Raw genomic sequence first — 288358 nt, forward strand, 5'->3', positions numbered from 1 at the left:
CTGTACTACACATGAACTTATTACTGTAGACAAGGGCTTCAGTAGCTGCAGTTTCCACTTTCAAGAAGGGAATGCCTGTTTCTTAAACCTTAGCTCCAAAGCTCCTTTGGAAAGTCATATAGTAGGAAGAAAAGGGTGGATGAAGGAGAATAATATGATTATGACAGTGTCCTTGATTGTCAAAAGGATCACTGTGGTCTGTTCTCATGCCAGCTGAAGGGTCTGGGTCCTGCACTTGGATTCTGCTGCAAAAACAGATTTCTTAAGGCAACTACACCTTGCCCCTTCAGTGTACATAAGTGTGACCTCCAAGAACACTGTAATGGTACACACCTTCATTACAGGCAAATAATATAATCAAGATGGCACCCATAGTAAATAACAAGTTATTGTTACTAGAACCAGTGGTAAAGCCTAAAGAGTCAATGCATTAAAATCTTTGGAAAGGGCACAACGGTTGCCTGGGAAAGTTGCTATCATTACATGAGTACCAAGAGAAACAGGTCTGAAAACTGTGACAGTGAATCTAAAGGGACTTTTAGGTTCTTCAGCAAGTGTAGGACCAAAGATATAAAATGTAGGAAGCTGCCAAGTGAAAACAACCAAAAGCTCCCAAACATTGAAAACCACCCAGTTCCCCATGCAGGCCACAAGGTGTTGATTTTTTTAAAATCACAGATAGGGCTGCTGAGAAGTTGAAGGATGATATCTATCCCATGTGATCCACAGAAGATCTGTACATTACCATACCTGCTAAGATACCTCTATACCTCACTATGACTGCAACCTGAACTAGTGTCATGGGAGGGGTGTTTGCAACACTTAGAACTGCCACAATGTCTATTCTATGTCTATGCTCCTCCTCCATGTGAATTCAAGGGCTATGGAGAACAGTGTAAATAGTGGCCTGGCTTCATGGGTCCCCTCTGACTCAGGATGATGAAATACCGATCATCCTAATCCAGGTCTTATTTAACCTTTTATTATGTCTCATTCCTACTATATTTTCATTTGCCTACATCCACAGAAGATCTAAGACCAGTATCAATGCAAAAAATTCATCATAAAAGCAAGATGAATAAACTTGACAAATATTTGGTAATTATCTTCTTTCTGGTAATGAAACCAAAAATGAAGTAATACTAAAAAGACATTTTCAGAACTAGACTCTTTACTTCTGGAGTCCTTCATGGTTTTTGGAGATGGGAATTCTCTCTTGCTTCCATCTGTCTTTCTACATGCCAAATGCTTGTTAGCTTTTAAATTAAAAGAAGTTACCCTAAGAATCCTGAAACACCAATTCAAAAGGACCTATGCACTCCAATGTTGGTAGCACCACAATTTACAAACAGCCAAGTGCCAAGAAGCAACCTAAGTGTCTACCAGTAAATAAGTGGATCAAAAAACTATGGTACACTTATACAATGGAATATCACACAGCAGAAAGGAAGAAGGAGCTCCTACCCTTTCTGACAGCATGGATGGAACTAGAGACCATCATGCTAAGTAAAATAAGCCAGGCGATGAAAAACAAATACCATATGATTTCACCTATAACTAGAACCTAATCAACAAAACAAATAAGCAAGCAAAATATAACCAGAGACATTGAAATAAGGAACAAACTGACAGTAACTAGAGAGGGAGGGGAGAGATAATGGGGGGAAATAGGGGAAGGGCCATCAAGGAACATGTACAAAAAACAGATGGACAAAGCCAAAGGGGGTAGGTTTGAGGGTGGGAGGTAGAGATGGGTGGGGCAGGGGATGTGGTGGGGTGAAAATGGAGACAATTGTTCTTGAACAACAATAAAAAATACGAAATTAAATAAAGAAGTTAAAGTAGCTCCCTAGGTGAGGCAATCTTTCTTATCCTGTGCTACTCAGAAAGAGGTCTCCAGAACTCTGGCACAATGAGAGGACTTAAGGTGTGAGGCTGACAGAACAAGACCATGCTACCCTCCACAGTAAGGCTGAACCTCATGGCCTAAAATCTGAAGAGCTATTATTGAGCTCCTTAAAATTCCTAGGAAGAGCTCCTTTGGAAAACTCTCTGAAGCTTACTTTTCAGAGTAGCCTATCAAATCCACCATTGTAATCTGCTGTGTCAATTTTCTTTAATCCTAACAATTTTGTGTTGGACAGACCAGAAATTTACCAGGTGAGAAGCATCTGATTATGAGCTCCAGATGTTTTGTTAATTATCATTCCAGTCATTTTATCCACCTGACTTTCCCCTTTGTTTTGGCATCATAGTACCTGCTGTTCTGGCCTCAGACTGGACTTCTTCATAACTTAACTGGGGAGACCAAACATCACTTGCTAAGCAGTTAGAGAGTGGGAAATAGATTAGATATTCCTACCCATAAGTGAGGCTCTGTAGTCTAGGAATCTTTTCCCCAAAAGATTCTAATTCTACTCATTAGTCATTCATTCATTTGTTTATTCGTTTATTCTACAAACATAGTTATTTAGCACTGTTAGGTTGAACAATGTAAAATTGATATTAGAATATTTTCACTTGCAAAAATGGCAAGTTCACATGGTTTAACATAATTCAATGTCCAGGCACTATTAAACCTACTTAGGACTTCTGCTTGTAAATGACAGTTTACAGTTCTTGATTCCTAGAATTTCCTTTAGTCAGGATTTCTCTTAAATCTTGTTATCCCTTTCAAAAGACTGGCCCTAATTTTCTAAAGCAGGATGGTCCCTATTGCCAAGACCTAGAACAGCACTGAATATATGAAACTAGAATGTGGTATATCTGAGGATTCCACTGTCACTTTTTTGACAGTTGCTGTCTTTGCTTTTCTGAGTTTCCAAACCAATTCAAAGGATAGAAATCCAGAACTTTCTTTGTCCAACCTCAGAGACAGTACAGCAATGATGAGATCTGAGAAAACTGTTGCATGCCACCGTACTTCACCTACAACCATAGAGTAGGGAGCCTGGAAGTGGTATGTTTAAATAATAAACTAGAATTGATTTTTTCTAGAAAGACTTAGAGATAAATCTAATATTCATCAAGGTAATATGAGTCCATCTCTTAGATGGAAAATGGCTTCACCTTCCTGAACAAAGGCTTTAAGAATCGTTAGTGAATCTGAAAATAATGAAGAGATCCTGCCCAATTTGCCTAGAATGGTGCTAACCATGGCACTATGTTCCCTTTCACTTCCATAGTTTAAGGAAGGGTTAGAAATGGCTTCAGACATTCCACAACACTCTTCCCAATCCCTTTAGTGTGGAACAACTCTGGTTCTTGTACTCAGGTGTTATAGTTTCAAAGAACGGTGGAGGTGTTGGTATCAAAAGCAAGGGCAGACTCCAGTGGATCTAGGCCCCTGCTATAGAATCTCTTCTGGGAACATAATAATGGTGTCTGGGTGTCTGCATCACGCCGAGCCTCTTGCTTTAGTTGAAAGAACTTGTACTGCGTCCATCCATATACGCCACAGTTGAGCAGACCCTGGGATGATGCTGTTAGAGCCTGGAGGAGATGAAGGGGTGATGGAGCCCATCCTTCAGGCTTTCAGAGATCCAGGGAATAGTCCCTATTCCCCTATTTATAAAGCATTGTTATATTTCCTCTATCTCATACATCAAGGTCTGGCATCAGTTTTTAATATTTTTCTAGCTCTTCCTGAAATCACTCTCCACACTGTACCTTGTCACGGATGATTAAGAGTTGCTCCTATTTCTTAATATATACAGAAGGACGATGAAGTGGTTTCAATGCCTCTCTGGACTGCCTCATTTCCCAGGTTAGGTTTGAGAAAACTGCCCTATCACACAGTCAGACAGCCCTTCTTAAATCTGACAAAGGAGGAAAAAGGAATCATTCCATTTCTCTACTACTCCCTCCCCATTCACCTACAAGAGCTACTTTATCCCATCCGGTTCACTCTGGATGGGAGACAATCAAGTCGCTATTAGTGCTTCAAAAGAACATTTGCTGGTAGGTCTTGTTTTTTGTTTCTCACCCCTTAAAAACACGTCAATGAAATGAAGTTGACCAGATGTATATATGCTCGGAAGCGCTCTCACAAAAGTATCTACCTCATCTATGAGGAGAATTTTACATTCTTCATAACTAAATATAAATAATAGATTTTCTCTTTTGCAATGTAGGAATAAATACTTTGAAGGGCACATTGTGCTTACAGAGTAGCGGCAGTATAAGAGAACAGGACCAGAGGGTGTGAGAGCAAAGACGCTGGATGATGAAGGTGTTACCTGGAGAACATAGAGGGTCATGTGAAGTTTGGTGTCCTGCGGCCTGATCAGCTTCATGGTTACCAGAATAACAGCTGGGAAAACACAAAGTATAAACCTTGTTGTCAGCCCTGGCTGCGTGAGCATAAAATTCTTCAGTATCCATGCCCAGCCTTGTTAGAATGGAAGCTAGAGGCACAGTGAAGACCAGCAGTGAGACTGAGCAGTTGTATAAACCACTAGGACTTGGGCCTCCAGCTTTTACTCCTGACTGATTAAACTTCGCAGACTATTAGTGTAGCAATAATGGAAAGACATACTACAGGCAGATACACTTTTCAGCATTTTAGAGTGTACCAAGCTTTCATAACTATTATTCAGTCTGATCCTCAAAACTTTATGTAGCAAGAAGGATAAGTATTAATATCTCTGAGTTCTGTCAGGACATTTCCTTGCATATCAGGTTGCACCTGACGTACAATTATCTTAATTTCCAAATCATAAGAAGAAGCTAAGGAGGCTGGGAAAAACTGGAAGCATGGGTGGTACCAACTTCAATTTGACAAGCGAAACAGTAATTTGTAGTCATCCTTCTTGGTGAGACAACTTTGCTTGATCAGAACCCAGCAGTCCCCTCTTCACTGCCCACCTCTTGCCATTAAGTACCCACCTGGGCCCCAGCAGCAAAAGAAGGCCACTGGGTAGAAGCGCACTCGCTGCTCCACGATGTGAATCACCGCCCACTGTTCACTTCCCAGAAAGCCAGTTGATTTCACAAACTTCTTATACAGTGTCTGGGCTTGGATGAGTAAGACCTAGATACGGGTACAGCAGTGAATAGTTTGCCCAAGGCTTAGTGATTTCCCAAGTCTATCCTCCTATCGTTTTACAAGGATCATTCTCTTTGGATCTGACAGCAGAATAGGCCATTCTTCTGTCTTTACGATCTGAGACTAGCCTTTTTCTGAGAGAAAATTATCTTCAGAGTGAACTTTTTTGGGGGTAGGGAAATGGACAGATATTGGCCAAACTTGTGGTTACCATGTTCAAAACATGAACCTTATATAAACCTTCGGGATTTTTTTTCTCACTGAGGCTGATCACAATATTCATGAGAAGTTAAAATGAAGATCTAACCAGACCCTCTTTTAAAACACTTTATTAGAGATTGTGTTTGAAAGTGTTCTATGCTTAATATCCTTGAAATAAATACTTCAGCACTGTGACTGAGCTTAAATTCTCAACCAGAAGCAAAAGAAGTCTCTTCTTGCCCTTAGATGGAAAACAGACTGCTTTTCCCCTTCTTTTGATACTATCTTTATAAGGTTTAGCTAGTGAAAGAAATATAAATCAGTTCAGAAGTCCAATGTGCTTTCTGTGGGGAGTAAATGAGGTAATAATCTTGGTAATAAATCTGACCAAATTTGAAGCTTTTTCCTAATAATCTAGATCCATAGTCTAAATTAGCAACTAATTACTTAGTTAAGTTTAGTTATCTAGTTTCTTTTTCCTGGAGATACAGGAATCAAAAGGAGTTTTGTATTTATCTGAGAATAGTTATGGCTAGTAAAATCAGTTAATCACCTGTTGACTAAAAGAGAATCAGATGTTAATTCCAAATGTCCTTTGAAGCTTGGCTTATTCTAAAGAAGCAAACAGGAATCCCTAGGGTGCCAGGCTACCCGTCTCTCTTGCCAATCAGTTCTAAATATAAGCCATCAAAGCCATTTTATTATAAAATAATCACTGTACACTCTTTACAAAGTTGCTGATTTGAGCTACACTATCCCCATAACTTATATTTGAACTGTCAAAGGAAGTTGCTCACAACATACTTGGTTCAAGTGTGCTAGGTGTGCTACGGCACAAAACATATTCGTGGGGTAGATTCGGTCTGCAGGCAGGTAGTTTATAGTCCCTGAACTAGGATCTCAAGAGAGGAGAAGATTCTGAGAAACGGATAGGGCAAATCAGAAGGCGTATTTGCTTGCTTCCTGATTCAGTACTAGGCAGTCATATATAAATAACGTATTGTCCCACCGCCGATGACTTCACTTGTGCATCGCTCTGGTGATGGCAGGTGAGCATTTAACAACTGCCCATGCCGCTTGGCAGCTTAGTGTCAGTTAGACATAAATAATAACATAAATGGGAACGTATAGCTAATAAAAACTGAGAAAGGAAAACTTTCATTATCTGGAAAATTAAGCCAAAGCTCACGCCCTGTGCTCCAGAGTGTCACTCTGCATAAAGGAGATACTTGACACACACTAGTTTTCCACTCTGACCCTCATGAGGATCCACAAGGACATACATTACTAGTTCAGAATGAGGATAATTCTCACAGAATGAATATGGGCTCCTTTTCCCACTCACCATTTGATCCTGGGAAGTCCAAAAGGCTGAAGGAGTAATTAAATTGTCCATATCTCCTAGCCACTTCCTTAATTCTAGGACTACAGAAAGCAACTCTGGACCTCATCTTTCCCATGCCCTGGAAGTACTACTCCATCCCTCCACAACCCCCCTTCTTTCCATAAAGGCAGGTAAGGTGGCACCATACCACGATGATGAAGAGGCTGAATAGAAAGCTGCCCAGGAAAATGGTGAGCCCATAAAAATAAAGTGTGCTACAGACTGATGTGTTGGCAGAAGGCAGGAGCTCAGCCATGGCTGATGGTGCTGAGTGCATCAGGATACACCTAGGAAGAGAAGCAACGGACAACAGTACTGCTACAGATATGAAACTAGAGAGACACCTATCAGTGCAACGGAAGTTCACGGGTATGCAATTTGACTCACCATTTTGCTAAACCTTGTCCATAACAATTTGTTCCTTCTCACAGACACATTATCTTCTAGCAATTTTGTACTATATTTCCACTTACGTATTTTCAGCCTTGACTACATGTTATTCTGTAGCCCATTGCGAATATGAGCACCTTGGCTAGAATGTATATAGAAAGTCTTCTTCCATCTCTATTTATAGAAAAGAACAGGTGTTGACTGACTACCATAAAAGTGATAGATTTGGTCATTACTCACCTGTGGCTCTGGCTAAAGTTGCGAAAACATTCACTGACATTGCCCAAACAGAATACAGGGACCATCAATAGTAGAGGTATCAGGCTGGGAGAAAAAAAAGACTTTTTTATGCCCCTTTTCATTTGCAAAATATTATCCTTGTCTTCTCCCACCTCCATCACCCCACCAACTCTCCACTAATACACATACACATTTAATTTCTCCAAGAAAAAATACCTCAAAAAACCCAAACATTCCATCTTTTCCCAATTTCCGTGGAAGTGAAGTGAGGAATGCATTTTCTGTGAGGATACATCTTACACTTAGGGTACCAGGCCCTAAAAAAGTTTCATGAAGAGTCTCTGGGAGTCCTGGCTTGTGTGGCTCAGTGGACTGAGCATCGGCCTGTGATGCCCAGTCAGGGCATATGCCTGGGCTGCGGGCAAGGCCCAAGATGGAGGCATACAACCAATCGATGTTTCTCTCCTCCCTTCTCCTCTCTCTAAAAATAAATAAATAAAATCTTTAAAGAAAAAGAGTCTCTGAGAGTTGAGTAGTCAAATATAAATCCAAGTAGGTCAAAGTGGAGGAAAAAAATTTAACAAGGAGCTCTGTGCTCACTCAGTCTGTTTCACTTTCCATGGTGACCAGAAATAACTTCATTCTTATAAACCCCTTCCTGGGAGCTTTTCCAAAATATGCCTTTAAGATATTATTTATCTATGTTTCAGGTTGGCGCTCAATCCACTGAGCCACACCAGCCAGGGCTCCAAAGTATACCTTTAACTAACCAATTACTTATCCAGAGGGAGAGATCCAAGAGTAAAAATTACAAAATCTAAAACCAATTCTGCAGTAACCACTTAAATAAGATACAGACCCTTTCTGGGCTCAACAATTTAAAGAGTCTCACCCAATGTTATGAAGTTGATAAGATCTTGAAAGCCACCTATTACAACTTTTATGATAATTGAATAGGAATTAGAAGTCCAAAGACTTAAAGAGACATATTTGAAGGTCGCATGGTGTCGATAGCAGGATTAAGAATAAACCCCAAATCTGCATCTTCAAACTGTTTGCCTATCCTGTCTAAGAAAATGGAACCTAAGATTACATATTTGTTGTTTCCTACTCAGTAAGGTTCTGTGAAGATCTAGGCATGACAGACTCCATGGAAATAAAGGACAATGTTCTCCTACTTGCTCCCACCTAGACCCCAAAATAATGACAGTCCACATACCTTTGCAGGAAAGAAAGCAAAAAACTTACCTTGACAAAATGATGGCTATCCGACCAACTTGACAAGTATTATCTATAACCTATGAAAAGAATAAATGTGAGTAATGTCTTAGGATACTACCAATCATATTATAATAACCCCCAGGTCATCATTTACCATTTGACAGAACAAAAGTCTCAAGAGTCGGTTTACTTCAGTTAAGCAATATTTGCTATAAAGTTCAGTGAAACAATCCCTTAGCATTGAAGATAAGAGAATTTTATCTGTATTACTATATTATAAAAAAGATAATAGCCACAAAGAGAACCTGCAGGAAGTAGCTTAACCATGAGATTTGGATACCAGAACAAATTATCTTAAAAAGAAAGACAAATGTAAAATCACACAATGTCCCACGTTCTAAAAACAGTTCAATTCTAAGCCCTGGCTGGTGTAGCTCAGTGGACTGAGCTCGGGCCTGAGAACCACACGATCGTGGTTCGATTCCCAGTCAGGGCACATGCTTGGGTTGCAGGCCAGTTCCCAGCAGGGACTCACGAGAGGCAACCATACACTGATATTTCTCTTCTTCTCTCCTTTCCTTCCTCTCTAAAGATAAATAAATAAAATCTTTTTAAAAATTAAATAAATAAATAAATAAAATAAAAACAGTTCAATTCTCTTTTATGTCCAGGGAGATGTGGCCTTTTCACTCCATAGAGGTGGAGTGAAAGTCTATGTATGAGATGACCCGCAGAGAGCATAATAAGCCAGGGTTAGTGTAATAAGGACAGGGTCAATAAACCCTTTGGATTATAAGGCCCTCAAGACTTGTTAGATTCTAGAAGAAAGAGCATTTAAAAAATCTCCAGTTGTATTAGACACTGTAAAACACACAACAGAACAATGGTCCCTACCCATTAGGAATTTACGGTGGAAGATTTTGAACAGAACACCTTAAGGAGATGACAGAATAGAAAGCAAGTGTTTTTCTATTTTCAGATAGAGATCATATCAAATGGCACTGTGAGGAATCAAAAAGCTTAAGTGAGCAATTAATCAATAATCAGCGATGGGTAACTGATTTCCCTGAAGAACTTTGAACCAAGAATAGCAAATAATTTCAAGTTGGATAGCTACTGCTGACTTCAGGTAAAATGGGAAAGAATAAAAATTAGTCTTTGGTGACTCCTACCCACCCCTTCTTCTCTTTGTATTCTATCCTCTGTCCATTAGGGGGCAATCCTGTGTTTAACTCTTGTTCTTACCTGGATATCAGTGAATCTCTGATAAAAAGCTTACTGATAAATGTTTAGGGCAGAAATTTTGCCCTAAAATTTAAAAGAGAACTCAAACATTAAAAAAACCCAAGGCTCCTGGTATAAACTATAATGACAGAATAATAGGCAGTGGGCTTAAGGTCTCTGGTCAGAGTTTATCTCTTGGAACTAGTGTCAGAGCATGTGTTACAGAAAGGAAAGTACATTCTGTACATGTGTAGGAATAAAAGCAGAAGACTATATATGACAGGTGTCTCTCCCTCCCTTTTCTTCAAAACTTAGTTTGTTCTCCTGCCAGGAGCCCAAGCCTAAAGAGATAATGTTCTCTTACGTTGCTCCTATCCCTGCAGGGCCTCTGGTCTCATTGTGGCAGCTTCTTTAGGGAGCAACTGTGGCAGAACAACCGCTCCCAAATTCTACTCAGTCTCTTAGCTTCTGAATGAATTAATGAATTAAAAACTTGAACTACTACCCCTAAAACACTGCTGAACTTCTTAAACATTCATCTGCCCGAAGGAAGGAGAATGAGTTTCTTTGAATTAACCTTCCAGCTATAGGACTCTAGGATCATACAGACGAACATTAAAAAGATACACAGCTATGGGCATGGGTCATTTCTAAGTTGTAGGGAGTCAAGAGATTAAACAAATTTAAAATATAGAAGAGTAAATATATGTGTTGACTCTACAGATGTAAACAAGAGAAAGGGCACCAGAATATAGTCCTATGCTTTTCAATACAATGTAATTAAATTAAGATTACACAAAATTTAAAATTCAATTCCTCAATCACACCAGCCACATTTAAAATGCTCAGTAAGAGCACATAAAACACTGGATCACTGCCAACAATTCTACTGAGTGCTTATATAGACTGCAACGCCTTGTCCAGTATGCTGAGTAAGAGGTCTCTGCAGGCTATTTTTCCCAATGATTTCCCCACCACGCTTTCTCCTTACAGTAAAAAGAGAAAAGTTTTATGAGCACTCTATGTCTTTGAGCTTCTCCGGCAGTCTGTATCAACAACAAGGCTAGAAAAGCAGTTCTTTTCAGAAGAATATCTTTTTGAGTTAGTCAGTCAGATTAGGATTTCAGTAGCATAGCATTTCAGAGTTAGAAGGGGCATGAAAGGTCACACAGACCAACACACCATTTTATGATGAAAACAGCGGTCCAAGAAAGGGAGATGCTATGCCTCAGGTACTACAGGGGATCAGTGACCGAACTGGGTCTAGAAGACAGATCTCCTGATTCACCTTCAAATGCTCTTTTCATGATGCTATAGCACTTATTTATTCAAGAAATATTAAGCTTCACCATGTGCAGGACAGTATACCACTCTCATTTGTCACAGAACTGATCCTCAGGCTCTAGAGAAAGATACACTGGGAGGCATTCATGATTCATTTACTCCATGGTACCCTTAAGAAACATCCCTTTTAAAACACCACAACAAAACGAATACTGTAGAAATAAGACTGGACTATATAGTAAAATATGTATAATATTATTTAAATATATAATGACATTTAAATAAGTGAAAATTGCTAACATCACAAAAATGTCTTCTGCTAAGATCACATAATGGTGTGAGTCAGAAATAAGAAACAAAGCGTACTATACAATGGAACACTATTCAGCAACAAGAAGGAATTACTTACTTATACAATGCTACAATGAATATACTGCAAAAGCATTATGCTAAGTGAAATAAACCAGACACAAGAGACTATATATTGTATGATTCCATCTATAGAAAATGTCCAGAAAAGGAAAATCTAGAGATGGAAAGTAGATTAGTGGTTGCTCAGTACAGAGGGCTGGAAGGGGATTTAGCAGTAATGGGCATAAAAGATTTTATTGGGGTGAAAAAATATTCTGAAACTGTTTTATGATAATGACTATACAATCTAAGTTTATTTTTTATTTTTTAGTTGAATTTATTGAATGGGGTAGCATTGTTAGTAAAGTTATGCAGGTTTCAGAGGTACCAGTCTATAACAACATCATCTGTGTATCGTATTGTGTGTTCGCCACCCAAAGTCAAGTCTCCTTCCATCACCATTTATCCCTCCTTGACGCTCTCCTACGTTCCCCTCTGCCCCTCCCCGCTTCCCTCTGGTAATCACCACACTGTTGTCTGACTATGAGGGATTTTTCCTTAATTCCTTCACCTTTTGATAAGTTTACTTTAAAAATCATTGAATTGTACACTTAAAGTAAATGATGTAATATGTAAAATATGTGTACACAAAAAGAGTCCAGAGGTACTGACCTAGTGTTCTCCTTTCTTGCATAATTGTAATGCTAGTCAGCACCTAAAGCTCTTTGTGAACCAAAGAAGGGAAGACAACTAACTGCTCCCTGGGTTAATCTTGTTTTCCGACGACCACACATTCGTTCCCCTGCCCTTCTGGGAATTAGCATCTGTTGCCCACCATACCGAGGAAATATGACAGAGCAGAACAGACGCTCTCCCTTTCCAGTACCTGCAGTTCAAATCCCGGGTTACCAGACTGAACACTTTCCCAGACTCTTCACCCAGATCCTGTTCATCGGCAACAATGACAGATTGGCACAGAGCCAAGGAGGGCTATTTCCTTTACTGAATACAACCCAGCAGGAATGGCAGCACTCACTGTACATAACGTTCCCTATAATCTAATGAAGTCCTTTTTCCCCTGTGGCTTGAGAGAAGAGGAAATCATGTCAACAGAATAGAAACTCAGTGAGAACATGCTTTTTCTTTTATGAAGCTCCACGAATTCACCTAGACAGTGCTGAGTGCTTACACTGTTTATCAAGGACACGTTTGTTTGAGCGTACTACCACGCTTAACTCTTAGCTCTAAATAGCACTTACCGGGGAACATGTGCTCTGTCCACTCTGGATGTGTTTCACCCTTAGCTCTCTGTACAGATACCAGATGTAATTGACGGTGTAGAGAAATGAGGAAACGTAGAATATCTAGGCGAAAATCAAAATATCCCATCATGACTGCCCCACTCTGACTTCCTTTGATATATTCCATTATTTTCTACTATAGGAATCCTACCTACTGTTCTATTAGCAACTCACCATCTGTATCTATACCACATAAAAAATGGAAATTTTACCAGGCCTACCTAAAACATGTCTCGGCTTCCTTATTTTATCCTTCTGGCTGTTCGGAGGAACCACAGCATTATCCAATTCCCCTCACCTAGTCTCTCCACTTTTATAAGGATATCATAGAATCTTTTTCTATTTTATTTTCTTATTTAAAAATACCATATGGATTTCCATTTCTATTTTTTGTTAAATTTATTGAGGTGACACTGGTTAATAATATGATATATGTTTCGAGTTCTGGCTGAGATGAGGCGTAGGCAGAAACCCTTCGCTTCCTTGCACAACCAAAACAAGGATAACAACCAATCTGAAATCAATAAACCATCAGAAGTACCAGGAAATCAAACTGCATGGAGCTCCGACAACCAAGGAGTTAAAGAAAAAATCAACCAAAACAACCAGACTGGTAAGAACTCCCAGTGAGATGGTGGACCGCATGGGTGGGACTGGCTGAGAAAAACTGTGGGGAGGCAGCAGACTGTGCAGGTGGGGCTGGCTGAAGGTGAAACTGAGACTTGGAGCTGACTGTGGACTACCACAGTTGCCGCAGTGGGAGAAACTCCCAGTCTCACACCACAGTTCATTGGAAAGCAGGCTAGAGTTGAGCAGACAAGCTGCATTGTTCCCCCTCTGGCCCCTCCCCCACAGGCAGCACCACAGTTACAGCCAAGAGGGTTGCCCTGCCCCAGTGAATACCTAAGGCCCTGCCCCCTTACAACTTAACAGGTGTTCTAAGACAAAAAATGGCTCAAATGAAAGAACAGAGCAAAACTTCAAAGAGCTAAGCAATGAGGAGATAGCCAACCTATCTGATGCAGAGTTTAAAGCCCTAGTAATCAAAATGCTCACAGAACTGATTGAACTTGATCTAAAAATGAAGAAACAAATGAAAGATACCCAAAATGAAACAAAGCAAAATATTCAGGGAACCAACAGTGACAGGAAGGAAACCAAGACTCAAAGCAATGATTTGGAACAAAAGGGAAAAATAAATATCCAACCAGAACAGAATGAAGAAACAAGAATTCAAAAAAAGTGAAGAGAGACATACAAACCTCTGGGAAAACCTGAAACATCCCAATATCCAAATTATAGGGGTGCCAAAAGGAGAAGAACAAGAGCAAGAAACTGAAAACTTATTTAAACAAATAATGAAGGAAAACGTCCCCAATCTGGGGAAGGAAATAGACTTCCAGGAAGACCAGGAAGCTCAAAGAGTCCTGAAGAAGTTGGACCAAGGAGGGACACACCAAGGTACATCATCATTAAGTTACCCAAGATTAAAGATAAGGAGAGAATCTTAAAAGCAGCAAGAGAAGAGGAGAGAGTTACCTACAAAGGAGTTCCCATCAGACTGTCAGCTGATTTCTCAAAAGAAACCTTTAAGGCAAGAAGTGGCTGGAGAGAAGTATTCAAAGTCATGAAAGGCAAGGACCTACATTCAAGATTACTCTATCCAGCAAAGCTTTCATTTAGAATGGACGGGCAGATGAAGTGCTTCCTAGATAATTTCAAGCTAAAGGAGTTCATCACCAAGCCATTATTACACGAAATGTTAAAGGAACTTATCTAAGAAAAGGAAGGTCAAAAATATAATGAGTAATAGAGGCTGTGGAGAAAAGGGGACCCTAGTGCACTGTTGGTGGGACTGCAGACTGGTACAACCACTGTGGAAAACAGTATGGAATTTTCTAAGAAAACTAAAAATGGATCTACCTTTTGACCCAGCAATTCCACTGCTGGGATTATATCCCAAGAACCCTGAAACACCAATCCAAAAGAACCTACGCACCCCAATGTTCATGGACGCACAATTTACAATAGCCAAGTGTTGGAAGCAACCTAGGTGCCTGTCAGTAAATGAATAGATCAAAAAACCTATGGTACATTTACACAATGGAATTCTATGCAGCAGAAAGAAAGAAAGAACTCCTACCCTTTGCAACAGGATGGATGGAACTGGAAAGCATTATGCTGAATGAAATAAGCCTGGCGGTGAAAGACAAATACCATATGATCTCACCTTTAACAGGAACCTAAACTACAAAATAAACAAGCAAGCAAAATATAACCAAAGACACTGAAATAGAGAACAGGCTGACAGTGACCAGAGGGGAGAGGGGAGGGAATTTCAGGGGGAAAAGGGGAAGGATTTACAGGAACTAGTATAAAGGACACATGGACAAAAACTAAGGGCGGGGGGGAATGGGAGGGAGGTGAGGAGCACTGTGCAGGTGAGATGGGATGGGAGTAAAAGACAGAAAACTGTACTTGAACAACAATTAAAATAAATTTAAAAAATAAATGGTGAAGTAGAAAAAATAAAATAAAATAAAATTGTTGCCAAAAAATCTAGGAATTCCTGCCATTTGCAACAGCATGGATGGACCCTGAGAACATTCAGGCAGAGAAACACATACTGTATGACCTCACTTGGATATTGAATCTTAAAAAAAAAACTTGTAGAAAAAGAGATCACATTTTTGGTTGCCCGAAGTGGGGAAAGGGGGAGGGGAAGTTGGAGGAAGGTGTCAAATGTATAAATTTCCGGTCACAAGATAAATCCGTACTATGCATATAGTGACAAAATGACAACCGCAGTTACCACTGCGGAATGATACATGAGTTACTAGGAGAGCAGATCCTGAGTTCTCTTCATAAAACAACATTTTTTCCTTTTTTGTATCTATATGAGATTATGGATGTTAACTAATTTTTTATTGTAATTATTTCACAATACATGTGAATCAAATCATTGTACTGTACACCTTAAACCTACACAGTGATTTACATAAATTATATCTCAATAAAACTGGAAAAGTTTGCTTAAAAAAACTCCAAAATATGAAGAGTAACATGATAGCAGTCTCACAACTATTAACAAATAAACCAAAAAAAGAAAGAAAATCAACAAAAATACTAATCAAACAACAAAAAACAGGAACAGAATCAGAGAAATGGACATTGCATGGAGGGTTTTCAGTGGGGAAGGGAGGAATGGGGGGAAAAGGTACAGGGAAGAAGAAACATAATTGGTAGGCATTAAATACACAGGGAGAGGTAGAGAATGGTATAGGAAACAGAGAACTCAAAGAATTTATATGTACAACCCATGGACATGACCTAAGTTGGGAGGGATGCTGGAGGGTTGGGGATGCAAGGTGGAGGGGGAATAAAAGGGGGAAAAATTAGGAAAATGGTAATAGCATAATCAATAAAAACACTTTAAAAGATTATATAGGGGTCGAGTGTACATCTCTATGATACATGATCTGTATATTGCGTTGTGTTCCCACTACCAAAATCAGATCATTTCTGTCACCATATATTTGACCTCTTCTACCCTCTGCTACCCACCCTATCCTCTTCCCTCTGGTGACCATGATACTGCTGTCTGTGTCTATGAGTTTGTGTTTGTTTTCCTTGCTTATTCATTTGTTGATTTCAGTTTTAAATGAGCCAAGGACCTGAACAGACACTTCTCCCAAGAAGATATACAAATGACCAAAAGATATGTGAAAAAATACTCAACTTCCCTAGCTATTAGGGAAATGCAAATCAAAACTCTAATGAGATGCCACCTCCACCTGTTAGAACAGCTTTTATCAACAGGATAAGTAATAACAAGTATTGGAGAGGTTTTGGAGAAAAAAAAACCCTCATTTACTGCTGGTGGGAATGTAAACTGGTACAGCCACTATGGAAAACAGTATGGTGGTTCCTCAGAAAATTAAGAATACAGTTACCATGTGACCCAGCAACCCTGCTGCTGGGTATCTACCTTAAAATACTGAAAACATTTATTTGCAAAGACATACGCTCCCCAACATTTCTTGCAGCATTATTCACAGTGACTGAGTGGAAGGATCTACTTCCAATAATGCTAGCCTAGGCTATTCAAAAGGTTGGTTCAAACCAACCTTTCCATTCAAAAGAACTAAACATGCTAGATGCTACTGGTGCTTTCTATTTATCACTGGTTTTAGTAATTTGCTTATGATGTGCCTTGGTGTGTTTCCTATTTGTTTGTTTGTTTGTTTCTTTCATATAATAAAGTGTAATTGTTTTTATTCTGTTTATTAATTTAGTTTTTCAACTACAGTTCACATTCAATATTATATTAGTTTCAGGTGTACGGCATAGTGGTTGTCTGCATGTTTTTTTGCTTGGTTTTATTAAGCTTCAGGTATATGATGGTTTATATTTTCAACAAATTTGGAAATTTTTTTGTTATTATTTATTCAAACATATTTACCAAATAACTTTGAATTCCTTTATCCAACATTTGAGACAAATGATGGTTTATAGAAGGAAATAACATCCCATACGTTACATGTCCTTCCAACATTGGAAGTAAGCAACAGAGAGGCTGACTGAGACAGTGTCTGGTACTGTCATTTTTCCTTTTCTTTTTTCTCCACAGTAGTTATCACTGATAAAGAGTAACATTAGCACAACAATACTCCCAGGCCCTTTTGGGAAAAGCATTGGGTTTATTTCTGATCCCAAAATTGATGTGGGGACAGTCACATGTGAGCAAATCAATTCTTTCAGTACAGAGCCAGTTGTCCAGAAGAACTGAAAATCTCAGCATTGCAGACCATGGATCAGACTCCATTTTTCAGAGCCAGGTGCTATAGTCCAGAAAAAGCCTTCTGACCCAAATATTCTTCTGTCACTGTAATGTATGTTTATTGGTTGGCTGAGTTCACAAAAAAAAAATCTTGTAAAATCTCACATCTCAATTTATGAATCAAATACTGAAATTATTTCTGATGCCTTGGTTCTCAGAATCACTTTGCTTTTCAGGTAAGTTCCAGAACAAAAGACTAGCTCTTGGTAAATAATTGGTTTCTTCTGTCTCACTTCAGTGAAGTTTTCCACACCCAGCCTCTGACCCCAGGCAGCTCTGGGTTGCCTATAAAACGCTTTCCATCTAAATCAGATAGGAACTCATTAACTGCAGGCACATAATGAAGTTATAACATAATCGGCAAATAAGCCTGGTTCTAATTTGCATCTATACCCACCCCAGTAGAGGAGGAAAAGCTTAAAAGAAAAAAAATATTCATGTGTCCAGAAGCTTCAGCATTCTAAACCTGAAAAGGACTTTGTTTTTTTTTGTTTTTTTAACTTTTAAAAAAATATATTTTATTGATTATGCCATTACAGTTGTCCCATTCCCCGCCTTCACTCCCCTCCACCCTGCAACCCCTCCCCCACCATTTACCCCCTTTCATTCATGTCCATGAATTTTAACTTTAAATATATTTTATTGATTATACCATTACAGTTGTTCTATTCCCCCCCTTCATTCCCCTCCACCCACACTCCCTCCCCCACCATTATCCCCCCCTTAGTTTATAACCACATGTCTCAACTTCTTTAGATTCTGTATTTCCCCCACTATTATCGCCCTCCCCCCTATTTTCTACCTACCATCTATGCTATTTTCTGTGCCTTCTCCCCCCTTCTCCTCCTCCCACCCCCCTGTTTCTAACCCTCCATGTGTTCTTCATTTCTATGGTTCCACTCCTGATCTAGCTGTCCTCTTGGTTTGCTTTTGTTTTAGGTGTGGTTGTTAATAACTGTGTGTTTGCTGTCCTTTCACTGTTCATATTTTTCATCTTCTTTTTCTTATATAAGTCCCTTTAGCATTTCATATAGTAAGGGCTTGGTGATGATGAACTCCTTGAACTTGACCTTATCTGAGAAGCACTTTATCTGTCCTTCCATTCTAAATGAAAGTTTTGCTGGATAAAGCAATCTTGGCTGTAGGTCTTTGGATTTCATGACTTGGAATACTTCTTTCCAGCCCCTTCTTGCCTGTAAGGTCTCTTTTGAGAAATCCGCTGACAGTCTGATGGGTACTCCTTTGTAGGTGACTGTCCCCTTATCCCTTGCTGCTTCTAGGATTCTCTCCTTCATTTTGGTCTTGGCTAATGTAATTATGATGTGCCTTGGTGTGTTCCTTCTTGGGTCCAACTTCTTTGGCACTCTCTGAGCTTCCTGGATTTCCTGGAAGTCTATTTCCTTTGCCAGACTGGGGAAGTTCTCCTTTATTATTTGTTCAAATACGTTTTCCACTCGTGGCTGTTTCTTTCCCCCTTCTGGTACCCCTATAATCCGGATGTTGGAACGTTTAAAGATGTCCTGGAGGTTCCTAAGCCTCTCCTCATTTTTTTGAATTCTCATTTCTTCATTCCTTTCTGGTGGGATGTTTTGTTCTTCCTTCTGGTCCATTCCATTGATTTGAGTCCCAGTTTCCTTTCCATCACTATTGGTTTCCTGTGCATCTCCCTTCATTTCAATTAGTTTAGCCTTCATATGTTCCTCTAATTTGTGACTATGTTCCTCTAATTTGTGACTATAATCTACCAGTTCTGTGAGCATCCTGATAAATAGTGTCTTGAATTGTGCTTCTGAGAGGCTGGCAATTTCTCGGTCGCTTAGAGTTATTGGCTCTGGGACTTTGAGTTCTTCTTGTGCCATCTTTTGGGCTGTTCATGCCTGTTCCATAGCAGGATCAGAGCCCTAAAGTGTTCACTAGAACAGGGCAACTAAGTTGCTAGGTTGTGACGTTGTATGTGGGGGCGGGGTCAAAGAGGGACGATGGCTTCCCGTTTGCCGTCTGGGCCCTGCTGCCGCAGCCACCACCATCACCAGGCCCACGAATTTCGTTCCACTGCACTCGAGTGTGCCACCGCCGTCAGCCCTCCACCACTGGGTTCGCCCCCTGGGGCCAGTGTGGTCCGTCTCACTGTGCGTGAATGTGCAACCGTGGTCAGTCCGCCCCATACCCCGACTGGTTCCGGGCTGCCTGTGCGCCTAGGTTGGGGGATCTGTCCTGCCCGACCCAGCTCCACTGCTGGCTCCGCCCCTCTTACCATCCCCGTTGAATGGTTCATAGTTGTCGGACTTCTGTATAATCCCGTTTTCTGGTCTTTGGGTGTGTCCTAGTTCTCCAAACCTTTGTTGTGTTCAAACTTGGTTGTAGGAGAAGGCACAGTGTTTCCACCTATGCCTCCATCTTGGCGGAAGTCTGAAAAGGACTTTGAAATGCCAGTTAATGGAATAATTTCCAAATGCTGTTGAAGAAATTAGTGCTAGCACTGACCAAGTGGCTCAGTTGGTTGGAGCATCATCCTGGACCCCAAGAGAAATTAGTGCTGATCCCTGATGAAATAATCACTAGTCTAAGAAATATTAAGAAAAACATAGGCAATGTAATAAGTGTTTCATATAGCTAAATTTACTAGTTTAAAGACACCATCCTGTATTCTGAGATTATATTTTGCCTAGTTTTCTTTAGCATCAATTTTTATTGCTTTTATGAATTCAGTGGTTAGTGGTTTTTAAGTGTTCTTAATTTAGAAGAGTATAAAATTAGCAAACTATGACAACTCCCACTTTTTAAAAAAGTTTTATTCATTTGTAAAGTCCTAACATCTAGGAAGCATTGAACCACTGTATCTAGTGATCACTTGGCCTTCATGTAAAAATAGTAAGTCCACTTCACACAGATGAAAATTATAGACGCATTTGATAGGGAAACACCAAAGTGATCCTGATGAAATCATCAGGATTCCTGTCGCAGCAGACCTCAACTCAAACCATATTCTTTCCTTCCACTGCTTAAGTCCATTTTCTTTCATTCTGCTTCAGTGGAAATGACTAGTAACTGCTAGCTGTGTTCTAACTATCTCGGCACCAGTTATCGAAAAGACTTTTTCAAAAAGGGTCTTCCTGCTCAAAGACTGGAACTGGAATTATAGATTCAGAAACCTGGATATCTTGTTTGTTTAGATCAGGTGACTGGTTTCTTTCTTTATCAGGACTCTTGGAAGCGCTAAGACCTCTTCATCAGCTTGTACAAACAAGGAATGCCCCGCCCCGTCTGCTCCCACTCCCAACTTTTTTTCAACAACCAGCCAGAGGAGAATTTTGAAAAGTGGAGACATTTAATCCGAACCAATCAAATTATGAAAGTCAGAGGCAAAAAATGGAGGCAAACTTTTACTTTTCACTTGTATACCCCTTTCCTTTTTAAATTTTTGAGAATATATATTAGTTTTATAATTTATGCATATCAAAAAGATTAATATAAAATGAAAATGTTCCATTTTTTAAGGAACGTATGTGTTTCTGTGTTAGTCTGCAGGTATCTAAAGAGTCTTAAACTAGGTACCTGGATGCTCCAGTAACACAGAGAGAGAGAAAAAGAGTCAAATCGGGGTTTGTTTTTGTGACATAAGAAGTATACTTTGGTCTCTGCCTCTGGTTCCTGACACAAAGCTACTTAAACCCTTGGAATTTTCTAAGTAATGGGAGTGCTAGGAGCACCTTTACACAGATCTCCCAATCCCCTTGGAGTTTTCTGGGTGATAGGAGTGTTCCTGTTCTAGTGAGACGATTTTCGGTGGACTTCTGGATGGCTTCGGGATGGGGGCTAGTCACCAGAAAGGTCAAGCCATGTTTAGAGGCTTGAAACTTCCAGCCCTGTCCCAAGAGAGGGATGATTAATAACTAATTATACCTACATGATCCGGCCTTCATAAATGTCTCCAAACTATGGGATCCAGAGAGCTTCTGGATTTGTGAACACATTTACATGCCCAGAGGGTGGCACACGCAAACTCCATGGGGACAGAGAAACTCCCGCACTCAGGACCTTTTAGTCTTTCGGACCTTGCCCTATATGTCTCTTCAGCTGGCTGTTCATTTAGATCCTTAATTATCCTTTATAATAAACTGGTAAATATAAGTAAGCATTTTCCTGAGTTCTATGAGCCATCATAGCAAATTATCAAACCTGAAGAGGGAGTCATGGGAACCCTTGATTTGTTGCTAAGTCGGACAGAAGTGTGGGTAACCTGGGGACCCACTACTGCAAGCGGCACCTGAAATAGAGGGCAGTCTTGTGGGACCCAGCTCTTAACCTGTGGGATCTGTGCCAACTCTCTGGCTGTTGGTGTCAGAACTGAATTGTAGGATACAAGGTTGGTGTCTGCAGAGTTGGGTAACTGGTTGGTGAGGCACATTTGGTGTCAGAAGTGTTATGAGTACAGAAACAGTTTTCCTTTAGCTTTTTAATAGAATAACAGAATAATCAACTTTAACATCTAATTCCCAGCTCTAAAGTGGGAGAAAATGGGACACATTCTTAAATAATTCTTACTAACTAAATTAGGGTTAATGTGAACATTAGGACCTACAGATTTATTTAAAATATTTTTTATATTTTATTTATTTATTTTTAGAGAGAGGGGATGGGAAGGAGAAAGAGTGGGAGAGAAACATCACTGTGTGGTTGCCTCTCATGTGTCCCCTACTGGGGACCTGGCCTGCAACCGAGGCATGTGCCCTGACTGGGAATCAGACTGGCGACCCTTTGCTTCGTAGGCCTGCACTCAATCCACTGAGCTACACCAGCCAGGGCTAAAATATTTTCATCCTAACGTTCCTAAGGAGAAATTTAGCTATGGTACCAGAAATTTAGCTATGGTCCCTATGGTAATCACTTCAGGGATTTAAAAACTAACTCCAGAAAACATGGAGTCTATAAAACTGATGCCTGGGTGTGCTGTCAAGTTAAATAGGTCAGTACTAATCAACTATCAGAAGATCAATACTGGCTATATAAGAAAATGGTTCTTCCTATTTACCTATGGCTAGTGGAAAACTATATTTAAGCCAGACCAAGAAAGTTTCAGGCTTTGTCACCATTCAGTTTTAAAAACAAATTCAGAGATGAGAGGGTCTTACTGGGTATTTAGTACCTTAATCCTTAAAAGGCACTGAACTACATAAAATATAGCTCTGGTTTTGGTATTGACCAAAATGTCATAATCTCTTGTTCAGGGCATTGCTCTCTCTTCTGATGCCTAGATATTTGGAGCACACATTCTCTCCTCAGAGCTTATCTTGGGCCTGTAAGCTCTTGGTAAATGATTTATTTCTTCTGTTCCAACTCAGTGAAGTGGTATAAAGGTGTTGTCGCTGTTCTGAAACAGTTCTCCTCCCTGAATGACTCTGGGTTTCTTACACCTAGCCAAAACAATTGGAACATCTTGGTCATTTTCAAACCAATTTTGGGAGAAGGAGGCACGGATGCCTTGCCAGATCAGCATAGTTAACCTATCTTGTCAGACTAAAGTTTCTGTCTTATGAAATCTCTCTCTAGAACAGGGGTGTCAAACTCATTTTCAGTGGGCACCACATCAGCCTTGCAGTTGCCTTCCAAAGCCCAATCTAATGTCAACTTCTTGACAGTGTTACAGTCCTTAAGGAGTTGTTACATTTACACAGTCCTAAAATTATTTCGGCCCTTTGAAAGCCACGAGGCTGATGTGGCACCCAGTGAAAATGAATTTGACAGCCCTGCTCTGTAGAAACTATCCAAAACAGGTATCAGAAACCTTTCCAAACTGTGTAATAAAAACTGAATCTACTTTTGGGGCTGGAAAGAAGCAACCACTCTTGACAGAGTACTTACTTAGTTTAATTATCTTGCTTCCCTTGCCCAAATAGAGAAATCTATAAAAACATCATACATTCATATTTAAACTTTAATTTTATAAAAACATGTGAACAAACATCCTATTTAACATTTCAAAAAATTCTATGAAGTAGATTAGAGCAGAAATAATGATTTCCACTTTACGGGGAAAAGGGTTAAAGATCAAATTAATTCCTCAAAAAATTAACAGAAAAACTAAGAATCCAGGTCTCCTAATGCTAGGTGTACTTCATTCTCTACTATTATTACTTTCTTAAAGTCAAATAAATGGACCAGTTGAATTATTTCATCTGAACTGTGGTTCTCAATTTAAAGAAAAGATCGAAGTTAAATAGCCTTTTTTCCTCCAAACAGGCATAATTTAGCAGGAGGAAACACAATGGGGAATTCTGAAATTTTTACCTTAACCTGGAAGCTTCCAGATATTTATTTTCTATTTTAGAGAAAAAATTAAATATTTATTAAGAACCACTTAAACAATATATTCTCCTGATACCTCCAAATTAACCCTGAATATCCAAAGGCTTAGGTTTTCTTCAGCATGTTTTCAGTGCCTGAGCTTTAATTATGAAATTTGTACCAAAGAGCTATGATAAAGACACTTGCTATCACAATAATGACACAAAGATACATAGTTTAATGGTCATCGTATAAGTGGCTAAAAAATACACACTTTAGGCCCTGGCTGGTGTAGCTCAGTGGATTGAGCGCGGGCCTACGAACCAGATGATGGTGGTTCGAATCCCAGTCAGGGCACATTCCTGGGTTGCAGACCAGTTCCCGGCAGGGGATGCTCGAGAAGCAACCATACATTGATGTTTCTCTTCCTCTCTCCTTCCCTTCCTCTCTAAAGATAAATAATATATATATACATATATATATATATATATATATATATATATACATACATACATACATACACATATACATACACACACACTTTACAACTTTACTTGAATAAACTAGGACTTCCACTTCTGGCCAAAATGGGAGTGAAAAGAATCATATTTGGTAAACAGAAGTGAATAGGCAAAACATCTGAAACAATAGTTTTTAAGACACTAGACATCCAACAACCACTTCTGTGAAACAGATGAGAAACATAAGACAAGACATATGACTACTCCAGCTTACCTCCTAGAGAGAGTTTCCAGGAAGCAGTACAGGAAGGGGAAACTGAGGGAGGGCCTGGAATACTCTGAATGAAGGAAACACAACTGAAAATCCAGGAAGACCCAGACATCTAGAGTCCATAACACAAAATGCCAGAGGGAAAGGCGCTGCTCAAAGAACCCAGAGACGCACAGAAGGCCCTCCTACAGCATGCAGCCAAGCACTGGCGTGTGCGCTTGTATAAGAGAACCCCCCAAAGCTGAGGGAAGAACTATCTAAAAGGATCAAAGAGAACAGCATCTAGAGCTCACACTCGGCCAAGCATAGTGCCTCTTCCCATCACCAAGAGTTGAAAAACTGGTAATTCAACAGGCTATAGAGTATGATACTCAGGAAGGCCTTGCCTCAATAGTGAGAAGTGATTAGCCTGAGACTGGGCATTGCTATAGACCTACCTAAAAAAATCATATAAAGAAGACCTAAAATACTAAAACTATTTCCAAGTAATTTAACTTCATCGATGAATAAAATTTGAGAACGGTTATAGGAATACAGGTATATCTAGTACCCAAAAGGATAAAATTCACAATGTCTGGCATGCAATAAAAATTAGATACAAATAGGGAAGAAAATATGTTCCACACTAAGAAAAAATAATTGATAAATTAAAACCTACCCAGAACTATAATAGGTATTAGGATTAGCAGTAACAAACTATAAAATAATTATAACTGAATTTCATAATGTTAACAAGTTGAGACTTTGAAGATTTTTTTTAAAGACCTAAATTGAATTGCTAAAGATAAAACTACAGTGGGTGATATTTAAATATACACATACATATTAGACATTGCAGAAGATTAGTGAACTTGAAGGCACAGCTATACTAAATTGATAAAAATATTTTTCAATAATAACCTAACCTTAGTTTTCTATAACATTTTACTTTATAAATTTTATATTTTTTCCTAACTTTTGGACTCTTTTGTAATAACAACTTAAAATACAAACACACTGTACAGCTGTACAAACACATTTTCTTTATATTCTCATTAAACTTTTTTCTGTTTGGAACTTTTTTAGTTAAAAACTAAGACACAAATACACACATTAGCCTAGGCCAACACAGGGTCAACACCACCAACACCACTGTCTTCTGCATCCACATCTTGTCCCACTGGAAGGTCTGCAGGGGCAGATACATTCATGGAGCCGTCATCTCCTAGAATAATGTCTTCTTCTGGAACACATCCTGAAAGACCTGGCTGAGGCTTTTCTTGAAGAGCTGTCACCATTTTCGTGTGTGTGTGTGTGTGTGTGTGGATGATGGTCTGTTTGTTTTTCATTATAGATCTGCTTGTAAACATTCCTCTCTATCAATGAAAACCTTCCATTGTTGGGGTATATGTTTTCACACTTTTTCAGGAGCTTGTTGAGGCCTACAAAAGTTTCTGCTAACCTCTTTGCTGTGCATTTTCTAGGGGGTTCTCGTTTTCTTTCTCCTACAATTTACTTTTCTCTTGGCTCTCCTTCAGTTATGAGCTCCTGTTCCAGTTCCAACAACGGCTCATTAGTCAACTCCTGAGGAACCATGTGAGGAGCTCCTCAATGTCATCCTCATCAACAACCAGGTTCAAGTTGTTTACCATCTCAACCACAGCCTTGTTGATTTCCATATCCTCTTCATTCTTGGAAAATCGTTTCAAGTCATGGACTATGATTGTCACTAAGCAATAGGAATTTTCCATCTCCACATGCATCCCTGTTGTATGTGCAGCCATTTGATGCCCAAAACATCATTATAAGGAACATGATGTTAGATACTTTGAAAGACAGTTTGGCAGGTATTTTTTAAAGGTAAACAGAGGCTTACTATATAATTCAGCAATCATGCTGCTAGTTATTTTCACAAATGACTTGAAAACTTACATGCACACAAAAGTTGCACACAGATATTTATAACAGCTTTATTTGTAACTCCAAAAACCTGGAAGCACCCAAGCAAGATGTCCTTCAATAAGTAAATGGGTTTAAAAAAACTGGTATGGACTTCCACGAAGATGGAGGCATAGGTGGAAACACTGTGCCTTCTCCCACAACCAAGTTTGAATACAACAAAGGTTTGGAGAACAAAGAAACAGTCACAAAACAGAAAACTGAATTATACGGAAGTCCAACAACCACTAACCGTTCAACGGGACAGTAAGAGGGGCGGAGCCAGCAGCGGAACAGGATCAGGCAGGAAAGATCCTCAGACCTAGGCGCACAAGTGGCCCGGACCCAGTCAGGGTGCGGGGCAGACTGACCACGGTCGCACATTCATGCACAGTGAGACGGACCACACAGGCCTCAGGGGTTGAGGGCTGACGGCAGTGGCACACTCGCGTGCAGTGGGACGAAACGCGTAGGCCTGGTGACGGTGGCAGCTGCCGCACCTGTGGAGGCTGCGGCAGGAGACGGCAGATGGGACGCCATTGCTCCTCTCTGACCCTGCCCCCACATACAGCGTCATAACCCAGTGACTGAGTTGCCCTGCTCTGGTGAACACCTAGGGCTCTGATCCTGATACGTAACAGGCATGAACAGCCCAAAAGATGGCACAAGAAGAACTCAAAGTCCCAGAGCCAATAACTCTAAGCGACCGAGAAATTGCCAGCCTCTCAGAAGCACAATTCAAGACACTATTTATCAGGATGCTCACAGAACTGGTAGATTATAGTCACAAATTAGAGGAACATAGTCACAAATTAGAGGAACATATGAAGGCTAAACTAATTGAAATGAAGGGAGATGCACAGGAAACCAATAGTGATGGAAAGGAAACTGGGACTCAAATCAATGGAATGGACCAGAAGGAAGAACAAAACATCCCACCAGAAAGGAATGAAGAAATGAGAATTCAAAAAAATGAGGAGAGGCTTAGGAACCTCCAGGACATCTTTAAACGTTCCAACATCCGGATTATAGGGGTACCAGAAGGGGGAAAGAAACAGCCACGAGTGGAAAACTTATTTGAACAAATAATAAAGGAGAACTTCCCCAGTCTGGCAAAGGAAATAGACTTCCAGGAAATCCAGGAAGCTCAGAGAGTCCCAAAGAAGTTGGACCCAAGAAGGAACACACCAAGGCACATCATAATTACATTAGCCAAGACTAAAATGAAGGAGAGAATCCTAGAAGCAGCAAGGGATAAGGGGACAGTCACCTACAAAGGAGTACCCATCAGACTGTCAGCGGATTTCTCAAAAGAGACCTTACAGGCAAGAAGGGGCTGGAAAGAAATATTCCAAGTCATGAAATCCAAAGACCTACAGCCAAGATTGCTTTATCCAGCAAAACTTTCATTTAGAATGGAAGGACAGATAAAGTGCTTCTCAGATAAGGTCAAGTTCAAGGAGTTCATCATCACCAAGCCCTTATTATATGAAATGCTAAAGGGACTTATATAAGAAAAAGAAGATGAAAAAGATGAACAGTGAAAGGACAGCAAACACACAGTTATTAACAACCACACCTAAAACAAAAGCAAACCAAGAGGACAGCTAGATCAGGAGTGGAACCATAGAAATGAAGAACACATGGAGGGTTAGCAACAGGGAAGTGGAAGGAGGAGAAAGGGGGAGAAGGTACAGAAAATAGCATAGATGGTAGGTAGAAAATAGATAGGGGGGAGGGCGAGAATAGTGGGGGAAATACAGAATCTAAAGAACTTGAGACATGTGGTTATAAACTAAGGGGGGGAGAATGGTGGGCGAGGGAGTGTGTGGGTGGAGGGGAATGAAGGGGGGGAATAGAACAACTGTAATGGTTCGATCAATAAAATATATTTTTAAAAACCTGGTATGTCCATAAAATTAATAAAAAGAAATGAGTAATAATGCCACAAAAACATGGATGGATATTAAATATATATTACTATAAAGAAGTAAAAGAAGCCAACCTGAAAAGAATACTGCGTGATTCTAACTACATAATATTCTAGAAAAAGTAAAACTATAGAAAGAGTAGCTGAGTTCTAGTCAAGACGGAGGCGTAGGTAGAAACCCTTCGCTTCCTTGCACAACCAAAAGGAGGATAACAACCAATCTAAAATCAATAAACACCCAGAAGTGCCAGAAAATCAAACTGCTTAGAACTCTGACAACCAAGGAGTTAAAGAAAAAGTCAACCAGAACAACAGACGGGTGTGCTGAGACAAAGAAATATGGCCAAAATGAAAGAACAGAGCAAAACTTCAGAAAGAGAGCTAAGCGATGAGGAGATAGCCAACCTATCTGATGCAGAATTTAAAGCCCTAGTTATCAAAATGCTCACAGAACTGATTGAGCTTGGTTGAAAAATTAAAAAAAAACAAATGAAAGATACCCAAAATGAAATAAAGCAAAATATTCGAGGAATTAACAGTGACAGGAAGGATACCAGGACTCAAAGCAATGATTTGGAACAAAAGAGGAAAAAAAACCCATCCAACTGGAACAGAATGAAGAAACAAGAATTCAAAAAAGTGAAGAGAGACTTAGGAATCTCTGGGACAACCTGAAACATTCCAATATCCAAATTATAGGGGTGCCAGAAGGAGAAGAACAAGAGCAAGAAATTGAAAACTTATTTGAAAAAATGATGAAGAAAAATTTCCCAATCTGGCAAAGGAAACAGACTTCCGGGAAGTCCAGGAAACCCAGAGAGCCCCAAAGAAGTTGGACCCAAAGAGGAACATACCAAGACACATCATAATTACATTGCCCAAGATTAAAATTAAGGAGAAAATCTTAAAAGCAGCAAGAGAAAAGGAGACAGTTACCTACAAAGGAGTTCCCATTAGACTATCAATTGATTTCTCAAAAACAAACCTTGCAGGCAAGAAGGGGCTGGAAAGAAGTATTCCAAGTCATGAAAGGCAAGGACCTACCTCCAAGATTATTTTATTCAGCAAAGCTTTCATTTAGAATGGAAGGGCAGATAAAGTGCTCACCAGCTAATTTCAAGTTAAAGGAGTTCATCATCACCAAGCCATCATTACATGAAATGTTAAAGGGACTTACATAAGAAAAGGAAGATAAAAAATATGAACAATAAAATGACAATAAACTCACAACTATTAACAAATGAACCTAAAAGAAAAACAAAAACTAATTAAACAACTAGAATAGGAACAGAATCAGAGAAACGGACATCAAATGGAGGGATATCAGAGGGGAGCGGGAAGGGACGAATGGGGGGGAAGGTACAAGGAAGAAGCAGCATAATTAGTAGGCATAAAATAGATGGGGAGAGATAAAAATGGTATAGGAAACAGAGAACTCAAAGAACTTATATGTACAACCCATGGACATAAACTAAGAGGGTGGGGAATACTAGACAGTTGGGGGTGCAGGGCAGATTGGGGATAAAGGGAGAATAATTGGGAAAACTGTAATAGCGTAATAAAAATACTTTTAAAAATAAGAAAGAAATAGTAAAAAGATCAGTGGTCACCAGAGGGAGAGGGAGGGAAGAAGGATAAGCAGGTGAAGAGAAATCTTTAGGACAGTAAAACTGTTCTGGATGGTACTGTATTAGTGGATATATGACATGCATTTATCAAAATCCACAGAACTGTACAAAAGAAAGGCTGAACCTCCATGTAATCTATGGGCAAATATATATATATATATATATATATATATATATATATACACACACACACACACGCGCGCACGCGCGCGCACACACACACACACCCCTAATGGGTTAGAACAGAAAGCCCAAAAATAAACTGTTCCATACAAAGTCAAATTATTTTAATTTTTTAAATCCTCACCTAAAGATATTTTTTTCTTCATTACTTTTTTAGAGAGAGAGGAAAAGAGGCAGAAACATCAATGCGAGAGAGAAGCATCAATTGGTTGCCTCCCGTATGCACCAGGACCAGGGTTTGAACCTGCAACCTAGGCATGTGCCCTGATCAGGAATCAAACCCACAATCTTTTGGTTAGAGGAGAGACTCCAACCATCTAAGCCACATCAGCCAGAGCTATAGTCCCATGATTTTAAACAATAGTGACAAGACCATTCAATGGGGAAATGACAGTCTTTTCAACAAATGATACTGGGAAAACTAAATATCCACAGGTACATGAACAAAGTTGGACCCTTACCTTACACCATACAAAAACTAATTCAAAATGGATCAAAAACCTAAACCTAAGAGATAAAACTGTAACATTCCTAGAAGAAAACAGAGGGGGAAAAAAGCTGCATGACATTGGACTTGGCAGTGATTTCTGAAGACATCAAAAATATATATATAAGTACATTGGACTACATCAAAATTAAGCATTTCTTAATGCTTAATAATTAAGTTTTAATTATTGTACCAAAAGACTTACAATCAATGGAGTGAAAAGACAAACTATGAGAGAATAAGAGAATGTATTTGCAAATCATTATACTGATGGCACTGAGTAGGTTACTCCACTGATAAAATCCATGAACGATATATAACCCATATCTAATCATCTGTAGTATTTCCAAAAGCCAATGTTTATTACATTCCTATAATACAAAACCATGCAACAATCTCAAAGATGTCATACAAGAATATTTAATTACAATCTGTTGAATAATAAAAGCAGATTACAAAAAGTGTTAATGTACTATTTTATTTGTTTTAAAATGAATATACTCACAGGGAAAAAGCTGAAAAGATGTATGATACACATAAAATTATTTATGTATACAAAAATTATTAAAGTGAGTGTATCTGAGTATATCCAGTTTTAATTATCATTTTGCTTTTCTGAGTTTTCCAAATTTTCTATAATAAAAGAGTAACTTTTAAAATATGGAACAATAAGTAAAAGGGTCCTACTTCACAGGGAATATTATTTTTGCTTTTTATTTACCTGAATATGCCTTAATTGCAAGGTATAGTCACAATCTAGCAGTAACACTCACCTGTCCCACTGCTTGCAGGTTATAGCAGACAACGTCCTTATCAGCTGCTGAAGTTCCATAGAGAAGAGCTTCAATGAGCCAGCATATGCCAATGAGGAGGTCAGAGAAGCTCAGATAAAAGAGCGGTCTTATCTGTCAAAGCAGCAAAAGCCTCATTTCATAAATGACAATAATAATGAGTTATTTCTATGTTTTGCCTTTCTAGGAGAAAACTGGGCATTTTTCTGGGACCCCTCCCACTGGTGGGGAATGTAAAGGAATATACCAGGTAGGAAGGAATGTGTAATCACAACTGTCCTATCCTGGAATCAGAATACTTATGGATTAGCACTTGAGCTTCCCTCCCCACAGAGACACTCCTTCCTCAGACACAGAGTCAAAGGAAAGCATGAGCAGATGAGAAATCCTGTAATGCAGACACACCACAAATGAAAAATTAGAAGTGCTATAGTTGCACAGCCAACATCTCCTAACAACAGGAAATCAACTGAGTATTTAGGGATATGGCAGAAGGCCCAAAGAAAATGAAAACAGTTTTTCTTCAATCTTAATATTTTGAATGTACATTTTTCTTTTTCTTTTTTGAGGTATAACTGACTAATAAAAACTGCAAGATAATTAAGGTAAAGTGTACAACATAATGATTTGATATACTGTGAAAGAATTTCCCCTGAGTTAATGAACACACCCACACGGTGAGAACACTTAAGTTCTGTTCTCTTAGCAAATTTCAACTATACAATACAGTGTTATCAACTATAATCACCACGTTACACTTTAGATCCTTAGAACTTATTCATCTGATAAGTTTCCATATCAATGAAAATAACAGTCTAAATTGGATTTGTTGACTTTGAATTTCTGACCACACCAGTGAAGTGTAGCTTTCTCACTTTCTAGTATTCTTTTCTTTTCCTCCCCACTCCCACTTTTCTAAAAATAGTTTTGGTCCTTCTATAGAGAAAATGATAAAATATTTATTGAGAGACATTGAGGGAGATCTACAGTGAAGAAATATACCATGTCTTGGCTGGGTGGTTGGAGCATCATCCACACCCCAAAAGACTGTGGGTTCAATACCCTGTCGAGGCATGTATGGGAGGTAACCAACTGATGTGTCTCTCTCACATCAATGTTTCTCTCTCTCTCCCTTCCTCTCTCTAAAATCAATAAATATATCCTCAAATGAGGATTTAAGAAAAAATTAAATTAAAAAATATATAGTGCTCATGAATTGTAAGACTCAATATTATGAAAATATCAGTTCTCCCTGAATTGATATATTGGTTAAATGTAATCTCAATGACATCACAACATATTTTCTTGTGGAATTGGAGAAGCTGACTCTAAATCTAATACAGAAATACAAAATATCAAGATAACCTCTTGAAGAAAGATCAAACAAGACACTCAAGGAAAAAGGAGAAAAACCTTTTCTACACATATCAAAACTTAATATAGAGCCAGAGTGCAGATACTGTGGTAACTAAGCAAAGGGATAAACAAACAGGCCCCTGGAACAGAATAGACAGCCCCAAACAAGCACAAGCATATATACAGACTTTTTATATATGATAGAGTGGCTTTTTAGATCAATAGAAAAAAGACAGTCTTCTCCAACTACAATGTCATAACAATTGGGTACCTGTATGGATAAAAATAAAATTGGAACTTTACTTTTTTTACCTCACACTCAAAACTCAGTTCCAACTACTTTAAAGACTGAAAATTGTCTTGGACTGCTGGTATGGAAAGTTTTCCTAAATAAAACACAAAAAGCTCTAAGAAAAGTAACTGAAAATTTTGACATTAAAATGAAAAAATGCATGTGTCAAAACATACCATAAAAAAAGTAAAAAATTCTGAAGTTCTGGCCAAGATGGAGATGTAGGTAGATACACTTCACCTCCTCGCACAACCAAAAGGAGAAAACAACCAATTTAAAAGCAAAAACAACCAGAACTGACAGAGAACCAAACTGTATGGAAGTCGGACAACCAAGGAGTTAAAGAAGACACGCCCATCCCAACTGGTAGGAGGGGTGGAGTCAGGCAGCCGGGCGGAGAGAACTCCTGGCAAGGCTGCAGCTGGAGGAGCAGGGCTGGCGAGGTGGCAGCTGGCGGACCCAGTGAGGCGGTGGACTGTGGAGTGGGGCGAGCAAGGCTGCAGCTGGCTGGGGCAAGGCAGTAGCAGGCGGACTGGCAAGGTGGCAGATGCGGACTAGGCGGCCCCATGTCCACATGCAGATAAACTGGGAGAAACAACTGGAAAGCAGGATGGAGCATGCAACCCAGAGCTCCAGCATGGGAAAATAAAGCCTCAAACCACTGACTGAAAACACCTGTGGGGGTTGAGGCAGTGGGAGAAACTCCCAGCCTCACAGGAGAGTTCGTTGGAGAGACCCACAGGGTCCTAGAATGTACACAAGCCCATCCACCCAGGAATCGGCACCAGAAGGGCCCAATTTGCTCGTGGGAAGTAGGGGAAGTGGTTGAAATCTGAGAGAGAGCAGAGCAAGCACCATTGTTCCCTCTCAGACCCCTCCCCCACATACAGCATCACAACCCAGCAACATAGGTTACCCCGCCCTGGGGAACACCTAAGGCTCCGCCCCTCACTGAGTAACAGGTGCATCAAGACAAAAAATAATGGCCCAAACAAAAGAACACATCAAAACTCCAAAAAAGATACAAGTAAGGAACAAAGAGATAGCCAACCTATCAGATTCACAGTTCAAAACACTGGTAATCAGGATGCTCATAGAATTGGTTGAATTTGGTTGGAAATTAGATGAAAAAATGAAGGCTATGCTAAGTGAAACAAAGGAAAATGTACAGGGAACCAACAGTGCTGGGAAGGAAACTGGGACTCAAATCAACAGTGTGGACCAGAAGGAAGAAACAAACATCCAACCAGAAAAGAATGAAGAAACAAGAATTTTAAAAAAACCGAGGAGAGGCTTAGGAACCTCCAGGACATCTTTAAACGTTCCAACATCTGAATTATGGGGGTACCAGAAGGGGAAGAGGAAGAGCAACAAGTGGAAAAGTTATCTGAACAAATACTAAAGGAAAACTTTCTCAATCTGGCAAAGGAAATAGACTTCCAGGAAATCCAGGAAGCTCAGAGAGTCCCAAAGAAGTTAGACCCAAGAAGGAACACACCAAGGCACATCATAATGACATTGCCCAAGATTAAAATGAAGGAGAGAATCCTCTAAGCAGCAAGAGAAAATGGGACAGTCAGCTACAAAGGAGTTCCCACTAGACTGTTAGCTGATTTCTCAAAAGAGACTTTGCAGACAAGAAGGGGCTGGAAAGAAGTATTCAAAGTCATGAAAGGTGAGGACCTACATCCAAGATTACTCTATCCAGCAAAACTTTCATTTAGAATGGAAGGTCAGATAAAGTGCTTCTCAGATAAGGTCAAGTTAAAGGATTTCTTTTTTTTTAAAAATATTTTATTGATTATACCATTACAGTTGTTCTATTCCCCCCCTTCATTCCCCTCCACCCGCACCCTCCCTCCCCCACCATTCTCCCCCCCTTAGTTTATAACCACGTGTCTCAAGTTCTTTGGATTCTATATTTCCCCCACTATTCTCGCCCTCCCCCTATCTATTTTCTGCCTACCATCTATGCTATTTTCTGTGCCTTCTCCCCCCTTCTCCCCCTCCCACCCCCCTGTTTCTAACCCTCCATGTGTTCTTCATTTCTATGGTTCCACTCCTGATCTAGCTGTCCTCTTGGTTTGCTTTTGTTTTAGGTGTGGTTGTTAATAACTGTGTGTTTTCTGTCAAGTTAAAGGATTTCTTCATCACCAAGCCCTTATTATATGAAATGTTAAAGGAATTTACCTAAGAAAAAGAAGATAAAAAACATGTACAGTAAAATGACTGCAAACTCACAATCATTAACAACCACGCCTAAAACAAAAACAAAAGCAAACTAAGCAAACAACTAAAATAGGAACAGAAACACAGAAATGGAGATCACATGGAGGGTTATCAGAAGGGAGTGGATGGTGGGGGAGAATGGGGAAAAAGGTACAGGGAGTAAGAAGCATAATTGGTAGGTACAAAATAGACAGGGGCAGGTTAAGAGTAGTATAGGAAATGGGGAAGCCAAAGAGCTCACACGGACAATCCACAGACATGAACTAAGGGAGGGGAGTACTAGAGGGAATGGGGGTACCGGGCAGAGGGGGATAAAGAGGAGAAAAATGAATGAGATAACTGTAATAGCATAATCAATAAAATATACTTAAAAAAGAAAGTGAAAAGACAAGGCACAAAGTGGAAAAAGATATCTGTAACACATAAGTGACAAAGGACCAATAACCAAATAATATTAAAAACAAAACATACAAAAACTTAGAGCAATAAGATAACCCAATAGAAAAAAACAGGCAAAAGATGTGAAATAGTACTTAAGGAAAGAAGAAATCCAAATAGCCATAAACACATGAAAATGTACCTGACCTCATCAATAATCAAGGAAATGAAAATTAAAATCACAATGAGGAAAAAATTACACACCTATGGCAAAAATTTTCAAAGTCTGACAATATCAAATATTAATGGGAATATGAAGCAATGGTATCTTTCACACACTTCTGGCACAACCATCTGGAAAAGTCTGGCATGATCTAGAAGATATGCATATCCTGTAATAATTCTGTTATTAGGAAAATACATTAGAGAAATTTTTGCATGTGTGTACCAGAAGACACGTACAAGATTATTTATAGCAGCACAGATTGATAAATTGTGGAATATTCATAATACAGAATGCTAAACATCAATGAAAATAAAACAAACCATATATGTATGTGTGTATATATATATATATACACACACATACATACATACATACATATAATGACATGCATAACTCTCACAAATAACATAGAGGGAAGAAAAGCAAATCAATACAAGCAAAAAATACAGTATTGCTCCATTTATGTCAAGTTCAAAAACAAGAAAAACTAAATTATTTAGCAATACATATATTCCTGGTAAAACTGTACAGAAAAATAAAGAAATAATTATTAAAAAATCTGGATAGGGGTTACCTCTAGAATTAAGGAGAGAGCTGTGATTGGAAAGGAACACAAACAGGTACGCGTGGGGGTAGAGACAATTTCTACTTCTCGCCCCTAGTATTTGTCTATAATTGTTCTTTAAGCAGTACATACATGTTCTGTGCACTCTAATCCATGTCCAGTACATCTAACAAGAAAAAGTAAATTGAAGATTTTTAAGTTATCATCGGAGCTACCCAATATGAAAACTAATCTCCTCACCCATACAAAAGGAAATTTTTCTCATACCTTTCTTCCAAATGAGAGGCAAGTTAAGGTGCAAATACCCTGCATATAGTGGTAAATGGGCAAGACTCATAGACTCAAGACCTTGACTCATAGAAACAAAAACAAGTGAATTAATAACATTTTAAACTGTATTTAATAAACATCAAATGGTATTATTTTGACCACATATAGCCTCTGCTCCTCATAAGCCTGTTAAAATTACAGCCAGACGGCACATTCATAGATTAAACTGACCTATGACTTACCACAAGTTTACAACTGTTAATGGGTAAAAAATTAAAACAATATAAAACAGCCCTGGCTGGCGTGGCTCAGTGGATTGAGCACCAGCCTGCGAACTGAAGGTCACTGGTTCCCTTCCTGGTGAGGGCACATGCCTGAGTTACAGGCCAGGTCCCCAGTTTGGGGCATGTCGCAGGCAACTGCTTGATGTTTCTCTCACACATGGTGTTTCTCTCCTTCTGTTTCCCCCTCCCTTCTCCTCTCTCTAAAAGTAAATAAATAAAATCTAAAAAAAGGATTAAAACAATACCAAATAAACTCTGGAACAGAAAGGCGGCCAAGGGGCTTTCGTAAGCGAGAACATAATTACGGTCTAGAAAGAGCCTTGTACAGGCGGCTGTTGGCTACTGACGTTACCCAGTCTTTGTCAGGGAAAAGGGAGAGGAAGAGCAGGTTTACACACTTTCACTCACGGTGGGAAAACTCTAAGTTCTAGTAACAAGAGATAAAAATCAATCAATCAAACAACAAAAACTAACTAAGGACCTATTACTGAAATCAAGAAATATTTCACCCTCCTATCTGTGTTTAATAAAATACTACACTGAAGGTAATACAAAGAAATGTGTGATACAGCCCATGCTTCAAGGAAAATACAATCAGCACAGTGCTTGATAATAATGAAGACAAGAAAAAGCATAAGACATGGTCCTACCTATGAAAGCAAAAACTCTTTTTAAACCCACATGCACAAACCCACACATATTTGCCTTTGTGTAACTTAAAGCAGAAGCAGAATGAGGGCAGGGTGGGGGTAAGGCACCGAGTGAAAGACCCCCAGGGAGACTGAGTCCAGGTCTGCCCGGGTGAGGGGGAAGACCTAAAACAACGCACATTATACCCTTCTAAAAATCTGCTTCCTAGTATTTCTATTAAGTGAAATGAAGAATATAAAAAGTGATATTTGTGATTAAAATTTGTGATTAAAAGTGATTTTCCTCACAAAAGTCATTGTGAGGAAATGAAGTCACACAATGCAGTGAAGTTCTGCCCCGGCCCTTGTTTTTTTTTTTTAAACATAAGCTGGCCTGGGTCACTTTCTTCTTGCTTCAGTTTGTCTCCGAGTCACCGTCCACTCAGCTAAGTCCCCTCAAAGATCTCCCATGGTTTTACAACTTAATGTAATTATTTTTAAATTTAATAGACGAGTTTTGTCTTTTTTCAGATTATGTGTTCCATGTGTTTTGGCTGTTAAAAATGTTCATTTGATAAAGAAATAAAGGAAAATAGCAAAGTATGGCCGGCACTTTTAACCTGGAAAAATTGGAATTTTTCCTAGGCCAAAAAACAGAATGTGTGAGAACCAATGAACTAGTGACTGCTAAGGTCCTTCATGCTCTGGTTATGTGAAAGGTGTGAGAACTGAAGCCAGAGAAATTAAAGATGACATCCTAAGGTGAACTAGACCCCACACTTTTATAAAGCTCTAACCCACTGTCAAGCCAGAGGTTACCTCAGAGTGGTGGTTTGCAGCCAGGAGCAATTATGCCTCTCCCAGAAGACAACTGGTAGTATTTGAAGATATTTTTTGGTTGTCACAACTGGGCCAGGGTCAGGGGTGGCGGGTGGGGGGTGGGATGTTGCTACTAGCATCCACTTAGTGGGTAAAGCCAACTGAGCATCCTAATGCACAGGACAGCCTCTCACAGCAAATTACCGTCTAGCCCAAAAGGTCAATAGTGCTGAAAATGAGAATCTCTCCTTTCTCCACTACGTAACTCATACTTTACTAATTTAATCACATCTGAACTCAAAATTCAGCAAAGGAAACAAACATTACGGAAATCTATACTAAAAGAAAATATGTGACCTAAGATTACTTTGGCAAGCAATAACAACGCAGTATGAAGATTTCTACTTTTTAGTTTTAATTATATAGTCACATTCTATGTCTAAAATTCAAAATTCTCTTTTCCTTAGGCAACGTATTTCTCTGGTGTAAAAAGTGTATGGAGGGAGAGGCTTTGAACAGGACAAGTCTACATTCAAACTCTAGGTCTAACACTGACTAGCTACAAGCAAAAAAAGTCCCTCAACCTCACTAGGATTCCATTTCTTCATCTATAATATCAGATTCAAAATATCTACCTCACTGAGTTGTTTTAAGGACTATATGAAAAATGTATTTAAAACACTGAGCATGTATATCTAGAATAAATACTAAAAATTATGCTTAATTTGAAAGGGGATGGTAGTTAAGAGTTGGACTTTTGAAAACCCTTGCTCTGCTACTTACTATACAACTTGAACAAGTTAATCCTATGACTTTGAGCCTCAATTTCCTCATCTGTGAGAGATGGGCTACTACCATCTCTTTCACAGGAGAGGACCAAAAAGATAAAGTATATAGCCGTGGCTGGTGTAGCTCAGCGGATTGAGCACCAGCCTGTAGACCAAAGGTTACGGGTTCGCTTCCAAGTTCAAGACACATGCCTGGGTTGTGGGCCAGGTCCCCAGCTCGGGGCATGTGAGAGGCAACTGATGTGTCTCTCACACACTGATGTTTCTCTCCCTCTCTTCCTCCCCTCCTCCCCCTCTTCCTGTCTCTTCAAAATAAAATCTTAAATAAAAAGATAAAGTTTATAAAACACTAAGCACAGTCAGAACACAGTAAGTGTCCCACATACAGAACTATTTTTATTATTAAAATGAGCCCAATAAAATCCAATGACACCTTCCACATAAAAAAGTTCTCCCATATAAGTTCTAAACTACATTCTACCTAATTTGGTGCCATCTGACTTCACTAGAGAAACAGTTGTTACATTTATCTTAACATCTTTTCTGAGCTTCGAAGTCATACTCTTTTCCAGTCCTCTCTGAATCAGGAAGGATTTTTTGTTTGTTTTTGTTTTTCTGACAACTTAAATATATATAATTTTTATTTGCCCACCTTACCTCAATAAAAGGAAGGTTTCTAACTAGATCTTTTTGGTATGAATAGTTTCACATAGGATGTATTTTTGCTCTGTTTTCACCATTAAATTGTAATTGCCTCGAAGGCCAGAAGAGCAAAACAAATACCTTTTGTATAGTAAAGTCTTTGAATTATTTCCTAGCCCCGCCAGCAATTCAACCAACAAATCAACATCAGAAAACTCACCGCTAAGCAGGACCCTTTCATGCTTAGAGTGAATAGAGGTTCCAAACAATGCTGTTTCCTTAACCTTAATAATTAATACATGCCCCTAAAATCCACATTTAGTAGTCAATATCTCAGTATAAAAAATTATAGTTAAAATAATTACCTAGACTTACCACCACTGTCTAGAATATCTCAGTGTATCATTACAAATTTACAAGTAATGTACAGAATCATTCCATCTTTATAAGTGACACCTCTCTTAATTACGTCAAAGGCTAAGTCACTACAAATTCAAATCCAACACCAAAAGGGATTACTCACCTCTGGGGATTTCGGTACATTCTGGAACACAGCATAGGCAATAAGTGAGCTAGAACCTATAACACTGACAGAGATACAAGAAGAGCATTAAAACAGGACAACTGGGGTTCCTTCATTTGGCTACTGATTTTTTGCAGCTTTACGGACATATAATTGATGTAAAATAACTGAATTTTGAAAAAACAGACTGCTTCATGAGTTTGTGTGTCATTCTCGCACAAGGCCCATGCTAATCTTCTCTGTATCGTTCCAGTTTTTAGTGTATGTTCCGCCAAAACGATTGATTTTGAAAGTCTATCCTGTTGATCACATTGTTCTTTGATTTTCCTATGTTAGCTCTCCATCTACATTTATTGTTATTGTTGTAATTATCAGAAAATATCAATATGATAATGAATAACATTTCTAACTAAAGAATAATATCAAATCCACAAGGAAAATATGTAGAAACCTTCAGAATTCTCCAGTTTCACTTATACTAGTTTAAACAGTCATATTACATGAGATTGGTTAAACTTACCTCAGAGTAGCCATAACAAACTGTATCCACTGTATTGCAGAATAAACCTAAACAAAATGGGGGAAAAAGAATAACATGAAGCCTTTTACATTTATTTATTTAATCCTTTTTAATTACACTTAACATATTATATTAGTTTCAGCTGTACACCCCAGTGATTAGACATTATGTAACTTACTAAGTTATCATCCTGATAAATCTCATATCCATCAAGCCTTTTACTGTAATATCCAGCCTTACTCATTTCACTGTTTATCAACAATCTGTGCAGACACAAACTGCTCTTCAGAGCCTAATCAAAACACACTATAAATCTGAGACTGAGTAGAAAGGCTGAAGAGACCCCTGGAAAAGCAGGGTGGCTTCTTGTTCCCTCCTCTATCGCTTCACCTCTGGGAAACAGGAAGGTGAAAAAGAACAGAGAGGTGGACAGAAAGTGACCTTGAGAAAAAAAACACAGTTGGATGAGAAAGTTAATAAAGGAAAGAATAAAATAGAGAAGAGGCAGGAAAAGTTAAATTTTGAGACAGGACAGACAGATAAATGGAAAGAATGGTAACAAGAGAGGCAAGCAAATACTAAATAAAGCTGAGCGACAGAGCTAGACAGGCAGAGGAAAAAATACTGGGCAACAGAGACATAGGAAGAAGAAAACAGCTGAGAGCGAGCTACTCTGAGTGAAAAACACAGGACAGGGAGGAAGAAAAGGGGAGCAGAAAAGAGAGGGGCAGCTTCTAAACTCACCAAGTCCAAATTGTCCATCAGAATTCTAGCCTCCAGGAGCAAGGCCATAGGGACTTCAGCCCCAGCTGTGCTTAAGCAGCCGGATCCTTCAGGGTCAGGTTCTGGATCCTGAGTGGTGAACAGGTGGCCCCACCCCTGCCCCAGCTGTGCTCCTCCCTACCCACTCCTGCTTGTATCTCGAGGGCAAGTAGAGAAGGCGGCAATAAGTGGAGGAGAAAGCCAACCAGAAAGAACAAAAATAGAAAGAGCAGGTGACAAGGAAACAAAGTTCTAAAAAGTATTAGGAATTGTAGGAAGGAGCAAGAGGCAGAAATAGTAAGTAGAAAGAATGAGTCATAGCAAAAAGGTAAATAGAGCTGCAAGGGACACATGGAACAGAAAAAAGGGAGAGAAAAAAGGGGGGAGGGAGGTCTGCTTAAAACGTGCCTCTTTTTAGAGGCAGAAGCCTGTGACAGGCAAGATAGACTGCATATTCACTCAATCATTTTTTTAGTAGTACCAGAAAAAAACCTGTTTACTAATAACTCATATTTATTTATTATTTAATACTGACACCCTCAATACTCTATACCAAAAATTCCCACCAGAAATATAATTATACAAATTACATGAGTCATGTAATAATGTTTTTGTATCAACTTTGTATGAAGCATTGTGTTGTGCAAGATCTAAAAACAAGTACTATACAGACCCACACTTCCAGGAACTTATGATAGAGTAGGAAAAATAGCTTGAATACCAAAATCTCTGTTTTTAGTTATTTGTTGGTTTTAGAGAGAGAGAGGAAGAGAGGGAGGGAGGGAAGGAGCAGGAGAGGGAGAAAGAAAGAAGGGAGGGAGGGAGGGAAAGAAACATCAGTTTGCTGTTTCAGTTATCTATACATTCATTGGTTGATTCTCCTATGTGCCCTGACTGGGGATCTTGGCATATTGGGATGATACTCTAACCAACTGAGCTACCTGGCCAGGCCTTGAATACCAAAATCTTAAGTTAACTGCACACAAAAATAATATATACTGATTGGCATTTGAACATATTTGTAAGAACTGGTATAATCTAGACAAAAAAAGGTGGAAGGGGAAAGCAGAAGGAAGAACATTTCATTTATGTAACCATTTATTTCATCTAAACATACATTCTACAAATATTTATTGATAATAGACATTAGATCATTTGCATGACTTGAGTAGTTTAAATATATGGCTCATCTATTCACATGAGGTTAAGAATATAGTGTGGAGTAGAAGACAGGACATTGTTAAGTGTATGTAGGCGCTAATCACTTTGCTTAAATTATTAGATAAACAAATAAATTGAAACACCAGTAAATTTCTGGATCACAAATCCCTATTATAGGCCTTAAGGAGCGATTCGAGGCCTCTAATCATGTCTGTGTAATAAGGGTAAGGGGACTAATGACAGTCTCACCAAGTGATCAGAGTGCGCTTTGGAACAAAGGACTCCTGTGTCAACCAAGAACAAATCCAGATTGTTCGGTGAACCGCCGTGCCAGAGCAGTCTGCTGCTCTTGATAGAATTTTTCTCTTTTGGCATCTCTTCTAAAATGTCTTACGGCACCAGCCAACATGTGGGGATTTACTTTTCCATTTTTCTCTCTAAATTAGTCCGCTGCCTTTTGTCTATTCAGCACCATTCTCCTTTGAAATGTCTGTGGAAACATAATCTTCCCATTTTTCTTTCCTATAAGGGCTGACCCAAGCCCACATGATAAGGTAGGTAATATTTATTTTCGGTTTTCTCTCCTCCTCTTTTTACTTACCGCCTTAGCAAGCTCAAACACACCCTGGCTCTCACTTAACATAATGGGCTCTATACATTACATATTCATTTAACAGATATTCATTAAACTTTTATCATGAACAAGTTAATGCAGTGGATACAAAATCAAGGTAAACAATTACCTAGTAAAATATTATTATTTAAGCAAAAACACTCAACTCAAAGATTTCTAGTAATAAGAGCTGCCAATTATTAAGTGTTTTCTAATTGTAAGATTCTGTGCTAAGCATTTTAATCCTCAACACAACCTTCGAGGTCAGAAGTAGTATTATTCTCATTTTACAGATGAAGAAACTGAGGCTTAAAGAAGTTAAGCCACTTTCCTACAGTTACAGAGTTACCAAGTAGTAATGCCAGCATTCAGATTCAGTCAGGCTGACATCTCACATGGAACACATACAATATTCTGACAGAGAACCGATTAATGGGAGAAAAGGGAAAGATCATTTTAAAAATTAACATGACATCAAAAGAGTTCTTTTATTAGGCAACTGCTTCTTAGATATGACAACAAAATCATAAGCAACAAAAAATATGTAGATACACTGGTCTTCTTCAAAATTAAAAACTTTTATGCTTCCAAGAATACCTTTAAAAAAGTGAAAAGGCAATCTACAGAATGAGAGAAAATGTTTGTAAATCATATATATTTGATAAGAAATTTGTGTATAGAATAAACAAGAAATTCCAACAACTCAATAATAAATATACAACCTTTTGGTTTATGGGACGACGCTCCAACCAAATGAGCCACTGGCCAGGGCCACATAATGGAATGTTATTCAGCAACCAAAAAAGTACTGACACATGCTACAACATGGGTGAACCCTGAAAACATGCTAGGCCTAAGAGATCAGTCACAAAGGACCACACATTGCTTGATTCCACTCATATGAAACATCTAAAATAGGCAAATTTACAGAGACAGGAAACAGACTAGTGGCTGCCCAGGACTCTCAAGGTAGTTTGGGAGGGACTGGGGCGTGACTGCTCATGGGCCAGGGTTTCTTTTTAGGGCGACAAAAATATTCTAAAATTAGACAGTGCTAATGGTTGCACAACTCTATGAATATACTAAAAACTACTGAGATGTACACTCTAAATTTTTTAATTTATTGCTTTTATAGAGGAAGAGAGAGGATTCATTGTTCCACTTATTTATGCATGCATTGGTTGATTCTTGTATGTGCCATGACTAGGGATCAAACCTGCAACCCTGGTGTATGGGGACAACACACTAACTAACTGAGCTACCGGGTCAGGGCCTTGAAATACACACTTTAAAAGGATGAATCGTATGGTACATGAATTATCTCCACAAAGCAATTGCCAAAAAAAATGAAGTTTGGGACAAAACAAGGAAGTGACCCATTGCTGAAATTCATGGTGTAATGATTAATAGATAACAGGTTTCTTTCTTTCCTACTGAAGAGAATAATATTTAGATTAAAAAGTGTAAAATAAACATTGCAAAAGGGTACTGAAGAGAAAAATTTTGAGAGAGCACCTGACTGCTCTAAATGAATCCACTACTCCTGGCCTGAACAAATTATACTCTCGGACTTTGATAAAACTTGCAGGTTAACCCAATAAACCACTGAATGAAATCTGAGAGTTCATGTAAAAATGAGAAAATTGCTAGAAATTATAGAAAGCTTGTGATCACTAAATTTTTTTATTTTTGTTAAGATGATAAAATCTGCAAACCATAAGTGAAAGATCTTAGCATTAATTCCGGACAAGATTCTAGAATGAACTACTTAAAAGATGTTTTTAAACAACTAGAAAAATGTAACCATTAAGTCAGCATGAATTTATAAATAATCATGTCTAATTAAGCCCATTCTCTCTTTGGATACAATTACTAAACATAGTATATAAGGTATTTTGAAACAGCATTTGGTAAGAAATTTCATCATATAAAAATAAACAAATATATACCAAGTGAAAGTACAATTAAGGGCATTTCTTGAATAAGTAAACCTGAGTGCTAATTCATTGATCAGCATCAATTTAGGAATGACTTCTAGTGCAATGAATCAGCATTCTGACTTGGCACTATTCTGTAAAACACTTTCACCAATGACTTGAAAGAAAATACAGTAGGCATATGTATCAAATTGTGTAACTTATCTACCGATACACCACAAATTACCACAAATTTCCACAAATTTAGTGGCTTAACACATGTAGGGAACCGCTTCTCAAGACACAGAAATATAGCTCAGCACCCACGTGGAAAACCAGTGGGGAGCCAGGTGGCACGCAGGGCCATGCCAGTGAAGTTCTCCTGTGGGAAACCAGACCTACATTATACCTAGGCTGCTTTGTGACTTGCTCGCAAGAGCAAAACTCTCTCACCCTGAGTTCAGGCGGCAAGCCCTTGCTGCATATCTTCAAAGTAACTTCCTGAAGCCTGTGCTAATTCACCCAAAGACTGAAGTGTAACCATACCTGTTACTCTTATAGTTGTCTTGCATTTGCAACATTTTCCCCTTGTTAATCTGTAAGAAGTAATTGGTAACATCCCTTCCATTGCTATCTGTAAGAAGTAATCACCTAAAGCAAACCTAAGTATAATGAATGAAAACCTTCTTTGAGGCATGCTATTAGAAAGCCAATAAAAGCCTGTCAAGGGAAGGGTCGGGGCACTCTCCCCTTGAGAGTAGCCTGCCGTCCCTTTTCCCCCACAGGACTCAGTAGTCCACGTGAATGTCTCATCTCAACTATAATGCCGCAGATGCTGCAGGCCAGTGTCCGCGTCAAACACATTTATCATCTCACATATTTGACAGGTCAGGAATTCCTGGATAGCTTAGTCGGGTCCTCTGCTTTACTGTTTCTCACGAGGCTGTAATCAAGATGTTGACCAGGGGTGGTTATCATCTGAATACTCAAATGGGGAAGGATCTGCTTCCAAGTTCACCAGGTTGTTGTCTAATCAGCTTCTTGAGGGTTACTGGTCTGAGGGCCTCAGTTCCCAACTGACTGTTAGCCAAAAGCTATACTTGGTTTTTTGCTTGTCCTGTGAACTTCTGCAAGATGTCCTCCTAGTAAGATGAAAGTCACAATGTTCTGTAACCAAAAGGTGACATTCCATCACCTTTTCTGTATTCTATTGATCACACATCTTGCCAACACTCCAAGGGAGAGGAGCACAGAGTGTTCATGTCAACAGGCAGGGATCATCGGGGCCATCTTAGTGTTTTCCCACATGTGTAATCCAACAAGTTCAGTACTTTTCCAATTCAGAATATTTGCAATAGCTGTTCCTTCTCTCTGGAATGCTCTTCCTTCAAATAATCACATGACTGGTTCCTTCTCGTCCTTCAAATATAAGCTCAAATATCATCACCTCAGAAATGTAACATTTATGAAACTTCAAAATATCTTGGTTGTTTGTGTGGCTTATATGAGTACATAAAATAAGACAAAATACATGAATTGAAAGTGGGACCAAAGGAGAAAAAAATATCTCTACTATAAAGTTTTTTGATCCCTGGATGTTAAACTCTCTATGAGTTTTTCAATATTATACTATTGAAAAAACAATGTTAAAATAACAAATCCAAAGTAAAAAGTATTCTGCAATCTCATCATCTAGTCAAAACAATGTTTTATCAGTGTCCTTGTCCATAGGCATATTTAATTTTTACAAAGTTGTAGTAATTCCACATAGTATTTTATATTATGTATTTTTGCTCATTATTACATGATAATGTAATAATTATTACATTTCCTTTTGTTAGTCTTATTCTCTGGATGTAACCAATGCTAACAGCCTGGTGTATTTCTGTACATCTTTATGTTCATTAAAACATATCCAAATATATACATACATATATGGTGGTTGTTATAGTAGTAGGTTTTAAAAAATGGGATCACATATTGCTTTTCTCACTTATTATTTCATGGATATCTCTTCACTGTAATAGAAATAGTTCTAAACCTTTCTGATAGCTGTGTAATACTCCACACGAGATCATTTATTTAACATTTCCTCTTATGACAGACATGTAGCTTGTTTTCAGGTTTTGTTTCTAATTTTTTAAAATTTTGCTTCTTCAGCCAATGCTGCAGTAAACATTCCTAAATCCCTGCACATATAACCTCCTTCTGTGATGATTTTTTCACTAAAGGGAAGATTCCAGGGTGGAATTCTTTTAGTTTCTCAAATATCTCAAGCTCTTTTGTGCCCTAAAATCTTTGCACGTGATGTTTTCTTTTCCTAAAATACTTCCTGACATGTAACAATCTATAATTTTGTATTTATTTATGTAAATATTGAACATTTGTCTAATTACATGAATGTAAGTGCCTTGGGAGCTGGATCTTATCCATCCTTCAGGTGTTAGTTTAAATAATCCTGTTTGTAGAAGTTTTCTATGAACTCTGATCCACATTAATCTCCCCATCATGGTCTTTTTTTAAAGACATTTATTTTTTATTTCATTTTTAAGAAGATTTTATTTATTTTTAGAGAGAGGAGAAGGGAGGGAGAAAGAGAGGGAGAAAAACATCAATGTGTGGTTGCCTCTCATGTGGCCCCCACTGGGGACCTGGCCTGCAACCCAGGCGTGTCCCCTGACCGGGAATTGAACCAGCAACCCTTTGGTTCACAGCCCATGCTCAGTCCATTAAGCCACACCAGCCATGCTCCCCATCATATTCTTTTATAGGCCCTCAACTTTTCTTTTAGAAATTATCACACTTTGTAATTATATATTTCTGTAATTATTTAATATTAGTCTTCCACAGTAGGATTGCAGGAAGCATATGTATTGATACTTTATTCAATGACCCTTATCCCCAGGAGTACATGGCACATGAAAGAGAATTCTTTTTTTTTTAAGATTTTATTTATTTATCTTTAGAGGGGAAGGGAAGGAGAGAAACATCAATGCGTGGTTGCCTCTTGTGAGTCCCCCGCTGGGAACTGGCCTGCAACCCAGACACGTGCCCTGACTGGGAATCGAACCGCCGTAGTGTGGTTCGTAGGCCTGTGCTCAATCCACTGAGCTACACCAGCCAGGGCGAAAGATAATTCTTAAAGAAAGATGAGGCTTGGAGAAACATCATACTGTGGAGTAAATCTCCACCCATAACAATTTTAACAAGTGAAATCTGTTTTAAGGGTTCATTAAGATATTTGCGTCAGAAAATTAGTGTTAACACCAACAAAACCTTGCAGAGGAAAAACAATTAGCTCTAGGCGATCTTGAAGGACAATCTGGGGTCTAAGAAGGGTCAATGGAATTTGGAGAGGGGGCATGGGCTAGTTCCTCTCAAGTATTTACTGAGCACTTACCATGTGCCAGACACTGTTCTAGGTGCCGGAGAAATAGTTAAAAACCCAAAAACCCAGCCCTCCAGGGAAACAGGCAATTAAAAAGTAAACTAATTATGTAGTATGTTAACGATTTGTAAAGTACTATAGAGCAACAGAGTAGGGAGATGGAAAGCACAAAAGTATCAGGGAGGAGCAATATTTTAAAGGATGGTCAGGGTAGACCTTAGCAACTTGACATTAGTCTTATTTATTTTCTGGATGTAACCAATGCTAATAGCCTGGTGTATTTCTGTACATCAGAGCAAAGATTTGAAGGAAGTAAAGGAGCCAGCCATATGAACATACTGAAGAAAAGTGCTCTAGAGGGAGAAAACCAGGACAAAGGCCCCGAGGCAGGAACATGCCCTGTGAATACAAGGAACAGCGCAAGGTCAGTGAGACTGGGTCCTCATTGGCCGGACAGCATTACAAAAAAGATGGGAGAGTTTATGTACTGTCTGCACAGACCATACCACTTCTCTTCCTCCTTACTCCAGCTGCTACACTGAGTCAGGTGCACACTCAGGTAACATGCCTCGCCTCCTGCTCCCTCCCTCCACACGATACCCAGGATGGGCTTTTCCATTTTCCACATCGATGTCGACTGTGGGATTTAATGACTTCCTGAGTATGGAGAGTTAGACTCGTTTGTGTAGACTGTCAGACTCCTGAGGCCCAAAATCTAATCATAGCATGAGACAACTGACTCGGACCAGGGCGCTGTTAACAGGAAGCTTTGAGACAATTACTGTACTTTTGCAATTTGTAGGGAAAAAAGTACCATTATTAACTTTCCCTCTCCAACCAATCCACTTCCTTCAGTTTTTTCAAAACCTCCTTCTAAACTACTGATGACCAGAAAGTCACTCCTGATCAGTCATTTTAACTAGGGGTACACAAAGCATTCTACACACAGAAGTGAGTAACTTAAAAGTTGAAATATCATATAAAAGGTTCTAAAAGAACTCCCAATAGCTCCTTATTGACTACAGGACAAAACATGAAATTCTGAGTTTGATTTTCAAGACTCTCCCCTACCTGAGCTTAAAACTGTCTAATAATTAGTGTTCTGAGAACTCCTTCCTGTCAAGCCAGTCATTCCCTAAAGTGTCATGTTCATTCCCACTTCTGCTCCTTTTTCACTTGTTCTCCACCTAAAAAATATTCTTTCTTCCAAGGCTTAAATTAACTCCCATCTCCACATCCTACACGAAGCCTTCTTTAACCACCTTAGCTCATTGTAATTTTCCCCTCCTCTAACTTCTGTCATTTGTCTATGTTGCTCATTTTACTTAATAATTTATTAGGGCAAAGCCAAAATAAAATTTTCCAAGCCACTCAAAACACACACTCTCTCCCCCTCACTCACTCTCTCCTCTTTCGAGCAAAATTTCTGCCCAAACTGGCTGCCCAAGATGGGATCCCATTATCTTTGATGACTCACTATTTTATACACACACACACACCAATTTACTGAATACATACAATGGTTCATATGGTGCTACCTCCCTTATTACGTGTTACATAACTTATTCTCTTACCTTCATATCCATGTGTTCATCAAGTCTTGTGAATTATACCCAAAGACAGGTACTCAATCTCATTCTTACCTCTTCATTCTGTCCTATTTGTGGGACCTTAACATCTCCTACCGAGACTAGTGGCAACAGACCCCTGACTGGTCTGTCTTCAGCCTTCTGCTTTCCAATCCATTCCTTTGAAGTCACTCTCCTGGTTAAAACCTCCGATGGCTCCAAACCTTTTAGCTCGGTGAAACCCTCTACACCGTGCCCCAGGTGACCTTCATAGATTCTGTTCACGCTCACCCCCTTGCTAGTATCATAATATCCTTCCAAGCTTGCCTTGGAAATGCCTCCTATTTCAAAAGAAGATCGATCTCAAAAGTCACCTCCTGTCTACAACTCTCCTTGACGTTCCAGAACAGGATTGCGTGTTTCCACACCCCTTGTATTACAGTCTTCCTTTCTACCAATGACACGGTCAGGGCGACACGACCATTCCCATGTCTCCACCTCCGCCAACACCGAGGTCCTTCGGTGCACAGCGGGCCTCATTCATCTCTGTATCCCGCAGGCAAATCCAGGCTCTGGTGTACACAAACGGAACAAATGCCTTGACCTAGTATCTGTTGAACAGAACTGTTTGGATTTTTTTTTTTTTTAATTTCCGGGATCCTCGGCTTTCAGTAACACCTGACGCCGCCCAGGTGGGGCACTCACCTCCGAGCAGGCCCGACAGACTGGGCCGAGGGCCGAGGGGTCCTGGGGAAGAGCCGCGCCCGCTGACCACCTCGGGGCATGGCTACGGGCGGGGGCAGAGCATGACTGACTGGGGGTAAAAACTGGGCCGACCCAGTGAGGGTGGTAGCACGGCCACACCGACCGGCAGACTGACCGAAGATAGTAGTGGAACCCAGCCGACTGCGGGACGGGACGAAGGCAGGAAGAAACAATGGCTAGAGGAGTCGTCTTCCCAGACCAGGGAGGACAAAACCAAGAGCTGCAAAAGCGCTCAGCACGCGCCTCGTGCCTCTCTCCTCACGCGGAGGAGGACGGAAAAAGAGAGAGCCGGTTGCGCGCCTCGCCGAGTGCGCCTGCGCGACAGCCTCACACGCCCTCCACCCATCGCCGCACGCACACGTCGCCCCGCCCCCTCACCCCAGGGTAGCGCGCGCAGGGCAGCCCCCATCTCCCCGCCCCCCACGTGGCCCCTCCCCTCATCCTGGGCGGGCGTTGAGCTGCTCTGCTAGCTCTCCCCGTCACGTGACACGCGACTCTGCGCTCTCTGCCTACAGCCTTCCTAGCTCCGGCGTTATGGCTGCCACCGTTCTCTGTGCCGCTTCTCTCTCCCCACTGTTTCCCTTTTTCTTTTTCCTCCTGCTCCTCTGCGCTCCACAGGGCAGTAGCGGCCTGCACACCAAGGGTTCCCTTCCCCTGGATACAATCACTTTCTACAAGGTAACGAGGGCTGGGAACATCGCGCGCAGGTGCAGCCAGAGTGCGCACCCGTGGGGGACGCAGGGGACAGAGGGCTCGCAGGTGGTCTGTAACGACGATCCCGGGGCTTCCCACCATAGCATAGGGCTGGTGGACTCTGGGCCCGAGGCAGTATCATGACCATGGGTTCTACGTGCTCCAGGTGCCCCGCGCACCCTTGCCTGTGCAGTATTTGTACTAGTTCCTCTTTTGCAAAAGAGCTGCCGCGAAGATGCAGCTCAGAGAACTCGGTGCCCAGTTCCTTCACCTAGGAGGAGGGGGCGGTGCTAGGCGAGATCCAATCCTCGAGTCCCAAGTGGGAGACACAGAGGGCCGTGCAAGGCGGACGCCACAACTCCAGCTGTGGTTGGGCGGCGGACGGGGTAGAAAACCGTCGTATTAGCTTCCGTTTCTGCGCCCCTCTTTCCCTGATGTGGATTGCAGCCTGCTTTGCAATAGGCAAACGATGTCCGGAGAGCCTGCGTCTCCCCGAAAAGTATAAGCATTAAGAATAAGCTTCGGTTCAGCCCCCCTATAGGGAATATCTTGGGCTTGGGGACAAAAAGACTAAAATCAGATCAAGTCATGGAAGGATTTACCACGACCCCAACTCCCAAATTTACAGAATTTGAGGTTCTGGCCTAGGTAAACGGCCGTTGGAAATATTGAAGGCTGAATGCAGTCCCAATCCCCTCCGCTTGCACCAGTCGTCACCCACTGTCAACGTTTAACTTTGCTTACAAGATGAGCAAGCGAAAGGTTTCAGAGAGAGAGAGAGAGAGAGAGCTCATTGCTGTATTTTTTTAAGTTGTACCTATTGCTGGGACATGAAACCAAGAAGTGGAATTCGAAATCTAAAGTAGTTGAACTCTTCTTATTTCAAAGGGTTTCTTGTGAATTTGGCAGTTGTGGTCCATTCATGGCAAAGTTTCAAGAATTTAAGTGTAGGTCTGGCTGATTGTCAGGCACACCCCACAGCACCCTATGCTTTGGGGGCCTTTACTGGCCAAGTGACACCCCTACATCCCCCTCAAACATGGGAATGGGATAACATCACAGACCAAATGTGACCTAGACGGAGACATTGCACTACAAAGTTAACAGTATTTCCTAATCATTTGGTGTCTCTCCATCTTTACTGCTACTACCATGGTCAGAGCTATCGTTACAGTAGCTTCCTCTCAGTCCATTCTCCATATAGGAACCTAGGTCCTACACGATCTGTCCCTTGCTTCCCTCTCCTTTCACCTAACCATTCTCATTTTTGTTCCCTCTGCTCCAGCCACATGTGCTTTCTGTCTTCTATATATTCCTAGCTCATTACTGCTTTCGGTCCTTTGCACTTGGGACTAGAACGTTCTTTGTCCAATCTTTGAAGGCTGGTTGCTTCGCATCATTCAAGCTTAGGTATAATGTTACCTTCTCAGAGTCTTTCTGTGATTTCCCCATCCGTCTGCCCAAAGTGCCAGTCATGTGACCCCATTCGACTTCTCTGTAGAGCACTCATCAATTTCTTTTCTTGTAGCTTCCATCATTTCTCATACTACAGTATTATATGCTGGGGAAGAACTGCCTTGCCTATTTTATTCACTGATCATTTTGCACTGCCTAGCATGTTGGTTACATGTCACACAGAAAGATGCTCAATAATAGTTTGTTGAATGAGCAGATGTTTTCTCCAGTCCCTCTCTAAAACTCATTCTCTTTGTTATTATCGAACAAAAGGGGCGCTTCCTCATATTATCATGTCTGGGAGCCTCAGCCCATGCTCTGCCTTTAAGTGATTTCCAATGCCTTTTTTTCTTGCCCTTTACTATCACAGAGATAAGAGACCCTGTCCATTTTCTTTACTGTCTGTTTTCTTGTTCACATAGAACAGTGCAGGGCACATGGTGGGCCCTCGGTACCTTTTTATTCAGTGAATGAATGCGTAATGAATTCATCTGTACATTGGAGCAACTCGCCTAAATACAGGTTATGGTGGAATCAGTTCCTCAAGGATGAGGAAAGGAGCGAGATTCCTAAAGCAATTAAGAGGTACAGACTGAGTAAAATACATATATAGAAGAAAAAGTTCATTGTGCAAATGCTTGCCATTCAAAACCACTCCACCATTGGTAAGAATGGGGAAGGTAAACGATGGAGGTCTCTCAATTCTATTTCAGTGTTAGAACACTGTATTTATTTATTCCCTATTAATAATACCATTGTTAAATATTCCATAATACAAATGTAGGCCCCTTGCAGGTAGAAATCCTGTGTTGTGCTTTTTAAATTGTTTTCCACTGAACACGTAGCATCTGCCACCAAAGTCTGCCCTAGTTTTGTTCATTTAGCAAACATTTTCAGAGCATCTGCTACATACAGGCCCTGTTAGGCACTGGGAATACAGCAGAAAACAGGTCAGACAAGGTCCTTATTCTCACAACCGTACATTCTGGTGGAGAGGCAGAGAACAGACAAGCAAAGGATTTCAGAGAGTGATTAAATGCAGCAAAGGAAGTAGAGCAGGGTAAGCGATAGAGTGTAGTGGAAAAGGAGCGGTATTTGATGGTAGGAGTGGGGACGGCCTCCGTCAGGAGGGGAAACTTGAACAGAGCTTTGATAGGGGCTGTGGAAAGAACTGGGGCAAGGGCATCGGGGAGGCAGCAAATGAAAAGGCCCTAAGAGGAAGTGAGTTTGGCGTCCTGAACTCAGATAAGGCTGGTTGGGCCACAGGGAGATGATCTGATTTCTATTTTAAGCTTTCCCTGCTTTAAGGCCCCAGAGCTCAGAATTTTGGGATTCAGTGACCACTTGAAGATTACCTGTTGCTGTGGCTTCTCCCTTTTCCCTTGGGCCCCTAGGCAGTGTGAGATGTTTTTTAAAACCTAAAACTGAATGGACATCAACACACAGTAAGGAACAAGGAGTAACAGAAACTGGAATGATACCAGCCTGCGATGAACTGCTGGCTGGCACTGTTTGATTAGGAAAACAAAAAGTTGGAGGAGGAAGAGAAGGCAGCAGAACTGACCAAAAGCAGTTCACTAAATCAGATCTGTGCAATGGACAAGAAATCATCCAAAGAAGTCCTGGGATTCCTTCATATGTTAAACATAGAATTACATGACACCCCCCCCGCCAGTTCCACTCCTAGATATATATCCAAAAGAAATGAAGGCAGGTGTAAAAACAAAGGTTTGCCGATCAATGGCTAAGCAAACAGTGGTCTGTTTATACAATAGAATATTTATCCAGCCACAAAAAGAAACGAACTACTAACACATGCTGCAACATGGATGAACCTTGAAAACATTGCGCTAGGTGGAAGACGGCAGTCACAAAAGGCCATGTATTGTATGATACCATCAGGGTAGACAAAGCCATAGAGACAGAAAGCCGATTAGTGGTTGCCAGGGATTGGGAGGGAGGACGACGGGAGGGTGCTCAGTGGGTAGCAGGTGCCGCTGCTTCAGGTGGTAGAAATGTCCTGGAACCAGATATTAGTGATGGTTGCACTACACCGTCTATGTACTAATCCCACTGAACTGTGTACTTTAAAATGGTGAAGTGAATTTGACCATGAAAATAAAAATCGTGGTCCTGACAGTGTAGTCCCTAGAAATCTAGCTAAAGGGAACTGTCGCCTAGGGAGCGGACATTGTCCCAAGCCTGGCCTCTCAGCAACTTCCCTGGAGCCCTGAAATTGCAGAGTTCAAACTGTGGGCTCTCTAGCCGAAGCATCCCCCATCCCCCCATGGTGCCAACTCCTTTATAGATGTTTAGTTGGTTGTTTTTTGTCATTTTTTTCTGCTCCATTGTGGACTGAGAAAGGCCCCCACTGGGATGGTGTGCTAAGGGCCTCCTCAGCCTTACCACAGGACCACTGGAGGAGAGGGCCTCAGAACATCTACAGCTGTTTATTCTAGACAGGGTTGTATACGTCTTTGGTTAGTGTGAACAAGCACCTAATGTGGCACCCAGCACATAGCAGGCACCACTAAATTGTTAAGTGAATCAGTGAGTGCATCAATGACTATTAGTAGGTGACAGCTTGTCTCCCTTGTGGGCTTGGCTTCTATGGCAGTTAGTCCCAAAGGTTCCCAAGACCCCCACTTGCTCAGCTCTGTACATCCTCAGGTCATTCCCAAGAGCAAGTTCGTCTTGGTGAAGTTTGACACCCAGTATCCCTACGGTGAGAAGCAGGATGAGTTCAAGCGTCTGGCTGAAAACTCGGCCTCCAGCGACGATCTCTTGGTGGCAGAGGTGGGGATCTCAGGTAAGGACAAGTCCAGACAGCTGGGGAGGGCAGAAAGGGAGGAAGCTAGGAAGTACGTCCCTGCTTGTAGGGGGAATACCCTGCACCTTTCCATGTGAGCCACACAAAGGGTGAAAACGGGATCGTGGCTTCTCAGATCTGGTACCCACAGGAAGCTTAGCTTGAGCAGATTCTGTGATTACAGAACCTCAGCTCAGCCTTGCAGGTGTGTGAGGAGAGGGAATCCACCATCCTTTACCCTCTGCACCCACTGACATTAAACTTACTGTGAGAACTTAGAGCTCTCGTTGCAGGGGACTGTGGTGAGAGGGGGTGCAATGCCTCCTCCAACAGACGGCATAGTCCATTCTTCCGTCTTCAATTCAGCTCTTTTGTACTGAAACTGTTGGGGTTTGGCTTCACCTCAAATCCATCAGAGTCACTGCTAACCCAAGGGCAGCCCTCAACCACAGTGGCAGCTTTAATACGAATAGCGGCCAACGTTTAGTGGTTTACAACCTGGAAAGATGTATACAGACATTGCCTTTTTAATCTTCACTTGAACCCCACCTAAGAAGCGAGATGTTTTATGTACCTCCATGTTGTACTTACGGAAGACCAAAGCTCAGGGCTGTGTGGGGAGCGGGAAGGGGCTTATCCAGAATGAACCTAAGTATTTATTCCCACATGCAGTAGCTTCTCGCCCCTGTTTCCTCCCAGCGGGAATGCCTCAGCCCCTGGTAACTTGGTCCTGGGCAGAGAGAGTTGGCACACTCCTCCAGAGCAGTCGGTCCATTCTGACCCAACTGTGAGTTCACTCCGTTTTTTGACATTTATCAAATGTGTACCGTGTGCCAGGCCACTGTACCAAGCGTTTTACGTACATCTCATCCTGTGACTAACTGAAGTACTGTGCCCTCCATTTTTCAAGTTCAGAAACAGTGCCTCAAGTAACTTGCTCAGGAGAAGAGAGTTTGAAGTGGCAGAACAAGGTCTGGAGCCACACGCTTCCTCTTCTGTTAGCTTGTGAAAGGTGGTCAGTTTGGGCCATTTCTTCATGACGGTGTAAGAAACCAGCTGTCCCGCATCAGCCCTTGGGACTGCTGTTGCTTTTTTGGTAGGACATTGCAAATCCTAACAGCTGTCACATATTAAGCACTTAACTCTGCCAAGGTAAATGCACACATCTCCTCACCAGGTCCTCCCAACAGCCCTGGTGTGATAGGAACTATGTTCCCTACCACACACTCCCGTCTTACAGAGCTCTGGGCAGACTGGACTTTGTAATTCTTAAATACAGGGGTCCAGCACAAATAACGCCCCTTTTTTATGACCTGGTAATCTGTACCAAATCTCTTATTACAAAATCATAAGCATGTAATTCGGTAACACAACCATATCACGCTCAAGCACACCATAGAACATTTTAGGAGAAATGTTCAAATGGCTCTCCATCTCGTGTGAGACACTCACGTTCCCTACCAACCACACTCAGTGCTGTTACTTCTGCCAGACCCTGTACACGCGGCTCATTCGCTGCTTCAGAGCTTTGCACGTCCGCTCTTTTCTCCCACAGACGCTTTCCCTAGATCTTCACATGTCTGGCTCCTTGATATTCAGGCCCCTCGGCTCACGCCACCTCCACAGACATGACTACCTGAAAGGGGCCTTCCTACCAGTGTCACATTGCCCTGTTTGATTGTCATCGTGGCACTAAACACTTATGGTCATTTGTTTAGTACCTTTCTTCTCACCCTTAGAAGAACATGAGCTCCTTGGGGTCGGAGAGCTTTATACTCTTAGTCACAATTAGATCCCCAGCACTAACAACAGTACCTGGTACATAGTGGGCATATAATAAATACTCAGAAGAACCACCACCTTTCAGATGAGGAAAATGAAGGTCAGAGGTTAAATGCGACTTAACTGAAGCCACCCAGCTGGGACGTGGCAGAGGAGAAATTCAGACGCAGCCAAGATGTATCTTCCTCTCAGCTCAGACCGGCTTCTGCCCTGCATTCTCATGGTCTTGCTCCTCATGTCTGGTTTCTGTTCACAGATTATGGCGACAAGCTGAACATGGAGCTCAGTGAGAAATACAAGTTGGACAAAGACAACTACCCAGTCTTCTCCCTCTTCCGGGATGGGGACTTTGAGAACCCAGTCCTGTATAGTGGGCCAGTTAAGGTTGGAGCCATCCAGCGCTGGCTAAAGGGGCAAGGAGTCTACCTTGGTATGCCCGGCTGCCTGCCTGCCTACGATGCCCTTGCTGGAGAGTTCATCAGGGCCTCTGGCGTGGAGGCCCGCCGGGCCCTCTTGAAGCAGGGACAAGACAATCTTGCCAGTGTGAAGGAGACTGAGAAGAAGTGGGCCGAGCAGTACCTGAAGATCATGGGGAAGGTCTTAGACCAAGGTGAGGACTTCACAGCATCGGAGATGACCCGGATCACCAAGCTGATTGAGAAGAACAAGATGAGTGACGGGAAGAAGGAGGAGCTCCAGAAGAGCTTAAACATCTTGACTGCCTTCCAGAAGAAGGGGGAGAAGGAGGAGCTGTAAAAAGGCACTCCAGGGTTTTCCAGAGTTTGGCGAGGGTCGGGGGTGGGGAGGGAGAGTTGTCTGTTGGATGTGAGACCCTCCTGGGGTGTAAGGGGTATATGAGGAATGTAAGAAATCTGAGCATGCCCAGACTTTGATGCTGACATGACCATGCATGGGATGTCTCTACAGCCAGCCCACGTACAGCTAGAACACTCACGCAGATGGCTTGTGAATTTCCCCTTCAGAAGGAATTGGTGCTATAAAGAATGTACTGCCCACATCCTTGACAGGTATAATTCTCATCTAATTAAAGTTTCCATGTTTTGGCTAAGTAGACCCGAAGCCATTCAGTTTTCTTTTATAAATCGCATTTTGGACTATGACCTGCTTGCTCCTTTGACTTTATTTTTTAATCCAAGCTGGTGTGGATCCCACTGTAGCAGGGTAGCAAACTGTCCTGGTGAACGCTGCAGGGGCTGGTCCCAGTTCGAGGCCTACCTTCCTCACTGTCCACTGGTGTTCAGACTCACGTGGACTGGTTGTGGGTGGTAAGTCACACTGTCCACATTCTTGTCCTTAAAACTGAACAGCTCTGTTAATGAACCCCGATGTAACTGTTTTCCATACTCCATGAAATACGTATAGGAAAGCCTTAGTTTTGCTCATACAATCTGATAGGGTTTTTTGAGATCAATTTTAGACAGCTAAATGATGCATTTCAGTCCAATGTGAAAGTTTAAAAAATGGGGACTGTTCACCATCTAAGTTACTTTGTCACTGTCGGTTACTCAGTAAATACCAACCTCTAAAAAATCAGAGAGGGGATCACTGTACTAACTTTGAAATCTGTTCTCTGGAGTGATGAGTAGTATCTGCAATGGTAAACTTCTAACATCCCCACTTTCATATTTAACTATTTGAAAAGATCAAACTACAGCTCCTGAAATATGCTTAATTGCACCCACACAAAGCAATTTAAGTTGAATGGAGTTGGCAAATAAAATAGTTTTTGTTCCTTCCCTTTTTTTAAACCAGATTGGTATTTAAAGTCCTTGAAAACAGAAAATGCAGGAAAGCCCGTGGGTTAAATTAGACAGGACAAAAATATCTGTGGCAGCTTAGGCTAACAGTTCGGCTCCGGAAAACATGCTCAATCAACCTAAATGCCTGCCCATAGCCAACATAACTACTCTCAACATTTTTTAAGGAAAAAAATTTTTCATAGAGCCCTGGCTGGTGTAGCTCAGTGGATTGAGCACGGGCCTGCGAACCAGATGGTCGCGGTTCAATTCCCAGTAAGGGCACATGCCTGGGTTGCAGGCCAGTTCCCAGCAGGGGACGCACAAGAAGCAACCATACATTGATGTTTCTCTTCCTCTCTCCTTCCCTTCCCCTCTAAAGATAAATAAATAAAATAAATTTTTTTCATAATTTTTCTTAGATTTTATTTACCTATTTTTAGAGAGAGGGGAATGGAGAGAGAAAGAGAAACATCAAACAGTTGCCTCTCACACGCCCTCAACTGGGGACCTGGCCTGCTACCCAGGCTCATGCCCTGACTGGGAACGGAACTGGCGACCTAGTAATCGTACAGGCTGGCACTCACTGAGTCACACCAGCCAGAACAGTACCCAGCATTTGACAAAAGAATATACAGGGGCATATAAAAGCAGACTTACAGTTTTGATGATGTGCAAGTTTATTCTTGTATTATTTACTATTACTTGTATTACAAGTACACCGACTTTGCTCACCACTGTATATACTTGGCCCAACAATTAGAATACTTCCCCTACTCATTATTTCAATTCTAAGTGAAAATTTGGGGAGATCTTTTTGGATGCTTCTCATTGGAACACTTACTTTAGCTGTTCTAGGTTGTTTTTTTAACTGACTTCAGAGAGAGAGGGAAACATTGTTCTGCCTATTTATGCATTCATTCATTGGTCGATTCTTGTTTGTGCCCAGACTGGGGATTGAACCCACTACTTTGGCACACTGAGATGATGCTCTAACTAACAGAGCTACCTGGCCAGGTCGAGCTTTTTGTTATCTATCTAAAATAGTCGCTTTCATAGAACTAAGTATTCACTGTCTTACGGAAATTAGAGTAAGAAAAAAGGCAGGTAGGAAGAAAATTAAATGTTTCCACCATCTCTGCATGAGAGTCTAAACTGATTTGCGTATGCCACACAAAATTCAGTCTTCTCTGACACCTAAGTCAAATGGATCCCTTCTACTTCTTAGCATCTAACTAAATAATGTTGTGGCCCAGATGCTACTAATCTGTAATGAAGGCTATGGACTGGTTTCCCAGAATCAAACAAGTATCTATGACAATTCTGAGGGAAGTTCCAGATAACCTGAAGCAAATGAGACCCTGGATCCAACACGAACAATCCTATGCTAAGGAACTGGCAAGTTATCTCAAGTATTGCCAAGAACAATTTTAATTTACATACAGTCCTTGGTAATTGGTGCCAGAAAATGTTGGCATCGGAATTGCCTCAGGAAAGACGGACTATTCAGTAGAGAACGAAGATAGAATGGGAATTTGAACATGACCATCGAGACTAAGAACGTGAGATGGTGTGTGTATGTAGGGGGAGAGTCGGGACGTTAGCTCACTTCATCAGTGCTTGAGTTTGAATCTCATTCAATCCCTACCCCACTAGGTGGTCTTAAGTAGTAACCTCATATGCAATAACTTCTCCATATGTAGAATAGGACATTACCTGGGACCCATTTACTCGATATGTGGAAGCTGCAAGTTACAAAAAAGCTGTGTGCTGCTCAAGTTGAGACTTCTTTAGATACCGCCCCCAAATGATTCTTGTATTGACTTCCAGTTTGCTTACCCTCCACGTGCAGGGAATACACGTCTGCATCAAGCAGCAACAGCATCTAAAAAACGAGGAACGTGAAAAAGTGTAACCCCGAGCCCACCTTTTGGGGAAATTAAAGATGGCAGTGAGGCAATATCCAAGTACCCGCCTGTTTGCTAAAGGAACGTAACGCTGGGATGAAAGCAGGCAAACACTGACTTCTCAGGGCTCAGAGAAGTGCCCTTATTAACCACAGTGCAGAGAAACAAAGAGCTCTTCTTCTCTCCACGGTACTGTCAGCATGGCTGAGTAAACCTGGCCTTGGCCTGTGGAGTCACGTACTCTTGGATAAGTTGCGTCGCCTGCCTTTTCTGCACCCCCTCCCCCACCCCAGGCCTTTACCTTCCCACCAAATTTAGAAATCTCAGTCCTTCCTCTGGCCTCAAAGTCCTTATTGCTCTGATTCCACTCTCTGTCTCAATCCCTACCTCTCTCTTCCTAGGACTTTCATTAAGTCCCAGCCACCTGAGCCTCTTTTTTTTGCCAGTCACTGGGACAAGCTTAGCTCTTTCCGGCCCTGACGCCTTTGACCTTGTGTTCCTTTCTCCAGGGCTGACTCTTCCTCACTCAGGTCAGATGGCAGCACTCAAAGCGTCTTCTCATGACCCAGCTGCCCACATACTCTGAGTTATTTTATTAAATGGAACTTAATTACAAGCTAATAGTTATGGTCACTTTGCTCACCTTGGCCACTGACTAAAGGATACAGGGTCTCATTTACCATTGGTGTCAGCAGAGCCTAAAATGGAATGTGGCACATACTAAAACAAGTTCTCTCTCTCTCTCTCTCTCTCTCTCTCTCTCTCTCTATATATATATATATATATATATATATAATTATTAAATACTAGCATGCAAGGGACTGCTTTTAAACAAAAAGACTAATGGCCTTGGAATATAAATACTAAATTCACAAATATTACAATTTAGCTGAGGAATGTAACACTTAACACAAAATTCAGGTGAATAATACCATTTAAAAGGTAGTTTCTAGGAATCTGAGAAATGAACCAGGTAGAAATAAATGAAAACTTAAAAATATCTATATAAATTAACCCAGTTTAAAGATTTGCTATACTTATTCTGAAGGAAGAATGTATACTTCCCATTTTAATAAACCACATCAAATAAGTAGGAAGAGTTTCAATAACAAGGCCATAGATACACTGAAACCCCTTTTTATATTAAAAGTTAAAATGAAAGACAAATCCAGATTAAACATAGTGATTGCAAAATATAATGCAATTTTGAACAATTAAAATTATGAAAATATACAAAAATCGATGGGCAACACAGCTAGGCATTTGTACATTTTTCATTATTTGGAGAACACTAAAAATTTCTCTACCTTTTATCCACGTCAGATAAATGATTTAAAACAAATGTTTGCTTTGGAGAGTCTTAACTTAGGATCTCAGTAGTATAAAAAGCAGTAATTTCTCAGTCTGTAAACAGTAGTTGTGTTTTTCTCCTTTCCTTTTTTTTTAAATAGCAATTTACCACACAAAAACAAAACAAAAACCCACACAATCCAAAAACAGCAGCAGCAGCAGCAATGGGTTGTTTGAGAATTCTCTTCAAATACCAATGACATACGATTGCTGGAGGGTGCTTTTTACTCATGTAAGAATATATATATATATATATATATATATTCTTACATATATATATATATTTTAACTATACACAATTTATAGTGCATGACAGTTTCAAAAAAACCAGATTAATAAAAGATATTGGCCATTTCTGCATAATTTCATTGTTTGTACAGTTTTCTCAAAACATAAGAGGTTGGATCTAATTGAAATGCTACATTTAGCAGGAATATCAGCAAGTAACAAAGGAAGAATTACCTGGACGTAACACTGTCCCTAAAACCCACCTTTTGCATTTTTAGTAGGGGTCCCAGACGCCCCTGGGCAAGAGACCCGTCAGGTAGACCACTGGTGTCACGCACTGTCCCTGAGGACCAAGGCCAGCCCACCAAGCAAGCATGTGCTGCATTGATTGCGGTCAGCTGAAGACTTGTTTAAAGAGCATTTCTACTTTTATGTACAGTATCTGTGGACATTCGAAGGAACATCATTTCAAGAACACAGGCCACACACACATACCCCATCCCATACACACAAAATTCCATCTAAACAGGCCACATTTTTACGAAATTATGATATGCTGTCATTAAATTACATTTGGAATCAACCAGAATTCTCAATTCATCTTGCTAACCAGTTCTTCCTTTGGGGATGGGGTGTGACAGCTGTGGCTACCAATTCACAATGAAAACCATTTTTTGAAATTACTTAATGGATTAGGATTTCCAACAAGTCTTATTTTAAGACAGTAATGAAATTTCCTTTGAAGTTTAAACAGTTATTGATCACCCTATCAAATTGTAAGTCTAAGAAAGTCAAGATGAGGAGACAAAATACAATTGCTTTGCCTACAGAACCTTTCCAAACTCTCTTTTGGTTGCTTTTGAAAGAAAAAAGCATCCCATTTCAGTAGAGAAGTGAGTTGAAAAGGACCTTTAAGGTCTTTAAAACCAATCCTCCACCAGATGCTTGAATTTCTTCGCCAAATTCATTTCTTTGCTCTTACAAAATTACTAACTTGAACAGTATTTGGGTAACAAAGACCAAAAACAGAAGCACAGATTCAAACACAAACACATTATCAAAGCAATTGTATAAACTGTAACATTCTCAAGAGCAAGGCTTATCTTTCCTGTCAGACTTACTTCAGAAGCCACGGCCTTGGGGGCTCCAGGTGAACAACTGAACACCATCCTGGTGTAATTCTCAAGTTGGAAGTAAACTGAACCTCCAAACCAAAGGGTAACATTTCTTTTGCCAGCCTAAAACTTAAAACCCAGGTTAAGTCCGTAATATACATTCCTTCTTTCCTTCCTTCCCAAACCCCCCACTTAAAAAAAAAAACCCTAAAGTATTATATCTTTATTTTCAAGCATATATATATATATATATATATACACACACATACACACACATATGCTTGAAAATATACATATACATGTAAAAGCATATTATATATATATATATATGTATCTCACAAAACCAATGACGTTGGTATTCCACTTGCCTGCATAAACATGAACACTTCTCTTCTTTAAAAGTGATTCCCATGTTACCCGAATGGATGAAAGACGGCGAGCTGGCCCTCAGCAGGCTTATTCTAAGTGGTCTGTGCTGCCTTCCCCTCCACACATTTGGTGGCTAACAGAAGCCTGTCTGTGATCTAACTCTCCTGGAGCAGGATGGGGATGTCTCGGCTGTTAGGACTAAGCATGAAAACGAACGCCCGTGGTTGCCTGAGGGTGCCTTTCGGTGGCTGGTGCTTGCGCCAAAACTTCACCTGAGGCCCTTTGGGTACCTGCCTCGGGTTCTGTGGGAGCCCGGCAGCTGAGCGAGCCTCAAAACTAAACTGCCAATGTGGAAAGAGGGCCTGCTCCCAGTCTTGGTCCCCCTCTGCTTCTCCTTTCTGCGTCCTAATGCTCCAGGACCAGACCAAAAGTCCACGGCTGCTGTAACGGTGCGGCCACTCAGCTGCTCTGAGGTCGATGATTTACGCTTAACTTCTGCTGCTGCTTCTATAGGACGCCCGCAGAGGTCTCCGGTGGCGGCAGGGCAGAAGAAAAGCGGGGTCCTCTTGTGGCTGCCGGATGCACATGAACATGTATCAAAAGTGGTCAAACCCAGATGAGGGTCCTGCTTCCGGTTTATATACAATAATTTAATCAGTTGTAGACATTTAATACCTAAAAAATTAATTCACGATCAAAGTCCTTCATGCACATTATGAGGAAGTTCTGGATTAAAATGGTGCTCAACCAGATGTAGATGTTGCCTGGGAAGATGATACCATTTTCCGCTGCGGTCATCAGTGCCCATGTTTGCCACTTCCTTAAATTTTTAGTTTCTTTGTGGTCTCGAGTCTTTTTTTCAGCAGCTCCCCGATTTCCAGAAGTGAGTGCAGATAACTGCTCTGCACCTTCCCTTGCACAGTCTTTGAAAACTTTCTCTCTTCCTACAAAGGAGACAAGAATTAACGGTCCTGCTCAGAACACAATGCCCCCAGATTCCAGTTCTGCAGATACAAAGTCAGCATTACCTTTGGCCCCACTGAAAGCTCCATCAGAATAGGGTGAGTCATTTTCAATTTCATAAAATTCAAAGGCTAAAGCTCATTTTAGATAAATATGTTTCCATGTGATTTTTCACTGAGACTGTTTCTTTAGTAATACTATTCTTTCAAGTAACCTTTATTATAAGTTATATAAAGCCAAAAAACTGGTATTTCTAATTAGAAGGTGACAGCAAAAAAAAAGTAGGAAATTATTACCAGTTTGGACATAAAATCACTCTTTTGTTATGAGCTATACAAAGGGGAAAAATTGAGATTTCTGATTATTAGTTTCATCAGAAAAAAAGAGTAGAAATTTATTATGAATTTGGACACATCACAGCCACTTTTTAAGGGCATCAAGTTTACCATTATCGTCTTCTTTAGTTACAACATTAACAGGTCTCCCTCCACACTGAGAAGTCCATGGGTCCCAGAGGCCAAATAACTACCCAAGACCAGAGCTTCCCCAAGCCCGCGCAGACGTGAGGGGCGCACGGCTGCTGCTCATCGGCCCCGCGGTGGGGCCCACAAAACACAGAGGGCTGGCGTCAAACATAAAGTGGGTGCGTCACAGCTTACGGCCCAACGGTACTGCCCGAGATCTCATCTACCTCAAAAATACAAATGTGCATAAGAAAGGAGGTACAAATACATTACATTCAGTGCTCTACGTAAAAGCAAATTACGGAAACAAATTCAAATGTCCAGGGGCTGTGGTGTACTTGTGTTTTGAATACTGAACAGCTGTTTAAAGAACAAGGTTGACCTACATGCATTAGTCTAAACAGACCTCTTGAATATAAGGGTGAGTAAAAAAAAACCACACTTCAGGATAAAACCAAGTATATTGTTTACTTTTAAAAACAGATAGTAGAGCACACTACAAATTATATTAAAACCAGATGGTTTTTGAACGATACAAATAACACTGTAGGTCTTCTCTGTGAGTCTCAGTGGGAAAATTTAAAAGGCCGTGGCACACAACCAGTGTCAGGGGCTGTATCTGTCGGGAGGGAGGCAGGGCCAGGACTCCAAGTGGCAGCCCGCGGCCTTATTTATAGTGTTTCACGTTTAGAAAGGAAGGGAGGAAAGAAGTAACCTGAAGGAAACTGAAGAGATTTTTTTTTAACTCAGAAGACAAGTGCCCAGCACTATATGAACCCTGTATTTGACGGCCGGTGCTGCTCAGTGTGCATACACACACACACAGTTTAACAACAGTAGGGAGTGGAAAAAAAAGAGTAGGCAGTAAAAGGCCATTATTATTTATTTAATCCTCACTATAATCCTAACAAGTAGGTAGTACTTGATTCTCACTTTACAGATAAAGAGATTGCAACCCAAAGGTTTAGTGACTTTCCCAAGGTCAAAAGAGGACAGGCCCACAGAGCTTGAAAACTCCAGAGTAGCCCCAAGTGAAGGGCAACCTCCAGAACACTCAGAAATCTCATTCCTCGTTTTAGGAGGCAGACAGATCTTTGAAGAAGAACCTCCAGTCACAGCCTCCACAGCAGAGGTGTGGTGCCTGTCACCTTCTCACCCGACAGTCCTTGCCACATACCATGTGTTCTGGGCTCTGTGGACAACTGACTCACTCGTGGTGCCCCTTGCAATTCATTTCCCGGCTTCCATGCTTGCCCCTTTAACCCATTCCTGCCTGGTGAGAACTGTTCTCAAATGTCCCTCCCCTGGTTAGACTTGCAGACTAGCTCAGATTTTTGTGCCCATGTTGTATCTCCAAATGAATCTGTAACCCTCTACAGCCAGGTCCTTGACCACTATATTTCTACGGCCCTCAGCCCAATTACAGCGTGCTCAGTAAATCTGTATCTACTTATTAGAAATCTCAGAGACCCAGCAAAGCCCAACTATACAAAGCAATGTGACATTTGTTCAAGTGTGCAATCTTTGAGATTTTTTCTTAAAGAATTAGTACTGTAATTTTCAGTTTTTGTTTTTCTACAGTATTCAGGAAAGGGGATATGAGTTTCAGATACACAATGAGTTTGGATTTGGTCTAAGAAGTAAAAAGTTACGACTATAAATTACCAGATTTCTTTACATGTAAGTGTTCCAAAAGAACTAGCAAGTGCCTCTCGGGTGGGAGGCAGAAGGCGAGAACCCTACCTGGGGTGCGCCTACCTCTCTAGGATTCAGTTACTAAGCCTCAGCTGGTTCACAACTGCCTGAAGTCGTGAAGGCTAGTGGCAGATGCAAACGTATGTATCACAGGAACGGGTCAGGGAGAGGTGGGGACGGTTCTGGATGACTGAATGGGGACTGATTTAGGCTGGGAACAGGAGGTGCTGTTCTCTAGTTTCTGATTCTCTTGAAACAAGCAAATATTTGTACATAAAGAGATAATGGAATGTTATCAGATAATTTAAAAAATAAGGTAGATAATTATTCATACATAATGGTCTCCTACAGACTAACAAAAAAGCAAGACAAAACAATGTGTATAGGATGCTATCACTCGTGTTTAAAGGCACGAGGTGGGGGGAGGAAACAGACATAATATGCTTGTAGGTGACTTATCCAACTCAGGAAGAGTTCGATGAAAAACTGATTATAGCAGTTCCTTCTTGGAAAGGGAACCAACCAGGGAGAAGGTTAGAGTGGGAAGGAGACCTTTCGCTGTATTCTTTCTTTACCCTTTGAATTTTTTTTTACCATGGGCATATTTTACTTTCAAAACAAAGGCTTAAAAAAAGAAGACAAAAATACTGAAGAATTAAACAATTCATCAATTAGTACTTCTAAATCACCACTGAAGTCTACATGGATTCTAATATACATGGAAAGTTGCTGCATATACAGTTAAAACCAGGCTATTTACCAGGCTAAAACCAAACTTCTAGTTTACCATCTCAATTTGTCTGCTTCCTTCCTTCAGTTTTCGGGCAGGTCAAACGCTCTCAGCCCATACCTAAATAAGCCCTCCCAGCCACTTTGTGTTGAAGCTTCACAAAGGCAGAGCTTGTGACCTCTTACAGCTAGTGTGCCCAATGAGACTCCTTTCTTTCCCTTCCTGGGAAAGTCTGGGGCTAGGTGCCGGCTGCCCTTCGATTGCGGGATGGGTTCCCTCACAGGGAGAGGCTCGGGTCAGAGAACACTCGAGGGCAGCGTTCTCAACATCAGACTTCCATCACTGGAGCACCCCTTAGAAATGGGGGGTGCTACCACTGTCCTTCTGGCCTCTATCAAAACCCTAAACTTACTCCAGGCTGGTGAATGTTAACTCACCTGACACCTTTAAATCTTCAATTGTTTCAGACTGAAAACTTCATGTATTTAATTTTTTAAGAGGGGAAGGGAAGGAGAAAGAGTGGGAGAGAAACATCAGTGTGTGGTTGCCTCTCATGTGTACCCTACTGGGGACCTGGCCTGCAACCCAGGCATGTGCCCTGACTGGGAATCAAACCGGCGACCTTTTGCTTCACAGGCCTGTGCTCAACCCACTGAGCTACACCAGAGAGGTCTGCTAACAGAATTTTAAGAAACCAGCCTAAAATAACTATCAGGAGAAATCTGATGACTTCTACGTTTGACTCTATACTTGGTTCCATTCCTTTTTTAGGCTCCATTCCTTTTCCTTGCTCTAGCCTAATTATTTATGACATAATTATTCTGATGTCCAGCATCTCTCCTTTTTCAAGTAATAACCACTAGGGTGGCAAAGAAGCCAGCCAGCCCAGTGGCAGGTAAATTCTCACTCAAGGAGACTGTCCCTGGTTTGCAAAAATATATCTGGTTTCCTCTGTTCCTCAAAACAGGCACAGCACTAACTCTACTCCTTGCCAATTCATCATTAGTTTTCATGGTAAAAGAACAACCCCTCCAGTGTACAGAAAGAAGGGATGGGCTGGGCCCGGGGGTGGGGGCAACGGGGTGGAAATAAAGGAGAGGAACACACCACTCCCATCCCCAACACAACAAACTGCTATTGCAGGCATCTTCTAATCACAATTCCTGTTAGGGGAGGACGGTAAATTGAAAATTACTGTGTCCTTGTGATAAGGATAAGAACATGTGTTTTCATACGGCTTATTACTGATCGCCTACATTCTCTTACCAGTGAGAGAGAAGTGTCTTCTAAAATAAGTTCTTCAAGTTTAAGTGCAATTAGATGAGTTTCAAGCCCTTTAATATGATCCACAACATTGGAAATTAAAGTCTGAAGCCCAGTAACATAGTCTTGAAAACTGGTAAAAACAGGTGGCTGAAAAAAAGATTTTTAAAAGTTGAAAGATTATCAAACACACTTCCCATGCTTACATCACATAAGCTCGATTCCATACCAGAGCATTACTTAACGCCATTAACAGTAACAGGGGTATTACTGTTCTGGGTATTCACAGTCTCTAAAACCATGGTAAGTTTAATTGCCAGCAAATAATGCTAACTCAGCAACAACGACCTGAGCATTTTTTAAAATGGGATTTCAGTTCGCTCTGGGAAACTACAGGCAGAAGTCGGATAGCAAGGTATCTTGGTTGGTCGTTATTCAAGTCCAGGCTGAGAGCCTCCAGACAACACCCAGGGTGATGAGAGCAGCCAAGGCGTCACTTCTTCTCTCTCTGTCTTTGAGATCCCCTCTAACGTTAGTAACCAAGACAGGATAGTCTAAGTTCTAACAGAAGACTCATGGGCGACTGCGGCTAAGAGAATTCTGAAAAGGGTAGTTAAGGGGGATTTGCCCTAAAAGATATCAGAGTGTATTATGCTTACATTAAATCCAGAGGGTAGTGGCATATAACTAAATCGACAAAGTGAAAATAAGTCCAAGACAGACCAAAAACTGTAAGAGAATTTGAACAGCAGCATTTCAGAACAGTGATTTCAAGTGGATAACTGGTACTGAGATAATCACAGCTACACATTTCTGATATATGAAATAGTAAATACCAAAATTAATTCCAGATAGATTAAATATTTTTTTTTTAAATCCATTAAAGTCCCAGAAGAAAATTTAGGGAATAACTTCTGCAATTATAAATTGGAATTTTCTTTGTAAATATTATACTAAGTTGGGAACCATTTTTTTAAAAGGATTTTATTTATTTATCTTTAGAGGGGAAGGGAAGGAGAGAGGGAGAGAAACATCAATGTATGGTTGCCTCTGGTGTGTCCCCTGCCGGGAACTGGCCTGCAACCCAGGCATGTGCCCTGACTGGGAATCGAACCGTGATCACCTGGTTCGCAGGCCCATGCTCAATCCACTGAGCCACACCAGCCAGGGTGGGAAACATTTTTAAAAATCCTTTTTTAAAATTACTATAGTGACAAAAAAAATATCACCCAAATTAAAAGACTAATGACAAGCTGGAAAAAAACTGAAGCATCTATGATAGAGAATTAATAACACTATTATGTTAAGAGCCCAACAGACCAAACTGTATCAACAGGAAAAATATTACTACCACCACAGGAAACGTGGGCAAAGTCAGAACACAAAATATAGCAAAGAAATCCTAGCAACATGATACAATTAAAAAAAAAACAGATAACCATACGAAAACTAGCCCATCAAGTAGTAAGGCCAGCTGTTCACTCAAGCAGTCTTCTTTGAAGGTTCATTAGCAATAGAATTTTTTAAAATGCAAATCAGAAAAAAAGGAATAGAACTGTTCACCTAGCAGATGGGTAAGGATATAGACACTCAGCATCATTACGAAATGTAAAGATGTACTCGCATAGCATTGGCAGGAAAATCTCAGACATTCCACGCAGCAATATTTTTACTGATACGTCCCCTAGAGCAAGGGATATAAAGGAAAGAATACACAAATGGGATCTCATCAAAATTAAAAGCTTCTGCATGGCTAAGGAAAACAGTATCAAGATACAAAGAGAAGCAACTATTTGGGAAAACATATTTGCCAATGATACCTCAGACAAAGGTTTAATCTCCAAAATATACAAAGAACTCACTCGACTCCACTCAAAGAAGACAAGCAACCCGATTAAAAAATGGGCAGAGGACTTGAACAGACATTTCTCCAAGGAGGACATACAGAGGATCCAGAGACACATGAAAAGATGCTCGATATCGCTAGCTATCAGAGAGATGCAAATTAAAACCACAATGAGATACCACTTAACACCAGTCAGAATGGTTATCATAAACAAAGAAACAAACAAGTGCTGGAGAGGTTGTGGGGAAAAGGGGACCCTAGTCCACTGTTGGTGGGATTGCAGACTGGTACAACCACTATGGAAAGCAGTATGGAATTTTCTAAGAAAACTAAAAATGGACGTGCCTTTTGACCCAGCAATTCCACTGCTAGGAGTATATCCTAAGAACCCTGAAGCACCAATCCAAAAGAACCTATGCACCCCGATGTTCATAGCAGCACAATTTACAATAGCCAAGAGTTGGAAGCAACCTAAATGCCCATCGGTCGATGACTGGATCAAAAAACTATGGTACATTTACACAATGGAATTCTATGCTGCAGAAAGGAAGAAGGAGCTCCTACCCTTTGCAACATCATGGATGGAGCTGGAAAGCATTATGCTGAGCGAAATAAGCCAGGCAGTGAAAGACAAATACCATATGATATCACCTTTAACAGGAATGTAAACAACAAAACAAACAAGCAAGCAAAATGTAACCAAAGACACTGAAATACAGAACGTGCTGACAGGGTCCAGAGGGGAGAGGGGAGAGAAGCACAGAGTAAAAGGGGATGGACTCACATGAATAAGTATGAAGGACACATGGACAATAACTAAGACGGGGGGCGGAGATGGGAGGGGGGTGGGGAGCACTGGGGGGGGTGCAGGGCTGGGAATACAAGAAAGAAAACTGTACTTGAACAAAAGTTAAATAAATAAATAAATAAATAAATAAATAACAACAAAAAAACTAAGATGTACTCGCATAGTAATGTCAGATCAAAGAGATATTGTAAAAAAAACATGTCATACGTTCCTCTTTGTGTATTTGTCCATACTTTAATAGCATAAGTTATAATATCTAAAAAACCAGAACCAAATATTCATCAAACCATTAAAGTAATGAGAAACACATATATTTGCTGAAATGAGATGTCCATGAGATCCTATTAGATGAAAACAAGCCAACAAAAACAGGAAGTGGCAGAACCTGCAGAGCTGGACTCTGCTTTGTTTGCAGTGGCTGTCACTGGTCAGGGGGACTACAGGCGATCTTCCCGTTATTTACACCCTCAGGTTACTCTGATAATCATAAAAATAGGTAAGCTGTGTTTATTTTTGGAAACTAGAAAGCAACAGCTACAAACCCCACAAAATCCAAACACCAAGAAGCTATTTAACAGGTTCTGGCAGTGCAGGCTTCCGTCAGCGGGGAGCACCGGAGCGCCTCTGATCTGCCTTGGGACTCTGCACTCACAAGTGTTAAATTCTCTTCTTCGGAACAGTGACTGGGAGGAGGTCCCTTCGGTTAGTCTCTCGTCCCAGTCTCAGCATACTTTGGTTTTTTTTGTTGTTGTTTTTTTGGTTTTTTTTTTAATTTTATTTATTTATCTTTAGAGGGGAAGGAGAGAGGGAGAGAGACATCAATGTATGGTTGCCTTTTGCGCGTCCCCTGCTGGGAGTTGGCCTGCAGGGAACTGGCCTGCAACCCAGGCATGTGCCCTGACTGGGAATTGAACCGCGATCCTCTGGTTCGCAGGCCTGTGCTCAATCCACTGAGCTACGCCAGCCAGGGCTCAGCATACTTTGTTTTTAAATGAACGCTAACACCCAGCACAGGGTCAGATCTAAAGAATTCCTGAATTTGTTACTCCTGAATGGTTACTGAATCCTGCAGGAAATCAACATTAATGCTAAAACCATCAACATTTTCAAATAACAGTGGTTAATAACTATTTTGCTATAGTGAACAAAAACCTTCCATTAATAATAATAGGATAAATTCAAACATTAATAAGAGAGCATATCATGTGTAGAATAAATCCTAAATAACTTTCCTTAAAACAATACAAATTATGTAAATGTTTCACACATTCAAAAATCAATTTAAAACAATAAAGATGAGAGGAAACTCCAAAATCAAATACAAGCAGAAATAAAAGAACTTCATTTACATCCCACTAATAACATAATCTCGGTTTTTAATTCCAGGGCTTTTACAGAGGACCTCAGCTGTCTACATTCACTGGAAGATATTCTTTTTTTTTTTTAACTTTCTGAAAATGCTAGGTGAAACACATCCCAAGCCAACTGCAAAAAATTTGAACTTTACTAAAGGGTTTGTTATTGGAACTAGTAGTGGAACTGGACTAATTCCAAAACTATTTGGAATTAGTTTATTGTTAAACAGCAAACGAACACACATTTTGCTGCTGCTGGGAAACAGGGTTCTCACTCTGTGGAAGGGAAGCTACAAACGTGGAATGAGAAGGAAGGGAAGAAGAACACTGATGTTGGGCTGGAGTGGAGGTATCAGTCGGAAGGAATTATTTAAAACTGTGTGTGTTGGTGTGCGTATTAAATTTCCTGTCTCTCTACTGACATAAACTAGAAATGATGACACCTAATAGCAATTAGGACCCCTAACACCTAGATCTTGGTTTTGAAGTACATTCCCCACAAAGGAACCAGGGTCCCTTGAAAAAATGTCTCAGTTCAGTTCAGTGGGAATGTACAAAGTGCTTGGATCATTTTTGCTGTTCCAAAATATAAGGGTTTAAAAGCAGATGAGGACACGGTCAGGGACAGAAACCAGCTTGAAGTGACTCCCACAAGCCAAATTCGGACGTCCAAAAGAAAATGATGACATTGGATTATAAGGTAAATTTAAAAAAGAATGAGTCCACAGTGATCCTCAAATAGATGGTAATATTAAAAATATACAAATATATGCGTATATATGGACAATGCCATCTACTAAAGATAATAGATTGACAGAACTTTAAAAAATCACCACTGTGGAACCATCAATGTAGTGATAACTCATGCAAGTTAAACTAACAATGGACGCTAAATCCAGTGGGTGAAAAGCTGGTGGAAATCAAGATGTTCATTCTCAAAGCATCATCCCATAGATTACCTATTAATTAAAGGGGGGAGCCTCCTTTCCAATAAAGACGTCCAATACACTTCCTTTATCGAATAATTAAACCTGAAATCACCAATAAGGGGACATCACAACACCAGTGCCTCTTGATTTAATTTGCTGAAACGGACACAATATCTATGTCTAATCTAAACCTGAGGAAACTAGTCCAATCTAGACTGTAGGACATTCTAACTAAATCCTAGCTAGACTCCTCAACAATAAAGGAAAAACACTAGGCTAAGGAAGTGTCAGATTGAAAAAATGTCAGATCCTTAGCAGAATTAGAGTATTTTGAAAAAGGCTACGAAGGATGTAATTATTGTACCAATATTAAATTTCCTGAGTGCTGTGGTTTTTGTACGAGATTGCCCCTGCCTATCCTGGTTTGTTAAATATGAAGTCTGTACTTTTCTTCCAAATGGTTCAACAAACTAAGGCAGGGAGTAGGGGAGAATGAGAGAGAAATAAAACAAATGTAGCAAATGGTTGACAAGTGGTGAGACGAGGTAAGGATATTTGGGCGTCATTATATGAGTCTCTCGGCTTCCCTATGGGTGTGTAACTTAAAAAAAGTGCTGGGGAGAGAAAATAAATGCAGATAGGATCACCAGGTCTCGGACAACACCCAGGAAAACAGTAAAAAGAGAAAGCGGCATGCAGCCCGATTATTACTCATCTTTTCTCTGTTATTACCATTATGATGCTGGTTTCTTTTTTCTTCTTTTTCTTTTTCTGTAAATTTAATTTGTATGGTCTCAGGACACTCTCACAGTAACTGGACACCCAAAGGATAATAGAAATAGTCTGAAAGAGAAAAAAATTGCAAATTCATGAATAAGGATTACGTTCAAGGCAACTATCAAGAACAGTTAAATGTAATGGACTAAACAAGAAGTGGACAGTTCTGAACAAATCCCTTCATTTTCTCCTCTAACTCCCCACTCTCTGATCACCAGACACATCCAGGCCTTTCTCACCCCCCACTAAATCTTTCTTCAGGCTTTCCCAGCTCTACACCCATCATCCACTGGATCCAACTTCCTTTCTCTTCTCTACAGGAAGTGGGATCTATTAACATCCTTTTCACACAAGTGAAAAGTACCAATTCCTAAACGTGGAATCCAAAGGTTCCTTACCACAGGCCTCTTCCCACCCACCTGTCCAGCCAGGTAAGATACCACCTTACCTGCCAACCTCAATTGAAATACATATGGAGAATCTCCTCAGTTGGTCAACAAATATCCTCTTTATTAAGTCAGGTGTTTAATGTTTACACGTCTTCTCCTATACTACAGTGTATGCATGTACATATATGTGCAATTGGTTACTTCTCATTCATTCAGTGTATCTTAGGCACTTACAATGTACCAGTCACCAGAACAGAAAACACTGCCCTCCTGAAGCTTACAGACTAGTAGGGGAAGAAAAGTAAATAAACATGCCATAGAAATTAAAGGTCATGAATTATGAGTGTCTGTGATCCTTTTCCTTTTTCTGCTAAAAAGGAGGAGAGTTTTGCTATCTATCAGATCCTGGATCCTCCTTCATTATGCAGAATCTGAGTAATTAGAGTATAGCAACAACAAATTAAAGAAGCTGGAGGGATTAATTTAAACTAAGTAACAGCTGGGTCAGAAAGAAAAATGAACAGAAAACATCTAGATCTGAAGTCTATCAGGTCTTTAAAGATGAGTGAAGCAAATTTCAAGAAGTTTACCTAAGCATTTGGAATGAAATCTTGGTATTCTTGGAAGGAGTTGGCTCAGAAAAAGACAAACTGTTTTTCAATTAACAAAAGTCAGGGGTGAGGGATTAAGTTATAGGTATATGGTGCCTAATATCTCTTTATTTTTGAAAAATTAATCCTGCCCTGGCTGGTGTGACTCAGTGGATTGAGTGTAGGCCTGCAAACCAAGGGGTTACTGGTTTGATTCCCAGACAGGGTGCATGTCTGGGCTGTGAGCCAGGTCCCCAGTGTGGGGTGCATGGTAGGCGACCATACACTAATGTTTCTCTTCTTTTCTCTCTCTCTTCCTTCCCCTCTCTCTAAATACAAACAAATAAAATATTTTTTAAAAAAAGAAAAAAATAATCCTGCATACAGTGAAGAAAAATCTAGTTTTTCAGGAAGAAAACAAAACATACCTCACCAAAGAAGACTAGATTTTCTAAACGAGTAGGGTGTGTTTTCAAGTTACCATCTTTAACTTCTAACAGGTCGCCTTTACATTTACTGAAGACATCTGAGAACAGAAAAATATTTCATTGTTTTATGCAGCTTTTGTTTCAATGTTATTTTTAGGAATATAATGCATAATCTACTGAAGAATAAGCAAGTACAAAAACTTAATCCAGAAAGCCTCCCCTCACATACAATAAACCAAACACCAAAGAATATCTACCTGTGTTAAGTTCTTTAAAAAGCCACATGACTACTGCTCTACTGTCTTCAAAGCATAAATGGTAGCTTTATAAATTCCATATTCTAGGGCCTAAGCCTTTTCCCAATAGGACACAATAAAACTAAGACTCCAAGCGAATGATTTAGAAGAACTTGTGCCATCAAGGACTATATAAGACTAATGTACATGGTAGAAATGTACCTTCATAACAAATACCACAGTTAATTCTCATGATCACGATTATCTTTTAATTATCATTCTTCATTACAGCAATAAGACAATAAGAGACTGTTCAGAATCCTGAACAGAAGGACTCAGAGATTTAAAATGGTTATTTGTATCCTTTTATCAAATAATTCCTTTTCTAGGAATTTAGTAACAAGAAAATAATCAAATAAGTACCCAGAAACTTATGTCCCAAGATGTTCATTTCAGCATTGTTATAAATATACATTATAAACACTGCTACAAATAACTCAAGTGTATAATGTGTATCCAATGGGGGGACAGATAAATAAATTTGGTACACTGATATAAGACCAATGAATGGAGTGTGAGTGTGTGCGTGCGCGTGTGCATGTAGAGATTACCAAGACTATAGTTATAAAATTGACATGGTAAGATGTCTGAGGCAGTAAGAAATTACTGCCCTGTCAGCCCTGGCAGGTGTAGCTCAGTAGATGGAGCACTGGCCTGCCACCTGAAGGGCTGTGGGTTCAACGGCCTGTCAGGGCACAAGCCTGCACTGCACGCAGGTGCCCGGTGGAAGGCGTGTGAACTGGGTCCCCAGGTGGGGGCATGTGAGAGGGAAATGATCGATGTTCCTCCCCCTCCCTTTCTCCCCCACTTCCCCTCTCTCTGAAAATAAATAAATTAATTAAATCTTTAGAAAAAATAGTCAGAAAAACATGTATTATTCCTGTTCGTATGTTAAAAATATCACGACTATGTACTTCCATATCCCCTGGGTGGCCTCTAGGAGCAGAGACTCCAAAGCATCCCCAGTTCTTACTCACCCCGAGGGAAAGGGTCTGGGAAAGGGGAAAAGACCACACACACACGTTACTGTTTTATGACAGAGAGCTACTATTTTGTAATCAAAACTTTTTATGATTAAAAACAATTTTTTAAACATACCAAAAGTACCCAATACTTTCAAATCTTCCAGGGAAGTTTCAATTTTTAAAAATGAACTATTATCAGATACAGAAGAGGAATCCACAGTAAGATCGCTTACCTTTTAACTGTTGTAATAAAGACTTAAAACTATTCTCTACTCGCTCCTGGATCTCCATTGTATCATCTAAAATTGAAAAAAAAAACCAGTGAAAAATATTCATTTTTTTAGGAAGCTTAATACCTTCACATGGCAAAAACATTTTCTTTTCTCTTAAAAGCCGTAGGCATCTAAATTCTATTAGGAGAGGCAGAGAAAAAAACGACAGAAAGGAAAAGAAACTTAAAAAAGAAAAAGAGAAAGAGAAAAAGAAAAAGAAAGGTATTAACTACCTTCTTTTTCTACCTAAAATTCTGTAGGACTAGAAATCTATGTTTCAAATGCTCTAAGTGACAGGATGTACAAACCTTATGATTTAGAAGGAAAAAAAGGCAGTCTGTGAGATATTTGTGATTATCACTGGATTGAAAGCTTAGAAAAAAACTCCACAAAGCCAAGGGCTTCATTTTTTTTAAAAAAGATTTTATTTATTTATTTTTAGAGAGGGGAGAAGGGATGGAGAAAAACAGGGAGAGAAACATCGATATGAGAGAGAAATATCGACTTCCTCTCACAGGCCCCCAATAGAGGGCCCAGCCCACAACCAGGCATGTGCCCTGGCTAGGACAGAACCTGCCACCTTTCACTTTGTGGGACAACACCCAACCAACCGAGCCATAATGGTCAGGGCAGAGAATTCAATCTGAGATGCAACAATATTTTAACAAATCAAGAATTTGTTTCTTTAACTTTTGAGCCTAGTAAGATTTCAAATATGGAAAAGACTTAAAATTTAAACCTCTAAAACATTACTTTGCAACCTCTGAATGTACTTTCTTGTATGTTAAACCTAATAAAGACTTCAAATATGGAAAATACTTAAATTTCCAAAATATTACTTTGTATCTTTTAAATACACTTTCTTGTATGTTAAACCAGAACGGTTTCCAGCTTCCATCTCCTCCAAATATTTCCAAATAACAAGTTTAGGTATTCTGTTGCATTTATTAAGTGTAATGTTGCAATGACAAAGACCCAGTAAATGAATACACTCATGTAAATATGCACTTACCTAAACCATTGGTATCCAGCTCATAAATATCACTAACAAGATAAAAAGAACTGGTCTGACACTGAGAACAGCCCGAGTTAAAGAATCCACCCATTCTGGTAGGCACAGGACCAAGGAAAGGATACTGAAAAAGAAAGGAAAAAAGTAATGTTCTTTAACTTCATCTAAATTCATACAAAATAAGGAAACAAAGGAGTATAACTACTGGATAAAAATCTATCTTAGTGAATTACTTGCAAACCACAGTAGCCTCCCTCCCCACCCATCCACAGGAGATACATTCGAAGACCCCACTGGATGCCTGAAACTGTGGATACTACCAAACCCTATATATACCATCTCTTACTATACATGCATACCTATGATAAAGTTTAATTTATAAATTAGGCAAGAGATTAGCAACAATAACTAAAATAAAGTAGAATGATTATAACAATATACCATAATGAGAGTTAAATGAATGCGGTCACTCGTTTCAGGGGATCCCTTACTGAAGAGTCCTCGAATGAGTTCAGTGCTTTCTGGAGCAACGCGCTGCCAGCAATCACAACATGCGTTTTGCTCATGTCTTCCACTCATAAATGTAATGCCTTTTCCACCTTAACTAAGCACTTATTACACACTGTGGCCATAACTTTTAACAGTCTGAGGTGTGAAAGAAAAACAGCACAAATTTCCTTTGTCCTTCTTTACATGAAGATTTGTTTTTACTGTAGATCTCAGCAACCTTTGATTTTTCCTTTCCTCATTAAACTGAGAACTTTCACCTTGTCACTTTATGGCTTCTCTTTGGCACATCCAAATTGCCAGCATCACTTCTCTTGTGCTTTGGGGCCATTGTTAAGTAAAATAAGGGTGACTCCAATATTGTGACACCCGAGACAACTACCACGTGACGAAAAGGGCAGGTCATGTGTACAGCGTGGACGCTGGACAGAGGGTGATTCGTGCTCCAGGCAGGACGGGGTGGGACAGAACAGGAAGAGTGAGATTTCATCGTGTTACTCAGAACAGCAAGCAATTTAAAACTTACAAATTGTTTATTTCTGGAAATTCCCACTTAATATTTTCAGACTGTAGTTGACTGCAGGTAGCCAACTGTAACCATGGAAAGTGGTTACCACGAATTTTTTTAACAGGGACTAAAACAATAACTAAATCATTATAGTGAAAATAGACAGCTATTAACAATTTACCACCACAAAAAGTAAGCTATTTTGCTTTTCCTCACTCTCCAGTGTGGATATCAAGCCAGCCTCTGCAACTCCCCAAATCTGCAGCATTTGCCTTTTCCCTGCAGATACCCTAAACTGGGTCGGAATACTGCTCTTCACTGTTGACTCATCCCAAATTCCTACGTTTAAAAAGACAGTCATAGAGTACTGTGGCTTTGATTAAAAAATACATTTTGACGATACCTGAACTTCCTTATCAATAAATCGCTTTCCTGTCTCCAGGGCCACCTCCAGCTGTTGAAGGAGCAAACGAAGAATGTCAATCCTGGAGGACACGCCGTTCTCAGTGGTCTTCTCGGAGTTCTCTGGCTCCACAGGGTGGCTCAGACTTGGAAGGCCACTGACCAGCCTCAGTGTTAAGGAACGAATTCTTAACCACATAGTCTCCTCCTCCAAAGAAAGTTTCTTATGTTCTTCAGAAACATCCCTTTAAAAAAAATCCCCAAACCATCCCTTTTACTCAACGTTTTTGCCTTTAAATTTTTCAAAGTTCACTTTCATTAGACAAGATGCCTTTGAATGGTTCCGGCTTTCATTTACTAGCTCAGTGATCTTAAACTCAAATCATCCAAGTCTGCATTTTGATATCCACAAATGGGAATGATAACCTACTTAACAGTTCATTTTCCCCCTTAAGTGAAACTTTTCTGGTGATAAAATACATGATATAAAAACTTCAAATGAGCCCTGGCTGGCGTAGCTCAGTGGACTGAGTGTGGGCTTGCGAACCAAAGGATCATGGTTCGATTCCCAGTCAGGGCACATGCCTGGGTTGCAGGCCAGTTCCCAGCAGGGGACACATGAGAGGCAACCACACATTGATATTTCTCTCCCTCTCTCCTTCTCTCCCTCTCTAAAGATAAATAAATAAAAATCTTTAAAAAAAACTTCAAATGACAGAAAAGTAAAAACTAGGAAAACATTCCCTGATAATCAAACACCCACCATATTAACAAGGTTTTATAGATCCTTTCAGATTTTTGCAATACAGAGAACGAAATGCAACTAAAAATACTTATATACATGATTTTAAACACATAAATGGGTCCCCAGTATTTATACTATTTTCCAAACTGCATGTGTTTATGGTAGTGTGTGCAGAAGAAATCAGCACTGCAAGCCTGAGCTGTTACCTTTAAAGGGGTCTGCTTGCAAGGATACCCTTGGCTGCTGTGTGGACACCTGGTGCACCATCTACCCCCTAAATGGTAAGAGTGGCTCCCCGTGCCTAGACTCCCTGTACAAACCCTGTGGCTTATGGTGAACACCTGCTTTCCTTTGGAGAGTCTGCAAGACTGTTCAGGCTGGAAAGAGGGTACCTACGTAATCAGCTGATAAAAGCCTTGGGCACCAACTTTCTAAGGGCTTCTCTGAGCAGAAACACTGCACAAACATACTGTATTTTTCACTGCTGAAGAAAGGAGCGCACTTGGTACGGCCCCTTGCTGGAGGGAAAGGGCACTGAAGTCTGTGCATGGAATTCTCCAGACTCCGGCTGTGTGTTTTTCCACTGCTGATCCTGTCAAGTATCCTTTTGTTATAATAAACCCCGTGAGTGCCAACTGTATGTTGATTCCCACAAGTCCTGGCAAATCACTGGATCGCAGTATCCTCAGAACTGCCTCATACACACCCCTGCGTGCTTGTGCACCTGCTCCCTCAGGTCCCACTTTCCTAGAAGCAGAACTGCTGAACCAAACAGTAAACGGAATTTCCGACCTAGATACATATCACCAAGACTCCTTGGTCAGAGAAGGCTCCATAAAGGTTTGCCCCCAGGTGAATCCACGACAAACATTTCCCCACGATTTTGCTGAGCATACATGTGCTACTCTTTTTTTATCTTTGTCTGATAGATTTTAAAAAATCTTTATTGCTACAAGATACATTTATTTGAACTTCCTGTTAAGCCCTTTATACAATGTTTTATAGTGATCTTCTGATTTATTGCTCTCTGTATATGAAGGATATTAATATATATGAAGACATTTACTAACTTACCCCATAGCTTTAGAACTTGTTAACAAATTTACTTCTAGATAAAGGCTAATATTTACAAAGGTCAAATTGTTTATGTTTCCAGATTTCATGTAATGCTAATAAGAAAGGCTTTCCCCAACCATTTTTTTGAATTTTGTATTTTCTTCTAGAATGTCTAAGAAGTTTTAACATGATCTTCAGTCTGTCTGGAATCTGCTCTCACAAATGCTACAAAGGAGGAGCTAACTTTTAGATTAGCCAGTAACCCCAACAGAGGGGTCAGATTTATCTTCTTACTGTGGCTTACTTATATTTTCTGATCCTTATGAAAAATATGTTATCATATTTTATCAATTAGAGTCATCCAAATTCTTTAAAACTATATGCTTGAGGTCACTTGCAAGTTACCTGTCTTTCGGGTCCCAGCTGAAGAAAACATTCAAGTCCCTGTTGTCTCGCAGGGCTGCCCAGGGAATGTCATCTTCCTCTGGTCGGAGACTCATTGACTTTACACTATCTGCTAAGCTGACTGATCTGCAACATAGAGAATTTAGGTATGTATTATTTCAGTAATAAAACAGCCATAAAACATATTAGCTAGGACTCTGTTTTACTAGAAAGGAAAGGAAAGAGGAAGGCAGGAAGGTTTACTAGTAAGAAACAAAGACTCCTATACGGTGAAAGAGACCCAAGCACAGACCATGCTGCCTCGAGTCCGGAAGCCCAGCCACAATAAAGTGGATCAACATTAATCCCTGAAACCCCATGCTTGCATCCTGACCCTTGTAAACACAATCCTGCCCTCAGCCTAGCTGGCTTCTGTATGGAAGCTGGCAGTACTCTCTCATTCCCAGGACACGTACCAGGCTCTATCCTCTTTCTTCCTTGTTCCCTACTCCCCCCCCCCACCACACACACTTTCTCCTTTTTTTCCCATTTGCCTTAGCTTAAGCCTACTGATGTCACCCATGAGCCCATTAAGGACTCCCAGCCTCTGATATAACCCCTTGTTCTTTTTTAGCTCTTATGCAATACTTACATATTTGCTTCAAGTAGAAGGTCTAACAACATCCGTTCAGTACGGACTTGTGCAAAATGAAGAGAATTATTCAGCCTGTTCCTAAAAGCGATAAACTCTGGGATCTTCTCAAATGCACCATATTTGTAAGCTTGAATAATATATTCTGAGGTCTGGGAAGAAAAGAATTACCTTGGTATAAATATTTCACAGGTCAGACAATGAGGACAAAACTTGCAAGCCAAACAAAACACTCAGGCTACAATTAAGTGAAGTGTTGAATCTAATCTTTAAAGGTCTTGGTCACCAAGTTGAATATCAGCTTTTTAAAATGTTCTTTCTTCTTCCCTACGCCGAGTCAAATGTCTTCTTTACTAACATAACTGCTGGTAACAGCAGCTGCCGCCACCACCACACAGACCTTTTCTCAGCCGCTCCGGCCTTCAGTTCAACAGGACTAGAGGTTTGTTACACGACATCGGTCACAACTTGGTTAGTGCCATCGTGGAAGGGATATCGCCCCATGTTTCTCTGCATCTAAGATACGTTGTTGTTTACGAAGGCTCCAGAACCACCAGAAAAATATAACCACCCTATCCCACCCCCAAATCACCCTATTTCAGGGGAAAAAAAGGTGCTCCTTGGTTCTGTTTATTTCTGAATACAGTATCACAAACATAGGGCATATATTACAGCGGATTAGAAATAAGTCGCCAAACCAAAGACCTATAAAAGTTCATGTCATAATCTGAGGAAAGACTTCAAGAAGCAGGTTACTTGTCCATCCAAACTACTTAAGATCTCTGCTGGAAAATTCCTTAGCAATAAGTGAAGGCAACACTCTCCACACCTGCTTTAATTTGGACTGATGCGCATGTACAGATGAAACATTGTGAACAGAGGCAAGATAAAGAACTCTAAAGAGGAACTCTGGCACCACACAACAAAATCTCAGGGAAGAACACTTCATGGGTGGACCTATGCCATCAAGATGAGAAGCCAGGAGGGCACCCTTTTGGGTCAAGGAAAGTGTGAAGCTCAAAGCTGATGTCTGTCCCAAAGATCCTTTCTAGAAAAACAAATCTTTTTGCACAACCTAGATCAGCTTTGCCCCCATCTCCATAATGATCGAGTCATTTGCCCAATAGGAAAATAGGCTAATAGTTAACAACATACCCTCTGATACACAGCCTCGCAGGGTTCATTTCAGGCCGCGGGATTGCGCCACGGGCGCTAATTCAACTGCATTCGATGCGGCTTTTAAACCCCCATGGGACACCTCGGCGAGCTGTTTGCCTGCAGTATCTGGAGAAATTAAAGACGGACGGACACAAGAAAATTAAAAAGATTACTTGTGATCCCGCAGGTTTAAAGAAGGACTATCTGAAAAAGCTCAAGTGTACCTTCTAGCCTGATTAAAGGACAGTGATAGGCCCCACTGAGAAGAGGCAGGATACTGTGAACACATATGCCTATCCGATGGCCACTTGGCTTGAAAAAAAACACAGCAAGGTTTACCAGCAGGCCTTGCAGTAGGAACTTATCATTCGAAAAATACAGCTGGTTAGGAACATATGATCCAGCAATTAATCAGGATAAAAATATGACTTTGGTGATTCCAATTAGACTTATCAATTACAGTTCCAAAATATGGAGTGATTAAAGGAAAGAACCCGGCCTTACCAAGTGTAGAAGCAATTTTAATTTTGAAGCGGTCCACTTTAGAAAAAAAAAACAGCTTCAAAAAGAGAAAAATTGGGGGCTACAAAGAGGGAATGTGTAGTCCTTCGACAAACTAAGGAGGTGTCTCCAGTCCTCGGGAAGCCCTTTTGAAGAGAGTGCTCCTTTAATGCGGCAGCAGAACCACTGCTGCAGAGCTCGGGAAGGGCCGGGGCAGCTACCCACGGGACAAAGGCTGAGAAAGGACTACGACTGAAGAAATACCCTGCCTATTAGAACTGCAGGCAAACCCGGAAGCCACAAGCACTTTAAGGACTTCTGAACATCAGAGAATGTTGTCTGGACCTATTCCTACTCATTTATGAACCACTGAGGCTATTTAGATCCCATTCGGACTCCTGAAATGAACCCTGGTCACCAAAAATTTGCAAAATACATGGACACCAAACCCCTAAATAATGGTTTTCACGAATATCTAAAATACAGATTGTTAAATGGAAACTTTTTAAAAAGTATATAAATATATAAGTAACTTTAGGAAATATAAAAATCTACCTCTAATTCTCATACTGTAAAAATCTATTTCCAAGTAATGAGGACAGCACACGATGACTTCTCAGCGAGAAACTCCCTGTACAGACCTTCCAAACACAACTGTCACTTCCACAGCACAAAGCCTCACAAAGCAAAAAGTCAGATTCTCCATTTAGGAGTAAAAGTGTTCTTTCAAAGAGCCAGTTGGGAATGGGAATCAGTCACTCGAGGACACACCATCTGGGGCCCCCCAAAACGACCAAGAATACAAGACGAAGAGCATAGCGTTTTCGCTTCCAGAGAGATTTCTGATACTAGCAGAAGGGCTAACCCATACAGTACAAAGCTACAACAGTCTCAACACCAAACTTCTACAGGAAACATTCCACACCAGCGTCCACTTTCCTGTCTGAGGACTGAGCTAGGCACTAAGGCTTAAGGTGTATTTTTCTTGCTAAACTGTGTTTTGCTTTTGCCTCCAACATCCCCCAAAGATTATTTACCTAATATGGTTAAATAAGTTCTATCTTCTCAGTGAGGAGTAATAAAATACAAATGCCAAGCAGAGTGTGCTAGTCCCAGACCAATGAAATTCTGTAGTTTTATCAGATTCAGCATCACAACCATTTAGATGAATTATCACTCCCGCCACGTGCAACCATCAGCAAAACAAAGATAAAAAGCCACTGAGGACAACATGCCCTCTCCAATCACTCCCGGTGGTCTCCTTTCCACACTACGACACATTTGTTTGTATGTATGTGTGTGTGCTCAAAACAACTCTTCAGACACAATATTTGTAGGGGAAAATTAAAGCTTAATTTTTATTAGAATAAAATAATGTGCCTTTATTGGCCAAATTATGAACAACATGGTTCTTTGAGAATGTTACATTCTTCATTTACCCCCACTCCCTCCTCAAAACTAGCTGACAAGAATCTTTTCCTTTTTTAAAAAATATATTTTATTTATCTTTAGAGGGGAAGGGGAGGAGAGAAGGAGAGAAACATCAATGTATGGTTGCCTCTCATGAGTCCCCTGCTGGGAAGTGGCCTGCAACCCAGGCATGTGCCCTGACTGGGAATCGAACCGCGATCGTGTGGTTCGCAGGCCCGCACTCAATCCACTGAGCTATACCAGCCAGGGCAAGAATCTTTTCTTTAACCTTTTCCTTAGAAATATACAAATGAGCCCTGGACGGGTAGTTTACATGGTTAGAGCACTGTCTTGATACATCAAGGTTGTGGGTTCAACTCCCAGCCAGGGTACATACAAGAATCAATCAATGAATACATAAATAAGTGGAACAACAAATTGATGTTTCTCTCTCTCCCTTCCTCTCTCTTAAATCAATTAAAAAAACAAAATTTAATTAAAAAAAAAGAAATACAGAAATGAGAGCCAGAATGATGAGATTTAAGGAGTTTTTTTTTTTAATTTTGAGTTAGTAAAGCTACTTGAAAACAAGAGAAGGGCAAGCAGATACTTGAACACACAGTGAAAACTCACTGATTTATAACGCAACTGCCCACTCATGCTAAGACACTTTAGAAACCAAGATCCAAAAGACGCCCTCTGACCTCTAAGCAGGCCAGCACCTCTGAGCAGTATGTTCGAATGCTCATGCGCACTTCCCTCTCTCCCTGGTCAGGAGCTATGGCACAAAATGAGGTCTGAACAGAGATACCACTCTCTGGGGAGAGAGGCCGCAAGGAAGGAAAACAGGGCTTAAAAGCCAATAGAAGAGGCACAGTTCACCATCACTTGCTACATCAGCCCTCTAGGCCATGCCCTGATGCTTGTCAGGAATAATGACTGCAAGCACAGGATAACAAACCTATGCTCTCCTGTGCAGAAGTGTTTCTGCCCTGCCCTTGCCTTCCATTTACCATGCCCCTAAAGGACGAGATGGCAGATAGATTAGCTGCAGACGTTACAGTTACAAAACATTTCTTTAAAGTCCTCACGAGTGTTTGCCATCAAGAACGCCAGAAACGAGCTCTCTTGCCCAATTTCTTAGTTGCTGTTAGACCATGAAAATGGGAAGCTACGGGCAGATATCTGGCATGGCCCAATTCCAGGTGATGTATCTCAGAAGCACGAGAACCAAGTAGACAGCGCCCATCCTTGAAGACATCCCTATCTTCGCATCTGTTACTGGGTGGTTTTGCATAGTTGGTTGACTAAGGAGAGACCATGTATGTAGTTTTTCCACAAAAACTGCTTAACTCACAAGTGGAAACCAAGTCTGTTTGCAATGAAAAATATGGTGCAAATCCCATCATTTTATTATGGCACACAGAAGCTCTACCTTATTTATTGCTAGTTTAAAAAAACACTATTAACCAAAGTTTCTTGAAATTATTTACAACCGGTCAACTTTACAATTCTAAGAAAACATAAGTGCATTTGTTGTTGGCAAAGAGCACAGTGGTTACAGGCTTCAGAAGTGAACCAAGGTAACAGAGAGCAGCTGCTATCGCAGAAGCTTGTATTGCATCCTTGTGTGCTTGGAAAAAGCCTCTTAGAAACTCAAAGACCAACCTGAGAGGTATTAACACTCCCTATTCTATGGACACCCAGTTTTAAATTCACCTTTGTATGAATTCAATTAAACATGCCCATTCTATCAACCACAGATAACTCTTCACCTCTACCTGACAGCGATGGCCACTAAGCTAGGCCTAGGGCACCTCAGGTCACCTCAACACGTGCACCTGCAACACAAGGAAGGCACTCTCTGCAATGTGTTCATTCAGCAGACAAGACCATATTTAAAAAACCTTTTGTTCACTTACATCTTTCTGGTTGGAGTGGAAAAACCTGAGTGCGAAGTTACAGGACTGGGATGCAGCAGCGTACTGACCTAGGGATTCGGCGTAACGGGTCAAAAGATAACTAGTTTGGAAGGAAAGAAAAAAAACACATGTTATACTTACCCATCTTTAGTCTCATATACTATACTTCAAATTACTATGTCGGAGAAATAGCTAAGCATATGGAACATTTTAAACATCCTGTCATATAAATGATCTAATTCACAGAATCAAATCTTTTTTAAAAGAGCAAAGTTAATTCAGTTTTGTGAGAGCCCTGAAGTCCCATGACATGCTTTCTTACACTCAGATACCAATGAAACACAATTTATAAGAGAACGGAATGCTGTCCTCCTAAAATGGCTCTATAGGGGATAGAGAAAATACCCTTGAGTCATCACAAAGCACAGTTACATTACAAACTTAAAGGCTCCCTGAGGTCAGCAAACAGAGCACATGTGTTAACCTCAACTGCAAGGCAGAAGACTTGAAACCCACTAAGAAAAAAGGTTTGAAGTATATAGCTGTTTGCTGTCTGGGAAAAGTTTCTTAGCATTTCTAAATTGTGCAAATTTTAACATTACTACAAAATGCTGGCAAATATAAACTCTTACTGCTTTGCGGTGAGTCATAATAGGTGATTATTTCATCTAAAAAGCTTAATACCAGGAACAACTTCATTGCTAAAACCGGAAAGTCAGAGTCCCACGGGTAAGGGCTGCTACTATTCAGAGTGTATACTACCAACCCAATGGTATCATGCTGGATGTGCTTAGCATCGAGGCTGGAGTACAGATCCAACACCGGCTCAAACGCCCCCAGCACACAGTAGATTCGAACAAGCAGCAGTTTGAATTGAGCATTGGAAGGGCTGTGAGTCAATCCCTCTTCCAGCAAAGTCAGGGCCTGCCACACAGCAGTGTCGTCACCTAAAACCAAAATGTCATTGCATTACTGACGGATTTTGAAAGCAAATGGAGGTTTCTCAAAAACAGAAACTCACTGACATCCTTACCTCCCATAACTATTCTTAAGAATGAGTTTAGGTAGCAGAGAACAAATTTTAGCTACACACCTGTACGCAAAACAGGGGATTTCCCTAAAGAGACAGTCCCTCAGTTACTAAACGTGTATCTGCAAAACTGATGCAAATTTTAAGCTGCCAAGGCTTGTGCAGGGAAGTTACAGAATCTCACAAGATCCTAGATCCCGAGAAAAGTTGGATTTTGAAGAACTAGAGTCCACCAACCTTCCCAGTAGAGAATTTTCTCTACAAAATCTCAGACAGATGCCTTCTCTAGACATCATTTGTCTTCCATAAGTAACTCTACCAATAGGGTGTCAATAATATTTTTAAAAACTTGCTCATTAATAATCAAAATAAAATGATACATTTTTTGAGCCACTAAAAATCAAAAGGCCAAATGTATCAAGTTTTAAAGATTAAGTAAATTCTCTTTTAAAAATCTACCTAGAGAAAATAACACGAAATGTAGATAAAGCTTTATATACAAAAATATTCACTGCATTAATAAATTATAGCAACACCCACACACTGAAATATTATGTAGCCATTTGATGTTAATGAAGAGCTTTTAATAACAAGGGAAAATACTTTCTTTCATAATACTGATCAGTAAAAGACACACAGAATTCAAATGAGCATGAATAGTTCATTTAAAGTCTAAAAAATATGCAGAGAAAGACAAAAGGATATATATGCAAAATGTTAGAGTGCCTTGTAGAAGCAGGAAAAGCAAGGTTAAAATAAACCTTTTTCCAAAATTTTTTAATTTCCCACTCAAGGGTGTATTTATTGCTTTTTTTAGAGGGAGAGAAACACCAATGTGAGAGAGAAACATTGACAGGCTGCCTCCTGTGAGCACCGGCAAGGTATCAAACCCGCAACTTACATATGTGCCCTGACAGGGAATTGAACCCGCAACCTTTTGATCAGGCATGGGACGATGCTGCAACTAACTGAGCCACCCACCCAGCCAGAGCTGTTTTCCAAAGTTTATATAGGCTACTTATACAGTCAGAAAACAAACAAAAATAAAACACCTGAAGTAAAAGCTCATCTACTGAGCTTTAAAAATTACATTGCATATGCTTTTTTTCTAAGAGAAAGTAAACAAAATAAAAAATTGGAGCTTCGGATAAATATCTATAATACTACCCAATCGATATAAACTACACATAATCTATTTAAACTACTACCAGGACTTTAATGTACTGCTTTTGAACTACAACTACTTTTCCACATTAGCAGTGAGAGCACACTTCCCATTTTGTGTTCTACTCTTTTACTTTTAAGTGTTTTCCCATGTCGCTACCTGGTCTTTAAAATCATACTTTTATTTAATTCAAAATTCACTGAACTACACTTAAGCAGTACTAGACATGAGAACCTAAAGATAAGAGACACAGGTGGCCCCTGGCCTCACGAGACCCGGAACTGAATGGAAGAGCCAGCTGAACAAGGACAGAGAACAGGTCATTCTGAGGGATCCTCAATACCCCAGGGTAACTACCATCAGAAGAACCCATAAATCTGCTGAAAGAGCTCCTTAAAATAGAAACAAAATTTCAAAGTAAATAGCAAAAAAATGGTTTAATGTATACTTCTTTCTGAGTTATTAAACCAAATATTATTAAAACATTTATAATTTTATTCTGTAAAATTTAGGACATAACTACAACTCTATGTAAATTCTTACCAACACAGCTTTTTGGACAAAATTTTATAATATAACAAAACAGTGTAAGATAAATAGCTTCTGAGGACATAATGAACAGTATGGTAATTACAGTTAATACTGCAGTGTACATATGAAATCTGCTGAGAGAAGATTTAACGGTTCCCACGAAAAGGAAAAATACAGCTACCGGTGGGACAGATGTTAACTACACTCACTGTGGTAATCGTTTCACAATCTACATCTATATTTACCAAACTGTGATGTTCTATACCATAAACCAATACAATATGTCAATTATCTCAATAAAACTGGAAGGAAAAATGACATCCTCACTCCTGTTTTACTTTTACACAACCATTAAAAAATGCCTTTTTGAAAAACATTTGAGAGTATCACCAATTTCCTAATGCACTCTTTTTAATTCCTTCATATTCAAGTTATTAGCCTCAACACCCTCACCCACTGTCTGTTCCCAGTCTCCGCCAGACGCCCCCTGAGCAGCGACTGTGCCCACGACTGCAGCACTTCAACGTCACTCTCTCTGACTTTCACAACACTTGTACCCTGCCCTGACCACGTAGCTCAATTGTCAGAGAGCTGTCCTGGACACACCAAGGTCGCAGGTTCAATCCCTGGTCAGGGCACATACAAGAATCAACCCATGAATGCAAAAAACTGGAACAACAAATCAGTCTTTTTCTTTCTCTCTATCAAATCGACAAATAAAAATTTTAAAAAACTTGTATCTTTATAATACCTGCCAATTTCCCATGTAGTTAGTTACATGGTATGATTTTGGAAAAATTACCTAACTTCTCTCTCTGCCCTGTATTTCCTTCACCTGTAAAAACTAACTATCTTAACTGTATAATTATGAGGTTTAAATTAGCTAATTCATGTATAGTACTTTCAAGTGCCTGATGAACAACCAATGTTAGCCTTTACTATTAGATAGTCAGATATCTTTGCTCAAAAAACAAGAAATTAACACAGCCATAGTCCTATGAGCAAGAATGTTAGAGGTATGCGGGAAGGGTAGTGAGTAGGGACCAAACTGCTAAACACTTAGTTCATCAATGATTTTTACATTGAGATGACTATCACAGCCCAAAGCAACCTTGTGAACCCCGGGATTAAGAGAACAAATACTCTAATAAACAGACTGAGCTTCCATGGTTGAATGCCAGTACAACAGTGTAACAAATACTGTCACATGGGTATACACAACGCCCTACACAAAGTTCAGAAGGGGCAAAAAATCTGCAATGAGGGAGGGGGTGAAATCAAGACAGGCTTATCAGAGGCACTGTTTCAGTAGACATTTGATGAAGGAGGTAACAAAGTTATTTCAAAGAGAGGTAATATGATGTTCAATAGTAGCAACAACAAGAAGGATTCAGTACTGTAAGTATTAGATTGGCCAAAAAGTTTGGTTCTTTTCTGACGATGGCTCTAGTGGCACTCAGTTGTCTCTGACTTCATTTGAAACAGTTCTGTCAGACTGTGTTGTGACAGCTGTCGTAGCAGCGTGCATTTAAAAACAAATCAAACTGGTAAATTTTTGTGTAGCCATTTTAATACTGTAGATGGAAGAAAATATACAACATTCTCGGCATATTATGCTTTACTATTTCAAGAAAGTTATCAACACAGCTGAAACACAGAAAAGCTCTATGCAGTGTACGGAGAAGATGCTCTGACTGATCGAACGTGCCAAAAGCAATTTGCGAGGTTTTGTGGTGGAGACTTCTCGCTGGATGATACTCCACAGGTAGACCAGTTGGAGTCGGCAGCGGCCAAATCAAGACAGTAACTGAGAACAATCAACGTGCTACCATGTGGGGAATAGCCGGCACACTCCAAATAGCCAAACCAATAAAGTTATTGGTGAAAATGAAAACTGTGTCTTTTATCTTGTGGAAAACAGCTATACAGACTTTTTGGCCAACCCAATACATAAGACTCTGGAGACGTAGGCAGAGCTGGATTATAAAAATACACTGCAAATTATCCTATAAAGACTGGCCTTTGCCCTTTGAAAAACAGGGTACCTCTGGTGAACTTCAAGCCTGAGGATGACAGTATCAAAATGGAGTGCTTTGTAGAACGATCCATGAGGGCAGGGGTCCCTCAGGGGGGTCCCTCATGTCCACCTTGCACACAACTGTCTCCCCAGCCCTTTGTTTCTTCTGTAGTTTATTCTAGTGAATAATATGCAATAAGTATCTAGAGTTATTTTTTCCCCAAAACTGCTAATCTGAGAACATGTCAGGAAGGGTGAGACCTAAAGAAAAGGCTGTCTCGATGCCATTTGCTGAATCACCCTTCTCCTGCTTCAGGGCTCATAATGCTTCCTTTACCGTGTATTGTATTTCTGCCTTCGGTGGACTAACCAGAACTGTATTCCAAAGAGTTCCTTTTCCTACATATACCTTTTTTTAAAGTAAATAAAAGGGCTATTCCAATCCACGGGCCTACACATTTATCTGTGAATCAGTTTCTCCGTTTGATAATTACTCTAACTTTGTAATAGGTTTTTTAGTCACTATTCATTATTCAGAACCATTTAAATCAGAACAGATATCCACTGATTTAAGACTTTCCTGATTTCAGGGAGGGGGATACATGGAGACTTGGGTTCTTCCAGAAGCACCCTGAAGAAGGGCAAGAAAGAAAAACCTAAAAACATAAATGAAATTCTTGGATTATGCAATCAGTCCATGGACTTACAGTCGATTAAAAAAAAAAGAATAAAGTTAAACGGAAATGACTGTTCCTTACCTGCTTCTCTCCATACATCAATAAGCACATGGACAGCGAGTAGACAGTAATAGTCCGAAAACTGTAATTCGGTTTTCAAACAGGATTTCCCTATGAGGGGAAAAGACATCTGTATTTAACACTTATTTAACTATCACAGCTCCAAAGAAGTTTCTTAAAGCAGGAAAGTGATAAGGGGGAGAGGAGACAGGAAAAGACAACAGTAAGAACCAGGTAAATACCAGAAGAAAATACAAGCCATGAACCAAAGGATTCAAAAGGCGAGACTAGACTCAGCCGGAGTAGAAGGGTTCTAGAACAGAGGCGGTACCTGAAGTGGTCCCACAGGAAAAGCAGCAAGATTTGGAATGTTTTGGGTGAAGAAAAGAACAGAAGCCAAAGGGTCGTGTATAACTAAAGTAGTAATATGCTCATTCCTTCACCTAATTTTTTAGAATGCAGTTAGAGAAATACTAGTATCATCTAATCAGAAAATTGATATTTTATCACATATATCTAGCAATCTGAAAAGGTAATTTATTTCTAAATATCTCACAATTTACATTCCTTTTGTTCACTTACATAGTCTGTATATTATGAATAGTAAGATGGATAAGCAGAAAATGTGACAATTATCATAAACTATGCAATTCATATGAGCCACAATGTGAGAAAGAGTTAGCTCACCAGATCAGGAAGAATATGGACAACTATAATTACTTAAAACTCCAAGCTTAATATGGTATGCCAATTATACTTAAATTTTTTAGAAATAAAACGTGGAAGAAAATAACAAAACTCCAAGCTTTAGAAAGGCTTTGCATTTTATTACCTGGATAGTCTTGGCACCTGACAAAATAATCTCCTTGCCAAACTCACTAAAAACAGGTGCTGTGAGTGATTTAAAAACAAAAACAAAAAACAAACCTAAAAACTAACTTCTAAGTCTTAGCAGACCTGAGAACGACAGCACATTTTACAAGGCTGCTCACCAAATTCCAGTCCATGCTGGTACCTTAACATCAGCTCTCTGACCACACTCAGTTTCTGATCTTTATCCATCGTGTGGTACAAGCCCAGCAACCTCGTCAGCTGCACCACACACAGATGCTGCTGCAGAGCTCTGATGTCGGCAGGCAGTGCCAGCTTATCCTCTGTTGGTGTGGACAAAGGAACAACTCCAAGTAACTGATTAATAAACTGCAGAGTGGGGGGGAAAGAAACAGGACAGGTCTCAAAACAGAAGCAGTCTTTAGTAGGTCATAATTAACGAACACTGAAATGGCCTAGCAAGAGTCTTCAAGGAAAAGATACAAATTAAAACCCCTTTATTATACCATTTTCTATCTACGAAATAGCTAAGACAAAAAAATCTCTAACAGCACATCCTGCTGGTGAAACTCCAGTGAAACTGGCACTCTCATTCACTAATGGCCCAAAGTATTTGGTCAACACCATGTACTATATACAGAGATTAAAAGTATTGTAAAAATGTTTCAAAAGTTGTAAGATAGCAACATTACAATGTAGCAATGAAAAAGATTAAGAGTGGATGACCATAAACAAACCCACAAACCCACCATCACACGGTCACACAAATGCGTTCCAAAAAGAAACATCATGCACAGAAAAGAACAGTTAGTTACGGGATGTCAGTGGCCTTAAATTGCTTTCGTACTTTAAGTTTTTATTTTGAGATGATTGTAGATTCACATGCAGTTGTAAGAAAAGAACAGAAGCCAAAGGGTCGTGTATAACTAAAGTAGTAATATGCTACTACTGGGTGAAAGTTACCTTTCACCCAGTTTCTCCCCAAGGTAACATCTTGCATTAAACGTATTTACTTAGTTAAATTTGGCAAGAACTTAAAAAAACACCAGTCCTAGCCCTGCGGGTGGGCCCCAGTCAGGGTGCGGCAGGAGAGGCAACTGACCCACATTTCTCTCCCTCTCTTTCTCCCTCCCTTCACCTCTCTCTAAAAATAAATAAATAAAGTGTTTCGTTTTGCTTTTTTAAAGTAGGCCCTGGTGGTGAACTGTCCTGTATCTCAACTGTGGTCGTGGTCACACAATCCACGTGTGCTAAACACTGCACTAAAAGCACCAAAACACTAAACACACACAAGTGAATGTTCACAAAACTGGTAAAATCTGCATGAAGTCAGTGGACTATCAATGTCAACTGCCTAATTATGATATTATACTATAATTACGCAATATGTTACCACTGGGGCAAAACAAGTGAAGGGTATACAGAGTTCTCTGTATTATTTCATTTGTAACTGCATAGAAATCTACAATTATCTCCAAATCACCTACTAAAACAAAAAAGAAGACTAATTATCTACCTACCAGGGGCTTATTCTCATGTAGCTCAACTTAACAAGAAATCATGCCTTTAACCTGATAGCCCCTGGAATACTTGACGGAGCAGTTATCTTGGTATCTCGTGTTCACCACTCCCGCACGTCTTAGAAAGGAAAGCAAACATTTAACCCACTTACAATAAATACAGGCACCCGGCAGAATTCCAAACTGTACTTACTTTTGTACACTGTGTAGCAGGCAAGAGGTCGACGAACACTTTAAGGTCTGTAAAACAGCAAGGTTTATCCCCAAACTTTTTAAAATACTGAAACATTAATTCTTCTGGGTCACCTAAGAGAAAAAAAAAAACATCACTAAATTATTCATAGACTGAAGCAATTTCTAATTGAAGTCTGATTTGAAAATAATTTATTTCAATTAAATTATAATTTTGCTTAAATGCTGAGTAAGAATGAATGAGAATGAGAAGCAGGGCTAGAAGATATCTTTCCTAGTTAAAAACAGAAAAATGTTTTAAAAAGGAACAGAATCTTACAAATTCAGTTTACTATCATTACACTTAGGAAATGTGAAGCTTTTCATTCAATTAAAATTTAAATAGTTAAAAAGTTTTCTTTAAAGTTTAAATAAAGACTTAAGTTAATATGCAAACATTAAACAAACATGCTTTTCTCCACAATAGTTCCTGAACTACTTCAGAAGTATCAAACAAATGTTAATTACATGAAAGGTAATATTGGCTAATAGGAACACGAACAAAAGAGAAAATAAATGGGAAGAACCACAGGCCAATAACTCCAACAAGGTTACTCACTATTATAAATACTTAAACATAGAAATGCAGAAAGCTACCAGTTCATTTTATTTTTCCTCAAATTAAAAACAAAGAATAAAATAAAAGTAAAATGCTCTCAAACTGTACTAGATTTAAGAAGCAGAGATTTTAACCAAGATTCCTGTAAAATTTTAGGTCCCAATTCCTAGTCGCATGTCTCTGGGAACAGATTATATTATATTGATTATACTATTAGTTTCCCCAATTTTCCCTTTATCCTCCCTCCGCCCTGCACCCCCAACCCTCCAGCATTCCCTCCCCTTAGTTCATGCTCATGAGTTGTACATACAAGTTGAGTTCTCAGTTTCCTATGCCATTCTTAACCTTCCCGTCTATTTTATGCCTACTAATTATGCTTCTTATTCCCTGTACCCCCCCATCCCCCCCTCCCCCTCCCCACTGAATACCCTCCATGTGATGTCCATTTCTCTGAATCTGTTCCTGTTCTAGTTGTTTGCTTAGTATTTGTTTTCATTGTTGGTATTTTTTAGATTTGGTTGTTGATAGTTTTGAGTTTGCTGTCATTTTACTGTTCACAGTTTTTGATCTTCTTCAATTTCTTAGATAAGTCCCTTTAACATTTCATATAATAAGGGCTTGGTGATGATGAACTCCTTTAACTTGACTTTATCGGAGAAGCACTTTATCCGCCCTTCCATTCTAAATGATTGCTTTGCTGGATAGAGCAATCTTAGAGGTCGGCCTTTCATGACTTCAAATACTTCTTTCCAGCCCCTTCTTGCCTGTAAGGTTTCTTTTGAGGAATCAGCTAATAGCCTTGTGGGAACTTCTTTGTAGGTAACTCTCTCCTTTCTTCTTGCTGCTTTTCTCTTTATCTTTAATCTTGGGTAACTTAATGATGACATGCCTTGGTGTGTTCTTCTTTGGGTCCAATTTCTTTAGGACTCTCTGGGCTTCCTAGACTTCCTGGAAGTCTATTTCCTTTACCAGATTGGGGAAGTTTTCCTTCATTATTTTTTCAAATCAGTTTTCAATTTCTTGCTCTTGTTCTCCTTTGGCACCCCTATAATTCAGATGTTGAAACGTTTAAAGTTGTCCCAAAGGTTCCTAAGCCTATCTTCATTTTTTAAAATTGTTTCTTCATTCTGTTCCAGTTGGATGCTTATTTCTTCCTTTTGTTACAAATCATTGGTCTGAGTCCTGGTTTCCTTCCTGTAGCTGTTGGTTCCCTGAACATTTTGCTTTATTTCACTTTGGGTAGTCTTCATTTGTTCTTTCATTTTGCAACCAAACTCAATCAGTTCTGTGAGCATCTTGATTATCAATATTTTGAACTCTGCATCAGACAGGTTGGCTATTTCTTCATCATTAGCTCTTTTTCTGGAGTTTTGCTCTGGTCTTTCATTTGGACCATATTTCTTTGTCTTCGCACACCTGTTACACTGTAAGGGGGCAGAGCCTTAGGTATTCACCAGGGCAGGGCAACACTCTTTGCTGTGCTGTGGCGCTGCCTGTTGGGGAGGAGTCAGAGAGGGAACCATGCAGACTGCTTGCTGGGCTCTAGCCCCTCTTTCTAACAAACTCCTGTGTGAAAATGGGAGTTTCTCCCATTGTGGCAACCCCCGCCGTAGTCCATAGTTCAGCTCCGAGTCTCAGTTTCCCATTAAGCGATCCCCACACACATGGTGCACTGCCTTGCAGTTTTCTCTGTCCATCTTCCTCCTACTGATCTGGTTGGTCTGTTTGACCGTTTCTTTAACTCCTTGGTTGTCAGGAGTTCCATGCAGTTTGATTTTCTAGCACTTCTGGGTGTTTATTGTTTTTAGATTGGTTGTTATCCTCCTTTTGGTTGTGAGGGGAAACAGAGGGTTTCTACCTACACCTCCATCTTGCCCGGAACTCTTGATTTTCTTTCTTTCATCAGTGTGGGTGCTGGGAGATTTTCAAGAAACTTTTTATCTGCTTCACGAAATCCTGAAACTTTCTACAAAACTGGCTATTTTACTTTGAAATTGATTTTGACATTACTATTGGGTCAGCAAAAAAAATGTCTGACAAAGACTTTGATGGCTGGGGAGAGATTAAGGGCTAATTTTATAAGCAGTCCATTCATTAGCAAATGTTTTCAGGTTATGAAGACATTTGCCTCCCACATACAACTCTGTCGCTGCAGGGCTCAGACAATGAACACTGAACTTGAGTACAGAGAGCACGCCTGTATCTTCTCCAGGGCTCCCAACTTATCACTACAGTTTCTTACCCAGTTTGTACTCATCATTAAAACCTCGATGCCGTAAACGTCTAATCAGCTCCAGTTTAGCTAGATGTGGTCCCCGAAGATGGCGAGAGCTTTTAGATTCTTCTGTTATTCGGTCTTCTATGAACTTCACAGCTTCTTCTGCAGAATAATGTACTTCTCCCTCTAAAGAGCTGAGTATAAACACACACAAAAAGGTGTTTTGTGCTTTTACTGTCCATTCCAAAATTAAAGTCAAACCCAACTTATTTGAAGAAACAAAATTAAAAATTAAAAAAAGGGGCAGAGTAATGGGGGGAATGGGGACAACTATAATTGAACAATACATAAATAAAGCAAAAAGCATTTAATCATTATAAAGCAATACAAATGGGAAGGAAAGAGAGCTGTAAGCATTTTCTGGTAGGTGACATGGCATATGATTCCTCCCAATTTTGGCAATCACTAGTGCAGAGTGATTAACTACCTCTACCTGGTTCCTAAAAGAAGAGTGGAAAAGTTTTGGAATAATTTTTATTTTGTAATTTTTTTAAATGGAGAAAAAAAATCTTACTTTGAAAGGGATAAATTACTGAGACCAGAAAAGAGAATTCAATAAAGCTTATAATGAAATTCTTTTGCTACAACATATTAGATGGTGCCATTGTAAAATAAAAGAAAAAAATTACAATACAAAACAACAACAAAAGTGATACTGTAACTCTGAAAAGAAGACAACTTACTGTTCACCTTCAGCAGGAGGAGTCCAGGCCTCTTCAATCAATCGAAAGACAGAATCGAAGTAAGTCAGATAGAACTGCCAGTCATCTGAGCTAAAATCAGATTGAATGGTGCACACAGGGTTAAACCCAAGTTGTGACACATCTGCCGTAGAAACCAAGAAACTTACTTTTTAAGCTACATTTTAAATTTCACTAGGAGAGTCCTACCCCTCCCTCTGGATTTTCTCTGCAGCCCCAAAGGGACCACACTCCAGAGGCCATTTCAAAGAAAAAACTTTTGAGAGACTACTCTTTCCTTCAATAAAATGACCAGGGCTAGAAAAGCGAATATTCCGAACAGAAAACTCCCCACGTTAGCACTTCCTAAATGGGGGGAGAGGGTCTCTCCTTTAGACCAACACTGAATATCAAATTTGACAAATGATTTTCAGGGTTCACTCTAAAGGCTTACTAAGTCTATTAAAAGATGACGGTTCATCAAAAACTTCTACAAATAGCCAGGACACGCCACTAAAAGATTTTACTTTATGCCCAGAAATCCCACAGACAGAACATATTAATGCTGACGCCTGAAAGCCCCACTCTGGACTCCAGTCCAAAAAAAAAGCAGCTACTCACTTTTTCAGTAAGAGGCGCCGGGAAAGAGCATTACACTCTGGCCACCTGCTCAGCTTCTTGTACATAGCCATGCATTTATTTTCCCGACTCTGAATCTCACTGGTCAACTTCTCTACAATTAAAAGTTGTAATAGTTGGTAAGCTAGTTTCACTTCTGCTCAGAAACCAACATAAAGCCCAAAAACAAGAAGGAAAATACCACATTTTCTTATCCACTCTCTTAGAAAACTGTGCCACCATTATACACAAACTACTATCTTACTAAAAATTATTTTGCTGAATACAAAAAAGTACATTTCTGCCCTGCCTGGTGTGGCTCAGTAGATTGAGTGCTGGCCTGAGAACCAAAGGGTCACCAGTTCGATTCCCCGTCAGAGCACATGCCTGGGTTGTGAGCCAGGTCCCCAGTACGGGGTGTGTGAGAGGCAACCACACACTGATGTTTCTCTCCCTCTCTTTTCCCCTCGCTCCCTCTCTCTCCAATAGTAAAAAACTCTAAAGAGAAAAAAGAAAAAGTCCGTTTCTGATATTAAACTTTTCCAATATTTTTTCTGTGAAATACACATCCAGAATACATTGAGTTTAGGCTCCAGTATGTGGGATACACTTATAAAATCCCAACAGAATCTAGGGACAGGTCTATTTAGTCCACAGACAGACCCCCCCTACCCCCATACAGTTCCAAAACATCAAACAAGCTTGGACTAGAATGGAATGAGCAGGTGACAAAGACACCAGAAAGAAGATAAAAAACAGAGATGAATCCAACTCTTTCCCAACAGCTGAGAACAGAAAAGCTAAGACTATACTTCTGACCAAACTAAATCCACCATGTCCCTTTCAAACAGATTTGCAGATTAAGGATACTGGCAATTACATTATGAATTTCCTACAGAGAATCTAAATTTTAGCTACATATATTGCAGAACTAAAATCCAGATGAGTAAAAAGAGAAAGGCTGACTTGTACTCATCTGCAAGAAGGCTAAAATTTAAAAAAAAGAAAAACTCCTCCTGTATTTTATGTAGTTAGGGTAGTTAACTGTGCACAGTTTCATGACTGTTCACAGTCCAGTAAAGGACATATAGTACATGTATGAAACAAAGGTTTTTAAAGACTGCTAAATAAAAGATCTGGGCTTACTCATCTACGATTCATTACCCCCAATTACTGTAAAGGCACAATTTTTTAAAAAGCAGGTTTAATGAAACAATAATGGCATTTCCAATAATGTCTCCTGAGAAAATCATCAAATGTTTAAATAGTTAGGAACCAAAAATCTTTGTCATAAATGTCCAAAATAGGGGCATGGTTTAGCCAGTCTAGGAACTTTGTACAAACCAGGGTTTCAACAAAATGAGAAGTATCTTCATGGCAATGGAAAACACCGAACTTTTTTAACATGTAAAAGTGCTCTTGTAAATCAGTAACCTTAATCAAATTTTTAGAAATATAAAAAGGATAAAGAAAAGCAGTTCGGAGAAGCAAAAAAGATTAATAACTTTTAAATGAAAAATCATTATCCCTCCCATAATTAAATTAAAGAGTATAAGACATGTTTTATCTCAGATGGAGAAACCTACGAAGTCCAGTTCGGGCTGGTAGGCGCGCACACAGACAGGCCCTCCGGCGCACTGCCAGGAAGTACCCAGCGTGGGGATGCGCACTGTCACCTCCCGGGGGCCATCAGGTTCGTAGCAAAGATGTTCCTTGCAAAGAGCCTAAACATCCATCAAGGACGAGTTAACTAAACTCCCTGCATTTATGCGACAGCACACCGGGCGTTGTTACAGAGTGACCTAGTGAGGTGTATCTCTAAGACTCAGCGCTAAGTTAAAAAGCCCCAAACAATGGCTACAGGAGTACACAGAGCAAAGGCCACAAACTCAAACGCCTGCACAGTTCAGGCAGGTGAACAAGAACGTTTGCACCAGAGCAGCAATCATAACTAGAGGTACTGACATTCAAAATCTTAAAGAAAAAAATAGTTTAAGGAAAACACTGTGCTAACTGAGTAAGATTACTCCATGGGCCAGGTACAGCAAAACAGGAAGGTGGGGAGGGGACGTATTTTTAGAAGAATACACAGAACACGTGACTGGAGAAGAACCCAGAGGGCAGAAGGTAGAACCTTTCACATTCCTTGAATTGTATGAATCCCCAAGTTACTTTCAATTAAAAAATATTTTTTAGACTTCCGCCAAGATGGAGGCATAGGTGGAAACACTGTGCCTTCTCCCACAACCAAGTTTGAATACAACAAAAGTTTTGGAGAACTAGGACACACCCAAAGACCAGAAAAAGGAATTATATGGAAGTCCGACAGCTACAAACCATTCAACAGGACGGTAAGAGAGGCGGAGCCAGCAGCGAAGCTGGGTCGGGCAGGACAGATCCCCCGACCTAGGCGCTAGACGCGCAGGCAGCCCAGAACCAGTCGGGTGCGGGGCAGACTGACCAAGGTCCACATTCGCGCGCAGTGAGACGGACCACGCAGGCCCCAGGGGGCAAACCCAGTGGTGGAGGGCTGACGGTGGTGGCACACTCGCGTGCAGTGGAACGAAACGCGTGGGCCTGGTGACGGTGGTGGGTGCGGTGCCGGTGGGGGTTGCGGCAGCAGTCGGCAGAGGGAAGCCATTGTCCCTCTTTGACCCCGCCCCCACATACAACGTCACAACCCAGCGACTGAGTTGCCCTGCTCTGGTGAAAACCTAGGGCTCCGATCCTGCTACTTAACAGGCACGAACAGCCCAAAAGATGGTACAAGGAGAACTCAAAGTCCCAGAGCCAATAACTAAGCGACCAACAGATTGCCAGCCTCTCAGAAGCCCAATTTAAGACACTATTTATCAGGATGCTCACAGAATTGGTAGACTACAGTCACAAATTAGAGGAACATATGAAGGCTAAACTAATTGAAATGAAGGGAGATGTCCAGGAAACCAATAGTGATGGAAAGGAAACTGGGACTCAAATCAATGGAATGGACCAGAAGGAAGAACAAAACATCCCACCAGAAAGGAATGAAGAAATGAGAATTCAAAAAAATGAGGAGAGGCTTAGGAACCTCCAGGACATCTTTAAACGTTCCAACATCCGGATTATAGGGGTACCAGAAGGGGGAAAGAAACAGCCACGAGTGGAAAACTTATTTGAACAAATAATAAAGGAGAACTTCCCCAGTCTGGCAAAGGAAATAGACTTCCAGGAAATCCAGGAAGCTCAGAGAGTGCCAAAGAAGTTGGACCCAAGAAGGAACACACCAAGGCACATCATAATTACATTAGCCAAGACTAAAATGAAGGAGAGAATCCTAGAAGCAGCAAGGGATAAGGGGACAGTCACCTACAAAGGAGTACCCATCAGACTGTCAGCGGATTTCTCAAAAGAGACCTTACAGGCAAGAAGGGGCTGGAAAGAAGTATTCCAAGTCATGAAATCCAAAGACCTACAGCCAAGATTGCTTTATCCAGCAAAACTTTCATTTAGAATGGAAGGACAGATAAAGTGCTTCTCAGATAAGGTCAAGTTCAAGGAGTTCATCATCACCAAGCCCTTATTATATGAAATGCTAAAGGGACTTACATAAGAAAAAGAAGATGAAAAATATGAACAGTGAAAAGACAGCAAACTCACAGTTATTAACAACCACACCTAAAACAAAAGCAAACCTAGAGGACAGCTAGATCAGGAGTGGAACCATAGAAATGAAGAACACATGGAGGGTTAGCAACAGGGGAGTGGAAGGAGGAGAAAGGGGGAGAAGGTACAGAGAATAGCATAGACAGTAGGTAGAAAATAGATAGGGGGGAGGACGAGAATAGTGGGGGAAATATAGAATCTAAAGAACTTGAGACACGTGGTCATAAACTAAGGGGGGGAGAATAGTGGGGGAGGGAGTGTGCAGGTGGAGGGGAATGAAGGGGGGAATAGAACAACTGTAATGGTATAATCAATAAACTATATTTAAAAAAATAAAAAAAATAAAAAATAAATAAAATAAATAAAAAATATTTTTTAAACAAACTTATAGACAAAGACAACGGTACAGTTATTACCACAGGGGAAATGGGTGGGGGAGGTAAGGGGAGGATAAACAGAGATGGAAGGAGACTTGGCTTGGGGTGGTGAACATACAATACACAGATGATATATGATAGAATTGTACACGTGAAATCTATATAATTTTGTTAATCAATGTCCCCCCAATAAATTCAATTTTAGAAATATTTTAAAATAAATGTGCAACTCAGAAAAGTCTGGACGAATGATAAAATGATCACACCCTACTTTTTTTTTATGTCTTTATATCTTTATGTTTCTGTATGAGGAAGAAATTTTTCACAATAAAAATTCTTTGTGTTTAAACAGGAGAAATACTTTAAGAAAACTTCCAAAATTACCTCCTAATTTCCCCCTGATGACATCCAAGGCTTCCTGGTACTTTCCCAAACGCTCCAGGATCATGTAATAAAGTTCAACCTTACAGAAAAACAAACAAGTGCAAGCACTGAAACTTCTCAACAACAAAAATACAGTCACAGGGATGCAAAGTACAGCACAGGGAATACAGTCAGAAATATTGCAACAACCACACATGGTGCTGGATGGGTACTAACCTCACTAGGGGGTAACTTCATAAACTATATAAATGTCTAACCAATATGCAGCACACCTGCAACTAACATAAAATAATATTGAGCCCTGACCAGTGTGGCTCAGGGGATTGGGTCATTCCACAAAGCGAAAGGTCACCGTTTCGATTCCAGGTCAGGGCACATGCCTGGGTTACGGGCTAGACCCCAGTTTGGGGTGTACGAGAGGCAACCGATCTAAGTTTCTCTCACACATCAATGTTTCTTTCTCTCCTTCCCTTTCCTTCTCTCTACAGAATAGAAAAAAAATCTTTATAAAATAATAAAATAATATTGAATGTCAACTTTAATTTAAAAACCTAAAAGGGAAAATATTTTTTTAAGTTTTTCAAACTAGTTGTGTATGTTTTTTCAAAGTGACCGAACAGAAAAGAATGCTATTTTCAAGTGAGATGTAACTGACAATAAGAATCAGACATCAGAATCTTCCTTATCTAGATGCATCTCAGGCCAGGATACTTGCTGAAACAGCTCCGTGTTTATTACATAAAGGCTGGGGGCTCCCAAAGCTTCACATTTACACAAAGGGCAAGAGTGAAAAGCCAGCTCTCTAACTGGAATAAGGCAACAGTTCATAATATTGTAACATAATATTGTAGCAGTGACACAATCATGTAAATATAAAAGTAGGACTTAAATTACTCACTTCAGCCTCCGCTTCTATCTTGTCCTCTTTCACCATTTTTTCTACCATTCTCTCAGCAAGGGGCAGAAACATAGTTTTTGAGAGGTTTTCATCCTGTGCTGATATAGACTAGAAGAGAAAAAAATAAATATTTCATTCTAAATTTTCCCTGCTTCCACTGCTTATATTATGCTGACCATTACTATGACTCCAGTACATAATGATCATTCTACTCTGTCAATTTGAACCTGCCAAGAAAATACATTAGAGCGGTTTGCTTTAAAAGATTGCTTTAATAAAAATTCATTATCCTACATAGTCTTGAAGTACTGAGTTTACACAATATGACCTAACTTTTAAATAAGTTATTCACAAATTTTTCTAGAAATAGGTTAAGAGGGAGGTATGCCTATACTGTTTTCTATATACAAAGGGTATCATTGAGTGTTTAGAGAGAAAACCTTTTCAGATATTTTTCCGAGATGCTCACATATAAAAAGGTAAATGCCAATTGTTTATACAGCTTACTGTTGGCTACAATTAGCTTAGATTTATAATTAAAATCAATGCATGGTATTAATAATTTTAACACTGCTAGATTCTACTAAGAAATCATTTACCTTGTAAACAACCTCTTAGGGTAGCTATTATGCTTATCTTATACATAAAAAAATGTTAGGAGATTCTCCACTCTTCAAAACACCGTGAAGGCAGTATTTGAACACAGACCTGTCTAAACCCAGAGCCTCTCTGTTGGCAAATGCTACATTTGAACTCCTCCTACCCACCCACCCCCACCCCATCCTCACCTGTATCATATCTCATTTCAGTTCTACAGTAGTTCTGGGAGATGAGCATCTCCAGTTTGTAAAAGAGCAAACAGAGGCTCAGAAAGCAGAAGCAATAAAACAAGGTCACCTAGCTCAAACACCTGTGTAATAACGAACAGTATTGTCTTAGACAAACCTCAAGTCAAAACATCCAACATTTCAGGGCTCGTAACCCAGTAAGAGACCTAATATTCCGGGAGAAGATGGTCTGTACTGCACACAGATAGACCGATACAGCAACTCCTAAGGAACACCAGAACTCCCCAACTCGGAAAGTCACCTGATGACCTGTAAAGTCCCTGTTGGACACATGCTGCAACACATTACCCAGACGTTCATAAAACACATTAAGGACAATATCTATATACAAAAATAAAAACAAATCTCAATCCCATTCTGAATGCCATACTCACTTGCATAATTAAGCTCATCACAGACCAAAAGTAGTAAGGGTTTTTGGGGACAATCTTATATAGAGTCATGCCAGCCTGAAAGAGAGCCATAAACAATTTAGAAAAGATTACAGAGAGGGCAGTTAATGATCTAGATATGTGGCAAAAAGTTTCCTAGGAGAACAGCAGAACGTTTACATACCCCAGTCACTGTAAATGCCTAGTGTCTTAATGGGTATTTTCTACTGACTAGAAATAGAGGTCATCACAAACATGAATTTTTATATCAGGAATATTTCACCTTTGAAACAGATTTTCTCAAATTAAAACCCAGGATTTCTAGCTGGCCGAGTAGCTAGCTTAGTTAGAGTGTCTTCCAGATAAGCCAAGGTTGCGGGTTCGATCCCTGATTAGGGCACATACAACCAATGAATGCATAAATAAATGGAATAACAAATCAACATCTCTCTATCTTCCTTCCTCTCTCTCTAAAATCAATAAATGAGTAAATAATTTTTAAAAAAACTATTTCTAAAAATACTGCAATCCAATGTAGTCCCAATAGAATACCAAAGCAAATACAAAATTTGGGTTATGAATGTACACCAGTAAACAAACTTTATTGAAGATATTACACTAACCAGTTAAACAAATGAACAAAGAAATGCAGACAATACAGTTAAACTTCAAAGTTAGAAAAGATTACTCACATAATTAAAAAATTTCTTAGGTAAAGAAAATAATCAGGGTCTTTCAAGATACCATTAATTAGAACTGAACTCTTTCATTGTGAAATGTACAATATACAAACACTTAAAAGCAGGGACAAGGCAACAAAGAGCAAAACAGATCTGTTCATACATAACTGAGAATCTATCCATAATTAGCCAATTAGAAATCAATACTATAAACTGTCAGCTAATTATCATGGTTATTATTTTTTTAATCTTTTGCTTATTTTCAATATAGTTTAAAAATTTCATGGAGCCTCTATTAAGTAGAAGGAAATACCTATTTCTTTTTTTTAAAGATTTTATTTATTATATTTTAGACAGAGGGTAACACAGGTAGAAAGAGAGGGAGAGAAACATTGATCAGTTGCTTCTCTCCGGACCCGAACCAGGAACCAGGCCTGCAACCCAGGCATGTGCCCTGACTGGGATTCAAACCAGCAACCTTTCATTTTGCAGGATGATGTGCAACCAACTGAGCCATGCTGGTCAGGGCAGGAATGCCTATTTCTGCCAAGGATACAAAGATTGTGCCCCAGTCCCAAAAGCACTTAAAAGTTAGGGAAAGAAAAGACAAATACACAAACAACTAAGATATACTTGGCATAAACATAAACGTCACATACAAAAACACCAGGCTGGGGTGTATCTAAGGAAGGCAAGGTTAAGTTTGCTTATTCCTTTCTTCTTCCTTTAAGGGAAAGTTGGGGAAGGGAATTTTATCAGTAAAGTCTTTTCCAAAGTAGCAGTCTTTCACATGGACCCTGAAAGTCAAACAGAATGTCAATGGGCAAAGGTGGGGGTAAGGAGGCAGACACAAACACAAGTGTTTGGGGGGTGGGAATAGGCGAGTGAATCAATTCAAGGTAGGAGCAAAATGAGTCTGGAGAAAAACATGCTGACGAGATCAAGCAGGACATCCGGCTTAAACAAAGGACTGAGTAGGAGAGAAAGGACTGAAGGGTAGACGGAGGAACCTTCGTCGTAAGGCACTCGAAAGGGAGCCCTAAGGAGTAATGTGTGCCGTACACTCTCTGAGCAAGAGTACTTTATTGGTGAAGAAAGAAACTAGGAAAGAAGAAGAGGTGAGGCAATGAGGAACTAAACCAGGATGAGGTAGATCAAACAGAAGAGAGACAGTGGAGGCGCTGCGGAGGCAGACCCGAGACACCCTGGAGATGGGGGGGGGGGGGGGGTCCNGGGGGGCGGGGGGGGGGGGGGGGGGGGGGGGTCCGAGTCCGTGTGAGGTCCCTCCTTGCAACACCAAAGTCAGGAGGAATGAAATGTAAAGTGTTAATTTTACTTGATAATTTGGGGAAAGAAAACATTTTTATAACGACATGCAGAAGCAAAAAGAAATAGGATATAACATTAATATGAACTTTTAATATAAAAGACAAAAATTTCATGTGCAAACCCTATCGTCTTGCAGACACTAATACTCTGCTGATACAGAAAGCTTTTGAAGAGAGACAAGTTTGAAACACATGGCTTGTAAACTGGCGACTCAGAGAATGGGGATGTCATTTAGGGAAAAGGAACGTCTAGTCACCATCAAATGACTGGAAACTCCCCATTCCAAGTGGTCTTCAAAATTACCTGCCAGGAGACGTCACTTGGGGCAGCAGAAGTCCTTACGTTTTCAGATCCTCTGACTTCCTCCCCACTACCTCCACCAGTTTGTGCAAACCACTCATTTAACAAATGTTTACTGTGTGGGTGCTATTCCAGGAGCTGAAGACTCAGCAGAGAATGAAACAGAAACCCTCACCCTCAAGAAATATGACATTTAACTTGTGAAATACCTATTATCCCAGACCAATATACTGCTATCGAAATAAACATACAAAAAATTTAAAAACATACATATAACTAAGGAACTGTAACTACCAGAAACAGCAACAAAGGCAGAACAAAAATTAAACATTCCACTCTGTAACATGTAACACTAGAGTACTCTGTTCTTCCAACGCGTGAGACTGAAATAATGCAAAGCAAGATATGGGTAAAATATACTAAGAAATTGTAACTGTTAAGCCACATTACAGCAATGTCTCCAAAAAATCAAGATGAAAAACTGTGATATCTCTGAAAAGATGTAAAGTTAAACTATACAAAAATAAAACCCATTCAAGTGGCAGATGTTTTTTTTCCAAAATCCGCCTTTATATTGCTACTGAATGAACGTGCCCTTTTTGATATTTTATGTGTGTGTGTAATATACACAGCAAAGCAGTTCCCCCAAAATACTAGCCTGACATCCTAACTCTGATGGGTTTATCAGCGCAGGCCTGCTTCTCTGAGCCGTCCGCCTCACCCACCCGCTAGTCCGAACGTGGCCACGCTGAGGCTCCTTCACACACGTGCAAGCGACACACCTGAAATCTGCTGACAAAAAAACTAGGTACCCCAAGAGCTGGGGATCTTTTTTCCCCCTGACACATTTTAAAATCTCATCAGTCTATAAACAATTCAATAACTACAAATTAGAGGCAAACTTTAAAGTTAATCTTTTTATAATCTGTTCATTTTTTGCTCTGGAATTTCTGCCCATTTTCTGAAGCAGTAACAGCAACCTGACAGGGGACTCTGGCACCAACTTATCAGAACCAAAGAACACATACCATTAGGCCATAAAGGAGGAACAACCAAACTTCCCCACATAAAACATTTTTAAAACTTGAAAAACAGTTTGTCTTTAAAACACGCTCACAAAAAAATAACTGGCCAGTCTGCACACACTAATACACAGTTCAGTTCTAGAAATACACAATACACATGCATAGTCCACATACCACTGCAGTTAAATCACAGGAGACTTTGACCCGGCAGCAAATCCCCCAGCCCGCGAGGTCAGGAGACCCAGTTACCTGTTGCATTTTCTTGTACTCGCCCACTCTGGCGTAGGCCATGAAGAGGTGAGAGTGATACTCCTCGCTATTGGGAACTTTCCTCACAGCCGCCTCATAAAGTTTTGTAACTAACTCCGCTAAGAGAAAGAGAAATAGGGTTTTCTTTCATTCCTGAAGTATAACTTAGATCTTAACAGCATTTAATTTTTTAGGTTAAGTTCAAAATTAAGCAAAACTAACAATTCATTACTCAGAAAAACAAAGACTTAAAGAAAAGCAAGAGAATAAAAAATATTCAGGACAGCAAGTACCTCTTGGGAGATAAACAAGGAAATGAAATTGATGAAGAACACATAAGAAGCATTCTTAGAATTGATGTTTCCTTTTTTTGGTAGATTTTATTTATTTTTTTGAGGGAGCAGGGAGGGAGAAAAAGAGGGAGAGAAACACCAATGTGTGGCTGCCTCTCACACCCCCCTCATCTGGGCACCTGGCCTGCAACCCAGGCATGTGCCCTTACCGGGATTGGAACTGGCATCTCTTCGGTTTGCAGGCCGGTGCTCAATCCACTGAGCCACACCAGCTAGGGCTTTTTTTTTAAATTGATTTTGAGAGAGAGACAGGAAGGGGGATTTTTGGAGAGAAAGAGAGAAGGAACAGATTGAGGACGGGGAGGTGGAGCGAGGAAGAGAGAGAGAGAGAGATGGAGGGAGGGAGGGAGGGAAGGAGGGAGGGAGACAGAGAGAGAGAAAGAGAGAGAGAGAGAAATACTGATTTGTTGTTCTAGTTATTCATGCATTCCATGGTTGCTTTTTGTACAGACCCTGACTCAGCACTGAACCCACAATGTTGGCGTATCAAGATGACTGATCTACTCAGCCAGGGCAATGCTCCATTTCTTAAGCTGGGCAGCAGGTTCATGAATGTTAATCATTCCACATCAAATTGTCTAGTATGTCATAAAATATATTCTTCTGGAACATGTATTATGAAAAATATGTATTAGTTCACAGTAAAATATTTAAGAAATCAACAAAAACTTTACAGATGAAATGGCAGACTATTTAGAATATACTTAGAAATAATTTAGCAGGGGCGGGGCATAGATAAAATTTGTCATGTGTCAATAATTGCTAAAGGTGAGTAATAACTACAATGGGATTTATAGGCTATTTTGTTCTTTTTCTTTATTGAAATGTCCCATGTTAAAAAAGGAAAAGAGGCTAACTCTCGAATTTAGCAAATCAAAATGCCACAGATGACACTCAGGTTCTCTTTCCCACTCAAGCAAGGGTTCTGAAACACACAAATTACCCTCTCTGTCCCCAGTCTGCAGAAATCGTGGTAAAGGCATTGTTTCACCTTTGTCATCCACTCAAACCACGAGTGATAAGTAAATCAGACAAATAGAGAGATCAATCAGAAATATCCAAAAATTTAAGCTCAGTTTTAAAAGCAATGAAAAGAAACATACGACGATGCATCTCCCGGTAAAGAATCGTCAGTGCCTGCAGTGAGTTGTCATCTGTGGGTTCAAGGGCTGCCACCTCCTGAGCCAAGGTGAAGGCTTCTTCTTGCTTTCCAGTTCTCTGTAAACCAATTGCCTTCAAAACCTGACACGAAGAAAAGATAAATGAGGTCGAAAAGGACATATGAAAAGGAAATACGAACCCCAGAAAGCGAATGTGAAAGCACAAGATAAGCTGTCAGGTATGCCTAGGCTGTTAGTCAATTCAACTACTTTACTAAAAATAAGAGCAAATCCAGATTCTTTCCTATTTCAGTCATATTAAGAATGCAAAACACTGCCTAAAAAGACTGTGGAAATAAAATAATTAAATTAGATAAGTTATATCCAAAAAAATAGCTACTAAAGAGATTAAACATTTTTCTCCTTTAAAGATTACAATATATAATTCACCAAATATAAGTAAGTTAAGGGCAAATGAAATTACCTTAGCACAATGAAGATCCCTATGTTTCTTCAATAATTTATCTGCTTGCTGAATTGCCATTTTATTATTACCATTATCAAGATAATCTATGAAAACAGAAATTATGATAATTAATATTCTTTCAACAATGCAGGCTGGTGTCAGATATTTCAGAAAATACATTAATTCATTATCACATATTTCAGAAAGTATATTAATTTGGTATAAAAACATCATGGAGCTGATTTTTTAAAAGTATTTATTTATTTGTAGAGAGGAAAAGGGAGGGAGAAAGAAGAGAGAGAAACAGAGATGTACCTGGCCCACAACCCAGGCATGTGCCCTGACTGGAATTTGAACTGAAGATCTTATCATTAGCAGGCTGGCGCTCAATCCACTGAGCCACACCAGCCAGGGCTCACTTTAACTCTAAATGTCTAGGATGTTCCAAAATACAGCCTTACATCCCCACAGCCATCTCTCATTCAAAAGCAGTATAATCCAGGCCCTGGCCAGGTAGCTCAGTTGATTAGAGTGTTTTCCTGACACACCAAGGTTGTGAGGCTAATCTCCAGTGAGAACACATACAAGGTGCAACCAATGAATGAAAGAATAAGGGAAACAACAAATGAATGTTTTTTCTCTCTCTCTAAAATCAAAAAGTTTTAAAAATTTTAAAGCAAAGTAACCCAGTTATATTGGTCCTTAAGATTCAAGACAAAATATCTTTAGATGATAGTTGACATTAATATTTTTACCTCTGAAAAATAAACAAGTTTAATCACCCAAAATTATTTTAAGTACATTTTATTGATTATGCTATTACAGTTGCCCCATTTTTTCCTCCCCTTTATCCCCCACTGCCCTGAACCCTCGTTCCCTCCAGAAACCACCCTCCTTAGTTCATGTCCCTGGGTCACACATGTAAGTTCTTCGGCTTCTCCATTTCCTTTACTCTTGTTAACCTCTCCCTGTCCATTCTGTACCTACAGAATGCTTCTTACTCCCTGTACCTCTCACCCCATTCTCCCATCTCCCCTCTCCTTGCTGATAATCCTCCATGTGATCTCCATTTCTATGATTCTGTTCCTGTTCTAGCTGTTTGCTTAGTTTGTTTTTGTTTTTTAGGTTCAATTGATAGTTGTGAGTTTGTCATTTTACTGTTCATGTTTTTTATCTTTTCTTAGATAAGTCCCTTTAACATTTCATGTAATAAGGGCTGAATGATGATGAACTCCTTTAACTTGACCTTATCTGAGAACTACTTTACCTGCCCTTCCATTTTAAATGAAAGCTTTGCTGAATAATCTTGGATATAGGTCCTTGCTTTTCATGATTTTGAATACTTCTTTCCAGCCCCTTCTTGCCTATAAGGTTTCTTTTGAGAAATCAGCTGATAGTCTTATGGAAACTCCTTTGTAGGTCAATCTTTCTTTTTCTCTTGCTGCTTTTAAGATTAGCTCCTTGTGCCCTGGCTGGTGTAGCTCAGTAGATTGAGTGCGGGCCTGCGAACCAAAGTATCATGGTTCGATTCCCAGTCAGGGCACATGCCTGGGATGCAGGCCAGTTCCCAACAGGGGACATATGAGAGGCAACCATACATTGATGTTTCTCTCCCTCTCTCCTTCCCTTCCCCTCTAAAGATAAATAAATAAAATATTAAATTAAAAAAAGATTAGCTCCTTGTCTTTAACCTTGGGTAATTTAATTATGCTATGTCTTGGTGGGTTCCTCCTTGGGTCCAACTCCTTTGGGACTCTATTAGCTTCTAGGATTTGCATGTCTATTTCCTTTGCCAGATTGGGGAGGTTTTCCTTTCATTATTTTTTCAAATAAGTTTTCAATTTCTTGCTCTTCCTCTTCTCCTTCTGGCACCTCTATGATTTGGATGTTGGAACACTCAAAGTTGTCCCAGAGGTTCCTAAGCCTCTCCTCATTTTTCTGAATTCTTGTTTCTTCATTCTGTTCTGGTTGAATGTTATTTCTTCTTTCTGTTCCAAATCATTGATTTGAGCCCCAGTTTCCTTCGCTTCACTGTTGGTTCCTTGTATATTTTTATTTCATTTTGTATATTCTTCACTTCTTCCTTTATTTTGCATCCGTACTCAACCACTTCTGTGAGCATCCTTATTACCAGTGTTTTGAACTCTGTATCTAGATGGGGTTGGCTCTCTCCTTGTTGCTTAATTCTTTTTCTGGAGTTTTGATCTGTTCTTTCAGTTTGGGTGATATTTCTTTGTCTTGGTGCATCTGTTATGTTGCAAGGGGCAGAGCCTTAGGTAATCACCAGGGCGGGGCAACACACTTCGCTACATGTGGAGGAGGGGTCAGAGAGGGAACAATGACGTTTCCTCTGCTCTTGCCCTGCTTGCAAGAGACTGGTAGTTTCCCCCCCCACCACAACCCCTAGATTTTTACAGCCAGAGGTTCTGAGGCTTTATTTTGCCCACCCTGGAACCCTGGGTTGCACAGTCTACCTCGCTCCCCAGTTGTTCCTCCTAGTTTATCGGCACACAAATGTGGGACCACCTGGTCCACCAGCCACTGCTGCACGTCTTCTCCACCCCGGCTGCCCATCTCCGCCCCTCCTACCTGTCTGGATGAATGTTTCTTCTTTAACTCCTTGGCTGTCGGATTTCCATACAGTTTGATTATTTTTTGTTTGAACCACAACCTTAGTATTCAAACAACACTCTAATCAACTGAGCTACCAGGCCTGGGCTCTGGTAGCCAAGCTTTAAATTTAACGAATAGACCATATTCCTTCAGTAAGATCTTTAACAAGTACTTACTTTACCACAGAGTTAAATATAATTCACTGAATCAGAAAATAAGAGAAAATTTTACCCATGGCAGGAAATGGAGGAGATGAAGTCCAATAATATCAGAAGTGGGGAAGGATGGTGGGGGAAAACTTTGAAACTCTGGTTGAAATAGAACTAGCACTGACTTTGAAGAAAAAGTGACTTCCAGGTTCCCTAAGCTATGTATCCATTCCCGATCTTACGAATACGGAAACCTGTCATAAAATAGTGTTAAGGGGGGGGAGCAATCTATTATTGAAAAGTCTAACAAAAGCAAAGATTCATTTCCAGATAAGATCTAAAAGAAAATAGGAAGTATCTGAAATGGGAAAAGTGCTGGCTGTCAATTGGAAATACAGAAAGATGACTAAACACAGGCCAGCCACCACCAGTACCACCACCAATTCCTGGTCCCTCTTTCCTCAACAAGGTCCCGTATCAGCTTAGGGGCAGGAAACAAGTCACAGATAACTCAAAATAAATTATCTATTTTGCAACAATGAGAGAACAACAGCAACTCTCATTCACTGCTGGTGGAAATATGAATTGGTAGAGACACTTTGGAAGACTGGCAGTTTCTTTAAAAACTGAACATACTCTTACCATATGAGCCAACTACCCAAACGAGCTGAAAACTTATTTCCACACAAAAACCTGCACACAAATGTTCATAGCAGCTTTATTCACAACCATCAAAACTAAGAAGCAATGAAGATACCCTTCAATAGGCTACTGGATAAACAAACAGAGATACATCCATTCAACGGAACATTACTTGGGGATAAAGTAAGTGAGCTATCATGCAACATAAAAACATGGAGGCCCTTGCTGGTGTGGCTCAGTGGACTGAGTGCCAGCCCACTAACCAAAAGGTCACTGGTTCGATTCCCAGTCAGGGCACAGGCCTGGGTTGTGGGCCAGGTCCCCGGCTGGAGGCGTACAAGAGGCAACCGACTGACAACCTACTGATGTATCTCTCACACATCAACGTTTCTCTCCGTCCCTTCTTCTCTCTCTAAAAATAAATAAATAAAATCTTTTGAGGGGAAAAAAACACAGAGGAACGTTAAATACATATTGCTAAGTGAAAAAAGGCAGTCTGAAAAGGCCACCTATTATATGATTCCAAGTTTGCGACATTCTGGGAAGGCAAAAATTATACAGAGTAGAAAAATCAGTGGTTGCCAGGAGCTGGGGAAAGGATGCACAGGTGGAGCACAGGAGATTTTTAGGCAGTGAAACTATTCTATGTGATACTGTGATGATGGATACATGCTGTCATACGTTTGTCAAAACCCATAAAATGCACAACGCAAAGAATGAACTCTAATCTACACTAGTAAACCATGTAACAGATGTAACACACTAGTAGGATGTTAACAGGAGAAACTGGGGGGAAAAGAGAAGAGTGTGGGGCTGTACAGGAACTCTCTGTATTTTCTGTTCATTTTTCTGCTCTAAAAATAAAGTCTATTAATAGATAAATTTAATAAAATTTAAATTTATAAATTAAAATTCAAAAATAATAAAAGCAAAGATTCATTTCCAGAGAAGGAAAAAGAGAAGTGTTATAACTGGGAAACAGGGTGGTAGTTGTTGATTCTAAATATAAAAAGAGAACTGAGCAAAGACCAGTTCACGAATCCACGACCACTACAGGTTCCTCACTGCTCATCTAGGTCCCAAACCAGCACAGGGACAAAGACGGCACAAACAATTCAAAATAATTTACAGCTCTGGTGGCCCAGAGTGTCCCAAATAATAACGACTATCATTTTACCTAACAGTATCAATTTTTTTCCCAACGAATACTTTACTAAAACTTTTGACAGCCACATGAACACATGAGTTTCATCTCTTTAGTCTTCAATGAACTTAATATTGATGAGCACCAATAATGCTAGGTAAAAATAGTAAAAAGAAGCCTTACTCTGGAGGTAATTACAATCTACAAAGGAAGATCAAAGATTTAATACTCTGGTAGAGAGATTGGAGAATGGAAGAACTCAAAAAACATTCAATCTTGGCCTGAGTACCCAAATACCTAATACCTGTTTTCTTAAATCCTTGGCTCAGCCAACAGGCCTTCACTTGGCCTCTACAGAATGCAACAGGGACACTCCAGCTCAATAAATGATACCTCTTCCTAAAGACCTGACACTGGCCTCATGCTGAAGTCAGTTCTGAGTTACTTCTGACTTGGTCCTACATGATTTCAGGTTTACAGAATACATCTTTAAGTCTTTTCGAAAAGCACACATCGTTGCTAAGATGCGTACCTTAGGGTCTGCCCATAAACGCATCAAGCCCGAGTTCGGGACTACAAAGATACTGAACTTTTTTCCCTCTGTAGTTGACAAGGCTCTGAAATCACTGTTCCACCTCCCCACGCCCTCTCCTCTGAAAATGGCTTCTACTGCCTCTGCCAAAGAGGTCGGACTGGGTGACCGTGTCCAGTCCATGTAGTTGTAGCCCAATGATATGGACATTTGATCCAAGTGGGATAAATCAGCTTTCTTTCTGGTAATCTGTAACTGCAACACTGAGAGCTGGGGTCAGAAAGCTCTGGGGATATCTAAAGCTCATTTGGAAGGCAATAAATATGAGTCTGCGGTTACCAGTAGTGACTCAGGCATTTCCATTTTTGAAGGAGCCTTAGTTAGGGATGCAAGTTGGTTGATGGGGGGTCGGGGGGGGGTGAATAAAAGAGTTATATCTTGACTCTTCATTTACATAACATCTATAAAAGAATAAAAAATATCAACCTGCCCTGGCTGGTATACCTCAGTGGACTGAATGCTGGCCTGAAAACCAAAGGGTCACTGGTCTGATTCCTAGTCAGGACACATGCCTGGGTTGCCAGCCAGGTCAAGTCCCCAGTAGGGGGCATGTGAGAGGCAACCACACATTGACGTTTCTCTCTCTCTTTCTCCCTTACCTTCTCTAAAGATAAATAATTAAAATCCTTAAGAAAAAAAAAAAATCAACCGCCCTGGCTGGCGTAGCTCAATGGATTGAGCACGGGCCTGCGAACCAGATGATCACGGTTCAATTCCCAGTCAGGGCACATTCCTGGGTTGCAGACCAGTTCCCGGCAGGGGGCAGTTCCCAGCAGGGGATGCAGGAGAAGCAACCATACATTGATGTTTCTCTTCCTCTCTCCTTCCCTTCCCCTCTAAAGATAAATAAATAAAATATTTAAAAAAAAACAACCATGTGAAGGTACAGCAAAATGGAGCTGTCTGCCCTTTTGAGTTATTTCTCCCCCACAATATTTAGAGCTCTTTTAAAATGCAAGCTTGATTATCCCATTATCTTGATTATCTCTAGTTGAATCTCTTCAGTGCTTCCCACTGTCTGTAAAATCAATTTCCAAATCCTTAAGATAGATTACCAAGGTCTGAGTGTGTCTACCTCTTCAGTCCCCAAGTGGAACAAGCTCCTTTTACACACCCACTCTCTCATCTCTGCCTACTTCATCGCCTGAGCAGCCTCTGCTCTTCTTTCCTGGGCAGTGTAAACTGTTACTTCTACAGTGAACCTTTTCTTGACTTGTCCCCAACAGCTGAGATGCCCATATCCTATGCTCTCATGGCAACCTATACTCTTCCTTCAAAGTCCTTAACACAAATGTAATGATTATGTATACTATCATTTTAAAATCTGTTGAGCCCTGGCTGGGTGGCTCAGTTGACTGGAGCATCATCCTGTACACCAAAGGTTGTGGGTTCAATTTCTGATCAGGGCACATACCTAGGTTGCAAGTTCAATCCCCACTCAGAGTGTGTGTGTGTGTGTGTGTGTGTGTGCACGTGTGTGTTCTAAAGCCTCTGGGAATACTTTTTCTCTCAAACTTCTCTATTTCTATTTTGCAATTGCTGTCCCTGCAATTCCTATATTATGACTATCACTTCCACCCTTCCTTCCCCCAACCACTAAAATTTTTTAAAATTAATAATGGTAGGAGAAAGCCCTGGCACCCACCGAGTCACTTGACAGTACAAAATCTGTTAAGTCCTGGTTGGTGTGGCTCAGTGGACTGAGTGTTGGCCTGCAAACCAAAAGGTCATTGGTTCAATTCCCGGTATGGGCACATGCCTGGGTTGTGGGCCAGGTCCCCAGTGGGGGGTGCATGAGAGGTAACCACACACTGAGGTTTCTCTACTCTACCTTTCTTTCTCTCTCCCTTCCTCAGCCTAAAATAAATAAATATATTTTTAAAAACTCTGTTGAGAACCACATAGCACAAGAGAATCATTTGAGCAAAAGGAGAATTAATAATAAAGGAAGTGTTCTAGCAAGGTCATGGGTGATTTTCAAAAACCAAAAATGCAATACCCAAACTTACCAAATTATGAATAATGAGATGCACTCTGAAGATGTTTCAACGAATCATTTTTCTGCACAGAAATACTATCTCAGACCTAGCCACTGCAAACCGAATTTCAACCCCTCATATCTCACCCCACCACAATCTCACAACTACTCACCCACACAGCCCTGTCCACTGCTGCCCCAAACAATATTCAGCAAGAGCTGAAGACGGGCTAAACAGCTATAAAATCCTAAAGCCTTGGCAATACAAAAATGCTGTATGCTGCCCTGACCAGCACAGCTCACCTGTTGAGCGTCATCCTGCTAAACAAAAGGTTGCAAAACAAAAGGTCGCGGGTTCAATACCCAGTCAGGGCACATACCAAGGGCTGTGGTGCCCCAAGGCAGCCAACTGATGTTTTGTGTCTCTCCCAATCTTTCTCCCTCCCTCCCTCCTCTCTAAAAATAAATAAATAAAATCTTTTTTAGGGCTGGACTGTCCAGTGTCAATGCCTGTGTCAAAATCCCAGCTCTCAGCAAGTTAATCTCTGGCCTTTAGTTCACCCCTGTCACAACAATCTTGCCTACCCATTAGGATAGTAAGTACTCCACACTGACAGTCCTCGAACTTCTGGCTGGTGGGCAAGTACCACCAGGAGTGAGCCTGTTCACTGGTCCACTAACGAGTGTCTGAATTCAAGGAACAACAGCGGTACTAATGTACTCAAACTTAAAGCAGGGGCTGTACCAAAGTCTGGAGGTCAAAAGTCAAAAATGCTGCCCTGGCCAGGTAGTTCAGTTGGTTAGAGGGTCATCCTGACACACCAAGGTGACAGATTCGATCCTGGTTGGGTACATACAAGAATCATCCAAGGAGTGCATAAATAAGTGGAACAACAAACTGGTGTTTCTCTCTCTCTTCATCCTTCCCTCCCTGCCTCTCTTGCACTAAAATCAATATACAAAATTTTTTAAAGTCAAAAGTACTGAAGTCAAGGACACTCTGTACCCTTTCTTTTCCTATTCCTGCCAGTTTATGTTAGTTGCTTTGGAATTCCTACAGAGTGTCTTCTAATCTTCTTCCCATGTAACTGTAACAAAAGCTGCTAATTCTGGCTTCACTTTTGAGAATATGACGTCACCTCTGGTTAACACATCCTGATATTTAGCAATGTGAAATGAACAAGGTTTTTCTTCTTGGACAGTTCAAAACACTATTAATTCTAAATGACTTATGGGGCACAAAAGGCATTTTCTTTGGTCCTCAAGAACAATTTTAAAAATCCAATTATTCTTAAAAGTATTACAACTTGCTTTTGGGGGAAGACGTTTGCTGTGCATCCATGTCACTTGCCCTCACTGAAGATTCCAAATAACACCCTGGCTGGTGTGGCTCAGTGGATTGAGTACTGGCCTGCGAACCAAAGGGTCGCTGGTTCGATTCCCAGTCAGGGCACATGCCTAGGTTGCTGACCAGGTCCCCAGTAGGGGGTGTGCTACAGGCAACCACACATTGATGTTTCTCTCCCTCTCTTTCTCCTTCCCTTCTCCTCTCTAAAGATGAATAAATAAAATCTCAAAAAAAAGAAAGAAAAAGATTCCAAATAACTTGCTTTTGGGTCTTTTACTTGGCGTGGGGAGTTGGTAAAGTTACTTGTAATCCTATTTTTGGAAGATAAGTAACTGCCCTTCAGCATCAAAAGGGAATGGGGACAGAGTGCAAATTCTCAGACAGAGCCCCAGATCTGCAGCAAGAACCAGTAGAGTAACAGAATGTTCCATTGGCCAGGTGGCCCACTGAACTGTATAAGGAACTGCAGAACTGTATGGGGCAGGGTTATAAAGACAGTATGGTCCTTGCACCTGGGAGACCCAGAGACCACTTCAGAATACCTGCGGTGAAAAGTGGTCAAATGGTCATCGTGAAACTCAGATGTCACTCAGCCTTCTTCATCATCCTCAAAGTGCTTTCTAAGTATAAAACTCAATGAACAGAAAAACAGAAGCCCATGAGAACCCATATGTCTTTTATTGAAGATATTCATTTCTAATGTATTATAACTTATGAATTATAGTAAAGATGACTATACACCGAAAAAAGGTTTTGGATCTTTTTGGATAAAAAAGAATAAAAACCTGCAGGTAGCTGCTGCACAGAACGTGATGCGCCACATACCGCACACCCAGGATTCCGTGCTTCCCTGCACCCCGCCCCTCGACTATTTCATCTCTGCTCTCCGAACATGTACTTGAGGGCATACAAGGGTGCAGGGAAGTAGAAATTAGAGTCTTATCTCTGCCACCCGCCACCTGTGTGGCCTTAGGCAAGTCAGTATCTTCAGTTCAAAGTAAAGTGGTTTCCAGCACAGCGGTTAAGAGGGTGAGCCTGGGGCAGTCAGCTGAACGACTTCACACAAATTAACACGCCAATAAACCCAATCTTCCCCTTTACGAAAAAGCCGGGGAAAGAGGGATTGGGGTAAAAACAACCATCTCCTGAGAATATGTGAGGAATAAATGAGATAACCCACATGAAAAGCCAAGGCCAGTGACTGACATACTTTACAGTCCATACACATCAGCTATTATTACCCATCTCACAGAGTTGCTGTTAGAATCACATGAGATGTGAGAGTAAAGCATCACACAAATTACAAAATAAAAGGAGGACCAGACCTGGCCAGGGAGCTCAGTTAGAGGGTCCTCCCAATACACCAAGGCTCCAGGTTCGAACCCCAGTCAGGGCACATACAAGAATCAACCAGTAAATGCATAACTAAGTGTAACAACAGCAACAAAAAATCAATGTTTCTCTTTCTCTTTCTCTCTTTCCTCTCTCCCTCTCTCAAATCAATAACTTTTATTTTTTCTAAAAAAGGCAGATCCAATTATGCCAGAGAAAGAAAAAAAGAAATTTAAATAATCTCAGCCACGAGGAGAAGCCTCCATTGAGTAACATCACGCTACCAGCACGAGGTCTCATTTTACAAAAACCACTGACCTTCAAGCTTTCCTCACCATTAACTGAGACAGACCAGGACCACACAACCATCTAAGAGGAAAGGAAATGCAAAAGGGACCACTGTCCAATTACAGCACTTATCCGTTATTGAAAAGGTGCTTCCTTCCTGACTCAAATCTGTGACTTTTCACAACCAGGGTGGCAGGAGTTGACACCAAGGTCTTAAAACTGTGGGCTGAGATAAGCGTTAGGGATGGCGGGAGGTCCACTTAGCACGAGAAGGCACGCTGCAGAGAAAACCAGACAAGAAATGCCCTTGCAGCAGTCCTGGAAAAGCCCCTGCGTCGTGAGCGACCCCAGTCTCTTCACCGTTATTCTGGCTCCAAGGGCCCCTGCCCCCGGCCGACCACGTGTGCCCACAGCAGCTGTTTCTCCACCAAAAAGCTCTGAATTGGGAGTCCGAACACCGGCCTGCTCCTGCTTGGATCTGGGTGACCTTGCGTCAGCCCCTTCCCCGCTTTAGACCTCTCCGTTCCTCCGCGCGCACCCAGCGCAACCAATCAGACAACCCCCTGGGCTCCGTTCCCGTGGGTGAAAAGTCTGTAGTGCGGCATCTTCCCTCGAATAGGGTGTTCCACCCAGACGCCGGAGTCCACTTCCACCTGCGGGGAGACGTCGAGTCTCCTTCGGGGTGGCCCTAACGACGCAGCCCACGGGTAGCGCAGGTCCCAGGGAGAGGAAGTGCCTCTCACGGGCCAGCGCTGCGGACCTGCCGCGGCCCCGACGGCGCTGCTGCCACCTCAGGGTTCAGGAAGCGCCGCCGGCGCCTACGCGAGGCCCGTGGCTGCGGCCTAGCGGCCCCGCGCGGCCCGCCCCCGACGCCCACGAGCCCCGCTCCCGGACCCTCAGCGCCCCTCCTGGGCCTTTGCCGGGGCCTCGGCAGCCCTCGGCGCTTCCGGCCGGAGACCAGGCTGGCCACAGGCACTTACCGTAAATGGGCCGGAGGCGCCTGTCGTTTGGGTCCTGCACATGGCCCCGCGTCGCCATGATGACAAGCGCAGAAGCACAGTGCGCACGCGCGGGGCAAGCCCCCGGGAAAGGGCTGTTAAAGGGCCAGTGCGGATCTCGCCCGTCTATCGCGATGGGACGCGACCCAACGCACCTGCTGCGAAAGCGATGACACCCCCCGCCCTACTTTCGCACCCCAGTTTCCTGTTCAACAGGGACTTTTCCTCCCCTGTGAAGGTGGAATCAACCTAGCTAGTAGAGGCGGCTGTTGCTGAGGCAGCAGAGGCGGCTGCTGCTGTTGAAAATCCCTTCCGAGCTACTTGATGGGGAGTGAGGACTAGAAGGGAGAAACTTGGTCAAAGTTAGGACTCGGCCGCTCCTGCTTATCCTATTTATCCTCTGTGCTGAAAGACCAGTTCGCCTTGTATTTAATTGTTGAGGAACAGGGAACTCCTCTGGGAGGACGAGTTCCAGATCCTTTGACCCCTCTCCTGGGGCGCAGCCAGGGAGGAAGCATCTCAGATGAAGAGTGAACCAGTCAATTACACACACCCCAGTAAAGCTGGCAGAAAAAAGTAATTCAGTCAGTGTGTGTTGCAAGTTATTTCAATGTATTATCTCATAAACGCTCGTAACAACTCTAGTATCTTCTTAGGAGGTAGACTTTTTTTTAATCAATGGGTTGGTTTATTCATACAGTTAGTTACTGAGTACCTGTTATGTTGCATGGTCTGTTGTAGGCACGAAGGATATATCAATAAATAGACAGTCTTTGGGGGAGCTTTACTTATAGCGGAGGAGACAGACAAATGAGTGAAATAGATGTACAGGGTGGGCAAAAGTTGGTTTACAGTTCTGAGTCTGTAAAAGAGTTAAAGCTATTGTAATAATCATAACCTGCTTGTCTTTTTCCATATAAATAACTGTAAACCTACTTTTGTCTACCCCTGTATATTAGCCACCTAGAAGTGCTCCCAATAGCCAAAACTAGAACTATTTGAGCAATATAATTCAAAACCTAGTAGTGAATTATAGCCTGAAGTATCAGATAAACACACATGAGCCCATGCTGATATGAGTTTTTTAGAAGATTTTATTTATTTAGTTTTGGAGAGAGGAGAAGGGAAGGAGAAAGAGAGGGAGAGAAACATCAATGTGCAAGAGATACTCAAAACTTCAATCAGCTGCTGCCTTTCATATGCTCCCAACTGGGGATCTGGCCAGCAACCCAGGCTTATGTCCTGATTGGGAATTCAACTGGTGATCTTTTGGTTCCCAGACCGGCGCTCAATCCACTGAGCCACACCAGCCAGGGCATGAATGTTGAATACATAAATAAATAAACAAATAAATAGATAGATAGATAGATAGAAAGAAAGAAAAGACTAATTGTCACTATAGCATTTTGTGTAGCTACTTCCCCCTCCAGAAAGTGAAGCTTCACTTTCCCCTTACCACTTGAGGGTTAGCTGGAATTATTTACCGATCTCCAAAGAGTTGAGTGTAGTAGGGGAAGAATAATAACCTCATAGGTGAGAAGCCTGGTAAAAACTACTTTAAGTAATTGATCAAAGTTAACATTATCGATGAAAATTATGTTGCTATGTACCCCCACGTGATGTGAAGAGAAGGGAACTAGACTTCTGTAGTATTTTTCCAGAAAACCCATGAACCCAGACTAATGATAATGACACCATTAAACAAGTCAAATTGAGCAACATTGTATAAAATGCCTGACCAGTACTCTTCAAAACTGTCAGGGCTGTGAAAAAATAAAACAATGAGAAATTGTTACAGATCAGAAAAATGTAAAGTTACATGATAAGTGTATATAATGTGATAACCTGGTTGGAATCCTGGGGCAGAAAAGGGGCATTAGTGGAAAAACAGTTAAAACGCAAATAAAGTCTAGGGGTTAGTTAATAGTGTTTTGCTAATGTTGTTTCTTATTTTGGTGAATGTATTATAAGATGTGACCATTAAGGAAAAGTGGGTGAGGAGTATATGGATACTTTCTATACCCTCTTTTCAGCTTTTCTGCAAATCTAAAATAAAAGATTTTCAATGTATCATTTTTAATAATCAGTGAGAGGGCTATTTTTTGAAAACCAAATGCACTAGAAACTCTCATCTCAGCTCTGTCCCAAAGCTAGCTAAGAGAGAAAATTTCAGTAGCACAGAGAAATTCTAATTGAGAATGAAGGTCCATTAATAAAGATATAGCCTGTGATCCTTGGAAAATCATTCCTAAGGCTTTGGAGGCTCTCAAATACCCCAAATAGAGAGGTTGGTCTTGGGGAGGGGACAGGGGGTGGGGTTCCCAAAGTGTGGTCCCCGATCAGCAATGTCAGCAACACCCAGGGAATGTGTTAGCCGGGCACTGCCCCAGACCTGCTGAATCAGAAAACTCTGGCAATGGGACCTAGCAATGTGTATTTGCGTAAACCTTCTGGTGATCTAGATTCGGACAAGTTTGATTCTCCGCTTTAAGTCAGAGGTGGGTAAACTTCAACCCAGGGGCCAAATCTAGCTTACTACATGTTTTTTGTGTAGCCTCTGAGTTAAGAATGGTTGTTACATTTTTAAATGGTTGTGAAAGAAATCCAAAGAATATTCCATGACGTGTGAAAATTCCATAAAATATAAAGGTCAGTGTCTATAAACAAAATTTTCTAGAACACAGCTATGCCCATTTATTTACATATTATCTATAGCTGCTTTGGTGTTATAATGACAGCGTAGTAGATGAAACAGGGACCATGCAGCGTAGAAAGGCTAAAGTATTTTTTTAAGATTTTATTTATTTATCTTTAGAGGGGAAGGGAAGGAGAAAGGGAGAGAAATATCAACGTACGGTTGTCTCTCATGCGTCCCCTGCTGGGAACTGGCCTGCAACCCAGGCTTGTGCCCTGACTGGGAATCCAGCCATGAAACTCTCGCTGGTTCGTAGGCCCTCGCTCAATCCACGGAGCTCTACCAGTGGGGTGAAAGGCGAAAGTATTTACTATCTGGCTCATCACAGAAAAAGTTTGTCTAAATACCCCCAGGGTAGAGTTGTCAGGTAATTGAACAATGTGATATTTGGGACATACTCATACTAAAATGATATTCGGTATTTACCTGAAATTCACATTTAACCAGGAGTCCTGTATTTATTCGCAAAATCTGGTAACCCTATTTCGGGGAGAACTTCATGCTCTCAAAATCATGCTAACCAGCAAGAATGAAGATCAGGAGCCTCCGGTAAGCTGACCCCAGGATCCCCCGGAGACAATGTGGCCAGGTATGACCAGGTTCAGGTTGGGCTTACGAAAGAGAGAAGAGGGAAAAGACCAGGCTCAGGGAGGGCGAAGAGCAACAACGTTCGTTCGTGGCTGTGCACATGAAAGAGCCGGTGAGTCACCTGAGTGTCAAGAATTTCCCAGAACGGAAAAATACAGCACCTTCAAAGGGGCACAGAGGAGGCTCCTGGCCTGGACGGTGATTGCTCAGTGAGGTTCTTAGGTTACCTTTGTTGGCCTGGCCCCAGAGGAATGCTCACGGGCTCGGCACCCTGTGCCCTGACCTTGGCGAGGACCAGAACACGATGGACCTACCTAGCAGAGGCCTCTGGATCCCTGAGCCACCATCCTGGGTAGAACGTATTTCCTTCCACCCGGCAAGCCTGTTGGCCATCCAGCCAGGATGACTCGGCCCTTCTCTTTTCTCATTCCTACCCTTGTCCTCCAGAGCCTAAGGCTGAAGCTGTGACCTGGCTGTGGGCCTGTCCTTACCTGCTCCCTGAGAGGCAGCATCCACACCCTTTGGCAGGGATGAATCATTTCAGCTAACAAACGAGATGACCCACAAGGGAGCCAAAAGCCCATGTTTCTTGCTGTGCGATTCAGAACTTAGAACTATGAGCGCCGACAGGGGAAAGTGCTTGGCATGCAGCCGATGCTCATTAAATGAGCCTTTGCATTTTCTTGACTTAGAACAGGGGGCACGCCCTTCATTCTTTTCCCATTCGGTGGCAGATTTGCTCTGGTGAGAAACCCTCTCGCTCAAGGGCCGTGACACACAAGGGCGCATTGTGCCTGCGTGGCTGGAGGACACAGGGTGGGGAAGCCTCGCTTGGACGTAGTAATTGTGGGTATGTCCACCTGAAGATTTTCTAGTTTTCCTTTCCCATCTGTGACTACGTTCCAATATCTGGTCCCAATAACCCTCCACAGAATAAACATATCAGTGCATGCTTTTTAGTTGTTGTGGCAGATTGCTCACACTTTTGACAGCAGAATAAACAGCAGATCTGACTCTGAAATCAGACAGACTTGGGTCCAAATCTGGACACTCCATGTATCAACTGTGTGACCCTATGCAAGTGACTGGAGAGCTCCAAGCCTCGGTGTCTGCATTTGTAATATTATGGTGCTAACAGGACCTACTTTACAGGGTCGATGTGAGAAATAAGTCCTATGATCCACGAAAAGAAACAGGCCGAAAGAGAGCCCTCAACGACAGTCATGCACTATTACTATTTTTTATATTAGTAATAATACTATTACTCCCTTCGCTTAAAACTGCAGAAATCACCTCCTGCTACTTCGGAACACCGAGAAAGGAATTGTCCCCATCTGACAGGTCGTCTTTGGGGAGTGGTATCTTGGAACCTCCCATAACACTTTGCATAAAGTAGGCTGAAAGAACGAGGTACAGAATTAAAGGTGGACAAGGCAGAGAAACATAGCCCTGGGAGCTAAGAGTTTGGGAGAACCAAGTTTACGGTCTCGGTTTGTCCAACAATTGCCGTGTTGATCCTGGGCCTCACTTTCCCCACCAGAAAAAGGTCCCCTCTACCTTCCCCCCTCTGCAGTCTTTGTCCACCCCAGCACTTCCAATTCTGTCCACCAGATGGCATATGAATGCCACGTTCCCCAAGCTACTTTCCAAATCAGAAAGGATCTCATTTTTAACTATTTTTTAATAAAGCCTAGCAAATATGAAATCTTTGTAAGCTATCTCTTTATAATTTTATACTCAAATTTATATTGATGTAGTATTTACATATCATAACATTCACCCATTTCGAGTGCACAAGTCAATGACTGTTCAGTGCATTTCACAGTTTGGCAACCATTGCAATAATCCATATTTAGAACACTTTCATTATGCAAAGAATACCCTTCTATAAGCTATATTTTTTTAACTGTGAAGTATTTCAAAACGTGTAAAAGTAAAAAGAATGATACCCATGTTCCTGTATCACACAGATCTAACCAATGCTAACGTTTTGCCAGCATAGACTTTTTAAAACTAAACGTACTGGAGTGATTTTGATTAATAAGACTATATAGGTTTCAAGTGAGCAATATGGTGCATCATCTGTATATTGCATCGTGTGCCCACCATCCAAAGTCAGAGCTGCTTCCATCTCCACGTATTTGGTCCCCTTTGCTACCTCCTCCCTCCCTTCCCTCTGTGGTCTGCAAGTAAAAATTGAGTGCCTTCTATGTGTCTGAGTGTGCTAGGCACCAGGCCAGGAATATGTGACTCTTGGCAGCTGCTGGGAAGTAAACGTGGGAGGAAGGGAAGAATTGGTGGTAAAGACTCAAGGAAAAGCTGCGTTCAGTATATTCCGTTGGAGAAAATAATCTCTAGCCTTGATCGGGGGGCTGAGGCTGGGGGTTGGCGGCGTGAACTGGGGTTGTGGGGAGATGGTGAGGGGGAAGTCCATGCTGGTTTTAAGGTTTTATTTAGTTATTTTTAGAGAGTGGGGAAGGACGGGAGAATGAGAGGGAGAGAAACATTGATGTGGGAGAGAAACATAGATTGGTTGCCTCTTGCACGCCCCCAACCGGGAACTGTCCTGCAACCCAGGCATGTGCCCTGGCTGGGAATTAAACCAGTGGCTTTTCGGTGCGCAGGCCGGTGCTCAATCCACTAAACCACACAAGGCAGGGCGTGCTGGTTTCCCAGACTCGGTAATGATAGCTTTGGCCAGAAGAGAGGGATTCCCCTCCCCATTCCTGGGCAGGACCTGAGCGTGGCAGCGCAGGTAAAGGCAAGGCAAACTACCTCCAGAGCTTTGTCGTCATTCCATTCTAACCCAGCCACACCAGCCAGGGCTGATCTTTCAGAGATGTTCTCCTAGGAAACTGGGAAGCGGCTCCTCTCAAAGTCTAGCTTAAGTCTTTTCTGCTGCTGCTATAATCACCAGGTCCGTTTCGGTCAGAAATAAAAGATGGGTAAACTTTTTAAAATTCCTGCCCCTGGGGATCGGCGAGTACAAGTAAGGCACCCCACGGGGGTGAGTGAAGTTTGAGCTCCTTATTATTCCTACTTTAATCCTTGCTCCCCTGGACAATGTTGTCCGTCTCCCGCCGGTAAACTCCGTATTCGGAACTTCCGAGTCACCCATGCAAGGGAAGAGAGTGAGTTGTTTCCGGGAAACAGGATCACTAGTCGTCTGTTTATTTGTCCAAAACGTATTTATACCAAGTTGGCAAGTGAGCGGGATGACTGGGACTCTCCTCCACTGCTGGTGAGCACGTTACATGATACAATCACTTTGGAAAACAGTTTGGCAGTTTCTCGCAACATGAAAACACAGATTTAATATGTGATCCAGCAATTCCACTCCCAAGTATTTATCCAAGAGAAATAAAAACACATGTCCTCCTGAAAGACTCTGTACAGAATGTTCATAGCAGCCTTATCCCCATTAGCCAAAAATTGGAATCAACTCCCACGTCCATCAACACAAATTGTTGGTACGTCCACCCAGAGGGTGGATTGATACCAGGCCATAAAAGGGACTGGATTATTGATACGGGGAGGCAAAGGGGCCCCATACAAACCTGACAGGCTCCAGGGGAGGCCTGCGCGGTGGTCCTACAAACTCAGAGACCTAAAGCGACCACGGAGGACGATCCGAAATGAAACACGTTCTAACTAAAAGCAGGTCATGGTGGGCAATCGTGCCCTGACTGGTATCTTTCCCCAACAAAGGTCAGTCTGTACCTTCACGGAGCCTGTCTGTTGTCTTTTAGCATCTAGGATAACACACCTGTGAAATGTCAAATTTCTTCCTTCTGGACCCCTCAAAGCACCGGCAGCCCACCAGGGGGAGACCACAGACGCCCTCATTGTCCTTGTTACCATGGCAGTTGTTGACGGTTGCTGTCCTGTGCCCACCTGTGTAAAACACGTGTCTATCAGTTTACTCTTCATCCACTTCCAGAGGTCCCCCCTTCTCCAGTTGGCTTCCTCCCACTCTCCCCTTATCTAGCACCAGTGAATTTTGCGTAACCCACTAAGGCCTCCTCTTGGGATTGTAATGTATAAAATAAAGTGCCAAACTGCCCTTCTCCGGAGCGTGCTCTCAGCGCCTTGTGGTTTTGCTTCCTGGCAGTTGTCATCAGTTTGGCTCAAATAAACTTACAAAGATTTGATGCAGGTTTGAATGTTTCTTACATTGACAGATATGATCAACAGTGCGAACGGACCTCAACCCCTTGCCCAGCGAAAGACACCTGACACAGAAGTGGACACACCGTCCCGTTCCACTTCCATGGAACTCCCTCGGCAGCCATAGAAAGCATATTGGGGGTTGCCAGGGGCTGGGTGAGGGGTGGGGAGGGACACACAAGGCATCAAAATAGTCTACGTCCTGACTGTAGCCGTAGTTACGCATGTCCAACCCATTGTACCTTGCATTTAACATCAGGACGTAACTGTTTGTAAATTATGCTTCACTAAAATTGAAACAAAATAGGGTGAAAAGGAAAACACATATCATGCCATAGATTATTCAACCAATAAGTCATACAAAGCGGTCAGCAAGTCTAAAAATCTGACTTATAATTCTCTCATCAAAACACTGTGTGCGAGGCAGGAGCAGAGGGAGAAATATGGATTCTTTCCCCGCTCCCGCACCCCCTGGCTTATCCTGGCTGGAAAGCTCAGTTGGTTAGAGCATTATCCTGATATGCTAAGGTTGTAGGTTCGATCCCAGGTCAGGGCTCGAACAATTAGTGCATCCGTATGTAGAACAACAAATCAATGTCACTCTCTTTCTTATTAATAAAAATCCCTGGCTGGTGTGGCTCAATGAATTGAGCACTGGCCTGCAAACTGAAAAGTTGCTGGTTTGATTCCTGATCAGGGCCCATGCTTGGGCACGTTTGGGGGTGTGCAAGAGTGAACTGATCAATGTTTCTCTCCCTCACTTTCTCCCTCTCTCTGAAGATAAAAAATAAAATCTTAAAAAAATAATAAAATCAATTAAGACATTATCGGTCAGCTTGAGATTGGAATCACCACAGTAAGACCACTTGTGTGGGGAACTCTGTTTCCATGTTCAGAAACCTGCTTGCAAACAACCTAAATTCCTTGCAGGCAGAGACGACACCTATTTATTGTGACCCGAAGACTCATGATGTTTTAAAAACCCCCGAAATTCAACTAAGTGGATTTGAAGAGCTAATAGATTCTATTAAAGGATTCATGAACCGGGGAACATCCCATCCAGCAGCTAGTCCTCCCAGGGGTTGTTCCAAATGGAAGGTTATTATAGGAAAAAGGGTGGGCCAAGGAGCTCCAACAAGGAAAAGAAAGCACTGTATGGAACCAGGACATCTTTCTGGGGGGTGGGGGTGGGGAAGAGAACTGGAAATGTTTTTATCACACAAATTGTCTCTTCTCTCTAGGTGTTCAGGATATAGAGGGGCCCATGTGACAGATTACCTCCTTGGTGTTGACCAGAAAATTCCAGTGAGGTTGATGAAGATTTTGTTTCTGGGAGCGTTGACACTGCAGTTAGATCAGGTATTAAATCCAGGTTTGGGTCCTGGGTGGCGTGGCTCAGTGGATGGAGTGCAGGTATACAGACTGAAAGCTGGCCAGTTCAACTCCCAGTCGGGGCACATGCCTGGATTGTGGGCTGGGCCCCCAGTTAGGGAGGGAGGAACCTGATCGATGTTTCTCTTGCACAAGATGTTTTTCTCCCTCTCTTTCTCCCTCCCTTCCCCTCTCTCTAAAAAGAAATAAACTTTAAAAAAAAATCTAGGTTTGGTATGACAGGCTTTTTATCATGAGCGATGATGGCATTTTGGGCTCGTGGTTTTGATGAGGGAATGCCAGAACCTTCAGTTATAGTTGAGAGGCTTAAGCGATTGAGACTTGTGGAAAACTGTTGTTCAAAGAACTTGACTGCATTATCTACGAGACTCTAGGAGGTCAAGGAGCAATTTGCCTTTGCGCCCCAGGGGATCTGCAAGCCAGTGGAGATGTAATCTGAGCCACTGTTTTTCAGGAAAGCAGATAAAGAATTGTTCATCAGCAGATAAAGAAATACTAGACCGACAATTCTTATCTGATTAACCTTTTCACAAACCTCTTGCTTACCCTTACCTTCTCCCTACAAAAAAGTCAGCTTGAGACGAGATGTTAAGACGGTTCTTGGAGGGTGCATAACTGGCTGTCTTCTCAGATCGCTGGCAACTGAATAAAGCTGCTATAAAGATTCGGTCCCTGTCGCTACGGATTCGCTCTGGTGGTGACAGGCAGCACGAACACTGACTTTTTCTTTTCCGATTTCAGTTTTCTCTTTAAATTAACATGGTGTAGCTCAGTGGATTGAGCTACGGGCCTGCAAGCCAAGGGGTCGCTGGTTCGATTCCCAGTCAGGGCACATGCCTGGATTGCAGGCCAGGTCCCCAGTAGGGGGCGTGTGAGAGGCAACCACACACTGATGTTTCTCTCCCTCTCATTCGCCCTCCTTTCCCCTCTCTAAAAATAGATAAATAAAATCTTTTAAAAAATAAAATTAAATAAACCAACATCACTGTATGTTGGGGGCTCATATACTCTTACAGGTCTTCCACGCAAGCACCTCCAGCCGGGTGTATTTATTCAGTTCTGATGCTACACACCTGAATTTAGTACCTCACTCCACAGGTTTAAGGGTCCCTGTGATAATGGTTTTTGTCCCAATTCCTGGCTCAAGAGCTTCTAAAATCCATGGAATTCCCTGAGTGTTCGAGTTGACAGTGTTTTTTTGTTATGCTTTATAAGGTTGGTGTGTCACACCTGAGTTTACACTAATGAGGTGACTCTTGTTAAAAATTATTCTATCTATAGCTAGATGTATATTTTTTAGAGAGAAGGGAAGGGAGGGAGGAAAGGAGGGAGAGGAACGTCCACGAAAATCAATAGGTTTCGCGTCTCTGGGAACCGAACGTGCAATGTAGGCACGTTGCCTGAGCAGGAATCGCTGTGCTGGACGCCCAGCCAACTGAGTCACACTGGTCAGGGCTCAGTGAGGTGACTCTTCGTGGGCCCCTAGATAGCTTCAGGATGGGGTCTGGTTACCAGAGGAATCAACTGTGTTAAGGATTGGAACTTTCAGCCTCACCCCAACCCCCTCTAGCGAGGGGAGAGAAGCTGGAGATGGAGTCAGCCACCACCAAAGGCTCACAATCTAATTAGTCGTGTCCGTGTAATGGAACCTCTACATACATCCTTCAACTACAGCATTTGGAGAGCTGCTGGCTTAGAGAAGCGTCCACCGGCCAGGAAGGTGGCGCATGCCAACTCCCCTGGGACAGAAGCCGCAGCGCTCAGGACCCACCCAGACCTCGCCCTACGCACCCTGAGTACCCTGAGCATCTCACCTGGCTGTTCGGCAAATAAATAGTATCCTTTATAACACTCTTCACAATAAAACCAGTAAAGATAAATAAAGCATTTCCCCGAGTTCCATGAATCGGTACAGCGCATAATCAAACCTGAGGAGGGGCTTGTGAGAACTTCGATCTGGAGCTGTTCGGTCAGAAACACAGGTGACAAATTGGGCTTACGACTGGCAGCTGAATGGGAAGAGGGGGCAGGTGTGGGTGGGACCGAGCCTTGACTTAACTTGCAGACTCTGCTGCTAACCCCTCAGTGTCAGAATTGAATCAGACCGTAGCACACCCAGTTGGAGTCCAGAGAGTTGGTGCGAGGAAAAACTACACACTTGTTGACAGACGCGAATTGCTGTCAGTGAACAAACAGATCTTCCCAGTCTCACCTTTGGGAGTTTCCAGGTGAGCCATACTTCTGACAAACTGTCTATAAATCCACCATTTTCCCTGGCTCCCTGGACAATTCACTAGAGTGAACGACCCACAGAACTCAGGAAAGCACTATACAGGCATACCTCCGGAGGTATCGTGGGCTTGGTTCTAAGCCGTCCTAACAAAGCAGTGTCACAATAAAACGAGCTGTAAATTTTTGCTGGTGGAGGGTCTTCCCTTCAGCTTATAAAAAAATGCGACACTTGCGAAGTGCAATAAAGCAAACTGCAATAAAATGAGGTATGGCTGTCCTTACAATTACAGCTTTATCATAAAGGAGGCACAATAGATTAGGACCCCCAAACAAAGAGACCCATGGAGTGTGGTCTGAGGGACAACGCAGAGCTTTGGTACCTTCTTGCTGTTCACTGTCGTCGGGGTGTCACGCTCCTGGTGCACCAGCAGGTTCACAAACCAGAAGCTCCCTGGAGATGAGTTGTCACGACCTGAGGTATGATGGATCAAATTCACTTGTCACATGGTCACATGATTGAGCTCAAATCCAGATCCCTTCCCTCGGTGAAAAAGTCCAATCCTCTAATCAAGGGCTAGGTCTTTCTGGTGACCAGCCCATCATTTTGAAGTTATCCCGGGCCCCCGCCTGAACAAAGACACTCCTGTCACTCAGGAAATTCCAAAGTCTTTGAAGCTGTGTGCTAGGAACCAGGGTCAACAAAATGGATACAGGTATACCCCGACTTTTCGAAACTTTGCCTTATGCTACTTACTTTAAAGACCTAGATTAGTGCCTGTTTAGTGCCTAGATTTGTGCTAACTGAAAGGAATCCAAGGACCAATCTCCCTTTTACAAAAAAAGGAAGGGGGAAATGTGAAAATAGCATTTGGCTTCTGTTTTGCAGCGAGTGGTTATAGGGGCAACTCACGCCTGGAGTGGCGAGAGTGGTGGCATCGCCACGCGCCTGCCCCGGGAGCTACACTCAGTACCAAGCTGCCATAGCTTAGAACTGTGTCTGTGAGCATCTGTGCTTTGCCTTAATTTATTTTGTGCACCCGTTAGCAAGACGTGTCCTAAGGTAATCGCTTCTTTGATTTATGCCATTTTGGTTTACGGAAGGTTTCATGAGAACGCTCTACTTTCCCGTGGTGGGGTGAACTTGTGTATTCTCTATTATACCACAGCGTGCATCACACTCATTGTCATCACTGTTGTGCCCGTCTCCCTGGGAAACTGTTGGGAAGGCAGGAACTTTTCCTGCTGTTTGCCACCGAAACTCCACTATCTTATACAGGCTCGTGGCATAAGGAACGCTCTATATAACATTTGCTGAGCAAATGGGTGAGGCTGCTGCTAAAGAAATTCTGGACTTCAGGTGTTAGTTATATCTTGTTCAAAAATAATACTTCACAGGCCAGAATGTCTATCAACAGGGAGCTGGTTGAATAAATCATGGTATATCCATAGCACAGAGTTACTGTGCTTAAAAAAGAATGAATATACTCTAGACCAGGGGTGTCAAACTCATTGTCACCATGGGCCACATCAGCCTCACAGTTGCCTTTGGAGCACCGAATGTAATTTCAACTCCTTCTCAGTTAAGGAGTAGTTACATTTATACAGCCCTAAAATTATTTCCGCCATTTGAAAGCAACCGCAAAGCTGATATGGCCCCTGGTGAAAATGAGTTTGACAGCCCTGTTCTAGATAGATATGCTGATAATTAATAGACCTTTGAGAGATTATGCCGCATAAAAAAAGCAGAACAACATTGAATAGTATGTTCTCTTTAACATGCAATGTAAAGTGTTTAATCTTAAGTGTTCAGTGTAGTGATTATTAACTAAATACATCAGTGTTTACCACTTTGTAGATTGGGCTATAGAATATTTCCAGGCCTTGGAAACTTGCTCATATTCCCCTCATAGTCCACACCCTTCAACTGCAGCCATTGTTGACTTTTCTCACCTTACATTAATGTTGCCTGTTTTTTAACTTCAGACTTTTGGAATCACACAGACGATACTGCCTATTTAAACTAAATATTCTGTCTTTTTACAAATAAATAACGCTTTGTAACCTACTTTTCCTTCTTAGCACTATTGCGCCAACATTTTGCAAGTGCAAGAAAATCATGATTTTAAATTGCTGTACTGTAAATAGGATGTTCTTGCCTATATCTAATGAATTTAATTATTTATTTTTAACTCATGAGAGGAGTTCAGAGAATCCATACAGGCAGCAAGGGTAGAAACTGGGACTCAGAGCTGTGCCTCCATCGCTCACTCCTCCACCGCAAAAAGCCCAGGGCTCACCAAAGCCTTACAGATAACTTGCAAGAGTAGTAACACAAACAATGACTAATAAGTATTAATGGCTTATGATAAAAGAACAAATGATATTAATTACTTTAATATGTTAGGCGTATTAGTCATGTCCGTACAGTATTATTCACGAAAATATTATTAGCCTGTGTCACGGGCAGCTCCTGGGCCCAGAACGGCTCAAGTCCCTCTCCTTCATTCCAGATGTGCAGGGTCTGGGACTTCCAGGGCCACGCCCCCGCGGAGCTCAGAGGAGCCAATCGGTGCACAGAAGGCGGGGCCCTGGGAGCGACAACGGTGCTGTCCAATGGGCCGAGAGCCGGAGCCGTCCCTGGCCAATGAATGCACTTCTCCGCGACGGTCGGAAATGTTGAGGCGGCTCTGTGGCCGTTGTTCAGTGTGGTGGGCAGACTGAGGCTCGGGATCGGTGACTTGCGTGTCCGCTCGACGTCCTTCGTCTGCTCCTAGGTGAGTGTAGCGGCGGCCCGAGTCTGAGGAGTTTCCCGCGGCCTCCAGTTCGGGAGGAGACCGGTACCCCGGGGGCGGGGTGTGTGGGTGAGGGGGGTGTAGGCTGGGGGTCGCGGCCCCAAGGAGAAAGATGCCCGCACCGCGGCAGCTCCCCAGGCCGCTGGTGGAGGCAGCATTTTCTCCTCAGGCAACCGGAGCCTCGACAGCCCCCAGCGGCGCCACTGCCGCCGCCCCTTCCCGGCCTGGGCCCCAGTGGCTGGGCGTCGTCCGGAGCGCCGCTGGGCCACCGCGCCCCGGGGCGGAGCTGGGCCCGAGCCCGGATCTGCCGACGCGGGGGGATCGCGGTGGCCTAGTGCGGGCTCTCGGCCCACGGCCCCGCGTTCGAGTCCCCACTTTGACCAACTGGGCTGCGGTTGACTGTGCCCGCAGACTTCCGCGGTGTCCAAAATGGGGGCAAGGACTGTCACCTGGGAGGGTCGCGATCTGGGTTGTAAACATTGCCCGTGGAAAGCGTGTACAATAAACGCACACTAAGTGCTAACTACTGCCATTTGCGAAGCCGGTGCCCTCTCCACTCGGGATCCCGGACGCGCCGACACGCCGTGGGGAGGGGGCCGTCGGGAATCCGCGATTCCCGGGTTCCGACCCCCAGGTGCTAGCCCCGCCCCCTAAGGCTCCGAACGTCTGGGACCTGCCGCACCGCCGCCCCTCCGTGCGTTCGCCCGCTCCCTGCTCCCGACGACCGTTGGGAAGAGTGTCAGTTTCCTGCGGGAGGAGTTGGGGGCCCAGGGAGGTGGAATCAGCCAGCTCCCGAGTGGCAGAGCCGGAGTTTGACCCTCGCAGGGGCCCCGGGCCCTGCGCGGCGGCCCCAGTCCTCCGGCAGCTAGAAACGCGGGTGCTGCCCTGGATGTGGTGGCTGGAATGTGGAACAGAGCACCCGGAGCCAGGGATCCCAGAAAAAGTACGCGGGCTTCCCCCTTTGGGGACGTGATTGGTTTTCACAGATAGGCGCTTCCTATCCCTAGTTTACATTTCTTACCGGAGTGGAAATCTCGAGTCACGTGGCCCCCGAGTTTAAATACCTTTGAATTTGGGATAATCCAGTATTCTTTCTGCCCTTCTGGGGAGGTCTTGAGTCAAACCCCTTATTTCATTGTGCTCTTCCAGACCTGTGTTTACTTTCTCTTTCATTTCCTTTTAGGCCCATGGCCTTTATGGATTTTCCCCCGCTCCCATCGGCTATCTTAACTTCCTTTTTACAGGGCGGCTCTTCAAACTTTAGGTCTTAGTTTAAGTTTTGTATCAGAAAGTTCCTCACTACCCTTTTCTCTAAACTAGATTCCCTCCGCTCCCATCTCACTTTGTGTGGTTTTCCATCAAAATACTCACCTTGAGGTATATATGTTTCTTTGTGCATTTTTCTCTTTTACCAAGTTGATCTGTTGGGTCAAACCCTATTTCTTTAACTTGTAAGGTAGTTGTGACTTCAGGGCACACTGTCTAGCACACAGCATCTTAATTCACATGTTGAAGGAATAAATACGACATTTGCAAAAAAAGAGTTTGTTTGGAAACGTCAGTACCCTTTTGGAGGGCAGTTTATAAGGCCATTTTTGTGGCATGGAAAGGAATAATCTAAAGTAAATATTGGGCCCTGGCTGGCGTGGCTCAGTGGATTGAGCACAGGCCTGCAAACCAGAGATTCACGGTTCGAATCCCAGTCAGGGCACATGCCTGGGTTGCAGGCCAGTTCCCAGCAGGGGAAGCACAAGAGGCAACCATACATTGATATTTTCTCTCCCTCTCTCCTTCCCTTCCTGTCTAAAGATAAATAAATAAAATCTTTAAAAAACAAAGTAAATATTGCTAATAAAATTGCTAGCACCTTACTTTCTGCATTGGCGCCTGGTTTAAAAATATGGGAAAACTGTACAGTGGAGAAACCTGACAGACCCCATCTTAACTAAGTGATTGAGGTTAACCTCATCTGTAGTAATAAACCTGTTGGCATCGTATGCTTTCTGATATAACACACCAAGATGAAAACATCACTTTGCTCGTGTTCTTGCCAGTTACATATTAATTCTGAGAAAACATCAAACACACCCAAGCTGAAGGACATTCTACAAAATAACTAGCCAGTACACTTAACAAGGTTAGGAAAGATTGAAGAAATATGCCAGGCTCAAAGAAAATTAAGGAGAAATAACCAAATGCAGTATGTGAGCCTGAATTTGTTCCTAAACCAGAAAAGGGTTATTAGTGAGATGATTTGTGAAATTTGAACATCTATTGGTTAATTACCAGTATTGTATTAGTGTTAGTTTCCTACATTTCATAATTTTCCTATTGTTATTTATGATGCTTTGGGTGAGTTGTATATGGGAGTTCTTTGTGCTGTTTTCTGCCAGTCAGATTATTTTAAAGTGAAAATTAAAAAAAGGAAGGTAAAAACCCATGTGTTTGGTATTAAATAAAATGCTTTAAATACACTAGTTTTGGTGATATATTGTGTGCACTAGTTTTTTTTTTTTTTTTTTTGCTTTTGTGTTTTGCTTGTAATCCTTAAAGCAGAAATGAAATTGAAAGTTCTCTTTTCTAACTTTATAGTTTTCAGGAAGAGCTTAAGATGGCTGAATTTCTAGATGACCAGGACACTCGACTGTGTGACAACTGGTAAGAAATTAAATTTAAGAAATGTTACTGGAATGAGGACAAACTAGTTTCTGTAAAGAGTTGGTCTATTTGTTGGCAAGTTAAAATTGGAGCCATGTGATATGTCCTGCAAATATATGGGACTAAAGCCTTTGTAACAATTTTGGATAAAATTGCCTGTTTTGGTAATTTGACAAGGCGGTGGGTTTAGGTATCACAGTGTGGTGACCAGTGACAGGAGGAACCTGTCAGGGCTCTGGCTCTTGCCTTTAATTAGTTAATGACCTTTGGCAAGTCACTGGACTCCTTTGGGCCTCAGTTTTCTCATCTGTAAATAAGGGAATTTATTTTTTGTCTTCCTGAAAAATATCATCATACATTTTTTAAAAGGTACTAAAAACGTAATAAAACACTTGGACTAGATACCTGTTTTTCAGAGTATGTTGCAAGGAGTTCCCTAAGTGGCTGTGGTGGCTGGTGGTCTTGGGGTTGATTGGGAACAAGGTTCAGTGAGCTTGGCTCTGCGTCTCGTAGCGAGGGAGCAGTGCAGCAGAGCAGCTGAACTGTATATTATTATTATCGTTTAAAGATTTTATTTATTTGTTTTTAGAGAGAGGGGGAGAAGGAGAGGGAGAGAAAAGCCTTCTAGCAGTACAGATTAGTCATTCTCATTTCGGGGTTCCAGAAGTGCTGGTGAAGACTGGGCAGGCTTGAGTGTTAAGCTGTATGTTCTGGTGTTTGTCACTCCTGTGAGTGACAAGGAAGAGCAGGTCTTCCTGGCTGAAGTGAAACTTGGAGGGCAGCTCCTCTGACTGCTGGCTGGGATTTCTCAAGACCTTGTTATTTTAGTGATTTGCATACTTAAAGCTAAAGAGAGTAAAACTTTGGGTGGTGTTTATAACTTACCAATTGTGGCCGAAGGAAAGAGATGTTGGGTAAAGGAAATGGTTTGATGCAGATTGATGAGAGGTTTGAGCCAAATAATTTTTTTAAATGTCCTATTTCTTTCTGCTCAGCCTTTTGGCAGAAGTAGGATATCATCAGAGCAATTGCTGCTCATAATATTTTTTCCCTGCATGGAATTAAGTTTTTATTTCTTTGAAAAAAGCTTTTATTACTGTGAGAGTGTCTTGCCTTATAGGGTACTTTTTTTCTACGGTGCCTCTATCACATGGTACCATTTTAAACACTATTTTAACTTTGCTTGGGTTTTACTTATACGGTTACTGATACAGAGTTATGAATGGCACAAATAATCGTAAGCAAGCATCACTGTGATTTTATAAGAAAACAGCCATGTAGCTTTAGCATCAGCGAAGATACTCTTATTTTATCAAGCCTAGGACACTATATAAATAACTATCTATGTCGAGGGAGTTGTTGTTTTTTTTTTTTTTTAAAGGGTAAGTTAGTGGAAAGCTAATGAAAACAAGGTTATTCAAAGTGAAAGCAATTTATTTAAAGAAAAAAAGCAGATTAGCATAGCAGGCTGACTAAGCCAACACAGACCTCCCATCTAAGTACCCCTGTTTAAATTTCCAGGTTTTCAAATGTAGTTTTTAGAGACAGACTCCTATGGTTCCCTAAGAAAAGTTAAGGTACTCTTGAAAATAGGAGCTGCATTATACTCAGAGGTCCAGTGAGAGGAATGGTTTGGTGTGACTGAAGATGTTTTTTGCATGTTATCTCTTACGGTGTCCTCTTACTGGGAGGAGGGTGTGGCTCTAAGGGACAGAAGTCTCACTTAGCTTTTTAGTTTTGCGTATGTTGAAGAACTGATTTCTAGTTTGTTGTGTTTATTGTTTGGGAGGCTGCTGGGAGTTTTTCTGGAAGTCTTGATTCACCTTTCAGTCATTGCTATCTAAAACGAAATTTTATTTTTACCTTGGGGCTTTTAGCAGGTTTTATATACATACGGAATTGTATTCTCATTTATCTTACTTAAAACATTTTGATTTTGTCTGTAGGTCAGAAGCCAGTGTATTAGTATTTTGTCTGGTTGGAATGTTTGGTGGAATTACCTTGCAGGTCAATTTTAAAAGAAAACAAAACCAGCAGGCAGCTGTTTCACGACGTTGTTGCAAATATCTTTTATCCTTTCTTTTCATCTTTCAAGGTTTCTCAAGGGGTGAAAATGTGTAATAGTAAATGTTCTGTAGTCACACCTGACAGCTGCTTTTTATTCTTCAAAAGTGTGATTATGATCGTGTGGTCCTTAACTTGTTTTAATTCTAAAATTTTGGTGGCCTTGTATATATAGAATGATCTTTTTCAATATGTTTTTCTGAATAGCCCTGTAAAATAAAAACTGTAGACATTTTCTTTTCTGTTAAAAGAACATTTTTGTCCAAACTATGAAAAAGCCCAGGATGTCATCACCCTGTGTAGTGATTGTGGCTTTTTCATGGCTTTTGTGTGCATGCGACTCACGGTCACGACACAGCTCTGCTGCTTTACTGTGCTGGTGTAGTGTGTTTCACGTCGCTGTACTTTACAGTTTAAACATCTGTAATGGTTTTCATTTTTGTACCGTTTTATGACTCTAATGAAACTCTTCGTAATCCCAAAAGTGCAATTACTGAGTTAAAGAACATATAATTTTATGGTCCTAGAAATGCATTTCCAGACTACTTTTAAGCAGTTTACATGACCACTAGCAATGCGTTTCACATCTTCAGTACGCCTTTGGTAAAGGTCTCTTCGGAGGGACTGTGGGTTTGGCGCTAGATGGCTGCAGGTCGCAGGTCGCAGGTCGCAGGTCTTGGTGCTGGCGGAGGGTCTCACCTCTGCTCTTTAGACAGTGCGGCATCTGGGAAGTGCAGGCATGTGAGGTACGCCTGTAGTGGGATTTACTCATTCGAATTTTTGATGAATTAATAGGTTCAGATGATAACTGATTTATGGCTCCTTCCACAATATAAATATCCTACAGTTAAAAAAAGTTAAACTGCATTAATAGAAAACCAGTGGTTCCTTAGAAAGCCAGGAATTTTGGAGAAATAGCGGAAGTTAAATCTGTCAGGACATGGTGGTTTCCCTCAATCCATTTCGGTTTTCTCACTGTTGATTTTCTTTGGTGCCACTTTTTAGCCTTGGCCTGAGAGCTTACTTGATAGTTCTGTCGCTGGATGAAAATGAGTTTGTTCAGTGCCTCGGTCTTTCACATAGGGAGTCAGACTGTAGCTGGAGGCACGGAAGCCGTCCTGCTCTGAAAAGCTCGTCGGACCAGACGTGAAATGAGCGCGTGAAAGGCGAAACTGAGCGGAGTGTGGGACAGGGCTCATTCGGCTTCGGGGACAGACTAGGGTGTTAATGATTTGTTGTATAAATATCTGTGGACTGTTCAGTATTTTCTTCCTGAAATTTTATTATGGGTGACATATGGATAGGCACATTATTTAAATGCAGCCTTTGCGACACTGTGAAATTGGAGTTTTCCAATGGTCAGATCCCACATGAGTAAAAAGTTAGGCCTTTGAGACTGCGTGCCTCTAGTTTGAATGTATGTATAGTCTTGTTAAATTTACTTTTACTCATTTTTGTATTTAAGTTATAGTTAACAAAATATATTAGTTTCACATATACGACATAAATGATTCAACATTTATATACCTTACAAAGAGGTCACCACTATAAGTCTGATAATCACCTGACCCCATGTATAGTTATTACATTAATGACTGTATTCCATTCTTAAGTCAAAATGGTCTGACTTTTTCACTTAAGATTATCCTTTTCCTCCCTTTTTTTCCTAACTTAGATCTAATCTTTGATTAGATCCTTTTAACCAGCAATTTTCAAATGGTATGGCACACGAAGTTTTAAAAGATGCGACACCTGACTATTTAGTCGGGGGCACTGACCCCTTTTCCCTTAGCTTGTCAGATGCTTGTCAAATGACAGCAGCCGACACAACCATAGCTATCCAGTGTGAATGAGTCAAAATTAGACCTACTTTTTTTGTCAGCTCGGCAAAGAACAGTATATATATTTCGGTGTGCCACAGAATTTTAGTAATTAGTTTATGCGTACCATGAGATGAAATCACTTCCATACACTAAAAAGGAATGGCAAACAGTGAATGCGGACGTGACTGGGGGAAGGGTTCAGGCCTTTGTTTTTGTCTAGTTCTGCAGTGAGGTGTGTACCAGCCCGGCCAGAGAGCATGATCCCGACTGGCATCCAGCCTGCTTTGAAAAGCATGTGGGTTATAAAGGAGGCAGTTTCCCTATTCCCACTGACTATCCCAAAGCTGGCATCTGCTCTTTCCAGTTTGACTTAAAAATAAAAATTGCCCTGGCTGGTGTGGCTCAGTGGATTGAGCACCAGCCTGCAAACCTGAAGGTCGCTGGTTCGATTCCCAGTCAGGGCACATGCCTGCATTGTGGGCCAGGTCCCCAACCATCAGTGTTTCTCTCCCTCTTTTCACCTCTCTCTAAAAAGAAATAAATTAATTCTTTAAAAAAGTTAATTTGGAAAACTTTAATTAAAAACCATCAAATGCACTTTACGTTGATAACTGCAGTACTGAAACTGACGTTTTATTTTTTTGCTTATTTTTAGAGAGAGGGGAAGGGAGGGAGAAAGAAAGTGGGAGAGAAAGACGTGGGACAGAGTCATCTACTGATTACCTCTTGCGCGCCCCACTGGGGACCTGGCCCTGTCCCCAGGCATGTGCCCTGACTGGGAACCAGTGACCTTTCAATTTGCAGGCCAGTGCTTGATNGGAAAATTTTAATTAAAAAACATCAAATGCACTTTACATTGATAACTGCAGTACTGAAACTGACGTTTTATTTTTTTGCTTATTTTTAGAGAGAGGGGAAGGGAGGGAGAAAGAAAGTGGGAGAGAAAGACGTGGGACAGAGTCATCTACTGATTACCTCTTGCGCGCCCCACTGGGGACCTGGCCCTGTCCCCAGGCATGTGCCCTGACTGGGAACCAGTGACCTTTCAATTTGCAGGCCAGTGCTTGATCCCCTGAGCCATACCAGCCAGGGTGAAACTGTGACATTCTGACTATTTTTCTCGAAGAAGTTTAGTGATTTCCTTTTTCCTGGGAAACGTGGAGATCCAACTATGAGTGTTAATATGGCCAGTCTAGAGCACCATGGTTTGATTAATGCTGATATCTACCCAGGTGTTCACATTCCATATCTACAAATGGTGGGTTGTGAACTTGTATTACTGAATTTTTGCAAAAATTCCTTGAGATAATTTAAAGGAATGCCAAATTTTTGAAGTACAAACTTGTAAAACTCTACATTGGGATGACATTTTTATTTCAAGTGCATCCGACTTGAGAATACAGGCAAATTTTCTCTCCTGAGTTCTTGGAAAAATGTTTCTGCAAGTTTTGTGTTGTCTTTACTATGACTGGGTTGTTTTTAAGGAAGATCATCAGTTCTCTGGTTAGTTTCCCACAGTTGATAAAAATCTACCAAAAACATAATACAATTTGCAAAGAAAAAAAGTTGTTTTCCAAGGCTGCAGGAACAGGAAAGAAATAGCACTTCTTGTTTGTATATGCACAGATACTTAAAACTAGTCATACTGGAGGTAAATCCAGTACAGTGTTCAAAAGTTCTAAAAAGCAAACAAAAGATCCATATTCACTTCCATGACTGCAGTAGGCAAACACGGTAGATCTGCACGAGAGGTGCTCTGTAGCAGTTTGCGGCCTCGATTAAAGAGCTCCAGGTCCTTTTCTGTATTTGGCCCAATGATGTCCACATCCCAGATAAATTCAGTTCAGAAAACGGAAATTCGGGCGAAGGCTCCTTATAACAAAGCACAAGGATATGCTACTAGACGTTGCTTTCCTTCCATGGCTAATACAGAAATAAAAATTTTGGAAGCAGGAAAACTACACCATCAAATAATTCCAGCAGTGAGTATGATTTCTATGCTATTCTGTCAAGAAAATATCACTGTGAAGCCACATAGTAGGGTTGTGGGAAGACAGTATCCCAAGACACTTGCCATACAACCAGATGGAACACCTGTCATGCTCATTAAGTTTAATCCACAAAACACTCCTGGACACCCCATTGCACGGACCCCCTGCACAGACATTGCCTACTTACTGGGTTGCCAGGCAGTAACTGTGGCTCCACAGGAGGGCAACAGGCACTGGTCCTGCCAGTTCCATCTCATTCATGGTGCTGCCTTCTGCTTTCAATGGATTGTAACACTGTTAGTGTTTTTTGCCAGATGTTGTCAGAATTAATACCTACTTTTTCTAATAAAGGTAGCTTATCCTCAGAGTGGTTTCCTAGAATGGCTGGGGTGTAGCTGGACTATTTGGGTATGTGTACCGAGCTAGCTGGAAGGTCTGCCCGTGTATGGACGGCTGTTGTGGCTGCGTCATGTCTGGAGGGACAAGTGGCTCTTGTTGCGAGTAGTCACAGCCAGCATGCTGTTGGGGCTTCCACCAGCACAGGATGCTGTCATTGGTCCCTGGTGCTGTGACCTCTCTGATAGAAACGTGGTTATCAGAGCCCAACTTTGCAAATGATCAAACACCAAGGGCGAGAGGCAGCAGCTCCAACAGCTTGGTTTGAATTTTGGTGGAATAAAATCTAAATGAGATTAAACCGACCTCAGCCTGAGAGTGAAAATAAATGGTAGGCTATTTATTTATTTATTTATTTATTTATCTATTTATTTTAAACAATCCTGGAGTGTACCATTGTGCTTTGGAGCATGGATGGTTTCAGAAAAGCCTAGTTCAGCTCTTTTTGGCATCTGACTTGATGTTGTTGGTTGTGATCAGCTCTAATGTCTAGAAAGTGAGACTGAGCTTTTAGAGTTAGTGGATAACACTGATAACTCAAAGCGTGTTGCACAGAAGACTCAAAACCTTCAGATGTTAATTCTTAAAAAGCAAGGTTGTAACAATCATAAGAGCTAATAGACTAGACATTCACTGAAGGGAAATAATGAGAAATGAAGATCGAACAGGACAGACAGGTTTCCACATGACACAACCGAACAGATCAGTCAGTGATGTTGCCTTTTTCTTTGATCTATTTCTATAGCAAAAAAGACATTCCTGTGTGTAACTTCACCATCCATGAGATCCACTGTCACAGGAACATTGGCGTGTGCCCTGTCTGCAAGGAGCCATTCCCCAAGTCGGACATGGAGACTCACATGGCGACAGAGCACTGTCAGGTGAGCCACCAAGGACTCAGATGTTCATTAACGTATTACACTTGCTCCTGGGCAAGTTGTCACAAAGCCAATTTATTGGTTCTCACTTCTTGTCCTAGGTAACCTGCAAATGTAACAAGAAGTTGGAGAAGAGACATCTAAAGAATCACGAGGTTAGTGCCCCTGCGCGATAAAGGGAGCGAGTCACTATGGGGCCAGTAGTGAGAGTGCGGAGCCACGTGCCGGACGGAAGCCGGTGTGGATGCCCTCGTTCTCTGCCAGCTCCACGCTCGTTGCCTTGCAAAGCCTTTTAGAGGCTTCGGCTGTTTGCTGCCAGACTCGGCTGGTGGCTGTCGTGCCCCATGCTCAGGCCATGGAGCCTTTCCCTTGGGGACTGAGTCTGTCATTCTCATGCTGGGGTTTGGCTGGTAGCAGCCTCACTGAGCGCTGAGCCCCACTCGGGTTGCCAGTGTGATGGGACCTCCTTACCACCCAGCCTGCCTTACATCTGTGACTTCATTTTGACTTCTTGGTCACTTGGCCAGCATGCCCTTTACACCCAAAGAAATTCCTCAGAGAGCTTTTGGTGAGAGAGAACAGAGTATCGTTTGGTCTCTACTTAAGATAAAACTTTCTGTTGTGAAATGAGGATATATATATCTATATATTTTGAATGAGCATATTAATTTACTAGCTTAAAAAAGTCCCACCAACTACTTGGTTGGTTGACACACAGGAGTGTGTATACATATGTAGAAATTTATCAAGGAATGCAACTTAAGGTTTGTGCTTTTCATTCTGTGTCCCTAAAAATACTGACTTATTAACACAATTTAAAAATGTAATTGATATTCAATGAAAAAATTTAGAAAAAATACAAAACAAGAATCACGTATAACCCCACAGCTCAGGGATAAATGTCTCATAAATACTTTGGCATCTCCACCTTCATTATTTTTTCTAAGGACGTGACCTACGCTTTATGAGGTCTCACTGGCAAGGGGGTTATAACTGAGGCAACATCAATAATAATGATGAGTTTCTCTGGGTCTAACATCTACCTGCTGCATAAACACCCTCTGATCAACAGCCCGCTCTTCCGGCTTGTATCCCAACTGTTTCCTGGCTTCACATGGTGATATACCAGTCATCTTAAAGATTTAGGGACAAAGTATTTCTTAACATTGCAACTTTGGCAGTGTAGACAGAGATTGAGTTTTTAAAAATTCTCCTTAAAAAATGTTTTTACTTTATTTGTTGTGTAGTGAGTTGCTAGCACTTTTTCGGGTGGTTAAAGTACCTACTGTATTATCTAGTAAGTGCCAGTAATTATTTGTTGCTTTGCTATTCAGTAACTTAAATCAGTGACATTTTTCTAATAAAAATTTTGAAAAGGACAGATTGGAATAGTAATGGGAATCAGGGCTGGTAGAGTTTTGACCAACCTATCTCAGTTGCTGTGCTTTTTGCTATTTGCTGCCGGGCTTATCTGGCTAACTTTGGGTTACTGTAATGTGTGCCCAAAATGATCAGAAGTCAGGGTAGTTGGGTGAGTAGGTTCCTTCTAAGAGTTTTCTTCCCTTTGGGGAACTTGACGGCAGGGACTGAGAGAGAAGCCTTGACTCTTAAGTACACAGGAAAACACGGCAGGCAGGTGAAGCTGGGGTTGGAAGAGAATATTGAAGTAAACACTTTCTGCTTTCCTTGTCCTGTACTAAAACATGGCCCCTCTGATATTTGCATATTAACTGCCTCATTACTCTGTGTTGCAGGAGACTGAGTGTCCTCTACGGCTTGCCCTTTGCCAGCACTGTGATTTGGAACTTTCTGTTCTCAAACTGAAGGACCATGAAGATTACTGTGGTGCCCGGACAGAGTTATGTGGCAGTTGTGGGCGTAATGTCCTTGTGAAAGATCTGAAGACCCACCCTGACGTTTGTGGGAGAGATGCGGTGGAGAAGAGAGAGGAGGTTGCCCTGCCTCCTAATGCATACGACGAGGCTTGGGATCAAGATGGGATCTGGATTGCATCCCAACTCCTCAGACAAATTCAGTCTCTGGATCCACCTGTGAGGCTACCCCGAAGTCCCCTGAGAGCCTTAGAATCAGATCTTTTCCATAGTAGGACTCCCGCCCAGAGGAACATGGCCACCCACTTTCCAGTTCAGAATAATCTGTGTGAGTTGTGTTTGGGATTAGAAGGGTATCAGCATCTCGGGGGAAATGGGAACAGGTTGCTGGGGCCGGGTAGGTGTTAGTTACAGAAGTCTAACTGTAGCTAGGTAGCATTAGGAAGAACACCTAATTTTCTTGTACTTGCCAGTAACAGAATCTTTTTGCCTATTGGATTACTATTTTCTGTAGTTAGGACTCATGTTGATGGTGATGATTACGGTGCTATTAACAGCTACCATTTACTGAGTATGCCCTGTGTCCCGCGGGCATTTGCAGTGTGCTTTACACGTATTAACGCGTTTAATTCTCCTGGAAGTCTCACAAGGGTAGGTAAGTGATAGAGCAGGGTTTGAATTCAGTGGCAGTCTGACCCCATGCTTTCTCCCTTCCTGCTGCAGTGGAGAAAACACATGTAAGAGGTTTAGCACAGTGCCTGTCGCGTAGTTAGCTCGATAATATTGGTTATTAATGAGCCAGTTAGAATAGTAGTGGAGCCTTCTGTGGCGGCACACTTAATACTTAGAGTCCTGTGAGCACTGGAGGGCCGGGCCTCTTTGGTTCCTGCGCAGATGCCTGTAAGCACCGAACATTTCGTAGGCGCGGACTTACACTACGGCAGCATTTCTAATGTATCTCAAGGACTGGTTTTCTCTTTTTTTCCCAGTGGAAGAACAAGACAGACAGGAAAGAAATAGAAGACGACAGCCCCCCAAAGAGGGTGGCGAAGACAGTGCAAACTTGGACTTTATGTTGGCCTTAAGTCTGCAAAATGAAGGCCAGGCCCCCAAGTTGGCAGAGCAGGACTTCTGGACGGCTGTGTACGGGGCAGACCAGCCCCATGGAGGTCCTATTGGTCTGGGTGACATAAAGGGTAGGTTAGTTTATTCACTAGCCTGTTTCCAGTTTTTTAAAAAGGCTTAGTGCTATACAATTCATATAAAATTGAAAGTTTTTCATGAGATAAAATTTCCCTTCATTTATTGCTTTTTCCAACTTTTTATTTTGAAAACTATCAGAATAGCAAATATCTGTATCCCACTCATCTATATTCACCATTTTTACCTTTTTTATTTTTTATTATTTATTTATTTATTTATTTTCATGCTTTATCAATTTTATTTTTTTTTAACTATTTTTATCTTTTTAAAATGGATTTGGTGGAGGGACGAGAAACATCGATTTGTTCCAGTTGTGTATGCATTCACTGGTGTGCATCCTGGGTAACCTCTTACCTCTCTCCTTTCTGGTCTGTTGTTTAATATGTCTATTGAGGTTTTACTTGAGTAATTATATGTTTTTCATTGGTTCTATTCGAGGTCTGTTTTTCTTCAATGTCTCTCTTCATTTTCAAAATAATCTTTTATACCTTAGTTATATTGCAGTTTCCTTAACCTATCTTTAAACAGGTTAAATATACTTACTGTTCTATTGTCTGAAAACATATCTTTTTTTTTTTTTTGCTATTTATTGCTTCTGCCGACACAGTCATGGCGGTTTGCTGCCGCCTCCCTCTGTGTGTGTGCGTGTGTGTGTGTGTGCGTGTGTGCGTGCCTGTGTTTTCTGATGTGTTCCTCTCAGGGCGTTTAGGGATGCTGCTGACTGAGGGTTTCAAACTGGATTTTTGGTTTGGGTTTTTAAAAATCGTAAATGTAGATTTTGGATTCAAACTCATGGAAAGGCCAAACTCTAGTTATTTTGCTTTCGTAGCCTTTTCTGTCTTCTACCCAGAGCCCAAACCTAGCAGGCGAGTTTCCTTACCGCCTGTCGTTAATTGTTCGCCCTCCATTTGTTCGGCAGTCTCTCTGAGGCTGTTTCGTTGTGGGAATCCTGGGTTTAAAGTTGCTCTTACATATTTGATTTACTTTAAGTTACTTTTACTCCGCATCTTTTTTGACATTCTGTCCTGGGAGGGTTTTTTGAGGATATCTTCTGCCAGTAATATATAAGCCTTAGGTTCTCCACCTGTAAAATGGGGCTAATGGAGGACCTACCTCATCAGTCTTTCCTGAGGATTGAAATAACGCCACTGGGCACTTAGCTGGTGCCTGGGGCTGCCGCACGTTGAAGTGTCTGTTCGTGGGAGCAGTGGGGAAGTTAGTCCTTTCTCGCTGCTCGGGGGATGGCGATAAGGCCGTCTTTGTCCGTAGTGGCAGTGTTTGCCTGGGGTTTGTCTCTGAAGTAGCTTTCCTTGGAGGGTTTACAGTGCCACAAATTGCTCCATCTCTGAAATACCAGAGGGAGGTAGAATTTTATGTAAACCGCCACCGGGGGGCGGGGGTCAGAGGTGGAATCGAGTCCTTTCGGCTCACTCGGGGTCTGACGGTGTGGCCTCTGACGCCTAGGTGCAGCCGACGAGACCATGCTGCCCTGCGAGTTTTGTGAGGAGCTCTACCCGGAACAGCTGCTGATCGACCATCAGGTGTGTGGTGACGAGTCGGGGCGTGTGCGCACGTGTGCGCACCTGGTGCTGCAGGCCACGTGAGGGCCTGAGCAGACTATTCAAATACACCTGTTGTAGGAGTAGCAGCTGGGTGTTTGGTTCTTTGTTTTCTGTTGCCTTTAGTACTGCGGTGTGGCTGACGTAGGGCAATGAGGACTCGGTGTTGTTCCTCTTGGAAAGAGCGCTGCTCACTCCGGAGGCCCAGTTCGCTCCCTCCGTACCGTGTGTGTACTGTACATCTCTGCCGACGACCTTGTAGTGTCGTCTCATCCGCCACGTTCTAGTTACTGGAGCTGTACTGCAGTTCTTACAGTTCCCTGGAAGGGTCAGGGGTCCTTCTTACACTTCACTTTTTCTGCCCGGAAGCTGGATGGCCTTCCCCAACACACCTAAAAACGTAGACCCCTTACGTGTAGACTTGGTTCAGACATGACTTCCAAGAAACCATCCGAGTGAGCTCTGAAGGCTGGATCAGAGGCCCCACCTGTGTGCTCCCCAAACATTCTGTGCCCGCTTCTCTCTCAGTCTGCCCCTGTGATGTGCTCTCCTGACGCCCTGAATACAGGACTAGGGTTAGCTCCTTAGCCGCTAGGGGGAGTGGCTGCACCGCTAGGCTGAGCTCTTTAAGGATAGGTTCTGGGTTTTCCTAGGTTCTGAATCTTAATATCTGGTGTATGAAAGGTGTCAGATATTTTTTGGAGGATTGAAAGTTCTTAGCTATTTAGGAATGATTACAAATAGCCTTTGAGGGTTGTGTATTGGAGGGAACTACTTTTTCCCTCAACATTCTTTCTCTGATTTGGTTTGGTCTACTCTAGCATTCCCAAAACTATTACGCATCCCTTTGTTCATGGTGGGGCATAGATTTCCCCTCATAATTGGAATAATACAGTATTTTTGTACATGTAGTTTTTCATTTGGGAGCAGCATAAGAAAATCCATCAACAGGATAACAGGGAGTATTTGGGCCTGTCTTACTATCTGGCTATGGATAGAAGCTTGAATCTTTTCAAATTAACTTAAAAAGTATAACCACATGAACACAGTTTTTTAAAAAAAGCACAGGAATGTTTAAAAGTGAGTGTTGTATTCCATCTGCATTCCCCTAACCCTTTCTAGTTCCTCTCTCCAATATTAAGTATTACTAAAATTTTGTGGCTTGTAGAAAATGTTTTAGGGATATATTTTTTCTTCAACCTCTTTTTTTAAACCTGTGTTTTCTTTTTTTTTTTAACCTATTTTTTTGAGACAGACAAGCTGTAACCCTACCCGTGCCTTACCTTCGTATAACATGGGCAGCGCTTCCTCCGAAGGGGTGGAGGACCATGACGTCATCTTCCAGAAGTTTGTGCGGCAGGCTACAAATAACCAGTTAGACTCTTTGATGGGCCTGAGCCATTTCCCCTCCGCAGAGGGCAGCATCATCATCCCTTGTGAATTCTGTGGGGTGCAGCTGGAAGAGGAGGTGCTGTTTCATCACCAGGTAAGAGTCGCCGAAGGACCTGTCCACTTCACTGATCCTCTTGGTGAACCTGGGGCTTTCAGAGGCGAGAACACTTCTTTAGCCTTTAAGTTGTGTGCGTAGCTGACTTGGCTCCTGGACATGCCCTGTTTTGCGGCTGTCTGACCTTCTCTGTTTTCTGGCAACTGAAGCCGTCAAGTCACTCACTGAGGACCACGGAGCAGGACTGCATTTAAGCAGGCATGGGGACTTAGAATGGTTTGAATGAGGCTTCTCTGAGGTCTCTGACACATTCTGCTTTTGACCAGGAAGATTCTTCCTGTTGTGGTGGCATTTGAGACTTGCATTTCAGGAGGTCTAGATCTACCCACAGGTTGACCTTGGATAGGTCCTCTTCCCTCAGTGGGGATATCTGTAAATGAAGTAGTTAGACTAGATAATCTGAAGTCCTTTTTCAGCTTTTGCCATCTAGGATTCCAGTCTTTTAGTGGAGAATCCATTTTCTGCCCAGTCTTGTTTGTTAGGAGGATCTAATACTGCAGGTGGGTTCAGGGTCATTTCTATAGTCGATGCCATTTGGTTGTTGCCAGACCACCACACATTTCATTCGTATTATACAGAGTTCTGCTTTTGGATCAAGCAGTAAATAAGTAACTGCTGGTTGTCTCCCATGGAGACCATGAAATAAGCAGCCATGCAGATACTCTAGTCAAAGTGCAGGCATGCTTTTGGGGCCCTCAGGACCAGTCCTGCCCTGATCCCTGCACCAATCAGACAGCGCTTCTGTGGTGCCCTTGGTGCTAATGGGGATGATTGCTCTGTTCCAGATGCATTTCCCTACTCCCAGGCTCTTCCTCTCAGTGGTTGTCCGAGTCCCCCCAGAAAGGTGTTCACCCAGCCCACTGTTCCTTCCTTTTCCCCCACTGCTCCCTCTCCTGGAAATGACTCAGTCCAGAGATACTAATTTTGGTTTTTCTTATTAGGACCAGTGTGACCAACGCCCAGCCACAGCAAACAGCCATGTGACGGAGGGGATTCCTAGACAGGATTTCCAGCCTCGAGAGACCTCACCAGAGCTGCCCAAGAGGCGTGTCAGACACCAGGGTATTAGCCAGGGTTGAGCCAGAGCCGCAGGTCTGCTGCTGACTCGGGCCTATTTACTGTTCTCACCTGCTGGTCTAACATGGGGGCTACCTGGACCCTAAGTTACCAAGCACAGTAGGGCCTCACGTGGGTAGCTGTGGGCCCACGTTAGAGTGAGTGGTCTCGAGGGTAGGTTTATAGAGTAATGGCTTTGGGGACAGCCATGAGACATCCCTAGTAGTCGGTGGTCTTCAGCTGTGAGTTTCCTTGGTGGATTATTTGGAGATAATTTTTAGACCTTACTGTGGCTGCCCTGGACCCTCTAACTGAAGTTTGTTTAGGGTACTCAGTCATCCTCATCATCAGTCATCATCATCGTTAAAGAGCCTCGAGACTAGACAAGTAAACTGTTTTTGACATTCACTACAAAGCCAGTTAGAAATTATTTTTTCTAGGTTTGCTTGCACATCACTGTTGAATAGTCAGGAGGATGTACTTGGGGACTCGGGTGGTAGTAACTCACAGTGTGGACAAAGGGTCCCCGGGCCTGTCCTGCAGACTTGGGTGTAGGTGTGAGGTGGTTGTGCTCCACCAGACTCTGTTCCTGCCCGAGTTGAGCGCTAACAGCAAGAGCCACCTTTTCCTTAAAGCTGGTGCTCTTTTCTCTCCGCAGGAGACCTGTCTTCTGATTACATGGATGATATTAAGCAGGAAACCGCTCAAGTGCCCACTTACCCTCTTCCCCCCACCAGACCCATTAACAATATGGCTACTTGTACCCGACTGCCCACCTCAGGCCCCAAGCCTGGTTCCCAGCCCAGCCCTCCTCACGTAGTGAAGCTCAACAACTTAGACAGCCAGGACATCCGGGGGCGGAATCAAAACAGCCTTAACGGGGATGTGGCTGCTGGGCACGTTCCAGTGATTCAACCCATTCAAAATCTCTATCCAGAAAACCTCGTGTCCTCTCTCCCCCATGGGTCTTCAGGAAGATACGGAGCAAGGTAAGAAGCAGTAGCCAGGGAGTGGAGCTTTTCAGTTCAGGTGTATTATGGCCTGGTTTCAAATGTTCTTTTGCTCTCTGTGGGATTTTAGTTTTTCATTTGTTTTGTCTGCTTGCAGAGAGCTGCTTACGTCTGGTACCAGCCGTTTGTCTTCTGAGTTTTCTTGTTCAGGGGCATCTCAGGAACTACTTTCCAATCCTTCTCTTTCAGTGGTAGGAGTGAAGGTGGCAGGAACTCACGCGTCACCCCTACAGCTGCCAGCTATCGCGACAGAACTGCAAAGGTAACGGGATCCAGCCCCGAGATGCTCAGTGAGGAGCAGGGCTGGGGTGGGGGTCTGGGACGGTGCTTGAAGTCAGAGAAGGAGCTGGGCATCAGGCCACTGTGGCCGAAAGACTGCTCCTTCGGCTTTTGGGAGGAGGGTTCTCCGGAGGAGGTTGACATTTTCGGGGCTCTAAAGGTGTACTGTCTCCTCTCCATGTAAGCTTTGTGTGCACTCTGTTTTCAATAGGCCAAACCCCCTAGGCAACCGGGAGCTGGGGATGCTGAGGAGGAAGAGGAGGAGTAGTGGTGTCTTCAGAGAACCTGACAGTGGTTCTGCCTTCTCTGCCCAGCAGCACTCGCCACAGCGCAGGCCGCACTTCTTGGGCCCTGTGGGCAGGGGAGATTTGACGGATTTTAACTTTTTCTAGGTTATGACCATTTTGTGTCTTTTGAGATTGTGATGTGGGAGTTTGGGGGTTGAGGGAGGGTCAGCAGGGAGGCTGTTCAGAAACGTTTCAGTTTTAACTGCTGCCTTTTGGCAGCACAGAAATACAAGTTACGGCCTCTCAGCCCACCAGGGCTCCTCCTTCTGACACTGTCATCCCCGCTCCTCGGTGCTGTGTGGTCCTGATGGAGAGGAGAGGCTTCTGGGAACCTGGTACCTCCAGGGAAGTGGCTCTCCCCCGTGAGGCCTACTTTGGGGAACTTTGGGTAATGGCTCCTGTGCACTGCCCTCCCCACTCTAGAATCGGCCTCCGCTGTGTGGGAGGAGCCCTGGGGAGTGTTCAGCCAGTTGCACAGTGTGGCAGGAGCAGGCTTTTGGAGATGAGTGGAGCGGGAGCCAAGTGCGCTTGGGGCTTTGACTTAACCTGCTTTGGCGTTTGGCATCACTGCCTTCTGTTTCTGGTGGGGAGCACGGCTCCTTTTGTCTCGAGGGCCCTCTGGTGGAGCAGACGAGGGATTCCCTGTCCTGCCGGGGCCGTGCTGGGCTCTGCCCTGAATGGGGCTAAGGCCTAAGCTCTGTGACTTGCTCTGAAAACCAAGTATCAGAGCCCCCATCTCTTTCTCTTTTTTAATTATTATTGTAATTACTAACATCCTTGTAATAGAAATAAAGTTTGTACTTGGAGTTCAGCTGAGTCTTGTGGTTCCTTCTCCAGTGTCCTCTTGAGACCTCAGGGAGGGAGGGGATGGCGAGCAGGACTAGGCTTTCCTGTGCTTCCTGGAACCCCAGCAGACCCCGTGTGAGCTCCTTCTCAGAGAGTACCAGGCAGCTGGGGTGTAGTCTTCTTACGTGGGACTCCACCGAGGCTCCCAGGTGGGGGTGGGGGCTTTCTCCGACGGAATAGGGAAGGGCAGATTCATCAAAAGGCTCAATCCTGAGAGTAGCTGAGCCTGAGCAGTCCTATCCATTTACCCCTCAGCGCCTCGCAGTTTGCACAGGACCGTCTGGCACTTTAAATTACTTTGAACTCATTTGCTTTTCTCCCCAAACCTAGTGGGGGACAGAGGAATCGGCCTGTTGCCTAGGCAGGAAGGAGGGGCTTGCATAAGGCTCTGTGGCTAACTCAGCAGAGCCAAGACTCAAATCCAGGTCTGAATTACACCAAGAAAACCTGAACCAAAAAAAGAGCGTGCTGCAGCTTTGTCCACTCTGGTTGGGTGGACTGTTACCTGTAGCAGGCTGGTCACATTGGTTGTGGTGGTGCTCAGGCCTTTGTGTCTTTTTCTGTTCACTTGTTCTGCTGATTACTGGGGGTGGGCGAGGCTGTTTGAAATGTCTCTCATAATTGAAAATTATCTGTTTATAATTCTGAAATTTTTCATTATTTTGATGTGTAAACATGATAGTTACATTCTTATTTAGTTGGCTCCTTTATTATTAAATGACCCATATTTGTAATATTTGCTCAGAATTATGCTTTGGTATTAACATTGTAGTATTAATAATTAACATTAGTTTTCACTCAGCTTTCTTCTGATTAGTGTTAGTACATCCTTTTCCATCCTTTTCCATCCAGTGGGTTCCTCAAAGGCTGCATGCAGATGGTTGGGTTTTCATTTTCTGGGCCAATCTGACATGTCTTTAACTGGGTGTGCAGACCATTTACATGTGATGTAGTTACTGAAATGGATGGCTTTAAACATTGGTTTTGTCTCGTCTGCTGTGTCATTTCTTCTTTTGAATACTTTTATGACTCCATTTTACCTCCTTTGTTGTCTCACTAGTTACACAACTATTATTTAAGTAGCAGCAGTAGGGTTTGCAGTACACACCGTGAACTATCGCAGTCTGCCTTCCAGTGACGTTACGTCACTTCACATTTGGTATCACAACACGCATCTTCTTTCCTCCCAGCCTGTGTGCTATTGTGGTACATTTATTACTGCATTTGTTATAAATCCCAACACACTGTTGTGACTCCCCTGTGGGATCAGCCCTTGTTAGAGAGCGCGTCTGTTGTGGTCAGGGCCAGCCCGCGCAGCCAGTCAGCCCAAGGACCAATCTCATCGCTGCTGTGCCAGCAGCAACCGAAGAGGAGGGCGCACCCAACCCACACAGGGACATCCCTGGAGCACCCAGCTCCAGTGACCAGGAAGACTGTGCCACGGTCCCCGCCAGGCCACTCTGCCAAGACCGGGTGGTGTAGCAGGTCTCCCTGACCCACAGACACACACACGTGGCCCTGGGAAGCTGGAGGGATACATGCAAAAAAGTGAAACGACTCCTCTCTCGCTGCAGGTGGGGACCAAAGTAGGCTAACAGGTTGTGTTATTCATTGTGTTAGTTTCCATTCAAGAATAAACTGCTTTGTGCACTCATGACTGTAAACCTGCTTTTGCCCCACCCTGTCTATATTCCTGTCTATACAAGAATCAACTGAAAATGGATTTAAGACTTAAATATAAGACCCCAAACCACGAAACTTCTAGAGCAAAATCAAAGCAGTAAACTCTGACATTGCTCTTAGTAATATTTTCTTTGACATCGCTCCTTGGGCAAGGGACACGAAGACAAACTAGGACTCCATCACACTACAAAGCCTGGCACAGGGAAGGAAACCAGCAATAGGGCCAAGACAACTACTGGGTGGTGGAAGAGAACTTGCTGATGCCGTATCCGGTGAGGGGTAATATCAAAATATGTAAGGAATTCACATAACTTGGCCAACAGACAAAAAGATGTTCATCATAATTATCAGAGCAATGCAAATTAAAACAATGAGATACCACCTCACATCTGTCAGAACGGCTCCCATCGAATCAGCAAATGGCGAAGATGCGGAGAAGAGGAATCCTCAGGAACTGTTGGCGAGACTGCAAATTCTTAGGGCCTCTGTGGAAAAGTGTGAAGGTTCCTCAAGAAGTCACAGCTACCAAATGGTCCTGCAGCCCTCCCCACCTGGGTATTTATCTGAAGGAACCGAACACACTAATTTGAAAAGCTACATGCACCCCTGTGTTCATTGCAGTGTTATTTACAATCGCCATGGTATGGAAAGAACCTAAGTGTCAACAGATGAATGATAGATATGTATAAATACAGAACACTACTCAGCCATAGAAAATGAAATACACTTGTGACAACACAGATGGACCTAATAAAGAAACAAAACTTTGCCCTGGCAGGTGTAGCTCAGTGGATTGAGTGCGGGCCTGCGAACCACACGATCGCGGTTCGATTCCCAGTCAGGGCACATGCCTGGGTTGCAGGCCAGTTCCCAGCAGGGGACTCATGAGAGGCAACCATACATTGATGTTTCTCTCCTTCTCTCCTCCCCTTCCCCTCTAAAAATAAATAAAAAAATAAAATATTTTAAAAAAAGAAACAAAAATTCATACATTCAGATGGGAGAAGGTGAAGGTCAGGACGTATAGTCGCCAGTTACAAAGACTGTCATGGACGTGGGGCACAGCATAGAGGACGTAATCTGCGGTAACCATGGCGTCAGGTGGGTTCTAAGGTTATTGGGGGGAAGTCGCCTCATAAGTTACACAGATGTCTAATTACTGCTGTACACCTGAAACGAGTATTGAGTGTCAACTGTAATTGAAAGGTAAAAATGTTTAAAGAGGAGATGCTCACACAACTCTTAGGGTAAATCAAAATTAGATGAAGATTATTTATTGGTGAGACTTTTCCTGTGGTGAGCTTCCTTTACACAGCAATGGTGTAAATAGCATCAAGTTGAATGGAAAGTTTGTTAAATGCAACCATAAATAATTATAATAAATATACATCAAGTAACTTTACAGCACACGTGTTTTAGGGCCAAGGTTTGGATCTGTCCGGGCCGTGCCGTGCCGTCTGGGAGAAGCGGGCGTGCTCGCGGCAGACACCGCCCTCACAGCTGTCACCTGATCCACCGACGGGCCAGCACAGCTTCCCAAACCCCTCACAGGGAGGTAGCTGACAGAACTCCGAGTTCATTCAGTGGAAGGGGAGGATTGGAGGGAACAAGAATTTAAAAATACAGGAGGAAGAACCACTCCTAACAAGTCCGAAGGCTCTTTCATTACGCAGAAATCAAATAAAAGGACCCTTGTCAGGACTGCCTCCTGCTGTGACCTCCAGGCGAGGGGCTGCGGCCCCAGAGGCGGGCCCACCACACCCCTTCGCAGCGGGGAAACTGCGGGCACTCACCTCTGGACTCTGATCCTGCATCACGTGAGTGATGCCAGCAATGCCACCGACGGTTAATCCCGGTTTATCTTTTCCTTAGGTTGGGGGAGCTTTCCTACAATGGTCCTTAATGCAGTTCCTAAGAACAACGGGGGGAGGAGATGGGTGCTAAAGGCTCAAACCCGCACATCTTCCCAGCAGGCAGGGCCGCAGCCTCCTCTCACCAGCACCCACGTGCCAAAGCGGCCTGCCAGCACTCACTCAGGACTTGCGGTATTCACAATATTATACAATAAATACAGTGATGGGACTCGGAGAACTGGCAAGGCCCAAATGACAGTGTCCAACAGGATGCATACGCTGCTCTTAAACCAAGTGCCACTGGACAAGGACCTACTGGGGCACAAATGCACCGGGGCAGTGGGGGGCTGCAGCAGCCCAGCCAGGGGAGCAGAAGGACCCCCCTTGTGTCTCCATCTGGACCTGAGGGTCTTCATCACTGAAGCGGACCCCAGTTGAGCAGAGCACCTCAGACAGCGCTTCCTAAGCCGGGCGTGGGGCCCCTGCCTCAGCCCCTGCCTCTGAACGCTGCTGTAAGCAGGGCTGTGTTTCGGCGCAGAGTGGGGCAGGCTGGGACCACGTGCTCTCCCATCCAGTCGGTCTCGAGCCTGTCCCTCCAATTCCAGGTGTCCCATGACTCCTGGAGCTGGGCCGCATCTGGCCTGGCTCTGTGAACTGACATTGGGAGCGAACCCTTTGGTCACCTGCTCCTGAGCAACACACGGGGAAACTCAGACCAGGGCCCCCGAAGAGACGGAGAACAGAGAGGTTGTCTGGGTGGGAAGGGATAGGGGGACCATGGTGGGCTTTTCCTCAGAAAAACCCAGACCATTATTAACAAGGCTCTAAAGCCGGAAGATTAACAAATAAACCTCCCACGTTTGGGTAACTGGCCTAACCATGTCAAGATGGAAGAAGGCCTGCAGGAGCCGCACCCGGGAGGAACTCCAGCTCCAGGCGGCAGGGACAGGCCTGGCCACAGGCTTGGTGGTGGACGCGCTCTGCAGAAGGAACAGGACACTGAGTGGCCGATGGCATCTCACCGCCAGCTTCCTGTTGGGTGGTTCTGTGACGTGGAACCACCTGGGGCCTGAGGGCATTGGAATCCAGTGCCCAAGGACAGTGTCCAGGAATATCTGAGTCACAAATGGTCTGGGAGCTAAACTACCCTACAAACATACCGTAAACAGGTAGCAAAAGAACCAACCCATCACAAAACGTACAAACACAAAGGGTTAAGTCTTCCAGGAGGTCCTGGCATGTGGACAAAAGTTCAGAAAAGCAAAATGTCGCCAACTCCTCACGCAGGGCCTGGAGGGACGTGCCCAGCAGTGGCGGGCTTTCCAAGCCGGCAGAGCAGTGCCTTGGTGACAGCCTAGCTCTGGAGCTCCCTCCCTTCAGCCACTTAGGGGGTCTTCGCGGTAGTGAATGGCACAACGGAGCTTCTCCAGCATGATTTCCAGAGAGGAGTACTGGGGAAGCTTGATCATGAACATGCAGGTCTCCACGCGGATGTAGCGAGAGTCTGGGGAACCTACGGAAAAACACGGGGCCAGCATTAGAGGGCTGGGCCTGCGGCTGGGCTGGGACCCCAGGGGGCCGGGCTGGCCTCTCCCCTGGGTTGGGGCAGAGGTTCTGGAGGAAAGGCAGACACAGAACTGCCACACAGCACAGACACCAGACTGCTGACCTGTGAGGGACTCTAGTTGTGGACGGGTTTGTTTGACAAGCAAAGGGTTTTGTTTTGATTTTTTAATTACTTTTCTTCATTTTAAAATTAAAAGATTAAAACATTTCTGGGTTTTTAGCTTTTAAAGATATTAGATGTATCAATATTGAGCCTGTGTTGCCACTTGGGGATGGTCCGGTTTGGAAGGCACAGGACTCCTGCCGGCCTCTCCCTCGTTCACACTTGGGCTTTAGTGTCCCCACCTGGGGCAGGACCAGGGAAGGACAGTACCTGCAGTGCCATCTGGAGGGGCGATCTTCATGGGGTACGGGGGCACGTGGGCCGTGTCGGGGCCCCCGTCTTTGCAGGGGCAGGTGAACGGGATGCGCTCCTGGTTGCAGGCGAACTTGATGAACTTGCACAGCTCCTCCTGGGCGAACATCTCCAGCGCCCCCCAGAAGAACTCGATGTGCTGGTCCGTCTCCATCAGCCCCACCTGGTACATGGTGTGGGCCTGGGGAAGAAAGGCCCCTGACGTGAGCAGGTCCGGGTGTCTGCCAACCCAGGGCCTCTCCAGGTCAGGCCCAGCCCTGGGACAGGTGGTGGCAGGAAAATGGAGGCCACAGGATACAGGGAGGTTTCCGTGATGACACCAGCCACAGCAGCAGGGCCTTGCCGAGGGAGGTGGGCACGGGCTGAGGAGTGGAGGGGCCTGGGCAAGAAGGAGTGATTGCCCAGAACGGTGGCTCAAGGCGTGGGCTCTGGAAGCAGGCAATCTGGGTATGAAGTTTGACTGCCACTTGCTGGCTGTGTGACACTGGGCAAGTGACTTTCCCTCAGCTTCAGTTTCCTGAGCTGTGAGAGGGGGTGAGCCCAGCTCCTCCCACATGTGAAGACAGTGCCGGGACACAGGATGTCCAGGGACAGGCTACTGCTGACGCTGCCTGTTGGCCGGGCCCCAGGCCACTGACCTTCAGGAACTCAAGGTTGATGTATGGGAGGCCGCAGGTTCGCAGCTCCATCTCCAGCGGGCTGAGCGTGGTGAGCAGCTGCAAGGGGATGACGGAGCCCAGGCCCGCCCGCACCGCCATCACACACTCGTCATTCTGCAGCTCCCGCAGCCGCAGGCTCCGGATGGCTGCGGCGTAGATGTCCTTGTTCTCCCACCTGTGGGGCCAGGGGGACACAGGTGAGGGAGAAGGCCAAGGCAGAGGATAGGGTTGCTCCTCCAGGCCCAGTTCCCCAGATTTCCCTGTCCTGGCAGCTGAGTGGAACCCTCGGCTGCCGGCGCATGTCCCCACCTCAGGGCTGATGTTTTCTTAACATCAAAGTCCTTCTGCAGAACGGCATTCTCCCTCATTTCCCCTTACATTGGTGGAAACTGCCCACCCCCGACCTCGCCCCTGGTGCTGCTGCCCATGCCCAGGTGCCAGCCAGCGTGGCCAGTCCTCTGCCCATGTGCACACACTCACGCCACAGGGATGTGCCGGCCGCGGCTGCACAGCTCCACCTCCTCGCCCACCATGGTCAGGTAGGTGAACCGGCAGCAGGGCTTGCTGGGGCTGTCGGGGCTCTCCAAGGCCAAGTGCTGGGAGGCGATCTCAGCACACAGGGCCTCCAGCTCGCTCTCGTCGTTGATCTGGAACGCAGAGGCAGCTGGAGACTGACTGCCCACTGCTCCCAAGGCCCCGGGGAAGACGGGCCTGGGATCTCCCGATGGGCAGACACCAGGCACAGTGTGGGCAGGAGCTACCCTTGGCCATAAAGAAGGGGCACACAGCATGGGCCTGGCCACCAGAGCCAGCCACCAGCTCGGGGAGCGGCACGTGAGACCCCAGGTGCAAGGCTTTTCCTGCTGCTGTTTGGAAGCAGCTCCTGCCTCTCTCCCTGGAGCGGACGTGGTGGTGACTTGCACACCTTGTCCTGCAGGGGGTCCTCTGGAGCCCAGTTACTGATGCTATCCTCTGAGCACCCAGAGTGAGCCCTGCCCGAAGCCAAGTCCAGGTGTGTGCATTCAGTTTTAAGAGCAAGTCCTGTAAAAAATACTTTTCTAAGCTGGGTTGGGTTGGGCTTCTTGTTCCTTGCCGGCAGAGAGCCCTGACTTACTGCCCCTGTGGAAGGTATACGGGCTCCTCCACTCTGCGGCACCCCCAGTTAGGCCCCACAGGATGCCCATGTGCAGGCTGGGCCACCGAAACGACGGGATTGGACCCAGAGAAGACCCTGCAGCCCTGGGGTGGTGAAGGTGTAGGCAGGGCCTGAGCACGTGCGTGCCTGTGCAGCAGCACCCCCGCCCCCCAGCCGGGGTGGCTCTGTTCTCCCTGGTGTTCGGAGCCCTCTGGGGCCTTGCCCATTCCCTGCCTTGGCTGGACTATCTGCCTGGACACCAGCTTACATTCCCTGCCTGCCCGAGGCCCAGGCCGTGGCCCACAGCTGGGAGGATGTCTCAGAGCAGGGCCTGGAGGGCACTCACAAGTCCCCGGCCAGTGGGGGCACTCTGCTTGCACACTTCTTCCTCACCACTTTTCCTGCTCCTGAGGCACTACGATCCAGTGTCTTGGCTTTTCTCCTCCCTTGTATAGTCTGCCCTCAAGTGGCAGCTAAGGGGATGACTACAGAGGGCCGGGCAAAGCCAACCCCCGCAGAGGACCCATCCTGGTTTATGTCAGTGTGGGCAGAGCCACCGACATCCTCCTTTAGCTGAGGTCCCCAGGGAGCAGCCTCAGCTACAAAGCCAGCTCCCGTGAGCAAGGCAGGCGGCCCGAAAAGGGGAGAGGCTAGATCAGAGGCCACGGTCACCCCCTGCTGGGGCAGTCTAGGGGGGCTGTGGAGTGCCTGGTGCCCCAAAGCTTTCCATGGGCCAGCCATGGCTCAGCACCAGCCTGGGCACCAGCCATACCCCTCCAGGGCCTGGTCTGTGCATGGAGATGGACGTTCAGACGTGGCTGTGGCCTCGCTATCTCTGTGGGTCATAATGCACGAGGGGAGGGACACAGAGCCCCGTTCCTCTGGCCTCCCTGGCCAGTCTCAGGGGGTCCCTGGGAGCTGACCTGGGCTCTAGGTGAAGCCCTGAGAGAGCCTGCTGTTGACACTGGGTAGCACTTCCCACCCCGACATCTCTGCTCATTCGCTTGCCAGGAGCCCTTCACCCATGTCCCTGGAGGCCCCGTGGGCCTGGTAGGGCCAGCCCCAGGCAGCCACTGTCATCAGGGAGGAAAGACAGAGGCTCTTGTCCCCATGAAGCAAGCTGTCTGGGAGACCCTATCAGCCCTCAGTTGGAAGCTCAGGTCCCCTGAGCCACCGTGGTGGCAATAAGGGTCCCAGGGGGACTGCTCCAGGCCCTGCTGTCCCCCAGAATAAATGTGCTTCCACTTACACTCTCGAACTTCTTGACATAGTTGTAGGTGAGGACGTCTGCCTCCTGAAGGTCGAGGTCGGCGTCCAGGGGCTCTCCCACCAGCGTCTTCCAGAAGGAGGGCAGGAGGTCCAGGGGCAGAGGGACGTCTGCTCGGATTGCGATGCCCAGCAGCTGGCCCAGGAAGTGCAGCAGCTGCTCCTCCCCGTAGGTGATGGGGCTGGGCGTGAGGATGTACTTGCCCTGGACGTGGACACACAGGCCAGGTGACTGCTGCGTGCCTGGGGACAGCCAGTGAGGCGAGGGCTGCCCCCCTCCCGCCCCAGCCCTGCAGACCACGAAGGCTTGTGAAAGGACAGGGAGCTGAGGAGGACACACCCCAGGAGCCACGGCCCCTCGGGAGCTGACTGCTGGGGTGCCGGCCTCAGCGACCCCGGGGCGCAGGAGCCTCACCTTGTTCTTGTTGACAGCGGAGCTGGGGCACAACAGGAGGAGGGACAGCGAGGAGCTCTGCAGCTCCTTGCACACCTGCCACAGGAAGTGGCGGAAAGAGCCGCCTGCAGACAGATGGAGCCCTGTTAGCGCTGCAACCTGCCAGCCAACCTGCCCAACATGCCGCGCCCGCGCCGGAGCATCAGCTCCTCGGCCGAGCTGACCGCAGCTACGGCGGGGCGGAAAGAAAACTCGCCCGAGGGCCAGCAGACCCGGGGTCAAATCCTGCCTCCACGACTGCTGGGCAGGAGATCACTTCATTCCGAGCCTCAGCCACTCAGTCAGACGGGGACAGTAACTGCCCACCATACAGGCTAGTTTCAAGGATTCCATGAGGTCGAACATGGGCCTCCACGTGGACAGCTCCCGGCTGCGAGCCCATGCGGGTTTGCCAGCTTGCGTGGTCCACATCTGTCCCATTTCACCCGAGGGTGGTCCCTCCGAGGCCCAGGTGCTCAGTGTCTGTGCGGTGAACGCACAGTGAATGGACGGACGCACGGACCCATGCCGAGGGTGAGGGCAACTGTGAACCTCCCACAGCTGCCGCTCCGAAGGTGCCTTTGGTTGTCCTGTCCTGCAAACTCCTCTCTGGCAGGGCCTCCTCTGACCTGTGTGTATGTTCTTGGGCAGTGGCCTGAGGTCAGGAGGCTCTGAGGACAACTGCGCATGCTTGGTCAGAGCCATGTGGAGGACTTGCTTGGGTGCAGATGTCAGGGCCTGGCCCTCGCTCAGCTTCCACGAAGAGGCAGGAGATTCCTGCCAGCTGAAGCCACCAGGTTCAAGGGTGGGACTTTGGAATTGGACAGAGCTGGATTTGAACCACGGGTAGCTGCTGCCTGACCTTGGAGAAGCAACTCACCTTGCCAGTGGCTGTTTACCTATCTGTGAAACGGGACAACACCGGTGTCTCGGGAAGCTCTGGCGCTTGGGGTAGTGCAGCATGTTGGGGGGTGGGGGGGCTGGTGCATTCGGAGCCCTGTTCTTGGAGAGCAGGGGTGTCTCCTCAGGATACCTCAGTGCCACCTGAGACGCCGCTGCTGGGACAGCGCTCCCAGGGCCAGAGTGGGATGGGAGATGGGGCTGCTGCAACAGCCTTCCCCTCCCAGCACGCCTGGGCGAGGAACTGGTCTCTCCCCCGATCCTCCCCGATCAGAGTGGGAGAGAGCTCCTGAATGTCTGGGACTACACGTGACTGGGGGGCCAGGAGGGAGGGTTTTCTGAGCTGCCATCCTCATCCTGATGGAGTGGAAGGACAGAGGCCCCATTTCCGTCAAGAGCTCCTGATGCCTGTCTCTCATAGGGCACTTATGAGCTTGTAGTCCGAGCATCCCCCAACCAGGGGGCCCCTGGGGAAGGCCAGTCGGCACTGAAGCGTCCTTCCCGCACCCACCCGACCCCTGACCAGAGGCATGGTCCCTAAGCCTGGATGGCACTGGGTTGAAGTCCCAGACCAGTGGCAGACACAGTTCGCACCAGGGGCAAGGACAAGTCTCAGGGGGGCTGGACTTGGAGGGGCTGGATGTGATGGTCACCCTGGGGGCAGGTGGCTTTGACTCTTGCGAATGGGGGAGATCACGGGCAGTTTAGGTGAAAAACCACTTCAGAATTTTACTCAACACAGCCTCCACCCTGGACAGGCTGGAGGGCCTGCTGGGGGTGCCACCTACTGGTGCCGTGGACTTCCTCCCCAGTGAAGCGGATGTTGAAGGCATAGGTGGGGTCGCCGCCACTAGCCAGTTTGACACACAGCTGAGAGGAGGGCACGGAGGCCAGCTGCCGGGCAGCTTGGCAGAAGTAGGAGTTTTCTGAAGCTCTGATCTCTCCTGGAAAGAGAGAGAGGAACAGAACGGCTACCTGCACCCCTCCTACGGCCGTCTGGGGTCCTTTCCCAGGACAGGCCTCGCAGGCCCCTGCCTTCCTCCCAACCTCCCCCTGCCCCTGGTGCAGCCACCGTGCCAGCTCTCTGCTCCGGAATGTCTTCAGATCTCTCCTGCCTTGGCCGCGTGGTGCCCTCACAGAAAAGCCTTCCTTGGTTCTCCAAGCATTGGCCCCTCCCCCCATTCCCCGCCCCTCAGGCCCCTCTCTTTGGTACCAGAGCCCCAATTTTAGCAGGTCCATGGCCGACCAGAATGAAGCCTGCATTCGCCACCACCCCTGCAGTGAGGTGTGGCCACCAGACAGAGGAGTCTCCACTGAGGTGTAAAGGGAAGGCTCCCCTTCCTCCTGCTGCCCCAAGTGCAGAGCTCACAAGGGACTCTGAAGCCAGCAGCCACCACTGGGACTCCAGGGCATAGTGTCAGAGCAGCCAGGTGAAGGAGGAGCTGTCACAGGAGCCCTGCGCTTCTTTCTTCTAGAGGTTTCCTTCATGTGACTTCTCTGGCCCGTGTAGCGAGTCTTACCTCCCACGATCTCCAGGGGGTCCAAAGTGATCTCAGGCGCCGCATGGTCAGCGGTCCTCTGCACCGTGGCGTTCAGCACCCGGTTCATGACGGTCACCTTCGTGTCATAGAAGATCAGCCCTGACGGAGGAACGTGGGAGAGAGGCTGGGAGGGGCCGCTTCCCTTCTTTCTCTGCCACCCCTGAGGCCCTGCTGAGGCCCTGCTGTCCCTGCTGCGTCTGTCCAGTCTCTCCTGGGCCCCCCTTTGGGTCCCTGGGTGGAGTGCTCGCACACGCCCCGCTGGTGGGGGCGTCAGCGGTCGGGACTTCTGGAGGACAATTTGGTAGGGTCTTCCCAAGTATCGACACACGAACTCTTGGACTGTCACGTCCAGCTGGCAGAAAACCGAACTCAAACACGCAACGAACAAAGAGGTTGGCTGTGGCATTTCCTGAAAGAGCAAACAGCGAACAGCACCCACATGCCGCCCCCCAGAGAGCACACCACGACCGACGGCGGCACTGGCACGGCGGGGAGCGAGGCGAGCTGGCTCTGTGCGTACCAGCCCACGTCTCCAAAGCAGGTGGTCAAACAGAAAATGGAGCTGTGGAACGAGTGTACAAAACCCACTGTGTACTCCGACTAAGAAACAAGACCAAGGAAGTGTGTGTGCGTGTGCGTCTGTGTGTGAACAGAAACATCCGGAAGGACTGACGGTCATCAGTTAGTGGCCATCTCTGGGAGGCAGGAATCTGGGGGCAGAGGGTAAGTCAGGTGTTTATCTTTGTCTTTCCAACAGCCTCACGCTCATCTGGAGGGCTCCTCCCCTTCAGAGTACACTCTCGCTGCAGGGCGTAGCAGAACTGCCCTTGGCTGGACCGGCTGCCCCAGGGGAGACCGGAAGGGCAAGTGTAAGGCCAGGTGTGGGGGGTCCTCGGAGGCAGCGGCCTGACCCTGCTGGTGGGATGGCCCTGGTGGGGAGGGCACTGACCTTTGGCCTCCTTCAGCAGGGCCGCGATGCTGTGCGTGTGCGTGGGCGTCGGGCGCAGCTCCACCAGGGGCAGGAAGAACGTCTCCAGGGTGGTGTTCAGGGACTGCAGCAGGGCGAAGCGCAGGCGCAGGCTCTCAACGGGCACGTCTGTGGGGCACGGGCGCGGTCAGGCCGGGGTCTGAGCCGGGCAAGGCTGAGACTCCATCTGTATAGACTCGGGTGGTCCCTCCCGCTGCCCTGCCTGCCCTCGGACTGCCGGCAGCAGGGCGTTTCCAGAGGGCCCAGGAGGATCCACAGTGGATTTGGTCTCCTGAGGTGCCTGGGACAAAGGGTGAGGCCCAGGCAGGCCGGGGGGAGGCCTTGGCTCTCAAGGAACCCAAGGTCCCCTGCCCACCCCTAGACCATGCTGGCACTGTGTACTATATTATTTTAAATTTTTTTTAAATTTGGAAATAACTACCAATGCACAGGAAGTCACAACAACAGTGCATAGTCCTGTGTGCCCTTCCCACAATGTGAAGTCGAAGCCAAGAAGCTGGGAAACAGGCACACTGCCCTCTACTTGCCCGTCCTCACACCTGTGTCCTCCCCACTGTGAGAGGCCAGCGCTGGGACAAGTCCTTGCCCACAGTCCCCTTCAGTGTCCAGGAGAGAGCAAGGGCTCCAGACACACGGCTCAGTGTGGGTGTGCTGGCGAAGCAGCAGCCTGACGTACACGTGGGGACAGGTGCAGAAATGAGCCCAGGGGCCAGCTGCCAACATGTTATGATGGGTCACTTCATAGGGGCAGTCTTACAGAGGAGGGCTTTGTCTGTGCGTGTTATTTATGTGCACGTTCCTGGTGGCATTGTGGGACACCCGGGCAAGGCGGTGCACTGGGCTGTCTCAGAAAAGCATTCCCCCAGGGCCACATACTCAAGAGACAGGCCACTCTGGGGTCGGTGGCGTCCGCGGGGTCCAGATACACCTCATGGGGGTGGAGGCGCGCGGGCGTGATGGCCAGGTGGCGGCACAGCCGGTTGATGTACTGCACCAGTGCCACGTCCATCTCCAGGGTCCACTTCCGCGAGGCCTTGTGCGCGTGGCGGACGTCGATGCAGGCGCACCTGGGGGCAGAAGGGCACGGTGGGCAGAGGCTGCCGGGTCCTCCAGGGCCACGCCAGCTCCCAGAGGCTCTTTGTAAGATGGCGCTGCCCCCTGGGCATTAAAAACAGGGCAGAGAGAATGGCTCCCCAGGAAGTAGTTTCTTGCGATGCACCCCGTAGCTGCAAACAGTTTTCATAGGAGGTTCCAAAGGGCTCGAGCCTCTCACCTTTCGAAGTGCAGGTCGTAACCACAGGACAGAATCGCCCTCCAGACACTCCGGATGTCTTGCTTGGCTCGGTCCACCACGAACTTGTGGAACCCCTCTAGGGTCAGGTACTTCTCCTCAGGGACTGACGGAAAGTGTCCACAGCATTAGGGACTTGGTGCGAACTGCGCGCAGCAAGGCCCTGCCGCACGCTCCATCGCTTCCTCTCTTTCGGGCCCCAACCCATATGACCCCGTCTCCCACCGCTCCTGGGTCCGTGGGCAGCCCTCTCTGCCCAGTCTCGCTGGGTGTCTCCGAGCTGCAGCCTCACGTCATCTGTCTAGTCACCAAGTGGTGCCATGCTTTTCCCACATCCCCATCTTTCTCTAATCTCAAACACCCGAGACTAATGCCGTGACCGTCAGAGTGGCGCTCTCCAACTCTGCCTGGGCCTTTAGGCACTAAAGTTCTAATGCTCCAGATAAGAACCTGCTGGAAGAGAATGTGTAAGCAGGGGTCCAGCTCTTTACCTTCAGTCACCACCATCTATCCTTCGCCTGAGGGGTACACTATTTCTGGAGCTGCTACTGTGACCTAAGTTCACAACCATTAAAGATAGCACCCTGGGGCAGTGACCAGCACTGGCCAGGTCTGTGGCCCCAGTGTCTATACCATGCTGCCTCTGCCCAGAATGAAGTCCAAGGGTGCCCAGCTAGTCAGGCAAAAGCGAAGAGGCTGGTCCGCTGGGGGGACCGCCCATCCCCAGGGTGGCAGCCACCCCACGCCGGCGTCAGCCCCACATTGCTCACTCACCTTCTTGTTTTTTGGTGGGTGACTTTTCTGGGTCCTTTTCATCTGGCTTGCTCTTTTCTGGGGACTTGGGCTTCACAGTTGGCTTCTTCTCACTCAGGGCAGTCCTGCTGTAGACAGCACTGGGCTCAGCACTCCTGAGGCCACAGCCCCTCCTGACAGAGCAGGAGGAGAACCTCACACGTGCATTAGTTCGCTCGGGGTTCGGATGGGGCTGGGGTCAAGGCCAGCTTTGTTCTGCCCCAGAAAAGTTTACTGAGTGTACAGTCACAGCAAACGAGCTGTCCAGGGTGAGAGGCACCGAAGGAATGCTTTCTAGACACTCCGCCTCGTCACTGGACAGCTGCACTGTCCGAGAAGCAGCCACTGGCCAAATGTGGCTACTGGAATTTGATTATTAAAATAAAGTAACAAATCTGGCTCCTTGGCTGCACTCACCACGTCTCAGGGCTCACGGGCGGCCAGTGGCTACTGCCTCGAACACCACAGGTTGAGCAACAGCCCAGGTGGCCACTGCGCAGGCAGCTCTACTGGCGGTACCGGTTTAAATGCACCCTTTATATGTAACTAATGAAAAGACCCCTATTTTTCTAGTTATTTAAACAATTCCTCTTGAGACTCCTGCTAGGTAAGACTTTGCGATCAGAGTTTCCACTGTGAAGACTTGAGAGTTGTTCAGACTGGCTTTCTCGAGAGCCCGTCTCTAAAGAAAATGCTATTAAATGTGTGCACATGTGCACACAGACTGGTGTGTAACTATAAAGAAAAGGAACAAGGAAGTTCTTTTCATGCAAGGTGAGTAGGAAAGGCAGGGAGCCAGCCAGGAATGGGTGGCCGCACAGCGCCGCCCCAGGCGTGTGACCGAGAGTGCGCCCGGCTGCGGGAGTGACACGGGGCCGTCTCGGGGAGGGAACTGGGAAGCTTGAGGAGGGACGGAAAGAGGAGTGGCTTTTCACTGCATACACTCTTGAATTGGGGCCATATCAGCCCTTTAAAATTTAAGAAAAAAGATACATACACATGAATACAATGCTTTGTACTTAAATGTTAAAAGTAGTTGCTATGCGCTGGGTAGTTCAACTTTTTCAATGTGCACATATTTATTTTATAGTCTTTCTGTGACCACTATGCATTATTTGTGTGGCTAACAGAGGCCAGACTTTTAAGCAAGTCTGTACATCTCAGGTGCTTGATCAACGCAGGCTGACCTGCTATCTAGCCTGTGTGGTCCAGCTGTTACTATCCTTGTGAATGCAATGAACCCAGCTGACCCTAGCAGCACTGAACAGCCAGGATGTCCAGCCTCCCAGGAGCCTGCTAGGGCCTGGCCCCCCCGTGTGCCCCTGCCCGGCCCACCTTCCGAGCTCCAAAGACACCCACCTGACGCTGTTGAGCACGGCCTTCTCCTTGGCAGGTGGCTTGGTGATGGGCCGCTTCGTGCTCACCACCTTCACGGGGTGCTGCTCCTTGCCGGCCTTGCTGTACTTGCCCTTGTCGAACTTGGGCTTTGGCACGCCGTACTTCCTCAGGATCTGTGGGGTACCAAAGGGGGAGGGTCCTCAGGCTCCCCCCGAGATGCGCCTGAGGCTCAGATCAGGTATGACAGGTAGGGACAGCTACCTGAGTGAGCTGGTCCTCTAGAACCTTCTTTGGAGGCCGGACATTGGTGAAGAAGAGGTGGAGGAGATTGCCTGGAGTCTGGGAGTTGATCTGCTCTTTGCTAAGATAAATGTCAGACACTTTGATGGGCTTTGCTGGTGTCAGGCTCAGCATCTGCTCTGAATGGGCACAGCTCTTAAATATCTCAGTCAGCACCTCTCTGGCCCCGGGCACCAGCTTCTCACCTGCCGCAGAATGAGGGAGGGCAAAACATTGCTGCAGTGAACACGCTATGTCAGGGTAAGCCCGGCGGCAGTTTATTTTGCATGAACAATTTGCTTCTAAAAGTGGGGAACAGGCATTGAGTGGTGATGGGGAGCTGCCCACCAGAGCCTCATTTCCCCTTTGTGGGCACACACCTGAGTCACACATCCAGTCCTCTTTGCTGCACGATGTGGCTCTGTGACATGGGACGTTGGCCATTCTGGAGCCGGGTGGCTTCCTCTGCGCTCATCCCCTCCCCTGTCTGCAGGGCAGTGATGAGCCCCTGGGATGATGGAGCTTGGCCCTCACCCTGGACTCTTACATGTGCAAGATGCAAACATCCACTGGGTTTGGGTGCTTTTTTACGGCAGTTTAACCTGCCGTAACTTGAGACGGCGTGTTGGTGTGGGAGAGAGAGTCCCAAAGGACCAGGAGGGTGTGGAGCTTGCAAGTGTTTTTAGTGAATATACAAGTTGTCAAAACAGTTACTGCTTATTGGACAACAGGTTCCAAAAATGATACAGTGAGTAGGCGGAAAAAGAAAGTTTTCTAATACAAGAAAACTGTCTGGGAGCACAGAAAAAAATACATATTTTTTGTCTCCAAACACGTGCTCCTGAAGCGGCTCTCCCCTTTCCTGCAGGGACCCGTCTGCGTGCCTCCCATGGCCAAGGGCCCGGACTGAAGAGCTGACTGCCTTCTCCTCCTGCCCCGTCCCCTCCTTTCCCTCGGGGGTGGTGACACACAGATCCGCACGGGGGCAAGCCCGGCCGGCAGAACCAGAGCAGGAAGGCCCTGCAGGACTCTGGGCTGGCGGCGGCGGCGGGCAGAGGGCAGGTATGAGGTGGCCGAGCCCTAAGAGCTGACTTAGCAAAACCACGAGTGAAAGAGTATTGAGCAAAACATGCGTGGCAGTAATGAGGCAAATCCGCTGCCGGAGACTGAGTACCTTATGTGGAAGGTTTGCCTCTAACGGAATCAGGAATGAGAACTAAATTCTGATCCAAATATGACAAGACTGGGAAAGCACTAATTGTGGCAGAAAAGGCCTCCAGTCCCCACGAATCTGACACTTCCCACGAGGGCAGTGTGGGGGCCAGACCTACTCCAACAGGGAACGGGGCGGAGAGCGGGGGTCGGACAGCAGGCTGGCCCCGCAGGCCCTTCAGGTGCAGCTCCCCCATAATTCAGTGATCAAGGTACATATTTTAATGCAGGATTTTCAGAACTTAAAATACAAGAAGTCCATGATAAGCAGAATATTAATGGCACTGTGCTGAGTCATGTTAGGGTCTGATGCAAAAAGAAAATCAGTAATAGTGACCTGTCAGTTATTTAAAACGTTAACATTTTGTTCATCATGCTTTAATTTCAACTTTTACAAATATTTCATTAAAATATTATTTATCTAGATTAATTTTTTGGAGCCCCATCAAATTTTGTGCCCAAAGCCTCACCTCACCCTAGTCCTGGCGCCCAGGGAACATTTCAAAACTTTATGTTGGGGAATAAACAGTTGAAACAGTAACGACAAAACCTATATTTACTATTGCATTTTTGTACACAAAAACCGAAACGCAACAACCCCATTGTGAAACTTCAAATGACAATAAGGATTGAGAAGACAGAGCATGGATTAAAAACCGAGAGGCCAGTATAAAACGCGAGTGAGCGCACAGAGGACCGCAGCCACAGCAGGGAGACGGGACGGCTGTGGCCACCCCGGGGTGGCGCTCAGGGCGCAGCCAGCTTCCCTCAGCCTCTGTGGGCTCAGCTCTGCAGGGCCGGGGTGAGCCCTCAGTGTCCCAACGGAAGGAGCAAGGAGCGGGCAAGCCAGCCAGGGCCACCCCCCCACCGAGCCTCCCCAACGACAAGGTGGACGTGGGGAAAAGGGGCGGGAACTGCTCCTCCCCCGTGATCAGTTTTAAAGGGTGAAGCACTCACTGCCCTCAAGCACATGACCAAATAATCACCAGCTATGTCCTTGGTACCTGCTAGCTATACAGCCCTTCCTAACGGTCCTGCGGCCTGTTGGCACACAGCGGTCCACATCATGTGAGGGTGCGCACGATGACTCTCCTGTTAGCCAAGTGACGAACCTCGTGTCCCCGCTTCCCAACACCCCAGAACCAGTTCTTCAGTCTGCAAATCCAGGGGTGCCCCCGGAGTTCACGTATGAGACGTTAAAAATACAGGAAATTGGGAATGGAGAAGGGAATAGTTTCATTCCATTTTTCCTGTACATTTAAATTTGCTAAAGAAAGTCCGTTAGCTAAACAAGTCCCGAACCCACCTTTAACTGACTTATCGTTGAAGTAGTCCTCCAGCCCCGGGCTGCCCTGCGTGTCAAACAGACTCTGATTCACTACGGACACAGTGAGGATCTCCTCCGTCGACATCTCCATCAGTTCGTCTTCACCGTCCAAGCTCGACAAGCCGATCAGGTCATTATTGTTGAATAAGCTTGCTCGAATCTTCTCCACCTTGGCCCGGGACCTTATCTGCGTGAACAAGGCACAGGGTCGGGCTGGGGCGGCGAGCGACCCCCTTCAACAGGGTGCTTCCTTCTGCCCTCCCCGGAGCCCTCTCCTGGCCGTTGCCAGCCCACGGGGCGAGTGGCCCTTCAGGGAAGGCGTCGCCCACGTACCGACAGTGGCCACCTTCAGGGAGGCAACTCAACTGGAAATCAGTTGCTAAACCCTAGCCAGCTCTGTGGCTTTGCCCTGAAGCCCTAGGGACAGAGTCCTTGCCAGGCTCAGAGCAAGTCCCCAGGAAGAGGTCAGCTGGGTTACAGAGGTGACTCTAGTCGGGGGACCGAGCTTGGGGCCTCTGAGTCCCTTCCACAGCCAGCGAGGCCGTGTGAACGCGGTGCCCAGCACCTCCCCTCCACACCCAACCCGGGGAGGACAGTCTTCCTCCGAGCCTGACACTCGTCACACAGCGGAGCAGGGAGTCACAGGATGCAGGATTTCCAAACAAGGAGGCCCAGGAAACAGACGGGATCTCGAAGTGGAAACGTGACCCGGCCACATGTGTAAAACCCGAAACTCAGTCGCCTGGGACACCAGCAAGACCTGCTCTCACACTGCTCAGTGCGGGTCCCGCCTGGGGTGGCAATATTTTTTCCTTTCTTTGTTAAAAAGATTTTATTTATTTATTTTTTAGAGAGATGGGAAGGGAGGGAGAAAGAGAGGGAGAGGAGCATGATGTGAGAGAGAAACACCGATTGGCTACCCACCTACTGGGACCGAACCTGCAACCCAGGCCTGTGGCCTGACTGGGAATTGAACCAGTGACCTCTCACTTTGTGGGACAACGCCCAGCTGCCGAGCCACGCGGGTCATGGAATTTGATGACAATGTCTACAAGCCCTTCAGAGAGATCCCCATGGGGGCCTGAGTGGGCATGCACTTGACAGAGCCCACCCGCCAGGACCGGTCAGCCCCAGGCCCGTCTGCCCCCTTCCCACGAGGCAGTTGACTGCACGCACTTCCTGACACAGACCCGATAGCGCCCTCACAGCTGGAACCCCAAACTTAGACAATCAGCACGAGTCACTGCCGCTTCCACCGGCTGCCTCGGGGAGCCCCTCAGCGCCCTAGCGTCACCGGTCGGGTACCACCCAGGAAGCGCAGTGGAAGGCCCCGAGAGGCATGAGGGCTCAGAGCACTCGTGGTCTGAGTGGCTGCTGAGGAGTGAGAGCTGTTACCTCCACGACCGCGAAGCCTTTGATGGGGCGCGCTGCGAGGGGCTGGGTGTCCAGGGACGTGGCTGTGTACACAGAGCCCACATCCAATACCGAGGCCGTCTCTACGTTGTCCAGTGGCTCCCCCAGGCTGCCCAGGCTGCCCAGGCTGCCAGTGCTGCACAGGGAGATGTCCAGGCTCTCCTGGCTGGACACCACGTGGGGCTCCAACAAGCCGGGAGGAATGGGCAGCTCCAGGCCTGGGGGCAGCAGATCCACAGACAGGTCACTGACTGTCTGTGAGACGCCCTGGGAGCTGCAGATGGAGGCCTGGCTGGTGGAGGCAGATGCACTGATGCTCATGGCTGGGGTCAGGCTGCTGGACGTGCTGACCTCCAGGCTGTCTGTGCTGGGGAAGCTGAGGGTCTTCTCGGGCTCAGCTTTGCCATCACTGCCCTCGGCCTTGTCTTTTGGCTTCTTGGGGTCTTCGTCCTGCAGAGGAATGTAGATCTCGTCTTTGAACACCCCGCCGTGGGCATTGCAGGCCTTGCGGATGGCACTTCTGACGATGCCCTCGTCCAGGTGGGTGGGGATTCCCGAGATCACCAGTAAGCGGCTGTGGGCGGTGGGGCCTACCAGGGCCTGGCAGGCATCGGCGATGGCGTCGCTCGTCACACCCAGGCCCTGCGGGTCCTTCCTGGTGAGGTGCCGGAGAATGATGAGCAAGGTGAGGGCGCGGTGGAACCAGAGCATGTCCTCAGGCTTGCCGCCCCCAATGCTGAGTGCGGTGGGGTCGGAGTCCACAGAGCGGGATGACTGGCGCTTCCCGGAGGAGGAGGCCTTTTCCCGCTTCATCTTGACCTTCTTCCTCTTGGACAGGAGGCTGGGGCTCTGTGGGGTCTGTCCTGGGGAGGATGATGAGGAGGACGATGAGTCACTGAGGTTTGGGGCAGTCGTTGAGGTCACTCCGCTGGCCGAGACACTCATGTTTGTGGGCAGGGTCACTTCGGCTACCGCCAGGCAACCTTCCATGAGCGCATGGAAGTATGTCGAGAACCTGCCCTGGTCGGCCGCCGCCGCCGTCCCCGAGCCTCCACAGGCGCTGCCCGAGACCCAGCTCTGGGTCTCCTCATCGTACAGCTTATGGAGCTCCGACTGCAGGGCCATCAGCATGGCCAGGCAGGGGTTCAGCTGGAGGGCGATGGACGAGGACAGGCCGGCAGGGTGCTTCCTCTGCTCCAGGGCGTGCACCGTGCGCAGCAGCTCTGCCAGGAGATGGAAAACAAGCTCCTTCACGCAGGCCGCCATGTCTGTGGTCCACAGGAAGTTCCCTGAAGCAAACACAAAGCAGTAATCATGTATAGGGCACTTAGTATGGGCTGGGCACTGTTCTAAGCACTTGAACGGACTCAGCCCTCACAGCAATCCCATCAGACGGGTGGTGCAGTATTCACCCCATCTCGTGGGTGCAGAAACAGAGGCTCAAAGAGCTGAAGGACTTGCCCGCGGTCACAGCCCCTAATGGGAGGGCCGGGCAGGCTGGCTCCAGAGCCTACGGCCGTCGTAACCCTTGGGGTGGGGCACACGACACACGGGGCTGGCTTCTGCAGCTGAGAAAATCACGATTTTCTTTGTCATCAGGTTATCAAAGCCAGTTGGAGTCCAGTCCCTAGAACAATGTTTTCCAAGCCATGGAACGCTCACTCCTGGGGACATACAACCCAATGTCACACATAGACCAGAAGGGCGAGTACACACACGCACACTGAAGAGTCACTCCTTTATGTCTCCTTTTAGTCCCAGTTCTGTCAGTAAGAAGGCCTTACTGGAAGCTGCATATTCTCAGCAGAGAGTGAGTCACAGACTCAAAGTCTTTGAGAAGCAATGCTATTTAGCCTGAATTTCATAACAGTAACTATTTATCTTTTAATTTTTAAAGCTATCTTCTCATTTTGTATGGCAAAGGACACTGATTTTCCATTTAAAGTAACAACACAATGTTTTCTTAAGAATTAAAGTTAAAAAAGGAGAAAAGAGGAAGCTGTCACAACAACAACTAAATGCGAGAGGCCCAGTCTACAGACATGGCAGGGATCACAGAGGTGGCGGGAGAGCGACCCAAGCCCAGGAAAGACTGTCTAGAATGCCACGGACCACACACGTGTACCAAGGTCCTCTCCATGCTGGAGGCGCATCTCACACTCAGAGTCACGTGACAGGCAGTGGTTCCCGAAGGTGGGGTCTGGGTGACCTACCACGAAGCTCCAGGTGAGCCCCACACCAACAAAGGAGGGGGCGGAGCTGCCTGCTCTGGGGGGCTGCTGTTCCATCTTTCTAACTGGAAAGAAACTCATGGTTCTCACAGGACGTGGGCCAGTGGGGTCTGGGGCCAGGCCCTTGGGGCACATGTTTCCTCCTCCATTGTCCTTCCTCTGCCATCTGACATTCACGTGGAAGGACAGCCGAGGGGAGAATTCTCCACCGAAACTGCAAATGGTTGGTCCCTGAGCCGAGACCACAGACATCTTGTTCTCACAGAGAACTGGCCCCTGCTCACCTCCCCCACTCCATGCCAAGTATGCCCTACAGAATTTAAATTGGTTGTCAACCTTTAAGAACCAGGGGATTCACACCAGTATCGAGATTTCTGGCTTTTCTTTAAATAAGAAGCACTGACTCCTGGCAGTCTGGGACCCGCATTTCGAGAGGGGCAGGGCCCAGGGCTTTCTGCCTCAGGGAGGCCCTGCCCACTTTCCTCCCTTATTTCTCTGGTTACATCACCTGCCTGACCCTGAGGGCATCTGAGTTTGCCACGGTTTCCTTCCCTCCAACACTTTATCACGAGAACACAAACACACAGGGAAACAAAAGACTTGGTGGGCACGTGCCTGCCTACCGGAGTCCTCTCACCACACTTCCGCCCACCCAGCCCTCCGCTCACCCAGACACTCGCGCCAGTTTACTTCCAAACGAGCTGCAGACATCAGTATGCCTTACCCCTAAACACTTAAAAAGATACATCATTCATTAAAGTTTAATATTATTTAGAGTGTTTTGAGGTAAATTTACATATGGTAAATGACCAACTCTTAAGTTTTTACTAATCTGTTAGTTTTACCAAAATGCACCCCCTTTAACCCCTGAGAGCCAGGAAGTCGTGGTGTCTGACTTTGCCACGCCATTCAGTTCCACGCTGTTCACAGCACCTCTCCCTCTGAAGTGGCAACAACGGCACGTATTTCTGTTTTTAAGGGGGTGACACTCATCGTCCTTTCACAGTCAGTTGCCACCTCCCGAAACAACGGAAATCCCTCGCAGATCACGGATGTGGAAGCCGAGGCTACACCTTACACTCAACTACCTGAGCCCGCGTCAAATGGCAGAAACCCGATGGGAAGCGTCCCTGCCTGGGCTGCCTGTGGTCACCCCTGCACCCACCCTGTGGCCCCTTCCTTGGCCCGAGACAGAGGCCCCCCGCGCCCTGCCCCCAGGGAGGGTGGCCTCACCCAGTAGCTCCACCACTTGCAGGAGGACCGACGTCGGAATGGTGTCCGGCTCCTCTTCGGATTTCCCTTCGCCGGCCTCGGACTTCCAGGACAGCAGCTGCTCTGCGAAGGCCATGGCCAGGGGGAACTCCAGGGGCAGGGAATGCAACACCAGCACAGCTCCGGGAGGCGGGGACACGCCTAGAAGGAGGGACCAGCGGACAGCCCGTGACTGGCGGCACCTGATCAAAGTGAGCCCGAGGAAAAGACCTCCTGGTGTCTGCGGAGAGGCAGGGCCGGAAAGGCGGCCGCTCCTCCCCTGAAGGCCGGGGCAGTTGGGGGGCCGTCCCTCTGGGCAGTCCGCTCGTCAGTGTGGCAAAGGGACAAGTGACGGCGAGGGGAACAGAGAAGGGTACCCACTCCCCAGTCAGTCAGGCACCGACCAGCCTGACGACCCAGCACGGAAACAGTCTGGTTTGAAAGATGCTTCATTGGAACCAATGGTAGAGAGAGAAGCAGCTCCCTGGCGTGGCTGCAGTCCCGCAAGAGCATTACGTTGTGGCAGGTCTACCGAGCAAATTACCAGGGCCTTGGGCTTTGAGTCCCTCTCTTTATCTTCTGTCACTGCTGTGGCCGAGTCTGGCCCACACTGCCTGCAGTGCACTGCACCGCGCCCGCTGCGGCACGCGCTGGGATCTGGTCCTGGCCAAGCTGGGGGCACCCTCTGACTGACCTGCACTGTCGGGGGGATGTTTACCTGGGAATGTTTCCTGGGGAACGAAAGGTAAGACAGAGACCCGCCATGCTTAATAAAAACCTGTGAGAGTAGCTGATGTGGGCAAAACACTACGGAAAAACGGACCCTTAATAAAAAAATTATAAAGATACTTAGCGATGACCAAATCCTTAAGGAACATCTTTCCACTTCATTCCTACAGATGAAATGGGCTATGGAGAGGCTAAGGCCCATTACGTGGGCTGAGAGTTCCAACGTATCTGGCAACTGTGTCTAGCAAATACGTGTTTGTCTTCTTTCGCCAAACACACCACAGAAGTGCTGCGAGCCCTTAACTAGGTTTTCCTTTCCTCGGTGTGCTTGCTCCGAGCAGTCGCTGGGTGTGGCACATGCAGAGACCTCAAGGACAGCCTCAGCGTTCACGGAGATGGAGCCCTCAGAGAGGCTGAACAAAGGCTGAGCAATGAAGGCCGGGAGAGGAGACCGACCAGGTGAGGCCGACGTGGTGCAGGGCCCTGCCCAGAGGGCTGTTCACCGCGTGGGTGGGGACCAGCCCCGCACGGAGGCCCCTGCCCCAGGGAGCCACATTCTACCCAAGAGACGTGGGTTTTAATGAGAATGCGAAGAAAGGCAGCTGGCATCGTTCCAGCTACTTGGTGCGACTGCTCCGTCCGCCGCAGGTGTCCCCGCCCACACTGAGGGGGGAAAGGGAGTCCCCTGTAGCCTGGGCAGCGCCTGCCAGGCCTCCCCAGGCGGGAGAGGGAGCTCTTTCACCGTCCTGCATTTAAAATACACTGCCCCAGGCATGTTGCTCTTTACCCACGGGACGCTGGAACACAGCGAGGCACAAGGTACAAAGTCCTTTCCAGAGTTAAGAAGAATGAGGCACAGAAAGGCGTCAAGCTGTTCTCACCACCACGAGCTGACGCAGCACTCACCCAATTTGATGTGGACTTTGTCTGTGGACAGGATCACAGAAGGGTACTGGTTGGTGGTGGGGGGCGGTGTGAGCCCTGTGTTGGCTGGAGACGCATCCCGGGGGTAACAGACGGCCTCGATGAGATTCAGCTGGCCGTTTCGCTTCACTTTGTGGCCGAGCCCATACACGAGCACTCGCGCCCACGGTGCCTTGTACAGAGAGGAGCTGGGGAGGAGGGATGGGAGTGAGGGGGGCCCACCAGGCACACAGGGAGCGTCAACAGGTTTTGTCATGAGAAGGAGGGGAAGCGAGAACTCACTCCCACCACATTTCAGAAGGTCAGTCTTCACACAGACTGATTTCTAAAACATGGAAAAACTATACATTATTTTTGAATAGAGTAAGCAACAAAGAGAAAACAAACAATTTGTGTTTTTTTTTTGTCAATTCCCCAGAATCCATTTTACTTTTATCTTCCTATCACCATCTGGAGAACCTGAAACTTACTCTTTGCGGAATCCAGACTGACTTTCTTTGCAAGATACCACAACGAAAGCTGCCCCAGGGAAATTAACATCCATGCTGACTTTGGACTCGGAAACTGGAAACTCTTCGGAGGGGAACTGCTCTGGTGCGGTCTGCAGGGAGACATGGAAGAAGGAAAGCACAGCTAAACACAGGAGGCCTCTTCATTTTTCCAGCTCCGAGGCAAAGGACCGAGCCAAGCAGGTTCAGGAGGCCAAGAAGGACATTCTGAGGAAGGACAGGACAGACGGGACACCACAGTCAGAGACCGGAGATCAGTTTGGGTGTTGGGAGGTGGGTGGGGTGAGCCTGGGGAAGACAGAATGTTATTTCTCACCAGCACATACGACATCCGGTGAAAAATCGGGACCCAGCCCAGAGACACTACAGTTTCAGACTTGTACCTGTAGGAAAGAGCAGATCTGTTTCGTCAGCTCCAACAGGCTCTCCTCGCCCTGGTGCAGGGTCCGAGTGATGGCCACGCCGAGCCACTCTCGCACTGTCTGGGAGCTGCCCTGGTAGAAGAGGTCCGTGGCTGAGCAGTTCTGGGAATGCACGCAGTGCTGCAGAGACTGGGCCAGGAGGATGGAGCTGGAGCTGATGGTGCCATCTGCAGACGGGAAAGGAGTCGAAGTCTACTGGAGCCACAGCAGCCAATGGCCGTGAGACTAAGTAACAGTGAACAGACTGTCCAGACACCTGGGACAGGCCAGCCTGGGCTTAAGGTCTAGGAGAGCAGAAAACTGACATCACCGACCTGATCCAGAGTGGGGAGAGTGGGGGAGGACTCAGGAAACCAGTGCCTTTTAATATTTTTTTTCTTTTAAGCAGCAAAACTATTTCCTAAAGTAAAATCTGAAGTGGAGCTGCTTCAGTGCACGGCCTCCCCGAGCCTGCCTGATCTATTGAGCTGCTCTGGCCCACCCCAGGCTACACTGGGGAACCTCGGGGGTGGCTCAGAGCGGTGTTTCTAAAGCAAGTGCTGGGTGATTAGGGCAAAGCTGCTTCCACGAACACTTTGGAGCTTTCCAGGTACGTTCTGGAACCTCTAAATTCCTGGGGTGGGCCTGTGGACCCTAGGCACTGAGATGAGCTGGTAGAGGTGTAGCTCACAGACTGGCTGTGACTCCACAGATTTGAGGTGCCCTTTAGGCTTAGAGTGACACCTGTCCCCTCACCTCTTGCTCTCATGCCAGTGTCTGGGAGGTCAAGGGGAATGGCCTGAAGGCTGAGGTGCCAAAGGAAGACAGAACCCCGCATTCTTGGATTGAGCTAAGCAGATTCATCACTTAGCATTCTCCATGGCAGCCTAGCCACAGAGGCAGCCCTCACCCCATGCCCCCAGGGTGAGCAGAGACACACGGCTGGCCCACTGAAACAGCTCGGCCTGAAGCCACAATGAATCAATAGGTCTGCCTCGGAGGATAACAGGAACATAGTTCCTTCTTTACAGTGTCAGATAGAGCGTCTGTGGCATCAGTACAGCGTCTAGATTTCATAAATACTGACTTTTCCTTGATCCACAATTGGTTTGGGAAGCTTGGTGAATGCTTATTGGATTCATAACTAAAGTGAGGGACATACTCAAATTTTTCAGAGTGAGAAGGCACTGCCAAGGTCCCCGTGGTTCGGGAGTGCAGTTCTCCGTACTAGTCTAAAGGTGCTCCAAGATTCCCTGCCCCTCCTCGGCCAGCGAGTGCACGGAGCCCCACCGCAGCCTGCAGCCTGGCTCTCTCAGGGATATCCCTCCCTGTGCTGACGACCATGGTGCCAACAGCAAAAGCCAAGCTTTACCTGGGAGGGGAGGAGCGAGGAGCTGATTGGACAGCAGCTGCAGGTGCTCCAGGGTGATGTCTCGGATGGCAGGGATGTGGAAGAGGCGGGTAAACAAGTGTGGCAGCTTGGGGGCGAAGATACTGAGCAGTGCCATGCGGCAGTACAGCCTGGCCAGCGCAGCCTCACACCGCAGCAGCTCCCTGCAAGGGACAAAGCAAGGGGATCCCTAAGCACCTACGCCCAGCACCACTCGAGATTGGGTCGCAGGCCCCCAGAGGGAAGGGACCACATCTCGGGCTTCTCTTCCGGTCCCAGGTTCTGTCCTCCAAGTTACTCACTTGTGTTTACGCAAAAAAGGTACACTTAGTTATGGCTGATTTCCCCAACACAAAAATCACTGTCAAAGATGCAATGAAAATGTATGTCCACACAGAAACTTGTATGTGTATGACAACAGCAGTGTTACTCCCAGTAACAAAAAGGGGAAACCAGCCAGGTGGCCATCAGCTGAGCACTGGTGAATCTGCACATGCTGACTGCACCAGCCCAGCTCATGGGATCAGGGCAGCAAGGCAGAAGAGATATGAATAGAAAAGCTGAAAGCCCTAGAAGTAAAAAGTGGAAAAAAAATGCGGAAAGCCCTGCCAGTCTCCCCACAGCTGCAGAAATTGCCAGGACAAAGCTGGAAAGAGACGCTTCTGTGGCTGTGGGAGCCCTGCGTGGCCCTGCTGCTGCTGAGCCCTGGGTCAGCCGAAGCCTCTTTCAGACCCACGGGGGCCTGTCGCACAGAGCACCTCTGGTGGAAATCCGCACGAGGACCAGACACCCAGTCCCCGAGCAATCAAACAAAACTACAGCATGTTTCCTGTTTGCCCCATGCCGAGATCACCGCACTGGCACTGAGAACAGACGTCCTGCATTAGAGGTCTGACTGTAACCCTACAAAGCACTTTCTTCCCTTTCTCTCAGTTGCTAGTCAATGGCCCATAGGTTTCATCTATCAGAGACATTTGCTAAAAATGCAACGGGAAGACTTATTAAATAAAGCTTCCAAGCTTTCACTAGTGCCATGCTGATATTCAAGCATATACGTTTGGGGATTCTTTTCAACAAATACAGGGTGGGGCAAAAGTAGGTTTACAGTTGTGAGTACACAGAACAGTTTATTCTTGTATTATTACTTATTGATCATTGTTTTATTTTTCACACGAACAATGTGAGCCAGGGCCCAGATCAGGCACTGGGGGTCTAGCAAAGACTGAGACAAAGTATCTGCTTTTAGGAAGCTTCCATTCTAGGGGAGGAGACACCCAATAAACAGATCGGCAAAAGGACAACAAGCAAGAGTATCAGGTCCTGGAAGAGATGTAAAATGTAGTGCTATGACAATGTGTGACAGCACACCGATACTAGGTTAAACAGAGAGGCGAGCCTTTTCAGAAAGGCAACACAATCGCTGAGGTCTGAATGTGCCAGCCGTGCACAGTTCTGGGCAGAGCACTCCAGGGGAGGAACAGCACACCGAGATGCTGAGCGGGACGCAAGCTCGGGCTGTGAGAGCCACAGCACTGCTGAAGGAGCCACGCTGGAGAAGCCGAGACTCTGGGGCTCACACAGGGTTTCGTGAGCCAGGTGATAGGCTTGAATTCTACACCAAGGGGAATGTGAAGTCACGGGAAGGTTTGAGTCAGAGGACGGAGGTGAAGGATCTGATTTATGTTTTGAAAAGGTCACTCCGGCTGTTGTAGAGAGAAGAGAGTTGAGCCTTAGACCCCGTGTGGGGCGGGTGGTGTGGCAGGAATGGAGATAAGCAGATGGACTGGGGATGTGTCCTGGAGGAAGAGTTGCTGACAGGTTCCAGGAGACAGTGAAGGAAAAAGACGACTCGACTCACGGTGCCCCTTAGAGACACGGCAAGACCACCCGTAAAAGAGGGGTTTGGGGAAAATGCAGATTCCACTCCCCATACTGCATTTTAGGTGCCTACAAGATTTTCTGTGAGTAAAGTGTCAACAAAACTCTTCCTTCAACTGCCTAAGAACTGACTTAGGTCAACTTGTTTTCAGCTCTGTTTGTCTGAAAACCTGGCCAAAGCAGAGTATCAGCGATATTAGCAGGTACACAGCTTGTGGTCAGAATGACTCCCTAATGGAAAGTGGCATCTGGACTCGAGGGACTAAAAGGACATTCTTAGTGGGAAGCCAGAGTTCTTGAGACTTTCTGGAGTATGGACTCTTGTTGGAACGCCTAAAATTTGTGCCTGTGGCATTATCAGGAAAAAAAGATACTGGCTTCTATTTGGGACGTGGGGCTGCTTGGCCACCATGTGAGCAGTACCCACTGTCCATCCCTCACACCTGGGTTGTCACTAGGGTGGGTGGGGTCAGGGAACAGACCCTCAACTCCTATGTGGACAACTATGACAATTCCTGCTGAAAACACATGGGTGACATTGCCCTGTGGCATTCGAGGCTTCTTGTCCTGTGTCTTTCTAAGTGAAGCCAATGCCACGCATGGCCTACTCTGGTTTTATGAACCCGACTGCCAAGCTGAACTTCAGACCATCCAAACGGGGCGATGCATTGTCTACGTGGACACGGCAGGAGGTGCTGGGGATGTGCTCCTGGAATTATGGGAGGTCTAGGCTGGAGTCATCAGCCAGTTGGTCCAAAACTGGCAGTGTGAGAAGCCATGATGCTAATGCATGGGTGGCATAAACAATAGTTTATGAAGGGAATTTTGCCACGTCTTTAGGTTTTAACCCACTGAGAGTGGGTGTGTGTTCCCCTGGAGACCCCCACGCCCCGCACACTGCTAGGCACAAAGCAGGCGCTCAAGGAACGGCAGAGAGACGAGCTGGCCGCCCGCACAGCCTGGACACCCTCTCGGCTATCTCTTGGCTTGCTTCCCTCTCCACAGCTTTCCCACTGGCCTCTAACCCCCAGCCACCCCCCAGCCCCTCCAGCTCACAGCCGAGTGCCTTGGCACAGGCCGGGCGAGACTGCTGATGAGGCCCACAGTTTTCTCCCAGTTCCTGCCACCGCGCTGCTCTCTGTGCCGGCTGCCTTCTCCCCAACTCCTAGCTTTGAAGGAACATTGTCTCGTCGGGGTGAATGGCACACATGGTAAAGTAGAGTAAGTGGATTTCTGTGGCCCGACAGAAAGAGAGCTCAATTTTACCTGTGAATTTGAAGGTTGGTGTTGTCCAGTGTGACCAGCCCATTGGTGGCAGTTCTTCGGTAGCCTGCTGGGGGCCTTTCCAACATATCAATGGGATACCAGTATCGGACCAGCACACCTTCGCTCCGGAGGTACGTTTCTACCTGCACCAATTCATTCACCTGCAACAGTAAAAGGAAATGTCTACTTGTGTTTCTGCACTGACTTTACCCCTCCAGTTAAAAAAAAAAGAAAAAAATACACACATACGTACACATATGTGTATGTATTTTATATGTGTTTATATATATTTAATGCATATTTAATATATTTATAACATATAAGTATTTTATTTATATACTCTAACATTACTATATCACATACAGCAATATAGTATATTAACATATTAATTCATACACATTGGAGATTATATGTTGATATATTACTATGCATTATATAGTATTTTAATATATTTCCTACATATACTTTAATATAAAGTATATAAAGTTTTATAGCAGTAAATCCTAGCTGCATGACACTGACAATCTGAAAATTCACAGGCTTCTAGTTCATGTTGTACCGACAGTGTGTTTAGTTTTTTCATACGAGTTGGCAAATTTTTACTGGTAAAATAAAGAACTTCAGCGTAGTTATGAGTTGGAAATTTATAAAAATAGAGCTGTGTTCTGTAACAGTTCAGTGCACACTGCTGCCAGGTAAATTTTTGGTTCACGGCTGTGATGTTACTAATTTTGTAAAAGTGGGGCGGGCACCTGTCTGATAGCTCTATTTTACTGCGAGGAAAACAAAAAGGAAGCTTATGCACATGCATTCTGGATTCAAATATCAGTGTAAGTTTTGCTTTGGGGTTATTATTAAAACAAAGGGAATCAAACTATTTGAGAAATAATTATTACTCTAACAAAATTTATTTTTCTTGTTTTCACTTTCATACATTTCCATTACTGAAAAAGATTGTTAGTTATATATTTTCTGATAATTAGAATAAGAAGTTTGTTTAGAAGGTAGTAGAATAGAATTTTCTACTTGAAAGCTCACCTTAGGAAACCACTAGTAAACAGCCTCTCTTAAAAACGGAGTGACTTAACTTCTGGTCGAATGGGGTCCCTCGGGAATGTGAACCTTCCGATTTCAAACCACTAACAGTACGCACCACTACCTGCATCTCTAGACACAGAAGCTTATCTGTGAGGTGAGGACTCCCCCTCGTCAGGGACTCTCGGGTTTAAAGCCCACACTACGCACTCAGTCTTCTCACCCGAGATGCAAGTGCAGGCGTGCCTCCCCCACGGGGCCTCGTTCTCAGAAGCAGCTTTGCCCTCACATATTCCCTCCTGTTCCTTCTCCCCTGCCCCAAACCCTGCTGAGCCCTGGAAGGGCCCCCAAAATGAGGAAGAAAACAACACTCTACACTTATTTTATACACAGGGAAATCGAGACTAAGAGACCCAGTGAAATGATGTGACCACAATCACGAAACCGTCTCTTTGAGGTGTGTCTGTAACAGTCATGACAACGTCAGCTCATCCACTCATCAAGGAGCAGGAGAACTTTCCCTTGGAACTCGGGCACACAGAATGCAGGGACAGCTGGGACATGGCTGACAGAAAAGAATGGCAGACGCGGGTCTGAAGGAGCTGACCGCGCTGAGAGTGGACAGTTTACGACCCATCAGCCCTGCCCTGGGCTCTTCTCAGGAAAGCCATCTGGCATGACGGCACTTGTGGTCTCTTCACCCCGAGGGTGAAGAGTAATCCACCTGCACAATCACTTTTCAAGGTACTGGGAGTCCAGACACGAACGTCTCAGTGTGGAGGAGGGGCTGTGCACTCACCGAATCCACGTCTAGCACGACTCCGTGCAGCCCGAAGGTTTTCAGCATCCCGCGGATGGCGAACTTCGGCAGAGCGGTCCCCACGGTGCTGCTGGCTATGTTGTTGCTGTCCGGAGGGCGGGTCACCACCGTGAGGCCTGAGGACGGGGAGAGAGGCGTGTTCAGGAGCACGTACCATTGCCGTCTTGGCACCCTCTGCGTTAGGGTCTGAAGTATCTCTGCAGCATTTAGCAAAACCCTCAGCTTGGCTATAACCGAAAGGAGCACAGCTTGGTCTGGGAGATAACACAACACAGTGTTGTGAACTTTCAAAATTCAGTAAGACAAAGAAGCCAGTTCAAAATGGGCAAAGGATTTACACAAACATTTCTCTAAAAAGAAATAAAAAGATGCACAGGAGAAGATATTCAACATCATTAGTCACCAGGGAAATGCAAGTCAAAGCCACAGTGAGATGGTGTTTCGCACCCCCTGGGACGGCTGTAATCAAAAAGACAGACAGCAAAACAGATAATCGCAGTTCGATTCCCAGTCAGGGCACATGCCTGGGTTGCAGGCCAGTTCCCAGCAGGGGATGCACAAGAGGCAACCATACATTGATGTTTCTCTTCCTCTCTCCTTCCCTTCCCCTCTAAAAATAAATAAATAAAATATTAAAAAAAAAAAAAGACAGACAGCAGTGAGTGTTGGCCAGGGTGTGGGGAAATCAGAACACACATGGACTGCTGGTGGGAATGTAAAATGGTGCGATCGCTTCAGGAAATAATCTGGCATTTCCGCAAAAAAGTTAAACAAAAGCTACCATACGGCCCAGCAATTCTGCCCCTACTTACAGAAATGAAAACACATGCCCACACAAAAACTCGTACACAAATGCTCACAGCGGCATTACTCATGATAGCCTAAAGGTGGGGACAACCCAAGTGCCCATTAATTGCCGAATGGGTAAACAAAATGGGGCATTATCTGTACAATAAAGTATTATCTTGCCATTAAAAGGAATGAAGTACCAACATGTGCTACGACATGTATGAAACTTGAAAAATTACACTCTGTGAGAGGCCAGGCACAAAGGACCACATGTCGTATGGCTTCATTTACATAAACTGCCCAGAACAGGCAAATCCACAGAGACAGAACTAGATTAATAGTTGCCGGAAGCCAAAAGGAGAGAGCAATGGGGAGTGGTAAGGGTACAGAATTTCTTTTTGGGAGATGAAAATGTTTTTCAGCCGGAGGCAATGGTTTGATGATTGTGTAACTCTGTGAATACACTAAAAACTGCTAAACTGTATGCTTTTAAAAGGATACATTTTATGGTATGTGAATTAGATCTCAAATAAAACTAAATGAAGAAAAGAAAAAGTAAATATATATTCCTGCCCCTGCTCATGTTTGGATATTTTTGTAAAGGTAATGAACACTTTTAAATTCTCTTTTTTGTACTTTTCTGTGCTTTCATTTCCTCGAGATGTGTGACAGATTTTTTAGTCAAAAGAATCAACCCATTCCAGGAAAACTCTAAAACGCACAGGACAGCCACAGAGTCCTGGTTTGTTAGCTCGGCAGCCAGGACTAGGCCGAGAGGCCCACCTGGAACCCTGCGCTCACTGCACTTCTCTCTGCCCACTGCCCTGGCTCACCCTGTACACACTGCTGAGCCTGGGAACGTGCAGGGGGCCATCTGAGGCCAGAGAAGTGTCTACTATGCCCACCAGGAAGCTTCGGGGCTTCATGCGGGAGAGCTGGGAAGAGGTCACATCACTCAGAGTAAGGAGAGTCACCCTAGGAGAGCCATCGGCTGCTTGGCTCAAGCTCACGCTTAGGAAAACTCTGCTTCTCATTTCACAGGACATTTCATAGGAGAAGTAAAGAGGAAAGCAAAACCTTTTCGAACTTTATCAATTGTGAACTTGTTTGCTTCGTCTTTGATGTCTTCGATGGTGGGAAGGTAAAGGTCTCTCGGGATGCCACCATTCTCCTCATACAGGAATTCAACTGTCTGTCGGGCAATATCCACCATGCCTACAAAACAGAACAGCACCGTAACTCCCTGAAGAGCACTGGATCTGCAGGTCAGCCACAGCACCAACTCACACCTGGAACAGAGCGGGGAACCTCTCGGACAGTGCGGGCGGGACACGTAGCCTTGTGGGGACAGCAGTTATGCAATATCCACCAGGTTAACGGGCTCAACACCTCACTTCTAGGGATTTCTCCAGTCTCTCCCACAGAAACACAAGCGCGAGTGTGCAATGAACACTATGCAGCGCTGCTGATAAACAGAAAATACTCACCGTTACGGAATGGTTAAAAATGATACATTATTATGCCGTCATTTCACTTTAGTTAAGTCAAAATAACAAACTGTAGGACAAATGGAGAGTAAGAAGAAAGTGAAGGAAACGTTTATTTTTCCCCTCCCTTATACATTTTTGTACTGTTTGAATTTTACTACAATAAGCACATGTTGCTTAGTCAAGACAGTCAGAGGCCTACACAACCCCTGTCCAGTACTGAAATCTGCTCTGTTCTCCCCTCCCGGGGGAGGAGGGTACACCATTACATCCAACAGCAACAGCCACTATTATTTAATGAACCAAGGAAACAAACGCCCAAAGCCCTGAGGGCAGTTGCCTCCTGGGGAGGGCAGAGAGGTGGGGCACGACGCCTCCCTTTGCTGTGGCCGCCTCGGCTCCATGCTGCCAGGCTCCACACTGCTTGTGGGCGAAAGAGCTGGTGCTGAGGGCATCTGCTTCTAACAAGGCCTATTGCCCTCACGTGCATCTACTGTTGCTTGGTTTGTGGTCCTTTATTTGCTGTAAGGAAAAGGCACAGCAGCTTTCCAAGCACAGTTCAGAAGGGGCTGGAATGGGAGAAAGAAGCTTAGAGAGTGAAGGGTTAGACAGAATAAACAAGAAATGGGATCCCTGGCTGGTGTAGCTCAGTGGATTGAGCTTGGGCCTGTGAACCACATGATCGCGGTTCGATTCCCAGTCAAGGCACATGCCTGGGTTGCAGGCCAGTTCCCAGCAGGGGACTCATGAGAGGCAACCATACATTGATATTTCTCTCCTTCTTTCCTTCCCTTCCTCTCTAAAGATAAATAAAATTAAAAAAAGGAAAGAAATGGGGCCTAATAGTAGATTATAGAAAAATAGCCTTTGCCCCATTTCCCAGAGTCCTCAAGACTAGGAGAGAAAAATACTCTGCTGTCTGCTCAGCAGGAACCTAGGAACTGGGGACAGTGCCGGATTAAAGAAGCGCAGCCCAGAGGAGATCTCATTAACCTTCATGGGCTGCCCCTCACGGAGGTGGACCTTCGGGCACCATGGGCCACCTCCCTAGTGTCCTTCGGCTTTTGCCACCGCTATATCGAAGGCTATTGCGTTGGGAAGGTAAAGGTCTTACATTTAAATTAATAGAGTTCATGGCTGCCTAGCCATGGTCACACAGATGGATCTCAAGAGAACGCCTGGGCAACATGATGACAGGGGCCCAGACACTTCCGGGTGAGTCACGAGCCCAGGAGCCACGGGTCCGGCTCTGGTCCTGCAGCCGCCCTCGGGCCACCCCATTTCCTGCCGCGATGACTATCCTTTCCCTCCTCCGAACTGGGAGCAGAGGAGGAGAAGGCACACTTGGCCACAGATATTCAGGATGGCTCTGGGAATAAATGGTGAAAGAAAAATCCTAATTTAAGCAGGACCCGTGTGGAAATAAAGGCATAGCAGTCAGTGGTCATATATGAGAGCTTTCTATGTATGTACTGTGCACTGTAAAGTCTCTCTTCCCCCTTATCACTCTCTCCTAAAGCAGTAAGAAGCAGTAAGGAACACTATTTGCTCCTGAACAAATAGTGCTTCACTTTTCCAAACTTAGCCCTGTGGTTGCGGAATCAGCGGTAGGTCTCACTTAAACACCGTGTTGGGGGAGGAGCCACACCAGGGTGGGCTGCCCTTGGCACCTGTGCTGTGGCTTCAGGATCCGCTTTTACGACGGTGCCATCTGTCGTTTCCTTACTGGCTGCCCACTAGGACGCAATCTCTGAGAGAAGGGAGCATCTCAGTCTTGGTCAGAAAAGATTCCTTATTCCTTGGCCCAGGGCTTGGCACTGGGAGGCACATGTCGTGTGCATGGACAAATAAGTGACTAAATCAATGACAATAAAAATGTAACGGAAAGAAAGCCCTCCTTGCTTGGAAAACCAACGAATGGCTTTGCTCTTTCAGCCAGGAAGGAGTTCCAGCAAGGAATCTGGTGTTACACGTACTACGTGCAAGTCCTCTGAACACAAGCTCAGGTCTGTTCTGCAGTCTAATATAACATGTAAAGGGTACATCCTTCCATGTTGAGAATGAAGGAGGATAACAAATTATCTTTTTATCTGTAGAACCTACTCTATCAGATTATCTTGCTCCTTTGCTTAAACCCCCCCAATGGCTTCCCATTTTACTTAGAATAAAATCCAAACTCCCTGCCCAGGCTCACATTGCTCCCTGCCCCCTCACGGCTCATTTCCTGCTGCCCCTCCCTCCCTTGTTCTCACCTCCCATGCTCCCTCCTACCCAAGGATCTTTCTAATGTGGCTCCCTCTGCCTGAAACTGCAGAGAGGAGGAGAATGTGAATGGTCTGCCCTGGAACTACCTGCAGCTGAAGCAGAGCTCCGATAAGGGCGGGAAGCATTCACAATGTCACAGGCCGTACCGGTATTCCCACAGGTTGAGTATAAACAAGATCACCCCACTGTCATAGGTCTAAGCTTCGGGGCTAGCAAGCATGGAAAACACACACACACTGTCTCTCACACTTTCTGTGTCTCTGATTAGTCCCGGCACCAATGAGAAAAAGGAACTGCTCACCAGTCCCTGGAAGTCAGGGACTCAGCATAGAAGTTGGCCAAGAAAAATAAGTCTCTTGGTGGCTTTTCTTTTTAGTTGGTCCTAGTCTCAGGACAGAAGTCAAAAGAGGAGAAAGACTGCTAACACAGGGACAACTAAACTTTGCACCATCTCTGACGGCCACCATGATGACAGAAAACCAAGCCAATGTTCCACCGGAAGGGCACTTTCCCAGCTGTGCCGGCTTGGAAAAGGCCTTTCTGAATCTCAAAAAGCATGTGTTTCACAAAGTGAGGAAAAGCCTTAACACAGAAATCAGCCATCTGCACTTAAGAATCAATCATGATCCACTGTCTGGGGTCAAACTCTGCATCATTCTTTGCCAGGGAAACTAGCCAGTGGGAGAGAAAGATCTCACCATCATTAATCACTGTGACATTTAGAACTGTATTAATGGAATACTTACTATGTGCCCGGCACTGTTTTTAGGAGCTTTATCTGTATTACCTTATTTCTTTTTCATGTACATGTGAGGTGGTTACCATTCCTGACTCCATGTTAAAGGTAAGGGGAGTCCAGAAAGGTTAAATAACCTTCCCAAGGTCACACACCTGGTAAACAGCCCAAGTTAGTAACCACCAGGACACCCAGCTGCCTTGTACAGACACGACAGATTCACTTTAGTAACCCATCAACCAAAAAACATTGAGTTAAACTGACAAGGAGAGAAAAACCTGGCAGTGAAGGCCAAGACCACGGAGTTCAGTAAAGGCCCAGGGAGAAGACACTGTTGAGGTCTAGGCCAAGTTTGGATGAGCCCCTTTCCTGAGCTGCACACTGAGTGTCCCCTAAACACATCTGTTCAAACCATGAAGTGAGCCCCTTAGGAGAACACAAAGCACCAGACCTAGTTGTAGAGCGCCCTTTATCTGGTCCAGGCCTGATTTCCGCTCTGCTTCATTGCGGAAGCGTCTCCGGATAGTAGGAAAAACCTTGGTCTCCCACGCTTTCACCAGCAGGGCGTAGTGGTCCTCCTGGAAGAAGGCAAACTCATGATCAGAGAGAGAACGGCTGGTGCAGGCATCAGTCCTGCCCTAACTACCAGCTCTCACCCCTGAGGTCCTCACCCCTCACATGCCAGTGACACAAACACACCGTGTGGACCACACTGCATACACCTCAGGTGCCGGGGAGGCAACGCTAGACTGGGGCGGTCTCTTCCTTCCCTTTAAAGCCAACTTCACTGCTGAGTACTATCAAAGTACTTCCTTTCTCCAACATCTGGACTGTATTGGCAAAAGGGTCCAAAAGATATTGCCACTGATGTGTAGCTTAGAAAAACAAACACTCCAGAGTCACTGTTGAAACCCAGTGTCATCATTCAAAGTGACCCAATTCCAGCCTTGCACACTCAGATCGAAATCATTCCTCGTGGCTCATCCTGGGCACTAGGGAGCCAAGTGGATGCTGTAGGTCTCTTACCTGTGGGATGTCGTCATCGTCATCGTCATCACTCTCATCGTCTGCAATGGGAGGCGGGTGGGGGTCTGGGCCAGAGGTGATGAAATTCTCATAGCTGAGCTCCACTTTGTAGTGACAGGAAGTGTCACTGTCGTACTCTGTAACAAAGCACGATGACAGTGAGTTCCACCCAAGAGCAGGCTGGAAACATTATGAACTTCTCACCTCAGACAAACCTGATTCTCTTCATTTACACGACAGAGACTCCTAACACTTGAAAGAATTTTCAAGTGCAGAGCCAAGGAATAACTAATTATTTATAATTACCCTGAATCCTACTATAGGTTTTATGGCTATAATTAAACTTAGAGAACAATCTGGAAAGTTCTTCATCATAAGAATTAAACAGATACTTAAGACAGTTTGCAAACTAGTATCCCAAGGTCCCAATATGGCTTGCAGACATCTTTAGTTTGGAAACTCAGTTTTATTCATTTTGATTATGAAATTTTTTGAATAACAGAAGCCTTTACAGTGCACACCTATATACCTACCACCTAGATTCCACAATTAGCATTTTATTATTCATTTATGACCTCAATTTTAAAACAATTCAAAGGAGAGATTAGCACTTTAAAATGAGGAGATTTTATGTAAAATACTGGGATTTTATCTCTGATGAAAAATGGACCATCTTTCAGGCTTGTGCTCTCATGCAGCCACACCCCACGTGGCACTGGGCAGTGGCAGGCCGCCTGTACGTGGGGGATGTGCTTTCCAGCCCACCACACTTCCTTCTGCTCCCCGTTTCCTTTCATCGGGCCAGTTATCCTGTTCCCCGTGAGCACCGGGGCGAGCCCGAGGCAAACGGACTTCTGAAACCAACAGGATCCGCATGCCCAGGACGCAGCGGGGCCCGGGAGGAGGCAGCTTACGTTGCTGAGCAGTGGCCACGGCTGCAATCCGGCAGGGTGGCCCGTGAGTGCCCGGGTCTGATGCAATACTGGTGCCAGCATCGTTGTCACTGTCAGAGGCCATGGCGAAGGGCAGGGCCTCAAAGTTAGCGCTGATCTCCTCTGCCAGGTCAGTGCACAGGTCAGCGGCATTGCGGTGGGCCTGCCCTTCAGCATAAGCGAACGGGCGGGAGCCAAAGTTAGCTCGAGTCTTGGTGTTCTGGAAAGGAGAGCAAATAAAGGATTTGAAAGGACTCAGGCTTATTTATTTATTTTAACACCCTGAGGTGACCTTCACTAAATGTAGAAACATAACAATGGCCGCAGCTATGGGACAGCACAGCCACCAGGCTGAGGGGCAGATGTAACCCCGCACACCAGCGCTCAGGGCTGCGCAAGCTGGCCCTGCCTACCCTCACCTCGCACTCTCTTGCTCTTTGCTACTCGATGACCTTTTGTGTTCCCGACACTGCTCCTTTCTATTTGAAGTCACTGCACATGCAGTTCCCTTCGCCTGGAACATACTTTCTTCCCATCTGGCCTAGTTAAGACCAGTAAATATTCCAGACCTAGCTCAAATATCACTTCCCCAGGGTAAGGAGGACATGATCAGATGTACTTGGTACTTGCTTTCATAAAGTCTGTGATTTTCCAACACGCTGCGATGGTTTTATGTGCCAGCTTGTCTGGCTGGCCGTGGGTGCCAGACTAGACATTACATCTGGACAGGCCTGTGAGGGAGTTTCTGGATGAGACCACACTTGAATCGGTGGGCTTTGTAAAGTATCAACAAATTTCCCCCCTCCCAATGTGGCCGAACATCACCCAAACTACTAAGGAGATTGTTTTCCAACCCAGTAAGGAAACCTGCCTTTTTCTGAATGTGAACCACAGGCCACATCCCACCAGAGACGTCCTCGAGATACGGCGTGAGGCGCTGGCCGCAGTATGTAAAGTACACCCGGCCCTTGGCTGGCTGCCCTGGAGGGGGTGGAGTCCCCTCGGTTCTCTCCCAGCCAATTCCTGCCACGTCGCCTACAGCAGAAAACAGGAAGGAAATGCACTGTTTTTCCCTTTTCCTATTAAATAAACTTCCAAACTGCAACTAATGTGATGAGGCCACATTATCACTGACTATCTCTGTTTTTATTTATTTGTGTCATTGAATACCTCTGAAAAAGACATGAGATAATATACTGTATTTAAATAAAGTAACACTAGAACTAAACAATTTTAAAAAGAAAATGTCTAGAAAAAGAAAAATGCCTAGTGTCTGAGTTAAGTTAGCTACCATAATTACACATTAAATTTAGTCTTTTTTCCCCTGGCAGCGCAAGACAAAATAGGAAAACACTGGGTATGATATATTTTTTAAGGTTTTTATTTATTTACTTTTAGAGAGACGGGAAGGGAAGGAGAAAGAAAGGAAGACATGGACCGGTGGACTCTAGCACACGAAACTGGGGACCTGGCCCGCAACCCAGGCCTGTGCCCTGACTGGGAATCCAACTGGAGACCTTGCGGTTTGCAGGCTGGCGCTGGAGCTACTGAGCCACACCAGCAAGGGCTGGGTATGCTTTTTAAATGGAGAAATATACGTTTTTTTCTTCTGACACATGTAAGATTACTAATGGCATAAGGTAAAAAGGTAGTATTTTCCCAATAAATCTGTACAAGGCTTAGGATGTTCTTAAAAATATAAGTTAAGTCTCAGCCTACAACATAACCTGAAGGGATATCGTTACAGCACGCATGCCCCCCACTTACACGTATCTAAGGTGCTTTTACAGGAAGCCAAGACAACAGAAGCCTTGCTGCTTCCTCATGAGGTGACTGGATACTGGGACTGAGCTTAGGGACCCAAGAGGAGCGCGTCCATGACATCAGTATTCTGACGTAGGCTGTTCTGGAGAAACTGCTAGCACATGCAGCTCTGTAATTAATCTGTTGTTGTAAACTCTCCAGTAAGTGCTTAAAGCCCTATGACTCTGCTTTTCATCACAGGGTCTGGTATGTCTTAGATGCCACGCTGGGACTGGCTGCCCTGTGGCGGGGATGGCCCTGGCTCACCACGGCACCCCTGAGGGCAGGAGAGTGCTCAGCACAAGGGGATGCGCAGTGAGCATCAGCTAATGAATGGGCCCTGGAGTGTCGGCACAGAGGGGAGATTATGCTGTAAAAATCACGTGAGTACCTAATTCCCACACAAAACGTTCTCTAAGAAGAGGCAGCACATGTGCCTGCAGTCCAGCCCAAAATACTTTCAAAAGCCAAAATGTGATGGGACAAAACAAATGACAGTAACAAACAACAAAAAACTCTGACTCTGGTTCCCTTGTAACTCTGTCCTCCCCACCTCTTTGTGCTTAAAGCACTTCAGTATGTACTTGGCTGTGACGTCACAGTTCTGCTCCATAAAGGAAGAGAGAAATAACTGCCAGTAAATGACTCCCCAGTCATAACTTAATCATAAGTGAAAACAGCACCCCCCCAAAAATGCTATTTAACAAGCAGTTCCCTTGAGGATAAGGGATGGCAAAACAACACCCAGACAGCTTCCCAGGAGTGTCTACTGGACTAGTGCCTGGTATTCCCTAAGCATCCAGATCATCTACCACGTGTCAGAGATGGTGCTAAGATGTCCTGTCTGAAAACAAGTAGCCAACACGTTTGGCTGTTGCTAATGTTAGAAGGAGAACACCTATATTTTGCTACTGCTGGAGCTGGTAGGACTGATCAAGATTCATCTACACACAGATCAAGTTACTTACAAGAGGCCAAAAAGCAGGAGGGGGGAAGAGTGCTTTTTACCTGAACTGATTACCTACGTGAGCGGAACATCCAGGCAGAGCGTTTGTTGAAGCTGGACCAGAAGTTCAGGCTGTCAAAAGCAACATCTGCAGCTCGTGTCTATATGCCACGTTACTGCATTTCACAAGTGCCTCGCTGCTAGGGGTACAGTTCCCCATATTTGAATCTACTTATCTGCTTCTCAATAGCAAGCTGATGAAGGACCAAACTTCAGAAAGAAGCAAAATCTCAGAATTTTCTCATGGTGGAGGAAAGAAAGTAAATATGACTCCGAAGGCACCAGAGTCTCTAAATGATAATGCCCTCATAAAAGGACAGGTTCAGAGCAAACTAGGGAACAGCAATGACAAGGGTTTGGTTTTCACTAAAACACAAATTGCTGGCCCTGACTGGTGTTGCTCAGATGGCTGGACATCATCTCACAAAGCTCAGGTTTGTTGGTTCAATCCCCAGTCAGGGCACATGCTTGGGTTGCAGGTTCGGTCCCCAGCTGGGGCATGTATGAGAGGAAGCCAACTGGTTTCTTGCTCACATGGAAGTTTTTCTCTCTTTCCTTCTCTCTTCCCCCCTCTCTAAAAATAAATAAATAAAATCTTTTTAAAAAGACACACTGCTTGTTTCCAGTTGCTAAGTTTATGTAACTTTTAAACTTTTAACCTACTTAGACCAAAACCTGGGGACAACCGAAACACAGAGGTTAAAAAACCCTCCTGCTGCGCTCACCAGGAGAGAGAGTCACATCCAAGCGCACGCTCTTCCACTGCAGCAAACTGGAGCCATTGTAGTGCACGGCCCGGCCATTGCTGCAGAGAGAACAGGGGCCGTCAAGGACAGGGCTGCCCAGGGGCCTGGGGGCAGGCGAGCGGGCAGGTGGGGAGGGTTCAGCGGCATGAGAGGAATTAGGAGAGGAACCCTCAGAGCTATTTTCTTTTCCTGAACATGACCATATTTTCAACTAGTATTTTACATTTTGGAAGGTGGCGATTATAATGGTATTACTTTAGTATTAAAGCACCCAACCCACTCTTTTTTTTTTAAGTAACAGTGATAGTAGCCACTTACTTATGGAAAAGACAAGTGCCCACTGGATTAGTCCAAGCCCCATCTCGTTTTTCTGCTTCAGTAGCAAAGCCAAAGGAAACTATTGGTCCAGTGTCGTCATCAGTATCTCCATAGGAAACAATTTCAATTTCCCAGTAAAAAGACGGGGCCTGAAGAAACACCGGGAGTGGGCAGACAGTCAGAGGGCTCAACCCGGGCGCTTGAACTTGCTTTTCCTTTCAAATTTGAAGGAAACAGGCGAAAGCCAGCGTGTTACGTGATTTCTCACCTGAACTGGCAGAGGTGAGGTGGCATAAATGAAGGTACCCCGGGGCAGACCGCCCCCCGCGCTGGGGTCAGCCAGGAAGGTGACGGAAGTGAGGTGCGAGGAGAACATGCAGGCTCGAACAGGTGGGAACACTCTCGAAGGGCTCCAAGTTATCTCTCTGGGCTGCATCGGGGGAAAACTCTCATTCAATAGAATTGCAAACACAAATACCTTTTTACTCTCTCAAAGAAGAAAAATAATTTTCATTTAATAGCATATCTTTTTTTCCCAAAGGAAACTTTTCTTGACTTAAAAAAGGCAGTCTCCTTCCCTATGCCCAGTGCTGCTCTCTAGAAAACACCCCTCACAACTCTTTCAACTGTTAATTCTGATACTGAATCTCTATACCTCTCCTTCTATGCTTACAAAGCTATCTTTAGCATCTTGTTAGCACATCATTTACCCTATATTATGACAAAGAGGTTTCAACTCCCACCTACCTGCTTCTCCTTACACACGTACACACACCCCCTCACATTCCCAGTGCAGTTAGAGGACACACTGCAGCTCAATCAGGAATCAGATTTTATATTACTATGACTTAATATTCAGCTCAAAGCAAAAAATGGAGTAATGTAATATTGGTTATACTCCCTTTCTTCTTTGTTAGGTTACCTGCCTTATTTTTTCACTTTCATAGTTTTTAATAAATCTAATAATAAAATTTCAAGCTTCTCTATCAGTTAACAGCATATTTTTAAAAATCCCTTCATTTCACTTTTATCCTAAAGAAAGAACTGAAAGCCCTGATCAGTGTGGCTCAGTTGGTTGGCCATTGTCCTGCAAAGCTAAAGGTCGCCAGTTCAATTTCTGGTCATCGCACATGCCTGGGTTGCAGGCCAGGTCCCAGGTTGGGTGTGCGGGAGACAACCAATCAACATTTCTCTCCCTCTCTCCCTTTCCTTACTTTCTCTCTAAAAATAAATAAATAAAATCTTTTTGAAAAAGAAAGAAGTGAAAGATGCATGCAAAGATTAGCTCCAAGGACATTCAGGTCACTGTTAGGGTGAAAACTGGAGACAATGTGGATCTGCGATAATAAAAGCCTGAGTGACTCAACTGAAGCGCACGTATACGCTGGACTATTTTTGGTTGGTTGATGTGGAAAGGTGCTCACAGAGGGGGAAGCCAGACACAGAACAGTGTGGACTGCAGAAACCCATTTTTGTAAAAAAATTGTAGGTAACTGGAAATGTTAGGATTTCAGGTGACATTTCTTTTACATATGAATATATTTTTAACTTTTTATTTTGAATTGACTTCAAGCCTATAGGAAAACTGCAAGAACACTGCAATTTTTATATTCTCTTACTTAGCTGCACTGGTATTTTTGAAATATAATTTATCCATTTCAAGGGCATAGTTAAATAGTGTTTAGGACATTCAGAGTTGTGCAAACATCACCAGGATTTAATTTTAAACCATTTTTGTCCTCCTCAAAAAAACCCTTGCCCACCAGCAGCCACCCCCATCCCTCTGCCCCCTCAGCCCCTGGCAGCCGTCAATTTGCTTCTGTGTCTATGGATTTGTCTGGTCTGGACATTCACATGAATGGAATCACAGTCATCACATTTTACGCATTCGTTCATTAGCTGATGGACATTTAGGCTGTTTCCACTCTGGCTGTTATGATAGTGCTGCCCTGCAGGCACAGTCTCAGACATACCCACTGTTCACATTTTACCACTTTTGCTTCGTAATCATCCTCTCATTCTCTCTGCACATTCTTTTTGTTGTGAGACAGACTATAGACCTAGAATTTTGATGAAGTTTTCTTTGTTATTCACAACACAGAAATTTATAAACTAATGCGCTCTGCTCCTCTGCCTGTCACTGCAGTCCACACCTCCAAACAGCGTAGCAGATGCTCATTCTAAATACCATTAACGTGCTACTTGGCGTTGGTCAATGCCACGAGCTGCGTCGGGCAGGAGGTGTGGTGACTGCCCAGGGCTCACCTGTCTCCGGTCGGCCTGCAGTGGCGGAGGCGGGGGCCGAGCACAGTCCCGGTAGAGCATCCTCAGCCGTTCACACTGAACCTCCACAACTGCCAGCCGCTCTCCTGCAGGGAACACACCGAGTGTGTGAGAACAGGGCTCCACCTCCTTTGCAGTCAGGTCAAAGCAACGCTTGCAGAGATTATTCAAATTCTTACAAAAGGGCACAGATGCTAAGACATCCTTATCTATTACACAGAGCTTGGCAGCAGAGCCACATGGTCAAGAGCTCGGGCCCTGGAGCCCGAGCTGCGTGGATACAGATTCTGGCTCCATTGCTCAGTATTTGCCATCTCGCTTCCAGGATGGGGGCAACAACGGAGCCTGTGCCTCATGGGTGGTTGTGAAGATGAGATAAAATACCTGAAGGGCAGCTTTTGAGTCTTTAGCACAGAGCAAACATTCACATAAAAGCTGTTGCTATCATCTAACAAGTAAAGGCTATTATTCTTATAATCTAAATGGATTTAAGAAAGTCCAATGCCTATCCAACCTCTATGAGTAAGGCGTCGTAGGTGTGGGAGGGTATGAACTATATGAGCTGATGCCCCCAGTCTGGGCTCAGAGACAAGACAGGCACGTGCGGACGCACACACAGTGAAGAACAGAGTACAAGGCCGTAGTGTTGTTATATGAGGCCCAAATGCAGGTGCAAATGAGTGAGTGATGACTTAATACCAGGATCCAGAAAGACTTAATGAAGATAGCATTAAATTAGACCTTAGAAAACACAGGATCTCAATAAGCAGAAAAGAAAGCGTATTCCAGGTGGCTTGGCACTATGAGAATAATCTTGAATAGGAGAGTCAGACATCTCTGGAATACCTCATATGACACACAAAAATTTATTGAAAATGAATCCAAGACCTAAAAAAAACCCTATAGTGTATAACTATAAAACTCTGAAAAGAAAATACAGGTGTAAATCTTCATTACTTTAGATTAGGCAATGGTTTCTTAGACATGATACCAAAAGCACAAATAATGAAAGAATATTATATAAATTGGACTTCATCAAAATGAAAAACTTTTATGTTTCAAGAGACACAGATGTGTCCTTTTGAGAAAGTGAAAAGATAACCCATAGACTGGAAGAAAATATTATTAAGTCATATCTGATCAGGGACTAGTATGTCTAGGATATTAAAGAATTGTTATAACTCGACAATAAAAAGACAGTCCAATTGAAAATGGGCAAGGGATTTGAATACATATTTCTCCAAAGAAGATATATAAATGGCCAATAAGTACATGCAAAGATGCTCAACATCCCTAGTCATTAGAAAGATGCAAATCAAGAGCGCAATGAGCCCTGGCTGGTGTAGCTCAGTGGATTGAGCACAGGCCTGCAAACCAGAGGATTGTGGTTCGATTCCCAGTCAGGGCACATGCCTGGGTTGCAGGACGGTTCCCTGCAGGCCAACTCCCAGCAGGGGATGCACAAAAGGCAACCATACATTGATGTTTCTCTCCCTCTCCCCTTCCCCTCTAAAAGGTAAATAAATAAATAAAATAAAATTTAAAAAAAAAGAGCGCAATGAGATGCCACTTCGTACTTGCCAGGATAGCTGTAATAAAAAAGATGGACAACACCAGTGTTGGCTGGGGTAGGGAGTAATGGGGACCTTCATACATTGCCAGTGGGACTGTAAAATGGTGTAGCCACTTGGGAAAATAGTTACCCAACAAAGGAAGCAGTTCCTCAAAACTTAAACATAGGATTACTGTAAGACCCAATATTCTACTCCTATATATACCCACCAGAACTGAAGGCGTATGTTCACATGAAAACCTGCACATGAATGTTTGTTTATAGCACATTATTCAAAACAGCCAAAAAGTAGGAACAAAAGTGTTTACAAGGGAATCAATGGATAAACCAAACATGGTCGATTCAGGCCATGGAATATTGTTCAGCCATAAAAAGTAAGGAACCACCACTGATTCCTGCTACGGCACAAGTGAACCTTGGAAGCATGATGCCAAGTGAAAGAAGCCAGACGTAACAGGTCCATACGGTATGGTTCCACTTGTATGAAATGCCCAGAACAGGCCAGTTCAGGGAGACAGAAAGTTGATTGCTGGTTGCCATAGGACTTGGGGAAGGACTATAATGAGGAATGGCTGCCTACTGGGTACAAAGTTTTTTTTTTTTGTCAGGGGAGGGGCTGGAAATGTGCTGGAATTAGACAGTGGTGATGGTTGCACACTTCTGTGAATATATAAAAACCCATTGAGTTGTACACTTTAAAATGGTAAACTGTATGATATGTGAATGATACCACAATTTCAGAAAAAGATGTCTTAGGAGGAATAAAATGTAGTCCAATAAAAGTAAAGTACAGAACTGTTTTGGATAATAGCAAGAAAGATTCATGAAGTTGTACCACAGCTAATGTAATCCAATGACATGGATTAGAAAGCGACAGGAAAATTGAGGCGAAGACGCGAGAGTCAAAGTGGAGGCGGGCACGAGGGCAGGCCTCGAGGTGCGTGCTCAGTGTCCTTCCTTTACTCCCGGAGGGCACAAGCCCAGACCCGTGTTTCCCAACGGACAAATCAAAGAGGGAAGCTATCAAGTTACAAAATCCATGGAGCCCGTTGTAAACTAGTCAACAAAGAGCCCAGCTATTTTTAATAAGCACTTTGTAATAGTTTTGGTTAAAATGACTTAAAAATTATTCTGAGAGACCTTAAACTGGATGATACAATGAACTATTTGCAACTAGGTCCTCATAATCCAGCAGTCACAAGTGTCACGGAGACAGTCCGTGCAGACAGGTGATCACACCGAGTCAGAAGGGAGCAGGGCCTGCCTGGCAGGGCGGAGGCACATCTTCCACAAGGGGGACTTAATAGAGGGACTGACAGACTGGCGTGAGAGTAAAAAGCTCCTGTACTTGGCATTCGAGAAAGCCATGAGAAATTGCGCTTTGGTCACAGTAACGAGTAACTGCCACAACCGGCTGTAAGCTCATTCTGACCTAGAAGTGACAACTTCACAGCAGTAACCAGGCTCGGGAGAGCCAGCCCCTCGGTGACGGCTCCACACCCCTGACAACCACTACTCACACTGGGGCTGCGGGAAAGCAGCTGATGACAGTGGGACAAGACGAGGTGTAGGGAGAACAAGTTCAAAGAGTGATGCAGATTATCTAAACTCAAGAGAGAAAGCACCTGACTTCAGGAGCTGGTGGTGGGCACAGGCGGAAAGGAATACATTTCAGGAGCATTTCAAAGCAAGAATCAGATATGGCTACTGTTTGGTGTGTAAGGACATCATACTCAACTCAGTGTCTGAGGGTCAACTGAAACAAAAGTCGGAGAGGAGAGCTGGCTCCAGAGTCAGCAGTGACTATGGTTTTAACATTGGTGTGTTCAGGAGCGGGGGTCCTGCTAAGAGGAACGGCTGCTGGGCCAGGTCCCGGGGAAGGACAGCACGGGGAAGGCGGACACAAAAGGGGGTCAGGGCAGGAGTCAGAGCACTGCTCCTTCAGGTGACACTTGAGTGGCACAGCTGTCCCAGGTCCTCCGCAACTTACAGTTGTGACTTTTGGGTAGAGCTTGGACAGCATTTTAAACACACTTCCCAGGATTCTTAATGAAGTTTCAACTGGGGCTGCGGGAAAGCAGCTGATGACAGTGGGACAAGACGAGGTGTAGGGAGAACAAGTTCAAAGAGCGATGCAGATTGTCTAAACTCAAGAGAGAAAGCACCTGACTTCAGGAGCTGGTGGTGGGCACAAGCGGAAAGGAATACATTTCAGGAGCATTTCAAAGCAAGAATCAGATATGGCTACTGATTGGTGTAAGGACATCATACTCAACTCAGTGTCTGAGGGTCACCTGAAACAAAAGTCGGAGAGGAGAGCTGGCTCCAGAGTCAGCAGTGACTATGGTTTTAACATTGGTGTGTTCAGGAGCGGGGGTCCTGCTAAGAGGAACGGCTGCTGGGCCAGATCCCGGGGAAGGACAGCACGGGGAAGGCGGACACAGAAGGGGGTCAGGGCAGGAGTCAGAGCACTGCTCCTTCAGGTGACACTTGAGTGGCACAGCTGTCCCAGGTCCTCCGCAACTTACAGTTGTGACTTTTGGGTAGAGCTTGGACAGCATTTTAAACACACTTCCCAGGATTCTTAATGAAGTTTCAAAGTTTGAGGAAAAACCTCCGGCTTGAGGAATGAGTGTATATAGGAAAGAAGGAAGAGGAAAAAGCCGAACCTGAGAGATTCTGGCTTCTGTAAGCATACAAAATAAAACTGAGAACTTTTTTGGTTTCTATAAGCCTTTTCTTCAGTTTCAAAATCTGTTTTCTACGCTATTTCAACCAAGGGATCAGGTTGCTTTCTCAGGACTGTTTCTTCATGGGAAAAGCTCTGCAGCGCTATCTTCCTGGATCGGCTGGAATTAGATACTCTTCCTCGGACCGGAGACGCTGTACAATTTGTACAATTACAATGGCCAAATCTGCCACTTAATTTATCCCTGATGAAGTAAAATAGAAGGAATTCATTGAACTTTTTCATTTTCGAGACTCGATATGTCATTGCCTACAAATTTTATAATATTTTCATGTGTGAAATAAAAAAATTAATGTACCAAAAATAAAAATCAAAGAACTTCCCCCTCTGCCCCCCAGCCTGAATCTTCTTTACCGAACACCACGAACACCACTTCTCCTGAGCACAGCCTACGACTCCGTCGGCTCAGAACCCACGGCTGCGAGGTAACCCAGATACTGGGGGAGAAGGGACTGTGTCTTTATAAGTGAACGACTGAGGACTGGGCACCTTTATAGTTTATGGCATAGGACACTATTTCAGAATATAATCTGATGTACATAAACTTATAGTCATCTCTTTTGTAGCAAGTGGTAAGTACTTCCCACACGTTTCTTTCCAACCCTTTGCTACCACGAAGCTCTTTTCTAGTAGAGAAAAGGGCTCGGCGGGTTATTACTAAAAGCATTTGAGATCACTGCTCGAAATTATTATGGTTTCTAGCTTGTATACTATGTACCAAAGTTAACTTCCCAGATTAAGACCTCTTTATTTCATAGAATGCAAAGAAGAGGCTATTCAGAAAGAGTCCTATGGAAAAGCAAGTGATTAATCCAGCACATTATATGTTTGATAAAATCATTCAAAAATGTCTTACATGCAACCTGGACCAAGAATATTAAAAAGCAGAGGCAGAGAACTAAGAACCTATCACAAGTGTCACGCTAAATTACAGGCAAAAATTTAGTTGCAAGTAATTCACCTGAGAAGTCTAGCAAACTCATTTTCTTCTGTTCTATTTCTCACTCTTAGGGCCTCCCTGAGTTTTAACAATAGTCCCTGGTTCACTATGCTTATTAGAGGGAGGAGATTTGAGAAGTGAAACAGATACAGAACAGAGACAAATTAAAGAGCAAAAACAAACCTACAGAAATCACTACAATGTGAAAAAGGACAACAATTTAAGGGCAGAAACAAGATTAGAGTTACTCAAAAAGCAGATGAAATCAGGAATTGTAAATAAAATGAATAAAAATGAGTAAAAAGGAATAAACTAAAACTAGTAAGGGAGTTTAAGATTCATTTCTTTCTTACAGTTTATGAAAATGCGGGTACTAGAACACTGGAGGAATGCTAATCTAATTGTGAACAATTTCACATTCAGTCCAATTATATCCTTGGGGACAAAGCATGAATTTTCACTTGAAAACATCCAGCCAACTATCAATTTACAAGAAATTTGAAGACAAAAGGACATATTAAATGACACCATAGGGATACAATCGACAAAATCCAGACTGTGGGAAACCTTTCAACAAATAATTCATGGGGAAAAAAGAGACACTGAGGGAAATCTATATTTTAAAAGAAATTTAAAAGATATAGTAGTGAATTACAGTGCATAAACTTTACTTGGATCCTGATTACATCAATGAATGTAAAAACAAGTATGACTTATTGAGAGAATTAGAAAGCTGAACACTAGTGAGGTATTTTAATAATATTAAAGAATTACTGTTAATTTTTTCAATGTGATCATGGCATAGTGGTTATTTTTTTAAAAAAGAGTACTTGTTTTTTAGAGACATACGCTAAAATATTTATGGATAAAATACTGTCCAAAAATTGGCTTAGAAACGATCAGGAGGGAAAGCGCAGGGGAACCGGGGTGGACTCTGAGTGACAACAGCGGACGCCCGGCGATGGAAGCACGAGGGTTCGTTGTATTGCTCTCCCTATTCGTGCCCCTGTTCAAACGTTTTCAGAATCACACACACAGGTCGATGTTAGTGTGCACTCCTGACTTTGGATTCATATGGAGCCAATCACAACAGTCAGAAAGCACCTGCAGCCCTAAGGACCATTCACAGATAGTTCTAATAGGGGAATAAAGGCAATGAATCAATATGAATGGAGGAGAAAAACCATTCTGACGTGGTCCTGAAGTTCAGCTGAAAAATGCTGACTTCCTACTTGGTGTGTACTGAAAGCTTTCCGTTTCCATTTCTCGACCTGGATGGAAATGAGCCGTAGTAAGTGCTGCCCACAGAGCTCAGCTGTTTGGTTGGGTGTGTATACGAGTGTGCACGAGTGCATACGAGAACTATTTATGTTCCACTACCCAGCTGCAACGGGCTCACAAAACTCAGTAAGACACGGTCCTTTCCACGACGGGTACTCACCAGCACTGCACTCCTGGGCTACTAGGTTAAGAACTTCAACAGCTGCGGGGCACTGTTGTATGAATTCTTCACAAAATAAGCTGTCTTCTAAAAGCTGGGCCATGACCAGGCATGCTCTTAATGTTAAAAGATTTACAATATTTCAAAGTCATCAATGTTCATTCTCTAAAAAGTCAACTGTGAAAAACATTTCAATCAATTTTGTCCCCTAATTTACAACAAGGTTCAAACTCCCCCTTCCTCTTACTATCTCCTGAGCTGGGCTGGTTTGGGAATGCATAAATAACTTCTCTTTTCCCACACAGTAACTGCTGATACTGCACAGACCATCAGAAAAGGGAAAAGTGATTGTCACTTCCACTAAATGGAGAGACACACAGTGCCGGGTGAGAAGTCAGCACCATCTCTTAAACGCTTTTCCTCCACGGGCAAGATCAGCGTTCTGGAACTAAGAGGAATCTAAATGCTTGGAATACCTGTATTTTTCTGATTCTTACCCAATTCAAAATACATGTGAGAGCTTTCTGAGAAGTCTCATTATCAAAGGCAAAGTTTCTGTTGTTTAACGGTAAATAAATGTATTTACAGGAAAAGACTGCTTTTCTTTCCAACACCAACACCTGTGAGTATTCCCTGCTCTCTCGTTATCAACTTGGGCAGTGATGGACCAGATACATAGTAAGGTAGCCTGAACCATTTTTAAAAGGCAAAGAACAAAGTTCTTTTACCAAAGCAAACAAGTGAAGCCTTCTGTATGCATTCCACATATCACATTTTAATTACTTATTTCATAGAACAGCTAAACTTTATTTCAAAGTGCAGAAATTAGGGGACTGTGACAAAAGTTGCATAAATTGGGAAATGCAACAAAACCGGAGTGAATGTGCACAAGAAAATGGTGCCAGTTACTCGAGTAGCCATGAACTTCATGCTGTGGACCCCTCAAGCCCGTAGGACAGGGCCCGCCAAGGACCCCTGCCTGTGTAGCCTGCACCACCTGGGCACATTAGGGGATCTTCGGAGAGTGCTCACCTCGTCCTTATTTCAGCCAGGAGCCGAACGACTGCCATCACAGGAGCTGACCCATCTCCTGTTGCAGGAAGTGAGGTATGAATAGAGAGACTTCCCTCCTGAGGAAGCAACATGGACTGGACTGCCTGTACTACCTTCTCAGTAATGGACAGTTTATGAAGAGGCAATGCCTGATGGTGGGGGGAGGGGCACGGCAAAAAGTTAAATTCAAGTAGTTAGTTTATAAGAAATGAGGGTGTTATTACCTGGAGTTAATTCTTACAATATTGTTAAAAAACTGCCATACAGAAAATTACAAACTAGACCAAAATAATTACAGATATAACAATATAATATTTCTAACCAAAGACTTGAATTTTGTCATTGAGATAAGAATTATCACATAAATGTGACTATTAAATAATTATTACCAATATATAAATGTACATCACAACTAAAATTTAAGACAACCAAATGCTTTTGCACTGTGCATATTATTCATTACAGTACAGTTACCATTTGCAGAGACATTTTATAATGCATTTAAAAATCACCTTACCTCTGATCTTGGAACACAAAGTCTAGACAACGGAATAGTCAGTGTGTCTGATGCTTGCGAAGTCTTTCTACAGTCTACAGGTGGGAATCTGACTGTCGCTATACCTTCCTGTTCGTTGATAGAAGCCACTACTCCGATGCTTCCTGATATTCCTCTCCCTACAACCTAGAGACACAGATGCATCAGCACCTACCGGCTCTCACAGTAGAAGCAACTCTGTGTAACGAGCGGGAACAGTACATTCACAGCTGTCACTGCGGGCATCACACTAACAGTTTATTAAAACACAGATACTAACTCCTGAACATGAGCTAACAACAGGTCCTACAACCTTATGCCACGGTGATGGCAGTATGATTTAATCTCAAAACTTTCGATTCTAAAACGCTGCCAATATTAATGATGCCACAAGACACAAGTATTACAGTTAATAACATATAGCACTGTTCTAATATTTAAATAGTCTGCAACACAGTGTAGATTAGAACGCATGAGTTTCTCAGATTCCTGATTTAGCTTGAAGGACCAAGGATTTCTGTCCAACTAGGTGGACGATACTTGTCTTACAGATGGTCAGGTTAAACAGTGGGTATGTATATATAGAGAAAAGCAATGTTTGGGGAAATGGTGGCTGGTTACCTGAACCTCGGACCCTATCTTGATCGTTTCTTTGAAGCCCCCAAGTGCACACAGTGCAGCAACGGCCTGGCGGGCAATTCTCTGAAGTTTGGCGAGTTTTCTGCCACTACTACTTCCGTTTTCCAGAATGCTTTCGGCATATTTCCCCAATTGTGGAATGTACATCAGCGCACGAGACAGAACCTAAATAAAAGAAGCAGCCCATGTAGGAGGAGTTGGAGTTTTGGTCATTTTGATACTAAGGGTGATGAGTGTCCACAACAGTGACTGGGGCCCAGGTACTGAAAGAACTGTGGATACAGAAGGTTTGAAATAACTATTAGGTACGACCACTGACATTCCTGCTATATTTGCCTTAGGAAATTAGACAGAACTGGAAACACACAACCTCAAGATACTGGAGAATCAAAACTGTGTTACTAAAATCCCTAAAATAAAGCAAGACCTGATCTGATGGGAAACCACTCCAGCACACTGCCGACATCTCGACACCTAATTACCTTCGGGACAGATATACAGAGTTCGCTAGGAGAAGGACTATGGGAACGGGAACTTGGTTACAGATCTCGAGCTTTCAAGAGACTGGACGATTACACAGAATGATGAATTCCTGACAAGCACTCAGGAAGTGTAAATCACACAGGGCCCTCCGTAGGGCTTAGCAAGTATTTTTAATGAGTCCAGTAACCAAGGCTGCATGATTTCCTAACGTCGGTGCCACGGGAACACAAGCAAGAAGGAGAAACGAAGGTGCCATTCTTTCCCTGAGAATTCTGTCTTGTCTTCTGCAAGATTAGGATTGTCAGTGACAGGAGATGTATGCGAACAGAGTTGAAACTAGTAAATCAAAGCAAATTTCAGGGGAGAAACAGGTAATAACTAGCCAATTTTGGAAGTCTTACTTTACTAAAAATGCCCCTTACTAGGTATGATTCAAAAAGAACTCCAGCCCTGACCTGTGGACTGAGTGGTGGCCTGTGAACCGAAAGGCCATGGGTTCAATTCCCAGTCAGGGCACATGGGCTGTAGGCCAAGTCCTCAGTCGGGGGTGTGAGAGAGGCAACTGACTGCTGTTTCTTTCACTCGTCGACATTTTTCTCCCTCCCTCCTCCCCCTCTCTCTAAAAATAAATTTAAAAATCTTAAAAAAAAAAGGAACTCTAACTTGGCCCTGGCCAGGCAGCTCAGTTGGTTAGAGCGTCGACCTGACACACCAAAGTTGCAAGTTTGATCTCCAGTCAGGCCACATACAAGAAGCATAAATGAATGAAACAACACACTGATGTTTCTCTTTTTCTTTCTCTCTCTAAAAAAATCACTTGGGGAAAAAAAAAGTCTAACGTCCTTCTTGCTTCCTCAGTTAAGCAACAACACCATACTAACCTTTTCTGCTGTTGTGGTCCATATCTGAGCAGCATTTGATTCGGGTGCCATTAATAAGCTGTGCAACAAGGCAATCACTTCAGCGGCCATGCTGTTTGCCACGTGGCCGCTGATGAAAGGTCGGACGGGGTCGGTCCTGCGTGTGTCAACAGGGAAGACTGTCAGTGCCCGGTGCCATGGTTAAGAATGTATAGCAGCCCTGACCGGGAAGCTCAGCTGGTGAGACTGTAGTCCCGACACATCGGGATTGTGTGTTTGGTTCCCAGTTAGGACACATATGAAGGGAGACACCCCCAAAACCCGGAATTTATAAAAAATTGTGTATTCTTACATGTTTATACTTCAGTCACTTTCAAAGTACTCTCCATCTGATGCAATAAACCCATCAAGATGTTTTTCCCACTGCTCAAAACAATTTTTGAACTTGTCGATTTTGATGCCTTTCAGTGCTTCTGCCATTTTTTGTCTCACCTCTTCTACACTGACAAAACGTTTCTTTTGAGGACTTTTTTCATCCAGGGAAACAAAAAAGTCACTCAGGGTGAAATCTGGTGAACAGGGAGGGTGGAGCATGGGAGTCATACCATTCTGGTCAAAAACTGCTGAACACTCAGCCCGGTGTGGGCAGGTGTGCTTGTAAACCAACCTTCATGAAATGGGCAGATGTGCTGAAAGAACCTTCCAAAAAATTCACTGAAGCCGAACACAGCCTCTCACAACAATGCCAGCTGATAACTGATACAGGTGAGTTTCTAGGACTCTCCCCTGGCAGGGAAAGCCTGTACTACAAGGGGGCCACCTTCCAGAAGATAATTCTGGGTTTTTTTTTTTTGGTTGCCTTTCATAGAAGAATCAGTCAATGAATGCACAAATAAGTGGAACAACAAATCAATGTCTTTTTTTCTCTCTCTCCCCCTTTTTCTCTCTAAAATCAACAAATAAAAATTTTTTAAAAGAATGTAAAGAAGTAGCTTTTAGTGTTGGCCCCAGATGAAAACATTTTCTATTCATATCAGAAAAAGCAGATTTCATTGCCTGAGAGAAGGAGAAGCTAAGTTGTCATTAGGAAGAAACCCCCTCCCTCCCAGTCTTTCTGGTTAACTAAAGAGCCCTCCGAAATAGGGGACCTCAAACTCTGGATTGAGTGGGCCATCAGTGTCGGGAAAAGACATGACGCTGGGTCTGCCCCTGGCTCGCAAGCACAGAACACCTGGCACAAACTTCCCAGAGGCAACACTCACGCAGCCTTTCCTCTCCTGGAAAGAAGTTTGTGTGGATAGTTGGAATGGTGGGGAGTATCCATGGAAGAAGTCAAGGAAGCAGGACCCGAGTTCACTGATACCCCCTGCCTCCCCTCCAAAAAACAAAAATGAACTGTAGCTGGTGATTCTGGTAGTGGCCTTTCTCAGAAAAACAACCCTTTGTCTACAGGTTGTCTTCTCAGCCAGGCGAGCCTCCCTATTCATTCATTACAACCTCGGAGGGGCATTTGAAGTCCTCAGTCCCTATTCTAGCAGGTCAAGTAGGTGATATAAAATTAAAACCCTAAAAACATCCATCAAAAGTAAATCTGAGGGGAGTAGGGACAGGTTCTACCCTGCGGAAGGTTTTACCTGGCAAGCTCAGAGTTCCTCTCTCGGCAGATGGAAGTCTGGGCGGTTTTCTTCTTGTCGCCTGTGGACAAGCCACTCACAGTCTCTGGGCTGACCGACTCCACTGGGGGCCCCACGCTGACGATGAGGCCTGACTGTGCCCACTTGGTTGCTTTCCGCAGAGCAGCTGCAGCCTCTTCCGTGATCACTTCACAACAGCCGCCCTGGGGGTCAGTGTGAAGACACTCTTGATATTCACATCACTCTTCTCATCTCTATTCTTTGTAAAACCTGCTTCCCCAACTACCAGAGCAATCCAGGCTCATTATTAAAAATTCAGACATTCAAATATTGTATGTGGGAGGTGAAGTTCCCCAAAACATCCCATGTCCTCACCTAGACACAGACAATTGTTCGTCTTCTCGATTTTTTCTCTGCAAATTCTGAGTTACATAATCACGGGTCACTCTACACACAGAATTTTTCCATTTATTTCTATCAGTTATCAAAAATATCATGAATGTATTCCTATGCTGGCATAGTTATCTGACTTTAATTTCTTATACCTGTACAGTATGTCATTATACGAACATTTAACATTTTTTACAATTACAAGAACTGATTTTTAAGATTTATAAAAATCATTATAATTCACATATAACGATTTCTGTAAGCAATCACCTAGTTATGTGCGCACAGATTCCATGTTTTTTACAGGGAGGACCGTGTGCAGCACGGCTGTCTCCGGAGTGTGAGAGCGCCTTGTCGCCCTCACTTGGAGGAGGATGGGCACTTGCGACCTTTCTCACCCGTCTGCCAGGTGAAAAATGACATGCTACTGTTGTTTTCGTTCCCTTCCTTCATTTATATATTGTGTAATTTGCGGATCTGGGCATATTTTTGTATTTTGATAGGCTATTTGTCTTTATTTCTTATTATCTATTATTATTCTTTTAACCACCTTTCACCTATTATCAATTTTAAAGTATTTTAGGCTGTAAAACTTTGATCAGAGCAGATAAAAACTTTCTAGGCCGAAATCAAGAGTTCTCTTCTACTTGTTAACATTAATGACAGGTTGACTTTGACTACTTCTCTTGAAAATGTCCTCAGTTAAACTACTGACTTCAATTTGCCACCCTGCTTCTTTGTGGGAACTTGAATTAATTAAAACAAAGTCTTATGAAACCTGAAGCACGGCAAGTGTGCTGTCATTGTGAGCCTCGTCAGAGCAGTTTTCTCCGTTTCAGGGTTACCTTGGTCATGTCTCGATCCATCTTCACGACTTTCTCCATGTTGGCACCGGTACCAAGTCGGAAGGGCCGTCCTTCGGAGCTACTGCAAAGGGAAGGCAGAGGGAGGCAGCGCTCAGGCAGGGCCACAGTTGGGGGTGGTGGCCGGGAGGCAGCCCAGCAATGGTCAGGCTACCATTATGGGTTTTTAAAATTCAAAGGAAGACTCAATTTTTCCAAAAGGAAAATGATTTATTATTGCTTAATTATAGCACTTTAAGGAATCAAAGCGGCTGATTTTAGAGTAGAAAGATAATTAAAAGCCTATGTGAAAATGATGTACAAACTAAAGAGCTGAACAAAATCGAGAGTCTGAACCTATAATCAAGGGAAGGCAGGGCACATACGAGGCACTGAGGGAGTGATCTAAATCCCAAAGCGCTGGGACTGCAACGGGAGCATGGAGCTGATGCCTTGGTGTAAATGATTAGATTCTCCTTTCTAACAATTCAGCTTCCTGTGCCCCCAAAATTATACTGTGACGTTTTGCAATGCTCAAGAACATCTCAGCGATTTCTTCTTTTAAGCACTGACGTGCTCTGACCCTGCTTAGTTTACGCCAGCAGCCCGTTAGTGTTTTCGGTTGCCATGATGGCAGACAAGGGACCCAATTATGAAGATGACACCATCACCCAAGCATCCATTTGGAGAGAGGACTCTTCCGTCTGAGGCAGAAACACCTGCTCCGCGCTCCCTTGTGGTCGCGGCAGGCCTTCCCGCTGTCCTGGATCTCACTAACAGGCCCCCACAGGCTGTGATCACTGGGTAATAACGATGTACTGCTACTTTCTTGTTAAGCGGTCATACCATTCCTACTTCAATGAATTAAAGCTTTAAAAAAGTGCCTCTTATTTCTCCACCCCAGTCAATGGCATCCTTAAATTTACCGATGGTTGAAGGATGCCAATAATATTGCATTATTCCTTCTCAAAGCCCAAGTCACACTGCAAACTCTCCACGAACACAAACAATATATTCTCAACAGGGTTTTGCTCGCCGTTGAGTTTGGAGAGATGGTGCTGAGCTGTGGTTAAGTTGCGCGTAGAGGGGCCTGTGTCTGCATTTCAGCTCAGCCTGTTTCTCTTGGACAAGAGCAGGGATGCCAGTGATAATGATTACATCTCAGATTTGCTAAGAGGGCTCAGACAGCTGATGCATGTTAAGGGGCTTAGCATGTAAGGGCCTGCGACATGGTTAGTGCTTGATGACATATAGCTATCACAGTCACTGTCACCTTAGTAATGGTTGGAGAACTTCATGTGATGACTGGTCCTCCCGCTTGTGGATGAAGATGGAGAGCTTGCCATCCACTGCTTCACTCTCTTCTCCAGGATCTTTATCTCCTTTTAAGGAATTCTTGGGACTAGTTTTGGTCAATGTGGTATCCGGTTCAGAAGCGGTTGGAGAAAGAACTGTCTGACATCCTTCGAGCAAACAGAAAAATCGTAATGACGTTTTTGCAGGGACAACACTGGTTTGGAGTCTCTCTTCCGCCCTCTCCCCTGCTCTGTCCCTTCTCTGTCTCTTTTATCACAGATGTACACAGCTGCCATTGTGGACAAGTGAGAGCTCAGTCTGACCGTCCACAGAAGTGGGTACCTTAGTGCCATTTTCCCATCCAAAAGCCACTCACCTGGGACCACGTAATCTGCCAGCTTTGCTAAGAGCAATGAGGCAATCTTGGATGCTGGGTCACTGGGATCCTCCTGTTCACTGTTCAGGGAGGGAACAGAATAGCTCCAGGGTGGGAGCTCCACGTTCCCACAATCCTCTACACTCATCAGTGGGAGCGCTGCCCGGCACAGTTGGAGGATGATGAGGACCAGCTTTGGAGACGGGCGTTGGTCAAGCAGCAGGGAGAGGAGTTTGGACACACATGCCGGCTGGCTTAGGATGGCTTTGCCGATGTGACTCCTGGGAAAGAAGGAAGCAAAGGGACACAATGTTGGCAATGCTGGCCTACAGAAATTCAAAAGCAGGAGGTCCCTAAACGAGGTGAGACCAACAGATGACTTCAGATTTCATGAGGAACACAAGGATTTGGCACCATGCTTTTACGAAGAAGAATTAAGAGTTTGGGGTGGGTTTTTTGTAATTATTTGATGAAAGCTCATAATTGACCAATAATACTTAAGAAAGATTTTTTAATATTTTCTAGGCCCTGATGTTTACTTAAATGAGATCCCATAGTTCAGCGTGATTCACAGAGCACCAAGACGTAGAAGCCTGCTCTAGGGGCTTACGGTTTAGTCTCTCATTCCTTTTTAAGGAGTACTTTGAGACCAAGGGTCTCACCAGTCTGGGACCTGACACAGCTGAGCCTGTCGCATTGCACTAAAGAGAAAGCAGAGTCCAGCAGAAGCCAAAGAACCAGCAGTCCCTGTGGACGCGCTTCTGTGGGCCTTGTGGCTCACACATGGCAGTGGCAAACCTCCACAGAGGTCTTCTTCTAAAGATACTGCATGAGAAAGAGTTCTTCATGGGTTCTGACTGATTATTCTTCAGTCTTGCTAAATGAAGGTCACGGTTTTTTGGTTATTGAATGCAAATGCATAAACTTGAAAGTCTAGCAGATGTTACCAGAAAGTATTAAAGCAAATGATAGTATTTTATAATCATTTAAACAATCCTCACATTTTCAAACTACATACTATGTTTCAATGACTTTATTCTCTACTGTTTTTCTTGAGGCAGGAGCATGACAGAACAGCCTAGTAATTTAGATGGTTCTAAAGACAAAGACCACCCGAAGGAACCCCAGTCACTCCGGAGGAAAGCCAGCTGCTCCCGGGGCTCCGGCTGGGCCTGCCATACCTCGAGAGATCATTGAGGAGGCTGAGCACGTCCTGCAGAGCATCGTTCCCAGCGGCCTGGTTCCCACAGCACTCAGTCGCTCGGGCAAGATGGTTAGTGAGAAGGCTGGACACCTGACGGGCCAGACCTGAGTGCACGGCCTCCGTGGAGCCGCCTTCAGAGGTAAAGACAGGAAAAGGCTGGTGAAACCCCAGGAAGCCATGGCGAGCCTGCAGCTGTGGCAAGTGCTCCCTCTCGGCCTCCCTGTGTTCAAGCCCCCCCGAACTGCCTGCCCCTGCCTGATCCCTCGCACAGCTGTCTGCAGAAACCTCTGTGCCCCACAGCACTTTGCATTCACCTTAGTTATGCCATTGATTACCCCATAATTATGTGTTCATTGGTCTACTTCCCCCATTGGACTGTGTCTCTCAAGAGGAGGAACGATGCCTTATTCATCTTACGCCTGGCTCTCAAGACAACAGAATGTATGATGATGAATAAGCATAAATAAACAAGCTATATACACAGCTGGGATATTATGAAGTAATTATCCTTCAAGTTTATTTTTTAAATCAGATTGGCAACTAATTTCAAAAATAATTTGAAAAATGCACCTTGAAAGTGCAACTGAAAGATCATTTCATAAAATATTTGTTTGGAGACTGTTAGCAGTGTCCACAAGAAAGAAAAAAATATCTTCCTGATTTCCTGGGGTTGCTGTGCTTCATCAGGGTGGTTACCGTCCCCCCACCAGAGCTGTACAGTGACATAATTAACGAGTAAAAATGGTGTGTGTTCAGATTGTACAATGGGACTTTTTAAAAAGGTGTGCAACCCAATTATTTAATATACCTGTATATTGTGAACGATTCCCACAATCGAGTTAACACATCCATCATTTCACAGTTATCTTTCTTGTGTGAGTGGTGAGAACACTTAAGATTTACTTTCTTAGCAACTCTCAAGGATACAATAAAGTATTAACTGTCATGTGTCACATTAGATCCCCAGATCTTATAACTGAAAGTTTGTCCCTTTGGCCACATCTCCCCATTTTTTCTTCTCCTAGCCCTTGGTAAACACCATTCTATTCTCTGTTTCTGAGAGCTTAGCTTTTTGTATTCCACATACAAGTGAGATTACTCAGTACTTGTCTTTTTGTGTTTGGCTTATTTCACATAGCATTATGCCCTCTAGGTTAGGCTCTTGTTTAATGTCACGGTGTAGTCATAGATTTTCATAGAATCACGCTGATGAAGAAGCTCTCATGAAATCATTAACTGATTAAACCCAACTGATTATGTTGTTTAACACAGGCTCTCTTTTCCCCATCCAGCACAAATACTTAATAAACAAACACATCAACAGAAGAAATCAATGCCTTCTAGAAAGGAATCCTGCTTCTTACCTTCTTCTTTCTCCCACTCAACACAGCGGTTGGCAAGCACCTGGAAGGCTGCCCAGGCCATGGTGGCCACCTTCTGCTTCTTGGTTTGTTTCTCACTGGAGCTGGACTCGGTCTGACTGCTCAAGCTACACAGTCGATCCATGAGCTGGACAAGGCCACTGCGCACCAGGCATTTCTCCTCGCTCCTGGGCAGGCAGGAAGGGTTGCACAGAACAGACATGAATCATCAGCCCTCAGGAACCTCTCACTTGAGACTCAGGTCATCAAAGAAACAGAAGACATGTCAGTACAGTTTTTGTCTATGACTTATGACACTACCATGAATAAATGAACACAGAAATATTTTTGTAGAATGAGGTTTTCCTTCATAAATAAGAAACTTCAAGTTCTGGTTTACTCATACAGAACAGCAAAATAAAAACTGATGGCATCAACTCAAGGTTGCCATAATAGAAAAATTACATATTTTTTGTCCTGGCTGGTGTGGCTTAGTGGATTGAACGCTGGCCTGTGAATCACAGGGTCACTGGTTCAATTCCTGGTTGGGGTACATGTCTGGGTTGCAGGCCAGGTCCCCAGTAGGGGGCGCACATGAAAGGCAACCACACATCGGTGTTTCTCTCCCTCTCTTTCTCCCCTCCTTCCCCTCTCTCTACAAATAAAATTAAAATTTTTTTAAAATTATGTATTTTATCATAAGGAGATTCAAAGAATGACATCATGACTGCTTGATATCTTCAGACTACTAACCAAATAACTAAGAGGGGAAATAGATGTGCATATGCAAACAATTTTTGCCAAATATGCAAGTAATCTCTTAGGAGCCTTTTTCTTTCCTTCAAATCTCTCCATTCCGTCAATGTAACATAATCTCTAGTGGCCACTTTTGATCATATAAGAACTCAACAATAAGGAATTTATGTAGTAATTTTAAGTGTCAGAATGCAAGCTCATTTAATTAGGGTGATAATGTCACTGGATAATCAAAGCGAAACAATCCAATTTTTAAATTTTTTTTACTTAACCAACTCCATTGTGGTATAACTCACACACAATAAAAAAGCATCTCCTCGCTCACCTGGTATACGGGATGGTGCACAAGAGCCCAATGCTATTTGCACATGCAATAGGGTAACGAGCACACAAAGACACCACAGAGGTCATGGTCTCGCCAAAGGCTTCCTGGACCTGCTCGACCATCCCACCACAGGTTAGTTCTTCAATTCTGTGAAACAGAACCAAGAGTCAGCCTTCGGCAGGAAGTTCACTGTTCTAGTGATAGTGAACACGAGAGTGGAGAAGCACTCCTGAGAAGCCCAGGAGGGTCTACCTGAATCCAGAACCAAAGGGATCTTGGAGATCACTGGTGTTTCCCAAACTGCAGGACACAGATGACTGTGGGGCAGGATTTCTAAGTGAGACTCAAAGACAATGCCCACACTCAACAGAAGTCTGGGGACTCCTGGGTTAGGTCAAGTTAAGCAGGGCTCTCTACTGCAGAACTTCTCAGAGCTCTATGAAGTTCAAGCCCATAGCATTTCTGAGAGCAAGAGAATAGAACCCAAGATTCCCTAAACTTATTTAATAATGAAACCATTTACTTGAGACAAATCTACAGAATCCCATGTAACACTGAATACTGTAAATACAATGGTACTGAAGAATGCAAAGACCCAAATGGATGAGCTAAGTGTCTTTTTCAAGTTCAAGCTTTATCAGCAGAGCATGAGAATCTAGTTGATATAAAACTTTCCCAGTGTAAGAACTTAGCTGAGAGCTGGAACTATCTAGGATAATCAAGATACACAACATAATACTGTTTATAATAGCAAAAGTAAATAAAACCTAAGGTTTAAAAATAGGGAATTGGCTTAATAAAGGTTCAGGAATACGATCCAGTCCTATAGAACCACTAAAAACATTATAGAAGATGAGATATCCATGGTTCGAACAAAGACAGAAGACACTAAAATATTAACAGGTTTTACCTTAAGATACTGGATTAACATACGATCTGTACTTCGGGATCTTCTGCATTTGTCCCCATGTCTGACACGCGACATTAGTGACTGAGGGAACAGGAGTAACGCTGCCAGCGTTATGGAGAAATTGTTCTGGAAGTAAGCTGTGGTGGTTGGTGTTACTCACTAAGCCTTCTGGGCACCCCTGTGGTTGGCGGGGGCACGTGACCAGTCTGGGCAACGAGGGGCCAGACAGCTTTGAGATGGTGGTCTCCTCTCTCTCCTGGGCTCTTTGTGATTACCACGAGCCAAGGTGGGCCTGGGTGGGTGTGAGTAAGAACTAAAATTTTATTCAAGCCACTGAAATTTTGGACTTGTTTGCTTCCAAAGAATAACCTAACCTCTCCTGACTGACAGAAACTTCTCCAGACAGTCATGCCAGCTCTCAGGTAACACACTCCCTCAGTCATGGCCCTCTGCTTGCTGGCCAGAGCTCCTCAGGGGTCACCGGGGTACGAGCAGCCTCCAGCAGGCCCAGTCCAGACTTGGAGAAAAATGCCCTTCCTATTTCCATTTGAAGAGCTTGGAAGCCCAGTAGGAAACTAGTCTAGAAGAATTCCTCACAAGTAAGTTACAAAACCTCCTTCAAAGTTAGTATCTACAATTACATTTTTAGAAATCAATCCAGTAATAAGCACAAAATTATACAAAAACATCGGTATAAGGATGTTGACTAAAGCACTATTGTTAATGCAAAAAAAAAAAGGGAAAAAGGAAGAAGGAACAGAAGGAAAGGAGGGGGAGAGAGAGTGAAGAAAGAATGAACCAATGTGTCCCTCAGGAGGGGTGAGTTTGATAAAACAAAATGTAGGTGACTGTACAATGGAGGTCCATGAAGTTCGTCAAAACTCTAAAGCAGACTTACATGTAATGACATGAAAAGATAAAGATAGCCAAGATATATGATGCAAAACAGCTCAGACTGCAGTAAATCAAGTACAATGCAATTTGAATTAGTAAAATAAAAATCACACACACACACTTATGTATAGGAAAGAATTAAGGAGCTATTTATTTGTGCATAGTTGATACAACAAGCTGTTAATGAGCAATGGAATTTAGGAGGAAAGATGAATAGAGAGACTTACCAGTTATATACGCTAAATTTTTTTACAAAATCATGAACTACTTTTATAAAAATAAAAATACAATATTTTAGGGAACAACACAAGCAAATACAGTCACTGTCTGTGGTTTGGCCCCCAGGATAATCCTCGGAAGGGCTTTCGCCCACTCCGACAGGGCAGTGTAGACCAGCAGAACAACTGACCTGGGTCCTCCCTGCAGAACCATCGTCACTGGACCCACAAGATGCGTCACTCCCCCGACTCGCACAGCTGCGGTCAGCAGTTCACGCATGTGCACCAGGGCCTGCTTGCGAGTGTTTCCCCGCCGCCACCTCGTCTGTGCAGCCAAAAGGAAGCTGCTGCTGGACACCTGAAATGCATGAGAAGGAGGTACACCTGACTCCTGCTAACCGTCACAGGGCTCCTGTGCTTTTCAGTGCTATTCATCCGCGGTGGGCAAAACAGGATGTACCGCTTGGTCAGGGTTGGTGCCGATGAAAGCAAACAGCTGCCCCAGCAGGACGCTGTAGGTGGGCTTGTCCCTGCTGTCCTCAATGGCCAACGACTGCAGGAGGGTAAAGGAGCTGCTTCGGTGGCTGGTCACATGGCGCCGCCTGCGTTGGATCCGAAAAACAAGAGACCCTCAGGGAGTGTATTTTGATGAAGAGCATTCAGCTGCATGCTGGAATCTAACCTTGGCCATTAGCCATTTACCTCTGATTTGTTCTAGTAAATTCCAAATCTTCATTACCGATCATTTCCAGGTCAGAAGGAGCGGACATGCTGCGAAGGAAAACAGGCTGCCGCACAGCGTGAGCTATCACCTTTGTTTCGGAAGCTGATTTACAGGCTGGAACAGAACGGAATAAAAGGGTTGATGTATCTGTTATCCCATGTGTCGGGAGAGCAGCACCAGCTAAACCTGACGTGGAACTACCAAACAGTCTAATACATCTTTGCTTTCTGTGAGAGTTCAGCCACCAAACCAGCAAAACATAACTAGTGTTTTTAGGCCAATTTTTAAAAATCTCGATATTAGGTTAAAAATTATCTTAGCTTGGAAAACAAAAATATTTTCATTAAATTGGGTTTCCAAAGAAAGGTTGAAAAATTCATTTGATTTCATAACTACTAATTTTCACTTTAATATAAGTATTTTAAAAAACAAGAGAGGACAGAGATAGTAATTTCTGGAAGCAAAAATTTCTTATTTAAAATAAATCCAGATCCTTTTTTTATTTCAGAGATGCCCTTTGTTTCCCCTTTAATTCAAGATTTATTTAGCTGACTTATTACCATTTGGCAACATCTCTGTTTTGGTCATAGTTGGATGAGTAAATATCATATCACACTTGAACTAGAATTTGACCAGCCCCTTCCTATAAAATATACTCTTTAATCCATGGAAATAGCTATTTTATTTTATTTTTTAAATAAACACTTTAATGGAAAACAAAACTACTTGTAATGTACTGCTAAGGAAAAATGGTGTTAAGAAAGTGGAGAAGAGGTCATTTTGACTGTCTGTCTTAAGAATGGTTAGACGGCCAAGCTTAAAAAACACGATTGTGAAAGATGATCTCAGGAAATGATTGGTCATCATCTTTGATACCAAGATCCCCTTGGAAAGTACCATCAGCCTTAGTGAGGGGCTAAGTCTTTATAGGGGACACTTCACTAACCAAGGGCTAATGTGGCCAAACCATCCTGGCAGGCAGTCACGCAGCACACTTGGCACACTTCCCCCGATGTTCTCAGGGAGTGGTACCCTATCGCTGGGGTCAGAAACCTGGGTGGCAGCCTAGATTTCTCTCCCCAAAAAGAGAAGCCCTGGGCGATCAGCTGGGGGGCAAGAGTCTGCTTGCCAGCTGGTGTCCATCAAGCAATGGGCATGAAGTCTTTCATTTAAGAACATGTTTATCCAACTTGTTTTCTCGGGAGAAGAATTAACACTTGTTATTATGGGCTATGCCCAGAGTTGTGGATCTGGCTTAAGTAAGAGAGTTCATTTATTTCCCTGAGAAACATATTTTAGGCTAAGAATTAAAACGTGATCAGGAGAAAAATTAACAGTGGAAATTCATGCTAGAAGTTTCCACCTAATAATTAAAGATGAAATGCAAACTCAGCTTCAAGAGGAAAATAGGAAGCATTACAAGATTCACAATTTTGACTATCTAGTTATATATGTTGCTATGAGAATGACAAGCCATCAACTAAAACTAGGGGGCTCGGAATTATAAAAATACATGTCACTAGGCTCCTTAGATGCTCCCAAGAAAAATGGGATGAGGCAGGTGAGGAGGCACCCCTGGTGCCCAGCTGACCCACAAAACACCACACGGATTCAATGAAAAGCACTTGTTGGCTGGAAAAAGTAAAAGACAAAATAAAAAATGAATTTTTCTTCCTTTCTGGGAGTACACAAGAGTGATTTTTTTTTAACTAGCTCATGTCCATTTTATGAACAGACTAGTGCAGGGAGCGGTGCGGTGCTGGCTTTGAGCGGTACCCGGTGTTTCCGCAGGGGTCCCCGAGATGCTTCTGGTGAGGCCGGACTGGGCCGCGATGGTGACGTGCAGCAAGAGCTCAGCTCGGTTCATTAAACTCTTCACTAACGTCTTCGTTTTAGCCAGTGGGTGCGAGGGTTTCTGAATGAGAGAATTCACCTCTTGTAGGAACTTCTCCCTGTAAAGGAAGGCTTATGTGCATTTAGTCATTCCCTAGTTTACCGAAACCAAAGATTTTTAATTACAAAGGACAGGAGAAGACAGAGGGAAAACTAAGCAAAAACTAAACACTGCTCACCGCCCCCTTGCCCCGTCTGAGAGGAGCAGTGTTATAAATTGTGGTCAGTTTCAGTTCTTTTTGCCCAGTTTCAAATACCACAGTGCTAACTTTTGAAGGTTAAAATAAAAATCTCCAAGTTACCAAATGACTTCCAAGTCCAAGTATTTAGGTAGTGCACACTAGTTTTAAAGTATCTGTTGGAACTGGATCTTTAGCACCCAGGGAATAATTTAGCTTTACATAGTTATTAACATCACTAACCTCAGAGATAGGACCATGTTTTCAAGATCATTTCCATCAAAGGAGACTTCCTTCAGTGAACACAAAAGTTCTAGTTCTTTCATTTTGTTCTAAAGAAGGAAAAATCAAGAAAAGATGGTATGCAGGATCTGCAAAAACTGAGTTTTGCTGTACATGTGAAGAATAATAGAAAAATTTCAGGGGAAAAACACCGTCTTTGGCCCATCTTTCTATGCCGGAAGCATATTTGTAAGTTATTCTCTGATATTTTAATTATTAAAAATTGTACTGACCACTTTCTAGGGATTTCTTCAGTGCTTGTAACTCTGCCTTTGATTTACTTTTTGAGGCTTGAAAGCACAATTTGATAATGATAACTTCTTTATAACACTATCAACCAGTTAAAAACAACAAGCAATTTATTATTTGTATCATCGACACACTGGTCTAACTCTGTTTAACGTTTGGGGTGCGCCACATTCTACGAAGTGCCCCCATTTCCCTCTGCACACACAGCATGCTCACCTCGTTGAAGTGGTAATCGTAGAAGAAGGGCGCGTTGTTCTCCAGTTTCCCCTGCATGGCTTCATCCACCTCACTTTGCCATTTCTGTTCCAATTCTGCAACACTCTGGTACATTAAAACATAAAACAATGTGGAGACTGATAGAAAATAAAAACAAGTGCTATCTACAAATTTGGAAGTTTCAGTCATAACAATTTTTAAAGATTCAGATCACCTTGTAAACATCATTAAATCTCTAGGAAAGAAACAACTCCTAACAGTTATAAGAGAAACGCTGGTGTTTTAGCTTTCACTTACCTGTAGCTGTCTCTCCATGGCACTCAGTTTCTTAAAGGTCTCGCTCATAATTTTACATAACAAATCATATTCCTCAGCATGTTCTTCTTGGTACTGGAAATTTATCAGGGACTGCAGTGCATCAACCAAGTTCAAGTGCTTAATAACACATGATACCACCATTTCCTCCATCACATCTGGCTGAATTACTTCTCTGTGGTTACAATGGAAAGTAGTCAGGTATATGCCGTGTGCTCAACTCGCCAATACTTCTTTATAGATTAAAGGACATAGGCTTTGATTTAAATATATTAAATATTCACTACATCCCCTTTGTTCCAATAAAGAGGCATGAACATTATATGATAACTTTGCTATCAAGTTGGCAATAATTAAATATTTTAATTATAGAACTAACACTGGCTGATAAAACTGAAAGTCAAAATGAACGACACTGCGATTCGCACATTTGGAGCTACAGCCCCATTAGAGCTGGAAGAGGTCTCGGGCCAAAAGAAGACCTTTGGCACCATTTACCTGCCAATGGGTTTTACGCAGCTTATGGCTTGTGGTATTTCGTGTGTATGGATGTCAGACCGAAAACAATGGTGCTTCTGTACTTTCTCATTTTACATTTCATCTATACTGTAAATTTTTCTCTGAAATGGCTTATCTTGCCTCAGAAGGCAGAGCAGAGCCTGCAAAACAGACTTCACTTCAAGCAAGAACACCTCAAAGGCATCTGTAAGGCTTCCTGTTCTAGGATAAAGACCCTCCCTCACCATCTCTCTAGGCATCAAACATAGAGAAATGCCTCTATGAGAAAAGACGATATGGAAACAAAAAGCTGATGACTATTAATAGAAGGTCACACCACGTAAGAAAAGCCTAGAACCTGTCAAACCGGAGCATGCATCAGAATCCTGTGGAAAAGCTGTGAAAACAGGGATGACTAGGCCCATCCCCCGCGGCCCTGACTCAGCAGGTGTGAAATGGGGCCCAGAACGAGCAAGTCCCCGGGTGCTGCTGATGGACACTGCTGAATGGAGGCCTACACCGTGAGACCTGCTGCCGTGGAATACCATCTGGGACACTCCCCAGGGTGCTTGGTTAGCAGTCATTAAGTAAACACAAAATTAAAGTTCATTTGCTAGACTATATAAGACAGATACCACCTTCAACTGTTTAAAATTTTTTTTCCATTGGGAAAAAGGAAATGCTATATAGCAACATACTTTATACTCGGTCTAAATTGAGGTCTAGCACGCCCAGAAATTTCCCTGAGCTTTATCATGATTCCTGGAGGCAGCCTGATCCGGGGCAGGTCAAAGTAGTTTCCCACTGGAGGCACGAGGATGTCAGAGGGGTAGGTGAATTCTCTGTCTTCCTCGATGGTCAGAGGCAGCGGAGACGGGCTGGGAGTCAGGGCAGGGGAGATCACGCCATTGGCCTCCACCTGCCATTGGCACCTGCACAGAAAGAAAACAGTTTCTTCTCTTCTTCTTCTATCTGGTAAGCTACTTAATATTTGAAGATAAATCAAACATATGAAGGATCACATTATGCATTAAACATTGATTTATCAAACCTCCTCTAAAGAGAAATTAGCATATTATATGAAACCATATCTTTGGGAATCTACCTCCTTCCCAGCATTTTGACCCAGAGATCCCACTTCTGGGAATATATCCGAAGAAACCAAAGACACTAATTCAAAAGAATATAAGCACCCTTATGTTCATTGCAGTGTTATTTTCAATCACCAAGATCTGGAAGTATCCCAAGTGCCCACAGGTAGATGAGTGGATAAAACAACTACGTGGCATTTACACAATGGAATACTACTTAGCTGTAAAAAAGAAGAAAACTACCCTTTGCAACAGCATGGATGGGTCTGGAGAACATTACACTAAGTGAAATAAGCCAGTCTGAGGAAGACAAATACTATATGACTTTACTTATTTGTGGAATCTAATGAACAAACTGAACTAATAAGCAAAATAGAGACAGACTCAGAGAGAGAGCAGGATGACAGCTATCGGTAATGGTGGGGGCTGGGGAGAGGTTACAGGGTGGAGGGAATCAAACAAAAAGGAAAAAGGACTCATGGATACGGACAACAGTGTGGCTGACTGCAGTGGGGAGGGGAGTATAAGGGAGTTAAGTGCTAATGGTAAAATGCAATAAAAATTTTAAGGAAAATAAACTTTTAAATATATAAAAATGTTGAAAGAATTACATGTTAACTCCCATATACCCACTGCCTAGCTTCTTGAATAAACATTTTGCTCTGTCTGCTTTATCTCCCATCTACCCATTCTTTGGGGTAGATGGATTCCCAAAGAATTTAATAATTAAATTAACAATCTAATTACTGTATCATTAATTTAATTATACAATATTTGTTGGAGAAAAGCTTATGCAGTTTAAGTCGTAATTTCAAATTAGTAAAGTGCGGGCCAGAAGACACTTTGCTGTGATTTCCGCTTCACTTCTTAGACGCAGTGGCACCTATGGGATTGTTGGCAGTAGGCACGATCAGCTGGGAAACACACTAAACGTAGTTTTCCACATCGTCTTTTTTCCTTTCCTTTTTCAAGCCCTTTTTCCATCATGAGCAAAACTAGCTCCACCTGAGCCTTTTGTTACCTTTGCAAAAGTTTGGACCGCAACAGCTCCTGACAGGCTTCTTCTTCTTTGGTAATTTCAGGTCCATTGTACAGGATTCTTAACATGGAACAAGCTAACACAGACAGACCCAAAGCCAGGTCCACCAGAAAGGGCAAGCCTCCTGACACGTCCTCGGAAGACTCCTACAATGCAGACGGGGCAAATCACACTGGTCAGCAGACGTGGCGGAGTCCTGCACCTGTGTCTCCACGCCACCCCGCCCCGACCACAGGGCTCACAGGGCGGCACGGAGCATCGGTGCTATGGTACACAGGGACAGCACCTAACAGCACAAGCAGAGAGACGGTGGCACCGAATGACCACAGAGTGAAGTCTCAACACAACTCAGGAGACAGAAGAGCCGTATTAAGACTCCATATTAGAAATACCTCAAAACTCATGCATGATTTTTTTGGTAGCTCCCTCTCTGCTTTGCCTACTGGGGTGTTAAGTCACTATTTTGTTTTGTCACCTCCGTCCTATGCTTGAACAAAGAGACTGTCAACGATGACACTGAATTCGATCAATAAACATTTACGGAGTGCTTACTGTGCACCAGTCATTGTTCCTGGTGCCTGTGATAACAGCTGAGAACAAGACGAAGATGCCTGCTCTCGTGGAGCTTATGCTCCAGCCAAGAACCCCACTCCAGAGAGCCTTGGCTTGGTTAAATTTAAGCAGCCTCCCGATCCACACTACACTCTACCACCCAGGCTAGGAAGCTCCTACTCCTCCTCTTCTCTTTTTTTTCCCCCAGATAGGAACAGAATTTATTTACACAGATTCTGGGGCTGGGGCAGAGAGGGGGAATAACTTTTGGGCACTGCTATTAAAAAAAGACTAGGTTAAATCTACTCACAGAGTATAGCACTGATAATTAACCAGAGAAAGACCCAGTCTAGCAAAAAGAGCCTTTGGGAATAGAATTAACAGGTCAGACCCTACTCCTGTGAAAACCAAAGTCTAAGTGCTTTGCCCTATGGAAAGAAACTGGAGGTAGATCACCCCTCTAGGCTTTGAAGACAGAGCCCCCGAACAATGGATTCTCCATGCTGCTGAACTGATTTGAGCTCACAGCTCATTTCACTCCATGAACTACTTACTACTGGTAGTCCACTTCCTGTCAAATGGAAGAGATGGACGAAACGGTAGCTCATATTCTGCCGCGTTTCCAAGGCAAATATGATGTATGTAACCAAGGCACAAAGGAGAGAGTACATTATGCTCACAGCAGTGGTCAGAGTCAAGTACCTGAGCGCGAACTGTGCAAGCAAAGCCCCACATGGCTTTGTCAGGAGTGTTGTGCTCACGGCCACTTCTCATTTCAAAGGAGAAGGTGACTGTATCTCCTTCCACCTTAAAATTTAAGGGGGGAAAATGCACTTTAAAAACAAGACAAACAGTTTTCAAGAGAGCAATGAATTTCAGAGATTTACTTTGAAAAGGACCATGGCAATATTTTACTCCTTTTCTCACTGGCTTTTTACACTCAAAACCTATCCCCTCTCATTTGGACACCAACCTTTCAGGTACCTCTCCTGCCCATGTAGCTTTTGGGATGGGGCATCTATGAAATGGATCACAATTGCCTGACAGCAGAATCAGAGTAAAGATGAACCAAATCTTAAGCATAATTTCAATAAATTCCTCACGTTTCTATTCTCTCTGCCCTCCCCCCCCTCTCTCCATGTCACCACCTACTCTGCCAACAAGGTAAGCAAATGGCCAGTATCTGGAAGGACACAAAGCCAGTGCTGGGAACGCCTGCTCTGTAGTGTAGAACCAACACCATGAATGAGAGACAAAAGGCAGAAAAACAGAACAGTCGGAAGTGCTGGGCTGGTCCAGCTTTGGATGCACCTGGACTAGCCCCCGGAGGAAACTTGCTGTCTGTTGCTGAATTAGAGGATCCATAACACATGTGAGATAAAGGCTCTGGGAATAGATTTTGGAGAAGTTTTCAGAATGGGCATTTCAGTTCATATTATATTCTGGGGAGATATGTCATACAAGGGGCCAGATTACAAAGCATGGCTCAATTCTTATCAGCTTGAGAATGGATCATTATTTTTACTCCAAAGGCCCAAATTCACCTGAAAACATTGATTCTACAACTTTTCACTTCAATGGCTCTATGGGTCTAGGACACTCATCATAAGGGAGTCTAGAGAAGAAGTAAGCCAGAAGAATGAGCAGGCCTTTTAATGGCCAGGGAAGGAGATGCTGTGACAACCTGAGCCCACGGACCAACCTGTGGAACAGGTTCTGGAGTGGGCAGGGGTCTGATGCCTTGGAAGGGAACGGAGGGGCATTCTGCACGAAGCAGTGACTTCACAGGCCTGGCAATGTAGCCCCGCCTCCACAAAATCCCCCGTGGCAAGCTTTGTTTTGAACTCTCGTTGATACACTTGGGCCCATGAGGAATAAAGTCCATCTTTCTTTTCTAGGAAGCGAATGGGGCTGCACACCATACCTTCACCAGGTCTTTCGGCCAGCCGGTTCCTAAGACGCTACGGCTGCCGTACCCCAGGGTATTGCCTCCGTACTCAGCAACCTTCCTACTGTTTGTGTTGGGCCCCGCGTAGATCACCAACTTCAAAACAGAAAATAGACTGTTAGACTGTAAAAGAAAAACAAAAACAACATCTACAAATAAAAAGGCTGCAGAAAATGTTTGTTTAAAAATATATTAATAACCAGGCACTGGTGTCATAACATAACTAATGTTTTTTAAAAATACAACTGATACTAGGTTGAATGCAATTGGCCATTGGTATTTACAGGGCGGCCACAGAATAATAGCAAATATTACCATAATTTAACTGACTTGGGGACTTCACATTAAAATAGTTATACTCAGCTAATATATATACACATATATATTTTTAAATCAATAACCACATGTAATTCATAACTAAAAGGTACAGTTTTCTCTCTTTAATCTTCCCCCAAGTTAATAAAGTGAGCAAATATAAATGAAAAGAATGTAATATCCCATACAACAACAAAATAAAAGCAAAAAAACTCCAAAAACCTTAATGGATGAGGATGTGAAAAAATGCAACAAATTGAAAATAAGCCATACATTCCTAGCATATTGCTTCATTGTATATTAAAAAAATGACCCAAATTTGGGCCAGAAAGGGGGCTGCTTCTTCTTGGGTCAGTTTTCATGTATCAACACTTTTCCTTCCACTATTAATTAAAGGCTATTAATTTACACCCACTTAACCAACTTTCTAATATGCAGGTGAACCACTTAGAGGCCATGTGGCCTTCGATACTCTCACCGGAAGAGCACGGCCCTGGCTTCTCTTTACACACCAGACCCTGTCCTGCAGTGCGTGCTCCCACTGCCCCTGTCTGCGTAAGGGAGGTCCCAGTGGATCTAGAAGCTGCACTTTCAGCCCTGGACACTTATCTGTTTGTGACTTCTTACCCTTCTTGCACCACTGGGACCACTGGGAAAGTAAATGGTACTTCTGGCCCTGTAGTCAGTGGGCATCGCTGGCCTCCACATTTAACACTGACGTGTACTGCAGGTGGAGACTGAATGTGCCAGAAGTTGCAAATTACTGGCTTTTAAAGGAGAAACAAAATGACACTAATTAAAATGGCACCCTCTTTCATTTCCATTTTAAACAGTCGTATCACCTGAATCTAGGAAATGGGGTAGCTGACGCCAGGAACTAGGAAGTGGTGTAGACTGGTGCCAGGAAAAGTTTTTGAAAGGCCCACCAAAGACCATTTGTCTTGCTTGCAGTGAAGGTAAGTTTTGGGGGAAAGTATTAGCCCCTCCAGACATCTGGGATCTTCACTAGCCTAAGATATTGGGGATGAGGATTCTATAGTTTGCCCAGCAATGTGTTTTACTGTCCCATAATATAGACAGTTAGGAAGTCCTTTATTTTTAACTTAAACATCCCCCCTGGTGGGATTGAAGACCATTTGCCCTTACACAGTTCACAGAGGACAGATACAGCAGACAGCTGACAATTTACATGAAAAAAGTCCTGCGTATGTACAAAGATATTAGCTAATCCTTCGGTTGTTCTTCTGTATGTTGCATATCACAGTTTCTTTAGCCTTTCCTCCTAAGTTCAACCTAATGATTTACAATGCAACAGTTATAAACAGACAAAAATCTGTAAGCCCTAAAACACTTCCTTTTACTTGTGATTTGGTTCAGCCACCAGGGTGGAAACTACACTTCCGTGAAATCTATGTGGACCCTGAGGTCATGACAAAGAATAACTTAAACCCAAACAGATCCTAACGCATCTGAAATCCTTCTAAAAAGCCACCTTCTCCCAAAAGATACACGAGAAGCCCCAGGCAGTAAGACCTTTCTAGATGAAAGGACACACACATCTATAGGAATTGCAAGCACAGAGGAAAGGCAGGAGGTAAGAAGAATGGAAATTTCTTTTGATTCGGATCTAAACTCTGAAAGCTTACAAAAGCCCACTTTCAACAGGTCATTAAAACACTGTTCTTAGACCACAGAGGCGCTGGCTTTTTGATACCCCAAACACTACCCTTTGAGGCATTATCTTGGGGAAGTTCTCCTAAGAGGTATCTGCGGACAGAAATAAGTCAAGAATGGCGACCAGCAGCAAAGAAAAATAAGAAGCATCTGACCCCAGCTTATCAGAGGTGGAAGCCATTCTAAAGCAGCCGCGCTTACTTTGTCATAGTCGTACTGCGAAGAGCACCTGCTGTCAAATCTGAGGTACAGGCAGCGCGCCCCTGGGATGTGGACTGTCTCCTTAAATTTGTAGTTGTCTCGGACGGGGTGGACCGTCTCCACAGTCTTGCCAGCAGCCCATGGGGCAGGAATCTTTAAGCCAGTGAGGAAGCCTGGCTCTTCCTTCTCTTCCAGCATTCTAAAACCAGACAGAGAGAATGTGACGGAGTTTGGCAGCAAGGAGAGGAAAAAGAAAGCGTATACACAGGAAAATACAAAAGATGAAGAAATTTCACTCTAATTTTCCACAGCGTGCAGTGTGACAACATTGTGGCTTGACATAGTGGCGACCGGAAACATTAAAAAATCCTACATTTAAGGTTCATTTCTTTCTTGTTATACAATATATTTGCATTTCCCCCTCTTTTTTCAAGACAGAAGTCCAACTCACATCCAAGAGAGAACCTCGCCAACTCTCATTTAAAGTTACTCAGAAAAAGAAAAGACATTGTAAAGGACTTTTAAATTGGCCACTTCTCAAACCCTACAGGACCAGGACCCTATAAAGTTCCCTTTCGTTGATATCTAAATGTCAATTGTTGAAAACTCCATGAGTCTATACAACCAATGTTTACTGGAGTTTTTTACCAAAGAAAGGTGCTTTTGAGGTTCCTCTCATCCACTGTAATTGAATTCTTGAGGACGCCCCAACCCAAGGCCGTGGGACACGGACTCCTACAGCTGCATTTGGCTGTTGGGGAATTCTCTTTCAGCTCTGAGCTACCCAACAGGGGTGGGTACATAGTAAAATGTGGCCATTTAAATGGAATCTAAATTAAATACAATTTAAAATTCAATGTCTTGGTCACATTAGCTACATCGTGAATACTCGGTAACAGCATGAGGCTGTCATCAACAATACTGGAAAACAAAGATACAAATTTTCATCACTGCACAAAGCTCAGCTGGATAGCATACTGTTCTAGAAAAACCCTTAAGTCCTTCCTTTCTGATCAATGTTTTTCAAGACAGCTTTAGTGAGCTATAGTTGACATATAATAAATTGCAGATATTTGAAGATTATAAACTGGTAAGTGTGGCCATATGTATACACCTGTGAAACTTCCTCCCTCTTCTTAATCCAGGCAACCACTTCTTTGCTTTCCATCACTACAAACTAGCTTGCATTTTCCAGAGTTTTATATAAACAGGATCATACAGTATGTACTCTCTGGGGGGATCTGGCGTCTTTCATTCAGCATTAGTAGCCTAAGATTCATCCGTGCTGTCGAACATGTCCACAGTTAACTCCTTTTTAAAACTGCTGAGCAGGACTTGATTGTACGATTGCAACACTATGCTTATCCCTTTGCCTATCGATGGACATTTGGGTTGTTTCTTGTTTTGGGCTATTCTAACTAAAGCTGCTATGACCTCCATACACCAGTCTTGCTAAGAATCTAGGCTTTCTTTTCTCTTGTGGAAATATCTAGAAGTGAAATCGTTGGGTCATATGGTAGGTTTATGTTTAACTTTTTAAGAAACTGACCAACTGCTTGCCAAGTCATATGTTTTACATCCTGATCATTAGCATTTGATAATTTTTTGATTTTGAACTAATCTCTTGTTCAGTGGGGAAATTTATTCTAACCCATTCCTAAGAGACTACGAAGCAAGTCTACCATTATCTGGAAAATTGTGTCCCTGATCCCCAGTTAGAGAACCCTCACTAGAAATCACTGTGGTAAAAGGAGAACTAGGCTTTCACCAGAAGAAAACAAGGCAGGGGTTCCTGCGAGGAAGCAGCATCGCTCACCTCTCACCAGGGAACAGCCTGCCCTTCTGGTCTGATGCACCACATGGGGAACAGCCCACCTCGGCAAAAACTGGACACTGGGTTTTAAGCAGCAAAGCCGTCTGAAACACAAAATCATCATCATGCCTTAAAGTGCTGACTGTCAGTTATCTGGAGGGTACCAGTGCCAAACTTAGAACTCCCACTTAAACCGTCTTTCTGTGGTCCTAGTCTACCCTCTTTCACCAAGAAGTGCTTTGCGACTTAGACCACTTCACGTAAGTTTATTCACCGCTGGAATGGAACATGCTGATATTGGGTAGCAATAGCCAGCAAGGACTGAGATGAAATATCATGGCAGGATCTCAGTAGCCTTTAGGTTAGCATTTTTACAGCTGACCAGCAATGAATACTTGCCAAAAGATTGCAGTAAGCAATTAGTGAAACAAATAAAATGTTTTCCCTTAATGTTTCAGTTGATTTTTATGACACTGATTCTTCATTCCACCATTATATCACGTGGCTCCTGAGAGTCAGGACTCTAGTGATTCTGCCTTCAGGGAACGCATGTGGCCACAGCGTGAAGTGGGCTGGACGGAGAGCAGTTCACTCGGGCACACTGAGGACCACACCTGACTGGTGTAGAGGACCAGCTGCACCAGCTGGGGCATCAGGGCGTCGGCCATGGTCAGAGTCTGCAAATTCGGATGCATCAGGGAGGTCAGCAACACTGGAAGAAGGTGCCCAAGCATAGTAGCCTTAGTAACTTGTTCCAAGCCTTTTAACCTACAAAACGTTTAAGAAAACACGGGTTAAGCAATTCCCAATCATATGAAAAAGCAACTAACATCATCTTTATCTGACAAAATCTCTTAAACTGCATTTTCTTGAACTACTGAAGCACTTAAAATTAAGAGCAATTCAATCCACAAATTTCCCATGTTCTACCACTGAGGGAGGAAACAGAAATCTCAGATTTCATCTTCAACTTGATTTTGCAAAAAAAAGAAAGAGAAGAAGAAGAAGTGTACACAGTGAATTTCATTGCACCTTTGAAGCCTTTATAAACGAGCCCTCTAGGTAGGTAAATGGCCACGCTGGGCAGTTACCATCTGCAAAGCCCCCTCAGCTCTGGGGCTGCCCCGGGTCCCTGACAGCGAGACAAATGAGTGGCTACAGCACCAGTTCGCCTGCCCGCAGAAGTAATGCCCACTTCTGGCCCAGAGAAGCTGGCTCATGGGGGATACAGAGGCAGGCAGGTTTTCCATTTGTTCTTAAAATCGCACCCTCCCTTCCAGTTTTATTGAGATCTAACGATGTGTAAATTTAAAGCGAACGAGGTAATGACTTGGCATACCCATACACGGGGTCCAGCAAAACCAACACTGCTTGAGTGTGGTGGGTAGGGTGATACGGGTGTAGTAATTTACAGTTTTAATTTGGACATTTCACCTAAAAGGTCATATGGTGTGCTTGAGTGTGACATTGTTATGTTACAGAATTACACGCACATAATTTTGTAATAAAAGATTCTGTAACTAAAGGGTGGTGTTATTTGTGCCAGGCCCTGTGTTGTGAAATGATTACCTAGTCACATTCTTAACACCCTAATCTTCAGCTAGGAGAATTAACATCTGTGACTCGCCCAAGGAAAGGTGTGGGTTAGGAAGTTCTCTAAGACTACTCAGAATACTGGGACTGGAACCAGAAACAGAACTCAGGCCTCCCAGGCTCTAAGGCTGCCCCCTCCCAGCGCAGATCTGTGGCACAGGCCAGCAGTGGCCCCTACAAGCCTTAACAAGCCCAAGTGCAACGCCCACCTGGATCACCTTGTCCTCAATTCCAACCTGCCCACCTACTCTCAGGGAGAGGCCAAGAAACGGGGACACGAGGACAGACAGGGACACTGGAGAAAAAGTTGCACTGTAGGCCTGTTCTAGAACAACATCTTTAACATTCAAATCATCAACACATGCAGCATGTCAAGTCACCTCCCCAGCAAACCACAGTAGAAATGTAATGGGGAGAACTGAGAAAGTTGTATTACTGGGAACGAGAAGTTTGCCCTCTATACAAGTCACTCCTATGTCTGCAGAAGTAAAACACCAGTAAAATCTTGAGATACCGTGTGGATACTGCCTTTGGCACAGCGGTTAACAGCCTCCCCAACAAAGTTACCATGAGACAGCTAAGCGCCCATGGTGCTGAGCAGGCTGACTGAAGGAAAGGCCCACTTGGGACTAACGGGGGTAGAAGACCCCAAGGTCAGGGATGATGCTGTTCCCCTCAACCTTGCTACCCTGAATCCATGACCATTAGCCCAGTTGTGCCTAAAAGCCCCATTAGAGTTCAACCGCACTTGCACACTGTCGTTTCAACCTATTCTCATAAAAATCCCTCTACAGTGACTGGACATCTGGTGCTCTGTTGTAAAAGATGTTGCTTTCATACACAAGTTCTTCCTGAAGGGCAGCAGGTCACACTTCCCAATCCATTTCCTCACCTAAGCTCCCGGTCGGGCACGTCACTATTTATGAGTGCAGTCGTGACCTGTTGTAGCATTTCCAACACTTCATCACATCCAGTTAGGATCTGGGTGGCAAGAGCCAAAACACTGACCTTTAGCTCCTAGGTAGAAAATATCGTAATGTTATTTTTAAGCTTTGTGATAAAGATACACTCACAATGACAACATGAAATGACGTATTTTATGATGCATTTCCAAATTAAATAATGTGGTGGCCAGATTAAGCCCAAAGCAGTAAGTTCCGCTAGGATGGCAAGTAGCAATCTGATCTGGGAGGCTACGGTCGGGAGTGCTGACAGAAATACGCAGTATTTCCCGGGAGCACAGCAAGTCCCCAGGAGAAAAGGCATTTCTCCCATCCCCTCCGGCACAAGAGCGCTCCCGGTGGCCAGCCCGGAAACTGTCCAGGTGGAAGATTGCCTTGGGTGGTATGAGGGTAGCTAAAGAGAAAAACAGAACAGTAAAAGGCGCATGTAGAGGCGGTGAATAAAATGAGACAAAAACACAACATCCTGAAACAGTACAAGTGACCTTTTCACTTAATGTTTTGAGCCAGTACACTTGAAAACAGGCAAGTTAAAAATTCAACTAAAGTGGCAGGCAGTTACAGGCTATTAAACGTTGAAAATAACTGCTAGTCCGTGGGAGCACAAATACGAAATAATGTAAGAAACACTAGTTTAGATCATAGAAATGTTTAGTTTACAATTATTTTGTTAAAAATATAACCAAACTAACTTTCGGTGAAATCTGTGGTGGTTCCCCCCCCCCAGAAATACTAGACAACCCTACCTTTACCAAGAGTTATTTTTTTCTACAGATTAATTAAGCATTTATAAACATTAGCCTTCCAAATAGAAAACACTGGTACTCATGGCTGGAATTTTCTGGGGTTTCTTTCTTTCCCTCTTTTTTTGGTGTTACTAAGGGAAAGGGAATCCCAAATTGCCCAGACGAGATACGTCACGGTGCGAGTGGGACTGATCTCCGAGCCACCACCTGCTGACCGCACACCTGGCAGGGGGAGCGCAGGGCCACGTACTCTAATCGCTCGTCTCTAATGCTCACAGCAACCTTACAACAGACATGCTATTGTCCCTTTTTACTGACTAGGAAACTAAGGCAAGACAAGGTAATAAATAGTATCAGCAATTTAAATGATTAATTCATGCAATTTTCCTGTTTACAAACTGATTATGTAATGAAATAAACTCATAATTATGAACTAGCACATGTATGATTTACATAGTTTTATATACATGCATCAAGGCATAAAAAGGGCAAACTGTAATGGATTTTATCTTTAACTATGGCTTTCTTACTTAATTTTTCAGTGTGTTTTGCTCAACACTATAGGGAAGAAACAAGCTTTTATTGATTTCTCTAATTCTCCCAAAGATGAAATTCTGAAGAACAATGCAAACAATAGCCTTAAGCATCTGTCAAAATCATAACAAATGATGCTATAAAAAAATCTCTGTATTGCTATAAATTTCCATGTTGGAACAAATTATTGAGTTTACCCAGACCCTAACTTAAAAATAATTATAGGAAATAAAATGAACTATAGGTTTAGAAATTATTCAACATAAAGATTGTGAGAAAATTAGCATCTTTTTAAAGTTATTTGAACCAAGAGAGTATAATAAATCAGCCAAAATGCCAAAGTTTTTTAAATTGTTAGGCTCCTGGATTTATTTATATATTCCTATATAAATAAAACTTTCAGGTGCCTATGAGATCACTTGTAAGTGCCATATTTTATAGTTCTTAAAAAACATAAAAATAAACAAAGGCACGAAAAGACAGGAGCACATGGATGACACATTATGAGAGTGTCACAAATATGGTAACCACTGTGCAATGACAGAAAAATCTATGAAATGAGTGGCCTAATATTACCTCTCACAAAAATATAAGCCACATGGTGAAATCCGACATCATAATAGACAGAAATGTATCCAATTAAGTTGTGCTTTACCCGCTGGGTAGAAAGCATTGTTAGAAGAAAGCTTGGTGTTTACCTGTACCTTCAATGTATCTCCCTGCAAGGAGCTGTCACTGTCATCATTCTCGTCAGGTTTAATCAAAATAGTGTTACTGAGAAGGTGGTTCTGAACTGCCATCAGATAGCGCAGGCAGGAGGATGCAGCCTTTAACACAAACAAGGGCATTTAAATGATCTGGGTCCTACTGAAACAAGGATCATGTGATCCTCGTGTTTTTAAAAGATTTCGACAAGGGAAGCAAAAGAGAAAGTACAGAAAACAGACCAAGTTAGTTTTTTAGGTGATTTATTTGCACTTGGCTTTTGATACAGAATTTGACACAGTTACCATGACCTTTTCTGCCTTCGGCTACATAATCCTCACTGATCACTCAGATACTTACTTGAATTTTTGCCTCTTACTAATTTGCTTCCCCACCCTCCTTCCCACCACATGTATCTCCATTAGAGAAGACTCTACAAAAATCCTTCAAAGAATCTTTGGTTCTTATCGGTCTCTGTAAAACACTGATGGTTTAGAAAACAATGCTAAACTTCAAAGTAACAAGGGAAGAAATCTTCACTATTTTAAACAAAAAAATATCCAAATTCAGACAAATAATTTATTGCAACAAGACACTTAAAGCAGGAATCATCTTCGGAGCAAGTATTTCGAATGGATTTGTCTAGTTCTATATTTCTAGGACAAGCACAGTCGCCCACGGGCCTTCCCAGGTAAGTCTGTCCTTGTAAAGTGTGCGCGTGCACACACCTCGACACAGCAGAATGAGGAGAGGAGCACTGGGTTCAATTTTACTGTCATTAAACGCATTTTTACTGAGATCTGGTCAAGATGGCAGAGTAGATGGATGCTATAGTCGCCTCCTCCCAGACATTAAAATTACAGCTAAATGATAGAACAATCGACCTGGATAAATACATTTTTACTTACAGGCACAGTTGAAAGGAGTTTTTGAAAATCATCTTTAGAAACAGTTTGGCACTTGGTGATTAAGATACAGGATTCTCGTACAACAATCTTCAGAATGTAGTGTAAAAGTTCATCATTTAGTCTTTAAATGCAGGAAAAATGTAACAATAAGATATTGATGGTTTAATAATAAAGGATTAAAATTTATACAACTGGTATAAGATGATAAATAGAAGATATAAAGTTAACTGGTTCTGGAAGCAAATCACCTTAGTAATGATGCTACTAAAGGTACTGGTTCTGTTATCTAAATCAAACTTAATGGAGACAAAATAGGAGCCAAGCACTTAGTCCAAATACTCTATAAACAGCAAAGAAAACCAGTACCTTCTTCCCCTCACCAGCTCTAACCATACCCTCCTCCTTCGTCACAAACCACGTGGATGGCGCCCTCCATCAAGTTTTCTTAAACAAGCTCCATCGGCCATTTCTGCTACGTACCCTTCCCCAGGCCTCAGTTTCTTTACTGATTAAACTGAAACGTGCTAAATGGCAACTGTCAGACTTACTGTCTTTTGAGTGATCCATGGTTTAAACTTAATATGCCAACCATATTAGATATTACAGGAGACTGAGGAAAACACGAAGAAAGAGTGACTAAGATAACTGGCGTCACCTGTAATGGTCGTCGTCCTCACTGCCAAATCGATTGTTTTGAAGCTGTTCTGCTAAATTGGTTAGGATCACATCCCGCAGCTGGGAGAGGCCACTGTTTCTCTCTCCTACACAGAACAAAGCTCCATTAACAACCCTGGTAATTACACTTAGGAAAGGGATGCTATTAAAGAAAGTTTTTAAACAAGCGGATTGTCAGCAGCCCAGCGCCGGGCAGCTGCGGCTGCCTCATAAAAGCAGCAGCAAGAACTGCCGCGCCACCGTACAACCTTTTCAACTCGTGCAGCCCGACTGAGGTGTGGCTACCCCGTACAGGTCATAAAGCGTGACTCCCAACTCTCTGACACGGTGAACTGTTACTGTTTTTCTGTAGTCTAACTGTAAAGCTGCATTTTAACGTGTGGGAAAAACTGGCCTAGAAACCCCCAAGAAGTCATTACCGTTAATGTTCATTAAATAAGCTACAACAAGGAACATAAGGCTGAGCAGTGAAGACAGAAAGGTGTATAAACTTGAAGATATATGTATATATAAAACATGGTTTCTGCTGGCCCTGGCTGGTGTAGCTCAGTGGATTGAGCACGGGTCTGCGAACCAAAGGATTGAGGTTCAATTCCCAGTCAGGGCACATGCCTGGGTTGCAAGCCAGTCCCCAGCAGGGGCGAGTCCCCAGCAGGGGATACACAAGAAGCAACCATACACTGGTATTTCTCTCCCTCTTTCTTTCCCTTCCCTTATAAAGATAAATAAAAAATAAATAAAACTATTTTAAAAACATGGTTTCTGCTTTCGATCTAGCTGAAGCATTGGCATTATGTGCAGATATATTTTGAAAATTAATGCTAACAGATATGAAGGAAAAAATATTTTCCTAAATATCCAGTTGTTTCCTTAGGGGAAAAAAGGGAAGGCAGTTCAAGGACAATTAAAGGATAGTTCTTACCTTCTGTTAAGACCAGCTTAAGTAAGTTATTGATTTCAGTTTCACCTGGGTATAAGATATTCAAACCAGAGCTGAAACGACAGAAAAGTCAAAAAGCTTTTAGAAAATCCAAACTCTTTAAAAGTTTATTTTTACTAAAGATGCCAGTTTGGTTACATAAAACTCTGAGGTGAGTTTCATCACTAACAAAAGCAGTTGAAACTAAATTCACTTTGTGATCTAGTCTGCTAGTAGTTTGCTTCCCTATATGTGCCCTACCTGTAAGTTACCCAAATGACGACTTACCTGAGGCCAGAGGCAGAACTGGTTAAAGAGAACTGAGCTCTAAAAAGATCAATGGCGTCAAGCCAGCTATATATAGAGACTGTGCCAAAAAATCATTTCAGAAGGGGATTTCTGATTCTCAGCTTTTCCAAAGGGGCAGAAAGAATAGTATTGCAAATATCACCAGAATTTTTCTTCCTCTTTCTTTTTTTATAAGATCTAATGTACAATGAAGCACACATGTTTAAAGTGTATACTTTGGTGAGTTTTGACAGATGTACACACCCATGAAGAATCACCAACAAGATAGTGAACATACTCATTAGCTCCAGAAGTTGCCTCACAGCACTAGATTTACATTTTTGATTTAATGGTCTCAATAGAAAGAGACCAAAAGCATAATCTGTTGTGGAAGGAAAGAACTTGCCCTCCTTCTCGGCCCACCTGTCATCTGGTACTTCCAGACCAAGCACTCGGTTCTCTCTTGTCACTACATTTTACTTGTTCATATTACGGCTATATTCCTGGATAAAAGTTCACGGCACTTGAAGTGTGTGTAGAGATGATAGATAGATAGAATGACAACAGAAAATGGTCCATAAATTCTGCCCTCTTGCCTAACAAGGTATTAAGTAGATTTTAAAAAGTTAACATTTGAGCACTTACTTTGCATTGGGCCTTACCTTATTAAAATCTCACAAACCTGTAAAGTGGGTGCTATTTTTATGCCCATTTTATAGCTGAGGAAATGGAAGACTCAAGGTCATAGCTAGTGAATGGCAGAGCAAAGACTAGAACCCAGGTCTGCTGGAGGCCAAAGCTGGCTTCTTCACCTTCTTGCCAGACTCTCCCAAATAAGATAGACATCTGCTTACAAACCATCAAAATATATACTTCAAGGGGGTTTTCGTCTTTTTTTTTTTAAGAATCCAGTGAGGATCTTAGGTACAGGGTAGGGAGAGGAACGCAGGAACATGGATGGCTTCAGCCCCTGGGAGTCGGGCCCAAGCCTCAGTCCCGTGACAGGGTCCCCTGCACGTGGGGCCCTGGCTGGGAGGGGCTGGGGAAGAGGCACCTCGGCTCCCGAGCAGGGAAGATCAGGAGGCAGTGCGGGAGAAGCATTCGGAGGAGAGCAGTGTGACAGTCATTTACTGATTACCTGATGGCAAGGCAGACTTCCTTCTGAATTTCAGGGCAAATTTGATCTTTTGGTGCCATCAGCAACTGCCAAAGAAGCAATCCCGACCGTCGAATGATGTCTCGATTCCTTTCAGTTTGTGGGCTGAAGAAAAATTTAAATACCACCTACAGAAACATAAAGGGTATATCTAAAACCGTGAATTCTACTGGGGATAACATTATCCCTCTGAAGAAAGCACACGCAGTTATTCTTACGAATAGATTTTAACCACAATCTCTCCCATTGTGTAATGGTATAATTACAGTAAATACTTTACATATATTAATTACAATGAACTACATATAGCAACACTCCATTAACTGCTGTGCAATGAATATGATAATCTAATTATAGGACTAGAATGGGGTGAGCTGCAACACAGGAATGTTATTCAATTTTCTTCTGTAGAAATCAGCGGCTGAAGCCCAGCTTTGTGCTCCTTTTTCTGTATTATTTATCTCAAAACAGAGTTACTTACCTGAAAGACAACAAGGATGCAGCGTATAATACAGGTATCTCCATTAACCATGGCCTTCTCCATAATATCACAAATACTGCTCAGGTGGTGCGCTTCGATCGGATGCTGCTTGCCCAGGACACTTGTGATTGGAAGGTTTGGGTTGGTGGCAAGAAGATTGAGTTGGTGTATGCACATCGCACCAACGTGGTGCAATAACTGGTTTATAACCTCACTTGTGGTTATAGCCTCTTCTGGAAAATAAAAAGGCAACTCAGTGAGGAAAGACACATCCATGGGCAGTCCCCAAGGAGCAGCTTTTGGACTGACAGAAGGTGCAGACACACACGAGGAGAGAGTATCGGCTCCCATCTCCTCTGCTCTGCTGGAGAACCCTGCTCCCTGTCCCTGAGAGCTGAGGTGAAAACACCTGGGAATTTCCATATTTTATGATCATAAGTAGCTACCACCATGGAGCCTTTTCTGTATGCTTGACAATCGGCTAAATGCTACGCAGACTTTACCTTGAAACATCATTATAAACTTAGACAATTTTAGCCCAGTTTTGTAGAGGAGTAAATAAAGACTCAGGGAGGTTAAGTAACACAGCTACTAGGTGGTAAAGCTGACACTTAAATTCAGGCCATCTTGGCTCAGAGCACACACCAGTAGTCATTCCAGTACAATCTCTCCATCTTCTCTGGCATCGCTATGGGAGAACCCACCCCCTCCCGGGTCCAGAAATATCTCCTCCCACAATACCTCCACATTTATATCTCCTTTAGTGCAACCTCGTGAGGGTTGACAAGCATCTTCTTACGTAATAACAAATGCCTCATGGATGGCTACAGGAATTCAGGAAGGGAGGTAAAAGTCTAAATAAGCAACGTGCGCGCACACACAAAGTTTGCTTTTCCCCCCTAAAACAGCTGAAAGGAACTGCCTAAAACAAAACAAAACAAAACAAAATAGGAAAGCAGGTCATCTCGGAGAAGCAGGCCTGATGGAGGAACTTCAGAGCTGCGAAAGGATTGTGGGCACTGGGAACGATGAAAAAAGGACTCAGGGGAACAGAAGAGAAGGCAAACTTTGCTGAAACCAAACTTTTGACTGTGTGTTAATTCTACGGCCAGGATGGGTCTAATCCTATGCCTTTGAGTCCCTGATCTAACACCAGTAGAATTTAGTTTCATCTTACTCACCTTCACTAAGGACTTTTTTAAAGTTAGCTACCCAAATAAACAAGGCCTCTGATTTTTATTCTGCGTTAGGTGGGAAGCCAGTGGAGCTGTGTGAGCAGAGGAGTGTCCGATCTGACTACCTGAGGCTGTCAAAGACTCTGGCTGACACGGGGAGATGCAAGCGGAGGACGGCAACTGCAGAGGCAGTCGGAGGACCAGCCCGGAGGCTATTACAATTCGGGAGGAGACAATGACGGCCTAGACTAGGGTTGCAGCAGGATAGGACGTGGGAAATGGCTAGACTTGGGACATATTTTGAAGGTCGGAGCCAACAGGATTCGCTGATTTCCTCTTGGGTGTGAGCTGTGGGAGAGTGAGAGTCATCGGTAACTCTGGTGTTTTTGGTGTGAGCAATGAAAGAACGTTCCTATCTTGGAACGTGGGGGACTCACTAGGTAGAGATTTGGACATGGGGAGAAATAGGGAGTTAGTTGTTGACATTTTCAGTGGAAGATGCCTATTACATAAAAATAAATAAATATACAACTGGAGGTGAATACATAGTCTGGGGTTCAGGCAAGAGGCCTGTAGATCATAATTAGGGAGTCACTAATATGTAGTTGACTTTTTCTTTTTGCCTTTTTAACAGCTTTATCAAGATATAATTTATATACCATAAAATCCACTCATTCTAAGTACACAACTTGATGACTTTTAGTAAATTTACACAAATACCAAAATCAGGAACCAAAGCAGAGAAATGAGTACCGACCCTATAAAAATTAAAGGGAATACTAGGAGCAACTTCATGCCAACGAATAAGAAAGGTTAGATGAAATGCACAAATCTCTAAAATGACACAAATTACCATAACTAACTCAAGAAAAAATAAAAAAAACTGAATAGAAAACTGCATAGCCTCAAAGTCTCACTTCCACCCAGATATTTCTTAATCACAGTGGTGATTCACACATGTCCACAAATTCTCTGGTGCTTTTCCTTCCAGGAGCTGGAGCCTAGTATTCTCCTTCCCATGAGGGTGGGCTAACGACTTGCTTCTAACAGTGCATGGAAATGGAAAGTGGTAACTGCGCAGTGCAGAAAGCTGGTGTCTAAACCAAGTGGTCAGTTTTAACATCACCAGTAACAAGTCGTGTCACCATCATGCACCTGTGACAATGACGCAACGAGAGAAGCACTTCCCCTCTGCAGTGGTCCCCCCAAATCTGTAACGTTAAAGTGGGAAAACAACAGACAAACCCAAAGTGAGGGATAGTCTACAACACACCTCATCAGCACTCCTCAAGTGTCTTTCTCTTGTGCAGACAGATACCTCTATCCACTACATCCGACAATCCCAGATCTGCTGCGAGCCACTATAATGTTTTCTTTTCAGTCATTGAATCTTCAAACACAACATTTCCAACTGGTTCTTTTTAAAAAAATGTATTTACTGAAATTCCCTATTTATTCAGTCGTAGTCATCACACTTTCCTTTAATCTTTTAATGTGGTACCCTTCGGTTCTCTGGAGGGATTACAAAGGATGCTTCAAATTCATCATCTACTAAGTCCAACATCTGAGTTTGGTCTGCAGCGTGTAGCTACTGATTTCTCTGCTCAGGTACTTTGTTTTCTTAAAATGTTGCTTCTATTTTAACCCTTTGCTTTCTTTCATTTGTTTATTTTTATTATTCTTGTTTTTATTTTTAAGCCTGCCTTCCCTGGGATTACCCCGTGAGTCAGAGGTTGTGGTCACATGCCTGTAGCTCAAACGCCTTCTACCCTGGGAGGCTCTGCATGTTTGGGGGGAGCACATCAAAGTTCTGGCAGGTTTTTTTAAATTTTTTAAAAATATTTTTTATTTACTTATCTTTAGAGGGGAAGGGAAGGAGAGAGGGAGAGAAATATCAATGTCTGGTTGCCTCTCATGCATCCCCGGCCGGGAACTGGCCTGCATGTGCCCCGAATGGAAACTGAATCTTGATCCTTTGGTTTGCAGGCCGGCGCTCAATCCACTGAGCTGCACCAGCCAGGGCTAAAGTTCTGGCAGTTTTACACTCTGCCCTGGTTTTCACTTTCTGCCAGCTCCTCTTCACATCTCCGCAGGCTCACACTCAGCCAGGCCTGGGTGAACAGCGTGGGTCTCCTCAGGCTTCTGTGGGGAGCTTACCAAGCCCCCTGCAGCTTTCTTCTACCCAGATTTCCCTAGTGAATTTCTGGCTAGCCTGCTCGTTCACTGCTTGCCCTGAGCAGAACGATGGAAATGAGTCTAGCAGAGCCACTGGTATCCTCTGTTTGCCACCAAGACTACCACCGATACTGATGGTGTTGCCGGGCACGAGTGTTTTCCACTCTTTGCTCCAAATCAAGTCAGCCCGTTCTGGCAGCCAAGATGCCAGAATCTGCCCCAACCTGGTGGAATTACTATACTGACAAAGCTGGAAGTGGGAGAAAGGAGCATCCCCAGCTAAGAACACCACAACATCCACTGTTCTAACCCAAAGTTCAGTGTTTTTTATAAATACCCGCTTCTCAATATGCCTTTTGTCAATTTTCAGAGCCTAGAAATAGTTGCTTTTGAGATTTTGCCAGTTTTAGCATTGTTTTATGGGGATAGAATTTGCTGAGTCACTCACTCCTCCATACCACCATAGTTGACTTTGATGTCATGGGATTTTAAGTCGATATTAACCTACTATTGTTTTCTGGCAGTGACAACCACCCCATGACAACATGCCTCTCGCTAAGGACCTCCTTCATCTGTCTCTGCAAGGGAAGAAGAAACACAGGAAGAGGCCCCTGGTACAGAGCCCCCAGGCTCGCCTCACGGATGGGAAGTACCCGGAATGGTAGGACATCACCACTGCTTCTAGCCCTGCACAGATGGCAGCTTTGTGTGCTGCCTGTCCCCTGTCCCCTGTCAGCCTGCGGGAGGAACAGCAAAGCCGACAGAGGCTATTCCTTCAGAACAAAGTGGCACTCAAAGCACCCAAATCAAGATGAGGGGGGAACCATCCCAATAAACACATTTTGAATACAAAAAATATTAACTTAATATTAAGAATCTTAGTATTTATATTGAGAAATATAAAGATCCTTCATTGGCAATTCTACCCAATTATAAGTTTGTATATAAATAAATGTCAATGTAAAACATTACAGCAGCATATAATCCTGAGCCAAGTACAAGAATCAATTTTGTACCAAAGATTTGACAATGGCAGAAGAAACGTAATTTTCCTGTTTTAAAAAAAAAGTCTATGGACCATCAGAAAAGCTCTACTAACTTATACACTATTTCCTTAGTCATAAGCCAATCGACAATAAGGATTTCTGGTTTCTAAGTTCAAAAAGGAAGGGTGTTGACCCATGTTGTCGCCTGGGCCACGTCCCACTTACTCATGCTGCAGTCCTCTCTACTATGTCCTGGGGGACAGTTGTTCCTGGAAGACCGAGCGTGCCTCACCTTTGGGCTCCGTGATGATGTGGCTGACCCCGAGCCTCTGGCAGACGTAATGGAAGGCCTGGTTCCCAGGATTGCACCACTGATCGATGTAGTCGTTCGAACAGGTCCACAGCATGTTGTTCACGGTGTCGTAACAGGCACCTGCAAAAAGAGCGTCTGTATTCGGCTGCCATGTCATCATCTGCCCGTACACAAGGTTCCCACCAGCACTGCTGGTGGCAAGGCCCCCCGCGCCAACAGTCTGCATCCTGCTCCCGTACGCTTCCTTGGCAAAGCATTAGGCTGAGGTTGAGCAAAAAGGCAGCACTCAATCTCCGGTTTGCTCAGCTCCTCTGGGGGAATGGGAGAGGTCTCGAGGAAGAGACTGACTCAGTAACTGACTTCTACACGACCTTTTAAATTCCATATAAGATTCAAGTGGCTTACATTAAAACCCAGGTGCAACAGGACTAATTAACATAATACCCCAAAAAAGCCTCAGCAACAGAGCAAAAAAAAAAAAAAGGTGAGATATGAGCTTCCTAGGAGACAAGGCAAAGAGAAAATAGTACATAATGCTAATTTTCTGGCTATGAGAAGCACAACAATTCCTCACAGGAAATAAATCTTTGAAAAATTTCAAACTTTGAACTTTGAAGGATTTGTCATAGGCATCATCATCAGACAACCTAACAGACAGTATGCAGAGGAATTTCACATGGCAATTTCTTATATTAATCCTCAAAATTATACAGCAGTATAAAAAAACCTTTCTTTCAGGGAAACTAGAACACCACAAAGACTGGCAAGACTTTTCTGAGACACGCTGCTAAAACGCCGACTTTCCCGAAGAAATGTGGCGTTTATTCCTTACCCAGTCCTGGTACAAGAGCACCGCGCCCCAGGGAGCTTCCAGCAGCATCTATGAGATCAGCACGGCTTGTGAACTGACCATCCGAAATGTTATACACCAGGCTGGAGGCGAGGACTTTGGGAACAAACATTAAGCTGTTTAATAAGCCTTAGAGTGATTGTCAGTCTACTTTTTACAGTTTCAGCTTTAGGCACTTAACAAGACTTTCATAAAAACCACATATTTTTTGTTGTCTACTGATGGTAACAATGAGGAGACAAAACACACACATAAGACCACAAAAAAACCCCTCACAAATATCTTTCTAAATAGTAAACCATATTTTTTTAGTGTTTTTTAAATGGAAACTTTTGCATAAAAGTTTTTTAAATATGGGTTATCAAAAGGGTAATTGCAAAACGAGTTATTATCACTACCGACACAAGGTTAACATTTTATGAGAAATACTCTACACATAGTTGGTGCTCAGCAAAGGTTAGCAGACACACCGCTCAGTTCCAAACAGTGGCTCTACAACTTGGAGACGCTTCGGCCTTTTTCCTGAACACAGGATAACGCGTGATGACAAGCACGGGCCCCAGGTGTCTGGGTTTCAGTCCCGGCTCTACCGCTTCTGTGTGACCCTGGGAAATGTACTGAACCTCTCAATTTCCTCATGTGTAAACCAGAGATAATAAAAGTGCCAGCCTTACACGGTTCTTGTGAAGATTAAACAAGTTAAAATGTGTCCAGGACCCACACCAGCTCATATGTACTAGCTGCAGTAATTCACAGCCTTTCCTTCCCCACTTTCAAACATAAAATTTGAGCACTGTGCCACTGGGGCTCGTTTTTCTGACCCCTGTCACCTTGGTGACCCAGATCCCCATCACGCCTGCTGTGAGTTATAATCTAACTAAAGTCTTTGTTTCTGCTCTATAGTCTTCTGTTTCATTCTGCACAGCAACAAAATGATCTTTCGCAAATCTCTTTTTTGTTGTGCTCACCATGCATGTGCCACTTACATGAATAATACCCATTTTTCGTGATTTAAACTCAAGACCTTATTCAGTCTCTCCCTTCCGCCCCCCACTGGACAACGGCCGTTTCTTTCCGAATCTGCAGCACGAACACGTGCCCCCACGGTCGGGCAGTGGTGGGCACCGTGCATCACTCCCCGGCCGTCTCTCACCCCCTCACCGTGTTTCCCAACCCGACTGTGAGCAGGCGCCACTTCTACGTACCGAGGAGCCCTCCCTCACCCCCCATGACAGTGTGCAACCGGACACAGAAGGAATTTCAGCGTTTATTGATATGTTGGTCTAAAATAGAATCATGGTGTAAGCTGCATTCTCATGAAGAAAACAGCCCTGCACAGGCCTGCTCCAGTCAAATGGGGTCACTTTCAACTGAGAGAAAAAGCCATGACTCGGAGGCCAAAAAAGGGTTTAATGAGACAAGCGGTCAATAAAAAGACAAATAGTTCAATTTAAAAATTGCCAAAGGACTGCAATAGGTATTTCTCAAAAGAAGATATACAAATGGCCAATAAGCACAAGAAAAGATGTTCAACACACTAATCATTGGGGAAATACAAATCGAAACTACAATGAGATACCACTTCATACCCAGTAGAATGGCTATAATTAAAAAAAATGGAAAATAACAAATGTTGGTAGGGATATAGAGAAATTGGAGCCATTTTACATTGCTCACGGGAACAGAAAATAGTGCAGCCCTCTTGGGGAACAGTTCGGCAGGCCCTCCAAAGGGTAGCCTTGTAGTTAGGGTAGGACCCAGAGTTCTCCAGTGTATGTACCCAAGGGAAATGAAAACGTGTCCACCCAGAAACCTGTACATCAGTTATTCGAAACAGCCAAGAAGTAGAAACAACCCCAGTGTCAACAAAATGGGAGTATATCCACACAGTGGAATATGACTCAGCCATAAAAAGGAACAGAGTAATAATTCATGCTACCACATGGATGAAGCTCAACCACATCCAGTTAAAGAAAAACCCAGTCACAAAAGCACACATACTGTGCAACTCCATATACATGAAAAGGCCAAAAGAGCCAAATCCATAGAGACAGACAGTGGGCTGGCGGTTGCCAGGGGACAAGAATGATGGAGGAGAGGGGAGCGACTACCCATGGGTATGGGTTTTCTTGTTGGAGGGATGGAAATGAGCTAAAATTACATAGTGGTGCTGTTGCCCAACTCTGCAAATATACTAAAACCACTAAACTTTATACGTAAAGTTTATACGTAAACTTTATATGTAAAAGGATGAATTTTATGGTGGTAAGTTAGATCTCAATAAAGATTGTTTTTTTTTAAAGAGACTCATAATAAATTTACATTATTTACCCAAGGGCGAAAGGGGACATTCTGGTCACACAAACTGTTAGAGAAAACAAGCTGTTGAAAAAAAAAGTCAAACCTATTTGATTTGAAGGCAAAAGAGTTTTGGAGTTATTATGCATATCTAAATTCCAAACATATGCAACTAGTGAAAATGGCCTAAAGTTCAAGTTGATCTTAGATAATTTTTTTAAAACTGCTGAGGTCAAATTTATATCTGCAAGCTTAAGCTAGAGTATGACATGCTTTTTAAAAACCTAAATATGAAATATAATGTTTAAATGAAATTACTATAAACAAATTGTTTAAGAGGACAGAATATGAAGTGTTGGGAAATGAAAACAAGTAAATGGATTTTAAAACATTTTAATTTTATGTGCCTAAACAAATTTCAAAGAAAAAAAGAACTCCCCCAAAAGTTACCATACATAAAAGGAACAATTTATTTTGTTTTTTTTTCAAAATACTTTAACTTACCTTATGGTATATGGTCACCAAAAAATAGTGTGAGATACTATTATTCTTTTATTTGTTTACAAGTGGGAAAACTGAGGCCCAGAGGAGTTAAATGATGAAGAAAGCTAGAAAATGGCAACGCGAAAGAAACATTTTTTATTCTATATTTTCTCTCATTTAACTATTTGTCCACTCTGAAGCCAAAAATCTCACTAATTATTCTAGTATGCCTTCCTCTTTTATAAAAATATATGTATCCATAACATTAATTAATTTTTGTATACATTATTTTGTATTATACATTTTGGTTTAATGCAGGTGTCCTAAAATGGAGGCATTTCACTTACTATTTTAATACCTTTGGACTTCTATCACAGTGAGTAGATAATGTAAATAATGTAACAATACGTTATTTATTTTCCTAAAATTTTCCTGAACTCATTATTATTTCTAGTAATTTTATAGGGCAATAGCTTTCAGTAGTATACTATCATACCATCTATAAATCTTACATTCTAAATTCCTCCTCACCTGTGACTATATTGATAGGTTTTTCTGTTGTTATCGAAAAGCTATTGCAAGCAACTATTTAAGAGAGTAAGTTTAAAATCATCAACAGAAAAGCCTTAAGTTTCAGAGTTGGAGACAAATTGAGAAAAGTGCCCCAAATTAAAATTCACTTACTTTTTAAAGACGACAAACCACTTGTTCCCCCAAAAAGAGAGCGGGTGGCAGAGCTGCCTGATCCCCCCGGAGGTGGGACCAGCATCACCAGGTACGTGCCACAGGTGTAAATGGGCGTCTTCCGCAGCATTTTTAGAGGTAGCCCACAGCTAGTATTTGCTGACGAAAGGAATGCAAATAGTGAGTGGGGATATTTGACACAGATCACTCCAATTACCAAAACAGACCTGAGGATCAGGACGGGTCCCTAGCTCACACAAGGACATATACCCAGATTTGGAAAACACAACAAGAAGTGATAAGCTAAGGAAAATACGATAATCTCGTGGCTCTCTGCCTGGCCTCAAGCCCCCTGATATGCAACAGCTCTCGAAGGTGTTCCCAATGGCCAATGTGCCTGCGCCTCTAAAAATTCTTTCAAAAGAATAAACCTTCACATGGACTAAATCTCAGAATAAAAGAATCCAGCTGCTTGTGTTTGCCCAGGACACGCTGCTCCGACCGAGATCTTTGCATTTTACACAGAGCAAATTCTGAACAGGTTCCTGACATTACACTCATTACAAATAGCTTTGAGCATGTAACCAGCCAGAAATTTCAAACTATAACTAGTTAACTGAAGCTTTCACAATATCTATCTCAAAATAATTTTATACCTGTATGATTTATGATAACCCATTACAAATTTTCTTTTTTAAGGGTCAGTGACATAAAGTATCATTAAGAAAATACTCATTTCTACCCAAGAGGCATAAAGTGTATTTCCAACTCCCTTCCTGGCAGATCTGAAGACTCACAGGGAATTTAAGGATTTTCTATATTAGTCTAGGGAGGACTGGCGACGGCAACAGAATGTCAGTGCTTTGCCTGGGAAGCTGTTGGGGAACAAAACACAACTGCCTAGATGTAAAATCATCTTTAGATGGTTTAGCTTAGAAAAATAACACCTGATCTGTGTGGTATTTGCCTTGAATGCTTGTGCTCCCCCCCAAAAAAGCTCTATTTTTTAAAACTCCAGGCCCCAACCCGTATATTCTTTGTTCAGGACATAAGTCCAGAAGGGCTAAGGTCCCAGAGATAGGAAACCCAAAGGGGTATGATTGGCAAGTTAGCAATACTGTGAGCATAACATTTCACCAAGGTGCTTTTAACAGAAGTACTCTTGTTAGCATGGTAACAGGCACTAGTTTAGCCCCATAGAAAATTCTCCACCCTCTGAATGTTGAATCGTCAGAAATCTCTTAGCCTGCAGATGGTGAATTTTCATGTAGCTCCATCATGTCAAATGAATACACACAGGATGTATCCGTAAGTACGATAAGCTCATGCATCTAGAACACATGATTTCTATCTTCGAGAAATTCTACATGTGCCCCCGCCTCCGGAACTTTCCTTCACGTTCTGCTCAGGCTCTGTGGCCCAACGAGCACGCCCATAGTGTTTCTGTTGTTCAGGGTGGGTTCAGCTTTCTCCTTTCATCAAGGGACAAACCCAGATGCAACCTTCAACTTGTCAAGAAAACGTTTATTTAGGTAAAAAGAACTATGGTCTAAAAGTATTTCCTATTGCACAAGTTTTCTACAAGCCCAGGTAATAACAGCTATTAACAATTTCCCCACTTACACTTGACATAACAGAAATCTATGGAAATAAAATACTAACCTTCTTAAATTCTACTATAAACTGGTAAGTATTTAGTTTGATAGTCTCATAATAAATTAATTAAATATTTTCTCTCCCTAACATTTCAATATATGAAAGGACTAAAGCATAAAATTGCATTACATTAATTAAGCACATTAATTCAAATACACTTTTCTATGACATCTTTCTCCAGACTCAGCTTTTACTGCAGCTGATGATTTGGCATAAATTCACACAGTTGGAATGGAATATAGAAACTCCTCAAGAAGAATGCTTCTTGCCCTGACTGGTGTGGCTCAGCTGGCTGGGGGTCAACCTGCAAAGGGAAAGTTCACCATTGCCTTACCAACCAAGGGACATGCCAGGGTTGCGGGTTTGGTCTCTAGTTGGGTGCATACAAGAGACCAAACCATTGTTTCCCTCTCTCTCTCCCTGCCTTCTCCTCTCTCTAAAAATAAATAAAATCTTAAAAAGTATGGTTCTTAACCTTTTTGGGGCCATAGATGACCTCAAAAATCTGATGAAAATTATGATGGATACATTAAAAACTGGGAGGGAGCATGTTTATGAACCCCTTAAATGCTTGTTACACCCAGTAGAATTTCTGCTTTAAAAATATAGAACAGTGTGTTTGGTAGGCTAACATTTATTAAGAATAGGAGGAAAATAAGAACACAAATTTGTCTTTAATTGTATTGCATAAAGAAACTTTGTAGGATAAAAAACTAATATAGTTACCTATAGGGGGCAGAGTAGGGGCAAAATATAGAATACACCAAGAGTTCTTTACATACAGCTTTTTATGTTGTTTTTACTTTCAAACTCTTTAAACATATTATCCATTCCAAAATATTAAAATACAAACACTAAACGATAAATTCAAGAAAAAGCAATCTGCTGTAGGAGGTTTGCCTCTCACTTGCTTGGTCAAGATTGTATTTGGAGAAGACAATGCTCAGTAAAAGCTTTTTACATTTATGAAGGGTAGATATGTTTACATGAAATCAATTAATTTATACTAACAGTAATGAGAAGGTATTTACAGTTAAAGACAAAGCTGTTTTGAATTATTACAGATTCATGCTAATTCACATCCACAGCCAACAACGTGTATTAGCTTGGAATTTAAAAAACTGGACAATGACTAGAAAGAGAGAGGAAAGTGAATCGTGTGAAGGGAAGTGCTTCTGAGATGCCCTGTAAGTCCTCAATGAAAAGCAGAGCCTGGGGAGCAGCTGAGGTCTTGCTTGCTGGCATGTGTCATCGGTCTGGCTCAAAGAAACTCTTACAAAAATTTTAAAAATATGTCTTGCCTGAGTCCCACAGGCAGCTCTCACTACTTATATATCAAGCCAAGAAAAGACATGGAGGAAATTTAATGCGTATTACTAAGTGAAGAAGCCAACCTGAAAAGTCTATATTCTGTATGATTCCCACTACACGACATTCTGGAAAAGGCAAAACTATGAAGATAGTTTAAAAAATCAGTAGTGGCCAGAAGTTGGGGACGGGGAGGGATGAATAGAAAGAGAACAAAGGATTTTTAAGGCAGTGAAACTACTCAGTATGATGCCATAATAATGGCTATATGTTATTATTCATTTATCCAAACCTGAAGAATGTAACTTAAGGTACATTGTGGACTCCAGGTGGTGATGATCTGTCCATGTAGGCTCATCAGTTGTAACAAAGATATATCACCTGCTGCGGGACGTTGATGAGGGAAGCTATGCGTGTGTGGGGCAGGTGGTACATGGGAAATACCAGTACTTTCCCCTCAAGTTTGCTGCGAGTCTAAAACCGCTCTACAAGATAGTCTTTAAATATATATATATGCACACACACACCTGAATGGAGCTATACAAGGCAACAGGTGGCAAGCGAAGGGCACATACCTGCCTGGTCCTCTTTCAGGGTGTTGGAGATGGTGGAGCCAGTGAGGGCGGCCAGCGTTGCAGATGGGGAAGCTCTGTAGCGGGAAAGTCTGCTCAGAAGCATCTCATTAATGCTTTTTGCAGACTCGCCCTCTTTTCTCATTAGAATTGTGCGTTCCTGAAGTGGACTGGCTATATACACCCCATTTTCAACCTGATATTTAGAGAAAAATAGGTCTTTAAGTGACATCTGTTTCCGTTTAGTTAGCAAATTTCTACCTCAGAATTGCATGATTGTGATCTGGTTGCTCCAAACCACTTCCAAAAACTGTACCTGAGTAGGGGTAAACCTCAGCAGAAACCACGGAGAGCAAAAGAAAGGCTGGGCTAGGTTTGAGAGCCTTCATTTTTCATAATAGCCCAGTTTCTAAAAGTAATGAGCCAAGTGTAATAAATTCTATGAAAGGCTGTTGATTAAAACTCCTCATATTGAATTTCAGAGGCAACCCTCACGAATTACAAGCTTCTGACAGGTACAAGTATGCTGAGAGGAAAACAAATCAGTTTTTTATTTACTATTAATATTAAGTACAACTATGAGGATAATGTCTTCTTTAAATTTCATTCGTGGCTAAAATCAAAACTCTGTATTAACAGCAGCCAGCATTAGCCCCACTGTTTGGGTATGGGTAGAAAGGCAGACTTTGTCTGCTAAAAATACATGCCAACGCCAACTGGACCCTGCTGGTGCTTGGCAGTTCTCATTCATCACTTGATTATTCCCCAGAAAAAAACCCTGGAGTGATGATTTCAAAATTCCGTTACCAGTTTTGAACTTGACTTTAAGCAGACCACTTGGCTGCCCCTATTGGTAAAAAGACCCAGACCACCTCACTGTCAGCTGCTCACACTCATCTCTCTCCCAACTCAAGAATCTGTATTCCGCCTCATTTGTTCTTCCTTTCCTCCTACTTCGGAGGTAGAAGGGCACTTTGCCTCATGTTATTTAAGGCTAAGTCTTCCCTCTTTGCCTCCTCTCTAACTACTCCCTTGATCAACTCCGCCTGCTCCTTCGTTACCAGTGTCTCCCTCTCTACTAACTCTCTGCTCCTCAGTTTCAAATATTCACAGGTCTCTGAGACCTTAAACACAACCTTGGTGGCCCATGGAAATACCATCCCTTTTCTCCACTTTCATTTGCTATCAAATGTCTCTCATATTAATACATCTCAGACAGCCTCTGCATCCCACTGCCCCATTCCAGACCAGGGCTCCTAGATCTGGCTGGAGTCTCAGAAACTGATGCCCCCAGAATAGGTGGCCAGGACTGGCCTTCAGCTGAGGGGTATAAAGATAAGATGGGCACTGGCTGGTGTAGCTCAGTGGATTGAGCGCTGGCCTGTGAACTGAAGGGTCACCAGTTCAATTCCCCACCTGGGCTGCGGGCTAGGTCCCTGGCTGGGGGTGTGTGAGAGGCAACCAATTGATATTTCTCTCTCTCCCTTCCCCTCTCTAAAAATAAATAAATAAAATCTTTTTTTTTAAAGAACAGCAGACTTCCAGCCAAGATGGAGGTGTAGGTGGAAACACTGTGCCTCCTCGTACAACCAAGTTTAAAGACAACAAAGTTTCAGTTACAAAAACACAACCAAAACACAGGAAGTTGAACTGTACGGAAGTCTGACAACAACGAACCATTCAGCCAGACCGGTAAGAGAGGCTGAGCCAGCAACTGGCAGAGCGGGTCGGGCAGAAAAACTCTGGACCAACCCAGGCACGCGGGCGGTGGTTGGCAGATCCCAGGGGTGGGGTTGTGACAGGAAGACCCAGTGAGGGCACAGGGCGGCAGGCTGACCGCAGTCACACATTTGCACGCAGATAAACCAGGCAAAGGAGCGAGCAGTGAGACGGACTGCGTAGGCTCCAGCGGTGGGAAGCAGCAGAGGGGACCACCATTGCCCCTCTTTGACCCTGCCCCCACATACAGCGTCACAACCTAGCAACTGAGTTGCTCCGCCCTGGTGAACACCTAGGGCCCTGCCCCTCATACATAACAGGCGAGAACAAACCAAAACATTATGGCTCAAGAAGAACTCAAAGCCCCAGAGCCAATAACTCTAAGTGACCAAGAAACAGCCAACCTATCAGATGCCCAGTTCAAAATACTGGTGATCAGGATGCTCACAGAACTGGTTGATTTTAGTCACAAATTAGAGGAACAAATGAAGGCTAAACTAATTGAAATGAAGGGAAATGCACAGGAAACCAACAGTGATGGGAAGGAAACTGGGACTCAAATCAATGGAATGGACCAGAAGGAAGAACAAAACATCCCACCAGAAAGGAATGAAGAAATGAGAATCCAAAAAAATGAAGAGAGGCTTAGGAACCTTCAGGATGTCTTTAAATGTTCCAACACCCAAATTATAGAGGTACCAGAAGGGGAAGAGGAAGAGTGACAAGTGGAAGACACCTATCTGAACAAATAATACAGGAGAACTTCCTCAATCTGGCAAAGGAAATAGACTTCCAGGAAATCCAGGAAGCTCAGAGAGTGCCAAAGAAGTTGGACCCAAGAAGGAACACACCAAGGCACACCATAGTTACATTAGCCAAGATTAAATCTTAGAAGCAGCAAGAGATAAGGGGACAGTCACCTACAAAGGAGTTCCCATCAGACTGTCAGCGGATTTCTCAAAAGAGACCTTACAGGCAAGAAGGGGCTGGAAAGAAGTATTCCAAGTCATGAAATCCAAAGACCTACAGCCAAGATTGCTTTATCCAGCAAAGCTTTCATTTAGAATGGAAGGGCAGATAAAGTGCTTCTCAGATAAGATCAAATTCAAGGAGTTCGTCATCACCAAGCCCTTATTATATGAAATGTTAAAGGGACGTATCTAAGAAAAAGAAGATTAAAAATATCAACAGTGAAAGGACAGCAAACTCAGTTATTAACAACCCCACCTAAAACAAAAGCAAACCAAGAGGACAGCTAGATCAGGAGTGGAACCATAGAAATGAAGAACATGGAAGGTTAGCACCAGGGGAGTGGGAGGAGGAGAAGGGGGGAGATGGTACAGAGAATAAGTAGCATAGATGGTAGGTAGAAAATAGATAGGGGGAGGGCAAGAATAGTATGGGAAATATAGAATCTAAAGAACTTGAGACACGTGGTCATAAACTAAAGGGGGGGAATGGTGGGGGAGGGGTGTGCAGGGTGGAGGGGAATGAAGGGGGGGCTGTAATGGCATAATCAATAAAATATTATTTTTAAAAAAGAATAGCAGTTTATAGAGCTCACATGGGGGCAAGAAGAACTCTTAGAAAACAGATGTAAACAGGTGCTCTGGAAGGGTAAATAAGAGTTATGGAGTGCTTTCCGGCAGGCATGTGTCCAATGTAGAAGTAACCACATCAGGCAGGAAGATTCCAGACTTCACTATTCTACAGTTTTAAATGCCAGAATTCTAAGTGTCTTAGAGCCTCAAAAGGCTTGTGACTCCAAGTGGCAGACTGTCATATTAGTGACCTCAGTGAATGAAGCATCCTGGTATTCACACTGTCATTCAGTCCCCTCCCACAATGACTCTGGACTTGGCCATTACAAAGCATGATGTAAGCGGAGGCTTGATAAGCAGTTGTCCTCTTGAAAAATTCCCATCAGAAAGCCAGTTTCTGTGCTGTCAAGAGGTTCAGCCAAGATCACTGATGTCAGGTGTAGAGAGACTTGGCAGATGAGAGGCCAACTTGAACGTTACAGCCCCAGCCAAGCTCCAAGATGAATGAAGCTATGGGTGTGACCTCGGCTTCCCCATGCAAAGAACCGCCACCCAGCTGAGGCCGGTCAACCTATAAATTGCTGTTCATTGCAGTCACTTACTCTGGGGTGGTTTGTTCAACAGCAGTAAGTAACTGAAATACCCCTGATATCAGAAAATCTCTGGTCCACCTGTTAGAGGTTGTCTTCTATTAATAGTTTATAAGCTAGGTAGGGTATGCTCTCCATGCCATTTCTTTACATCATACTTCTAACTATAGTTCTCTAGTCTACTCTATATAATAATGATTAATTATCTAATTCCATTGAGTCACTAAGAATTCCTTCTGAGAAGCGAGCATAGTTAATTAGATCCTACACTCTGATACCTGTTCATTTGGGGCAATCCTTCAGTTTTCCCTCAATCCTAGGCACCAAGAGGCCTAGATTACAGGTTAAACTCAGCTGCTTTTTCATGAAAAATTACATAATGGAAAGTAACACTGGTAGTGTTCAAGATTCCAAAATATATAATTTCTTCTGACTATATAAATGGCCTCTTCTATACTTATTTAGTCTGTTTAAGAGTCTTTAAATCTTGCTTCAGTCTATTCTTGACCCAAAAGCTATAGTGAACTTCCAAAATCAGATCCTGCTCAAACCTCTCCAAGAGCTTCCATGTTACTTAGAATACAATCCAAATACCTTATAAGGCCCTTCAAGATGGCTCTGGCTATCTCTTAGACTCTATCCCCATCACTCCACTTGAACAAAATGCAGAATGTGTATAACCAATCACCCTTTGTAGGAAAACAGAAGAAGAAAAACAAAAATGTGTGTGTGTATCTGTATGTGCTTGTATTACCTCCAGGAAAAAGAAAATGTTAACATAACTTGTCTATGGGGAGGGAACTGGGCTAGGAGGCGGGGTACAGTAGGTGAGAGAGGTGAGAAACTTCTGTACCGTCTTAAGTTTTGAAGTTGTGAATTTATCAGTTTTTTTAAAAACAGTACATTTAAAACATTAAAACAACATAACTGTCACTATAACTTGTCAGTATTTCCAAGTACCTGGGTTAAGTCATAATTCTTTCCAATAATTATCATTAGCCATATCTATATGATAAATATTTACACTATTTAGGAACCAAAATGTATCATGAATCAGCCAAGTAAAGAATTTCAGTATCCAGCCATAAAGAAGGAAATGATACCACTTGTACCCTGGCTGCATGGCTCAGTTGGTTGGAGCATCATCCCATGCACCAAAAGGTTGCAGGTTCAATTCCTGGTCAGGGCAAATACCTAGGTTGTAAGTTCGATCCCCAGTTGGGATGTGCATAGGAGGCAACAGATGTTCCATTTGGTTTCCTTCTCCTCTGTCTCTCTCTGGATTCTGTCCCTCCTCCAAATGCCCAAGCTTCTCCTAACTCTAGGCCTTGTCCTTGCTGTTCCCTCCTCCTGGATTGTACAACCATTCCAGTTTGCACAGGACTGTCTGGGTTTTAGCACTGAAAGTCCCATGTCCAGAGAAATCTCAGTCTCAGGCAAACTGGGATGGTTGGTCACCTGTCTGTCAGTATGGATGGCATCCCCCTTCCTCTCTCTCTGAAATCAATAAACATGTCCTTGGGTGAGGATTAAAAAAGAAAGAAAGAAAGAAATTCTACCATTTATGATAATATGAATGAAACTTGAGGGCACTGTGTTAAGTGAAACAAGTTAGACAGAGAAATACAAATACTGCATGAATTCACTAATACCTGGAAAATAAAAAAAGTTGAGTTCGCCCTGGCTCATATGGCTCATTGGATTAAGTGCCAGCCTGTGAACTGAGGGGTTGCTGGTTTGATTCCCAGCTAGGGCACACGCCTGGGTTGTGGGCTGGGTTCCCAACCGGGGGCATGTGAGTGGCAACCAATTGATGTATCTCTTGTACACTGATGTTTCTCTCCCTCTCTTTCTCCTTCCCTTCCCCTCTCTCTAAAAATAAATAAATGAAACCTTTTTAAAAAGTTGAATTCATAGAAACAAAAAGTAGTAGTGCTAGGGGCTGCAGGGTTAGGGAGATGGGGAAATGCTTGTCAAAGGCTACAGACTTCCAGTTAGAAGATGAATAAGTTCTGGGGTTCTAATGTCTGAGGACTACAGTTAATAATACTGTATTATAAATTTGAAATCTGCTAAGAGAGTAGATCTTAAATGTTCTCAACACACACACACACAACTATGGTAAACATGAGGTGATGGATGTCTTAGCTAACTTGATTGTGGTACTTCCACAATATATCAAACCATTACATTTTATGCCTTAAAAATATACAACTTTAGCCCTGGCTGGTGTGGCTCAGTGGACTGAATGCCAGCCTGTGAACCAAAAGGTCGCTGGTTGGATTTCCAGTCAGAGCACATGCCTGCATTGCATGTCAGACCCCCGGCTGGGGGTGTGCGAGGGGCAATCAAGCGATGTCTCTCTCTCACACTGATGTTTCTCTCCCTCTCTTTCTCCCTCCTGTTAGCTGTTAACATAGAAGGACAACTGCATACAGACTGCTTCTCTACCTCAACTATCTCTAAAAATAAACAAATAAAATCTTTAAGAAAAAGAAAGGGCAAAAGAGATAAAAAGACAGGATTTTATTTTGTATAAAATACTTTACGGAGCACCATAAGAAAGGTCTTTCTGATAAGGTGATATTTGAGCAGAGACCTGAGAAAGTAGGAGAACAAGCCACGGGGTTATCTGCAGGACAATGTCTCAGCACAAAGGTTCCCAGGTGGGAGCACACTGGGTGTTTTTGCATGTCAGCAAGGACGCCAGCCGTGGCATGAGACGGCGGAGGACGGCAGGTGTGGAGAGTGGTAGGCACAGAGGGGCCCAATCATGCAGTACCTTTACAGAGGTAGTAAGATTTGGGTGACTCTTTGAAGGTACAGCAGGCAGCATCCCCAACTGGACATACATAGCATTTGTGAAGGAGAACAAAAAGGGGAATCGGGAGTAACACTGAAGGTCTCTGGCTAGCACGGGAAGGTCAAAGATGCCACTGACTGAGATGGGAAAGCTCGCCGGAGGGGCAGGAAAAGTCTCGTATTCTGTGCATATACAAATAAACACCAGGGACAGGCTTCGGCTGTCATCAATATATATACAGAGGTGTTTAAGGCTACAAGACAGGGTGAGATCAACGAGAGAGTTAGAGAAGATAGAAGGGATCCTGAAAATAGGTCCTGGCCCTGAGACTGTGGAGAAGTAGGGAAGACGAAACTGGGGAGGAACAACCAGCGACAGAAGTCCTATGGGTGTCCCACAAGCGAATTGAAAAGTTTCAAGAATGTGGGAATGATAAACCATGTTAAATACTCCTCACAGTAAAGTAAAATAAAGAGTTGACTTTGAAGTCCCTGGTGAACTTGGAAAGAACTGTTTTGGTGGCAAGATAAGGATACAAGCCTGACTAAAGCAAGTTCAAGCGAGACTAGAAAGGAAAGAACAAAAACCATTAAGAAGAAACTCTTTGAAGAATATTGCTAAAAAAAAAAAAGAATATTGCTATAAAGGGAAGCCAAAAACCAGGGAGTGGAGGTGGGTATGGGTCAAGGGAGCTGTGCTTTACTGGCAGGATATCCTCAAACGTATCTATTCTGTAGTAAATGATCCGTTGAGAGAGGAAAGCTATTAACGTAGGAGGTCAATTGCATAAAGAATCTGCTTCTCTACCCCAAATACCAACACACAGCAGGTAGCAAATACAGCCTAGCTTCTGGTACTACTTGACGTAACTTGGAAATAAATCTACTTCGGTCTGTGCATATGCACATAAAAAGTATGTGCGGATCTGCCTCACACTTTGTAATGGCTCACAGCGTTCCGTCCCGTGAAAGTACTACAGGCAGTAAGCCAGAGAGCTATGTTTAGCTTTCCAAGTCAGCATTTTAGAAGCTGCTTAACTAGTGGCCAGTGGTACTTGAAATTTATTTATTTAATAAAAAAAATTTCAAACATATACAAAAATAGAGTAATATAATGAACGTCCATATATATCCATCATCCAGATTCAACAACAATACAGGTATTGCCACACCTGTTTTAACTTATCTGCTTCTTTTGTCACTCACGCAGTTTAAAGATAGCATTACAGCCGGCCTGCGAACCAGAGTATCGCAGTTCGATTCCCAGTCAGGGCACAAGCCTGGGTTGCAGGCCAGTTCCCAGCAGGGGACACACGAGAGGCAACCATACATTGATATTTCTCTCCCTCTCTCCTTCCCTTCCCCTCTGAAGATAAATAAATAAAATCTTAAAATAAAATAAATATACCATTACAGGGTATCTTTATCACAGATACCATGTAATTCCACTTCCGAATATTTCATTCACCAAGCATCTCCCAAAAAGGACATTTTTTTATATAACCACAATACCATTATACTTTAAAAATAAGTTAAGAATAACACCTTGGTTACACCAAATATTCATTTTATATTCAAATTCCAAATTGTTCCCCTGCACCAATTTTTTTTACAGTGGTTTGTTTGATTCAGACTCCAAAAAATGATTCAAAGGTTGTTCTTTTAAACTACAGCAGGCTCCTTCCTCCCTAACTTTTTATTTCATGCCACTGGAAGAGGCTATTTCAAGCTGTTGTTTCCTTCGGGGCAGGTATGGGCTTTTGATTGTATAACTATCTGTCTAAAAACATTTTTACGTTGTCTTTACACTTGATCGATATTTCTAACTACTGACTTCTAGGTTGGAAATCAGTTTCTTCAGAATTTTGAAAGCCCTGCTCCATTTTTACATCCAGTAATGCTATTGAACAGTATGCTGCTCTTCTGACTGCTTACCAGTTGTACGAGATTTTATTTTATTTCTGGAAGCTTTACAACACTCTTTTATTCCTCATAAGGTGAAGTTTCAGGTGTACATGCATGCGTGGTGTAGGCACTTTTCATTAGCTGGACACCAGTGGCCTCTAGTCTGACATTCTGCTCGGACGACTTCTTTAGTTTTGTCTTCCTCTTCCCCTTCTTTGTCCTCTTTGTGGAACTGCGTAGACTTTAGATGGATTACTTCTCTATGTCATTTAGTTTCTCTCTCATACTTACTGTTCGTCCTTTCTTTGACTTTCTGGGAAATGTCTTATCTTTAACCCTTTTATTAATTTTTAAATTTTGACAATAGAAGTTTTAATTTCCAGAACTCTTTCCCATTCTGAAAGTTCCCTTTTCATGGCATCCTGTTCTGTTTTATAAATGCAGCACCTTCTCATACCTCAGAGCAGTTAGTGTATATAAAGTTTTATTCTACTCCTATGAGCTATTTTTCTGATTTTGTTCATTTTTATTTTCAAATTGGAGACTTTCTTCACTTGTCTAGAAATCTTTGGTTGTCTGCTCTTACAATAATTTTTAAAGCTTTTAATTAGGGTAATTTTAAATGTACATCAAAGAAGGAGGAACTGTATATCCATTGCCTGGCTTCAATAATCATCAGTATTTTGCCAACCATTTTTAATCTGTTTTCCTCCCTTCCACATACATACCTCTCCAAAGTTTTGGCGTTTATTTGTAGGGCTGTTTTTTTGTTTGTTTGTTTGTTTTTATTGTATCTTTTAAAAAAACTATTCAGCAGTAATCAGAAATGCTGTACACATGCCTGAGGCTTGATTAATGAAACCCATCACATGACTTTTCCTTAAATAACCCCAATGTCAGTATGTCAAGGTCTTTTTTCTAGGGCTATTCCGTTTCCTTAGAAAATCAAGGTCTAGTCTGTTGCGTGGGCAAACAGCACCTGATCACAAATGTTGTGTGCACCAGGAAGAGGGAGGACAGTTCGTTTCATAAACGTGGGCCTCCAGCCCCATCTCACGATGGCATTGCACCACGCCTGATGCCTCCAATCCCAAAGGCCCTCTAAGGCCAGGAGGGGGTGCAGCCCCTCTCTCCCTCTCAGGGTTCCCCCCCACACAGTTAGCTTTGGCTTTCCTTACACTGCAGGACAGAAAGGGATGCTCTGTCTCCACCTTCTAAAGTATGGGGATAAGAGACACTGCTTAGAGTTGAGGAGCAAGAAATAAAGATTTTGTTGTAAGCTACAAACAACCAAAGGAGGAATTAAAATGAAGTAAATACATTAGGAAGTTAAGAGTAAGAATTTAGCCAAATCCTCACTTATAACAGCAAAAAAAGGAAAAAGAAAAATTAACAGAGGATATGGAGTTGATAATCCAGGAAAACAGCAGTGTAAGCCATTTACTCAGAGACATGAAGAACAAGAGATGAAACACTAAAGTGACTGCCAGTGGGACGCCGGCCAGGGGGTGAATCAAGGGACCCCCGCTCCTCAGCGCGCGCCAGGAGGTAGGTGTACCCTAAGTCTGAATCCGTGCGCATGTGCCTCTTTGAATACAATTTCCTTTAATTTAACAAAAGCATATTCCCCAATACTCACTGGGTAAAGATGTAAATCATTTAACCAGCAAGTAAGTCTGGTTAAAAGCAAACAAACAACACAAATAGCTTTTCTGACAATTTAATTACAAATACGTGTTCCAGTAGTACAATCTCTTGCAGCTCGATTCAAACATTCACTCTGGCGGAGCCATTTTACAGGAAAAGATAACAATTAGAGAACACCGAGGAACTAACTGGAAAATAGTGTCTGGGTAAAGGTTACTAGAATGCTGAGTGGCAGTGAGCTGGCAGGATGGATGACTGGTTTTTCCCAGAACAAGTTTTAACCCTATTAAAATTTACTAGAAAATGGCTTCAATGTTTGTTTCATTTTTCAGGAATGTTCATTTCTTCCCAGAAGGGGCTGTAAATTACATCATAAAACAAGGTTTGGTCACAGACCTTTTCTCCCCTACCAGCTCTGCAAATCCATCCAGATAAGCACTGTCCACCGAACTGTCTTTGATGACGGAACTGTGCTGTCTTCGCTGCTCAGTGTGGCGGCCGCCAGCCCACCACAGTGGCTACCAAGCATCTGAAGTGTGGCGCGTGTAGCTGAGCAACTAAAGTTTTAAATGTCTTTAATTCTGATTTACTTTAATGTAAGTTTCCACACGTGGCTAAATCTAGACTAGCGCAGACCTCGGTTACCACAGGCCCAGCCTCCTCCGGCCCCAGCTCGCCGTCCCGCTGCATTCCAGCCACTCTGGCTCGCTGTCCTTTCCTACAGCACGCGTGCTCTCTCTGGCCACAGAACCCTCGGACTTGCGGTCTCCTCTTCCTAGCATGCTCCCTACCCTGCTTCCCAACTCTTCATCTGGTTAACTACTACTCTTTCTTCACTACCTAGAATTACCTTGTCCTCCGATTTGTTCACCCACCCCTCCCCACCAGCTACAATACTGGCTCCATTTGAGCAAGGAACTTATCCACCTCATCCATCACCGAATTCCGGCCACCTAGAGAAAACACTGCCTGGCTCTCAGTAGGCAGTCAGTGAATATCTGATGAATAACTAGTTGCCTTCTCACCATTTTAATTGTCATCTTTCTCAGGGACACCCAAAATCTATCAAAGACCCAATCTTGCTACTCTAATTCAGTTCCACATTAGCAAGGAGATCCATGAGACTTTCTCCTTAAAACTCTACTCTCTGTGCATCTAACTACTGTTATCTCCATTCTCTCGCCACATGAACCTTCAGAAAGCTTGGCTTTATTTGGTCCTGTAATTCCAAACAAAGAATTTGTCAAAGATATCCCAAAGAAGAATCAATCTGAGGCTAGCGTGAACACACTGCACATACTTCAAGTTCCTTAGGTCCTTTGTAAACCAATATAAAAAGAAAGCAAATAGAAATGTCTCTGCAGAGACACAAAGGGAGACACAGAGTGAAACTTACCAGGAGTTCGAAAACGTCCATGAAGACAGAATGTCCCTTAGGTGTCTTCTCGTTCAGACTGGCAGGGGACCAGATCCAGTAGAAGTAAGTTCCGTCTGAAGAAAGGTGCACGGTGCTCATAGTGCCGCCAACGGGGAGGTGATTCGCTGGCATTGGCACCATCTGACACACCTGGACACACAAACTTCATCAGTGTGACATGTAAATTCTGAATAACCGATCAGTTCATCATTAATGCCATTCATTCCAAGATAAGAATTTAATAGGCTTCCTGTTCAAAATAAAACTGACATTTATCTCTAAGAATATGTAAAAATTACATGACAAAAATATAAAAGTTCATACAATTGGCCATGTAACAAATAAAAAGATTTGATATTAATTCAAATTACATTTAAAAAATGTATTTTCTAAAAAAAATGTATTTTCTAAACACATTTGAATCTGCTATGAACATGGGTTTTATCAAAGATTTATTAAAAACAAGGTTTTAGGGAAATAGTACTTTCTGAAATTCTTAGTAAATAAATTTAAGACTATTAATTATACTTAAAGGACAGGAACTCTATCTTAATCATCTTTATATCATCAGCACTTAATTCAGACTTTAACTCAAACTTATTTAATAAATGAGAGGGAGCAAAAAAGAAAGGACAAAGGGAAGCCAAAAGGAAAAGCAGAAAAGGACAGTGGGAAAGGAGAAAAAGGTTAAAAAAATTTTTTTAAGTGAAGGCACACACGAGATCCTAACTAGCACACGAGGGCTTCCTGGACCTCCCAAACCCGCCAGGAGGAGACGGACAAACACCAACACTCTGCTACACACGAAGGCATGTACTTCTAACATGTACTTCTTGGCTTCAGCAAGAGTTTTGCATCATTTCACATTAAATGTGTAGTTACATACTAATTTTTACTGCCAGAGAAAAGCATTTAAAATGAGAGAAAATGAGAACCAAGAAAACTGCTGACTTGTTTTTTTTTTAATCCAAAAGTAGAAGCAGAACTGAAAATCCCAAAATAAAAATAACTAGAGAAAGTCAGGTGTCATCAGGGAAGAGTACGTACAATTTTCAGTTATTTTACCTCTTTGGGTGAGTCACTAGTTTTCCTAAGATGACTTTGACCCCTGAACTCATTTCACATGAACCTTTCCCCAGACTTGTTTTAACTGCCTCAAAAGTTAAAAGTCTTTAGTGGCTATAACCACACTTGGACATTTAGAGTGCCAGGTGACTGAGAAAGTTGACAGCCACCGCTTGGCCTAAGCTAGGTCCAAACTGCTCTGATGCACAGGTCCAGGTAGTGACCATGCTGCTTTCTTGGACAACATCAAAGTTTTTGCAACAACACAGAGGAAAGTGACATCACTTCAAATGTGAATCATGTTTCAAGATTTAACATCTGTTTGTTTCCCAGGCTAATAACTCTATTTCAAATAAATATAGGAGATATTCTCATCTGTCTGCATTAGTGACAAGAAACAAAGGCAATTGGGCAGCTGTTTGCTAATGTGTTCATTTAACTCACTTAACAATTAGTAAGCACTAAGGATGTGCTTTGGAGACACAACACGTAAACAAGACTCAGTCTCAGTTCTCCAGGAAAGACACCACTGAGTGACAAAGAGAGATGTAACATCCTGCTTGAGTCTTTGATATAACACTGCCAGGGCACTCAGTCCACAGATGGGAACTCTAACCATTCAGTTCAACTTTGGTTGAAGGACAAAAAAGTGTAGTGTAAAGAGCTCAAACTCTAGCCCTGGCTGGTGTAGCTCAGTGGATTGACTGCTGGCCTGTGAACCAAAGGATCACTGGTTCAATTCCCAGTCAGGGCACATGCCTGGATTGAAGATCAGGTCCCTGGGGTGGGGGCCACATGAGAGGGAACCACATATTGACCTGATGTTTCTCTTCCACTCTTTCTTCCTCCATTCCCTCTCTCTAAAAATAAACAAAATCTTAAAAAAAAAAAAGAGCTCAAACTTTTGAGCTAAGAATCCTGCATTCAATTTCTGTGCTGCCATGACTGTGTGGCCTCTGACAAGTTACTTAACCTCTTTGAGCCACATTCACTTATTCAACTACAAACACTGCCTGCCTGCTTGCAATGTGCTTAGCTCTAGTTGCCTCATCTTTATAATGAAACTGCCATAGTTACACCTCACAAGTGTAGGTAAACTACCCAGACCAGGGCCTGGCACAGGGAGAGACACAGGACTTGTTATTATCCTTGTAATTACCATCATCAATCAAATGCAGGCACCGCACTACATTCTAGGGACACAAAGATAAACAAGACCGGTCCAGACCAAAAGGTGTGCCTGGTCTTGGGGAGGAGTTAAGACATCGAAGCAGGTAATTTCAGTATGAGGTAGCAAACGTCCCAATGGAGTGCTAGGAGAGCACTAAAGATGAATAATCCACACAACGATTTTTAGCTAAACTCATTTCCAAGTTCTCATTCCCACAGAAAGGCTATTTAGAACAAATTGAACAGGGAAGTGATGTCTTCCCAAAATAGATCTGGTTTTAAAAAAAGGAAACAAGCAGCTAGTATTTATACCATCTCTGACTCTCTAGAATTTTTTTCAATAACAAAAAAAAAAAAGCTTGCTGTTGGCCTTACAAACTCTTAGGGAGCACATTCACGAAAATCATGTGGGAAAACTCTAAGACATTAGACAAAAAACAGAATGCCCAGACACCAACAATTCAAAGGACGCCACTCCAGCAGGAAGCTATATCAACTGTGTTATTATCACTTCTGACAAAGTCAGAATTTCCCTTACTGTCTCCAAGATACAAAGACAATGCCTTGGTTTTCTGTTCTTTACCTGAAGGGTATTCTGGTCGATGACCTGGAAAAGGGAGTGAGGTTTGTTATCAAAAGACACAGGCCGGTGGAGTAGACTGCCGCTGCCGAAAGCGACCCATCCCGGTTCCAGCTCCTCGTTTCGGCAGTAGACAAACCCTCTGTGGGAAAGAAAGGCACACAGGCTGGGTAGCTGGCTGGGTCTGAAGCCTCACAACAAGCTACAAGAGACAAACACTTTCCACTTGATTTTCTATGTGATTAAGAATGCAAACAATCTGAAGGAGAGTGAACATAGTACATTAACTTTGGGACTGACAGACTAGGGCAAATATTCATTTCCTACAACAAACTGGAGAGGAGAAAAAGTTGGGGAAAAGGTCTAATTAAATATACAAAAGGATCTCAGACGGTGGTTTCTCTTGGCAGAAGTTCATAGACCTTATACCCCAAATGAAAATCAGTGCTAATCCAATGTCAAGCCCAAGTATGAAGAGACTTAACTAGAAAATGTCCATTTATCAACATGGAGGAGAAACTAATAGACATTATCATCATAGAGGAATTTCTGGTTAAAACAATGATCTTAGGGCTACCAGACTCTTTAGAGGGAAAACAAAGTGGAAATGCACTGACAGAATGAGAGGGGTGGGTAACAGTAAGTGAAAACCAGAAACAGATGAATTCATTCAAACCCATTACTAGTCCGTATAGGGGAAGTCGGCATTCACCCCCACGAGTCTCCCTCCCGGAGGCTTACATAAAGAGGAAATGTTCCAGCCACATCATTCAGCAAATTCCACGCAACTCACCTGAGAGTACCATGCAATCCAGACCCCAACTTGCTTACTCCTCTTCCGACCGAGTTAGTAGTATACAGGTAAAGACCGTCTGCCGTGAGACAGCGTCCCAAGTCAGCATCTGAAATCATTTTTTTGCAGGTAAATTATATAAACTTTTCTAATGAAATTATAAATGCGCTTTTTTCCCCTAATGAAAAAGCCACTAGGAGGTTTAGTGAAAGATAATCTCCCACTCCTAAAATGAGTGCTTCAATGTGACTTCTAGGGAAGATGGCTCAAACCGCCCCACCCCCATCTGCCCAGCAAACATCCAAACTGTATGTGGGATCCGGGACCAAGATCAGGGAAAGTGTCAGATAGTTCATTAGTGGGACAACCTGGTTCTGCCTGACAAATGTGTGTGTGTGTGTTTGAATAGCAAAAGTGCTGAGTCCAATTTATGCATTCCTAACTCTAATTTGAAATGACTAAGAGTATGATACTTTCACTAATAATTTTGTAGTAAAAAAGGTGTGAGCTTTTAAGGGCTTTGGGCACTTATTTGTTGATTCTGAGCCTCTTTGAACTTCAGTTCCTTCATCTGTACGATGAGAATAAGAACCTCAAGAGCTACCAGGATGATGAAATGAGACGACCCAGGTAGACACCCATGCTGCACTCTGGTTCTCAGCGGTGCTCCACAGACGATAAGGATATTATGTTGACATGCTGATGTAATACATTAAACCCAAGTCTGCCTCTGTGGGTTTTCCACTCAGGGATCCTAATATTAGTTTCTGGAGCAATAGCACAAATGTATCTCTCTTTTTTTATTTAAAGGTTTTATTCATTTTCAGAGAGAAGGAAAGGCAGGGAGAGACAGAAGGAGAGAAACGTCAATCAGTTGCCTCTCTCACACCCCCAACTGGGGACACCTGGCCTGCAACCCAGGCATGTGCACTGAAGGAGAATTGAACATGAGATTGTTCAGTTTGCAAGGCGGCACTCAATCCATCGAGCTACACCAGCCAGGGCTGTATCTCTTCTATTTAAAAGTAGCAACTATGTGTCCCCTTTGATATATCTTCCCCTAAAATAAACAATGTATCTCTACATGGTTGTATATGGTATACTGACATAAAGGATTTGCCTTAAAAAGAGCTTATAAATAAGCTCCTCAGTGTTTTCACCATCATTCATTATGTTTAACTGGAGTCTGTCTACTACTCGTCATTTTTGGGGAATCCAATGTTGCAGCACTCAAATTTGGCTGAATGTGTTGTTATCTTAAAAACTCAGTATACTGATCTGAGACCACTGTAATTTGTACCTATTGGTTCCTCAAAAAACAATTAGAGTGGGTAATCATTTTTAACACCAATTTCTTAGAGACTCACTTCGTTAAATTTTTCTAAGGCATTACCTGTTTTTATGGAAACAATCTCCCGGAGTTTGCTTACCTCCTGTTTCATTGGTTAGGTAATATTTGATGATGTAGTCATAACAAGCACCAGTTAACAGACACAGACAGGTCTGGGAGCAGGGTGGACGCTCCGCAGGCCCGCAGCCCCACGGGGAGCGGCATGGGGGTGCCAGGGCCCCGGACAGCCCGTCTGCCGAGCGAAAGGCGAGGCCAGATTCATCTGGCAACTCAGGCCGGTGTAGGTCGATGAAGACAGCATCTGCCATTTTCACTGAGGCCGCCAACTCAACTGATATTTAATACTTCCAAAACCGTAAAAACATTTAAATCCAGCCCCCTTTGTTTTAAAAAAGTATTTAATTCGTGTTCCTTTAAAATTGCTTTTTAAAAATTTTTTTGCATTTAGGATGACAGGGTTCATCAACACACACACACAATTATTAGAAGAAACCGTATCAGGCAGAAAGACCTGATGCTCTTCATAGACACAGAAGTTCAACTCAGGGCTCCCATACCCAAACTCCCACGCCCCCACACCAGTGTAAGTAATTCATGCCTCTTTGGCAGGAGTGTATGGATGACACCTTTTCCTGGAGATAGTAAAACCTATCCACTTTCTTACCTCACTGAGTATCAGCTTTTATGCTCTGACTGATAAAGCAGACAATGAGCACACTGTTTAGGAACGTTGAGCTCTTTAACTGAGAGGAACATAGTCATATCTAAATCATTTGCCACAAGGATCTAAAACCATTCTTTTCACATCTTAATTTCAATCACAGGACCAAAACCCTTAAATTACCTTTATTTTCAGAACCGGAGCCAGTGTTGCTATCTGGTGCAGGCAACATGTCTTCATAGCCCCATGATACTATGTGTTTGCCACCAAGCAAACAGGAGGGGGATCCAGGCCCCCCTTCTAAAAGCAACAGCCTGAAGGGGGGAAATGAAGAATCACAAAGACACCAAGACAATCCATTTGGGCAAGAAAATAAAAGTCCACCTAACCATCTTAAAGAGCAGAAAACTGGAACAGTTTTACATAGATACTATACATCTGAAATGATAATCACACCATATTTTTAAATTTAAAATTTACAAAGTAGTGCTTACAGAAATGTGATAATAAAATTACATCTACGTGAAATGCATACATTTTATATATATGAGACAGAGAGACAAAGAGACAGAGAGAGAGGAGAATGTGTGGATTGGGAAACACATACACCAAAGTATTAGGAGTGGTTATCTTTGGGTGAGGAAATTTTGAATGATTTTATCTTTCTTTACACCATAACATATCATCTCAAAATTCTACAATAAGAATTCATTACAAGCTACTGCATTTTAAAAAATATTTGATTAATTTTTGAGATGGGGAGGGAGGGAGAGAAACATCAACGTGCAAGAGAAACATCAACTGGTTGCCTCTTGCACATCCCCAACCAGGACCACGGTCCACCACCCAGGCATGCGCCTTGACCAGAACTGAACCAGCAACCCTTCAATTCACAGGTCGGCACTCAGTCCACTGAGCCACATCAGCCAGGACAGAAGCTATTACATTTTTAAAAGTGCCCCCCCGCCACCCGCCAAAGAAAAATGAAAACGGTTCTAGGAAAACTTTCAAAAAAGGAAAAACAAAATACTTAAGATAAATATGATAATATATTTATTTGAAAATATGGGTCAATTCACTTATATGTGGAATTTAATGAACACTATAAGCAAACCAGAAATAGACTCACAGATACAGAGAATAGACTGGTGGTTGACCGAGAGGAGGGTGGGGCTGGAGGACTGAGTGACAAAGGTGAGGGGATTGAGAAGTACAGATTGTTAGTCACAAAATAGTCATGGGGATGTAAAATATAGCATAGGGAATATAGTCAATAATATTACAATAACTAAGTACGGTGCCAGGTGAGTACTGGAAATGTTGAGGGAATCACTTTATACAGTATATGATTATTTAACCACTATGCTACACACCTGAAACTAATACAAATTAATATTAAATGTAAACTGTGATTTAAAAAATGAGTCAATAATTAATAAGAGTTTAGCAATCTACCTAGGAAAAGAGACCTTACGCACAACCTCCCTTGCACAGAAGGAGGGTAAGAATCCAAAGCGACTACTTACCTATACAGCACATCGGCTACAGGCAGGGACCCTAGATCAGTCTGTTTTTGTAACAGATGGGCCGTGTGGACAAAAGTTTTCAATGATCCCCTAAAAATAAAAGGAGGAAACACAAAGTCATCAAAATTGAAAAGTCAAGTAACAAGGCTGTTAATGTTAATTTTATTAACCACATGGGAAAGTTCCAAAATGCGTGTATCTGCTTGTGCCAATCAGAAGATGTGAACAAAATATACGTGATTCTTACCTATTACCACTGGCTTACTCTGTGCGTGGCTCCATCTAAACAGTCGATGATGATGTTCTCGCATTTGTAAAGGTAAATAATTTCCCCTAACACATAAGTGCAAAACATAAGGCTCAACTATAAAGAACATGTGACTATTATTCCTGGATACTATTTTCATCAAGGCATTGTCTAGTCTAGGAGAGATTGCATAGGAAGAAATATTTAAAGTCTAACAGTATTTCCAAGATTAATTTTTAATGTCTTTGTTAAGTTCATCCATTTTATACAGCATTTCACTGAACCCCACCATATCTAAAAAGGAACACATTCAAATAATGAATACTTTGTACTGAGCGCTGTCCCTTCTGCTAACCCTGCTGCAAAACAGGTGATTTTAATACGTTAGAGGTCACCACCACCTGCTTGCCTTTCAAGTTCCCAAGGCTGGAGGCTCTGGGAAGTCCATAATATAGTCAGCAGAATCTAAAAGAAAGTGCTTTTAAGACGCACAAGACTTACTTGGCCAGAATCCAAGTACAAATCACCACAAGAACATTTCCTGATCTAAATGATCGCCTGTATCAGATGGGTGACTTCGGATTGCTGCCTTATTCTCTTGGCCAAGGATTTAATTGCTAGGTATCAAATGCCTAAACCCCCAAAGAAACGGAATACCTAATGCTGGACTGAGTAGGCCTGTAGTCCTCCTCTTAATTGTACCTTTCACTGTGTCTGGTGTTCAGAGAATCAACACCAAAGAACAGTATAAGACAGGGAGGCAGGAGGTAAAGTATAAAAGCACAAGCTGGGAGTTGTGACACACGGGCTCTGAAACCAGGCTCCGCCACACAGCAGCTCCACCATCTCAGCCCTGTCACCTAATGCCTATGGATTTTTTGCTGCTTCATCTGTCCGACAGGGAGGGATACCTCTCTGGGGTACAGTGAGGTTAAAAAATAAAAGGGCAAAAGCACACTGGAACATTTAAAACCATTAAGACAACTATAAGGCCTTATTTCCTTCCCAGACTCAATCAGATTTTAGGAGTAAAATTTAAACTCCTTCCACGGCTCTTCAGCACCTGCATGGTCTGGGCCCTGCCAACCTCACCTCCTGTCCTCTCCTTCTGCCGCTGCAGCCCACTACCCTGCTCACTCTGATGACCCTCCGTGACCCCAAGCACAGAAAGAGCATCAGAGTCATGCCACTTGCTGCTCCTCTCGTCTGAAACTCTGTCACTGGCTCTTTTGCATGTCTGGCTTTCTCATCATGCAGGCCTCAGTTCAAATGTCACCTTTTCAGCAAGGCCGGCCATTCCTGGCGTCACTACCTAATGCTGTCCCCCACCTCCACTTAGCCATCTATCAAAACATCCTGGTTTGTCTTCTTACAGTAACCATCCCTCTCTGAAACTATTCTATACATCTGTTGGTTGCTAGTTGTCTGCCTCTCTCAGGTAAACTTTGCATCTTTAGGGTCTATCTGCCTTGCTCACTGCTTATCCCCACTGCTTGGAAGAGTACCCTATATATGATAAACTGAGCAACAGTTATTGACAAATGAATCTCCCTGAGTCTGTTCAAGTGTACATTTAGAGACCGTGAGTCACTATATTCCTAGTACCTAGCAAGGTTCTCGGCACATCAGAAATGATTGATAAATGTCAGTTAAATGAATAAACATCTTCAAAATTATTTTTTGAAAAGTTGTCTTTGAGAGGATCAATCTCAAAAATTCAATAATATGTGTCTAATAATAGGAGATAATCTAACACTGAGAAGCACGCGACTTCTGAGGTAAACAACATCCAGATCAAGGTGTTAATAGTAGCAACAAAATATAGAAATCATCTAAAACGAAACAAGAAAAAAAACATTGATTTCCACATTTCTGCTGAATGGAATTTGAACTCTCAAGTACATGAAACAATTTCAATAACTATCTGTGGTTCAGGTTGAATTTAGACATATAATTAAAAAGTGAGTTATGATCCCATGTCCAATACTTAAAACGTTTGAAATTAAAAAGCTGATGATTATTCCAAAAATCCTAAACGTACCTAAAGACAGTCCTATCTATAAGTAAATTTTCTCAAAATGGGATTTTTGCATTAATAACAAATCTGTTTGGGCTTGAAACTGTCTTTTGCACATGCAAAAAATAAGCCCATCCAACACAAAGCCTTCACAGGAAACTTATTCAGTACCACCCAATAACGTTTCCAGAATTAAGCTCCTATCTGGATTTCCATCAGCTACTGTCTTCAAGGACCTAAGACTAGGCTATGACACTTTGATCAGGGCAAAGAAACTGACAAGAAATACTAGTGCCATTCTGTCTTAAAAATAGCTTGAGATTCAACCATTTGAAGATCAACTTTGAAACCATAAGAACAGGGGGAGAAGTCTTATAGCTAACAACTTCATAATCCTCCAAGAAGACTTTTCCCACATACTCTTTGCTTTAAAAAAAGGAAAAACCCAATCAAAGAGATGAGCAGATAATGACACTAACCTGTCAGAACATGGTCCTAACTGGTGACATTTGTTAATAAAATTATATAGGTTTCAGGTACACCATTCTATAATACATCATCTCTATATCATTTCCTATTGACAGTGGATCAATAACTTCAACTGATACACAAAGGATAGCACACTATAGTTACATCTTGCTATATACAGAGAGGTCATCCAATTATATTTTAGAGGCAAGCGTCGGGATCCAAAAATATAATTTGTGACCAAGTCTGTGTGACAGAGTCCAGGTGAGCAATAACCCACTCACTCACTGATATACTCCTTACAGACACTCATGAAATAAATTAAAAGCTCTACAAAGGTTTTAACTTTCCTTCCAGAAGAAACACAGAAAGAACCTCCCCCACCAACTACCTGATGTAAAACACTCATCACCTAAAGGGGTGAGATAATGGCAAGGGTTGATTTTCCATTTCAAGCTGTTTAAGCTGTTCTCATGGCATAGCAGAAAGAGAAAACTTGAACTTGGGTTCTAGCTCAGGCTGCTGGTGCCAAGTTTTGGTGAGAAGTATCTCATGCACCGTCAAGGCTGTGAAGTTCAATACTGAAAACAAAGAAGGACTTCTGAGTATTAAAACTCCCACCAAATATGCTGGCACTCAGTCACTCACCCAACCCAGGCAGCAGCAGCCAGTCAGAAGGTCAGCAAGTGGAACATTTGATTTTCCTTACCTGGCACATGCCAGAGCCACCAGGGCAGCAGCAGCATTTTCTTTTTGCTTATGTGGGATGTGTCGGCCTGTGTCTGAAGTCTCCTCTAGCCAAGAGCACAGCAAAGTTTCAATCCCATTGAGACAGTCAGCAGGCTCCTTGGTCAAGCTCAAAGGCTGGCAGTCGCGAAGGCAGTTCAATAGCACCTCAGCAGTAATGTTACAGAGAGAGGGGTCTGTTCTACTCTGGGACTGAATAAGGGGAAAGACCAGCAGGAGCCCCATCCGTGAGGTGAAGGGAGCTTGCTCAGGCTGCTGCAACAAGCCCTGGCGTTTGAGCAGGGCCAAAGTTTCTTCATCACCAGAACTTTCCCTTTCATGCTGTTCTTCCAAGGCCAGCTGGCGCTGGGCATTCCACAGTCCCCGCAAGGCATTCAGGCGGTATTCCAGTAGGCGGGCGTAGGCGTTGCTCTGATTACCGCAGACAGAGCGCAAACGTTCTGCTAATTCCATGGGGTTCTTGGTCTCAAATGTTAAAATCTAACAAACGAAGCAACAGAGAGAAAGTTGTTATGTACTGCTTTCACCTATGGGAGCAGATAATATCCAAAGGTATCTAAAAATGGTCCACATCATGAATTATTTTAATTGCAACCGAATACACAAACATGTGCTGTAAAGTCAGATATTTGCTGATGGAGATTTTTCCTCCTGACATTTCTGCTAATACTCATATTAAATATGGGATTAGACCTAATTGAAAGAATGCAAATCATAAAAATAGTTCAGTGTGGAAGTCAGAAATTAATTCCAGTAATTCATTTTAGAAAATAGAAGTATAAATCTATGTTAAATGCTCTTGAGTTAAAATGTAAGTCTCTAATTCTTATTGCAAGGTGCTTTTTATCTTCAAAATCTAATATACCTATTAGTAAATGATTGTTTATCACCCTTTGATTTTGAAGAACACTCCATCTTTACTACTGCTAGTCATTATTTCAGTTGGTGACCTGGTATAGCTTTATCCAGTTCATAGTGGTGGAGGAATTACCACTACTTTCTTGCCAAAACATACAAGTATTCGAAAGCCTCCTCTAGATTTTCAGCAGCTGGTGGAATAAAAACATTAAATATTCTATCAACTAAGAAAGAAGCCAGCTATCAAGAAAAAGAAACAAAATAAGTCTATGACGCAAAGAATTCATGCATAGAAATACGACCAGGTTAAAGTGAACAGACAATTGCAACAACAAATAAAGGGAGTCCCTCTAGGAGCAAACCCATGCAACAGACCACCAGGCGCCAGAGGTATCTGGTTCTCAGTATACCACAAAGTCAGGGTTTGAAATAAAAGCAAAGAATATTCCGTTAAGTCCTTGATACTGACATTTTAAAACATCATAGTTCGCTTTATTTCTCTCACAAACCTGTAAAATACTTTTTTTTACCTCCAATTTTGCCCTTAAGAACTGTTACCCCAATAAAAGAACAAGAACTTCCAGGGTGATGTAAACTGTAGGTATCACTGCATATAGCTCTATTGCAAGTCATATTATTAATAATTAAAACTTGGGCCCTGGCTGGTGTGGCTAAGTGGATTGTGCGCCGGCTTGAGAACTGAGAGGTTGCTGGTTCTATTCTCAGTCAAGGCATGTACCTGGGTTGCAGGTTCGGTCCCCAGTTGAGGACGTGTGAGAGGCAACCAATAGATGTTTCTCTGCCTCTTTTTCCCTCCCTTCTCCTCTCTCTGAAAATAAATTAAAAATCTAAAAAAATAAAAATAAAACTAGGGCCATTTTTACTTAGTTTTTAATACAGATAATGACTAAATGTTCTTCACCATCAAGTCATACAAAACTATTTTCCTACTTTTCGTTGAGATTCATCAAACACAAATTACCCTTTTGGTTATTTTCACATGGCAGTAGATAAAATAACTCAAATTCCTTAAAAGATGATCACTTTTTGAGGTCAATCAAACACCTTGAGCCTATGCTCATATCCAAAGAAACAGGCTGCCCTTTTCTCTTTTTTTTAAGGATCTCCCCACCTACCATTCCCCAAATCAGCAACTAGCTTCCACTATGATGATCAACAATGAAAAACTGAGATGTATTTGAATGTTGTAAAGAGAAAAAAAAAAATCACAATTTAAAATTTTATCACCTTCCCAGTTATGAACATCTAAGCAAATAAGAAATGGCTGCATTTTTTAAAAAGCTTTCCAAAATTGATTTAGTGATCTTCACCCAACAGCCCTTTGATATAAAATTCATGTGTTCCACATACAATTTTATTTATGGTGCAATGACCATCTACTTAAGTTACATGAAGCAACTACTAAAAATTTCAATACGGGGTTTTATTAGACTCAAGAATCAAAGACCATAAAAAAAAAACAGTAACTAAAAAAATCCAAAGAACTTAGTAACATTAAACCCAGCTATTTATTTTTATTATCTCAAACATAGTGCTTCTGAAATACGGTATTTCATAGTTCATAAAATAATGTGTATGGCAGAATCTGTAGCTAACTCTGAATATTGAGAGTAGCTAAAAAAAACTATGTAATATACTTTGGCATTTTTCTGATGATTCTATTTTTATAAGTACTTCAGTTATATTTTTAACATTCGATTTGAAAGACAAAAATTCTGAAACAATGTGAGTTATAATTAACCAAATATTATGTAACATACACACTTAAGTGACTGTTCTGTTTATTGATTTAGCAGTATCTAACGCACATTATGTTTTAAAAGTCCATTAGACTACTCAGCATTATCCATTTCAATGGCCCTTATGAACACTAAGTAGTGACCGCTATGCTGCCACTTTTTTAGAATTCTGAACTTTGAAGGTCATGGCCTAAAATCATTTTATAAAGACATCATACCTTCAGGTTTTAGTAAGTCAGCTCTGGAAGATCTATTCTGGTCCTTATGAATATTAAATGATTTCTCCTCATATAAATCCTTAGTAATCACTCTTGACCAAGAAGATAAAAGACCAAAATGTCATTATAAAATTAATATTCTTTTATTTTAAAAAGAGAAAAGTTATTTAAGGAAAAGGGAAGATCCCTGTCACCCTTAATCAGAAGGAAGAGTCACTGACTGTACTTTAGAGATAATGCTGAAGGCACCCCAATTAAGGGAGTGACTTTCAAAGTAACTCATACCCTTAATGTAACTGTATCATAGATGACACGTGTTTTTAAACCAAGACAACAATCATTCTGGAAAGCCAATAAAAGGTAAGCAAAATATTCCTTGCCAGCCAAATCTGATATAAGAACACAGATAAAGTTCCTCCAAAGGGTCAAGTAAAAAGCTAAAAGCTATATTAAGTCTACTTCTGAGAGAAATAGAAAGTAATCCCATTTCTAAAAATTTACTCTAAAGAAATGTTCCAGAAATAAAAAATACACAAAGGTGTTTACTGCAGTCCTATTATAGTGGAAAAAGTACAAGCAATCTCAATGTCCAAAAGAGAAGTGTACCTGTTTGATTAAATTACAACATCACAATGGAATATTATGAAAGAACTGAAAAAAAATTAGCTAGACAGCCAAAATAAAAAGCAGTATAAAATTGTATATACCCTACAATAGGACTGTGTAAAATATGGTTGTTCAAGTTTGAAATGTCATTAGTAATTATGGTAAGAGAATCATAGAAGAGTCCCTATTAAAAAAAAGAAACAGTAATTCATTACTGGAATTAATTCCAGTAATTCATTTCAGAAACTAGAAGTATAAATCTATGTTAAATGCTCTTGAGTTAAAATGTAAGTCTCTAATTCTTATTGCCAGGTGGTTTTTATCTTCATCGATAAAGACAACAGTTTGTGTTTAAGAAAAGCACTCACAACTAGAGCTGATGTTCTTCACAGGCAGACACTGTCTTCAAGTAACTGGTAGTCAAATCGTGACACAGTTGGTACATTTAAAATTGGGGGGACAGATCTGCCTTCCTGAAATCGCCTCTCTAGTTCCATCTGTCATACTTTGGCAGCGATGTGTCTCAGCGTAGGGCTGACTGTAGTCCTGATTAGGAGGCAAGGCTGGGCGGTGGGATGGGGAAGACCACCATAGATGGTGGGAACTATCAATGAACAATAAAACCTTTCACTCTCCCAGAATAAATCATATTTAAAACTCAGAATCACTGTAGCTCCAAATAGATGAATGATATCACTAATGTACCTAGTATGGTACATTACCGATTCAATTCATCACATGAACCTTTCAGTATAAAAGGCATTTATACCTGGATTATTTCAAAGCAGATCAACTGACCAGACTTTCAACCCCAATACAAAACTTTTCAGTAAAGGATGTAGAATAACGAACCCCTCTCAAATGTTAGAGTGGATTTTTAAACCCTCTTATAGATTTTCCTACCATTTTTCACACTATGAAGATGGCAATCATGGCCAAATTGAATTGCATATGGCAGTTCAAAGACAATCAGAAAGATCTTATGTGAATCAAGTAAATGAATTGTGAATGGACGGATGGAACTCTATCTCTAATACGAAAGCCTATATCAAGAGTGAGTCACTTATCAATTAAATGAGACCCTGAAGTTACATGTCCTTATCCAAGCTTGGAAATGAGTGTCCATTCAAATTCTCTTTTAACATGTTTTTTAAAAAAAGTCTTTAACTTAACTGATAACCAAGATCAAGTTTCACACTTTAATTCATAAATTTTAGCCCATAGCTTGGTGCCAAAACTAGGAGTGACCCTGACTTGTTACCAGATTATTCAGCTTTGGCTGAGCCCTGTCAAACTTTCTCCAACACGTGGTTATTTTTCTCAGACCTTCACACAACTGCTGTGGATAGCAGGGTTGTTAGAACTGTGAGAACTCAACATATGAGAGATCACTGTTCAAATTCTTTTCGCATGACAATTCCACCTTGTCCTGACCTCTGCCTAATTTTCATCTTTTGTCATGTTCCCAGTCTAAATCCTACCTGTCTTTCAAAACTCAGCTCTACCACCTACTTTGAGAAATTCCAATTTCCTCTTTCTCTCTTCCACTTTCCAGAATTAACTTCTCCATGCTTCCATCGTATCTAGTACATATCTCTATCAGCTGATCAGCCAAAAACTGTAAGAAAAAATGTCCTCTGCCCTGGCTGGTGTGTTGCAGCAGACTGAGCACCAGACTGTGAACCAAGAGGTTGCCAGTTCAATTCCCAGCCTCGGTACATGACTGGGTTACAGGCCAGGTCCCAGTTGGGGGCATGTGAGAGGCAACCAATCAACACATTGATGTTTCTTTCTCCCTCCCTTCCCCTCTTTCCTAAGGGGAAAAAAAAAGTCTTCTCCCATCCAGTACTAACCAGGACCAACCCTGCTTAGCTTCTGAGATCAGACGAGATCGGGCATGTTCAGGGTGGTATGGCTGTAGATGGAAAAAAAAAGTCTTCTGTTTCAATAAGAATATATTGATGATTAGTTTTTAATAAATGATGTACATTAAGGAACAAACAATGAAGGCTACGCTAAGTGAAATAAGGAAATGCAAGTAATGTACGAAACAGTTCTTGAAAGTTGACTCATGGAATCAAACCCATACCTAAAAATCTCTCCATGGTATTAAGTCATTTTTTCACCAACATAAAATCTTGACAGAACCACACAGATCATCGTCCTATGCCTAGCAGTCAAAAGCATAACATTTAAGGACTTCTGGCCAAGATGGAGGCGTAGGCAGACACACTGTGCCTCCTTGCACAACCAAAAGAAAGACAACAACAATTTAAAAACAAAAAGCAACCGAAACTGACAGAAAATTGAACTGTATGGAAGTCCGACAACCAAGGAGTTTAAGAAGACACATCCATCCAGACCGGATGGTAGGAGGGGCAGAGTCGGGTGGCCAGGCAGAGAGGACTCATGGCGAGGCTGTGGCTGGCGGACCCAGCAAGGCGGCGGATTGTGGAGGGGTGCAGCACACAGGCTGCTGGTGGACTGGGTGGTCTCATACTCATGCGCAGATAAACCAGGTGAAACTGGGGAGTGAGACCGCGCAACCCAGGGCCCCAGTACAGGGGAATAAAGCTTCAAACCACTGACTGAAAACACCTGTGGGGGTTGAGGCAGTGGGAGAAACCCCCAGCATCACAGGAGAGTTCGTTGGAGAGACCCACAGGGTCCTAGAACATACACAAGCCCAGCCACATGGGAATCAGCACCATAAGGACCCAATTTGCTCGTGGGAAGTGGGGGAAGTGACTGAAATCTGAGAGCAGAGCAAGCACCATTGTTCCCTCTCAGACCCCTCCCCCACATACAGCGTCACAACCCAACAACGTAGGTTACCCTGGGGAACACCTAAGGCTCCGCTCCTCACTACATAACTGGTGCTTCAAGACAAAAAAAAATGGCCCAAACGGAAAAACAGATCAGAGCGCCAGAAAAAATAGAACTAAGTGACGAAGAGGTAGCCAACCTATCAGATGCACAGTTCAAAATACTGGTAACAGGATGCTCACAGAATTGGTTGAATTTGGTTGGAAATTAGATGAAACAATGAAGGCTACGCCAAGGGAAATAAGGAAAAATGTACAGGGAACCAATAGTGATGGGAAGGAAACTGGGACTCAAATCAATGGTGTGGACCAGAAGGAAGAAAGAAATCCAATCAGAAAAGAATGAAGAAACAAGAATTCAAAAAAAAGTGAGGAGAGACTTAGAGCCTCCAGGACATCTTTAAACATTCCAACATCCGAATTATAGGGGTACCAGAAGGGGAAGAGGAAGAGCAACACGTGGAAAAGTTATTTGAACAAATACTAAAGGAGACCTTCCCCAATCTGGCAAAGGAAATAGACTGCTAGAAAGACCAGGAAGCTCAGAGAATCCCAAAGAAGTTGGACCAAGGAGGAACACACCAAGCAAGGCACATCGTAATTACATTACCCAAAATTAAAATGAAGGAGAGAATCCTACAAGCAGTGAGATAAAAGGAGACAGTTAGCTACAAAGGAGTTCCCATAAGATTGTCAGCTGATTTCTCAAAAGAGACCTTACAGGCAAGAAGGGGCTAGAAAGAAGTATTCTAAGTCATGAAAGGCAAGGACCTACATCCAAGATTGCTCTATCCAGCAAAGCTTCCATTTAGAATGGAAGGGCAGATAAAGGAGTTCATCATCACAAAGCCATTATTATATGAAATGTTAAAGGGACTTATCTAAAAAATAAGATAAAAAACATGTACAGTAAAATGACAGCAAACTCACAATCATTAACAATCATACCTAAAACAAAAACAAACTAAATGGAGATCACATGGAGGGCTATCAATAGGGGAGTGGGAGAGGGGAGAGGGGGGTAAAGGTACAGAGAATAAGTAGCTTAGATGATGGGTAAAAAATAGACAGGGGAGGGTAAGAATAGTATGGGAAATGTAGAAGCCAAAGAACTTATACGTATGACATAGGACATGAATTAAAGTGGGGGAATGTGGGTGGGAGGGGGTGTGCAGGGTGCAGGGGACTGAAGGGGGGAAATGGGACAACTATAATAGCATAATCAATAAAATATATTTTTAAAAAAAGAATAACATTTAGAGAAAGATGTAGGAATGAACTTCTCCAAATGGTTTAAATACTATTAAATAAATTTTATTAAGAGTATTTAAAGAAAAAAGATATCTCTAAAAAGACTATCTGTTAATTGCTTGAATTACATAGCAACATAGACTACCACAGTGATATATTCAAATGCTTAGCATAAATATACTTTAGTAAATCACGGTGGACAGTTTTAAAATAAAACACATATAAGGAAGGAAATCACACAGCTCTAGTATGTGTAACACCACACTCTCCTGTAATGGGTTTATTTACAGTCTGTTCCCTCTTTAAACTCTGAGTCTTGAAAGGGGAACTCATATCTTATTCATATTTGTGTCAGCAAAGCTTAGCACAGTGTCTGGCACACAAACTTTTGATAACTTAATGAGAAGATACATAAATTCCAAGAATAATTATCTTAGAACAAACATCTGGTCCCCACTGTACATCTGAATAACCCTCTCTCACTTGGACTGACTGTAATTCTGCCTTCTGGAGCAATGGAAAAATATTCTTAATTCTTCCACATAAGCACCTTTTATTAT

General features: G+C 43.3%; 5 protein-coding genes, 1 non-coding gene and 1 pseudogene across 15 annotated transcripts in view; 2 read left to right on the plus strand and 5 right to left on the minus strand.

The window, feature by feature from the left end:
• Positions 1-2427: 2427 nt before the first annotated feature.
• On the minus strand, positions 2428-41836 carry TMEM116 (transmembrane protein 116). 4 transcript variants are annotated; one of them, XM_037052119.1, is made up of 11 exons: positions 41702-41836; positions 40958-41004; positions 40438-40501; positions 31419-31550; positions 12602-12706; positions 8511-8560; positions 7263-7346; positions 6781-6919; positions 4888-5032; positions 4239-4312; positions 2428-3492 (listed from the first exon to the last, which is right to left on the minus strand). In XM_037052119.1, exons 1-11 carry the CDS (start codon positions 41747-41749, stop codon positions 3286-3288), a joined length of 1095 nt encoding a protein of 364 aa, XP_036908014.1. In that variant the 5' UTR covers positions 41750-41836; the 3' UTR covers positions 2428-3285. The 4 variants fall into 4 exon arrangements, with proteins under 4 accessions (XP_036908014.1, XP_036908016.1, XP_036908015.1 ...); XM_037052121.1 differs by having other exon boundaries at positions 2428-2928; positions 41702-41835; XM_037052122.1 differs by having other exon boundaries at positions 3129-3564.
• Positions 40614-40715, minus strand: LOC118991372 (U6 spliceosomal RNA). Its single transcript, XR_005067400.1, has one exon. It is a non-coding gene; the product is annotated as a U6 spliceosomal RNA (small nuclear RNA).
• A 9756-nt stretch (positions 41837-51592) lies between the features above and the next one.
• ERP29 (endoplasmic reticulum protein 29) lies at positions 51593-58943 on the plus strand. The gene is made up of 3 exons (XM_037052124.1): positions 51593-51808; positions 55949-56087; positions 58126-58943. The coding sequence occupies exons 1-3, from the start codon at positions 51665-51667 to the stop codon at positions 58623-58625; spliced, it is 783 nt and encodes a 260-aa protein (XP_036908019.1). The 5' UTR covers positions 51593-51664; the 3' UTR covers positions 58626-58943.
• A 5701-nt stretch (positions 58944-64644) lies between these two features.
• On the minus strand, positions 64645-124346 carry NAA25 (N-alpha-acetyltransferase 25, NatB auxiliary subunit). The gene is made up of 24 exons (XM_037052126.1): positions 123911-124346; positions 112863-112948; positions 112382-112520; positions 110926-111044; positions 107346-107420; positions 106124-106231; positions 105226-105304; positions 100823-100934; positions 100205-100294; positions 99486-99655; positions 96647-96759; positions 95095-95302; positions 94124-94213; positions 89389-89569; positions 88623-88722; positions 83632-83783; positions 83001-83126; positions 80796-81039; positions 79378-79501; positions 78327-78392; positions 76833-76930; positions 75381-75491; positions 69714-69860; positions 64645-65539 (listed from the first exon to the last, which is right to left on the minus strand). The coding sequence occupies exons 1-24, from the start codon at positions 123966-123968 to the stop codon at positions 65417-65419; spliced, it is 2919 nt and encodes a 972-aa protein (XP_036908021.1). The 5' UTR covers positions 123969-124346; the 3' UTR covers positions 64645-65416.
• Positions 124347-137653: 13307 nt separating this feature from the next.
• TRAFD1 (TRAF-type zinc finger domain containing 1) lies at positions 137654-157160 on the plus strand. Its single transcript, XM_037052127.1, has 12 exons — positions 137654-137776; positions 140387-140452; positions 147472-147607; positions 147706-147759; positions 149359-149764; positions 150426-150632; positions 152104-152180; positions 153454-153684; positions 154647-154767; positions 155420-155750; positions 155961-156033; positions 156262-157160. The coding sequence occupies exons 2-12, from the start codon at positions 140406-140408 to the stop codon at positions 156316-156318; spliced, it is 1740 nt and encodes a 579-aa protein (XP_036908022.1). The 5' UTR covers positions 137654-137776; positions 140387-140405; the 3' UTR covers positions 156319-157160.
• LOC118991113 (protein YIPF5-like) lies at positions 145409-147031 on the minus strand (annotated as a pseudogene).
• Positions 157161-160112: 2952 nt separating the features above from the next.
• The window catches only part of HECTD4 (HECT domain E3 ubiquitin protein ligase 4), a 156770-nt gene continuing 28524 nt past the window's right edge, over positions 160113-288358 (minus strand). For 2 of the 7 annotated variants that reach the window (XM_037052128.1, XM_037052135.1), the window contains exons 2-76: positions 280243-280760; positions 276802-276891; positions 275459-275589; positions 273264-273372; positions 272474-272612; positions 269635-269805; positions 258038-258230; positions 254499-254657; positions 251016-251129; positions 250163-250303; positions 245535-245767; positions 245036-245181; positions 243613-243683; positions 242671-242776; positions 242016-242136; positions 241101-241229; positions 239053-239177; positions 237182-237335; positions 236571-236671; positions 234755-234953; positions 232541-232687; positions 231319-231423; positions 230047-230210; positions 228633-228866; positions 227419-227611; positions 227122-227226; positions 226618-226706; positions 226079-226254; positions 224281-224416; positions 224039-224180; positions 223770-223936; positions 221557-221703; positions 220479-220663; positions 219092-219245; positions 217911-218191; positions 217512-217701; positions 216242-216323; positions 215007-215209; positions 213394-213529; positions 212012-212194; positions 211373-211537; positions 210835-211004; positions 209803-209918; positions 203082-203185; positions 201085-201246; positions 200817-200965; positions 200478-200557; positions 197815-197978; positions 196926-197163; positions 196012-196148; positions 195437-195563; positions 191575-191712; positions 189688-189824; positions 187854-188014; positions 184692-184873; positions 183302-183507; positions 182880-183010; positions 182392-182597; positions 180739-180918; positions 177257-178563; positions 175841-176048; positions 173305-173528; positions 173065-173216; positions 171688-171794; positions 170896-171019; positions 170499-170689; positions 169584-169730; positions 168614-168733; positions 167882-168037; positions 166176-166279; positions 165744-165965; positions 163840-164006; positions 163339-163534; positions 162659-162881; positions 160113-162232 (exon numbers count right to left, since the gene is read on the minus strand). In XM_037052128.1, the coding sequence (XP_036908023.1) occupies positions 162096-162232; positions 162659-162881; positions 163339-163534; positions 163840-164006; positions 165744-165965; positions 166176-166279; positions 167882-168037; positions 168614-168733; positions 169584-169730; positions 170499-170689; positions 170896-171019; positions 171688-171794; positions 173065-173216; positions 173305-173528; positions 175841-176048; positions 177257-178563; positions 180739-180918; positions 182392-182597; positions 182880-183010; positions 183302-183507; positions 184692-184873; positions 187854-188014; positions 189688-189824; positions 191575-191712; positions 195437-195563; positions 196012-196148; positions 196926-197163; positions 197815-197978; positions 200478-200557; positions 200817-200965; positions 201085-201246; positions 203082-203185; positions 209803-209918; positions 210835-211004; positions 211373-211537; positions 212012-212194; positions 213394-213529; positions 215007-215209; positions 216242-216323; positions 217512-217701; positions 217911-218191; positions 219092-219245; positions 220479-220663; positions 221557-221703; positions 223770-223936; positions 224039-224180; positions 224281-224416; positions 226079-226254; positions 226618-226706; positions 227122-227226; positions 227419-227611; positions 228633-228866; positions 230047-230210; positions 231319-231423; positions 232541-232687; positions 234755-234953; positions 236571-236671; positions 237182-237335; positions 239053-239177; positions 241101-241229; positions 242016-242136; positions 242671-242776; positions 243613-243683; positions 245036-245181; positions 245535-245767; positions 250163-250303; positions 251016-251129; positions 254499-254657; positions 258038-258230; positions 269635-269805; positions 272474-272612; positions 273264-273372; positions 275459-275589; positions 276802-276891; positions 280243-280760 (13107 nt within the window). In that variant the 3' untranslated portion in view covers positions 160113-162095. The remainder of the gene's footprint in view (positions 162233-162658; positions 162882-163338; positions 163535-163839; positions 164007-165743; positions 165966-166175; positions 166280-167881; positions 168038-168613; positions 168734-169583; positions 169731-170498; positions 170690-170895; positions 171020-171687; positions 171795-173064; positions 173217-173304; positions 173529-175840; positions 176049-177256; positions 178564-180738; positions 180919-182391; positions 182598-182879; positions 183011-183301; positions 183508-184691; positions 184874-187853; positions 188015-189687; positions 189825-191574; positions 191713-195436; positions 195564-196011; positions 196149-196925; positions 197164-197814; positions 197979-200477; positions 200558-200816; positions 200966-201084; positions 201247-203081; positions 203186-209802; positions 209919-210834; positions 211005-211372; positions 211538-212011; positions 212195-213393; positions 213530-215006; positions 215210-216241; positions 216324-217511; positions 217702-217910; positions 218192-219091; positions 219246-220478; positions 220664-221556; positions 221704-223769; positions 223937-224038; positions 224181-224280; positions 224417-226078; positions 226255-226617; positions 226707-227121; positions 227227-227418; positions 227612-228632; positions 228867-230046; positions 230211-231318; positions 231424-232540; positions 232688-234754; positions 234954-236570; positions 236672-237181; positions 237336-239052; positions 239178-241100; positions 241230-242015; positions 242137-242670; positions 242777-243612; positions 243684-245035; positions 245182-245534; positions 245768-250162; positions 250304-251015; positions 251130-254498; positions 254658-258037; positions 258231-269634; positions 269806-272473; positions 272613-273263; positions 273373-275458; positions 275590-276801; positions 276892-280242; positions 280761-288358) is intronic. The other 5 variants (XM_037052132.1, XM_037052130.1, XM_037052131.1 and 2 more) reach the window with 5 other exon arrangements.

Source organism: Sturnira hondurensis, unplaced genomic scaffold (genome assembly GCF_014824575.4).
Source record: "Sturnira hondurensis isolate 20B ecotype Veracruz unplaced genomic scaffold, ASM1482457v3 Scaffold0007406, whole genome shotgun sequence".
Classification (NCBI taxonomy): domain Eukaryota; kingdom Metazoa; phylum Chordata; class Mammalia; order Chiroptera; family Phyllostomidae; genus Sturnira; species Sturnira hondurensis.

Bases quoted from the DNA above. Each gene is read 5' to 3' on its own strand.
- ERP29 (XM_037052124.1), top strand. From the start codon at position 51,665: ATGGCTGCCACCGTTCTCTGTGCCGCTTCTCTCTCCCCACTGTTTCCC. The intron at 51,809-55,948 runs GTAACGAGGGCT...GTACATCCTCAG, and splicing joins ATACAATCACTTTCTACAAG to GTCATTCCCAAGAGCAAGTT. The intron at 56,088-58,125 runs GTAAGGACAAGT...TTCTGTTCACAG, and splicing joins GGCAGAGGTGGGGATCTCAG to ATTATGGCGACAAGCTGAAC.
- TMEM116 (XM_037052119.1), bottom strand. From the start codon at position 41,749: ATGGCCTTGCTCCTGGAGGCTAGAATTCTGATGGACAATTTGGACTTG. The intron at 12,707-31,418 runs GTGAGTGTTACT...ATTTTCGCCTAG, and splicing joins ACCTGCAAGCAGTGGGACAG to ATATTCTACGTTTCCTCATT. The intron at 5,033-6,780 runs GTATGGTGCCAC...ACCCGTATCTAG, and splicing joins TCAGCCTCTTCATCATCGTG to GTCTTACTCATCCAAGCCCA.
- TRAFD1 (XM_037052127.1), top strand. From the start codon at position 140,406: ATGGCTGAATTTCTAGATGACCAGGACACTCGACTGTGTGACAACTG. The intron at 155,751-155,960 runs GTAAGAAGCAGT...CTTCTCTTTCAG, and splicing joins TCAGGAAGATACGGAGCAAG to TGGTAGGAGTGAAGGTGGCA. The intron at 156,034-156,261 runs GTAACGGGATCC...TGTTTTCAATAG, and splicing joins ATCGCGACAGAACTGCAAAG to GCCAAACCCCCTAGGCAACC.
- NAA25 (XM_037052126.1), bottom strand. From the start codon at position 123,968: ATGGCGACGCGGGGCCATGTGCAGGACCCAAACGACAGGCGCCTCCGG. The intron at 107,421-110,925 runs GTAACTGGGTCT...GCTCTCTTTCAG, and splicing joins AGTACAAGAAAATGCAACAG to GCTGGCATGACTCTATATAA. The intron at 76,931-78,326 runs GTAAGCGATCTT...TTCTGTTCTCAG, and splicing joins TTTATTACAACAGTTAAAAG to ATGTCTTCAGTAAATGTAAA.